Source organism: Crinia signifera, chromosome 8 (genome assembly GCF_055691185.1).
Source record: "Crinia signifera chromosome 8, ASM5569118v1, whole genome shotgun sequence".
Taxonomy (NCBI): Eukaryota; Metazoa; Chordata; class Amphibia; order Anura; family Myobatrachidae; genus Crinia; species Crinia signifera.
Genome location: NC_139224.1, coordinates 12,594,061 through 12,882,418, shown reverse-complemented (window position 1 = coordinate 12,882,418; position 288,358 = coordinate 12,594,061). Strand labels below are relative to the sequence as shown.

At 44.0% G+C, this 288,358-nt stretch overlaps 4 protein-coding genes and 17 non-coding genes across 28 annotated transcripts in view; 18 read left to right on the top strand and 3 right to left on the bottom strand.

The window, feature by feature from the left end:
• Positions 1 to 112,838: 112,838 nt before the first annotated feature.
• TRNAR-CCG (transfer RNA arginine (anticodon CCG)) lies at positions 112,839 to 112,911 on the top strand. The gene has a single exon. It is a non-coding gene; the product is annotated as a tRNA-Arg (tRNA).
• Positions 112,912 to 119,124: 6,213 nt separating this feature from the next.
• TRNAR-CCG (transfer RNA arginine (anticodon CCG)) lies at positions 119,125 to 119,197 on the top strand. The gene has a single exon. It is a non-coding gene; the product is annotated as a tRNA-Arg (tRNA).
• Positions 119,198 to 120,184: 987 nt separating this feature from the next.
• TRNAR-CCG (transfer RNA arginine (anticodon CCG)) lies at positions 120,185 to 120,257 on the top strand. The gene has a single exon. It is a non-coding gene; the product is annotated as a tRNA-Arg (tRNA).
• A 483-nt stretch (positions 120,258 to 120,740) lies between these two features.
• Positions 120,741 to 120,813, top strand: TRNAR-CCG (transfer RNA arginine (anticodon CCG)). The gene has a single exon. It is a non-coding gene; the product is annotated as a tRNA-Arg (tRNA).
• A 988-nt stretch (positions 120,814 to 121,801) lies between these two features.
• TRNAR-CCG (transfer RNA arginine (anticodon CCG)) lies at positions 121,802 to 121,874 on the top strand. The gene has a single exon. It is a non-coding gene; the product is annotated as a tRNA-Arg (tRNA).
• A 450-nt stretch (positions 121,875 to 122,324) lies between these two features.
• TRNAR-CCG (transfer RNA arginine (anticodon CCG)) lies at positions 122,325 to 122,397 on the top strand. Its single transcript has one exon. It is a non-coding gene; the product is annotated as a tRNA-Arg (tRNA).
• A 2,007-nt stretch (positions 122,398 to 124,404) lies between these two features.
• Positions 124,405 to 124,477, top strand: TRNAW-CCA (transfer RNA tryptophan (anticodon CCA)). Its single transcript has one exon. It is a non-coding gene; the product is annotated as a tRNA-Trp (tRNA).
• Positions 124,478 to 125,684: 1,207 nt separating this feature from the next.
• On the top strand, positions 125,685 to 125,757 carry TRNAR-CCG (transfer RNA arginine (anticodon CCG)). The gene has a single exon. It is a non-coding gene; the product is annotated as a tRNA-Arg (tRNA).
• A 2,286-nt stretch (positions 125,758 to 128,043) lies between these two features.
• On the top strand, positions 128,044 to 128,116 carry TRNAR-CCG (transfer RNA arginine (anticodon CCG)). The gene has a single exon. It is a non-coding gene; the product is annotated as a tRNA-Arg (tRNA).
• A 2,486-nt stretch (positions 128,117 to 130,602) lies between these two features.
• TRNAR-CCG (transfer RNA arginine (anticodon CCG)) lies at positions 130,603 to 130,675 on the top strand. The gene has a single exon. It is a non-coding gene; the product is annotated as a tRNA-Arg (tRNA).
• Positions 130,676 to 133,419: 2,744 nt separating this feature from the next.
• TRNAR-CCG (transfer RNA arginine (anticodon CCG)) lies at positions 133,420 to 133,492 on the top strand. Its single transcript has one exon. It is a non-coding gene; the product is annotated as a tRNA-Arg (tRNA).
• Positions 133,493 to 134,517: 1,025 nt separating this feature from the next.
• On the top strand, positions 134,518 to 134,590 carry TRNAR-CCG (transfer RNA arginine (anticodon CCG)). The gene has a single exon. It is a non-coding gene; the product is annotated as a tRNA-Arg (tRNA).
• Positions 134,591 to 136,682: 2,092 nt separating this feature from the next.
• TRNAR-CCG (transfer RNA arginine (anticodon CCG)) lies at positions 136,683 to 136,755 on the top strand. The gene has a single exon. It is a non-coding gene; the product is annotated as a tRNA-Arg (tRNA).
• A 1,009-nt stretch (positions 136,756 to 137,764) lies between these two features.
• Positions 137,765 to 137,837, top strand: TRNAR-CCG (transfer RNA arginine (anticodon CCG)). The gene has a single exon. It is a non-coding gene; the product is annotated as a tRNA-Arg (tRNA).
• A 1,030-nt stretch (positions 137,838 to 138,867) lies between these two features.
• On the top strand, positions 138,868 to 138,940 carry TRNAR-CCG (transfer RNA arginine (anticodon CCG)). Its single transcript has one exon. It is a non-coding gene; the product is annotated as a tRNA-Arg (tRNA).
• A 1,025-nt stretch (positions 138,941 to 139,965) lies between these two features.
• TRNAR-CCG (transfer RNA arginine (anticodon CCG)) lies at positions 139,966 to 140,038 on the top strand. Its single transcript has one exon. It is a non-coding gene; the product is annotated as a tRNA-Arg (tRNA).
• A 1,009-nt stretch (positions 140,039 to 141,047) lies between these two features.
• Positions 141,048 to 141,120, top strand: TRNAR-CCG (transfer RNA arginine (anticodon CCG)). Its single transcript has one exon. It is a non-coding gene; the product is annotated as a tRNA-Arg (tRNA).
• Positions 141,121 to 147,642: 6,522 nt separating this feature from the next.
• LOC146026921 (olfactory receptor 5I1-like) lies at positions 147,643 to 148,611 on the top strand. Its single transcript, XM_083157968.1, has one exon. It carries the CDS (start codon positions 147,643 to 147,645, stop codon positions 148,609 to 148,611), a length of 969 nt encoding a protein of 322 aa, XP_083014094.1.
• A 7,108-nt stretch (positions 148,612 to 155,719) lies between these two features.
• LOC146025746 (inter-alpha-trypsin inhibitor heavy chain H3-like) lies at positions 155,720 to 199,415 on the bottom strand. Of its 2 annotated transcripts, XM_083155781.1 has the most exons (27): positions 199,162 to 199,415; positions 196,726 to 196,883; positions 196,212 to 196,316; positions 195,214 to 195,376; positions 194,872 to 194,982; positions 194,655 to 194,783; positions 192,040 to 192,156; positions 191,528 to 191,696; positions 190,362 to 190,487; positions 190,011 to 190,192; positions 188,965 to 189,150; positions 188,335 to 188,474; positions 187,668 to 187,828; positions 186,732 to 186,755; positions 184,004 to 184,024; positions 183,089 to 183,103; positions 182,087 to 182,116; positions 180,097 to 180,114; positions 177,409 to 177,456; positions 176,463 to 176,492; positions 175,545 to 175,580; positions 164,211 to 164,279; positions 159,686 to 159,793; positions 158,951 to 159,119; positions 158,258 to 158,403; positions 157,310 to 157,385; positions 155,720 to 156,023 (listed from the first exon to the last, which is right to left on the bottom strand). In XM_083155781.1, exons 1-27 carry the CDS (start codon positions 199,237 to 199,239, stop codon positions 155,891 to 155,893), a joined length of 2,748 nt encoding a protein of 915 aa, XP_083011907.1. In that variant the 5' UTR covers positions 199,240 to 199,415; the 3' UTR covers positions 155,720 to 155,890. The 2 variants fall into 2 exon arrangements, with proteins under 2 accessions (XP_083011907.1, XP_083011909.1); XM_083155783.1 differs by lacking the exon at positions 177,409 to 177,456.
• Positions 199,416 to 207,686: 8,271 nt separating this feature from the next.
• LOC146025744 (inter-alpha-trypsin inhibitor heavy chain H3-like) lies at positions 207,687 to 254,975 on the bottom strand. 7 transcript variants are annotated; one of them, XM_083155774.1, is made up of 25 exons: positions 254,852 to 254,975; positions 252,205 to 252,371; positions 249,726 to 249,830; positions 248,440 to 248,602; positions 247,855 to 247,965; positions 247,639 to 247,767; positions 245,555 to 245,671; positions 243,441 to 243,609; positions 242,211 to 242,336; positions 239,295 to 239,476; positions 238,170 to 238,355; positions 237,276 to 237,415; positions 236,469 to 236,620; positions 235,221 to 235,253; positions 224,869 to 224,895; positions 222,717 to 222,731; positions 221,222 to 221,248; positions 218,433 to 218,477; positions 217,073 to 217,129; positions 216,909 to 216,962; positions 215,600 to 215,713; positions 214,635 to 214,794; positions 213,960 to 214,105; positions 212,418 to 212,496; positions 207,687 to 207,950 (listed from the first exon to the last, which is right to left on the bottom strand). In XM_083155774.1, exons 1-25 carry the CDS (start codon positions 254,927 to 254,929, stop codon positions 207,824 to 207,826), a joined length of 2,709 nt encoding a protein of 902 aa, XP_083011900.1. In that variant the 5' UTR covers positions 254,930 to 254,975; the 3' UTR covers positions 207,687 to 207,823. The 7 variants fall into 7 exon arrangements, with proteins under 7 accessions (XP_083011900.1, XP_083011901.1, XP_083011902.1 ...); XM_083155775.1 differs by having other exon boundaries at positions 218,433 to 218,474; XM_083155776.1 differs by having other exon boundaries at positions 252,205 to 252,368; positions 254,852 to 254,961.
• Positions 254,976 to 279,427: 24,452 nt separating this feature from the next.
• Positions 279,428 to 288,358, bottom strand: part of LOC146025743 (dual specificity protein phosphatase 7-like) — a 15,018-nt gene continuing 6,087 nt past the window's right edge. The window contains exon 3 of the mRNA XM_083155773.1: positions 279,428 to 284,876. Within this exon, the coding sequence (XP_083011899.1) occupies positions 284,569 to 284,876 (308 nt within the window). The 3' untranslated portion in view covers positions 279,428 to 284,568. The remainder of the gene's footprint in view (positions 284,877 to 288,358) is intronic.

Genomic DNA, 288,358 nt, shown 5'->3' with positions numbered 1-288,358 from the left:
GCAGGCTTTGAATTCAATTATTGATGGTTGGCACCTGTATCACACAACAGACACTGGACTGGAAACATGGACTCTAAAACTGATTCAGGCTTCAGAAAATATATCTGATGACCAAAGGAGCAAGGAGCAAGATGATGATGATATCATCATGAAAAAGTCAGATTATGAGGCACTGCAGAGAGCTTTTGAAATCTCAAAACTGCAAATAAAGCTTGACATGCTCACGCAATGTAACGAGCACCTAGATCTTCAGGAGCACTGCTTCGAGCACCGTTTGCAGAAGGAACTAAAGGTCGTGGAGGAAAAATATGAGGCTTTGTTGCGCAATTGCTCCTGCAATAAAACTGTTGCCAACGGTCTTTGCACTGACCCTACCGATCAGGGCACTGGAGCTGATCAGTAGGATTTTACGACCCAAAAGAAAAGCGCGTGGCTGTCATTTTATATTCATGTTAAAAAAAACTAACTTTACTTGCAAAAAAAAAAAATGATGGCGAAGAGAATCAACACATGATGATACATCCGAACAGACATTATCAGCTAGTTCTATGCCGTTGATAATGAATCATCTATACAGTGAAAATAAACCAAACAGTCGAATGAGAGGTCTGTCACGCACAACACCATGGGTTGATGAAAGACGTAAACAATGGGGTGTGAAGAGGAAATTTGATTATACAGACAAACCTGTGACTAAAAGAAGGAGGTTGACTCCTTTACAAGATATGCCAACAAACTGTAATAGTAACAAATTCAAGAAGATGCCCGCTCGGGATGATGATGATGATGAACAAACATGTGTCAGCGTTAAAACGGTCACAGAGTGCCCAAAAGGTAAAAGGGTCAATAGGCTCACAAGAAAGTACAAGATTAGAGGTGTAAATGAAACTAGGGTTATAATAACACCACACATGTAGGCTGATCCCACTATAATTCCAGATACTCAGGATGTCCCTAATTTATTTCCAGAAACACAGGGTAGTCTCATATTACCAGAAACACAGGCTGCCCCTGTTAAAATTTGTCAGATGCTCAGGATCTGTCAATTAAAATGGCAGACACTCAGTCTGATCCCCTCATAAATACAGGTGATGATTATGATTTATATCAAGATGGACAGGTGTTTTTTTGAGACCGACAAAGAACAGGAAGATGATCATGTAGACGATAAGGTTACAGGGCAGCAAAACAAAGGGTTTAGTGTGTCTGTGGATGTGCATCATTCAGATGCAAAAGATGAGATTGTTGCAGGTCCATCAACCGTAGGTTCAAAAAGTGCACTTGTTGGAAAACAACCACGTCCATCGCATCACATCATGATGGATGATGCTGTTGCTGGTCCATCAGGCGCAACTTCATCAGGCGTTGGTAGGAAAAACTCTATAGGCAACACCAAGAGGTCAGAGCATGCGAGTAAAGCAGCAGAATTAAAATATAACGCGTTGTTGGGATCGGTTTGGAGGGAAGCCGCTTACACAAACCATATTTCTACAGGTCTGTTGATGCAACAAACAGAAATATTGCGTAGCGGCAAATGCGATCAGAGTGCGCTTAATAAGTTTATTAAGCGCTAAATGGAACTCGCAATAGAACGGATAAGTCTAGTTTGGGAGACAAGTGATTTCCTAGAGGCCAATGCATTTGGTAAAAAAAAAAGAAATGACTAGTCATGACAGGGCGCAGTTTGAACCGCTTTGCAATGCGTAGATCACAGCGCAGGCTTTGAATTCAATTATTGATGGTTGGCACCTGTATCACACAACAGACACTGGACTGGAAACATGGACTCTAAAACGGATTCAGGCTTCAGAAAATATATCTGATGACCAAAGGAGCAAGGAGCAAGATGATGATGATATCGTCATGAAAAAGTCAGATTATGAGGCACTGCAGAGAGCTTTTGAAATCTCAAAACTGCAAATAAAGCTTGACATGCTCACGCAATGTAACGAGCACCTAGATCTTCAGGAGCACTGCTTCGAGCACCGTTTGCAGAAGGAACTAAAGGTCGTGGAGGAAAAATATGAGGCTTTGTTGCGCAATTGCTCCTGCAATAAAACTGTTGCCAACGGTCTTTGCACTGACCCTACCGATCAGGGCACTGAAGCTGATCAGTAGGATTTTACGACCCAAAAGAAAAGCGCGTGGCTGTCATTTTATATTCATGTTAAAAAAAACTAACTTTACTTGCAAAAAAAAATGATGGCGAAGAGAATCAACACATGATGATACATCCGAACAGACATTATCAGCTAGTTCTATGCCGTTGATAATGAATCATCTGTACAGTGAAAATAAACCAAACAGTCGAATGAGAGGTCTGTCACGCACAACACCATGGGTTGATGAAAGACGTAAACAATGGGGTGTGAAGAGGAAATTTGATTATACAGACAAACCTGTGACTAAAAGAAGGAGGTTGACTCCTTTACAAGATATGCCAACAAACTGTAATAGTAACAAATTCAAGAAGATGCCCGCTCGGGATGATGATGATGAACAAACATGTGTCAGCGTTAAAACGGTCACAGAGTGCCCAAAAGGTAAAAGGGTCAATAGGCTCACAAGAAAGTACAAGATTAGAGGTGTAAATGAAACTAGGGTTATAATAACACCACACATGTAGGCTGATCCCACTATAATTCCAGATACTCAGGATGTCCCTAATTTATTTCCAGAAACAAAGGGTAGTCTCATAATATTACCAGAAACACAGGCTGCCCATGTTAAAATTTGTCAGATGCTCAGGATCTGTCCATTAAAATGGCAGACGCTCAGTCTGATCCCCTCATAAATACAGGTGATAATTATGATTTATATCAAGATGGACAGGTTTTTTTTGAGACAGACAAAGAACAGGAAGATGATCATGTAGACGATAATGTTACAGGGCAGCAAAACAAAGGGTTTAGTGTGTCTGTGGATGTGCATCATTCAGAAGCAAAAGATGAGATTGTTGCAGGTCCATCAAGCGTAGGTTCAAAAAGTACGCATGTTGGAAAACAACCACGTCCATCGCATCACAACATGATGGATGATGCTGTTGCTGGTCCATCAGGCGCAACTTCATCAGGCGTTGGTAGGAAAAACTCTATAGGCAACACCAAGAGCGTGCGAGTAAAGCAGCAGAATTAAAATATAACGCGTTGTTGGGATCGATTTGGAGGGAAGCCGCTTACACAAACCATATTTCTACAGGTCTGTTGATGCAACAAACAGAAATATTGCGTAGCGGCAAATGCGATCAGAGTGCGCTTAATAAGTTTATTAAGCACTAAATGGAACTCGCAATAGAACGGATAAGTCTAGTTTTGGAGACAAGTGATTTCCTAGAGGCCAATGCATTTGGTAAAAAAAAAAAGAAATGACTAGTCATGACAGGGCGCAGTTTGAACCGCTTTGCAATGCGTAGATCACAGCGCAGGCTTTGAATTCAATTATTGATCGTTGGCACCTGTATCACACAACAGACACTGGACTGGAAACATGGACTCTAAAACTGATTCAGGCTTCAGAAAATATATCTGATGACCAAAGGAGCAAGGAGCAAGATGATGATGATGATGATATCGTCATGAAAAAGTCAGATTATGAGGCACTGCAGAGAGCTTTTGAAATCTCAAAACTGCAAATAAAGCTTGACATGCTCACGCAATGTAACGAGCACCTAGAACTTCAGGAGCACTGCTTCGAGCACCGTTTGCAGAAGGAACTAAAGGTCGTGGAGGAAAAATATGAGGCTTTGTTGCGCAATTGCTCCTGCAATAAAACTGTTGCCAATGGTCTTTGCACTGACCCTACCGATCAGGGCACTGGAGCTGATCAGTAGGATTTTACGACCCAAAAGAAAAGCGCGTGGCTGTCATTTTATATTCATGTTAAAAAAAACTAACTTTACTTGCAAAAAAAAATGATGGCGAAGAGAATCAACACATGATGATACATCCGAACAGACATTATCAGCTAGTTCTATGCCGTTGATAATGAATCATCTGTACAGTGAAAATAAACCAAACAGTCGAATGAGAGGTCTGTCACGCACAACACCATGGGTTGATGAAAGACGTAAACAATGGGGTGTGAAGAGGAAATTTGATTATACAGACAAACCTGTGACTAAAAGAAGGAGGTTGACTCCTTTACAAGATATGCCAACAAACTGTAATAGTAACAAATTCAAGAAGATGCCCGCTCGGGATGATGATGATGAACAAACACGTGTCAGCGTTAAAACGGTCACAGAGTGCCCAAAAGGTAAAAGGGTCAATAGCCTCACAAGAAAGTACAAGATTAGAGGTGTAAATGAAACTAGGGTTATAATAACACCACACATGTAGGCTGATCCCACTATAATTCCAGATACTCAGGATGTCCCTAATTTATTTCCAGAAACACAGGGTAGTCTCATAATATTACCAGAAACACAGGCTGCCCCTGTTAAAATTTGTCAGATGCTCAGGATCTGTCAATTAAAATGGCAGACACTCAGTCTGATCCCCTCATAAATACAGGTGATGATTATGATTTATATCAAGATGGACAGGTGTTTTTTTGAGACCGACAAAGAACAGGAAGATGATCATGTAGACGATAATGTTACAGGGCAGCAAAACAAAGGGTTTAGTGTGTCTGTGGATGTGCATCATTCAGATGCAAAAGATGAGATTGTTGCAGGTCCATCAACCGTAGGTTCAAAAAGTGTACATGTTGGAAAACAACCACGTCCATCGCATCACATCATGATGGATGATGCTGTTGCTGGTCCATCAGGCGCAACTTCATCAGGCGTTGGTAGGAAAAACTCTATAGGCAACACCAAGAGGTCAGAGCATGCGAGTAAAGCAGCAGAATTAAAATATAACGCGTTGTTGGGATCGGTTTGGAGGGAAGCCGCTTACACAAACCATATTTCTACAGGTCTGTTGATGCAACAAACAGAAATATTGCGTAGCGGCAAATGCGATCAGAGTGCGCTTAATAAGTTTATTAAGCGCTAAATGGAACTCGCAATAGAACGGATAAGTCTAGTTTGGGAGACAAGTGATTTCCTAGAGGCCAATGCATTTGGTAAAAAAAAAAGAAATGACTAGTCATGACAGGGCGCAGTTTGAACCGCTTTGCAATGCGTAGATCACAGCGCAGGCTTTGAATTCAATTATTGATGGTTGGCACCTGTATCACACAACAGACACTGGACTGGAAACATGGACTCTAAAACTGATTCAGGCTTCAGAAAATATATCTGATGACCAAAGGAGCAAGGAGCAAGATGATGATGATATCGTCATGAAAAAGTCAGATTATGAGGCACTGCAGAGAGCTTTTGAAATCTCAAAACTGCAAATAAAGCTTGACATGCTCACGCAATGTAACGAGCACCTAGATCTTCAGGAGCACTGCTTCAAGCACCGTTTGCAGAAAGAACTAAAGGTCGTGGAGGAAAAATATGAGGCTTTGTTGCGCAATTGCTCCTGCAATAAAACTGTTGCCAACGGTCTTTGCACTGACCCTACCGATCAGGGCACTGCAGCTGATCAGTAGGATTTTACGACCCAAAAGAAAAGTGCGTGGCTGTCATTTTATATTCATGTTAAAAAAAACTAACTTTACTTGCAAAAAAAAAAAATGATGGCGAAGAGAATCAACACATGATGATACATCCGAACAGACATTATCAGCTAGTTCTATGCCGTTGATAATGAATCATCTGTACAGTGAAAATAAACCAAACAGTCGAATGAGAGGTCTGTCACGCACAACACCATGGGTTGATGAAAGACGTAAACAATGGGGTGTGAAGAGGAAATTTGATTATACAGACAAACCTGTGACTAAAAGAAGGAGGTTGACTCCTTTACAAGATATGCCAACAAACTGTAATAGTAACAAATTCAAGAAGATGCCCGCTCGGGATGATGATGATGATGAACAAACATGTGTCAGCGTTAAAATGGTCACAGAGTTCCCAAAAGGTAAAAGGGTCAATAGGCTCACAAGAAAGTACAAGATTAGAGGTGTAAATGAAACTAGGGTTATAATAACACCACACATGTAGGCTGATCCCACTATAATTCCAGATACTCAGGATGTCCCTAATTTATTTCCAGAAACACAGGGTAGTCTCATAATATTACCAGAAACACAGGCTGCCCCTGTTAAAATTTGTCAGATGCTCAGGATCTGTCAATTAAAATGGCAGACACTCAGTCTGATCCCCTCATAAATACAGGTGATGATTATGATTTATATCAAGATGGACAGGTGTTTTTTTGAGACCGACAAAGAACAGGAAGATGATCATGTAGACGATAATGTTACAGGGCAGCAAAACAAAGGGTTTAGTGTGTCTGTGGATGTGCATCATTCAGATGCAAAAGATGAGATTGTTGCAGGTCCATCAACCGTAGGTTCAAAAAGTACACATGTTGGAAAACAACCACATCCATCGCATCACATCATGATGGATGATGCTGTTGCTGGTCCATCAGGCGCAACTTCATCAGTCGTTGGTAGGAAAAACTCTATAGGCAACACCAAGAGGTCAGAGCGTGCGAGTAAAGCAGCAGAATTAAAATATAACGCGTTGTTGGGATCGGTTTGGAGGGAAGCCGCTTACACAAACCATATTTCTACAGGTCTGTTGATGCAACAAACAGAAATATTGCGTAGCGGCAAATGCGATCAGAGTGCGCTTAATAAGTTTATTAAGCGCTAAATGGAACTCGCAATAGAACGGATAAGTCTAGTTTTGGAGACAAGTGATTTCCTAGAGGCCAATGCATTTGGTAAAAAAAAAAAAGAAATGACTAGTCATGACAGGGTGCAGTTTGAACCGCTTTGCAATGCGTAGATCACAGCGCAGGCTTTGAATTCAATTATTGATGGTTGGCACCTGTATCACACAACAGACACTGGACTGGAAACATGGACTCTAAAACTGATTCAGGCTTCAGAAAATATATCTGATGACCATAGGAGCAAGGAGCAAGATGATGATGATATCGTCATGAAAAAGTCAGATTATGAGGCACTGCAGAGAGCTTTTGAAATCTCAAAACTGCAAATAAAGCTTGACATGCTCACGCAATGTAACGAGCACCTAGATCTTCAGGAGCACTGCTTCGAGCACCGTTTGCAGAAGGAACTAAAGGTCGTGGAGGAAAAATATGAGGCTTTGTTGCGCAATTGCTCCTGCAATAAAACTGTTGCCAACGGTCTTTGCACTGACCCTACCGATCAGGGCACTGGAGCTGATCAGTAGGATTTTACGACCCAAAAGAAAAGCGCGTGGCTGTCATTTTATATTCATGTTAAAAAAAACTAACTTTACTTGCAAAAAAAAAAAATGATGGCGAAGAGAATCAACACATGATGATACATCCGAACAGACATTATCAGCTAGTTCTATGCCGTTGATAATGAATCATCTATACAGTGAAAATAAACCAAACAGTCAAATGAGAGGTCTGTCACGCACAACACCATGGGTTGATGAAAGACGTAAACAATGGGGTGTGAAGAGGAAATTTGATTATACAGACAAACCTGTGACTAAAAGAAGGAGGTTGACTCCTTTACAAGATATGCCAACAAACTGTAATAGTAACAAATTCAAGATGCCCGCTCGGGATGATGATGATGATGATGAACAAACATGTGTCAGCGTTAAAACGGTCACAGAGTGCCCAAAAGGTAAAAGGGTCAATAGGCTCACAAGAAAGTACAAGATTAGAGGTGTAAATGAAACTAGGGTTATAATAACACCACACATGTAGGCTGATCCCACTATAATTCCAGATACTCAGGATGTCCCTAATTTATTTCCAGAAACACAGGGTAGTCTCATATTACCAGAAACACAGGCTGCCCCTGTTCAAATTTGTCAGATGCTCAGGATCTGTCAATTAAAATGGCAGACACTCAGTCTGATCCCCTCATAAATACAGGTGATGATTATGATTTATATCAAGATGGACAGGTGTTTTTTTGAGACCGACAAAGAACAGGAAGATGATCATGTAGACGATAAGGTTACAGGGCAGCAAAACAAAGGGTTTAGTGTGTCTGTGGATGTGCATCATTCAGATGCAAAAGATGAGATTGTTGCAGGTCCATCAACCGTAGGTTCAAAAAGTGCACTTGTTGGAAAACAACCACGTCCATCGCATCACATCATGATGGATGATGCTGTTGCTGGTCCATCAGGCGCAACTTCATCAGGCGTTGGTAGGAAAAACTCTATAGGCAACACCAAGAGGTCAGAGCATGCGAGTAAAGCAGCAGAATTAAAATATAACGCGTTGTTGGGATCGGTTTGGAGGGAAGCCGCTTACACAAACCATATTTCTACAGGTCTGTTGATGCAACAAACAGAAATATTGCGTAGCGGCAAATGCGATCAGAGTGCGCTTAATAAGTTTATAAAGCGCTAAATGGAACTCGCAATAGAACGGATAAGTCTAGTTTGGGAGACAAGTGATTTCCTAGAGGCCAATGCATTTGGTAAAAAAAAAAGAAATGACTAGTCATGACAGGGCGCAGTTTGAACCGCTTTGCAATGCGTAGATCACAGCGCAGGCTTTGAATTCAATTATTGATGGTTGGCACCTGTATCACACAACAGACACTGGACTGGAAACATGGACTCTAAAACGGATTCAGGCTTCAGAAAATATATCTGATGACCAAAGGAGCAAGGAGCAAGATGATGATGATATCGTCATGAAAAAGTCAGATTATGAGGCACTGCAGAGAGCTTTTGAAATCTCAAAACTGCAAATAAAGCTTGACATGCTCACGCAATGTAACGAGCACCTAGATCTTCAGGAGCACTGCTTCGAGCACCGTTTGCAGAAGGAACTAAAGGTCGTGGAGGAAAAATATGAGGCTTTGTTGCGCAATTGCTCCTGCAATAAAACTGTTGCCAACGGTCTTTGCACTGACCCTACCGATCAGGGCACTGAAGCTGATCAGTAGGATTTTACGACCCAAAAGAAAAGCGCGTGGCTGTCATTTTATATTCATGTTAAAAAAAACTAACTTTACTTGCAAAAAAAAATGATGGCGAAGAGAATCAACACATGATGATACATCCGAACAGACATTATCAGCTAGTTCTATGCCGTTGATAATGAATCATCTATACAGTGAAAATAAACCAAACAGTCAAATGAGAGGTCTGTCACGCACAACACCATGGGTTGATGAAAGACGTAAACAATGGGGTGTGAAGAGGAAATTTGATTATACAGACAAACCTGTGACTAAAAGAAGGAGGTTGACTCCTTTACAAGATATGCCAACAAACTGTAATAGTAACAAATTCAAGAAGATGCCCGCTCGGGATGATGATGATGAACAAACACTTGTCAGCGTTAAAACGGTCACAGAGTGCCCAAAAGGTAAAAGGGTCAATAGCCTCACAAGAAAGTACAAGATTAGAGGGGTAAATGAAACTAGGGTTATAATAACACCACACATGTAGGCTGATCCCACTATAATTCCAGATACTCAGGATGTCCCTAATTTATTTCCAGAAACACAGGGTAGTCTCATAATATTACCAGAAACACAGGCTGCCCCTGTTAAAATTTGTCAGATGCTCAGGATCTGTCAATTAAAATGGCAGACACTCAGTCTGATCCCCTCATAAATACAGGTGATGATTATGATTTATATCAAGATGGACAGGTGTTTTTTTGAGACCGACAAAGAACAGGAAGATGATCATGTAGACGATAATGTTACAGGGCAGCAAAACAAAGGGTTTAGTGTGTCTGTGGATGTGCATCATTCAGATGCAAAAGATGAGATTGTTGCAGGTCCATCAACCGTAGGTTCAAAAAGTGTACATGTTGGAAAACAACCACGTCCATCGCATCACATCATGATGGATGATGCTGTTGCTGGTCCATCAGGCGCAACTTCATCAGGCGTTGGTAGGAAAAACTCTATAGGCAACACCAAGAGGTCAGAGCATGCGAGTAAAGCAGCAGAATTAAAATATAACGCGTTGTTGGGATCGGTTTGGAGGGAAGCCGCTTACACAAACCATATTTCTACAGGTCTGTTGATGCAACAAACAGAAATATTGCGTAGCGGCAAATGCGATCAGAGTGCGCTTAATAAGTTTATTAAGCGCTAAATGGAACTCGCAATAGAACGGATAAGTCTAGTTTGGGAGACAAGTGATTTCCTAGAGGCCAATGCATTTGGTAAAAAAAAAAGAAATGACTAGTCATGACAGGGCGCAGTTTGAACCGCTTTGCAATGCGTAGATCACAGCGCAGGCTTTGAATTCAATTATTGATGGTTGGCACCTGTATCACACAACAGACACTGGACTGGAAACATGGACTCTAAAACGGATTCAGGCTTCAGAAAATATATCTGATGACCAAAGGAGCAAGGAGCAAGATGATGATGATATCGTCATGAAAAAGTCAGATTATGAGGCACTGCAGAGAGCTTTTGAAATCTCAAAACTGCAAATAAAGCTTGACATGCTCACGCAATGTAACGAGCACCTAGATCTTCAGGAGCACTGCTTCGAGCACCGTTTGCAGAAGGAACTAAAGGTCGTGGAGGAAAAATATGAGGCTTTGTTGCGCAATTGCTCCTGCAATAAAACTGTTGCCAACGGTCTTTGCACTGACCCTACCGATCAGGGCACTGGAGCTGATCAGTAGGATTTTACGACCCAAAAGAAAAGCGCGTGGCTGTCATTTTATATTCATGTTAAAAAAAACTAACTTTACTTGCAAAAAAAAATGATGGCGAAGAGAATCAACACATGATGATACATCCGAACAGACATTATCAGCTAGTTCTATGCCGTTGATAATGAATCATCTATACAGTGAAAATAAACCAAACAGTCGAATGAGAGGTCTGTCACGCACAACACCATGGGTTGATGAAAGACGTAAACAATGGGGTGTGAAGAGGAAATTTGATTATACAGACAAACCTGTGACTAAAAGAAGGAGGTTGACTCCTTTACAAGATATGCCAACAAACTGTAATAGTAACAAATTCAAGAAGATGCCCGCTCGGGATGATGATGATGAACAAACACGTGTCAGCGTTAAAACGGTCACAGAGTCCCCAAAAGGTAAAAGGGTCAATAGCCTCACAAGAAAGTACAAGATTAGAGGTGTAAATGAAACTAGGGTTATAATAACACCACACATGTAGGCTGATCCCACTATAATTCCAGATACTCAGGATGTCCCTAATTTATTTCCAGAAACACAGGGTAGTCTCATAATATTACCAGAAACACAGGCTGCCCCTGTTAAAATTTGTCAGATGCTCAGGATCTGTCAATTAAAATGGCAGACACTCAGTCTGATCCCCTCATAAATACAGGTGATGATTATGATTTATATCAAGATGGACAGGTGTTTTTTTGAGACCGACAAAGAACAGGAAGATGATCATGTAGACGATAATGTTACAGGGCAGCAAAACAAAGGGTTTAGTGTGTCTGTGGATGTGCATCATTCAGATGCAAAAGATGAGATTGTTGCAGGTCCATCAACCGTAGGTTCAAAAAGTACACACGTTGGAAAACAACCACGTCCATCGCATCACATCATGATGGATGATGCTGTTGCTGGTCCATCAGGCGCAACTTCATCAGGCGTTGGTAGGAAAAACTCTATAGGCAACACCAAGAGGTCAGAGCGTGCGAGTAAAGCAGCAGAATTAAAATATAACGCGTTGTTGGGATCGGTTTGGAGGGAAGCCGCTTACACAAACCATATTTCTACAGGTCTGTTGATGCAACAAACAGAAATATTGCGTAGCGGCAAATGCGATCAGAGTGCGCTTAATAAGTTTATTAAGCGCTAAATGGAACTCGCAATAGAACGGATAAGTCTAGTTTGGGAGACAAGTGATTTCCTAGAGGCCAATGCATTTGGTAAAAAAAAAAAGAAATGACTAGTCATGACAGGGCGCAGTTTGAACCGCTTTGCAATGCGTAGATCACAGCGCAGGCTTTGAATTCAATTATTGATGGTTGGCACCTGTATCACACAACAGACACTGGACTGGAAACATGGACTCTAAAACTGATTCAGGCTTCAGAAAATATATCTGATGACCAAAGGAGCAAGGAGCAAGATGATGATGATATCGTCATGAAAAAGTCAGATTATGAGGCACTGCAGAGAGCTTTTGAAATCTCAAAACTGCAAATAAAGCTTGACATGCTCACGCAATGTAACGAGCACCTAGATCTTCAGGAGCACTGCTTCAAGCACCGTTTGCAGAAAGAACTAAAGGTCGTGGAGGAAAAATATGAGGCTTTGTTGCGCAATTGCTCCTGCAATAAAACTGTTGCCAACGGTCTTTGCACTGACCCTACCGATCAGGGCACTGCAGCTGATCAGTAGGATTTTACGACCCAAAAGAAAAGTGCGTGGCTGTCATTTTATATTCATGTTAAAAAAAACTAACTTTACTTGCAAAAAAAAAAAATGATGGCGAAGAGAATCAACACATGATGATACATCCGAACAGACATTATCAGCTAGTTCTATGCCGTTGATAATGAATCATCTGTACAGTGAAAATAAACCAAACAGTCGAATGAGAGGTCTGTCACGCACAACACCATGGGTTGATGAAAGACGTAAACAATGGGGTGTGAAGAGGAAATTTGATTATACAGACAAACCTGTGACTAAAAGAAGGAGGTTGACTCCTTTACAAGATATGCCAACAAACTGTAATAGTAACAAATTTAAGAAGATGCCCGCTCGGGATGATGATGATGATGAACAAACATGTGTCAGCGTTAAAATGGTCACAGAGTTCCCAAAAGGTAAAAGGGTCAATAGGCTCACAAGAAAGTACAAGATTAGAGGTGTAAATGAAACTAGGGTTATAATAACACCACACATGTAGGCTGATCCCACTATAATTCCAGATACTCAGGATGTCCCTAATTTATTTCCAGAAACACAGGGTAGTCTCATAATATTACCAGAAACACAGGCTGCCCCTGTTAAAATTTGTCAGATGCTCAGGATCTGTCAATTAAAATGGCAGACACTCAGTCTGATCCCCTCATAAATACAGGTGATGATTATGATTTATATCAAGATGGACAGGTGTTTTTTTGAGACCGACAAAGAACAGGAAGATGATCATGTAGACGATAATGTTACAGGGCAGCAAAACAAAGGGTTTAGTGTGTCTGTGGATGTGCATCATTCAGATGCAAAAGATGAGATTGTTGCAGGTCCATCAACCGTAGGTTCAAAAAGTACACATGTTGGAAAACAACCACATCCATCGCATCACATCATGATGGATGATGCTGTTGCTGGTCCATCAGGCGCAACTTCATCAGTCGTTGGTAGGAAAAACTCTATAGGCAACACCAAGAGGTCAGAGCGTGCGAGTAAAGCAGCAGAATTAAAATATAACGCGTTGTTGGGATCGGTTTGGAGGGAAGCCGCTTACACAAACCATATTTCTACAGGTCTGTTGATGCAACAAACAGAAATATTGCGTAGCGGCAAATGCGATCAGAGTGCGCTTAATAAGTTTATTAAGCGCTAAATGGAACTCGCAATAGAACGGATAAGTCTAGTTTTGGAGACAAGTGATTTCCTAGAGGCCAATGCATTTGGTAAAAAAAAAAAAGAAATGACTAGTCATGACAGGGTGCAGTTTGAACCGCTTTGCAATGCGTAGATCACAGCGCAGGCTTTGAATTCAATTATTGATGGTTGGCACCTGTATCACACAACAGACACTGGACTGGAAACATGGACTCTAAAACTGATTCAGGCTTCAGAAAATATATCTGATGACCATAGGAGCAAGGAGCAAGATGATGATGATATCGTCATGAAAAAGTCAGATTATGAGGCACTGCAGAGAGCTTTTGAAATCTCAAAACTGCAAATAAAGCTTGACATGCTCACGCAATGTAACGAGCACCTAGATCTTCAGGAGCACTGCTTCGAGCACCGTTTGCAGAAGGAACTAAAGGTCGTGGAGGAAAAATATGAGGCTTTGTTGCGCAATTGCTCCTGCAATAAAACTGTTGCCAACGGTCTTTGCACTGACCCTACCGATCAGGGCACTGGAGCTGATCAGTAGGATTTTACGACCCAAAAGAAAAGCGCGTGGCTGTCATTTTATATTCATGTTAAAAAAAACTAACTTTACTTGCAAAAAAAAAAAATGATGGCGAAGAGAATCAACACATGATGATACATCCGAACAGACATTATCAGCTAGTTCTATGCCGTTGATAATGAATCATCTATACAGTGAAAATAAACCAAACAGTCAAATGAGAGGTCTGTCACGCACAACACCATGGGTTGATGAAAGACGTAAACAATGGGGTGTGAAGAGGAAATTTGATTATACAGACAAACCTGTGACTAAAAGAAGGAGGTTGACTCCTTTACAAGATATGCCAACAAACTGTAATAGTAACAAATTCAAGATGCCCGCTCGGGATGATGATGATGATGATGAACAAACATGTGTCAGCGTTAAAACGGTCACAGAGTGCCCAAAAGGTAAAAGGGTCAATAGCCTCACAAGAAAGTACAAGATTAGAGGTGTAAATGAAACTAGGGTTATAATAACACCACACATGTAGGCTGATCCCACTATAATTCCAGATACTCAGGATGTCCCTAATTTATTTCCAGAAACACAGGGTAGTCTCATAATATTACCAGAAACACAGGCTGCCCCTGTTAAAATTTGTCAGATGCTCAGGATCTGTCAATTAAAATGGCAGACACTCAGTCTGATCCCCTCATAAATACAGGTGATGATTATGATTTATATCAAGATGGACAGGTGTTTTTTTGAGACCGACAAAGAACAGGAAGATGATCATGTAGACGATAAGGTTACAGGGCAGCAAAACAAAGGGTTTAGTGTGTCTGTGGATGTGCATCATTCAGATGCAAAAGATGAGATTGTTGCAGGTCCATCAACCGTAGGTTCAAAAAGTGTACATGTTGGAAAACAACCACGTCCATCGCATCACATCATGATGGATGATGCTGTTGCTGGTCCATCAGGCGCAACTTCATCAGGCGTTGGTAGGAAAAACTCTATAGGCAACACCAAGAGGTCAGAGCATGCGAGTAAAGCAGCAGAATTAAAATATAACGCGTTGTTGGGATCGGTTTGGAGGGAAGCCGCTTACACAAACCATATTTCTACAGGTCTGTTGATGCAACAAACAGAAATATTGCGTAGCGGCAAATGCGATCAGAGTGCGCTTAATAAGTTTATTAAGCGCTAAATGGAACTCGCAATAGAACGGATAAGTCTAGTTTGGGAGACAAGTGATTTCCTAGAGGCCAATGCATTTGGTAAAAAAAAAAGAAATGACTAGTCATGACAGGGCGCAGTTTGAACCGCTTTGCAATGCGTAGATCACAGCGCAGGCTTTGAATTCAATTATTGATGGTTGGCACCTGTATCACACAACAGACACTGGACTGGAAACATGGACTCTAAAACGGATTCAGGCTTCAGAAAATATATCTGATGACCAAAGGAGCAAGGAGCAAGATGATGATGATATCGTCATGAAAAAGTCAGATTATGAGGCACTGCAGAGAGCTTTTGAAATCTCAAAACTGCAAATAAAGCTTGACATGCTCACGCAATGTAACGAGCACCTAGATCTTCAGGAGCACTGCTTCGAGCACCGTTTGCAGAAGGAACTAAAGGTCGTGGAGGAAAAATATGAGGCTTTGTTGCGCAATTGCTCCTGCAATAAAACTGTTGCCAACGGTCTTTGCACTGACCCTACCGATCAGGGCACTGGAGCTGATCAGTAGGATTTTACGACCCAAAAGAAAAGCGCGTGGCTGTCATTTTATATTCATGTTAAAAAAAACTAACTTTACTTGCAAAAAAAAATGATGGCGAAGAGAATCAACACATGATGATACATCCGAACAGACATTATCAGCTAGTTCTATGCCGTTGATAATGAATCATCTGTACAGTGAAAATAAACCAAACAGTCGAATGAGAGGTCTGTCACGCACAACACCATGGGTTGATGAAAGACGTAAACAATGGGGTGTGAAGAGGAAATTTGATTATACAGACAAACCTGTGACTAAAAGAAGGAGGTTGACTCCTTTACAAGATATGCCAACAAACTGTAATAGTAACAAATTCAAGAAGATGCCCGCTCGGGATGATGATGATGAACAAACACGTGTCAGCGTTAAAACGGTCACAGAGTCCCCAAAAGGTAAAAGGGTCAATAGCCTCACAAGAAAGTACAAGATAAGAGGTGTAAATGAAACTAGGGTTATAATAACACCACACATGTAGGCTGATCCCACTATAATTCCAGATACTCAGGATGTCCCTAATTTATTTCCAGAAACACAGGGTAGTCTCATAATATTACCAGAAACACAGGCTGCCCCTGTTAAAATTTGTCAGATGCTCAGGATCTGTCAATTAAAATGGCAGACACTCAGTCTGATCCCCTCATAAATACAGGTGTTGATTATGATTTATATCAAGATGGACAGGTTTTTTTTGAGACCGACAAAGAACAGGAAGATGATCATGTAGACGATAATGTTACAGGGCAGCAAAACAAAGGATTTAGTGTGTCTGTGGATGTGCATCATTCAGAAGCAAAAGATGAGATTGTTGCAGGTCCATCAAGCATAGGTTCAAAAAGTACGCATGTTGGAAAACAACCACGTCCATCGCATCACAACATGATGGATGATGCTGTTGCTGGTCCATCAGGCGCAACTTCATCAGGCGTTGGTAGGAAAAACTCTATAGGCAACACCAAGAGGTCAGAGCGTGCGAGTAAAGCAGCAGAATTAAAATATAACGCGTTGTTGGGATCGGTTTGGAGGGAAGCCGCTTACACAAACCATATTTCTACAGGTCTGTTGATGCAACAAACAGAAATAATGCGTAGCGGCAAATGCGATCAGAGTGCGCTTAATAAGATTATTAAGAGCTAAATGAAACTCGCAATAGAACGGATAAGTCTAGTTTGGGAGACAAGTGATTTCCTAGAGGCCAATGCATTTGGTAAAAAAAAAAAGAAATGACTAGTCATGACAGGGCGCAGTTTGAACCGCTTTGCAATGCGTAGATCACAGCGCCAAAAAAATTCAAACAGAAATTTAAAAGTAAAACGGGTTAGAAGTACATTAATAAACTTAAGAAAAAAAGAAACAACTTAGATTGACACGACAAGGTACACATAGGTTTAGGGACCAGCTTGACAACACAACCTCGCAACACATAGATAGATAGACAACCAGCACAGATGAATAGCGTCGAACTCGTAGCATCACCTATACCGGATGTTCCTGTATCATCGCCTGGTAATAATGAGGCAGTGCAACCAGTTTTTTTAGAATATATTGACAGATACAAATGAGATTATCCCAATTTCAGAGCATCTGAAATCCATCATCATTTCAGTTTTGTTAATTTGAATAGGATTGCATCATTTGTAGATGCAATGGGCGCAATACACGATGCAATTCAGAACTTGCTCGACAATAACATGGTTAATGTTGACCCTAATGATCATGTGCAGTTAAGGATGGAGGGTGGTGGTTTATACAATGCCATCTATTCACACCGTAAACCACACATGTTAATAGTCGCCATCAGTTTTTTTAATCAGATAACAAAAACGATGCAAAGTAATGAAGAGGTTTTATTCGATACAACGTTGAAATTAGTGATCTCTGTTTTCAAGAAGGTGCCCTGACAGGCAGGCGCCTTCGTAGAATACCTCAGTCTCATTATAGAGAAACGCAGACGTTTGTTATACGATTTCAATAACATTGGTGGCAATCTGTGCCTGGCAGCTAGTCTCTGCAAACTTCTGGACAAAGATAACTCCACAGATCACGTAATACACACACGGGATCTCCAGCTTCATAAAGCTTTGAATTTGACCCTTGATAAAATGATCAGCTTTAGTGATGTTGTTTGTTTTGAAAATCATTTAAAAACAACAATTAAAAACAATTAACCCCTTCCTGACAGACAGTTTTTGCCTTCCTGACAGAGCCTTTTTTTCAAATCTGACATGTATCACTTAAGTGGGGATAACTTTTTTTGCTTTTACTTATCCCAGTGATTTTGAGATTGTTTTCTCGTGATACATTGTACTTCAAATTAGTGGTAAATTTGGGTCGATACAGTCTGTGTTTTTTTGTGAAAAATACCAAAATGTCGTAAAAAAATGGAAAATTTAGCAATTTGCAAAATGTTAAATTTTCTGCTTGTGAGACAAATAATCATACCACTCAAAATAGTTAATAACTAACATAGACCATATGTCTACTTTATGTTTCCATCATTATTTCAACTTCCTTTTAATTTTTTTGGACACTAGGAGGCTTACAATATGAATAGCAAATTCTCAAATTTTCAAGAAAATTTCAAACACTGATTTTATTAGGGACCAGTTCAGTTCTGATGTGACTTTGAGGGACTTGTATGTGAGACACCCCCATAAATGATGCCATTTCAAAAACTGCACCCCTCACAGTATTCAAAACAGCATTTTGCAAGTTTGTTAACCCTTTAGGTGTTTCACAGGAATTAAAACAAAGTGTAGGTGAAATTTCAAAATGTCATTTTTTTTGCAGATTTGCAATTTTAATACATTTTTCTAAGGAACACAGTAGATTTTACTAGAGAAATGTGACTAAAAATTGATTTCCCCAATTCTTTTGTTTTCATAAATATCCTATATGTGGCCCTAGTGTGCACGTTGACCAAACCACAGGCTTCATAATAGAAGGAGCACCTACTTGATTTTGGAGCCTCCTTTTTATGAGATTATTTTTTAGGCACCATGTAGGTTTCTAGGCACCATAAGATGCTAAAATTTAGGAACCCCCCCACAAGTGACCCCATTTTGCAAACTACACCCCTCAGGGAATTCATCTAGGGGTATAGTGTACATTTCAAACCCCCAGGGGTTTCACCAATTTTGATACAACTGGGCTGTGCAAATGAAAAATTACATTTTTTACACAAAAATGCAGTTCTGGCTCAACATTTTTCATTTTCACAAGGAATGAAGGAGACAAAGCACCCCAAAATCTGTGCCCCAATTTATCCCGAGTACGGCAATGCCTCACATGTGACCAAAAAATACCATTTGGGTGCATGGCAGGACTCAGAAGGGAAGGAGTGATTTTTGGATTTTGCAGCTCAGATTCTGGTGGAATGTTGGTGGGTGCTATGTCGCATTCGCAAGACCCCCCCAAGCACCAATACAGCAGTGGAACTCCCCCACAAGTGACCCCATTTTGCAAACTACACCCCTCAGGGAATTCATCTATGGGTATAGTGAGTACTTTGACCCCACTGGTGTTTTGTCAAATTGTTAGGCATCGATACGTGAAAATGAAAAATGTCATTTTTTCTATTAATTTGTAGATTCACCCCATAATTTTATACTTCCACAAAGGGCAATAGTAGAAAAAGCACCCCAAAATTTGTTACACAATTTCTCCTGAGTATGGCAATACCCCATATATGGTTGTAAAACGCTATTTGGGCAGACAGCAGGCTTCAGAAGGGAAGGAGTGCCATTTTATCACAGAGTTTGCTGGAATGGTTTTCGGGCGCTATCTTGCATTTGCAGAGCCCATATTGTACCTGTGCAGTGGAAATCCCAAGCAAGTGATACCTTTTTGTTACTAGCCCCCCTCATGGAACTCACTTACGGCCGTAGTGAGCATTTTGACCCCACTGGTGTTTTGTCAAATTGTTATGGGCTGTGAAAATAAAAAAAAACGATTTTTTTCCATTAATATGTAGCTTTAGATCAAAATGTGCCATTTTCACAAGGGTTAATAGGAGAAATTTTGTAACATATTATGGGGTGCTTTTTCTCCTGAGTATGGCAATAGCATATATGTGTTTGTAAATTTCTGTTTGGACACATGGCAAGACTCAGAAGTGAAGGTAATGGCATGCGGCTCTTTGTACAAGCTGTGTGGAGTACATTAAAATTCAAGGGAAGTGTGATATATCTTAAAACAATCTTTGATACACAAGCCGGGTTGTGTGGGGCAGGTTTCACATTGGTAAGTTGTGTCCTTTCTTATCCCCTTTTTGTAGCATACTCTACATCGTTTCTGGGACCTTCCTTTCTTTCCAGTGTGGGGGACTTCACTCGGAAAATGTTGCCCTGGTACAATTCGCGAGGCCTCGCTTCCAGAAGTACTAGGGCCCCCCTGTTCCTGGTTGCCAAAAATAAGGGCCTTTATTACTGCCTCTTGGTACTCCAGGAATGTCCCCCTTTGGCCTGCACATCGATGTAGTACAAATGTGTTGTACAGTGCCATTTGTACTATGTGTACAGCTAATTTTTTATACCAGAACCTTGTTTTTCTCATGGCACTGTAAGGCTTCAGCACTTGATCTGACAGGTCGACCCCCCCCCCCATGTACCTATTATAATCCACAATGCAGTTGGGTTTTGGGGTTTCGGTACTTGTGCCCCGCACTGGGACAGGGGTGCTGCTATGGCCATGCACTGTTGTCAAGATAAGGACATCTCTCTTGTCCCTATACTTGACACACAGTACATTGTCGCTGCATAATGCCCTGCTCTCGCCCCTTCTAAGTGTTTGCCCAAGCAGCGACCTAGGGAGGCTTCTATTATTTTTACGTGCAGTGCCGCATGCCACAGTACTTCTGGAAGCGAGGCTTTTGAATAGTGGGACGCTGGTATAGAAATTTTCCAGGTACAGGTGGTATCCCTGGTCCAGCAGTGGGTGCACCAAATCCCACACTATCTTCCCACTAATTCCGAGTAAGGGGGGGCATTGTGGGGGGTCTATTTTTGTGTCTCTACCTTCATATATCCTAAATTTGTGTGTGTACCCTGATGTACTCACACAGCTTGTACATCTTCACGCCATACCTTACCCTCTTACTTGGCAGGTACTGGCGGAATTGGAGCCTCCCTTTGAAATGTACCAGGGACTCATCTATTGAAATGTGCTTCTCGGGGATGTATGCCTGGGCAAACTTGGTACTAAAATGGTCTATTAGGGGTCTAAGTTTATATAACCGGTCATAATTGGGGTCATCCCGGGGTGGGCACTGTGCATTATCCCTATAATGGAGAAACCTAAGGATCGCTTCGAAGCGGGTCCTTGACATAGCCACACGGAACATTGGTGTATTGTATAAGATGTCTGTGCTCCAGTAGGACCTAATCGTGGGCTTCTTCACTAGCCCCATGCACAGTACAAGGCCCCAAAATATAACCATTTCATTTTTATGTACAGGGGTCCACTTACGGGGCTGGACATAATTAGAGGTGGGGTTTTGCTCAATAAATTGTTGGGCATAAACATTAGTCTGGGTGACCATTAGATCAACTAAATCATCACTAAATTTTTTTTTAAAAAAGTCCAGCTCTCTGAACCCTGCTGAATTGAATTGTATTCCTGGATTCCCTGTGAACTCAGGGACCTGGGGTACGTAGTTTTCAGGGGTTGTCCATGTGGGGTCAGAGGACTCGACTACTGCAGTGGGAGTCCTGCGTTGCCTCCTCGGGGGTTCATCAGAGTCACTAGATGATGAAGAGGATGACAAACGGAAATTTGTCTCATCCTCGCTAGCAGACTCAGTTTCAGAGGCCAGAAACGCGTATGCCTCCTCGGCAGTATATGTTCGTTGGGCCATAGTTTTATTGGTGTATGTATTTATGAGGTGCTTCAACACATGTGGGGTTTTGTAGCACTGACAATGTGCAAATGCACTGCAAAAATTATGGTGTTTGAATGCACTGAAAAATTATGGGGTACAAATGCACTGAAAAATTATGGTGTACAAGTAACGCACAGAAAAAATTATGGGGTACAAATGCACCGAAAAATTATGGGGTACGAGTAACGCACGGAAAAAATTATGGGGTACAAATGCACCGAAAAATTATGGGGTACGAATAATGGACAGAAAAATTATGGTGTACGGATAAGGTACAGAAAAATTATACGGATCACAACACACAAAATTAGGTGGTGACTACAGGGAGGGTGATCACAGCACAGATGACCACAGGGAGGGTGATCCCAGCACAGATGACCACAGGGAGGGTGATATAGGCAGGGGTGACCACAGGGAGGGTGATCACAGCACAGATGACCACAGGGAGGGTGATCACAGCACAGATGACCACAGGGAGGGTGATCACAGCACAGATGACCACAGGGAGGGTGATCACAGCACAGATGACCACAGGGAGGGTGATCACAGCACAGATGACCACAGGGAGGGTGATCACAGCACAGATGACCACAGGGAGGGTGATCCCAGCACAGATGACCACAGGGAGGGTGATCCCAGCACAGATGACCACAGGGAGGGTGATATAGGCAGGGGTGACCACAGGGAGGGTGATCCCAGCACAGATGACCACAGGGAGGGTGATCACAGCACAGATGACCACAGGGAGGGTGATCCCAGCACAGATGACCACAGGGAGGGTGATATAGGCAGGGGTATTGTGGTGATCAGCGCAATTTTACACAGCCTAAACTCTAACACAGCTCTGACACAGCTTCTCCTTCAGAGGCTCTAACACGAGTGAGCCCGGGAAGAGAAGCAAAACATCCCTTTTTCAATAGAAAGGCTGTGATTGGTTAGTCAGGACTGACTGACCAATCACAGCGATCGGCGGGACGGGACCACTCTGATTGGTCCGCCGGCGCACTGACACGATCGGCTGCTGTCGATGACAGCAGCAATCTTTACTATTTTGCCTTGTCACTTGACAAGGCGACATGACACGGCGGGGACGTACCGGTACGGCAAGGTGCGCAAACTACCCCGCTGCCGTGACGTACCGGTACGTCCGCGGGCGGGAAGGGGTTAAAGTGAAGTTATTCTTCTTGTCAATTTCTGCTTATGTGTTTCAAATAGTTATAGTGTGTACACACGGTGAGATATGCCTTCCGATGTTGACGATAGTCAACATCGTGTCGGCATCGCATGCAGATCACAAGGGTTTTAACCCTTGTGATCTGCTAGCGATCCCGATGCGCGCTACCGTATCACAAGGCAGATAGTCTTGGCTGCATTGACTATATAGTGCAGATCTGCACTATGTAGCCAACATTTACACAATTTAGCAGGCCGTTGGCCAACCTGGGCAGGTAAGTTCAGGAGGGGGGGGGGGGGCGGGGAGGCATTAATTGGGAGGGGTCCCCAGGGCCCCTGGCCAGGCTAATAAGGATGAAGCTGAATTACAGATTTTAGCAAAATGACTCACTTTTGTACCAAGCGTGCCCCTGAATAAATTCCAATGGAAGCTGGATTGTTATAGCTTTGGACGCTCATTACACCTCAAAGAGCACATTGGTGATAACCAATCATTAAGAGGTGCTAGTGGTGAGGTGCCCTCACAAGTAAAAAAATTGTTACCCAGGTCAACTTTTGACCTACCCACCAGAAATCAGTCTATAAAATCTTTTAACATGATGATGGATCATACTGGCAATGAAATCATAGCTCATCAGAGAATGCACAGTAACCTGACTTGCCCTGAGAAGGATGCCCTTCAAAGACTGCAGTGAACCCTCCTGAACTAGGACTGATATTGTTGTTCGCAAAGCGGACAAAGGAAGATCTCTGGTGGTCCAGGACTTGACAAAGTACGTACAGGAGTGTATGAGGCAGTTAAATGATCAACAAGTGTACGAACCATTATATAGTGACCCCAGTGGGGTATACAAATCTGAGATTGATACTGTTTTACTAGAGGCTATTGATAAAGGGTTCATTCCACAGAATCTTGGTAAGGCCTTGTGCACAGATTTTCCGATTACACCAATTTCTTATACATTGCCTAAAAGTGCACAAGAGTCTAAAGTGCCCCCCTAGTAGACCTATTATATCTGCCAGGGGGTCACTCTCAGAAGATTTATACCTTCTTGGATGCACATCTAACTAACCTGTTTGAAATGCACAATTGTACCGATAGCCCAGTTAAATTCACGTATGTGTTGAGCAATGAAGCTATTTATTTCTTGGATGTAAGGATTGGGGTGGTCGATCGTAAGATCTCCACCTCGATCTTCATTAAGAGTACTGACCGCAATACGATTCTGCGGCATGAGAGTTGTAACCCGATACCCCTATGCAGGGGACTTCCGTATTCTCAAATGCTCAGGGTCCTGAGGATAACGAGCGACCCCACACAGACGCAGATTGATTTAAATATTATGCAAAGAAAATTCAGTGAGAGAGGGTATGGTAAAAAGGAATTGTTGGCAGCCAAACAGAGAATACTTGCAGTACCTAGAGATGAAGGTTGAATCCACCTCCTCAGGATGGGAGACGGTTTAATATGATGCCAGGGGTCACTCAGTTTGCTTGTGGCAGCACAGAAATGACGAAGCAAGTGAAACAGCTTTGGCCAATTGTCACGACAGATAAGGGCCTTTTGCCCTTAAAAAATACATGTATTATGCCAGCGTATAAGCGTGGCAGGAATCTGGGTGACTTATTGGTTAAAACGGACGTCACTGACCTCATGAAAGTTAAAGCCCCCACACATTTTTTGATGCGTCCGGCTGGATGCTATCGGTGTGTGGGGTGCACGACGTGCAGTTCTATGTTACCTGGTGCTTTTGTATGCCACCCACATACAGGTCATAGAATCCCAATTAAGTTTTAGTATTAGGGACCCCCAGTGACAGAGATGCCTTGACGTACGGCCTGGGGGCTTAGCCCTATATCTGCAGATATATGCAACCAAGATCTCTATATTATATGATTATTATGTAGTTATTTTTCACTCAGTGTGCAATTGGGATACCAAATGTTTTTTTCCCAATTAAGTTCCCCTTACTTGCACGAGTTGTTTTGCGGTTTACATTCTGTCTTGCCCTTGTGGGTTGTACTATGTGGGCAAGACAGAATGCCTATTCAAGGAAAGGATGACAAACCATCACATGGCCATCCGACAGGCTCTGTGTGCAGGCACCAGTGACCAGCCAGTTGCGCGACACTGTGCACAAAAAGGGCACAGTGTAGCTAGCATTAGATCTAAGGTTATGGACAATGTACCCAATCCCGTGAGAGGGGGTAATAGGGGCAAGTTATTATTGCAGGCTTAGTCACGTTGGATCTTTATGTTGGGATACAATCTCACCTAAGGGGTGAAACAAACAGATGGGTTTACAGAATTTCCTGCGAGTTCTATGATATTTAGTTGCTTAGCATTGCCTAGTTACATTACATCGATTTGACTGTTTATGGTTGTGAGGTTATCAGATTCACTGTAAATCTGTAATTACTATATTTTATTAGGTGTAGTAATTAATGTACTATTTTAGTCCGTCGGTACCCTCTTATTCTCCATAGATGTTTCTATCCCCCAAATCTGTGTGTATTTCCAGATCAGATCGCTCTTGCCCTAATATGGTCTGCCAGGAAATACCCAGGAAATAAGTCACCAAAAGGTTATGTCCAATTACCATACTTTTGTTCCTGCTATCACAGGAGGGTGGAAGCTGAGGGACAATCTTCACAGGGGGTGATCAGCCCATAATGTAATCAGCCGATTATTGTTCCTGCTGTTTACATGAGGGGGATAGCTGAAGGACAATCACCACAGGGGGTGATCAAATTCCCCTACTATCAACAGGAAGGTTGTCCACAGGGGGTGACCACCACATAATGTAATCAGACTGTGTTTTGTATCTTGTGTTGACTCTGCTATGCATATCTTGGCCACTTCCAGACTTTCTGGAACCGACCCCAGCAGGGGGCAGAAGCAGATGGGCAGCAGCAGTACCTGGGAGGGGGGATAAACCTGACTTGAATCCACCAATAGGGATTGAGTGCAAGCCCACTGATGGTATGGAGAAGCGTGGGAAATTGGAAGTTTTTAAAATGACTGGCACACAAGCCAGGAGGAGATTTTTTTGATGGACTGTCCTGGACTAAGAGGTTATGCTCTGTCTAGGTATCGTGTGGACTTATCTGCTATCACTGCTGTGTGGATAAGTGATAGTTTGCCCTGTGGAACTGATCTGGGACTGTGACTATACAAGGACTGTCTGTTTGGGCCTGCTACCTGAATATCTTTCTACTCTGCAATTTACATTTGCCTCTTTTTCCTGTCTTCATCTACTTTCGTGTGCTGTGATAAAAATAAACCATATTTTGGTTTCATCTGCTCAGTGTCTGAGTGATTGAGGAACTCGTACCCTCACAATGGTTAACATTTGCTAACTACTATATCTTACTAACATATGCTTGTTACAGTTTTGTTCATAATATTTATGATAGTGAAGTATAGCGAGTGTTCACACTGCGTGGCGCTGCCTGATGATTGAGGACGCTGCGCTGAATAGCATGGTCGGCGCTCGTGATGACATCATTGGGGTTCCCGCAGCAATGGCCGGTCCAACAACAGGAGCGGCATGTGAGGGCGAAACAGGTGAGTATGCCATGCATTGTAATTATATGTTGGAGAGGGGCTTCTTTGGGTTTATGACACTGTTTGTATTGAAGACCTGTTATTCCCCGAGGACATGGCGGAATAAAGTCCATGTTTGTTTTGCATAAAAAAAATCCCTTAGTGACGCCTGCTTGCCGCATTGTATAATATATTATTCTCCTTAACTCCTAACAGCATCATGTGGACCACCTCATTCAGTCCCTGCTCGGACACACCGCCCATCGGCAACTGTCTCTGTGCCCCCACCTGAGTGTCAATTATTTGATGTGGACAGAGGTACATTTTTGTTTAAACATGTGGCTTTGGTAAAAAGAGTGTGTGTGTGTATGTGTATATCTATACATATACTGTAATCTGTCACTATTATAGGTGTGGACATTCCAAAGGCTGGTGAGACTACCACTATTGCAGCAGAGCCCCCTTACAGACAGCATTTGAGAGCAATGACACCCTCAACCCCCCAGCCACAAATGGCCCACAGTTCAGAGACTACATTCAGCCCAGATCCAAATGAAGGGGGTGCAGATTTCTTCCAAAACTGGGAAGCACACCAAGCAAGATGTGAGGCAGCACTCAACCAGCAGGCTGATAATATGAAAGAACTGGCTAAACAAACATTCAGAATCAATAAAAGTGCCCCTGCTACATAAGAAAAGCAGAACAGTTAATAAGTGTTTTGCTGAGAGTCGGGTGGAGCGGCTTCAATTTGAAACAAGAATGCCTTCATTAATGGAGGGCTTGTGCCAACATCACGCATCACATACCCGATTTTTAGAAGATATTTCATTGTCTTTCAGGGAACGAAATAGCATAGCGGCCAGAGACGGCACAGCATCACAATCAAGCAGTGCAACGTCACAATCTAGACCAATTGCTTCACCACCACGCCGCTCTAACCACCACAAATCTAATGATAATTGCAATGTAAAGGGGTCCATGGCTAGCAAGCGTGGGAAAAATAAATAATGGCTGTTTGTAAACATACAATTGTTATTTGCATTTTTATGACCTAGTAAAAAATTATTTGCTAACCATATGTGACTTTTTATATTGTAACCATGTTGACTTTTAGCCTACATAAAGTGTTTGTCTACTATGTATGTATGTCATATAGCTGTATAGCGCGTTAATCAGAAGTTAGACTCCCATTGTGTTACAGGAGAACCAGACAATAGAGTTACTTGATGTAAACAAGTACAGGTCTACTGAGCTCAAGTACTGTAGAATCTTGTCCAATTCCAAATATACTAAAGCATTTGACAAGATTCACCACAATTCTAAGTACATAGATATGAAGGAATATTTGACCTAAATTAGAATTCTATGCAACAATGGGTTTGCCAATATGCACTCATTAAACAAGGTCTCCAAATTAATGTATATGTGGATTTGATCCCTTAACCACTGCCCAGAATTCTAGTTTAAATACATGGTCACTGCAGACTGATTTTAGCTTCCATTGGACCCAAGATTGAGGTCAGGGTGCTTGTGATTGACCACAGATCCAGGATTACACAGTGAGAGGAGGCTCCCTGGAAATACACCCTATGTTTGGACTCTGGCAATCTCTTGTAACTGCCTTTGAGGAACGTGGTAGAAGTATAATATCTTGTTTGTTAATGATTTTGTAAATACATGATTGTTAAACTGTATTGAGGTGTCCTTGATTCTCACTGTAATTCGATACAGTAGTTCCACTGGCAACATATATCCAATATATGTAAAACATCACACCAAACATTTACACAAGTACTTTTTTATTAAAACCACAACTTATTAACAGAACACATAATTCACTGCGTGACGTGTCTAGTGACCAGCCGGTCGCTAGACATTATGTAGAAAGGAAACATTTTTTGACATCCATTCGCTACCGAAGGATTGATTATGTTCCACCGTTGATGAGTGGTGGGGATTGGGGAGTGTTTTTTTTAAAGGAAGGAAAGTCAGTGGATTGTGAGGCTGAAAACTTTGTTTCCATATGGTTTAAATGATCAATTAGGTCTTAACTGTTTTTGAAGACAATTATCCATACCGCATTACAATTTTTTTTATATATTTCTATGTACATGCTTTTGTTAATGTGGTTGCGGGTCTCATTTAGACGATGAAGAGTTTCCTTGGTAACGGGAGTGCTCTGATGACGTCACGTATGAGCCGGTGGGCCAAGTGTGCAGTCCCATGTCCGGAACTGCTGCTGCTCACAGGGGGGTGATGGTGTTATTTAAAGGAAATTATTGTGCTCTTTATTGTAAGCCTGATGACAAGGTGTTTAACATTGAAACTTTGCTGATATCTTGTGTTATTCTATGAGAATTGAGTCCGTGAGTGCCATATATATATATATCTATAGATACAGAAGTACCAACACACTCGCCATTCCATCACGGATGCACTTTATCAGATTTTAATCGAGCGAGGCAGATACCCCGTGGATTACGGATTCACAATGTGCCGACCATCGGGCGATACGATATGCCAGTCTGTAAACGATGGATATTAATGCTCAATGGACTTAATGCTGTTGGTCATAGAAGAATCAACCTAGGAGCATAAAGTGAATTGCGAAACTGAAAAAAAAAACAGGTGGACCAATACCGATTTGAGCTGATATGGTTTAAAAGAGAAAAACTGAGCAAAGTCCAACTGGACTACAGCCAACATCGGGTGTACAACTGGATCAATGGACCGGGACCATCAACCAGAAGGGACAGAGGCCCACTGCCGTTTAGACGCAAAACAGGATTTCAACAATTCAGTACTTCTGCAAGTGAACCTGAGGAATCAACAAGAGAAGGACCATCCCCTCAAGCTGGCCCTTTAGGGGTCAGTACCCGGGCTGGACACCCAGGGACAACAAAAAAAAATTACTAGGAGGGGGGGGGGACAAAATAAAAGGCAGGCGAGGAAGAAGCCCTGCAGGGGACCGAAGCCTGATTTTCAATCTGTCCAAGACACCCCTCTCTCATGCTGGACACTGGGTACTCAGCAAGGGGTTATCATATGTACCTACAGCCAAGCACGACCCTTTTCAACAAAAAATTGAACTTTACCGGTTACAGAACATTTTGAAAAGACACCCCCACAGATTAAGGTGGTCTCCCTCCCTGCAAGAATTCATAAATTGGGCCCGGCCTCACGATTTGACCCACAATCTTCCAATGCTTCAATAAAAACTTTCCAATGCTTGTTGGAGAAAGAAGTAGGGCAAAACCACAGTATGTCAAAAGATGATCTGGAGGCACCAAGAGCATTGGGGTCCAGACAAGACATAATAATCAGGGGCGCCGATAAAGGCGGCGCCATTGTGGTGCAAGATCTAGAGGATTACACCCGTGTTACCGCCTGCTGGATGATCCCAAAACATATAGAGCATTGGATAAAGATCCTACTCTCGTTTTCCAGACCAAACTAAGGAAGATTTTGTTTAACAAGGAATCATCACTGCGGAAATATATGGTAAACTTTACATAGAACACCCAGTGATTCCCATCTTTTATGTAATCCCTAAGATTCACAAGGACGCCCGCAAACCCCCTGGCAGACCCATTATATCTGCATGGGGTTCTCTTTGCGAATCTATGGCCACTTATCTTCCTACAGCCGTGTATCCAGAACACCAGTACACATTTGCAAGACTCCAATATGCTACTAAACAAACTATTGACAATCGGGGTGGTCCCCCAAGAAACAATACTGGCCACCATTGATGTGGCCAGCTTGTACACCAATATCCCCCATGAGGGGGATTTAGAGGCCACCCGTAGGTTAATTACTGGTAACCCCTTATACACAGGGCCCGACATCGATTTTTTCATGGAGCTGTTAGCTTTTATTTTGAAACAGAATTTCCTTCTGTTCAATGGAAAATTCTATATTCAATTGACCGGATGTGCCATGGGGTTCCCAGTGGCCCCCACATTCATCAATGCCTACATGTGGGAGGTGGAGCAAGATCTATTTCTCAACAGACCTGAGATCAGAGAATATCTGGTCCTTTACCACCGGTATATAGACGATCTAATTGTCTTTTGGACCAAAACAGTGGATGAATTCAAGAAGTTAATAGACTCCCACAATTTGACAGATAGTCTGATCAAATTAACATACACAGTAAGCAACACGGACATCAGCATTATGGACATTCATATAAAGTTCATAATGGTCTTATTAGCACAAGTTTGTTTACAGAGTCCACAGACCGGAATGTTCTATTAAGACATGGCAGCTTCCATCCACGCCCCACAGTTAAAGGACTACCCTTCTCACAGTTTTTGCGTGTGTGTCGGGTAACAAGTGAAAAGGAAGAAACAATACAACAGCTCGAGGCAATGACAAAATAATTCATAGAGAGTGTCTACCCCTTTAATGAATTACGAGTGGCCAGGAACAAGGCCCTGGCACTCAAACGGGAAGATATCCTTACACCACAACACACAAAACCAGCATCTTCCCATGGGTACAGCAGTTCAATGTTAAAAGTAAAAATACAAAATCGACAAGCCAAAAAACTATGGCCCATAGTCACAAGTGACCCCGATTTAAGGTCTCTTAAGAAAACAAGATTAATGCCTTGCTACACAAAGTCCAAGAATATCAGGGACTGGGTCGTCACAACTGATATTACACAGATGTCCAAGCCCCATAAACAACATTTCTTAAGCAGAGGCAACAGCTGTTACAAGTGCATTGGATGCACCACATGCAATTATATGGCAGTGTGCGACACCATCACTCACCCTTATACAGGCAGGCAGTTCAAAATCAAATGGCCCCTGACCTGCAGCTCCAAATTTGTAGTATATGTCATCTATTGTCCCTGCGGACTCTATTAAATAGGTAAGACGGAGTGCCAATTTAATACGAGAATGGCACAACACCGGATGGCCATTCGGACAGCACTGACATCTGGCACAGGCGACCAGCCTGTGGCCAGGCATTTCGCAGAGTTTAAACACAGCATGGCCACATTAAGACATTAAATCTTCAATCAGGTACCAGTTTTCATCCGGGGAGGAGACAGAGCCAAAAAATTACTACAGCTGGAATCCAGGTGGATTTTCCGCTTGGATACAATGAAACCTGTCACACTCAGCCGCGGCGGTGCGCGGCGGGCATATTACTCACCCGTCCGCGCCCGCCGTCGGCTAGCGTGTAGTGGTCTCCGGGTCAGCGGCAGCGGGCAGCGGCAGTCTGGTGGGCAGCAGGCAGCGTGGGACGTCGACAGGTGTAGCAGTGTGTGCTGTAATGGTGCCGGGAGGCCGGCGCCGCCATCTTGGTTAAGGGCAAAATAGCAGATTGGCCCAGGTCTGAGGTTTCCTCCCATACTGACCTGACAGCCAATGGCAGCCGCCCTCTTGGGATATAGGGGATCTGCCTAGGGCTGTTCAGTGTCAGTGCAAAGAGTCTCCAGAGGCGTTCACAGCTCCCAGCTGACTCCGGCTCTCTGACTCACCTCTCCTGACCTTGGTGCCTTGCTCGTGCTCTGTGTTGGTCTTAACCCCATCGCTGCCAGTTCTCTCCACAGTCTGGTCTCTGCCTGTATCCCTGAGCTTCCTGGCCTAGCCCTTCAAGTCTCCTGCTTCCAAGCAATTCTTCAATCTTCATTCATCATTCATCTTCTTCCAGTCTTCAAGGATCCTTCATTTACCATCAAGTACATTCTCTTTCCGGATCCTCTTATTCTTCAAGTCCCCAGCCTGCCGTCCTATGCTATTTGAACTGTCATTATTCAAATGAACTTTCTTCTTCTAAAGTGCCTTACTGGCTCAAGTATTGTTTATCACTAACTGCCACTTTAAGAAAGTATTCAAGTGTGTATTGTTTCCATTTATGAATTCTATTATTAAACCTGCACGATTTAATCCTTCATCCTCTGGTCCGTCTCCAGTCGCTACACACCACACGACTTCATCCAGCCCTTCAGTCGTGACAGTTTGCACTGACCCGATGGAGTCGGGTGAAGTACAGGCTTCCATGGCGGACGTCTTTCAAGGTATCGTGACTCGTCTTGAACAAGTGGAAACTACCCAACGCCAAGTGGCTCAATTTCTTCAGGCCTTGTCCCCGCCCCAGGCGGCTCCCTCAGTGTCGGTTGCTCCAGCACCAGAGATTCCAGTTCCTGTTTCCACACCAGGATCCGTAGTTCCTCATCACATGCAACTCCCTACTCCCAGCAAGTATGATGGTTCGCCAAGGGCATGCCGTGGGTTCCTGAACCAATGTGATGTCCACTTCACCTTGCAGTCATCTCACTTCCCAACCTCCAAGGCAAAGGTGGCCTATATTGTGTCTCTCCTGGCAGGGTCAGCTCTGGACTGGGTGTCCCCTCTCTGGGAACGCTCTGACCCCCTGCTCAATGACTACGAAGCTTTTATTACCTCTTTTCGTCGCATCTTCGATGACCCTGGCAGAGTGTCCTCTGCCGCCACTGAAATCCTGAGGATTCGCCAGGGTAGCCGATCGGTGGGACAGTATGTTGTGCAGTTCCAGACCCTGGCCTCAGAATTAAAATGGAACGAAGAGGCTCTCCTCTCCGCCTTCTGGAATGGGCTGGCAGGTCGTATCAAGGATGAATTAGCTACTCGTGACTTCCCGGCTACCTTGATCGAGCTCATCTCTCTGTGCAACAAAGTAGATCTACGGATGCAGGAACGCCAACTAGAGAGAAATCGCTCTGATCGTCTTCGCCCTCGCTTCACCCCAAATGCTGTTCCCGTTCCTAGACCAAGTCCTTCCACAACTACACCACCTGATGAACCTATGCAGATCAATCGTTCTCGGCTCTCACAGGAAGAAAAGTCCCGTAGACAACGGGAGAATCTCTGCATGTACTGCGGGTGTGCTGCCCATTTGCTGTCCTCCTGTCCATTGCGTCCGGGAAACGGCCGCTCCTAACCTCCCCGAGGGAGGCCCGGTTAGGAGTCTTGTTTTCATCTCCCTCCTCAACTGTTTCCACCATTCCAATTACCATTGTGTGCCCTCAAGGGGAAAATAAAGTCCAGGCCCTATTGGATTCCGGAGCGGCAGGAAACTTTCTTTCTTCATCTTTCGTCTTTCAGCACTCCCTGGCAGTACAACCCTTGACCCATCCCCTGGTTCTCACTGCAGTGGATGGGAGTCGTATCTGTAGTGGGCAAATCACCCTTCAAACCAATCCAGTGACAGTGCTAGTGGGTGCTCTACATCAAGAGACTCTAGAGTTCTTAGTTCTTCCTCAGTCATCACACCAGGTGGTCCTGGGTCTACCATGGCTCGCTAAACACAATCCTCATATTGATTGGACCAGCATGGAGATCAAGGCCTGGGGTACGAACTGTTTAACCACTTGCATGACTCGTATCATTCCACTCAATCAAATGAATCCTCAAGAAGAGGGAGGTTCCAGTCTTCCGTCTTCACCAGCTTCACCCTTGTCTATACCCACACCATACCATTCTTTTTCTGATGTCTTCAGCAAGGGAGGTGCCGATTCTCTGCCCCCTCATCGTCCTTGGGACTGTCCGATAGAGTTGGTACCCGGGAAATTTCCACCGCGGGGTCGTATCTACCCCTTATCTCTACCCGAGACCAAGGCTATGTCTGACTACATTCGTGAAAACTTGAATAAAGGCTTCATTCGTCCATCCACCTCACCAGCCGGAGCGGGGTTTTTCTTCGTTAAAAAAAAAGATGGGACTCTCCGGCCATGTATCGACTATAGGGGTCTCAACGATATCACAATCAAGAACCGCTACCCATTACCCCTCATCACCGAACTCTTCGATAAGATCAGAGGGGCGTCTATTTTTACCAAACTGGATCTGAGAGGGGCGTACAACTTGATCCGAATCCGTTCCGGTGACGAGTGGAAGACGGCTTTCAACACCCGGGATGGCCACTACGAATACCTGGTGATGCCATTTGGCCTTTGCAATGCCCCGGCCGTCTTCCAACAGTTTGTAAACGACATATTTCGGGACTTACTGTATCATTCTGTCGTGGTGTATCTCGATGATATCCTCATATTCTCTCCTAACCTTCATCTCCATCGTCAAACCGTATCTGAAGTCCTGCGCCGTCTACGCCAAAATCAATTGTTCTGCAAGCTAGACAAATGCGTCTTCGAGGTCACTTCCATTCCATTTCTTGGCCACATCCTCACCAGCACTGGGATAGAGATGGACCCAGAGAAAGTAAGAGCCATCCAAGACTGGACAGCGCCTACCACGCTCAAAGGTATCCAGAGGTTCCTGGGTTTTTCAAATTATTATCGTCGCTTCATCCGGGACTTCTCCACCCTTGCTGCACCCCTTACAGCTCTAACCCGCAAGGGAGTAGATCCTAGTCAGTGGCCACCCGAAGCCTCGCTAGCTTTCCAACAACTAAAGAATGCATTCGTCTCTGCTCCAATTCTTCTTCAGCCGAACCTCGACAAACCCTTCATTATCGAGGTGGACGCATCCTCAGAGGGAGTCGGGGCAATCTTGTCACAGAAAGGAGAGGACCAGGAACTTCACCCCTGTGCTTTCTACTCTAAGAAGTTTCTTCCAGCAGAGAAAAATTACCCCATTGGGGAGCAAGAGTTACTAGCAGTCAAGTTAGCGTTGGAGGAGTGGCGGTACCTCCTGGAGGGGGCACGACATAAGATCACGGTATACTCTGACCATAAGAATCTCTCATTTCTCAAGCATGCCCAATGTCTTACTGCTCGTCAAGCCCGCTGGGCCATGTTCTTCGAACGATTTGATTTCCAGATCAGATTCAGACCCGGGTCGATGAATGCCAAGGCCGATGCCCTTTCACGCTCCTTCGAGACTCCGGCCGACCTAGAGACTCCTCCTCGACCAATCCTCGACCCTCTGGTTTTTGCTCAAGTTACGGTCCAACCTTCACCTCCTCCGGGCAAAACCTTTGTTCCCCTCAATCTTCGCAAAAGAGTGCTGTCCTGGGCACACGCTTCCCGTTTTGCAGGACATACTGGTGCACAGAAGACCCTAATGTTCCTGTTACGTTCATATTGGTGGCCCACCATTCGTCAAGATGTAACCAGCTTTGTCGCTTCCTGTGTAAAGTGCGCCCAGCATAAGTCCCCCAGAACATCTCCTGCCGGTCCTCTTCTACCTCTAGCCATTCCTACAGAACCATGGTCCCACTTGTCTATGGACTTTATCTGTGAACTTCCTCCCTCCAAAGGGCATACGGTAATCTGGGTGGTGGTTGACCGGTTCTCAAAAATGGCGCACTTCTTCCCATTGAAAGGTCTTCCATCCGCTCCAGTTCTGGCTCAGCTCTTCATCTCCACAATCTTCAAACTTCATGGGTTGCCCAAAGAGATTATATCTGACCGTGGAGTGCAATTCGTTGCAAAGTTCTGGAGGGCTCTCTGTTCCGCTGTACAAGTCAAACTCAAGTTCTCCACTGCATTCCACCCACAAACCAACGGGCAGACGGAACGGGTCAACCAAGACTTGGAAGCCTTCATTCGTTTATTCATCTCTTCTTCTCAAGACGACTGGGTCGATCTTCTGCCTTGGGCGGAATATGCGCACAATAATTCTTATCATTCATCCTCCGGCACCACTCCCTTTTTTACTGTTTTTGGCAAACATCCCAGATCTCCAGATTTCTCAGACTTATCTTCATCCGATGTTCCTGCAGCTGCTGCTTCTTTACAACGGTTTGCGAAAATCTGGTCAGATGTTCATACCGCTCTCCTCAAAGCATCCGCTCGATACAAAAGGATGGCGGACAGGAAAAGAAGAGCGGCTCCCAAATTGAAGGTTGGAGATCGAGTGTGGCTGTCTACCCGCCACATACGCCTTCGGTTACCATCCATGAAGCTGGCTCCCCGATTCATCGGACCGTTCCCAATCACGCAAGTTATTAATCCTGTTGCATACAGACTACAGCTTCCTTCTTCCCTGAAGATCTCAAATTCTTTTCATGTGTCTCTTCTAAAGCCCTTGAGATTGAACTTATATCAAAAGAAGGTGCCCAAACCGCCCAAGATTGGTTCTGAAAGAGAGATTGAGTTCGAAGTGAGACGCATCATCGACTCACGTTGTCGCAATGCCCATCTGCAGTATCTGGTGGAGTGGCTTGGATTCGGTCCTGAGGAGAACTCCTGGGTTGATGCTGCAGATCTCCATGCTCCCCGTCTGGTGAGGCAATTCTTTCAAAGGAACCCACATAAGGTGCGTAGGTGCCCTGGGGTCACCCAGAAAAGGGGGGGTACTGTCACACTCAGCCGCGGCGGTGCGCGGCGGGCATATTACTCACCCGTCCGCGCCCGCCGTCGGCTAGCGTGTAGTGGTCTCCGGGTCAGCGGCAGCGGGCAGCGGCAGTCTGGTGGGCAGCAGGCAGCGTGGGACGTCGACAGGTGTAGCAGTGTGTGCTGTAATGGTGCCGGGAGGCCGGCGCCGCCATCTTGGTTAAGGGCAAAATAGCAGATTGGCCCAGGTCTGAGGTTTCCTCCCATACTGACCTGACAGCCAATGGCAGCCGCCCTCTTGGGATATAGGGGATCTGCCTAGGGCTGTTCAGTGTCAGTGCAAAGAGTCTCCAGAGGCGTTCACAGCTCCCAGCTGACTCCGGCTCTCTGACTCACCTCTCCTGACCTTGGTGCCTTGCTCGTGCTCTGTGTTGGTCTTAACCCCATCGCTGCCAGTTCTCTCCACAGTCTGGTCTCTGCCTGTATCCCTGAGCTTCCTGGCCTAGCCCTTCAAGTCTCCTGCTTCCAAGCAATTCTTCAATCTTCATTCATCATTCATCTTCTTCCAGTCTTCAAGGATCCTTCATTTACCATCAAGTACATTCTCTTTCCGGATCCTCTTATTCTTCAAGTCCCCAGCCTGCCGTCCTATGCTATTTGAACTGTCATTATTCAAATGAACTTTCTTCTTCTAAAGTGCCTTACTGGCTCAAGTATTGTTTATCACTAACTGCCACTTTAAGAAAGTATTCAAGTGTGTATTGTTTCCATTTATGAATTCTATTATTAAACCTGCACGATTTAATCCTTCATCCTCTGGTCCGTCTCCAGTCGCTACACACCACACGACTTCATCCAGCCCTTCAGTCGTGACAAAACCGAAAGGCTTGAATGACAACCTAGGACTGATCCATTTTTTATAACATGGAAAGATCCCCCCGTTGTGATGGACAACACGCCAGTCTCTCCGAAGGACCTTTGAGCATCTTTCGATTGCCCTTCAAGAGCAACACATCACAAACCATAGATTCTTGTTAATAAAATAAAAAAAAAGTCTAGGCAGACCCTAACAGGGGCGTAGTTGCCATCATTGTCACCACAGTAGATGCAGAAACAGCAGCCCTAATAAGATAGTCTGCTAGGTTACCACTCTCTTGCATAAAGTCTGAGCACAGTGAGAGTTTCAGTGCCGGAATGAACAAAAGCTCACTTCACTATTTTGTCACTTTAATTTTCTTAATCAGCCAGCGTAAATAGAAGCATGCTGGCTGTCTTAGCCGGTGATTATTATTACCACACTCCTCAACACCAATATGGTTTCGTGCAGCACACACTGATGAGTCATGTTAAGATTTGTATTTCACCTTTTAATTGTACACGCAGTACGTTTGATATTGTTTTTCCTTTTATTGTTTACAGGTTGCCATGACTACCCCTACTACACTGTCTGTGGAGGGTGATGCGGCAGGGGTCACGGCTTGTCACTTCCGGGGGAGGTGATGACGACTTCCGGTTACAGTGTGACGGCGGGGCCCAGCGGCGCAGCCCGACATGGCAGACAGAGGGTGACAGACGGCTGGTAAGCTTATAAATTGTTTTGCACGGTTTATGCACGTTTATCCTGATGATGGGGTCCTGAACCCCGAAACGTTGATGTAGATGCACGTTTGATTACTAAAGCTGTTATCACTGTTTTGTCACAGGTAATGGGTAGCACATCTCCCAAGCAATGGAAAATTCTATATTCAATTGACCGGATGTGCCATGGGGTTCCCAGTGGCCCCCACATTCATCAATGCCTACATGTGGGAGGTGGAGCAAGATCTATTTCTCAACAGACCTGAGATCAGAGAATATCTGGTCCTTTACCACCGGTATATAGACGATCTAATTGTCTTTTGGACCAAAACAGTGGATGAATTCAAGAAGTTAATAGACTCCCACAATTTGACAGATAGTCCGATCAAATTAACATACACAGTAAGCAACACGGACATCAGCATTATGGACATTCATATAAAGTTCATAATGGTCTTATTAGCACAAGTTTGTTTACAGAGTCCACAGACCGGAATGTTCTATTAAGACATGGCAGCTTCCATCCACGCCCCACAGTTAAAGGACTACCCTTCTCACAGTTTTTGCGTGTGTGTCGGGTAACAAGTGAAAAGGAAGAAACAATACAACAGCTCGAGGCAATGACAAAATAATTCATAGAGAGTGTCTACCCCTTTAATGAATTACGAGTGGCCAGGAACAAGGCCCTGGCACTCAAACGGGAAGATATCCTTACACCACAACACACAAAACCAGCATCTTCCCATGGGTACAGCAGTTCAATGTTAAAAGTAAAAATACAAAATCGACAAGCCAAAAAACTATGGCCCATAGTCACAAGTGACCCCGATTTAAGGTCTCTTAAGAAAACAAGATTAATGCCTTGCTACACAAAGTCCAAGAATATCAGGGACTGGGTCGTCACAACTGATATTACACAGATGTCCAAGCCCCATAAACAACATTTCTTAAGCAGAGGCAACAGCTGTTACAAGTGCATTGGATGCACCACATGCAATTATATGGCAGTGTGCGACACCATCACTCACCCTTATACAGGCAGGCAGTTCAAAATCAAATGGCCCCTGACCTGCAGCTCCAAATTTGTAGTATATGTCATCTATTGTCCCTGCGGACTCTATTAAATAGGTAAGACGGAGTGCCAATTTAATACGAGAATGGCACAACACCGGATGGCCATTCGGACAGCACTGACATCTGGCACAGGCGACCAGCCTGTGGCCAGGCATTTCGCAGAGTTTAAACACAGCATGGCCACATTAAGACATTAAATCTTCAATCAGGTACCAGTTTTCATCCGGGGAGGAGACAGAGCCAAAAAATTACTACAGCTGGAATCCAGGTGGATTTTCCGCTTGGATACAATGAAACCGAAAGGCTTGAATGACAACCTAGGACTGATCCATTTTTTATAACATGGAAAGATCCCCCCGTTGTGATGGACAACACGCCAGTCTCTCCGAAGGACCTTTGAGCATCTTTCGATTGCCCTTCAAGAGCAACACATCACAAACCATAGATTCTTGTTAATAAAATAAAAAAAAGTCTAGGCAGACCCTAACAGGGGCGTAGTTGCCATCATTGTCACCACAGTAGATGCAGAAACAGCAGCCCTAATAAGATAGTCTGCTAGGTTACCACTCTCTTGCATAAAGTCTGAGCACAGTGAGAGTTTCAGTGCCGGAATGAACAAAAGCTCACTTCACTATTTTGTCACTTTAATTTTCTTAATCAGCCAGCGTAAATAGAAGCATGCTGGCTGTCTTAGCCGGTGATTATTATTACCACACTCCTCAACACCAATATGGTTTCGTGCAGCACACACTGATGAGTCATGTTAAGATTTGTATTTCACCTTTTAATTGTACACGCAGTACGTTTGATATTGTTTTTCCTTTTATTGTTTACAGGTTGCCATGACTACCCCTACTACACTGTCTGTGGAGGGTGATGCGGCAGGGGTCACGGCTTGTCACTTCCGGGGGAGGTGATGACGACTTCCGGTTACAGTGTGACGGCGGGGCCCAGCGGCGCAGCCCGACATGGCAGACAGAGGGTGACAGACGGCTGGTAAGCTTATAAATTGTTTTGCACGGTTTATGCACGTTTATCCTGATGATGGGGTCCTGAACCCCGAAACGTTGATGTAGATGCACGTTTGATTACTAAAGCTGTTATCACTGTTTTGTCACAGGTAATGGGTAGCACATCTCCCAAGCATACGCCCCCTCAGCTCTGACAGGACTCGCTGACGCTTTGGCGCTCCAATGACGTCACTGGGCTCCAGGACGGCGCACACACTGGGAGCTCTCTTGCATTCACGAGGTGGGAGTCACTGAAATGTCTATATATGTAAGTAAGTACTTGTCTCTTTATGTTCATGTCTTGATAAAGGGTTTAAACACCCGGAATGTTGGCATACACCCCCGTGTGGGTCTCTCTATTTTTTGCTGATTATTGAAAGTTGCAAGTTACGAGTGCCTTATCCTTGTTGGCAATTGCATATCCCTTTTGGGGTTACAGTAGCACCATACAAGTTGTTCTCTTCAAGCAGAGTGCCAGGCATCATCATCTGGTATAACTTCCGCATCTGCACACAGCATATTGGAAGCCAAGGCTCCGCTACTTACTTAAATTTCCTTCTAAAAAGACACATCATTATTCCCTTCATTGATCCTGCAGAGTTGCACAGAGGATCGGAATCGCTTTGAAAGATTCAAGTGTGGAATGACAGGCCAAGAACCGGTACCAGGTTTCAAGGACATCACGCTTCCAATAGGAGAAGCATTGGTATTCTCTGATTCGGATGCAGATCAGATACTCTTTACGGACAAATTGGCAGATGTGGGTTCAGCAGATTCAGCCGAGCAGCTAAATCACCATCCTAACCCGCTTGAAGAAACGAGAGGTTGATTTTTTCCTTCACGGGGTCACATTGTCCGATTACTACAGGGATAAGAAAATCCCCCATGGGTTCCGGATAAAAAATATCCCTACAGTCGGGAGATCCAATCCAGACTTTTGTAGAAAATGGACTGCTGATCTGATTCTTCTTGTCATTGAAGAATCTAAGAGGGAACTGGACTTAGTTAAACAAAAGATTGACGCATTCGAAAGTGTCAACCTTAACATCATAAAAAGTGACAAATCGCAAGATTGGTTGGCTAAACTTGGATCTCAAATTAACCAATACAGGAAAGAATTAATTCAATTCAAAAAGGCAAAGATGGAAACTGTGAACCGTGACTACTCTGAGTATCAAGTACAGTATATAGCTGGGCGTATGGTAGAGGCCAGCAAACTGACAAAGGATGTAACTATCGGAGCAGGCAACAATTCAATTCTGACAGATCAAGCAGCCTAGAGGCAGAGGTCACGGAAACCAACGTCCCCCTCTGGGAGTTTTAACTCGAGCCAGGAGGGGCCCTGAAGACGTATTAGAGCCCGGCGTGGAGGTCAGTGGGCACGCATCGCGAAAAAAGGACACTGCCAAGAAGACATAATTTATAATCTGTCTTCCAGGACATTAACTACTCCAGAACATAATGTTCTCAATAAAGGACTGTCCTTTGTCCCGACCACTACACCTAATCCATTTGAAGATAAAGTGGATCTCTTCAAATTTAACAGAAGACTCAGACTAAGGGAATTCTTTGCGGAAAATCCCTCCAATTTGACGTAATCTCTTCCTATCACTAAAAAATCTTTATTTGATCGTAAATCAAACAACCTGGCTATTAAATTGTTTACAGATTACATGGACAACCAGATCTCAATGTCTGGTGAGGATGTCAATAAGCCGATATACAATCTCTCCAAGGAAGAAAATATTGCCCTACAGAATCTGAGTTCTTTTTTTTAATTCTTTTTTTATTGCGAAAAACATATAAAATTTCAATTAAAATTCACATCATGTATTAGTTTACAATTATCCGTTCTTAATACATCATATTATAACATATTATATTACAACATTCCACTTGTGTCGTCACTTCCCACATTTTTTTTTTTTTTACCTGTCATACTCTCCCCCCTTCCCTCCCCCGTTCTACCTTTTCTTTTACTAGTTATATCCTATCTCCTAATCAAAAAGGATGTTCTCCATTGACTAGTGTCTCCCTTTCATACCATGATGTCGATGAGACTACTTTCCTAAACATGGTCTTTACCTGAGCAGATAAGGTTTTAACATGCGGTAACCATATGCTGAAAAATTTTGGGGCGTTTTTATCTTTATTTTTATTCATTTCACTCCAGTCCATCTGAAACAAGTGTGTTATTCTAGGAACTAGTAACGTTATTGTTAGAGTGTTTGATTCAATCCATTGTGACAAGATTGTCTTACGGGTAGCTGCTGCTATTTTAGCTATGAGTGTGCGTTGACCTTGTGGGTAGCTGTTCTGTGAAGAATTTGTGTATATGTCCCATAGGGCCCATTCTGGTGTAAAGCTCATACTTATATTATACACTTTTTGTATGTGTTGACTTACTACATTCCAGAAACCTGTTACTTCCGAGCAACTCCACATACAGTGAAATATGTCGGCATCAGGCAGTGCGCATTTAAAACATTTTGAGTCTGTGGATGTTCCCATCAAGAACCTTTTTTTTGGTGTGTAGTAAGCCCTATGGAGCAGCTTATATTGCATTTCCATGTATGTCGCTCCTACTAAATATCTATTTATACGAGTAAATGCTGTTAAGATGGATTGAAGAGTCACCTCAGGTAAGTCCTCTCTCCATCTCACCAGACCAGTTTGTGTGTTCTCAAGTTGAATCGACCTTTTTATCTGTGTATATAACGAAGATGTAGAACATTTCTTCTTTTTAGCTTGGCTTGTCATTATTTCTAGTTCTTCTGTTAATTCCTTTTCCGTTAAGTCTGACAATACCTCTTTTACATAGCTTCTTGTTTGCAGGTAGCTAAATCTGGAGATGTTTAATTCTTTGTATTTCTCTGATATTTTTTCATAGGAGAGTATAGTATGCCCATGCTTTTTCCCTCTAACACATCTATTACCGACCTAATACCTCCCTCTATCCAGTTCTGCGATGTCATCTTATTCTGGGTCAATGGAATTTGTTTAGATATATTGTAGTGTATTGATAGAAACAACGATCTATAGGGTGATAATCCCTGTCTGGCGCGTGCTGATCTCCATGCCGAGCACGTTGCTATCAGCAGTGGATTGGCTAGGACTTTCGGTGGAAATTTTGATGGTCTCATGTGTATTAAACTATTTAGGGGTATATCTGGGCATAATGCCTGCTCTATCCTGACATTTGCGTAGTTATCTGTGTTATTTATCCAATCTATGGCGTATCTATAATTGGCTGCCAAAACATAGCTTTGTATACAGGGCAGATTTATTCCAACTAGATTGGACCCCTGATTTAGCTTGAACATAGATATTCGGGGTTTTTTCCCCGCCCAAATAAAGTTGCTTATTGCTGTGTTTATTACTCGTAAATCTGCTTCTTTTAAAATATATGGCAACATCTGTATATAGTATAGTAACCGCGGAAATGCCACCATTTTAATCAGGTGACATCTTCCAATATATGATAATGGAAGACATCTCCATGATTTAAAGTCCTTCAATATACGTGTAATAATTGGCTGAATATTGTTATTGTATATGTCTGTTGTCTTTTTTGATATTTTGATACCTAAATATGTCAGGGTTGATGTTGCCCATGTAAAAGGAAAGGGATCAGACCATCCCTGTTTTGCTTTGGCATGTAATGCCAGTGCTTTTGTCTTTATTTTGTTTATCTTAAATCCAGACACTTGTTCGAAGTTTACCAGTGTCTGCATCAGGCCGGGGATTGCTTCTTGAGGATTTTTAAAATAAAGCAATAGGTCATCTGCATATGCTGATACTTTCAAAGTTTCCTTATTGAACTGAATGCCCTGCCAAGTTTTATCTAGGTGGAAATGTCTTATTAACGGGTCTATTGCTATATTAAATAAAAGCGGCGAAAGGGGACATCCTTGCCTGGTACCTCGAGAGAGTGTAAATTCAGGTGTGTTCAAAGTAAACCATTAACAGTTATAAAGGCTGTAGGTGATGCATACAGTTTACGAAAGAAGGTAATAAATCCTACTCCTAGATTTTGGGTATGTAACATTCTGAGGAGGTGTGGCCATGCCACCCTGTCAAAGGCCTTGTCAGCATCACAGCTGACCATTGCTGTACTCCCCTCAGAATTGTTTTCCGCTTGCACCAAAACAGCAATGGACTGACGTATATTCTGTACTGACACCCTTCCCCTTAGAAAACCTGACTGAGACTTGTGTAAGAGTTTAGGCAAAACTAATTGTAACCGGTTTGCCATGATAGATGTTAAAATTTTTAGGTCCTGATTCAGGAGAGAGATGGGGCGGTATGAGGCTATTTGGGTATTATAATAATTCTTGCCTTATTAAATTCCTTATATACAGGCTCTCCTTTTAATATTAGGTTAAATAGTGAATGGAGGTGGGGTGTCAGGTGGGGAGTCAAAATCTTGTAGTATTCTGCGCTCATCCCGTCTGGCCCTGGTGCCTTGTTCCTAGGTAATTTCCCAATACCATCCCTAATTTCCTGTTCTGAGATGGGCCTAGCCAGATCTACATTTTCTAAGTCTGTTAATTTTGGTATCCCAGCTCCTTTTATAAAATCCATCCCTCTTCCTGGATTATCTACTGGTGCTTTATACAGTTGGGAATAGTATTCCAAAAAGGCCTTGGCCATGTCCGGTGTGTTATTTATCTGTTGTGTTCCTACTACCAGATTCGGAATGTGTGTTGTTGGACGATTGCTTCTGATTAGAGATGCCAGTAATTTCCCTGCCTTGTTTCCCCCTCTAAAATATTGATTGTTTTGGCGATCTAGATTATACTGTGCCTTCTCCGTGCAGAGTGCATCGTACATTGCTTTTGTCTCTATATACACTTTGCGGGTGTCTATTGTGCTCAATCCCAACATGTTTGAATATGCTCTAGAGACCTCTCTACTAAGTTCTTCAAATCTTTTATTTTTTTTTTTTGCGTTTAATTGCTACATACGCCATAATCTGTCCCCGCATGACTGGTTTAGATGTGGCCCAAAATAAGTTTATATCTTCTATGTGTTGTTTATTATCTTCCGCATAATTTAAAAACTGCTGTTCTAGAAAGGACTTGTACTCCGTGGAGTCTATCAAGTAGCTAGGAAACCTCCAATTAAATGAGAAAGCTCTAGGTGTAATTAATGCCAGGGAAAACCAAGTAGGGGCATGGTCAGAAATAGCTATATTTTCTATTTTTGTTTGTCTTACTCTAGGTAGTAGGGTCGTTGGGATTAGCCAGAAGTCAATCCTGGAAGATGTGTGGTGTGGGTGTGAGTAAAATGTAAATTCCTTATCCACCGGGTGTTGATGTCTCCATGGGTCTGATAGTGTTAATGCCTCCATTATTAGTGCCATTGCTGGCGGTGTGTTGTTATTTCTGGTATTACTGGACTTGTCCAATCTCTGATTTATGGTGGAGTTAAAGTCTCCTCCCAGTATTATATGTCCTTCTGCCCACTCTTGTAAGTGGACATATATTTTAGTAAAGAAGGCTGTGTTAGGACCAGTAGGGGCATAAATTGTCGCTATCGTGAACAGTTCTCCTTCTAGTTTTATCTTCAAGAACAAATATCTTCCCTCTTGAAGATAGAATTTGTTCTTAAAGATAGAATCTGAGTTCTTATACCGATATTGTGATCCGTACAGCGGATAAAGGCGGAGGTCTTGTGGTTCAAAACACATCTGACTATAAAGCTGAATTATACAGACAATTAGCAGATACAGCGATCTACAGAGCACTCAAAGAAGACGCTACCAAAACCTTTAAAGCTGAATTAGATGCCCTATTACAAGAAGGAGTCGATGAATCGATTATTCCAGAAAAAAATCAGAGAGGCTTTGACATGTGACCACCCAAAGATTCCATTAATATATACCATTCCCAAGATACATAAAGACTCCGTTAAACCACCGATTATATCCGCCAGAAATTCTGTTCTACACCGTTGCCCAATTTCTGGACCTATTTCTACAACCAATTGTTCAGCATCAGTCAACATATCTTAAGGACACCAACACTTTCCGGAAAGAACTGATTGCTTTACCACCGCTACCCCCTGACTGCACGCTTTGTACCATCAATGTGGTGTCTTTATATACCTCGAAACCACACAACAGAGGTATCCAGGCGGTTAAGAGGGCAGTACTTGCCAGTGATCTGTATAAGGGTCCAGACGCGTTCTTCTTCTTCATCAGATTATTGGACCTGGCCCTTTCGTGCAATTATTTATTTTTTGATAAATTCATTTTACAGTGCTCCGGGGTCGCGATGGGGTCCTGTGTGGCCCCGAGTCTAGCGAACATTTTTATGCATATTTTTTTCTGATCCAGCAGTTGCAAGTAACATTCTTGTGTACTTTCGTTTTATTGACGATATCTTTCCCATTTGGAGTGAGAGTGTGGTTAAATTTAGTCAATTCATGTTATCTGCTAACAGTGACCAAGCCATTAAGTTCACTTACTCCTGTAGTCAAAGCATGATTAATTTTCTTGATGTAAGTGTTAAATTCGATAGTGACCAGAATATTGTGACCACCCTGTTTAAAAAACCCACCGACCGCAATACCATCCTTCTGGGCTCTAGCCATCACCCCCCCCCCCCCCATCCCTGAAGTGGGGTCTGCCATAATCCCAATTCTTGTGTGATATGCGTATGAGCAGCATGATTGAAGATGCGTCAGCTGAGAGACTCAATGATTAAAGATTTCCTGAAACAAGGTTATCCACACCAGTTATTAAAAAAGACCAAAGCGAAAGTATTGAATCTTGATAGAATAACTATATTAAACTATACCTCTGACAAAGAGCTGGGCAACAAAATAGTTTGGACCCAGAAATTTACAACACGCAGCCAATCTTTGATGAAATCTGCCAGACAAATCTGGCCAATCATCTCATCCAATAAATCCCTTCCAACCCTTAAAAATAGCACTTTCATGCCCTCATACCGGAGAGGCAGAAACCTAAAAGATCTTGTCGTGCCCAATGATGTTAGCAACTTTGATGTGAGACCAAAAAGAACACTTCTTAACCCGCAAAAATGGGAATTACAGGTGTTTGGGGTGTAGACAGGCGATAGCTTCTCCCATCCCAGAACAGGCATTAAAAATTCAAAATAAAATTTCCCCTAACCTGCACTAGTAGATATGTAATCTACTACATTAAATGTCCCTGTGGCTTGTTATACATTGGGAAGACCATCACCCAATTTAAAGAGCGTATAGCCAATCATAGATCTTCCATTAGGGCTGCACTAGAGGGCAAGGGCTCTGATCAACCTGTCGCAAGACACTTTAAAAACTTCAACCACACACTACCTTCAATTAGGTACAAAATGATCGATTGCATTCCTGAGTCCGTCAGAGGTGGAGACAGGGCTAGAGCCCTATTACAACTGGAAGCTCAGTGGATTCACCGTTTACAAGCGGTGCATCCCCACAGCTTGAGTGGGCAGTTATTAAGTTGCTTTCTGTGACCGGCTGTTCATTCAGCACCACACTGTGCTTTATTCTTGCTTATCTTCTGCATACTTAATTACAGGTATCACCAGTATCAGTTATACTGCACCTTCCTGCAAACAGTATTTTTGCTATGTTCGTGACCACGTATTATTGTGTTTTTTTTTTTACCATTTTTTGTTGCATTGTCTGATTTCCATACTTTCTCTGTATAGATAGACCTCGATATTCTATCCCAGAGTGCGCTGGTTGTTTCTTCAGCGTATTATTGTAACGTTAGCATTGTTCAGCAGCCATTCTTAACTTATTGGTTTAGTACTAGTTTCTGTAATGTGTTTTTAACTTATCACTGTTTTGTCACAGGTAATGGGTAGCACATCTCCCAAGCATACGCCCCCTCAGCTCTGACAGGACTCGCTGATGCTTTGGAGCTCCAATGACGTCACTGGGCTCCAGGACGGCGCACACACGGGGAGCTCTCTTGCATTCACTAGGTGGGAGTCACTGAAATGTCTATATATGTTAGTACTTGTCTCTTTATTTTCATGTCTTGATAAAGGGTTTAAACACCAAAAACGTTGGCATACACCCCCGTGTGGGTCTCTCTATTTTTTTGCTGATTATTGAAAGTTGCAAGTTACGAGTGCCTTATCCTTGTTGGCAAATGCATATCACCTTTTGGGAGGAGGAGGAGGAGGAGGAGGAGGAGGAGGAGGAGGAGGAGGAGGAGGAGGAGGAGGAGGAGGAGGAGGAGGAGGAGGAGGAGGAGGAGGAGGAGGAGGAGGAGGAGGAGGAGGAGGAGGAGGAGGAGGAGGAGGAGGAGGAGGAGGAGGAGGAGGAGGAGGAGGAGGAGGAGGAGGAGGAGGCGTCGTCATCATCATCTGACATATCCATCCATCCATACATACATACATCCATCAGTACTAGACACTAGCAGACAGGAATTATTGATACTGTGGTAGGCAGGGCACTAGCAGACTGGAATTAAATACAGCAGTAGGTTGGCATGAGCAGATTGGAATTATACACACAGACAGCACAGACAAGTGTACTGGCAGCCACTAGGCAGTGCAGGCACCAAAGGACTGGAATTATATGAACAGAGAGGTGTACTGGCAGCCACTAGGCAGTGCAGGCATCAGCGGACTGGAATTATATGAACAGAGAGGTGTACTGGCAGCCACTAGGCAGTGCAGGCATCAGCGGACTGGAATTATATACACAGATAGGTGGACTGGTAGCCACTAGGCAGTGCAGGCATCAGCAGACTATACAGCAGAGGTAGGCCCCAGCAGAGAGGATGACCGCTCCTATCCCACCCTGATCCTAGACTGGCCTGAAGATGGCAGCGTGGGAGGCGCAATTTAAGGGATACCGGATGCCGTGAGAATCCAACGCTGGGCAATGCCATTTTGCCCATGCACCCGGTTCCGAGAAAGGCGGGAAGCTCTGATTGCCGCTCGGATCCCCAGTGTTTGGGTTGGCTCAGATCTTGGAAATCTAAGCCCACACTTCTCTAGAGCATAGTACAATGTGATGTCCCTGAGTGGCTGTCTGTAGTTGTATACACAGCAACCACACTCCTGATACATATTTCCTGGTGTATAGTACAGTGTGACTTAACTGAGCGGCTGTCTGTGGGTGTGTACACAGTGACCACACTACTGATACATAATGTATGGTGCATAGCACAGTGTGATGTCACTGAGCAGCCACCTGTAGGTGTGTACACAGCAACCACACTACTGATACATAATGTATGGTGCATAGTACATGGTTATGTCCCTAAACGGATTTCTGTAGGTGTGTACACAGCAAACACGATCCTGATACCTAATGCCTGGTGCATAGTACAGTGTTATGTCACTGAGTGGCTGTCCGTAGGTCTGTACACAGCGACCACACTCCTGATACATAATGTCTGGTGCATAGTACAGTGTGACATCACTGAGCAGCTGTCTGTAGGTGTGTACACAGTAACCACACTACTGATACATAATGCCTGGTGCATAGTACAGTGTGATGTCACTGAGCAGCTGTCTGTAGTTGTGTACACAGCGACCACACTACTGATATATAATGTCTGGTGCATAGTACAGTGTGATGTCACTCAGCGGCTGTCTGTAGGTCTGTACACAGTGACCGCACTCCTGATACATAATGTATGGTGCTATAGTACAGTGTGATGTCACTGAGCGGCTGTCTGTAGGTCTGTACACAGTGACCACACTCCTGATACATAATGTCTGGTGTATAGTACAGTGTGATGTCACTGAGCGGCTGTCTGTAGGTGTGTACACAGCGACCACACTACTGATACATAACGTATGGTGTATAGTACAGTGTGATGTCACTGAGCAGCTGTCTGTACACAGTGACCACACTCCTGATACATAAAGCCTGGTGTATAGTACAGTGTGATGTCACTGAGCAGCTGTCTATAGGTCTGTACACAGCGACCACACTACTGATACATAAAGCCTGGTGTATAGTACAGTGTGATGTCACTGAGCAGCTGTCTTTAGGTGCGTACACAGTGACCGCACTCCTGATACATAATGTCTGGTGTATAGTACAGTGTGATGTCACTGAGCAGCTGTCTGTAGGTGTGTACACAGTGACCACACTCCTGATACTGTACATAATGTATGGTGCATAGTACAGTGTGACGTCACTGAGCGGCTGTCTGTAGGTGTGCACACAGTGACCACACTCCTGATACATAATGTATGGTGCATAGTACTGTGTTGTCAGTCTGTGGGGGTTATATACTAGAGTACATAGCAGTGATTTTACATTTATCCAGAATTCACAATGAAAATGTCTGCAACAATATTATCAAATAGAAATCTACGGTGTTTCTTTAAATGCTACTGATACCAATTCTTATTTCTCTTCTATTTGCAATGGTTCCTGAAGAGATCAGGGCAGATGTACAGAGGTAATGTGTGTGATGAGTATTGTATGTATATCATCACTGGAAGGTAACTGACTATTGCCCAGGATGTATTATTACAAGTCTCCCTACACTTAGGTTTCGGTCTGATGCCTCATCCTGCTACCGGCCAGAGGTGAGACACTGCAGCCAAAAGGTATTATACACCCCAGATAGTGCAACCGAAAGACATGAGATGTGAGTGCATTTACACAATGGTCATACGCTGCACATTTTTAATTATAATATAACATCTGTGGGTCTCTGTGCTCCCGCCGCATCCGATAACTACATTTACAGAGTGCACCCATCAATCTCCCCATCTTTTCCTATTCTCTTACATCCGCCTGCACCTACTGGTTTATCATGTTCTTCCCCACACCTAATACCAAGTCTCACATACTGCCATTGGTGCATCAGGTGCATTGCGCCAAGGCCCCTGAGAACAGGGGCCCATTGCTTCTAACACCAAAGATAACTTCTTGGGTTATAGTAGAGGGGGCCCAAATAATATTTTTCATGTATGCCCTGTCACTCATGTTCCACCGCTGTGCGGGGTGATGGGTCACTATGTATGATTCTCCTATAAATGGTACTTGTACAATCCTTCCCCACCGTATACATAACTGTATAATAATCCTGTGTGAGTGTTACTTAGTGCAGCACAACCTGCATTTGGTGATGCCACAGGAGTCAGATGGCAGCTGCATCCTGGGACCTGCAGAGTATTTGTGTGTGGGGTGGGGGGATCCTGCAGTCCCTCTGGTAATATTCCTTTCTTACTTGTGCACCACTCGCAGGACCGTATCGCACAATGTGACCATTAGGACTGAATGTTAAGATCATGTTATGATGGAAATAGAATCCCGCAATGTCCTAGGGCAGAATCAGGGGGGGGGGGGGGGGGGGGGGGCGTTTATTTCCAGGTTACAGGTATACATGTTACTCCAGATACGAAATGTCAGGTTTCGAACTAAGGCCTGTTGACCTAATGACCGTCTCCTGCCGATTCTTGTATCCTACAGGAACTGCGGTCTGCTCACTGTAGTGTTACCGACAGGGGCCACAGTGTGTCCTACAGAGACCGCGGTCTGCTTACTGCAGTGTTACTGATAGGGGCCACAGTGTGTCCTACAGAGACCGCGGTCTGCTTACTGCAGTGTTACTGATAGGGCTACAGTGTGTCCTACAGGGACCGCGGTCTGCTTAATGCAGTGTTACCGACAGGGGCCACAGTGTGTCCTACAGAGACCGCGGTCTGCTTACTGCAGTGTTACTGATAGGGGCCACAGTGTGTCCTACAGAGACCGCGGTCTGCTTACTGCAGTGTTACTGATAGGGGCCACAGTGTGTCCTACAGAGACCGCGGTCTGCTTACTGCAGTGTTACTGATAGGGACCACAGTTTGTCCTACAGGGACTGCGGTCTGCTCACTGCAGTGTTACGGACAGGGGCCACAATGTGTCCTACAGCAATGGTCAGGGAACTCGGTCCTCATTACCCCACACATGTTTTGCTGGTAACCCAGCAGGTGCACTAATTACTCAGACACATTTTATAAGGTCCACAGGTGGAGTTAATTATTGTATCACTTGTGATTCTGTGAGGAGACCTGCAAAACATGCAACACGGTCTTCTCACTGCAGTGCTACTGACAGGGCCACAGTGTGTCCTAAGGGGACCGCGGCCTACTCACTGCAGTGTTACTGACAGGGCCCACAGTGTGTCCTACAGAGACCGCGGTCTGCTCACTGCAGTGTTACCGACAGGGGCCACAGTGTGTCCTACAGAGACCGCAGTCTGCTTACTGCAGTGTTACTGACAGGGGCCACAGTGTGTCCTACAGGGACCATGGTTTGCTTACTGCAGTGTTACTGACAGGGGCCACAGTGTGTCCTAAGGGGACCGCGGTCTGCTTACTGCAGTGCTACAGACAGGGCCACAGTGTGTCCTAAGGGGACCGCAGTCTGCTCACTGCAGTGTTACTGACAGGGGCCACAGTGTGTCCTACAGGGACCATGGTTTGCTTACTGCAGTGTTACTGACAGGGGCCACAGTGTGTCCTACAGGGACCATGGTTTGCTTACTGCAGTGTTACGGGCAAGGGCCACAGTGTGTCCTACAGGGACCATGGTTTGCTTACTGCAGTGTTACAGACAGGGGCCACAGTGTGTCCTACAGGGACCGAGGTTTGTGGTCTGGGAGCAGAACTGTATTTGTTACACTGTTTTAATCTCCAGTCCTTACACAGAATCCCCAGCCAGGTGACCAAGCACAGATACATTATTATGTACTCAGGGCAGGCAACAGGGGGGTCAAGGGGGACACCTATACCTAGCCCCAAGCCTAGCATTTTGTCTGCAGCAGTGCAGTGCCTAGCAATGGTTTATAAAGGCACCTGCCTGGATTCCTGTAAGGGCACTTGCCTGGAACCCTCCTCCGGTATTAGTTTATATTATGTTTCTTTGGTAACAATATAAAAACATGTTCAATATGCAGGGTACTAAATATGCTCTGCTCAAAGGGAAGGTGAGGGGTGTTTGTCGCCCCCCCCAGATATATCAGTGTACGGGCCCCAAAACTTCTGTTGCCAGCCCTGTATGTACTAATAACATCCCAGCAGACAGGGTTGAAGTTGGGGAGGGGTCTGGAACTGCTCAGAGCAGAGCACTGATACATTACACACTAGTAACACCACAGATGTCTGGGCTGGATAATTTAACACGTTATACAAATGTAACACCTGCAATGCTGATTATCTGCAGTAGTATTATGTAGTAGTCAGTCAGGCCCAGCATATACAGCCCAGAAGGCAGGAAATTACACAGAGCACAGATATAATGTTATATACTAGCAGCAAACATTAGGTCACATCCCAGAATACAGGAGTGTAGAGATGTTACCCCATCAGTAATCAGCATTTCTCAGTAACATAGTCTCTGCATTACCCCCCCAGTCTCACTCTATACTGTGCTGGTCCCTCATAAGGGTCTTACACCCCTGTATGACAGACACTAAGAGGTTACAGGCTGTATAGTGAGCCCCAGTGATGCCAGGTCCTGCTAACAGCCCCAACATCACAGCTGCCCCACTAAGTACATCTCTTATGACTGCATCTCAGCTTCCCCCCTGATCTCCTATCATTGCATAACATCACTACTCATTCCCCTCAGACAGACCCTGTTCCCCCCCTCACACCAGACAAATAGCTGCACTGCCTCCAGCTCACTGGCTTTATACCCTCTTTACCCTCCCCCCTCCTATTGATCACCTGATCTCTCCCAGCAAATAGCTTCATTCCCTCAGCTCTGGTCACACCAGTGCTCTGGCCCCGCCCCTCTCTCAGTATCATTACCTGACACACATTAACTATTTGTAGGTTCTCTCTGGGGAGAGCTGTACCTGAATACTGGCCACATATTATACAGGGGACAATGTTATATTACAGGATCTGCCCTCATACACTAAACCAGTGGTCAGGGAACTCGGTCCTCATTACCTCACACAGTGCATGTTTTGCTGGTAACCCAGCAGGTGCACAGGTATACTAATTACTCACAGACACATTTTATAAGGTCTGCAGGTGGAGTTAATTATTTCACTTGTGATTCTGTGAGGAGACCTGCAAAACATGCAATGCGTGGGGTAATGAGGACCGAGTTCCCTGACCACTGCCTTAATAGTAATAATAGAGCTACTTAGTGTATTATTTTTGGGGGATATAGTCACTAGGTCGACAAGCATTAAGTCAACAAGCATTAGGTCGACATGCAGGAAGGTCCACAGGTCATTAGGTCGACATGGGGAAGGTCAACAGTCAAAATGGTCGACATAGGGTTTTCATGTAAAATAAATTGTGCACTATGGGCCTTATTCTGGTTGGTGCGGTCGGATACGTATTTGCAGACAGGAACCGAGCGTTCTTAGCCCCGCCTTCCGTACTGATCGCTCACTCTGTCCGAATGCGGTAAGATGTTGACCGAACGGAGCACGAGTGGATTTCTCATGTGAAAACCTCCTCCATCTCTGGGAACCTCCCCCATCCTCCGATGGTCGCAGACCATCGAATGCAGGACCGAGTGCTCCAGACCACTCAGGCATTTCTCTATGCAAAAGCAGGGATATGGGCGGGCAGCTGGCGTCCGGCTATGTCATATGTCCGCCCCCCACACGTGCGCCACGGCCGCATTACCATACATACGCCCAGCGTTTTCATGGGAACGCCCATGAAATGAGGGGCGTACGCATATGGTAATGAGCAAAATCAGCCCTTCACGCCCCTCTCCTTCCCCTGCTCGGAGTGTACAAAATTCACGCCGTATTCGGACGTGCGCGGCGTTCGCACATGCGCAGATACGCCTCCTAGCAGGGTGAATTTGGCCACTTCCCTGAGGTTTTGGGGTTGCGCATGCACGTTTGTGCAACCCCGGGAGCGAATCGTCCAGGGCGGGTGAGCGGGGGGAGGACAGGGGGCTGGAGGCATCCCCCTGGGAACACCAGCATGGTATTGGCTGCTCGGGGCTCGGCTGATGTCACATGATCAGTGGTGGAAATAACAGTCAGTGACCATTAAATGATTTTTCTCCCCTTTGGCTGCATGCGAGGGTATGTGTTCCAGTACACAGCCCCTCGCATGCGAGAGAGGGGATTTGGCAGAGGGGCCGGGCGTTCGGTGCTTAGCTGTTCGCTAGGCTGTGAATATTAGCAGCCTAGCCAACCGGTCTGAATCAGGATGTGGACATGTTCTCAGACGCACATGACGAGAGAATGACATAAGACAAATAAATAGTCTTCTAGATGCGCATGGATCATTCAGCATAAAAATCTGCCATCTTTTCTGATCAGTAGCGGTACGCGGTGAGTGACAGGAAGCCAGTGTTTGTGGGTGGTAACCGCCCATTTTCAGGGAGTGTCGTGGAAAATGCAGGCATGGGCAGTTGCTTTCAGGGAGGTCCCTAGCAGCCTGTTTTTATCGCACAGGATAGAAGGTTCTGGGTTGTGCACAGCATGGTGAGTGTGCTGCACAGGGTGTGGTGGCAACTGATCTCAGACCTCTGCAGATCAGCGATAAGGTCTAAATAACCCACTATATGCATCCTGGCTCCAGGGCTGGTGCCACCACTAGGCAGCTCTAGGCATTTGTCCATGACACGGGGGGTACCACTACCTGTGGGGCGGTGGGATCCCTGCAATGATTAGCAAATAACTAGCGCTATCCGGTGGTGCGGGAAGCGCTGCTGTGTTTAAAAACACTTGCCGCACACTGATTGGCTGAGATTCAGCCAATCAGCGTGCGGCAAGTGTTTTCAAAATCAGCAGCGCTTCCCGCGCTGCTGCCCGGCCACCAGATAGAGCTAGTTATTTGCTATTCATTGCAGGTACCCCGCCGCCGTCAGCTTTATACACAGCACCGCTGGTAGTGGTACCCCATGACACGAACACCCCTGCCCGCTCCTGCCAGATGGCGCAGCAGGTACCCCTCAGCCCCCCCCCGGTGGGCACCCCCACCCCACCTCACCTGGGGCGGCCCTGCCTGGCTCACTCGAGACTTGTCCCTCCTGTGTCTCCTCCAGCCTCCCGATCTGTGTCACCTCCAGATCCTTCCCTCTCTTTGGGAAGCCTTCAGCCTCTTGCTCCCTTGATCAACTCCTGCCGCATGTACTGTCTAGCTACCTGTGTCTCACCAACATCTAACCAGGTGTCACCTCAAGCTGCCTCTAATCTCCAGCTTCCTTCTACCTGTTTAACACCCAGCCTTGTGCTTCCTATGTCACCTCCTATTTCTCTCCAGCTCCTGACCCCTGTGTCATGCCCTAGCCCATATCCAATGTGTAGACTCAAGCCTCCTGATCCATCTTTCACCTCTAACTAGTTGTTTCATTCCACCCTCCCTGTTCCTTGTTTCACTTGAGTTTGTAGCCTCATGCCACTCCATCCTCCTTTCCATCCACCTCCATCTTTCTGTCTCCCTTTCTTCCCAGCCTCTGCCACCCCTGTCTTTTCAACCTCCACCCCCATCTTCCTAGCTTCTGCCACCCCCTTTATTTTGATACTCCACCCCATCTTACCATGACACATGCTGGAAATTGCCCATATTTAATGCCCACACAATGTTACTGGCATTGTCCGACACCACGAATACCCGGGAGAGTCTAAGTAGGGTAAGCCACTGTGACATGATTTCCCTTCCTTTCTCTAAGAGGTTGTTGGCGCTGTGCCTCTTACTGAAACCAATGATACACAGTGTAGCCTGCCTTGGAAGAAGCTGGCGTGCAGGAAATGCTGCTGCTGTTGCTGCGGAAGGCGATGCATCTACCCAGTCACAGTCATATAGTCCTTAGTTTGCCCTAAACTACTTGTCCACATGTCCATGGTTAAGTGGATAGTGGGTACAACCGCATTTTTTAGGGCACTGAGGACACTTTTTCGGACGTCTCTGTACATCCTCGATATCACCTGCCTAGTGAAGTGGAATCTAGATGTGATTTGGTACCGGGGACACAATACCTCCATAAAACTTCTAAATCCCACTCCACTGATGGCGGATACCGGACCACATCTAACACCAACATAGCTGGTTTGGTGAGACTTGTAGTACCCTGTCCCAGTTTACACACACACAGCAGCAGACACAGAAAAATTTAAATAATCGATAATCGGACGTTGCTGATGTCCTCATTGATACATTTGTACAGAACCACTGTTGCATAAAGCCACCGTACAAGTGCCTTTGCAGCAGCGTCTGTCTGTGTGGAAGTAATTTTATCTACACCATCTTGTCCACCCTAGATTACATCTGGAAGAATCACGATAGCAAAAAACCACCATATAGGTGACTTTACAGCAACTTCAGTTTATGCGGACTTAGTCCCACCTGCACCACCTTGTCTACCCTAGACAACATCTGGAAGAAATTACGGTCGTTTGACCACGTAGATCGTGCATCCTATCCTGTTCCATTCAGTCCGGTTTTAATCAAACCTATATCATTGGGCATTTGCTGATTCGATAAGCTTGTGAAGATTCTTCACATCTAGAAGAATATGGGACCAACATTAGTCTCATCTAACATGGACCTCTAAAACTTTTTAACACATATTTAAGATTGCGACCTTTATTTTATTGAGTTCCATCATACATTTTGAAAATATTTGAGGCATCCCCTTGTATTCTTCCATTGTGTCTATTTTAAAACCCCTGATGAAGTCTTTCTAAAGACGAAACGCGTTGGGTTATAACCGTCTTCAAAAGAACTGAGACACCACACGTTTTTTACCATAAACGTTTTAATAAAATATGTTAATTTTTCAAAAAATGTTTTGATCATTTATATATCTGACTAAAGCACTGTACTTAAGGTGGTGGAAACCTTTGGCGCTCTCTACTCTCTCTACTATATATATATATATATATATATATATATATATATATATATATATATATATATAGTAACAGGTTGCCCCGGCACACGTATCCAATCTCTGTTGCAATGCAAGATGTGAAGTGCTTGGGTGCCTTCCCCAGATCACGAGATCCCAAATAATTGTAGAGGATTACGTCACTGGAACACCTCCAACGCATTTTGTCACACTGTTGGACTTTGTCAGGGTGTGGCTATCCTGATTGGCTTGCTTCTTAAACACCCAGTCCTCATTAGCAACAACAGTTATCATCCTTGTCCATAGACTAAGGATACATTCTCTATCAAGCTGCATAGCAAATGCTCATTTACACTTGGTTACACATATGCAATCACAGATTAATACAAATATTTAATAACAATTCGATATAGCAATTTAAAAAAACAATACATGATACATAAAACATATATATATATATATATATATATATATATATATATATATAGAGGTCGAGAGGACTGGCACTTAGTATATCCAATAGGTCAACAGGTGAGGTGCCTTCCACATCAGAAGTATATAATAACGATTGTGAGGGTACGAGTTCCTCAATCACTCAGACACCGAGCAGATGAAACCAAAATATGGTTTATTTTTATCACAGCACACGAAAGTAGATGAAGACAGGAAAAAGAGTCAAATGTAGCATATAAACGTTATCGGGTAGCAGTCCAATGGCAGTCCTTGTAGCAGCAGTTCCAAAGCACAAAACTATCACTTAATCCACACAGCAGTGATAGCCGAAACCTGTGTAAATCCACACAACACAGACGCTCCACACCAGAGCTTGGTAGGATGCCCCCTTCCCGGGCAAACGATGTGTTCCACAAGATCCAGTGAAGGGTAGGACCCCTGAGACCGGATTGCGACTAACATACTGAGCTGGCAGGTGTACAAGTCATTTTAAAAACTTCCAATTTCCCACGCTTCTCCATACCATCAGTGGGCTTGCACTCAATCCCTATTGGTGGATTCAAGTCAGGTTTATCCCCCCTCCCAGGTACTGCTGCTGCCCATCTGCTTCTGCCCCCTGCTGGGGTCGGTTCCAGAAAGTCTGGAAGTAGCCAAGATATGCATAGCAGAGTCAACACAAGATATAAAACACAGTCTGATTACATTATGTGGTGGTCACCCCCTGTGGACAACCCTCCTGTTGATAGTAGGGGAATTTGATCACCCCCTGTGGTGATTGTCCTTCAGCTATCCCCCTCATGTAAACAGCAGGAACAATAATCGGCTGATTACATTATGGGCTGATCACCCCCTGTGGTGGCCGGTTCCACAAAGTCTGCTAGAGCCCAGAGGTTTGCAAAGAATTGTAAACCCCCCTGTGGAGATTGCCCCTCAGCTTCCACCCTCCTGTGATAGCAGGAACAAAAGTATGGTAATGGGACATAACCTTTTGGTGACTTATTTCCTGGGTATTTCCTGGCAGACCATATTAGGGCGAGAGCGATCTGATCTGGAACTACACACACATATAGGGAGTATATAGACATATATGGAGAACAAGAGGGTACCGACGGACTAAAATAGTACATTAATTACTACACCTAATAAAATATAGTAATTACAGATTTACAGTGAATCTGATAACCTCACATTCCTTCCCCTACTATTGTAGTCCCGGTACCCAGCTGTTCAGGAACCAATAACAACCTGGAATAGCGGGATGCAGAGCCGAGAATCTGGGGTTTGGATATACCACCTGAGTCCCACAGGGTGACATCATACCAAACCCATCTTGTAAAAGGCGGCTGGTTTGCAGAACCAGCAAGGGCATGATTACAGTCTAAGTCATACATTGGAACTAACAAGGGCTGTAGCAATTCCTCTTCTTCGGATTCTGGGTACCCCCCCTCTGCAACATTGTAACCTACTAATACTTTTGCCTCGGGCACAAAGGGGCAGGGACCACTTTCCACCTCCCCCTCTTGCCCAAGGAACAGGGGCCAAACAGCAGGCCAATATAGGGGCTCTGGCCCTGGCACTTCCACCACCCCGTCATGTCCTTCCTCCCCCAAACCCAAACTAGGGGCATGGCACATTTCAGTCCAGCATTTGGTCTCAATGTCCAGGGCTGAGGAGGGACCCTCCATCACAAACAATTCCGCTGGTGGCTGCAGGACAGGCTGTGTCAGCTCTGTCCCCTTAAAAGCCAGACGCTCACCTGCAGCTACTTCTGCGCACACCTCCTTCTCCGCGATAGCCTCCTTCCCCAGCTGAGTATGCTGGGCAGCCCGAAACACGACGTCATCTGTGACTGGTGGGCTGGTGGCCTGGATGTTGTCGGATACTCCTCTAACCACGGCGATCTCTTCTTGGACGCAGTCCTCATAGATCCCCTGGCAGCAGGATAATAGCTCTGCATCTCCCACCTCAGCAAAAGGGAAGCAGTAGTGCAGCTCCTCCCTAGGATGGGGGAGAAGCAATTGCAAACGGTGCCTTTCATCACGCCCCCTGCGACACTGATCTTGCCATGCTGGGGTATCCAGGAGCCCCCGATCAATCGCCTCTTCCTCTGCCACCACGAAGCACTCCTCCAGACACTGCAATTGTTCCCACACACTCAACTGGGCACCGAAATGGAGGATCCAGGCTCGATAATCAGCAAATGCATTTGTAGGATCTCCCTGATCGTGAAGGATCTGCTGAAGGATTTCCCCGCGAGTGCAGGATTGGATGGGTATACCTCGCAGCTGACCTTCTGCTATCAGCTCCTCCATACTCATTTCTTCAAGGGCAGTTAGGGGCCCCCCTGACAACGACCCTTCTCTTGCGGTAACAATTAATTCTGTGGCAGACCCCTCGGTTGTCTGCCCAGATTGCAGTAGCCCCCTTCTAGACCTTTCCTCTGGTTCTATCTGGGGCATCAATTTATTCTGGACTTGTCCTTCAGCCTCAGAATATTGTCCTCTTTGTAGCATCTGGGTAACTGTAGCAATCACTTCCTCTGTAAATTCTACAAACTCTGGCTCTCCTAGCAGATTCCAAGAAGTGGCCTCACCTTTACAGTGCAGGAATGCATCCCCCAGGTAACACACTTTGTCCTGTATGCTGGATACTCTCCACCCACTGACCATCTGCTGAGCGTCTTCCCAGTACTTCCAGATATACTGCATTTTACTGACAATAAATAACAGATTCGGCTTCCCAGCCTGCCGATACACTGAAGAACCTCCATCCCTGAGCTCCTCTGCTACAGGGGTCTTGAGGCATCGATTTTCTTTCCTTGGAAACATTTTCCCTTTCACAGGACTGACACCTGCTCACTTGCTGAACATCACCTTATTGCATTTTCCGTTTCCTTACATATGGTCTGATCCTCTGTTCTCTGTGCTTTCTGTGCTCGATGGTTGGTGTCTGAATGATCCCACTGTCGCTGCCGCCAAATGTGAGGGTACGAGTTCCTCAATCACTCAGACACCGAGCAGATGAAACCAAAATATGGTTTATTTTTATCACAGCACACGAAAGTAGATGAAGACAGGAAAAAGAGTCAAATGTAGCATATAAACGTTATCGGGTAGCAGTCCAATGGCAGTCCTTGTAGCAGCAGTTCCAAAGCACAAAACTATCACTTAATCCACACAGCAGTGATAGCCGAAACCTGTGTAAATCCACACAACACAGACGCTCCACACCAGAGCTTGGTAGGATGCCCCCTTCCCGGGCAAACGATGTGTTCCACAAGATCCAGTGAAGGGTAGGACCCCTGAGACCGGATTGCGACTAACATACTGAGCTGGCAGGTGTACAAGTCATTTTAAAAACTTCCAATTTCCCACGCTTCTCCATACCATCAGTGGGCTTGCACTCAATCCCTATTGGTGGATTCAAGTCAGGTTTATCCCCCCTCCCAGGTACTGCTGCTGCCCATCTGCTTCTGCCCCCTGCTGGGGTCGGTTCCAGAAAGTCTGGAAGTAGCCAAGATATGCATAGCAGAGTCAACACAAGATATAAAACACAGTCTGATTACATTATGTGGTGGTCACCCCCTGTGGACAACCCTCCTGTTGATAGTAGGGGAATTTGATCACCCCCTGTGGTGATTGTCCTTCAGCTATCCCCCTCATGTAAACAGCAGGAACAATAATCGGCTGATTACATTATGGGCTGATCACCCCCTGTGGTGGCCGGTTCCACAAAGTCTGCTAGAGCCCAGAGGTTTGCAAAGAATTGTAAACCCCCCTGTGGAGATTGCCCCTCAGCTTCCACCCTCCTGTGATAGCAGGAACAAAAGTATGGTAATGGGACATAACCTTTTGGTGACTTATTTCCTGGGTATTTCCTGGCAGACCATATTAGGGCGAGAGCGATCTGATCTGGAACTACACACACATATAGGGAGTATATAGACATATATGGAGAACAAGAGGGTACCGACGGACTAAAATAGTACATTAATTACTACACCTAATAAAATATAGTAATTACAGATTTACAGTGAATCTGATAACCTCACAACGATTATCAAAAAAATTAAAACAGGAGGCGGCACTCAAAGAAAACGTGGGTAAATTGTATTAAAGCATAAAAGTGCAAAACTGGTCAGTATACATGGTCAACAGTTTCGGAGCTGACGCCCCTTCCTCAAGACCACTGACACATCAACTGAATCAAACAAAACATAATGGTGAAGTGCAGAAAACGTTTGCACTTCACCATTATGTTTTGTTTGATTCAGTTGATGTGTCAGTGGTCTTGAGGAAGGGGCGTCAGCTCCGAAACTGTTGACCATGTATACTGACCAGTTTTGCACTTTTATGCTTTAATACAATTTACCCACGTTTTCTTTGAGTGCCGCCTCCTGTTTTCATTTTTTTGATAATCGTTATATATATATATATATATATATATATATATATATATATATATATACAATGGAAATAAACTGAGTCACTCCTGGGGTCTTTTAGAGGAAAGAAAAGGTGCTTTATATAATAAAAGCAGACATATGCGTGAATGTCGACGTTTCAATACACTGAATGGTATTTTCTTCAAGACAGCATATGCAGTAATACTTACCCCGCTCGGCGGCGGGGATACAATACATATAGGGGTAAGTATTACTGCATATGCTGTCTTGAAGAAAATACCATTCAGTGTATTGAAACGTCGACATTCACGCATATGTCTGCTTTTATTATATAAAGCACCTTTTCTTTCATCTAAAAGACCCCAGGAGTGACTAAGTTTATTTCCATTGTACCTACATTCCACTGTAGGCACCCGGGGCATTTGCTAACTGAGTTGGAGTGCCGGATCATCTGTACCGAATATATATATATATGGTGAAAAAGTTTATGGAAAGAGGGTACAAAGAGGAGTTGTTAATTACGCAGAAGTAAGAAGTACTTAGAGTTCCAAGAGACACCTTACTCTCCAACTCCAAAGATAATCTGAAGAAAGATGCAAAAATGGAAAACACCATCCCATTTGTTACCAGATATAATACATCAAGTTACGTCCTACCCAGAGCTACCAGGGCACTCTGGCCGATTATAAAGACGGATGAAAGACTTCCAGCACTAAGGGACATACGCCCCCTGATCTGCCACACCAGAGGAAAAAATTTGCAAAGCCTGCTAGTACACAATGACATCACAGGCTTCACGTCCAATAAGTCCACTGAAGATAAAAGCATCCTACGGAAACAACATGGATGTTACAAGTGCATAAAATGTACAACCTGCCAACACATGATCACAGGAAATTCATTCATCCATCCCATCGATGGCAGAACTTTCCCTATCAAGCATGTGGTCACTTGCACTACCACCCATATTATTTATATTATACAATGTCCGTGCAAGCTCCTTTACGTGGGCAAGACTGTGAGGTCGCTACGTACTCGAATGGCATTACACCGGTCTGCTATCAGCAAGGCCATAGCCGGCAAAGAAAATGAGCACCCGGTAGCGAAACATTTTGCAGCAGCGCACCATAAACTGTCCGATTTAAAACATATTATAATAGACCACATTCCAGAGTCTATCAGAAGAGGAGATTGTGATGGAAAGCTGTTAAGAAGAGAAACAATGTGGATAAACAAACTAAATAGCACCAGGCCACATGGCCTCCACGACAAACTGTCACTTGGCATCTTTTTATAAGATGTGACTTTCCATGGGTCTTTGACTACATAAAGTGTGCTTTTGTTTCCTCTCCGCTTTTTCTCACTATCCCTTTCTAACATTTTCTTCCAGAAGTCCCTACTATATTACCTGGATTGTAGTGTCGACAAAGGTCGACCAATAGTGGAAAGAAATTGAAAAGTTCCTTTAGGCGCAAAGGTGTTTATTAGAATAAAAACAATCAATCACAAAAACATCAAATAGGATAAAAGATACAAAAAATCCCTCTCACCCAGTGTCGGTGGTGGAGCCACAGATGGCAAAGGCAGAGTGTCCTAAAAATAGATCCACCCTGCAGGCTCCACGGGCTTAGCACTGGGCTGGGTCCTGGATAGTAGCAGCAGTCCTGGGCCAACGCGTTTCGATTCTCTGGGAATCTTTCCCAGAGAATCGAAACGCGTTGGCCCAGGACTGCTGCTACTATCCAGGACCCAGCCCAGTGCTAAGCCCGTGGAGCCTGCAGGGTGGATCTATTTTTAGGACACTCTGCCTTTGCCATCTGTGGCTCCACCACCGACACTGGGTGAGAGGGATTTTTTGTATCTTTTATCCTATTTGATGTTTTTGTGATTGATTGTTTTTATTCTAATAAACACCTTTGCGCCTAAAGGAACTTTTCAATTTCTTTCCACTATCGATCCACACTTGGGGTGCGTTGGAAAACACCCAGATTTGTTCCTAGGGCTGCAATAAGGGGTGCGCAGGGTGACCAAGTTCACCTACCAAACCTAGAAAGGTCGACCAATGTCTATAGAGACAAGTTTAGTGTGCTTTTTCTTCCTCTTAACTTATCTTACTATCCCTTTAACATTTTTTCCTTGTATAAAATATGTATATGTGATCTTGCCAACACCCGATCCAGTGTTGACATATGTCGACTACTGCCTCATGGGCATTTTGTGTGCTTTAGTTTCTTCTCTGGCTTATCTTTCTGTCCCTTTAATATTTTCTTCCATTGTCTTTCATATGTAATTATATTGGCATATTTATTGCCCAATGTATCCCTAGCAGGATTATGGTGTGCTTTCTTTCTTCTCCGCTACTCTTTCTATCCCTTTCAATTTTTTCCTGTAGATATGTCCAATACAACCAACCATCATATAGTTGGTATGGGCTTTGTTCCTGTCGTATCATACTGACCATCTTAGTATAATAACCGTAACATGAATAATTACTTGGTTACCATACAATATAACATTGGCTAAAATAGTCAGCCACTTATACTGTGGCAATACGTACATTTACTTTCACACAGTCTGGAATGGTAACTGAAGTGTTCCCTTCCGTGTTTTAATCTCCTTTTTTAACAATTATCAACACCGGACACATGTCACTATTATCTAAACTATATTGACCTATTGGTACAATATTCTTATACAGGTATATTACTACCATACACCAAGTAACGACACTTCTAACTTTTTCTTCTTTCTATTTTTACAGTGTTACGACGTCTGACGTCCCGCACTCCGTGCAGGAAGCTCTATCCCTTTGATAACCCTCAAGGGTTCCCATAGTAACGCCACCGCTTGCGTTCCATCTTGCGTCTCAAACTCCGGATGTCCGCCCTCAGATGACGGACTTCCGCCCCTCACCTTCCGGCCAGAGCTCCGGTGCCGGAGAGGCGGGCGTAGGACGCCGTGACACTGCACTTTCCACCCTATTTAAGGTAAACACTATACTGTTTTCGTTTGTATCACTACACCTTGACAAAGGGGCGCTTAATCCCCGAAACGTTGGCTTATGCTGTGATTTTTTGAAATACACGTGAAAATTCACGACTGAGTGCCGCTGCCTTTTATTTCTAACTTACTACAAATCGCCTCCAGAAGGCACCCGGGTAACTGTATATGAGAGGGAGTGCCGGACCGAACCACCAGACCATATATATATATATATATATATATATATGTAGCTTGTGTCCCGGCACTGGCTTGAATTAATTAACCTTGCTCCGGTGCCTTCGTTGCCGTCTTGTGCAGACGGAATGTAGACATGTAGTTTGACGTGGCACTCGGAGAGCTGGCAGAATAAATAAATCACCACACGGTTTCCAACATGTTACATATATGTTTACCACCTACCAGAAATTACAAAATGATCCCACCCAAGGAGTCATTGAAAAATTTAAAAATTTGATGGAATTCGGCTTACAGAACAAACTTATCAGTAATAACGAGTATAGTATATTTTGAATTTGAGTCCATCTGTGGCTTTATTTTATTTTTTTGCCGAAAATCCACAAGCGTCTTATTAAACCACCAGGTAGACCTATTGTGGCGGGGATAGGATCTGCTACTTCATTACTATCTTAGTTTATTGATCTAAATATACGGAAATATGTGTCTGCATTGGGTTCATATCTAAAGGACTCAACGGAGGTTCTAAGATCCCTAGATGATTTTGTTTAGAAGGAGGACTATATATGGTGTTTGATCGATGTAGAAGCCCTCTACACCTCGATTCCGCATGAGGGGGACTGAGGGCTGTTGTATATTTTCTCTTAAGGGACCCTACGTTAACTTTAGCATTTAGGGAATTTTTGGTAAAATGTATTAAATTAATTATGGAGAATAATTATTTTGTTTTCCAAGGGGAGTTTTTTCTCCAGTGCCGCGGAGTGGCAATGGGGACCCCCTATGCCCCTAGCTTGGCAAATTTATATTTGGGTGAGTGGGAAGAAAATAATCCCCAGATTAATTGTGAATACAGTGGGAACATCAAATATTTTAAAAGATATATTGACGACCTGATAATGGTGACAGAACCTCCTTTGAGAACTTTATGACTAAACTGAATATAAATACTTATACTCTCAGTTTCACTTATGTGGTTAGTGAGACCAGATTGGAATTTTTAGATTTGGTATTAGATTCTAGCAAGTTCTCTGTTGATGGCAAAATAGATACATATACGCATGTGAAAAAAAATGGATAGTAACAGTTATGTTCACTATGAGAGTTGCCACTACAGAAAATGGCTAACTAATATACTGTATTCACAGTTTTTAAGAATGTGTAATAACTGTAGATCTGATGAAAAATTTAATGAACAGTATGACATTTTTAGCTCTAGGTTTAGGGAGAAAGGATACCCTGATGATTTGATTCAAAGAAGTAGAAATAAAGCGGAATCTATGAATAGAGGAACTCCCCTTGAATATAAAAATTGGCAAAAGGATAAGAATAGGTTTCCAGTACCATTTGTTACAAAATATAATACAGATGGTAGAAATTTTGGGGAAACATTGGGGGATTCTGAAATTGGATCCCTTATTGAAGGATATCTTGCCTGATAGACCTCAGGTAGTCTTTAAGAAAGCTAATGCTTTGAAGTCGATTTTGGCACCTGGTAAGATAAAAACGTGGTACAGCTGACATTCAGTGAAAGGTTTATTTACTTCCAATAGATTCAAGGTTTGTAAATTTGCAAGTAAAGACAGAACGAAGATTGTTAATATTAATAATAAGAAGTCATGGGACATTAAGAGTAAAATGTCCTGTCTGTCTAATCATGCCATTTATTTCATCAAATGTGGATGTGGGAAAGGTTATGTGGGTAAAACTAAGCGTTTATTGAAAATACGCATATTGGAACATATGCACAATATTCGGAATAATGTACCCCACCACAGTGTACCAAGGCATTTTTCTGAGTGTTGTGCATCCAATCTGAATAAGTTTAGCTTTGAGGCCATTGAGCAAGTGACCCTTGATGAAAGGGGAGGTGACATTAATAAGAAATTAAGTATCCGTGAGACATTCTGGATATACACGTTAGGAACATTGTCACCGATGAGGATGAATGAGGGTTGTGACATCACTACTTTTTTGCATTAACGCGTGTCAACTAGCTGCCGACTGACTGACTGACTCATGCTGTTGAGCTGTGCTCCATGAGCCTTGTCTATAGACGGTCGGTAGCGGGAGACGCCCGTGTGCATTGGTGTTGTCAGTTCCCCGCAGTAATTAACCCCTGTATTGGATTCATGCTTGTTTTATCTTGACTGTGATTTATTTGTAACTAATAAGTCTCTTCTCTCTCTTCTTTTATTCTTCCTCAGTGAAGTTATCATGAAAATATTTTTACTTATTGCATTATTTTTATTGAGAATTTAATTAATGTATTTGATATATAATTTTTTTAATATATTTTTTGGACAAATAAATGAGTATCATATGTATATTACATATCTGTGTTGATATGTTCCGTTTATGTATTATGTGTATATGTATTGTGTAAGTTTATAAATATTGTATTATTATGTAATTTTTTATGTATGGTGTATCATATAAACAGCGGCTAGGATGAATTAATTATTTAACGATATTGTGACTACATGGGCCTCATTTGAGGATTACAAGTAATTGACGGCCTCTGAGTAGTGGCTTGCGGAGAGGACAGAGTGACGTCCACTGTGTGGGAGATCGTGTGGTTTGGGACTGCGGCAATCTGACGCTGGACGCCGGTTTGACTGTTTCTTCCAAATACCTATACTGTCTTCTTCCCACTTGGGCTGGCAAGCTGTTTAACTAAAACCTTAATGCATGTGAGCTTTTATTTCAAGTAAAGTGTTGACTTACTATTTGGCTCATTGTGCGCTCTTTCCATTCTTTTACAATATATATATATATATATATATTTATCTAAAACAAAGATGATAGAAGAGGGTGCTTCATGGTGCATTAAAAGAGATTTTTTATTGGATCCCACAAGAACAATGATCCACAGTAAAAAGCAATTGCTCGTACCGAATATACAAACAGTGTGGGCTGGTTACCATATGGCGTGAATATAAGCACAACAAGGCAAGGCTGCTCACACGTCCAATACCGGTATGTAGACCTCCAGGAAGCCGCGACTGACAGGCGCTGGATTGCGCTGCTGAAGCGAAGAAGCTTGGAGACCCCGGCATCAGATGTTACCGACAGATGACAGGAGACAGCACAAGAATTGAGTAGGAAGTCACAGGCCCCGCCCTGACTGAGAGCCCGATATTTAACGTAGTGACCAGCCAATAGAATACTGACATCACAAATTGGAACAGAGACATCAGCTGTGTTCTATGGTAAAAGGTACAAGCCATCATAAAAGCTTAACACTTTAAAACTGCACCGCACTTTTAAACATTTGCGGCAGTAAAAGACATATATATGTCAATCACATGTATACAATACATGAACATATAAAATACATTGTACATAAACATCATGATACAATTAAAAATACAAAATACATAAAAAATGACATAAAAAATAGTGACATAAAAAATAACAGACAAAAAATCAAACATAGTGTTCTATTCCCATAATAGAGCATTCAGCAAGGGACGGGCTGGAGACTGACAGGGATGTGAGAAATGAGGCATATATAGACGAATCTGCTGAGAGAGAAAAGACACATTAGGACAACAAATATGATTTAATTTATGAAGGGGGTGATCTCGTACCCTTCATTTAACCCTATTGGGGTCAATGTTTTAAGTTTCAAAATCCATTGCTTCTCTTTCCTCAGCAGACGCCGCTCAATATCCCCTCCTCTCTTGCCCTGTTTAATCAATTCTATACCTTTAAAAACAAGACCAGAAGGATCACAATTGTGATGTTCTTTAAAATGCCTAGATAAACTGTGATTGAGTATGCCATGCTTGATATTACGAAGATGTTCTAATATTCGGATCTTGAGGCATCTTTTAGTTTTTCCGATATACCTCAATCCACAACTGCATTTTATAAGGTATACTATGTGTGTAGAATTACAGTTAATAGAATCATTAATTCTAAATGTCCCTAGAGCCACATCAATAACAGGTCCTTTCTCCATAAATGTACAGGTTTTACAACTGTTAAATGGGAAACTACCCTTAATGGATAGAAAGGTGCTATGAGTCGATGTTGGTTGAATCATTTCAAGCTGGCTTTTGGACACGATGGATTTGATAGTATTTGCCTTTCTAAACACCATCTTAGGTCTAATAGGAATATATCCCTTAAGTACCGGATCCATCTGAAGCACATTCCAATGTTTATTGAAGATCTTTTTTAGTTCACGGTCTCTGGTATTAAACTGGGTGATAAACATGGCATTATTGTTAGCTGGAGTTTTAACCTCAGACTGAGTATCATTGTTATACTCTAATAATAATATCATCCCCTCTATCATCCTCGGTGACTTTAACATTCCTATTGACATCAATAATGCTGCCTCCTCTAACCTTCTTGACCTTACCACCTCCTTTGGACTTTCTCAATGGACCTCCACCCCCACTCATAATCTCGGACACTCCCTTGACCTAGTCTTCACCCACCATTGTAATCTCTCTGATTTCTCTAATTCTTCCTTCCCACTCTCTGACCACAATCTGCTCTCTTTCACCCTCTCATCCTCCCCTCTCCCCTCATTGCCCAGACCCACAGTCACCAGACGTAACCTCGGATCTCTTGACCCCACTGTCCTGTCTTCCCGGGAGACTTTCCTCTCTCCTCTCTCAACCATGACTTGCCCCAACCAGGCTGCCTCTTTCTATTATTCTTCTCTCACCTCTGCTCTCGACTCTGTAGCCCCCCTCCACACTGTTCCCCTTCGACACTCTAAACCACAACCCTGGCACAACAAAATAACTAGATTCTTGCAAAAATGTGCACGCTCTGCTGAACGCCTCTGGAGAAAATCTCACTCTCTGGAAGACTTCCTACATTTCAAGTTCATTCTCTCCTCCTACAGCGCTGCTCTCTCCTATACCAAACAATCTTTCTTCAAATCTCTCATCTCTTCCCATTCCTCCAATCCCCGACGTCTCTTTGATACTTTCAACACTCTACTTCGCCCTGCACCACCCCTCCTCCCTTCATCCCTCACTGCCACTGACTTTGCCTCCTTCTTCCTCTCTAAAATTGAGGTAATCCGACATGATATCTCCTTCCATACAACCTCTGCAGCCCACCCACCCCAATCATCCTCCCCTACCAACTACCCCACTCTGTCATCCTTCTGCCCTACTACAGCTGAGGAAGTCCGCTCACTCATCTCATCCTCTCCCCCCTCTACCTGTCCCTTGGACCCTCTCCCCTCCCGTCTCCTCAGTTCCCTCTCCCCCACTGGCTGCTCACACCTTGCTCACCTCTTTAACCTATCTCTTTCTACTGGCATCTTTCCCTCACCCTTCAAACACGCTCTGGTCTCGCCTATTCTTAAAAAACCTAACCTGGACCCTTTATCTCCCACAAGCTACCGCCCTATCTCTCTTCTCCCATTTGCCTCTAAAATACTAGAACGGCTGGTTTACAGGCGTCTCACAAGCTACCTGTCTGACCACTCCATCCTAGATCCCCTTCAATCTGGCTTTCGCCCACTTCACTCCACTGAGACTGCCCTAGTGAAAGTCACCAATGACCTGCTGTCAGCCAAATCCAAGGGTCACTTCTCCCTGCTTATCCTTTTGGACCTATCTGCTGCCTTTGACACTGTGGATCACCCTCTCCTCCTCCACACACTCCAAAACATTGGCCTCTCTGGCACAGTCTTCAACTGGTTTTCCTCTTACCTCTTCAACCGTTCCTTCTCAGTCTCTGCCTCTGGCTCTACCTCACCACCTTCTATCCTTCCTGTTGGGGTCCCTCAGGGTTCCGTCCTTGGCCCCATTCTGTTCTCTCTGTACACCTCCTCTCTGGGTGCACTCATTAACTCCTTTGGCTTCCAATATCACCTCTATGCAGATGACACCCAAATCTACCTCTCCTCTCCTGATCTGTCCCCCACTGTTTTCTCTCAAGTTTCCAACTGCCTCGCTGCCATCTCTACCTGGATGTCTGAGCGATTTCTGAAGCTGAATATGGACAAAACCGAACTTATTATCTTTCCCCCACCCAGAGCTATGCCCCCTACTAATATCTCTATCACTGTTAACAACACCATCATCTCCCCTGTTCCCCAACTCCGCTGCCTGGGTGTCACACTTGACTCCTCCCTCTCCTTTGCACCCCACATCCAAGCCCTGGCCCATTCTTGCCGGTTCCAGTTACGCAACATTGCTCGCATCAGGCCCTTTCTCTCACAGAGTGCAACTAAGCTGATCATCCACTCATTAGTCATCTCACGGCTTGACTACTGTAATGCTCTTCTCACTGGCCTCGCTCAATCCCAACTAGCTCCTCTCCAATCTGTCCTCAATGCTGCAGCCAGGCTTATCTTCCTCTCCCGCCGCTCTAACTCTGCTACTCCCCTTCAACAAAATCTGCACTGGCTTCCATTCCCCTACAGAATCCTCTTCAAACACCTCACACTCACATACAGGGCCATCTCTAATTCCATTGCTCCATATATCTCTAACCTCATCTCCATTCATACACCCTCCCGCCCTCTACGGTCAGCTGACGACTGTCGTCTCTCCTCCACCCTGATCACTGCTTCCCATGCTAGAGTACAGGACTTTGCCCGTGTTGCACCCCTTCAGTGGAACGTACTCCCTCGCTCCATTAGACTCTCCCCGACCTTGCAAAGCTTCAAACGGGCACTGAAAACTCACCTATTCATCAAAGCGTACCCTTCCACTGCATAAACCAGCTGGTTCTCCGACCCCTTGCCTGTTTCCTGTTTACATCCTGCTATCTAACCACCACCCCCTCGCTTGCACCTCTTGTAATCTGTCTGTCTCCCCTTCCTACTAGATTGTAAGCTCCTCCGAGTAGGGCCCTCTTCCCTCCTGTTGTCAAAGCCCACTTCTCTTCACATTTCACTCACAGCTCTCCTTTACTCCAACACTCAGTGACCATCTTCATACTCATCTCCATCATTGGCCTCAAGCCTCTAGTTGTATGTTGATTGGGTCCTCACTACTTACATTTAAGCTGTAATGTGTATTGAACTGTGGTGCTCTTTATTTGTACTGTATTTTTGTTATTTATTCAATGTTATGCCAAGTTTTTGTCTCCCTGTATTGTTCCTTTGTACGGCGCTGCGAAACACTTGTGGCGCCTTATAAATAAAATTATAATAATAATAATAATAATTTAAGCCTGTCGGTATTTCTAGCCCGCTGTAAGGCTCCATTAATGATCCTGGAAGGGTAACCCTTTTCCTTGAATCGATTAATGTAGATGTTAGCCTGCTCATCAAACAGAGTCACATCAGAGCAGTTCCTCCTCAAACGTAGGAACTGTGAAAAGGGAATGTTATCTTTCCACGGGCCATAATGGCTGCTGCTGTAGTCAAGATAGCTATTAGCATCCACCTTTTTAAAAAAGGTGGATGTCTCGATGGAGGGTACTTGGGGAATTTTTTTTACAGTAAAAGAATGTCCAACAATTCAATGGTATCAGTCTGCCAATTACAAGTGAACCGGAGATTGAAACGATTATCATTAATTCTTGACATAAACTGATTGAACGAATTTTCATCGTCATTCCAGATCACGATGATATCATCGATATATCTTTTTATTAATATCACGTGATCTAGAAGGTCAGTGGAAAATGTCTCAGTCTCCCATTCCCCCATGAAGATATTTGCCAGGCTGGGGGTGCATATCGTCCCCATCGCGGTCCCGCAGACCTGTAAGAACCACTCCCCTAAAAATTCAAAATAGTTGTGTGTCAGCACAAATTTAAGACAATCACAAATGAACCTTATCATTTCATGAGAAAGTGAAACATCCCTTAGCAACCTTTGTTTAATTGCCCAGATGCCCAACTCATGTGGGATGCTCGTATAGAGCGCCTGAACATCGCTGGTAGCGAAGCGATAGTTTGCCTTCCATTTGACACCCTGAATAAGTTTAAGTAAATGAGTTGAATCTTTTACAAAGGTGTCAATCAACGGTACATATTTCTTAATAAATGTGTCAACATATTCAGAGAGGTGTGAGGTGAGTGAACCCACACCAGCAACAATCGGTCTGCCTGGAGGTGCACAACGATTTTTGTGCACCTTAGGCAGGTGATAGAACGTGGCTATGTTGGGAGTAGTATTATACAAATATCTGTATTCATCCAAATTAATGAGTTTCGCATCTAAACCCTTTTTAAGCAAATCTTCAAGTTCCATCAAATACAAATTAGTGGGATCATTCTCAAGTTTAACATAGGATTTAATATCGTGAAGAAGATTATAGGCTTCAGCCACATAGTATTCACGATCCAAGATTACTATGCTCCCGCCTTTATCGGCATTTTTAATGAAAACCGATGTATCAAGAGCAAGATTTTTAAGCACCTCAGATTCCCTTCTGCTAAGATTATATTGTCTGTTATTTTGTTCATCTTATCTATATCTTTTCTAACAAGTTCAGAAAAAATATCTAAATAGGGTCCCCTCGACTCCACCGGGTAGTACGTGGATTTATTCTTAAGCCCTGATAGGGAGGATGGGGGACATATTATAGATTTGCCATTATCATTTTTGCGAAGGAAATGTCTTTGAAGAGTAAGTTTTCTCACAAATAGGTTAAGATCAATAGTAAGGTCTACCTTATTAGGTTCCTTAGATGGGGCAAAAGAAAGACCTTTAGTTAAGACTACCTTCTCTGTTTCTGTCAGAACTTTTTTAGATAAATTAATTAAAATATTATCTTTACTCTGAATGTTAGTGGGTACATTGTCCGACACCCTGTCTAAACAATTCTCATTTTGGGTTCTCTTCTTGGAAGACCCTGCTCCCCGTTTTCCCCTAGCCTTCATTTTAAGCTTTGGGGGGTCTTTGGCGCAAAACCCAGTAAGCGGGATTCGCGTACAGGAGTTCTCACCCCTAAAAAATATTTTGGTTATCATTCTCTCTATTTAGTGTCCTTAACCGTTCAAATCTATTGTTGTGAACAAAACCCTTTTGTTCACTGGGTTCATACACCGTTTGATTACAGAATTTCTTAGGGTCTCTAATAACTGGCGAGTTTCTATTTTGAAACTTATTCTGATTTCTAAAAGGAACTTTCTGCCAATTGTCTAATTGCTCGTTAGCATGGACCGGCCTATTACCATGATTTTGGACTCTAAAGGACCTATGATTGGGGCAGCAATATTATTATAAGCCGCTGGAGTAAACAAATGTGTTTTCTTATTTCTGGTGTTATTCTCATTTTTAGTGGTTTTGGACTGCTGCCAAGTGCTCACTCTATCAGTTTCATAATAATAATAATCGAAACTTCTTTTGTTTACTCTCCACAATTTTACTTTTAATCAAAGAGACCTTTTTATCTAAATCGCTTTTGATAGCATTTAGTTTTTCACTCTCAAATAGTTGTTCAAGTGCTGGGCTCAATATGCAAATTTCTTTTTCAACCTCTTTGAGGTCTTTCTTTTTTTCAAAAATAAGCAATTTCATAAGACCCATGGAGCATTCGTCCAATATATGGTGCCACTCCTTCATAAATACAGCATTATCAAGACCCGTGGTAGGGTTCTTATTGATGCGGAGACCTCGGGGGATACGGTTGTGTGTGACATAATTGTCCAACCCTTTGATGTCCCACCAAGTCTTCGCCTCTCTAATAAGAAGTCTCTCAAGGTAAACTACAACATCATTAACATCAGAAAGGTTATCAGTCCCAATTTTAGTGGGATTATTTTCATTAAAAATTCTGGAACATTCCTATTTCAGATGTGTTTTAAAATGTCTAAGTGTATATCCCATGTAGAACAATTCTTTAAACTCCTCCATAGGCTGTATATGACCCCCGCCCTTCTCCACAAAATAAGCGCCACGAACCCTCGCCTATGTTGGCGCAACTGTGGCGGGGTGGGATCAATATATCACATATTTTGGTCCTGTCCTCTAGTAACTGATCTTTGGAGGAGAGTATTCCGATTAGTCTCCAATATACTACATAAAACTATCGACCCGCAACCGAAAGTTGCATTGTTTCATGTTCTCCCAGTTATAGCCTCATACTCCGATAAATATGTAGTTGGTCATATACTGGCCTCAACTAAACGCCTTATAGCTCACAACTGGAGGACGGCTAACCTACCTAGCCTTAGGGAGATAGAAGAGGCAGTACAATCTCACTTCGAATTTGAATCAGCGGGCACATCTTATAACTCATCGCCAACATCTTCCGCAACTAGGCTATGGCTAACTTGGATAAAATATAAATCAGAACTAGTAATGTAGGATATAAACACTGTATGTATTTACTAACTTAGATCATTCTGCTGTATTATTGTACTACTGCACTGCATTATTATACTATGGAATTGTAACCTTACCCCCCCCCCCTGTCTTTGTTCTGTACCATATCCCCAAAAAATAGAAAAATCAAAGTCATAAGAAATGCTTGCAATGTTATATTGTATATTTGGATATGTGACATTCAATAAAAATCTAAATTTGAAAAAAAAAAAAAATATAGAGTGATGTGATATATATCATTTATATTTATTTACTAATGCTATTTTGTTTCCTTCCCCCTTTTTTCTTGTACTCTCTTTTTGTATCAGTTTTTAATAAGTTAAATTAGCCTAATGATTAAATATTATCCACCATGTGTATATTTTAAATATACATATATATATGCAACACAAGAAAAAGAGGAGCGCACAGGTGAGCAAGATTGAAAGCAGCGTTTACTGGAAAAAGTGCAGGCTCACATACATTAAAGAAAACAGCAGTCAGCATATGCGGTAGTCACCGTCAGCACACCATCAAATAGCACGGGCACCAGAGGACATCTAGACGACCGGCAAGTTGGACACAGAGGCGGCGGCGGCGTTCTCCACACACGGACTCAAGACGGACAGGTAACACAGGAATCAGGATCTGATACGTCGGGTGACCACGCCCCAACGCGTTTCGTCACTGATGACTTCGTCAGGAGGCGTGTCTGAGGTAAGTATGGTGGGGTTCTTATATACGCCGGCTCAATCAGCAAAAACAGTAAACAGCCGATACCACTTAAACATAATACACATGCATAGTAGAGAGACATAAAATGTATCAATTTAACAGTATCCAAACCGGCAGCAAAAGCAAATATACGCCCCGGTTGGAATTACATACAATTCATTAAACAATTTTAATATTTAATAATCTTAAAAATACAATAACAGAAAAAATATACAAAAATAGAAAAATATATAAAGACCATAAAAATACTTATAGTTAATTTTAAAAAGATTATATATATATATATATATATATATATATATATATATATATATATATATATATATATATATACAAATAGGTGCATATAATATATCACTATAAAATACAAATATTAATATTTAAAATGACTGGATAATTAATACTATTATGATACAGGATGAGAAGAAGATTAAGGTGGAGAAAAATGGATAAAAAAATATAGTATTAGTATAATAAGGCAATCTTAGATATTACTATATATCAAATACCAGCAGCATTTCACCAACTAGATATAGAGAGATGTAAACATATAACAGACACATAGCAGCAGCAAACAGGTCTAATAATAATAATAAAGCAGCAGATATCAATGAGGGAGGCGTACATTGAACTGCACAGACTTAATGTCGGGACCTCAGCACTCTAGGTACCATGAAGGGGCCGCAACCCAACAACAACATGGAACCAGTGCGAGAATCCCCCACATACAGTCGTTTAGTGCAGAAAGGGTACAATGTCAACCCCCTCATTCAGACCCATAGGAGACATAGTATTTAGGGTATATATCCAAAATGTCTCCCTTTTACTTAATTTTGTTAAGATATCGCCACCTCTTTCATCTAGGCTAATATGTTCTAACGCCTTAAATGAGAAGTGCTGAAGATCTGATGTAGCAAAGTGTCTCGGGACACTGTGTGTAAGCAATTTATTGGTAATGCTCCTGGTGTGTTCCAACACACGTAACTTAAGGACCCTTTTAGTCTTGCCTATGTATTTTTTACCACATCTACACATAAGCATATAAATAACGTGTGTGGTAAGGCAAGACATCCTGCTTTTAATCTTAAAAGATTTAGTGTGTTCAGCATTCCAAAACGTGGATCTATCTTTATCAGCAAATTTACACACCTTGCATTTATTGCACGGAAAAAAGCCATTAACAGTTTTTAACCAGCCTTCCTTATGATCATCAACACTTCTTAGCATACTAGGAGCCAATGCATTCTTTAAAAAGGAGGCTTTCTTAAAGATGACCTGTGGTTTTACAGGCAATAAAGGTTTTAAGATCGGATCTAATAAAAGCACATCCCAATGTTGGGTAAGGATTTGTCTGATCTTATTGTTGTCACTGTTGAATTTCGTGACAAAAGGAACCATAGATCCTTGGTCACGTGTTTTTTCTTTATATCTAAGTAAATCATTTCTATCACGTTTCAGTGCTTTCTCTTTACAACTGCGAACCAGTTTGCAAGGATATTCTTTTTCACAAAACCTTTTGCTATATATATTAGCCTGTTCCTCAAACTTAGCTACATTAGCACAATTTCTGCGCACACGTATAAACTGAGAATATGGTATGTTATTAATCCATTTCTTAAGATGGCAACTGTTGTAATGGACATAGCTGTTGCTATCAACTTGCTTGATATATGTACTGGTCTCTATCATTTTATTTTCTTCAGACCATTCAGTAGTGTCAAGCAACAGATCAAGAAACTCAATCTTATTTTTGTCTGTTTTAGATGTAAACTTAAGATTATAACAGTTAATGTTAATATCTCTCACAAAATCATTAAAAATATTTTCATCACCATCCCAAACGATAATGATATCTTATGATAATGATATTTTTATGGTCTTTATATATTTTTCTATTTTTGTATATTTTTTCTGTTATTGTATTTTTAAGATTATTAAATATTAAAATTGTTTAATGAATTGTATGTAATTCCAACCGGGGCGTATATTTGCTTTTGCTGCCGGTTTGGATACTGTTAAATTGATACATTTTATGTCTCTCTACTATGCATGTGTATTATGTTTAAGTGGTATCGGCTGTTTACTGTTTTTGCTGATTGAGCCGGCGTATATAAGAACCCCACCATACTTACCTCAGACACGCCTCCTGACGAAGTCATCAGTGACGAAACGCGTTGGGGCGTGGTCACCCGACGTATCAGATCCTGATTCCTGTGTTACCTGTCCGTCTTGAGTCCGTGTGTGGAGAACGCCGCCGCCGCCTCTGTGTCCAACTTGCCGGTCGTCTAGATGTCCTCTGGTGCCCGTGCTATTTGATGGTGTGCTGACGGTGACTACCGCATATTCTGACTGCGGTTTTCTTTAATGTATGTGAGCCTGCACTTTTTCCAGTAAACGCTGCTTTCAATCTTGCTCACCTGTGCGCTCCTCTTTTTCTTGTGTTGCATGTGTTCAAATTGAGGCTGTGACAAAGCCTTCAAGAGTGAGCTGCACTACTAATTGAAGACGGGTTCCACTGTTATAAGTATTACTTTGCGCATATCCTATTGTGTTTGTATTCCCTGTTGTCTTTTTTGGATTTGCTGCATGTCTTATACGTATATCATTAACCTGTTATAGGAAATTTTATAATTTTCTATTCAAAGTATCTGATACTGTCGACCATTGAGGTTGTTTGGTAGTTTTATTATGGAGAGACATTCTAAGCGTCTTGAAGATTGTCATAGACGTTTTAACAATGTGTTTGAGACCAGTCACAAGATTATAGATGTGCTTGGTTCTCAGAACACTAATGATCTGGATGATTTATGTGCTCAGATAGAGAAGCTAAATATTAAAGAAATGAAGATTAATTGGGAAATCACGACCTTGGAGAATTATATTTAAGCCAAAAGAATCCCTAGGGGGTTGCGGCTTACTAAGCATCCCACGTTTGGAAATGACAAAAAAGATTTTTCTGATAGCTGGTTTGGTATTTTGGACGAATGCTCTGTGCAATTAATGAAGCTAATCATTAGAGAAAGGAAAAGCGAAATTGCGCTAATTGGTAAAGATATTGATGCCTTAGAAATCAAATTGAATCCTGTTAAAGAGCTGAAAGAATTTAAAGAACTGGTTGCTATGAGTGATCTCAGATTTAAAAAGATCGAGGATGATATTGTGGACATTAAGGTTAGAAAGTTTAAACGTGACCTTAATGACTACAAAGAGGGTAATATACATAAATGGCCACAAAATAGAACCTCTAAACCTGATAACCAAATGAGGTACAATTCCCAATATCGTCAACAAGATAATGGCTGGCAAAGAGTACAATATAAAAATAAAAATAGGAATAGGAATTGGACTCGGTACCCTGATTCCCCCCATCAGTCTGAACAATCACGTTCAGAGATTCATACACAGAATCGTTTCCAAGTGTTTAATACTCCTAATAGAAACAGACAGGAGGTTTTTCAGGATCGCCCTCAATGGAGGAACTACAAGAGAGGCGAAACAGGGATGGAAAACAGCCCCAATGTTTCACAAAAAAGAAAACAGGAGGTTGTAGACGTGGGAAAAGAGGGGGAAAGAGGACAAAAGCAAAGGAGATACAACCCGTAAAAAATATTGGTGTATTTAACCTTTCTGACCACATACTTACTAAGGATGAAAACGATGTACTCAGTAAAGGGCTATCGTTTGCTCCCCAAAAAGGCCCTGATCCTTTTGAGTTATTTATAGACGCAAATAAATTTGTGCGTACTCTGACACTAAAACGTCATTTCGCTAAAATGAATAAACATGATGATATTGTGGACCCTGATGACTCTCAGGTGCCCATTGTTAATAAATTGAAGCCTAAGTCCAATTTCTACCCCATTGAATCCCGTGGTAGCAACGTTGAGACATTCTTTAATCTGATTAAAAAAGATTTTGACAAATTATGTGAAGATAATAATGGTTCTAGATTCAGGGATAATTTAAAAAGGAATGAAAGAGCTGCTATAAAAAAACTAGAAGAAAACCATAACATTGTTATTAAATCGGCTGACAAGGGGGGTGGGATAGTTATCCTTAACCGCGATGATTATCTTGAGGAAGCCTAGCGGCTCCTTAATGATCCCACCACCTATCGCAAGTTGGAGGCTGATCCCACTCCTCTTGTCACCGATCAAATTAAATCCCTTATGAAATTTGGTATTGATAATGGCTTTTTAACCATCAGTGAATCCAGATATATTATAAATGACAATCCCCCTATGGCATTGTTCTATTACATGCCTAAAATACATAAAAGACTTGTCAAACCCCCTGGGCGTCCCATCGTTGCTGGGATCAAATCTGCTACTTCTTGTCTGTCAGAATATATCGACCTGCATATACAAAAATATGTGGTTAAACTCAGCTCTTATACTAAGGATTCTACTCAGATCCTCATGATGCTTGAGGGTCTCGAGAGGAAATACACCTATAGATGGTGTACTATAGATGTGGAGGCGCTTTACACCTCTATTCCCCATGAGGGAGGCCTCCAGGCAATTAAATATTACCTTGATAGTGACATCTCTCTAAATGAAGGTTTCTGTGGATTTATTCTAGATAGTATCAAACTGGTTATGAGTAATAACACATTTGTTTTCCAAAATGAATACTATGTCCAGTTATGCGGGGTTGCAATGGGGACTCCTTATGCTCCCAGCCTCGCTAACTTATATTTAGGACAATGGGAAGAGTGTAATCCAGAAATCAACCATACCTATAAGAAAAACATCATTCAATATAATCGTTATATAGACGATATCATTATCGTTTGGGATGGTGATGAAAATATTTTTAATGATTTTGTGAGAGATATTAACATTAACTGTTATAATCTTAAGTTTACATCTAAAACAGACAAAAATAAGATTGAGTTTCTTGATCTGTTGCTTGACACTACTGAATGGTCTGAAGAAAATAAAATGATAGAGACCAGTACATATATCAAGCAAGTTGATAGCAACAGCTATGTCCATTACAACAGTTGCCATCTTAAGAAATGGATTAATAACATACCATATTCTCAGTTTATACGTGTGCGCAGAAATTGTGCTAATGTAGCTAAGTTTGAGGAACAGGCTAATATATATAGCAAAAGGTTTTGTGAAAAAGAATATCCTTACGAACTGGTTCGCAGTTGTAAAGAGAAAGCACTGAAACGTGATAGAAATGATTTACTTAGATATAAAGAAAAAACACGTGACCAAGGATCTATGGTTCCTTTTGTCACGAAATTCAACAGTGACAACAATAAGATCAGACAAATCCTTACCCAACATTGGGATGTGCTTTTATTAGATCCGATCTTAAAACCTTTATTGCCTGTAAAACCACAGGTCATCTTTAAGAAAGCTTCCTCTTTAAAGAATGCATTGGCTCCTAGTATGCTAAGAAGTGTTGATGATCATAAGGAAGGCTGGTTAAAAACTGTTAATGGCTTTTTTCCGTGCAATAAATGCAAGGTGTGTAAATTTGCTGATAAAGATAGATCCACGTTTTGGAATGCTGAACACACTAAATCTTTTAAGATTAAAAGCAGGATGTCTTGCCTTACCACACACGTTATTTATATGCTTATGTGTAGATGTGGTAAAAAATACATAGGCAAGACTAAAAGGGTCCTTAAGTTACGTGTGTTGGAACACACCAGGAGCATTACCAATAAATTGCTTACACACAGTGTCCCGAGACACTTTGCTACATGCTGTTCCTCAGATCTTCAGCACTTCTCATTTAAGGCGTTAGAACATATTAGCCTAGATGAAAGAGGTGGCGATATCTTAACAAAATAAGTAAAAGGGAGACATTTTGGATATATACCCTAAATACTATGTCTCCTATGGGTCTGAATGAGGGGGTTGACATTGTACCCTTTCTGCACTAAACGACTGTATGTGGGGGATTCTCGCACTGGTTCCATGTTGTTGTTGGGTTGCGGCCCCTTCATGGTACCTAGAGTGCTGAGGTCCCGACATTAAGTCTGTGCAGTTCAATGTACGCCTCCCTCATTGATATCTGCTGCTTTATTATTATTTTTAGACCTGTTTGCTGCTGCTATGTGTCTGTTATATGTTTACATCTCTCTATATCTAGTTGGTGAAATGCTGCTGGTATTTGATATATAGTAATATCTAAGATTGCCTTATTATACTAATACTATATTTTTTTTATCCATGTTTCTCCACCTTAATCTTCTTCTCATCCTGTATCATAATAGTATTAATTATCCAGTCATTTTAAATATTAATATTTGTATTTTATAGTGATATATTATATGCACCTATTTGTATATATATATATATATATATATATATATATATATATATATATATATATATAATCTTTTTAAAATTAACTATAAGTATTTTTATGGTCTTTATATATTTTTCTATTTTTGTATATTTTTTCTGTTATTGTATTTTTAAGATTATTAAATATTAAAATTGTTTAATGAATTGTATGTAATTCCAACCGGGGCGTATATTTGCTTTTGCTGCCGGTTTGGATACTGTTAAATTGATACATTTTATGTCTCTCTACTATGCATGTGTATTATGTTTAAGTGGTATTGGCTGTTTACTGTTTTTGCTGATTGAGCCGGCGTATATAAGAACCCCACCATACTTACCTCAGACACGCCTCCTGACGAAGTCATCAGTGACGAAACGCGTTGGGCGTGGTCACCCGACGTATCAGATCCTGATTCCTGTGTTACCTGTCCGTCTTGAGTCCATGTGTGGAGAACGCCGCCGCCGCCTCTGTGTCCAACTTGCCGGTCGTCTAGATGTCCTCTGGCACCCGTGCTATTTGATGGTGTGCTGACGGTGACTACCGCATATGCTGACTGCTGTTTTCTTTAATGCATGTGAGCCTGCACTTTTTCCAGTAAACGCTGCTTTCAATCTTGCTCACCTGTGCGCTCCTCTTTTTCTTGTGTTGCATGTGTTCAAATTGAGGCCGTGACAAAGCCTTCAAGAGTGAGCTGCACTACTAATTGAAGACGGGTTCCACTATTATAAGTATTATTTTGCGCATATCCTATTGTGTTTGTATACATATATATATATATATATATATGACAAAGGAGACCCAAACCACGCACAACAGTGAGGTTGCAGCAACTCTGAGGATCCCCTGTTAGACAGGACCCCGGTTGGTTTAGAGATAAGAAAAAGAAGGTTCAGAGTGCGCTACCAGGAATTAGTACACAATTTGTAAAATACAATACAGTTTAATATAAAAAGGTGCCTTTTGGGCAACATATAAAACACAAGCACTTTTTTTACAGCATGGATTTGTTGATTCTTCAGATTATTTTTTGTGTTGTTATTCTTTTGGTGAAGCAGGCCCAACGCGTTTCGTCAGAAAGGTGACTTCATCAGGGGCTTACAAGCAAAAGTTTGACAACCAAATGGCACTGTAAATTCAATACAGACATTTTATGAATGAAAGGAGGAGAGTCTATCTTAACATTATTAAAAACAACATATGAGCCGATGAAGAATAAGATGGTGGAGAGGAGGATGAGAGAGAGAAGTGATGATGGAATACATGACTGGAATGAAATAAGTTCATAAAGATAGTGTACCATTTTGTTACAAACCACTTGTGAGTTATAAACCGATCCGTGAAATTCAGGTTAATGAATATTAACGAGTGAACGTTATGAACGTTTACAGTGGGACCATACTATTCCAGTGAATTGATGTATAGTTAACATTATAAAAAATATTTACAATATAGAGAATGAGTGTAGTACACGTGATTATTCATATAGTGCGTGAAAACCCCACCGAAGGGAAAGAGGAATACTTCTTAGGAATATATATATACCTTTGCATAGGATAAAGTATCATACACACTTTCCAGATGACTTAAACAATGCATAGCATTAAAACACATATCTGGGGAAAGATGTACAGTGATGTGTTGAAAACTCTTATATTTAGAGTGAATACATGTCCTTATGGTGAGAACAAATTTGTATATTTACTTACATATTGCTCAAAGTTTATTCACACAGACAGTAGTAATCGGACCACATTTGATCTCTAGGACCCGATAGGTGGGGGTAAGAATCTGGCCCAAACCGAATAAGATCTAAAAAAAATGGGATTTTTTTCACAACAATATTTGCCCATCTAAAAATAAGGGAAGCCAGAATGGGGTGGTTTTCAATATACTCCAAAATACATACATGTCATTTATATGTGACAGTGATAAAAAAGCCAATGGAGTGAGGTATAACACTTACATGAATCAGGACAACCGGATGTGTACTCTTTGGAATCCAAAACTGAATGGAGACCAGTTGCTCAGATGGCTATACAGTATATAGGGATTCAGAGGATTACCTCATTTCCTGTGTGAGTGATGGACTGAGATTAAATTAAATCTGTGTGAATAAACTTTGAGCAATATGTAAGTAAATATACAAATTTGTTCTCCCCCAAATCTAAAGCCGTGTACACACGGAAGCAATATGGGCTGAAATCGCTGGCAACATGGTCACTGGCAACCATATTGCCAGTGATGGGAGTTTGCCCCGGCGATAAATCGCCGGGTGCGCGCTCGCATTTTCTTTACCGTTCTAATCGCTGGTCGCAGGAGCTTGCTCCTGCGACTAGCTGATTACCTCTGCGGCTCCGCCGGCAGAAGTTTCTTTTGATCAGCGACCATCTCTGGTCGCCGATGAAAAGGAGACATTGAGCGATATATCACTCGGCGATATATCGCCTCGTGTGTACGCACTTTTACATGTTACTTCTGCCCCACCTGCAGTACAGCATGGTTTTGACCATTTTGAGAACAAATTTTTACTGCGATCAGATCTGAATAAAGGCCATTGTGTATAAGGCAAAAGTGGTGAGCTAGCAACTTAGTATAAATCTTCACTTGACTATATTGAATGACCTTTCATTGTTCATTTTTAGATTCTGCATTCTTTAACAGGTTTGTGGAGGGTTCAAATCTGTTCCTCTAATATCACAAGGAAAATTCATAGAGTTAGTGACATCTTTAAATATATACTGTACAAGGATACCAAACCGGCCTGAAAAGATGTTTAATATTAACAACGCCATCAGTGTTGAGAGCTCTATCAGTGGGGAGTTCTTTCATTTCAGAATGTATTGAGATGTCCATTGTGAATTTAGATGTCTGAGCTCTTCAGTTGTAATAAGTTCAGTCTTGGTGAAAATGATGTGAACTTTTTAAGATGTTATATCAATTTTTAAGTATTTTTAAAATGTTGGTTACTTTTCTTTCATTATTATAATATTTTATGACATCCAAATAAATAAAAAGTGAACTTCAAAAGGATCCAAAAAACATTATTTGGGAGGACAGTTATGTTGCCAAATTTCCAAGACTTTCAGATCATGAAAATCATGCTACAAGTGGAGAGGTAATATACAGGTTATCATTCATTTCAATGTATTATTCATAAGTTTAAACAACAAGTTTATGTAATACAGGAAGCCAACATAAGAGAGAAAGGGGATAAGCGAGTGAAAGACAAAGTACGGAAGTTGTACAAAGGTGGATTGCGAACAGTTGGTAAAATACGGAAGCATATTGATCTCTTTGTAAATCAAGAGCTATTATGTAATGGTGATCCCATTGAACTAACTAGGAGAAGATTTCTTCCACCTCAAGATATCGTCAATTTAATTGGAACATCTAGACAAGAAGGTCGATATTCCTTATTAGACCAGGAAAACGTTATAAAATTGGTCTGCCAATGGCAAAGTCAGCCAACAAAAGATAATTTTTATTGCAGAGAAAATTTAAGTATGGATGAAGAACCAGAAAATGATCAATTTCTATTTTGTAATCAATCTGAATGGCAACAAAAAATGTTGGTAAAGTATGGTAGCATAACTTTGTTGGATGCCACTTACAGAACATGATATGCCTTGCCACTTTTTTTCCTCTGTGTCCATACAAATGTATGCTATTTAGTAGTGGGCACTTTCATAACCCAGGCAGAAACATCAAAATGCATTGAAGAGGCCTTGATGATGTTTAAAGATTGGAACCCAAAATTAAAACCAGAATCATGGATGGTTGATTTCTGCTCTGAAGAAATAAAGGCTTTGTCTACAGTGTTCCAGGGTAAGTTCATTCTTAACTTAAGGATCTGTAAATATTTTACTAATTTATGAACAGGAGTTTATAATATACATAATGCATGAACGTAATATTTAAAAATGTATGTATATGTTAATTTGTGTTTGTGCAGGCAGATATATACAATGGGTAAAATAAATATTAAACACCAACATTTTTCTCAGTAAATATATTTATAATGGGGGTATTGTAATGAAATTTTAATTAAATGTTTGTAACATTCAATGTAATCCACACATGCAAAGAAATCAAACAATAGATGTCCATAAATTAAGTAAGGATAATAATGTTAAATGACAGGGAAAAAGTATTAAACATATGAATAAGGGGAGATGTAAAAAGGCATTGAAAGCCAAGAATCCAGCTGAAATCTATTAGTAATTCAATCCAAAATTGGTGTCTTTCAATACTTATTTTACCCGCTGTGTGTGTGTGTGTGTGTGTGTGTGTGTGTGTGTGTGTGTGTGTGTGTGTGTGTGTGTGTGTGTGTGTGTGTGTGTGTCTATTCCTATAATTATATTTCTTTTTACATTTATTTAGTCAAATTAATCTCTGGTACCCCTACAAAAAATTGCTCAAGTGCTTTCCTCCAGGGGTGTTTCCCTCATGTACATTGTGAAATACCAAGCAACACATTTCTTAAGTCTTGTATCCTTCCTCAAGACAAGAGTTTTTGTGAGCCAAGACATTGACTTAAACGGGCAGGGCAGGCGACAGCGGGGGTCAAAGGGGACACCTGTACCGGGCCCCAAGCTTGTGAGGGGCCCCTAAGTTCTGACGGCTGTAAGCATAGCTGCGACAGTGCAGTGCCTAGAAATGGTTTATAAAGGCACCCGCCTGGATTCCTGTAAGTGTACTTACCCAGACACCCCTCCAGTATTAGTGATTATTAATTGTGTCTTTTGTAATAATAAAAAACACTTTCAATATGCAGTATACTAAAAATATTCTGCTTAAGGGGACGTGGTTAGGGGGGCCCCAGAGATATCAGTGTATCGGCCCCAAGATTTCTATTGCTGGCCCTGTAAATGGGACAACATCACACAAAATATCACATTAAAAGCACTAGTGTTTCTTCAACAGCTAAAAGTCTCAGACGTGCCACCTGTTATTTAAGGAATATGTGTGTGTCTGTGTATATGCGTGTGTTTTCATATATTCAGAATTAATCTGTTCAGGGATATTTGCACATGTATTTTTAAAAACAACTAATTTTTGATAGCTACATTTTTATGAATTTGGAATATATTATTGTTGTAACTGTTGTAGTATTAATATACAGTGTATCTATCTACCGGTATCTATAGAGTGCAAGACTAAATACTCTGGATATACATACACAATAGTACTAAAGCAGCGCTGGATTAAATAGATAGTGGGATTGTTTGTAAATTGATATAAATCGTTTATTAAAACACTTCAATAGACAATTGTAAAAAAAATGTAATTAATTAAGAGGAAAAAAATAAAATCAACAAACACAATAAGTGGTAAATTTCCCAATCGGAAAGAGTCACTCAATTAATTAGGAGTCAGCACTTGTGACCTGACTCCTGCCCTATGCTCTGGCTACGCCCTTTCGGGTACACAGATGGCGGTTTCTGGTTTCACGGGACCTGGCCAATAATCAGTAACCACCTGTTATTGACTCCACCCACGACTCAGTGGGCGGGGATATAGCTGCCACCACCAGATTCCTTTTATGGGGCATCTGAAACCATGGATACCTCCTCAGGCCCAAACGCTGGCACCTGAGCACTACCTTCTAGGGTGTATGCGCCGACAGGCTGCTGACATGTCCCCAACTGGCATCAGTTGGTTCCCCCACTGGTCATGGACCAGGCCTCTGCTTAGGTAGCTGGCAGAGTGGAACTTGGAGACGCTGGATCCTTTACCCAGTGCAGCCGGAGACCGGGATTAGTGCAGTAATCCTGTTAGTCACAAGATAAAAACAGTCACCTTGAGGAAAAGATGCTTTATTTGCTCAAATATAAGTCCTGCAAAGGACCCTCTCCTAGATCCCTAGGAGGCACAGCATACAGAATGTTACAGCATTCAGATCCAGGTAGAAGTACAATTTACAAAGGGGATCAGCCCTCCTTTTATGGTACTCCAATACACATTACCACAGGGGGTAAGCCCACCCTGTGGTCTCCAACCAATAATCTTAAGCACCAGGGCTGTGCATGCGTTGGGCACATGCATACTCTGCATTGTCCTCTATAGACAGAGGGGAGTGGTTACTCCTCTAAGTCACCTCCCACCTGGGGTGCTAGGTACCACCCAGGTGCCGGTCTGTCTGGCTAGGGGGAAGGTTTCCCTCCAAAACTTACTTCCAGGAGCCTGCCAGGGGACCAGCTGAACACCTCTAGCCCAGATGTGAGTGCCAGAGATGGGCAGCCCTGATCCCCTGCCAGGGTCTCCTGCCCATTGATGGAGAGCCCTATGGAGCTCCAGGGAAACACTCAGCTTGTTAGAAAGCTGATGTTCCCTGCTACCACCCCTGCAAACCCCAGCTTGGAGGCTGCTGGGGGGGGGGCATTCCGTTTTTGGGATAAAGCAGCCCACACAAGACTCTGAAGTCCCCCTGGGATACAGCATCTAAGAAAGTGCATTTTACCTTTTAAAATAACATTTGTACACTGAGTCTGTGCACAGCACAGGCTTCCTCCACCTGCAGCACTGCAGCATGGGACCTTTAGTCCCAGCTCAGAGCTGCACATATAATTTACAATATGTGCTTTTATTTTGCTATGGTGCCCCAGCCATCCTGACTGCAGGGGCTACTTACCATCTGGCTGGCTGCACTGGGAGCTGGCTACACTGGTCTCCCAGTGTATGGGCAGCCTGCCTGGTTGCCTCACTGCAGCCTCTGGAGGGGACTGCGGAGCACCCAAGCCCTGCTGGTGGCTTCAACAGTTCATCTTGCTGCAGTCGCTAGAGCTGACCTGGGGCTGCAGCACACCAATGCCCCCGCTGTACCCTCTGGCGCCACACACTGAGAGCTGGAGGGTCCGGACCCCCAGCCGCAGCGCCCATCAGCTGCCCGGTCCCCGACCCGGCTTCCCATCCCCTGACCCACTACAGCTCCCTATAGCTGGAGTGGCGGTGCATCAGATGGCCAGCCAGCGTCACCCCAGACCCTGCTTGCCAGGGCTGTCGCAGCCATCACCAAGGGACCGGCACCCCAACAACATGAAAACCAGGTAGGGCTATATGTTAACAACTGGCGCCTGGTGCCACTAAACACATTTTTGAATGTTTGGGACCGGCGTTGCGGTGCTCTTTGTCCAACATGGTGCCGTGGCATGGAAGGTTAACCCCTTTAGTGCTGTGGCAGCCATTAACCACTTGTGGCAGGGTCTCTGGCCACAGCACCTGAAGAATATTTTTACTCCTCAATTTTTAGAGGGTCCTCAAGTGTTAGTTATTAACAATATCAGGCAATTGTCAGTTGTTCATCTCACCACTATGGATAGGTGGAAGCATGGCTGTGACAAAGTCCAGGTGTCCTCACCTTAATAAATAAGAATACAAATTTATTTTTCCACATCACCCACCCACTCCCATTTACTACCACCTTCCAAAAATTCATATATCCATCACTTCCCCCCAGGTCGCCTCATCATATCCGGTATTCACTCCCAACCTCACTTCTAACTAGAGTTTCATAATTACCATCACATATAAGAGACACAACACATTTTTTAGGTTTAATCCAAAATATTAATTGGAAAATCACATATTAATTTTTAACATTGGATGTATAGAGTTTGTACTCCAATATACCACACAACCTTGGGTTAGCTGCAATAAAACACAAATTGTCCGCTGATGATGATCTTCCAGAAACACACCAAAAAATGTTAGTGAAAATGATGTTTCTGGATAAATATTATTTACAGACAATGGGAACCACAATGGGGACCAGGTTTATGCCCAGCTACGCCAACCTCTACATTGGTTAGGTCGAAGACCGCCTTGTGGGGGGGGGGGCATGAACCTGGTCCTATATGGTCACTATATATATATGACTTATTTATAATCTGGGATGTAGATCAAACATCAGTGGACACATTTGTTGCACAGCCCACAACTATACATTTTTTGGACATTACACTTGAAATTTTGAATAATAAAATCACCACCCGTAATTACACTAAGGATACTAATACCAATAACTATTTACATCTCACCAGTGCACATCACCGTCCATGGATAAATAATGTCCCAAAGGGACAGTTTCTCCGTCTTAGGAGAAATTGTTCAGATCAAACCACATTTAGCACTCAGGCTTCTTCCATGAAAGAAGCTTTTCTGGAGAGAGGGTACCCGGTATCCCTAATAACTCAACTCAAGATGCTTCGGAAATAAAAGATAGAAGCGAACTATTGGGAAAATGAAAAGAAAACCTACAATACAACTATGAGAAGGGAGAGGATCTATCATTTATATCAGTTTTTAGTGCATATTAAATGGGTATAAAAAATATCATTATGATATTCTAAAACAAGATCGTGTACTCAATACTATTATTCCATCTAAACCAAAGTTTATCTTTCGAAAAAATAAATCTCTGAAAAATCTTCTGACCCCCAGTTTTCTTAAAACCAACAATTCTCCATTAACGGATACTAATTGGTTAGATCAGAAAAAAGTAGTTGGATTTTTCAAATGCTGCAAAAATAAATGAATTACGTGTAATTACATCCAAAATAAAATCAAAACAATAATAACGGAACAAGATAATCAGATATGTAGCATAACATTTTTATTAAATGTGAGACATCATATGTTATATATCTACTTACCTGCATCTGCAATTTGAAATATATTGGAAGAACTACAAGATCTCTGAAACAACTCTTCCTTGAACACCGCAGAAACATCCCTAAGAAATTACAAACTCATAGCGTTTGAAAACATTTTTCTCTATATCATGATGGGAATCCTAAGGATTTAAAATAAACAGATGTCGAATATATTCCCCAAACAAAACGAGGAGGGGATAGATACCAGAAATTTTGTAGAAAGGAAACTATGGATGTTTAAAATTAACTCAATTTATCCTGATGGATTAAATTAAGCGGTAGAATTAAACAATGTTATCTAGTTACCCTTTAGCAATTGTCTTGTGCTCCTTTTTCCCATCCCACCTTTTCCTTCCCCTCCACCCCCCCATCTCCACTTACCCTTCCCCCAATCTCTTTTTCTTCCTTCTTCACCCCCCCCCCCTCCTCCTCCCCTTCCTTCCCCTTTTTTCTTTTCCTTCAGGTTTAACATGATCCCTTTTTATTTTATTTTTTACATGTATTTTTCTGGCAGTCCATTCAGTAGAACAATATAAAATATATAAAGAAAACTCAATAGGAGTTTCAGATATAAAATTTGTGATATAATTTGAATATCTCCTGTCTAAATTGCTCTCTAAGCTATTTCATATATATATATATATATATATATATATATATATATATATATATGTATATATATATATATACAAAAAATTTTTACAGTGAAAATTATTATTTAATGAATATCCTATTTAATTTACAGTACTGGTTTTATAATAATAATAACAATGTTTGTATTATCGATATATAAAATATTTACTGTGTCATAGTATATATATGAAAGATTGACAGCCACATATAAAGATCACTAAAACTATTCAGTCGCAATTATTAAAACTATCAGTTGCACATGAAAATTATTGAAACTATTGAGAAAATCTTAAAACTTATAACCATTCTTATAATAGTTTTATTTAAAATATGGCTGGAGAATAATTAAAATTTATTGACAAACACTAAAGAACAGTGTCGCTATCAACGGCTGATACGTTAATCACCATGACAAATAGATGCTAATACAGGCTGGAAACCGGATGCTGGGTCTCTCATATACATAAATAACCCACGATAAAGTGGGGACCTGGAACTAAAACTTATGATGTTCTATTACTGGGGAATCTGAAAATTTGCGGTACAAAGACTAGATGTCCGGCATTCCATTAGCCGGAAATACATCACAGATCGACCCGGAAATAAAACGGATGGTCTATCTTCCGATTTTATAAATTTTTTCATTTATTTCTGTCATTTCTGTCATTTCTAATTCCCATTTTTTTGGGATTAAGTCATATAGTTTAATAAAGGTTTGTCTTCTGGATTTTAATATAAGTATATAATTATAAGTTAATTATGTTCATGCTAATTTTATTAGTGGGATTGTTTGACGCAAGTGTGTGTAATTAACAATTATGTAAAGGGTATAGAAACCCATACCTGGAGACCCATGTGATCACCTTGAAAAAGCTGAAACTAATCAGTGAAACACATTGGTGGGCATAAGAGTGAGCACCCAAGAACATCTGCTGGAATCCTCTATACCATGGGTCTTCAACCTATGGCCCTCCAGATGTTGTGAAACTACATGTTCCAACATGTATTGCCAAATTTTTTCCTATAAGAGCATGCCAAAACTGTCAGGGCATGCTGGGAAATGTAGTTCCACAACATCTGGAGGGCCACAGGTTGAAGACCTGTGCTCTATACCATTCAAGTCACCTAACAGGTATGGAATCTGACCCACACAGAGTGGATATCTAAAGGCTCTATTTTGAAAGTCCTAAGGAGAAAATCCTCTAGCGGCAGCTCCATACAGCATTGGAAACCCTACATCTGTGAGGACACCTGGACTTTGTCACAGCCATGATTCCACCTATCCATAGTGGTGAGATTAATAACTGACAATTGTCTGATATTGTTATGAAGTAACACTTGAGGATCCCCTAACAATTGAGGAGTAACAATATCCTTGAGGTGCCGATTCCTAATTCATTGAGTGACTCTTTCCAATTGGGAAATTTACCACTTATTGTGTTTGTTTATTTTATATTTTTTTCTTAATTAATTAATTTTATTACAATTATCTATTGAATTTTTTTTTATTGTTTGTTTCAATTTCAGTCCCACTATCTATTTAATGCAGCACTGCTTTAATACTATTGTGTATATATTTCTATGAGCTCTCAAGAGTTTGACTATACCCTTACCCCAAGCAGCAGCTATTCTTAAGTGTTAGAAGCATCTCATACTAAGCGCCTAATTTTTTTTACCTTGGTAGAAAAGTTCTTAAATATTCCAGATACCTATCTCTATAGATAGAGATAGATATCTGGAGTATTTAGTATTGCACTCTGGTCGAGTGTAGTATGCTGGAGCGCCCTCCTTAAATTATATAAGTCCTCTTAGGAAGCACAGCGGCTCCCAGTTGAAGAATTAACGCGGCACTCACCATGCTTGTGATAGATGATGATGATTTCATTTTGTACTTTTCAAAGACCTGATAAAAATACTGTTTAGTCATCTATCACAAGCCTGGTGAGTGCCTAATAGTAATAAAATATAAATATATATATATATATATATATATATATATATATATAACACTCACCTCTTCCATGCTGAGATGGAAAAAGTAGTAAAGGACCAGCACACACAATAGTTTGATGAAGCTTGTATTAGAAGAATAACATGTTACAGAAAATGCATGTTGCCAGCAGACCCAACAGCTATTTCAACCAGCCGTTGCGGGTTTTCATCAACTCTGATGAAACATGTTGTTTCTAAAACAAGCTTCATCGTAAACTATTTTGTGTGCTGGTCCTTTACTGCTTTTTCCATCTCAGCGTGGAAGAATGGAGTTTGAACTGTCTCTAGGACAGTTATACAGGCACTACCCCTAGGCTTTTTTTCTCAAAAAAGCAGCAGCTAGATATGGGGATTGTCAATCCCCTATAGAAACATGAAAAGAAGAAAAAGGATGTGCTTGGAGGAAATTCATCAATTTATCACACAGCTTGCTGGAATTAATGATTGTATATGAATAATAAAAATGTAATTCAACACTGTATACAAAAAATGAAAAACTTTAAAAACAATTGATATGTGAGGATACTGGGATAGACACCCCTATAAGTTCCTCTTATTAGGATCTTGTTCCAAAAGTGTGGAGTACTTGCACTAATGTAATGGACAGTTCATAGAGCCACTCACAATTGTGGGGAGAAGTTCTGCGCTGAATTGCAGATGAAGAGTTTTACCCCTTGGAGTGTTGCTTAGCGGTTCTGTGTCCTGTTTGTACGCAAATAGCTGTTGCTGATGGTAGGTGACAAAGACCTGGTTCAGGAATCCAAATTTTTAATCCAAAGGTTGGAGGAATAATAGTGGGGTGTCTATGGCTGACGCATTTTGCTTTGGGGTTCCCAGCTATTTCAAAGGTACTGCTCCCCTGGTTGTATCCTTGTATTTATACCTAGGCCAATATGGCCACTAATTGATACAGCAGTCAGCTGTTTGTCCTGCACGCTGTGCGAGTAGACATAATAAACTTTTTCATCAAAAATTTTCATCAAAATGGCTACCCACAATTGAGGTAATCCGAACATGCATTGTTCTAGAAAGTACAAATATTAAAAACATTAAACAAAAAAAATCTATTCGTCAAATTTTAAATACTTTAAATCCATACACAACACATTTAACTTATCAATCCTTTTTTTGAAAACAATAAACTGTGGTAACCGGTCAAAAAATAAAAGAAAATATTAATTTGGAAAATTACCACTGAATCATTTTCTATGAAGCATGCTGGTGGACACTAGACCATGAGATATCCAATAAACACACCCAGGGAAATTAACACTCATGATTATGCTGAATGCGGAAATAATCTCCCGTCTGACTGACTTTTTATTGGATGCTTCACCATGGGCCTTATTCGAGTTCACTCTTTCTGACAAAATCCTTCTTAGATGGACAAAACCATGTGCACTACAGGGGGCAGATGTAACTTATGCAGATCTAATTAGACTTGGGTGGGGTTTTACTTCAAAGTGAGATCTATATTGCAGTGTTAAAATAATACAATACAAAATTGAGATTTCCAAACTGTATAGGGCGCAAGAGAGATCCTGATGATATTCGGACCGACAAGCTTTTCGACAAGTTTCTCCGTGTATATGGATTCCCTCCGTGTATATTTTTGAAAACATAAACCAGAGAAACCAGCAATTAGTTTGAGTTCAGATACATAGAAAGATTTCACAAGTGGAGCGAACAGAAAGAACTGAGGGTGAGCGTACCCCTACTCACTCTATGAGTGGCACTGTACGTGCACGTAGCGTGTACTTTCTCCTGTTGGAATCGATCTTCTCTATTCTCTCTCCTCGCTCCAAAGTGATGTGTATATCATGAAAAAGAATAATGAATAGTACTGTGTAAAACCCGTTTCCTTCTGGGTATATATGAATTTTTCAATAGGGAAAGTGATTATAGGGCGCACCTCACTCACCCGATCTCAGGGGGAGGTACACATATAAAGGTATCTTTAAATGTAGTGAACTTGTGACTCAATTCAATGGTGAAAAAAATAGGGCGTACCCCACTCACGGTAGATGTAGATGGTGTAAATGCCCGTAGCAGGTTCTTTTAAGTTTTTCTCTTTTATCCTGCGGGATATTCTCAATTTTTCTCCAAAATGTGAACATGAAATATAAATAAAAAAAAAAAAAAAACACAATGTGTAATTTCGTCCTAACTGGTCAGCATTTTAACCAGGGAACCCCAAATTGGTGTGTGCTGAATCGTACCAGGACTCACTCGTTAGAGGTTTTTATAAAGTATATAAAGGTATCTTTGTGAGGTGTGAATTTTATAGAAGATTCCTCCACCAAGACCAAAGTGCAGAAAATTTTCTTTACCCAGGGGTAGCAGGGTTTAGATGAAGAATGGTGGCGTACCAGACTTACGGGTTCGTAAGGCTTTATGTTCTCATAGCGTTTTCTTTATTGGGCTTATGTTTTTGAACCACACTGGACAATGCTTCATCCAACCATGTGCACCAATTGGTGCAGGATAAGACAAAAAAAGAGATATTTTTGTCTCAGTGTTTTGTGTTCAAAAACAGAGAAGGGGTTATCTGTTTATTCCTTATCAACCATAAATAAATTTGTTTCTTCTGTCTTTTTTTTTTATTTTTTTAAAAAAAAATTTATTCAGACAAATAGGTAAAAAAAGTTCAATCGCCCTTTGATGGTCACACACCATACAACCAGGGGAACACAATTCAAAAAGACCCACACGGTCATATAGAAAAAACAAAGCCGTTTAAAAGCCACAATAACAAGCATTACAAAAAAATAAAAAACATGATAAAAAAATACGTACATCCAATGAAGATTCGTGATAAAAAAGGGGGGTTGATGGCTGCTCACACTCAGGGCAGTTGGTGAGTGTGAGCAGCCATCAACCCCCCTTTTTTATCACGAATCTTCATTGGATGTACGTATTTTTTTATCATGTTTTTTATTTTTTTGTAATGCTTGTTATTGTGGCTTTTAAACGGCTTTGTTTTTTCTATATGACCGTGTGGGTCTTTTTGAATTGTGTTCCCCTGGTTGTATGGTGTGTGACCATCAAAGGGCGATTGAACTTTTTTTACCTATTTGTCTGAATAATTTTTTTTTTAAAAAAAATAAAAAAAAAAAGACAGAAGAAACAAATTTATTTATGGTTGATAAGGAATAAACAGATAACCCCTTCTCTGTTTTTGAACACAAAACACTGAGACAAAAATATCTCTTTTTTTGTCTTATCCTGCACCAATTGGTGCACATGGTTGGATGAAGCATTGTCCAGTGTGGTTCAAAAACATAAGCCCAATAAAGAAAACGCTATGAGAACATAAAGCCTTACGAACCCGTAAGTCTGGTACGCCACCATTCTTCATCTAAACCCTGCTACCCCTGGGTAAAGAAAATTTTCTGCACTTTGGTCTTGGTGGAGGAATCTTCTATAAAATTCACACCTCACAAAGATACCTTTATATACTTTATAAAAACCTCTAACGAGTGAGTCCTGGTACGATTCAGCACACACCAATTTGGGGTTCCCTGGTTAAAATGCTGACCAGTTAGGACGAAATTACACATTGTGTTTTTTTTTTATTTATATTTCATGTTCACATTTTGGAGAAAAATTGAGAATATCCCGCAGGATAAAAGAGAAAAACTTAAAAGAACCTGCTACGGGCATTTACACCATCTACATCTACCGTGAGTGGGGTACGCCCTATTTTTTTCACCATTGAATTGAGTCACAAGTTCACTACATTTAAAGATACCTTTATATGTGTACCTCCCCCTGAGATCGGGTGAGTGAGGTGCGCCCTATAATCACTTTCCCTATTGAAAAATTCATATATACCCAGAAGGAAACGGGTTTTACACAGTACTATTCATTATTCTTTTTCATGATATACACATCACTTTGGAGCGAGGAGAGAGAATAGAGAAGATCGATTCCAACAGGAGAAAGTACACGCTACGTGCACGTACAGTGCCACTCATAGAGTGAGTAGGGGTACGCTCACCCTCAGTTCTTTCTGTTCGCTCCACTTGTGAAATCTTTCTATGTATCTGAACTCAAACTAATTGCTGGTTTCTCTGGTTTATGTTTTCAAAAATATACACGGAGGGAATCCATATACACGGAGAAACTTGTCGAAAAGCTTGTCGGTCCGAATATCATCAGGATCTCTCTTGCGCCCTATACAGTTTGGAAATCTCAATTTTGTATTGTATTGTATCTTGTCTGGTTGTTGGGTGATAGCCGCGAGTGAGTACGAATTGAGGGCAGCAAAGCGCTAAACAGGGGTCTGATTCTATACCATCTATTGTTTCTGTATAGTGTTAAAATAAAGCAACCAGTATTTACCCTGCAAAGAATCACAAAAAAATCACCAAATCTATTTCTATCTGCACATGTTACATCTGCCCCCCTGCAGTGCACATGGTTTTGTCCATCTAAGAAGGATTTTGTCAGAAAGAGTGAACTCGAATAAGGCCCCATGAGAGGAAGAGTGAAAATCTCTGAAAAATGTACTACTCTGCTTATGGGCAGTCACTTGTACAAAATAAAATTTGGGTCTGATTTAAAAGTATTCACATTCATTCTCTTTTTATACTTAATGTTTTTTATGCTATTTTTCCCATAACAGATGTGGGCACATGTATTTAGAAAAGAAACGATGCACATGGTAATCAATACCAATAATGGCTTGGAAAGACAAAAAGAAACCCTAAAACATTCATAACTGCATGGCTACAAAAACTGCACAATTATTGAACTATTAAATGTTCTTTATTCACATTTCTTCCCTGATGGTTACAAAAAGTAAGTTAATTTTACCCTTTATTTTATGTGTTCTCAGATTAGAATAACCAATTGACTTTTTACTTGTGAGTTTTTAGACTGTCAGTACATTTAGGGCTTCAGATATCCAGTAATGCTGGCCACACACTAGACCAACTTTAATCCAAACATCCAAGTTGTTGGTTGCTTTGACCTAAAATCTGGAACTGTATGGGAGCACATGACAATCTGCAATTTGCTCACAAAACCAGGAACATGTACAAACTAATTTGTGAAATTTTCTAACTCAAACATTACTACAGTATGATATCTGAATGACGTTTTTGTCGGTTTCAAGACTTTCGGAGCAAATAACGGAATTAACAATTAGATTTCCTCCCATCCAGTACCAGATTATTATTCCATCCAACCAACTATTTTTATGAAAGTAGTGTACAATATGTCAAACATAAGATAGATGGAAATGCAAAAATAAACGCTGCAATGTGTTTGGCAAATAAGAGGCCAATACTTTTTTAATTTAATATTTGTAAAGCTTAAATTTTTTTCAAAAAAAGTTGGACTAGTGTGTATATCAGTGGTTCCTAAACTGTGTTCCATAAATCAATGGGGTGCCTCTGGGGCCCTGGGTTGGTGGTCGAGTACCAATTCAAATTCTTTATGCTCAAAGTAACATACCAAACCAGTGATTGCGGATGACATTCATAAACTATGTGGAGAAATCTAAGCAAACCCTGTTCCACACCACCTAACTAAACCAAAGGATGACCTATAAATACTATTTACTGTAATCTTTTTCTACATATCTTAAGTAACTTTTTGGCCTATACTCCAGTGCAGTGGTTCTCAATATCTGGGTCCTGACCCCAAAGTGGGTCCCAACCTTCTCAGCATGGGGTAACAACTCCTTGTTGCTGACCATCAGGTTGATAACTTTTCTAATCTCAGTCAGAAAAATTTGTTGAACTGTCTGTTATTTTAGACTCACATAATTTCACATACCTCACATAATTTAGTGCTTCCACAATGCTGCCATGTATGTGCTGTCTGCTGACTACACATGTGATTGGATGGGTTATGGTATATTAGACACCTCCCACTATGTTGTGCCTCCACAATGCTGCCATGTATGTGCTGTCTGCTGACTACACATGTGATGTGATGGGTTATGGCAGTGGTAGCCAACCCTAGCCCTAGCTAATTAGCTCACTTGTGATTCTGTGAGGAGACCTGCAAAACATGCACTGTTGGTAGCTCTCGAGGACTAGGCTTGGCTACCCCAGGGTTATGGTATATTAGACTCCTCCCATCACTCTGTGCCTCCACAATGCTGCCATGTATGTGCTGTCTGCTGACTACACATGTGATTTGATGGGTTATGGTATATTAGACACCTCCCACCATGTTGTGCCTCCACAATGCTGCCAATTATGTGCTGTCTGCTGACTACACATGTGATGTGATGGGTTATGGCAGTGGTAGCCAACCCTAGCCCTAGCTAATTAGCTCACTTGTGATTCTGTGAGGAGACCTGCAAAACATGCACTGTTGGTAGCTCTCGAGGACTAGGCTTGGCTACCCCAGGGTTATGGTATATTAGACTCCTCCCATCACTCTGTGCCTCCACAATGCTGCCATGTATGTGCTGTCTGCTGACTACACATGTGATTTGTTATTGTATATTAGCCTCCTCCCATCACTCTGTGCCTCCACACTGCTGCCATGTATGTGCTGTCTGCTGACTACACGTGTGATGTGATGGGTTATGGTATATTAGACTCCTCCCATCACTCTGTGCCTCCACAATGCTGCCATGTATGTGCCGTCTGCTGACTACACGTGTGATGTGATGGGTTATGGTATATCAGACTCCTCCCATCACTCTGTGCCCCCACAATGCTGCCATGTATGTGCTGTCTGCTGACTACACATGTGATGTGTTGGGTTATGGTATATTAGACTCCTCCCATCACTCTGTGCCCCCACAATGCTGCCATGTATGTGCTGTCTGCTGACTACACATGTGATGTGATGGGTTATGGTATATTAGACTCCTCCCATCACTCTGTGCCCCCACAATGCTGCCATGTATGTGCCGTCTGCTGACTACACGTGTGATGTGATGGGTTATGGTATATCAGACTCCTCCCATCACTCTGTGCCCCCACAATGCTGCCATGTATGTGCTGTCTGCTGACTACACATGTGATGTGATGGGTTATGGTATATTAGACTCCTCCCATCACTCTGTGCCTCCACAATGCTGCCATGTCTGTGCTGTCTGCTGACTACACGTGTGATGTGATGGGTTATGGTATATTAGATTCCTCCCATCACTCTGTGCCTCCACAATGCTGCCATGTATGTGCTGTCTGCTGACTACACGTATGATGTGATGGGTTATGGTATATCAGACTCCTCCCATCACTCTGTGCCTCCACAATGCTGCCATGTATGTGCTGTCTGCTGACTACACATGTGATGTGATGACCTTCTGCAGCAACTTGCTGGGGTCCTGTCATTATTTTTATTGTGTGATGGGGTCCCAAAGCAAAATAGTTTGAGGACCCCATGTCTATTGTGCCGTGATTCAAAAATGTTTGTGAACCACTGGTCTATAGCATAAGGCCCCCATACACTAGTGACATTTTGAAAAATTCCACCCAATTCTAAAGTATAGGGCCGTGAAATTGGGGCAAATAGCATGTTTGCCAGCCGTTCTGACCCAATGCGTCCAAGTTTGAAGTCGGACATGCTGCACATACGATAAATCATATGTGCAGCCATCAGCAGTACATCACGGTTGCTTTTTTTTACATACAAAGAATCTCATACAACTTCCCTTGAACTACACCATCAGCTCCCCGGAAGTCTTTTTTACATGCAATAAATCTTTTGTGATTTATCGTATATATAAAATTGGCACACCAAGTGCCAAATAGCATGTAAGTACTCCCAGGAAGCTCAAGGGAAATGTGTCAGAATTTCCCTTAACACAAGTTGGACTTATGTGTGGGGGCCGATTGAATTTTCTAAAATCAATATCCATGTGAATTTTTTTATTTATAAATGCAAAACATTCAGATAAAAATATGTATTTTAAACACCATGCAATAGGTCGTCTTTTAAAGATTTTATATATTTTACATAAATATTAAAATAATCTTCAAATGCTTTACCTTTTACCTAGGCATGTGCAATTTTCAGAAAATTGCAGAAAATATAACAAAGAATTGCCAGCTTTCCTAAAGAATCATCCACGAGAATTTGTGCAGTATGTGCTAAAATGACAGTTTAGCAATTTGGACAATGATCACAGAACTTTTTGTTAATATAGACAAAGGCATTTTTTGGTACAAAGGGGCAGATGTATTAAGCTTGGAGAAGAGATAAACTGGAGATAAAGTGAAAGGAGATAAAGCAGAAATTGAAAAGGTTGAAGTGAGGATTGAGGACTCTGAAAATGAAGATCAATTACTGGAAGCTGTCAGTCCAGTTGACCACTTGGTTAAACATAAATGGTATAATTCTGACATACAAAGACAGAGAGGAAATGTGCATATTGGGGCACATTGAGTAACATCTGTAAGAGTTTTTTTCCGGTGTCCCAGATATACTGTACTAAAAAACAGATAACAAGCTGTATTCTCCACTATTTTGTGGGGGAAATCATGTACTTGAGGTTAATTTTTTTTGTGCTGCCAGAAACAAATCAAAATAAATGATTGTGGGCTGTTTGCGATAGCAAACTGTGTAGCTCTCACAAATTCATTAAAATTATCGACAATAAAATGTGTCCAGGATGAGATGAGGTCTCATCTCCTAAAATTCCTTGAAAATCAGAAAATCGAGATGTTTCTACACAGCCCTTTTCAAATTGAGGATCAACGTGAAAATAAATGACACTTCACTGTTCTTGTCACTTTTTTAAAACATTTTTATTTAAATAATTTCAAATTTACATTTGAGTATGACAAATAAAAGAACGAATTTTCCATGGAAACATTGTCTGAGATTAATTATAACCATTGTGTATATATATATATATACAGAAACATAATATACATCACATCATCGACTGCTTACAACGTAAGAAACATTGGTGAGACGATGACAAAATATTCAGGGAAAAACCCAAGAGCTATCCGTAGTCCATCATGTTTAAAATCAATAGCTGGACAGTTGCCAGTCAAAGTCCTTGTCACTTATTTTTTACCCAATCAAAACATGATTCAGTGTATAATTTGGCTGCATTTCCCCTGTGCTGGTGTACAGAAATGGGATAAAAATTGTTATAAAATTTTATGCACAAAATGTTTAAAGTCATTTGTTTTTATTCATGTTTTTAAATGTTCTTACTTAGATAGTTTGATCTAATTAGGGCTTAGTTACACCCTGATCTATACAGCTGTAAATACCAAAGGTTGTCTTACATCATTCAAACGACAAATGTGCTGTAAAACCTGCAAAAGTTTTTTTATACAAAATTGGGTACTTGTGTACTTTCACGGCTCCCATCGCATGCCATCGCATGCCAAAAGTAGTGGCATGCGATGGCAAGCGATTTTTGCAGTTTTTTTTTTAGCATTTTTGAAAAATCGCATGCGGTCGCATCGCATGCGGTCGCATCGCATGCGATCGCATGCGATTTTTAACAGAAATGCATCCAAATGCATTGAAATTAGTATCAAACATGTTCAATGGCCCCCAAATATAATATTTGAGGCTGTACCACCCCCACTATCAACGCGATGGTATGCGATTTTTGCAGGGGTTTTTTTTTAGCATTTTTGAAAAATCGCATGCGGTCGCATCGCATGCGATGCGATCGCATGCGATCACATGCGATTTTTAACAGAAATGCATCCAAATGCATTGAAATTAGTATCAAACATGTTCAATGGCCCCCAAATATAATATTTGAGGCTGTACCACCCCCACTATCAACGTCAACCCGAAGCGTGGTGAGCGCAGTGAGCCCGCAAGGGGCAGCGGTACGCGTCCTACGACCTTTTCATACCCCCACTATCCACGTCGGCGTGGAGTTGAGAATAGAAAGTGTGGCGAGCGCAGCGAGGGGACGCGGACACCTGTGAAGCCCGCGAGGGGACACGGATACCTGTGAAGGTATCCGTGTCCCCTCGCCACGCTTCGGGCTCGGTGGCTCGCTGCGCTCGCCACACTTTCTATTCTCAACTCCACGCCGACGTGGATAGTGGGGGTATGAAAAGGTCGTAGGACGCGTACCGCTGCCCCTTGCGGGCTCGCTGCGCTCGCCACGCTTCGTGTTCGCGTTGATAGTGGGGGTGGTACAGCCTCAAAAATGACATTTGGGGGCCATTGAACATGTTTGATACTAATTTCAATGCATTTGGATGCGATGCGATCGCATGCAATTTTTTCCTATACGATGGACATCGTGGGAGCCGTGATTGTACACAAGTACCCAACATTGTTTAGATAATATATTCAATTTTTCTTCAGTACTGTTACTGGTTTGTTATAAAATGTAAATTTTTATATGAAAGATAAATAAAAAATTAAATGTGTGTTATTTAGCTTTATTGGATGTAACAAAATAAAATAGAAAAATAAGTTTACTATTACACAACAGCCACTGCATCTTTGTTTACAGCAGCTGTTCTTGGATACATAAGTGCTGCAGAAGGTGTCCTAAATGTTTATTAAAACAAAGTAGCAGTACGTATCTTATAAAATGTAGTGTCTGTTTTATAACATACCTACTGCTACTGTACTTTGTTTTCAATAAAAATGTACTGTTTTAAAAACCAACTTTAAAAAATGGTGAGAAAATGGTTAAAAAGGAGAAAAAAAAGGGGAAAATGCAGACACATTTACAAATAGAAGTAGAACATTAATAGATTCTGTAACAAGTCCCTTTGATTATATTCAGTCACCCCTGCTGGCCTTCCCAATCGATTGGGAGAATACAAAGAAAATTATACCAGACGGTTATCAAGCTCAAATCCTTCTTATTTATTTCGGTGCGTTTGTTTCTTATGCACAAAATATCTTAATTGCAACACACACATATCCCACCCCTCTGGGTTGGGTGCATACATTAATGCTCCTCAAAGGAGGGTTCACAGGCTAAATATTGGTTCAGCATAGCAAACGTGCTCTCTATCTTGTAAATTAAGGGATGTTCATTTACTGTACTGTCACCCCCCTGCCTACACCCATCTGAAAAGTCTCTCATGTTCTTGTGTGTTGAACGGACATATTGTAATCTCTGTACATTCTCTCTGTACCAAACCAAAATATTTCTCAGAGATGGTGTTTATCTATACTTTCCCAAGACAGAATGTAGGCTGTTATTGTTAAAAGCGGCTTAATAATAAAAGTCATGGCTAATCCTTGTGTAATGTTTAACTCATTGTAACCTTATAATCACTCAATTTCTGCTTTGCTTGACCCCTTGAGCCATAAGAGAACTCCTCTCCCATATAGAACAGGCTATAACTCTAACAACATACACCATTGCAAAATATAATAGTACAGCAATTGGGGCCTTACGCACTCTTTTCACCAAATAAAACAGTATAAATTTAAAAGCGAACAACAGTCAGAAAAATATTAGTATAATAATCACATCATGAGAAACATTTTACCAAGGGGACTTTGTAAACAAAGAATATTTTGAAACCTAAGGTTTATATTTCATAACTGTTGGACCATCAAAATTATTTTAGATAATTGTGGAGGGTCGTATTTTTACCAGTATTGGGCCAGAGCTGTTCTGATTGCAATGAAGATGTAATGAATCACTTATTTGTTATAACATTGGACTGACAGGAAAATGGTTTAAGAGTTTCCGGAAAAAAATAAAAAAACTCTATCCATAATGGTTAAATGATAGGAAATAACCAAAAGACATGAATTAAATTGCTCTTTAACCCACAGTTCTTTCTGCAAAATACAGAGGTTCTGTCCAGATTTTATGCAGTGTAACTGGGGTATGATATAACTAATGTATAAGTTTAAACATGTCTGAATTATTTATACATTTGGACATCTTAAAAATGTTTGTGAAGTGAACAGCCCAACCCAGTCCCATTTATGTTTTATCGCTAGCTTCTTATCTTCCAAAGAGGACAGATGACTTCTATACGACACAAATACCATTTTTGAATTGGGAGAAGATTCTGAGGTTAAGGGTTGCAAACCAACGGATACAAAAGATATCCAATGACTAACTTGGAGATATTTGTATAATTCACAAGAGGGTAGTGACTATTGCTCCTGAAGTTGTAGAAAATATTTGATTTGCTGGTTATCCTACAGATCCTGCAATTTCAATATACTTTATTCTGAATCAACTAAGTAAAGACAAATCTGGTATCAATTGTGACACTGCCAATATGGATAAATTAGAGGATGGAAGGGAAAACTCAAACAAATAAACAATCTGATATACTCTTCAGTCTAAGATATAGAGGGGCTTCTGTGCGTATCAGTCCACAGAAGGTGTGGTTGGAGGAAGGTAAACAGTGGAAGCTTTTATCAGGGTAAGGGGGGGGGCAAGCTAGTCTCTAGTAAGCAAGCATGTTATAATTAAAGTTTACGACCGGGCAAACCTACCTAAGGTTTAGATTTAAATAGATGAGCTGTAGTCATTATTGGTCCTATATATACTAAACTGATTTGAGTAAGTAGGTATAGTTGTAGTGAATTACATCTTGCATTAAGATAGGAATCTGTATACTGAGTTAATTAATGGGTTTTCAATGAACTTAAGGTAGACTAATCTAAGCCTTGTGGTAAAGCTTCAGTTTTAGGTATTCAACAAGGAGGAAACGGCTGAATATTCATCTAGAATACCATGAAGTACAGCTAAAGAAGACTCATGTTTTATTACAAATAAGAGAACATCAACGGCAAAACAGATGATTTTATGCTTGGAAGAACCAACAGATAAGCCCCCTCACAATCATTAGCAGTGTTTTTTTGTTTGTTTCTGCCAAGGGTTCCACATATTATACAAAAAATTAAAAGAAAATGTACACCCCTGTCTGGTACTATTGGCAATGTTAAAGCACCTACATAGAAACTCATTGCAGAGAAGGCCTTTGATAGGCTAGACTAGCTCTATATATGTAATGGCCCACATTACACAATGGCTCCCGCATCATCACCGAGAAAGCCATTCATCTGCTGGTATTACCAGCAGATGAGTGGCTTTGAGGATGGCTTGCATAGCACAGCGCTATGCAAAGCCGTCCTCAAAGCTGCTCATCTGCTGGTAATACCAGCAGATGAATGGCTTTCCCGGTGATGATGCGGGAACGATCACCGCTCATCGCCGGGCCATACACAGTAAGCGTCTTTGAGCTGAAAGCCGCTCAAGCTTGGTGTTTTGAGCGGCTTTCAGCTCAAAGTCACCCAGTGTGTATGGGCCATTACACATATAGAGATAGTCTAGCCTATCGAAGGCCTTCTCTGCATCGAGAAAGTAAGGAAATAAGGGTAAGATTAAGTGAAAGAGCTTCTAGAAGGATAAATCCCCTCCTTTTTTGGTCAGGTGCCTGATCTGACCCAACAAAATGGACACAACTTAATAATGGGAAATCAAACCTGGAAGAATAGATTTTAACTAGTTAACTATTATTTGAGCAAAAAGTTTTATATACATATTTTATGTCAAAATATAACTTTTATTAGTGAGATGAATACAAAGAATAAGCACCACAAGAAAACCTACGCAGAGGTTTCATAATAAAAATAAAAATACCAATAGGTACATTTAACATATTATATAGACAACTCTTTTGTTTTTAAGATATTATTATGATAAAGAGTAATAAAAAGTAGTAAAGTAAGAGGAAAAGCCAGAAGAAGGGCAATGGAGAGAAAGAAAAGCGAAAAAAGGTGGAGAAGGGGAGCTGGGGGGGAATATAAAAAGGGATCCAACCCGACTGGACAATATAATCACCGGACGGTCAGGCAAACTAGCACAGGGTCATTACCCAGGTTATTTAGTGAAAAGCCAGAGGGACATTGAAGTAAGTGGTCCAGGGATCCCAGACTTTAATGAATTTTGTAGTAGAGCCTTTCAAAATGCTGGTAATGTACTCCATAGAATGGATATGCCAGATCTTGGCAGTGATTTCAGCCATTGTCAGAAGATCCGAAGATCTCCAATGCAGAATCTGGCCGCGAGAACTATATGAGTGAAAAGTTTGTTCTGTGCGCAAGATGCCTCTGGGATATCCATGGAAAGGAGAAAACAACCAGCCTTGAAGGCATTATGTATAGATATAATGGTTAGCCAGAGCTGCTATATTTTCCCAGAGAGAGATTTAATCCCACCAAGTATGTAGAAATGTGCCATCCAGATATTTACATCTCCAACAAAGGGGGGAAATCTCTGCGTTCATTTTGTTAAGCCTGACTGGGACATAGGGCCTTATTCTAGTTCACTCTTTCTGACAAAATCCTTATTAGATGGACAAAACCATGTGCACTGCAGGGGGGCAGATGTAAAATGTGCAGAGAGAATTAGATTTGGGTGGGGTTTTACTTCAAAGTGAGATCTATATCGCAGTGTAAATATAAAGCAGCCAGTATTTACCCTGCACAGAAACAAAATAACTCACCCAAATCTAATTCTCTCTGCACATTTTACATCTGCCCCCCCTGCAGTGCACATGGTTTTGTCCATCTAAGAAGGATTTTGTCAGAAAGAGTGAACTAGAATAAGGCCCATAGTACCATCTATAAAATAATTTGTATGCATTTTCTTTCAATCTTACACATATCGAGATAGAGGCTACGTTAGTGTAAATATCAAACCATTCATCATCCTCAAGTGTCTCCCCCAAATCCGTTTCCCACACTTTTTCATGTGAGTCTCTGGTGTTTGAACTAGGAGGCAACAATAAAAGGTACAGAGAAGATATAAGATCTGACTGATTGGGGTGCTTAGCATATTTATTGGATATGTCGAGTTAATGCTATCAAAATTAATTTACTACTGTGACTACTTTATTCTTTTCAAATCCTACTGGTCCAGGTTCCTACAAATGTCTTTAAGCTCCTTTAATGTGATATTATGAACTTTATTTGGTCCAAGAAAAAGCCTAGAGTGAACCGTTTGGTAATTCAGAGATGTTCATCGGAGGGCAGCCTTGTGGTCCCAGACTTTAATTCATATTACCTAGCTGCGAGATTGGTACAATGGTACTTTGGAATAGACCCAACTCCGAGAGGGTTTGGGTAGGGATTGAATCTCAGGTTCTCAAGATGCACTCTGTTTCTTCGCTGTGGTGGATACCTAGAAAGGCCCAACCCAAAAATAATAGGACCACCCGATAATTTCTCATGGGATATGACCAACAGACAACTCAAACTCGCCCCCCCCCAGCCCGTTGGTACCATTGTTTGACAACCCCAGCTTTCGTCCAGATTGTTCCCTGAACTCTTTTGGTTATTGGTGTAACAGTGGGATTAGATTCCTTAATGATATTTCCCAAACTACTACCTTCTCTGCCTTTGCAGACATTCAAACTTCACACTCAATCCCTGATAAAAATTTATTTTAATACCTCCAAATCAGAGATTTCCACTTCTCGGTCAAATCACAAATCACTGCTAGGCCCCTTTCTTCAGTAGAGTACCTTTTTTATATACATATTTTCTATTGCAATTGGTATATAATTCTGGCACATTGTCGAGTTCTCACCTGCCTTGTTGATTTTAATACTTGATTGTGATGAATTATGGGAAGTATAATTGAAAGGATTAACCAGAAATGTGGAGAGAGAGGATTTAAAAGACACACACAAATTATTAATGAACCTATTGGGACAAGGGGCCTTATCTTTTATAAATTATGTTATTGCAGCCTGGACTTCATCACTGCTCAATAGGATGGATAGAGAAGTAGAGTAATCTGGAGAAATACCTTTAAAATTTACAGAACCTAAGTATTAGTTAATTGTTTCAGTGGCTTGAGGAATAGAATAATCAGGGTTACCAAAAGATTAAATCCTAATTAATAGCTTTTTTGGAACCTCTGTTTATGTGAAAATAATCTACTCGCTCAGTAACCCAAGGTATAGAAACAATGATTTAATTAGCAATGGCTAATTTGGACCTGAAGGTATGAATGTATTTAATCTAAAACTAGCTTAAACTATGCATGAGTTAACTAGTTCTTTCCTTGGGAGTTAATTTGTTGAGGTTCTAATGTTACCACTTGAGATTCATATGCCACCTGGACTTCTTGATTGGTCTTCATGATTTTAACCAGTGCCTGAATTAGAGCCCCTCAAAATATCACCTTTTAGGGCACACCAGTGATTAGTAATAGATGCATCAATAGGGCATTTGTGTCCAGATACATGGTCAAAGAATTCAGATTAATTAGTTTACCCTAAGGCTGTGTACACACGGGGGCGATTTTGTCTAATATCGCGGGCAATATGGTCGCTGAGCGACCATATTGCCTGGGATGGGAGCGTGCACCGGTGATCTATCACCCTGGTGCGCGCTCCCGTTTTCTCCCCCCGTAGTAATCACAGGAACATGCTCCTGCGACCAGCAGATTTCCACTGCCGGGCTCCCCCGGCAGCTTCTTTTGCATCAGCGACCATCTCTGGTCGCTGGTGCAAATGGGACACTGAGCGATATATTGCTCATCGCGTGTGTACGGGGCTTTAGGCTCTGATAAAACTAAATCCTAATATGGTCTGTGGGGAGGGGTAGATGAAGCCAACGACAAACTAACGGTGCATAATCAGACCAAAATATAAGTTAAATATTGACATACGAGTTAGTTTGAAGAGACTATTAATCACACAATACTAGCAATACAAGAGTATGATCTATGTACTGTGGAGTAGTAAGTATTCTATAATTGCAGGATTTTTCATCTACAAATATTGTACAATGGAAAGAGGAGACTGTTTATGCTGCCTTGCATTGTCACATTGTCAGCTTAAAAGTTTCCTTCTGAATCATTTTAAAAAGAGCCATGGACTCCTCTAAGCATGGTCTCCTGGAACTTTGTTCTCCAGTTGCCATTACATCTAAAAGTTATCTTATCTGACTACTTTGAAGAATAAAACCCAAAGTAACTCATTATGGAGGGTGCACTTGTCTTAATTTGCAATGAATATGTAGCTAGAATCACTGCCCCTGGCCAAATGGAAACTTTTTTTCTAATGAGTACCCAGTTCAGTAATGGCAGCGGTAAGTCACTCCCGAGCTCATGTTGTGTTGAAGCAGCTGAGGCCCTGTGGCCTAATGGATAAGGCATCAGCCTCCGAAGCTGGGGATTGTGGATTCAAGTCCCACCGGCGTCGCTTCTCTTTAAAATTCATGCTGAAATTTCCTCTTGAGTTATTTTGGTACACAACCATCTTTAAGCCAAATCAATCTCATGTGTTTGACTTGAAGCATCTGGAAAAAAATTGACATATGTCCATGAAAGATAGATGTTGAACAATGGAACGAAAGGACTGTTTAAGCTGCCTCACATTGTCAACTTAAAAGTTTCATTCTGAATAATTTTAAAAAGTGCCTTGGTCTCCTGGAACTTTGTTCTCTAGTTGCTCTTACATCTAAAAGCTATTTTATCTGACTACGTTGAAGAAGAAAACCCAAATATACTCGTTTCTTTCTTATTGTGCAATGAATATGTAGCTAGATTCTCTGCCCCTGGCCGAATGGCAACTTTACACTTATGAGTACCCAGTCTAGGAATGGCAGGTGTATGTCACTCCCAAATTCACTTTCCAGGTCCAGCAGTTGAGACCCAGTGGCCAAATGGATAAGGCATCAGCCTCCGGAGCTGGAAATTGTGGGTCGCTTCTCATTAAATCCTTTCAAGGTCATGCTGATATTTCCTCTTGGGTTATTTTGATACACAACCATCTTTAAGCCAAATTGATTTCACGTGATTGACTTACAGCAACTGAAAAAAATGAAATATTTTCATGAAAAATAAGGGTTGTACAATGGAAATTGAGGATCATTTAATCTGCCTCACATTGTCAAAGGAAAAGTTTCTTTCTGAATACATTTTTATACTGCCGTGGACTCCTGGAAGCATGGTCTCATGGAACTTTGTGCTCCAGTGGCTCTTACATCTAAAAGCTATCTTATCTGACTACTTTGAAGAATAAAACCCAAAGAATCTTTTTTTTTAAATAACACTTGTCTTAATGTGCAATGAATATTTAGCTAGAATCACTGCCCCTGGCCAAATGGAAACTTTTTTGCAATGAGTACCCAGTTTAGTATTGGCAGTGGTAAGTCACCCCCGAGCTCATGTTGTGTTAAAGCAGCTGAGGCCCTGTGGCCTAATGGATAAGGCATCAACCTCCGAAGCTGGGGATTGTGGGTTCAAGTCCCACCTGGGTCGCTTCTCTTTAAAATTCATGCTGATATTTCCTCTTGGGTTATTTTGATACACAACCATCTTTAAGCCAAATCAATCTCATGTGATTGACTTGAAGCATCTGGAAAAAAAATGACATATGTCCATGAAAGATAGATGTTGAACAATGGAACAAAAGGACTGTTTAAGCTGCCTCACATTGTCAACTTAAAAGTTTCATTCTGAATAATTTTTAAAAAGTGCCTTGGTCTCCTGGAACTTTGTTCTCTAGTTGCTCTTACATCTAAAAGCTATTTTATCTGACTACGTTGAAGAAGAAAACCCAAATATACTCGTTTCTTACTTATTGTGCAATGAATATGTAGCTAGATTCTCTGCCCCTGGCCGAATGCAAACTTTACACTTATGAGTACCCAGTCTAGGAATGGCAGGTGTATGTCACTCCCAAATTCACTTTCCAGGTCCAGCAGTTGAGGCCCAGTGGCCAAATGGATAAGGCATCAGCCTCCGGAGCTGAGGATTGTGGGTCGCTTCTCATTAAATCCTTTCAAAGTCATGCTGATATTTCCTCTTGGGTTATCTTGATACATAACCATCTTTAAGCAAAATTGATTTCATGTGTTTGACTCACAGCAACTGAAAAAAATGAAATATTTCCATGAAAAATAAGGGTTCTACAATGGAAATAGAGGATTGTTTAATCTGCCTCACATTGTCAACGGAAAAGTTTCTTTCTGAATAATTTTTAATACTGCCGTGGACTCCTGGAAGCATGGTCTCATGGAACTTTGTGCTCCAGTGGCTCTTACATCTAAAAGCTATCTTATCTGATTACTTTGAAGAATAAAACTCAAAGAATCTTTTTTTTTAAATAGCACTTGTCTTAATGTACAATGAATATTTAGCTAGAATCACTGCCCCTGGCCAAATGGAAACTTTTTTGCAATGAGTACCCAGTTTAGTAATGGCAGTGGTGAGTCACTCCCAAGCTCATGTTGTATTAAAGCAGCTGAGGCCCTGTGGCCTAATGGATAAGGCATCAGCCTCTGAAGCTGGGGATTGTGGGTTCAAGTCCCACCTGGGTCGCTTCTCTTTAATTCTCATTAAAACCTTTAAAAGTCATGCTGATATTTCATCTTGTGTTATTTTGGTACACTTTAAGCCAAATCAATCTCATGAAAGGTAAGTGCTGAAAAATGAAACGAAAGGACTGTTTAAGCTGCCTCACATTGTCAACTTAAAAGTTTCATTCTGAATAATTTTAAAAAGTGACTTGGTCTCCTGGAACTTTGTACTCTAGTTGCTCTTACATCTAAAAGCTATCTTATCTGACTACGTTGAAGAAGAAAACCCAAATAAACTTGTTTCTTACTTATTGTGCAATGAATATGTAGCTAGATTCTCTGCCACTGGCCGAATAGAAAATTTAAACTTATGAGTACCCAGTCTAGGAATGGCAGGTGTATGTCACTCCCAAATTCACTTTCCAGGTCCAGCAGTTGAGACCCAGTGGCCAAATGGATAAGGCATCAGCCTCCGGAGCTGGGAATTGTGGGTCGCTTCTCATTAAATCCTTTCAAGGTCATGCTGATATTTCCTCTTGGGTTATTTTGATACACAACCATCTTTAAGCCAAATTGATTTCACGTGATTGACTTACAGCAACTGAAAAAAATGAAATATTTTCTTTTAATTCAATAGATTTTTATTGAGAATGACCAGGTATAACATTTTAACATTAGCAATATGCATAGTAAGTTAGAGTACATTATATACATTTGAGAAATTAGAGAGAATATAAAAAGACACTCAATATGGGTATAATGTTAGATACTATTCCACGTGGCCATTAATTTTGTGTTTTATGGTCAATACAGTATTAATACAAAACCATGAAAGTTGGTTAAAGGAGATTGAGATGGGAGGGTGGGGAAAAGGGGGGGGGGGTTGAGGAAAGGGGAAGAGAAAGACATGTATGCAAATGCATAAACATATTCAGAGCTTTGTCTACATGTACATACATACATATGAACATTTATCTATTTAAATGGGTCGAAAGAATCGCTAAGTAATTGCAGCAGAGTGAAGTGACAGAGAAACAGGTAAAGAAAGAAAGGGAAAAAAAAAGGGAAAGAAAGATGAAATATATAAATATATATATATATATATATATATATATATATATATATATATACATATATATAATAGGAAAGAGACAAGGAAGAAGAAGAAGAAGAAGAAGAAGAAGAAGAAGAAGAAGAGGAAGAGCCCTCTCAGCGGAGTCCGGGTAGTGGTAGAACACGAGAGAGATACCACGGGGACCATATTGTGTGGAACTTGGCTACAGAATTGTTCCGGAGACTAGTGATGTATTCCATCTCGGCTATGTAGTTAATCCTATTTATCAAAGCATTCAGGGAGGGTGCATTGGTATCTTTCCAGTGCTTAGCTATTAGAGATTTGGCTGCCATGCATATATGCATGGTAAACTTGTCCTGATGTTTAGGGAGGTCGGGGATAGGGGCGTGAAGTAAGGTGATAGAGGGGGAGAGGTCGAGCCTTTGTCCCAAACATTGCCTAATCAGGGTTTCAACCAGGTTCCAGAATGGACGAAGAGAGGTGCAAGTCCACCATGTGTGGAAAAAGGAACCTACTTGTCCACATAGCCTCCAGCATTGGTTCGATGTAGCGGGGAATATGGAGTGTAGCCTGGTGGGCACTAAGTACCAACGGGTGTAAACCTTGTAACACGTTTCTTTAATTGCTACGCTTAGGGAGGATTTGGCTATACGCAATCTAATTTTTTCCCATTGCTCGTCTTCCATTGTTTGGGAAAGATCTGCTTCCCAGGCTAGTTCATGTGGTTCGCGGGATGGTGGGTCGGGGGCCAAAATTGAGTGGTAAATTGTAGAGATGTTCCCTTTGCTGCAACTAGAGGATAAGCATAGCCTTTCGAATGAAGAGGGCTGTCTCATTGTAGTAGATCTCGTTTGAGAATTGAGAAAGCTTTGTATTTGGATATATTGAAAGTTATGAGAGTGGGGTATTCCAAAGCGCTCTCTGCATTCCTCTAAGATGGATAAATCTGGTAATTCCGCGAGATCGCCATGTGTCTGCCATAGTGCGTTCGGTTCCCGGGATAAATGCCGGGTGGCCCCAGATTGGAGTCAGCGGAGATGGGTGAGAAGACAAGTTGTGGCTAGCTGACGCTTTGTCCCATAGGCGTATTGTAAAATTTACCGTGGGTATAAGGTATGCCGAGGGTGGTCTGCAGGATCTAGGGAGCCACAAGAAATAATCTAGTTGGCTTCCCTGAAGTAGGGCATTTTCAATATCCACCCATTTCTTAGTGCCTTGTGGTGAGTGCCAGGATATAATATGATTAAGTTGACATGCTACGTAGTATGCATATAGATTAGGGTATCCCAGTCCCCCCAGAGCGGTCTGTTTGGTTAGAATCGAGCGCCGTATTCTTGGTTTACGATTGGCCCAGACGAATTTATGACACATTTTTTGGAGAGAGGTAAAAGTTGAACGCGGTACCGAGATTGGAATTGTTTGGAATAAGTATAAAATGCGAGGGAGTAGGTTCATTTTGAGGGTGTTTATTCTGCCAATCCATGAAATGTATAGTCGGTTCCATTTAATCATGTCTTGTGTAAGTACCTTAATAATGGGGTCAAAGTTGGCCTTGTAGAGAGCAGAGTAAGTTTTGGTAATGTTTATGCCGAGATATTTAATGGATTGTGGTCTCCAGAGGAAGGGAAAGGATGAGGTGAGGGAAGCATATGTTTGGGGTGGGATGTTAAACGCCATCGCTTCAGATTTGGTGTGGTTAACTCTATAGCCTGAGAGGGAACCATATAGACTGAGTTCTGATTGGAGGTTGGGAAGAGATATCAGCGGATTCGAAAGGGTTAAGAGGACGTCGTCCGCAAAAAGCGATATCTTGTACGAATTATGTCCGATAGTGATACCTCCTATGTCGGTATTAGCACGGATACGAGCTGCAAGGGGCTCGATACACAGGGCGAAAATCAGGGGTGAAAGGGGACAGCCTTGGCGAGTGCCATTTTTCAACTGAAACCGTGAGGAGTTTAGACCGTTAGTCGCTACTGTCGATGAGGGCTGCGAGTAGAGGGCTTTAATGGCCATGAGAAAGTGACCTTGAAGGCCAAAGGTGGAAAGCGTCGCAAATAGAAAGGGCCAGGAGATACGGTCGAACGCCTTTTCGGCGTCGAGTGCTAAGGCAACTGCTGGAATTTTAGAAGAGGTGATGTGGTGTATCAGGTTGATAGTACGCCTAGTATTATCAGATGCCTGTCTGCCCGGGATGAATCCTACTTGATCTGGGTCTATCAGTGAGGCCAAAACTGAGTTTAAACGAGAAGCCAGTATCTTAGCAAAAAGCTTGAGATCTGTATTAATGAGTGAGATAGGCCTGTAGTTAGAACAAGATGTAGGATCCTTGCCGGGTTTCGGGATGACAATAATACGGGAGTTCATGGAGTCCTTGTGGAAAGGGGCTCCCTTCATGATTTTGTTGAAATGGGAGACCATGTGCGGAGTGAGTTGTGGTGCAAAGGTTTTGTAATAGATCATCGGATAGCCGTCGGGACCAGGGGCCTTAGACGGTTTTTGGGATTTCAGAGCTGCCTCCAATTCTTCTAACGTAATATCGGCGTTTAACATCAAATTTGCTGAGTCATCTATGTGGGGGAGGGCGCATGAGTCTAGGTATTGACGGATCTTAAGAGTCTGGTTGGCGGGATCTGGAGGAGTCTCCAGGTTATATAAGGCTTTATAGTAGTCTAAAAAAATATTGTTAATTCTTTTAGGGTCAAATGTCGGGTTACCTGAGGAGTCTTTAATGGAATGTATTGTTTGGTTCGCTTTTTTCGCGCGTAATTTGTTAGCCAGAAGGGTGTGGGCCTTGTTACTTTTGTCATAGAACGATTGATTGGCCCAGCGTAGTGAGCGTTCCACTTTTTCCGCTAAAAGAGATTGTAGTTCGGCTCGTGTGTTTGAAAGTTCCGTCAGGATTTGCTGGGAGTGGGTACGTTTATGTTCCCTATCTAGTTCCGTTAAGGATGCATTGAGAGTTTGAATACGCTTTTCTTGTTCTTTTTTCCGTCTAGATAGGTATTGGATGATGGTCCCCCTTATGACTGCCTTATGGGCTTCCCAAATTGTTGATTCACTGCAGTCATCTTGTAGATTATGAGCGAAATACTCCTGAATATTAGTTTTAATTAACTCTTGAAATTGTGGGATCTTCAACACAGTTTCGTTAAGTCTCCATGAGGGTTTACTGGTGGAGATTTCAAATATATCAAAGGAAGTAACTAGTGCCGAGTGATCAGTCCACGTAAGAGGGACTATTGAGGCGCTCTGGGCGGACTGGGATAAGGAGGAGCAACCCAGGAACATATCTAAACGTGAGTAAACATCATGTGGTTTAGAAAAAAATGTATAGTCTCTAGTAGTGGGATGAAGACACCTCCATATATCATACAGGGCCGCCCCGGCAATGCAGTTGCGTAGCGTGGATGAGTTTGGGATTTGATTACCTTGTACAGGGCCAGATTTATCCATATGGGTGAGAACCGTATTGAAATCCCCTCCTATAAGTGTTTTGCCTCGTCTAAATACTTCAAGTACCCTGAAAAATTTCCTAAAAAATTTAGCTTGCCCAGTGTTAGGAGCGTATAAGTTGGCCAGTGTAACCTCTTCATGTCCAAATTTTCCTCTAATTATAAGATATCGACCTTCACTATCACATTTGGACTCTTGAAATTGGAAGGGGATAGAATTTCTAATAAGGGTAGCTACACCACATCGTTTAGTTGAATTATTTGAGTTGAAAAAAATGAAATATTTTCATGAAAAATAAGGGTTGTACAATGGAAATAGAGGATCGCTTAATCTGCCTCACATTGTCAATGGAAAAGTTTCTTTCTGAATAAATTTTAATACTGCCGTGGACTCCTGGAAGCATGGTCTCATGGAACTTTGTGCTCCAGTGGCTCTTACATCTAAAAGCTATCTTATCTGACTACTTTGAAGAATAAAACCCAAAGAATCTTTTTTTTTAAATAGCACTTGTCTTAATGTGCAATGAATATTTAGCTAGAATCACTGCCCCTGGCCAAATGGAAACTTTTTTGCAATGAGTACCCAGTTTAGTATTGGCAGTGGTAAGTCACTCCCAAGCTCATGTTGTGTTAATGTAGCTGAGGCCCTGTGGCCTAATGGATAAGGCATCAGCCTCCGAAGCTGGGGATTGTGGGTTCAAGTCCCACCTCGGTCGCTTCTCTTTAAAATTCATGCTGATATTTCCTCTTGGGTTATTTTGGTACACAACCATCTTTTGCCAAATCAATCTCATGTGATTGACTTGAAGCATCTGGAAAAAAAATGACAAATGTCCATGAAAGATAGGTGTTGAACAATGGAACAAAAGGACTGTTTAAGCTGCCTCACATTGTCAACTTAAAAGTTTCATTCTGAATAATTTTAAAAAGTGCCTTGGTCTCCTGGAACTTTGTTCTCTAGTTGCTCTTACATCTAAAAGCTATTTTATCTGACTACGTTGAAGAAGAAAACCCAAATATACTCGTTTCTTACTTATTGTGCAATGAATATGTAGCTAGATTCTCTGCCCCTGGCCGAATGGAAACTTTACACTTATGAGTACCCAGTCTAGGAATGGCAGGTGTATGTCACTCCCAAATTCACTTTCCAGGTCCAGCAGTTGAGGCCCAGTGGCCAAATGGAAAAGGCATCAGCCTCCGGAGCTGGGGATTGTGGGTCGCTTCTCATTAAATCCTTTCAAAGTCATGCTGATATTTCCTCTTGGGTTATCTTGATACATAACCATCTTTAAGCCAAATTGATTTCATGTGTTTGACTTACAGCAACTGAAAAAAATGAAATATTTCCATGAAAAATAAGGGTTGTACAATGGAAATAGAGGATTGTTTAATCTGCCTCACATTGTCAATGAAAAAGTTTCCTTCTGAATAATTTTTAATACTGCCGTGGACTCCTGGAAGCATGGTCTCATGGAACTTTGTGCTCCAGTGGCTCTTACATCTAAAAGCTATCTTATCTGACTACTTTGAAGAATAAAACCCAAAGAATCTTTTTTTTTAAATAGCACTTATCTTGATGTGCAATGAATATTTAGCTAGAATCACTGCCCCTGGCCAAATGGAAACTTTTTTGCAATGAGTACCCAGTTTAGTAATGGCAGCGGTGAGTCACTCCCAAGCTCATGTTGTGTTAAAGCAGCTGAGGCCCTGTGGCCTAATGGATAAGGCATCAGCCTCCGAAGCTGGGGATTGTGGGTTCAAGTCCCACCTGGATCACTTCTCATTTAAACCTTTGAAAGTCATGCTGATATTTCCTCTTGGGTTATTTTGGTACACAACCATCTTTAAGCCAAATTGATTTCATGTGATTGACTTACAGCAACTAAAAAAAATGAAATATTTCCATGAAAAATAAGGGTTGTACAATGGAAAGATAGGACTGTTTAATCTGCCTCACATTGTCAACGGAAAAGTTTCTTTCTGAATCATTTTAAATACTGCCGTGGACTCATGGAAGCATGGTCTCATGGAACTTTGTGCTCCAGTTGCTCTTACATCTAAAAGCTATCTTATCTGAATACTTTGAAGAATAAAGCCCAAAGAATCTTTTTTGGGAAATAGCAATTGCCTTAATGTGCAATGAATATTTAGCTAGAATCATTGCCCCTGGCCAAATGGAAACTTTTTTGCAATGAGTACCCAGTTTAGTAATGGCAGTGGTAAGTCACTCCCGAGCTCATGTTGTGTTAAAACAGCTGAGGCCCTGTGGCCTAATGGATAAGGCATCAGCCTCCGAAGCTGGGGATTGTGGGTTCAAGTCCCACCTGGGTCGCTTCTGTTTAAAAGTCATGCTGATATTTCCTCTTGGGTTATTTTGGTACACAACCATCTTTCAGCCAAATCAATCTCATGTGATTGACTTGAAGAATCTGGAAAAAAAATGACATATGTCCATGAAAGATAGGTGTTGAACAATGGAACGAAAGGACTGTTTAAGCTGCCTCACATTGTCAACTTAAAAGTTTCATTCTGAATAATTTTAAAAAGTGCCTTGGTCTCCTGGAACTTTGTACTCTAGTTGCTCTTACATCTAAAAGCTATCTTATCTGACTACGTTGAAGAAGAAAACCCAAATAAACTTGTTTCTTACTTATTGTGCAATGAATATGTAGCTAGATTCTCTGCTCCTGGCCGAATGGCAACTTTACACTTATGAGTACTCAGTCTAGGAATGGCAGGTGTATGTCACTCCCAAATTCACTTTCCAGGTCCAGCAGTTGAGGTCCATTGGCCAAATATATAAGGCATCAGCCTCCGGAGCTGGGGATTGTGGGTTGCTTCTCATTAAATCCTTGCAAGGTCATGCTGATATTTCCTCTTGGGTTATCTTGATACATAACCATCTTTAAGCCAAATTGATTTCATGTGATTGACTTACAGCAACTAAAAAAAATGAAATATTTCCATGAAAAATAAGGGTTGTACAATGGAAAGATAGGACTGTTTAATCTGCCTCACATTGTCAACGGAAAAGTTTCTTTCTGAATCATTTTAAATACTGCTGTGGACTCCTGGAAGCATGGTCTCATGGAACTTTGTGCTCCAGTGGTTCTTACATCTAAAAGCTATCTTATCTGACTACTTTGAAGAATAAAACCCAAAGAATCTTTTCTTGGAAATAGCAATTGCCTTAATGTGCAATGAATATTTAGCTAGAATCATTGCCCCTGGCCAAATGGAAACTTTTTTGCAATGAGTACCCAGTTTAGTAATGGCAGTGGTAAGTCACTCCCGAGCTCATGTTGTGTTGAAACAGCTGAGGCCCTGTGGCCTAATGGATAAGGCATCAGCTTCCGAAGCTGGGGATTGTGGGTTCAAGTCCCACCTGGGTCGCTTCTATTTAAAAGTCATGCTGATATTTCCTCTTGGGTTATTTTGGTACACAACCATCTTTCAGCCAAATCAATCTCATGTGTTTGACTTGAAGAATCTGGAAAAAAAAATGACATATGTCCATGAAAGATAGGTGTTGAACAATGGAACGAAAGGACTGTTTAAGCTGCCTCACATTGTTAACTTAAAAGTTTCATTCTGAATCATTTTAAAAAGTGCCTTGGTCTCCTGGAACGTTGTACTCTAGTTGCTCTTGCATCTAAAAGCTATCTTATCTGACTACGTTGAAGAAGAAAACCCAAATAAACTTGTTTCTTACTTATTGTGCAATATATATGTAGCTAGATTCTCTGCCCCTGGCCGAATGGCAACTTTACACTTATGAGTACCCAGTCTAGGAATGGCAGGTGTATGTCACTCCCAAATTCACTTTTCAGGTCCAGCAGTTGTGGCCCAGTGGCCTAATGGATAAGGCATCAGCCTCCGAAGCTGGGGATTGTGGGTTCAAGTCCCACCTGGGTCGCTTCTCTTTAAAATTCATGCTGATATTTCCTCTTGGGTTATTTTGGTACACAACCATCTTTAAGCCAAATCAATCTCATGTGATTTACTTGAAGCATCTGGAAAAAAAATGACATATGTCCATGAAAGATAGGTGTTGAACAATGGAACAAAAGGACTGTTTAAGCTGCCTCACATTGTCAACTTAAAAGTTTCATTCTGAATAATTTTAAAAAGTGCCTTGGTCTCCTGGAACTTTGTTCTCTAGTTGCTCTTACATCTAAAAGCTATTTTATCTGACTACGTTGAAGAAGAAAACCCAAATATACTCGTTTCTTACTTATTGTGCAATGAATATGTAGCTAGATTCTCTGCCCCTGGCCGAATGGAAACTTTACACTTATGAGTACCCAGTCTAGGAATGGCAGGTGTATGTCACTCCCAAATTCACTTTCCAGGTCCAGCAGTTGAGGCCCAGTGGTCAAATGGAAAAGGCATCAGCCTCCGGAGCTGGGGATTGTGGGTCGCTTCTCATTAAATCCTTTCAAAGTCATGCTGATATTTCCTCTTGGGTTATCTTGATACATAACCATCTTTAAGCCAAATTGATTTCATGTGTTTGACTTACAGCAACTGAAAAAAATGAAATATTTCCATGAAAAATAAGGGTTGTACAATGGAAATAGAGGATTGTTTAATCTGCCTCACATTGTCAATGGAAAAGTTTCCTTCTGAATAATTTTTAATACTGCCTTGGACTCCTGGAAGCATGGTCTCATGGAACTTTGTGCTCCAGTGGCTCTTACATCTAAAAGCTATCTTATCTTGTTGTGCAATGAATATTTAGCTAGAATCATTGCCCCTGGCCAAATGGAAACTTTTTTGCAATGAGTACCCAGTTTAGTATTGGCAGTGGTAAGTCACCCCCGAGCACATGTTGTGTTAAAGCAGCTGAGGCCCTGTGGCCTAATGGATAAGGCATCAGCCTCCGAATCTGGGGATTGTGGGTTCAAGTCCCACCTTGGTCGCTTCTCTTTAATTCTCATTAAAACCTTTAAAAGTCATGCTGATATTTCCTCTTGTGTTATTTTGGAACACTTTAAGCCAAATCAATCTCATGTGATTGACTTGAAGCATCTGGAAAAAAAATGACATATATCCATGAAAGGTAAGTGCTGAAAAATGAAACGAAAGGACTGTTTAAGCTGCCTCACATTGTCAACTTAAAAGTTTCATTCTGAATAATTTTAAAAAGTGCCTTGGTCTCCTGGAACTTTGTTCTCTAGTTGCTCTTACATCAAAAAGCTATCTTATCTGACTACGTTGAAGAAGAAAACCCAAATAAACTTGTTTCTTACTTATTGTGCAATGAATATGTAGCTAGATTCTCTGCCCCTGGCTGAATGGCAACTTTACACTTATGAGTACCCAGTCTAGGAATGGCAGGTGTATGTCACTCCCAAGTTCACTTTCCAGGTCCAGCAGTTGAGGCCCAGTGGCCAAATGGATAATGCATCAGCCTCCGGAGCTGGGGATTGTCGGTCACTTCTCATTAAATCCTTGCAAGGTCATGCTGATATTTCCTATTGGGTTATTTTAATACACAACCATCTTTAAGCCAAATTGATCTTATGTGATTGACTTAAAGCCGCTGAAAATAATGAAATATTTCCATGAAAAATAAGGGTTGTACAATGGAAAGATAGGACTGTTTAATGTGCCTCACATTGTCAACGGAAAAGTTTCTTTCTGAATCATTTGAAATACTGCCGTGGACTCCTGGAAGCATGGTCTCATGGAACTTTGTGCTCCAGTTGCTCTTACATCTAAAAGCTATCTTATCTGAATACTTTGAAGAATAAAGCCCAAAGAATCTTTTTTTGGAAATAGCAATTGCCTTAATGTGCAATGAATATGTAGCTAGAATAACTGCCCCTGGCCAAATGGAAACTTTTTTTCTAATTAGTACCAAGTATAGTAATGGTAGCGGTCAGTCACTCCCGTGCTCATGTTGCGTTGAAGCAGCTGAGGCCCTGTGGCCTAATGGATAAGGCATCAGCCTCCAAAGCTGGGGATTGTGGGTTCAAGTCCCACCTGGGTCGCTTCTATTTAAAAGTCATGCTGATATTTCCTCTTGGGTTTTTTTGGTACACAACCATCTTTAAACCAAATCAATTTCATTTGTTTGACTAGACGAATCTGGAAAAAAAATGACATATGTCCATGAAAGATAGGTGTTGAACAATGGAACGAAAGGACTGTTTAAGCTGCCTCACATTGTCAACTTAAAAGTTTCATTCTGAATAATTTTAAAAAGTGCCTTGGTCTCCTGGAACTTTGTACTCTAGTTGCTCTTACATCTAAAAGCTATCTTAAACCTTTAAGCCAAATCAATCTCATGTGTTTGATTTGAAAAATCTGGAAAAAAAATGACATATGTCCATGAAAGATAGGTGTTGAACAATGGAACGAATGGACTGCTTAAGCTGCCTCACATTGTCAACTTAAAAGTTTCATTCTGAATAATTTTAAAAAGTGCCTTGGTCTCCTGGAACTTTGTACTCTAGTTTCTCTTATATCTAAAAGCTATCTTATCTGACTACGTTGAAGAAGAAAACCCAAATAAAGTTGTTTCTTACTTATTGTGCAATGAATATGTAGCTAGATTCTCTGCCGCTGGCTGAATGGCAACTTTACACTTATGAGTACCCAGTCTAGGAATGACAGGTGTATGGCACTCCCAAATTCACTTTCCAGGTCCAGCAGTTGAGGCCCAGTGGCCAAATGGATAAGGCATCAGCCTCCGGAGCTGGGGATTGTCGGTCACTTCTCATTAAATCCTTGCAAGGTCATGCTGATATTTCCTATTGGGTTATTTTAATACACAACCATCTTTAAGCCAAATTGATCTTATGTGATTGACTTAAAGCTGCTGAAAAAAATGAAATATTTCCATGAAAAATAAGGGTTGTACAATGGAAAGATAGGACTGTTTAATCTGCCTCACAGTGTCAACTGAAAAGTTTGTTTCTGAATCATTTTAAATACTCCCGTGGACTCCTGGAAGCATGGTCTCATGGAACTTTGTGCTCCAGTGGCTCTTACATCTAAAAGCTATCTTATCTGAATACTTTGAAGAATAAAGCCCAAAGAATATTTTTTTGGAAATAGCAATTGCCTTAATGTGCAATGAATATTTAGCTAGAATCATTGCCCCTGGCCAAATGAAAACTTTTTTGCAATGAGTACCCAGTTTTGTAATGGCAGCGGTAAGTCACTCCCGAGCTCATGTTGTGTCAAAACAGCTGAGGCCCTGTGGCCTAATGGATAAGGCATCAGCTTCCGAAGCTGGGGATTGTGGGTTCAAGTCCCACCTGGGTCGCTTCTCTTTAATTCTCATTAAAACCTTTAAAAGTCATGCTGATATTTCCTCTTGGGTTATTTTGGTACACAACCATCTTTAAGCCAAATCAATTTCATGTGTTTGACTTGAAGAATCTGGAAAAAAATGACATATGTCCATGAAAGATAGGTGTTGAACAATGGAACGAAAGGACTGTTTAAGCTGCCTCACATTGTCAACTTAAAAGTTTCATTCTGAATAATTTTAAAAAGTGCCTTGGTCTCCTGGAACTTTGTACTCTAGTTGCTCTTACATCTAAAAGCTATCTTAAACCTTTAAGCCAAATCAATCTCATGTGTTTGACTTGAAGAATCTGGAAAAAAAATGACATATGTCCATGAAAGATAGGTGTTGAACAATGGAACGAAAGGACTGTTTAAGCTGCCTCACATTGTCAACTTAAAAGTTTCATTCTGAATAATTTTAACAAGTGCCTTGGTCTCCTGGAACTTTGTTCTCTAGTTGCTCTTACATCTTAAAGCTATCTTATCTGACTACGTTGAAGAAGAAAACCCAAATAAACTTGTTTCTTATTTAATGTGCAATATATATGTAGCTAGATTCTCTGCCCTTGGCCGAATCGAAACTTTACACTTATGAGTACACAGTCTAGGAATGGCAGGTGTATGTCACTCCTAAATTCACTTTCCAGTTCCGGCCGTTGAGGCCCAGTGTCCTAATGGATAAGGCATCAGCCTCCGGAGCTGGGGATTGTGGGTCGTTTCTCAATAAATCCTTGCAAGGTCATGCTGATATTTCCTCTTGGGTTATTTTGATATACAACCATCTTTAAGCCAAATTGATTTCATGTGATTGACTTACAGCAACTGAAAAAAATGAAATATTTCCATGAAAAATAAGGGTTGTACAATGGAAAGATAGGACTGTTTAATCTGCCTCACATTGTCAATGGAAAAGTTTCTTTCTGAATCATTTTAAATACTGCCGTGGACTCCTGGAAGCATGGTCTCATGGAACTTTGTGCTCCAGTTGCTCTTACATCTAAAAGCTATCTTATCTGAATACTTTGAAGAATAAAGCCCAAAGAATCTTTTTTTGGAAATAGCAATTGCCTTAATGTGCAATGAATATGTAGCTAGAATAACTGCCCCTGGCCAAATGGAAACTTTTTTCTAATGAGTACCAAGTTTAGTAATGGTAGCGGTAAGTCACTCCCGAGCTCATGTTGTGTTGAAGTAGCTGAGGCCCTGTGGCCTAATGGATAAGGCATCAGCCTCCGAAGCTGGGGATTGTGGGTTCCAGTCCCACCTGCGTCGCTTCTTTTTAAAAGTCATGCTGATATTTCCTCTTGGTTTTTTTTGGTACACAACCATCTTTAAGCCAAATCAATCTCATGTGTTTGACTTGAAGAATCTTGAAAAAAAATGACATATGTCCATGAAAGATAGGTGTTGAACAATGGAACGAAATGACTGTTTAAGCTGCCTCACATTGTCAACTTAAAAGTTTCATTCTGAATAATTTTAAAAAGTGCCTTGGTCTTCTGGAACTTTGTACTCTAGTTGCTCTTACATCTAAAAGCTATCTTATCTGACTACGTTGAAGAAGAAAACCCAAATAAACTTGTTTCTTACTTATTGTGCAATGAATATGTAGCTAGATTCTCTGCCCCTGACCGAATGGCAACTTTACACTTATGAGTACCCAGTCTTGGAATGGCAGGTGTATGTCACTCCCAAATTCACTTTCCAGGTCTAGCAGTTGAGGCCCAGTGGCCAAATGGATAAGGCATCAGCCTCCGGAGCTGGGGATTGTGGGACGCTTCTCATTAAATCCTTGCAAGGTCATGCTGATATTTCCTATTGGGTTATTTTGATACACAACCATCTTTAAGCCAAATTGATTTCATGTGATTGACTTACAGCAACTGAAAAAAATGAAATATTTCCATGAAAAATAAGGGTTGTACAATGGAAAGATAGGACTGTTTAATCTGCCTCACAGTGTCAACTGAAAAGTTTCTTTCTGAATCATTTTAAATACAGCCGTGGACTCCTGGAAGCATGGTCTCATGGAACTTTGTGCTCCAGTGGCTCTTACATCTAAAAGCTATCTTATCTGACTACTTTGAAGAATAAAACCCAAAGAATCTTTTTTTGGAAATAGCACTTGTCTTAATGTGCAATGAATATTTAGCTAGAATCATTGCCCCTGGCCAAATGGAAACTTTTTTGCAATGAGTACCCAGTTTAGAAATGGCAGTGGTAAGTCACTCCCGAGCTCATGTTGTGTTGAAGCAGCTGAGGCCCTGTGGCCTAATGGATAAGGCATCAGCCTCCGAAGCTGGGGATTGTGGGTTCAAGTCCCACCTGGGTCGCTTCTCTTTAATTCTCATTAAAACCTTTAAAAGTCATGCTGATTTTTCCTCTTGGGATATTTTGGTACACAACGATCTTTAAGCCAAATCAATTTCATGTGATTGACTTGAAGCATCTGGAAAAACAAATTACATATGTCCATGAAAGATAGGTGTTGAACAATAGAACGAAAGGACTGTTTAAGCTGCCTCACATTGTCAACTTAAAAGTTTCATTCTGAATAATTTTAAAAAGTGCCTTGGTCTCCTGGAACTTTGTTCTATAGTTGCTCTTACATCTAAAAGCTATCTTATCTGACTATGTTGAAGAAGAAAACCCAAATAAATTTGTTTCTTATTTAATGTGCAATATATATGTAGCTAGATTCTCTGCCCCTGGCCGAATGGAAACTTTACACTTATGAGTACACAGTCTAGGAATGGCAGGTGTATGTCACTCATAAATTCCCTTTCCAGGTCGAGCAGTTGAGGCCCAGTGGCCAAATGGATAAAGCATCAGCCTCCAGAACTGGGAATTGTGCGTTCAAGTCCCACCTGGGTCAATTCTCTTTTAAGCCTTTCAAAGTCATGCTGATATTTCCTCTTGGGTTATTTTGATACACAACCATCTTTAAGCCAAATTGATCTTATGTGATTGACTTAAAGCCGCTGAAAAAAATAAAATATTTCCATGAAAAATAAGGGTTGTACAATGGAAAGATAGGACTGTTTAATCTGCCTCACATTGTCAACGGAAAAGTTTCTTTCTGAATCATTTTAAATATGGCCGTGGACTCCTGGAAGCATGGTCTCATGGAACTTTGTGCTCCAGTTGCTCTTACATCTAAAAGCTATCTTATCTGAATACTTTGAAGAATAAAGCCCAAAGAATCTTTTTTTGGAAATAGCAATTGCCTTAATGTGCAATGAATATGTAGCTAGAATAACTGCCCCTGGCCAAATGGAAACTTTTTTCTAATGAGTACCAAGTTTAGTAATGGTAGCAGTAAGTCACTCCAGAGCTCATGTTGTGTTGATGTAGCTGAGGCCCTGTGGCCTAATGGATAAGACATCAGCCTCTGAAGCTGGGGATTGTGGGTTCAAGTCCCACCTGGGTCGCTTCTATTTAAAAGTCATGCTGATATTTCCTCTTGGGTTTTTTTGGTACAAAACCATCTTTAAAACAAATCAATTTCATTTGTTTGACTAGACGAATCTGGAAAAAAAATGACATATGTCCATGAAAGATAGGTGTTGAACAATGGAACGAAAGGTCTTCTGGAATACTTTGAAGAATAAAGCCCAAAGAATCTTTTTTTGGAAATAGCAATTGCCTTAATGTGCAATGAATATGTAGCTAGAATAACTGCCCCTGGCCAAATGGAAACTTTTTTCTAATGAGTACCAAGTTTAGTAATGGTAGTGGTAAGTCACTCCCGAGCTCATGTTGTGTGGAAGTAGCTGAGGCCCTGTGGCCTCCGAAGCTGGGGATTGTGGGTTCAAGTCCAACCTGGGTCGCTTCTATTTAAAAGTCATGCTGATATTTCCTCTTGGGTTATTTTGGTACACAACCATCTTTAAGCCAAATCAATCTCATGTGTTTGACTTGAAGAATCTGGAAAAAAAATGACATATGTCCATGAAAGATAGGTGTTGAACAATGGAACGAAAGGACTGTTTAAGCTGCCTCACATTGTCAACTTAAAAGTTTCATTCTGAATAATTTTAAAAAGTGCCTTGGTCTTCTGGAACTTTGTACTCTAGTTGCTCTTACATCTAAAAGCTATCTTATCTGACTACGTTGAAGAAGAAAACCCAAATAAACTTGTTTCTTACTTATTGTGCAATGAATATGTAGCTAGATTCTCTGCCCCTGACCGAATGGCAACTTTACACTTATGAGTACCCAGTCTAGGAATGGCAGGTGTATGTCACTCCCAAATTAACTTTCCAGGTCTAGCAGTTGAGGCCCAGTGGCCAAATGGATAAGGCATCAGCCTCCGGAGCTGGGGATTGTGGGTCGCTTCTCATTAAATCCTTGCAAGGTCATGCTGATATTTCCTCTTGGGCTATTTTGATACACAACTATCTTTAATCCAAATTGATTTCATGTTATTGACTTACAGCAACTGAAAAAAATGAAATATTTCCATGAAAAATAAGGGTTGTACAATGGAAAGATAGGACTGTTTAATCTGCCTCACATTGTCAACTGAAAAGTTTCTTTCTGAATCATTTTAAATACTGCCGTGGACTCCTGGAAGCATGGTCTCATGGAACTTTGTGCTCCAGTGGCTCTTACATGTAAAACCTATCTTATCTGACTACTTTGAAGAATAAAATCCAAAGAATCTTTTTTTGGAAATAGTACTTGTCTTAATGTGCAATGAATATTTAGCTAGAATCATTGCCCCTGGCCAAATGGAAACTTTTTTTGCAATGAGTACCCAGTTTAGAAATGGCAGTGGTAAGTCACTCCCGAGCTCATGTTGTGTTGAAGCAGCTGAGGCCCTGTGGCCTAATGGATAAGGCATCAGCCTCCGAAGCTGGGGATTGTGGGTTCAAGTCCCACCTGGGTCGCTTCTCTTTAATTCTCATTAAAACCTTTAAAAGTCATGCTGATATTTCCTCTTGGGTTATTTTGGTACACAACCATCTTTAAGCCAAATCAATCTCATGTGTTTGACTTGAAGAATCTGGAAAAAAAATGACATATGTCCATGAAAGATAGGTGTTGAACAATGGAACGAAAGGACTGTTTAAGCTGCCTCACATTGTCAACTTAAAAGTTTAATTCTGAATAATTTTAAAAAGTGCCTTGGTCTTCTGGAACTTTGTACTCTAGTTGCTCTTACATCTAAAAGCTATCTTATCTGACTACGTTGACTAGCTAGAATCATTGCCCCTGGCCAAATGGAAACTTTTTTGCAATGAGTACCCAGTTTAGTAATGGCAGTGGTAAATCACTCCCGAGCTCATATTGTGTCAAAGCCGCTGAGGCCCTGTGGCCTAATGGATAAGGCATCAGCCTCCGAAGCTGTGGATTGTTCAAGTCCCACCTTGGTCGCTTCTCTTTAATTCTCATTAAAACCTTTAAAAGTCATGCTGATATTTCCTCTTGGGTTATTTTGGTACACAACCATCTTTAAGCCAAATCAATTTCATGTGTTTGACTTGAAGAATCTGGAAAAAAAATGACATATGTCCATGAAAGATAGGTGTTGAACAATGGAACGAAAGGACTGTTTAAGCTGCCTCACATTGTCAACTTAAAAGTTTCATTCTGAATAATTTTAAAAAGTGCCTTGGTCTCCTGGAACTTTGTACTCTAGTTGCTCTTACATCTAAAAGCTATCTTAAACCTTTAAGCCAAATCAATCTCATGTGTTTGACTTGTAGAATCTGGAAAAAAAATGACATATGTCCATGAAAGATAGGTGTTGAACAATGGAACGAATGGACTGTTTAAACTGCCTCACATTGTCAACTTAAAAGTTTCATTCTGAATAATTTTAAAAAGTGCCTTGGTCTTCTGGAACTTTGTACTCTAGTTGCTCTTACATCTAAAAGCTATCTTATCTGACTACGTTGAAGAAGAAAACCCAAATAAACTTGTTTCTTACTTATTGTGCAATGAATATGTGGCTAGATTCTCTGCCCCTGGCCGAATGGCAACTTTACACTTATGAGTACCCAGTCTAGGAATGGCAGGTGGATAAGGCATCAGACTCCGAAGCTGGGGATTGTGGGTTCAAGTCCCACCTGGGTCGCTTCTCTTTAATTCTCATTAAAACCTTTAAAAGTCATGCTGATATTTCCTTTTGGGTTATTTTGGTACACAACCATCTTTAAGCCAAATCAATTTCATGTGATTGACTTGAAGCATCTGGAAAAAAAAATTACATATGTCCATGAAAGATAGGTGTTGAACAATGGAACAAAAGGACTGTTTAAGCTGCCTCACATTGTCAACGGAAAAGTTTCTTTCTGAATCATTTTAAATACTGCCGTGGACTCCTGGAAGCATGGTCTCATGGAACTTTGTGCTCCAGTTGCTCTTACATCTAAAAGCTATCTTATCTGAATACTTTGAAGAATAAAGCACAAAGAATCTTTTTTTGGAAATAGCAATTGCCTTAATGTGCAATGAATATGTAGCTAGAATAACTGCCCCTGGCCAAATGGAAACTTTCTAATGAGTACCAAGTTTAGTAATGGTAGCGGTAAGTCACTCCCGAGCTCATGTTGTGTTGAAGCAGCTGATTCCCTGTGGCCTAATGGATAAGGCATCAGCCTCCGAAGCTGGGGATTGTGGGTTCAAGTCCCACCTGGGTTGCTTCTATTTAAAAGTCATGATGATATTTCCTCTTGGGTTATTTTGGTACACAACCATCTTTAAGCCAAATCAATCTCATGTGTTTGACTTGAAGAATCTGGAAAAAAAATGACATATGTCCATGAAAGATAGGTGTTGAACAATGGAATGAAAGGACTGTTTAAGCTGCCTCACATTGTCAACTTAAAAGTTTCATTCTGAATAATTTTAAAAAGTTCCTTGGTCTCCTGGAACTTGTACTCTAGTTGCTCTTACATCTAAAAGCTATCTTATCTGACTACGTTGAAGAAGAAAACCCAAATAAACTTGTTTCTTACTTGTTGTGCACTAAATATGTAGCTAGATTCTCTGCCTCTGGCCGAATGGCAACTTTACACTTATGAGTACCCAGTCTAGGAATGGCAGGTGTATGTCACTCCCAAATTCACTTTCCAGGTCCATCAGTTGAGGCCCAGTGGCCAAATGGATAAGGCATCAGCCTCCGGAGTTGGGGATTGTGGGTCGCTTCTCATTAAATCCTTGCAAGGTCATGCTGATATTTCCTCTTGGGTTATTTTGATACACAACTATCTTTAAGCCAAATTGATTTCATGTGATTGACTTACAGCAACTGAAATAAATGAAATATTTCCATGAAAAAATAAGGGTTGTACAATGGAAAGATAGGACTGTTTAATCTGCCTCACATTGTCAACTGAAAAGTTTCTTTCTGAATCATTTTAAATACTGCCGTGGACTCCTGGAAGCATGGTCTCATGGAACATTGTGCTCCAGTGGCTCTTACATCTAAAAGCTATCTTATCTGACTACTTTGAAGAATAAAACCCAAAGAATCTTTTTTTGGAAATAGCACTTGTCTTAATGTGCAATGAATATTTAGCTAGAATCATTGCCCCTGGCCAAATGGAAACTTTTTTGCAATGAGTACCCAGTTTAGAAATGGCAGTGGTATGTCACTCCCGAGCTCATGTCGTGTTGAAGCAGCTGAGGCCCTGTGGCCTAATGGATAAGGCATCAGCCTCCGAAGCTGGGGATTGTGGGTTCAAGTCCCACCTGGGTCGCTTCTCTTTAATTCTTATTAAAACCTTTAAAAGTCATGCTGATATTTCCTCTTGGGTTATTTTGGTACACAACCATGTTTAAGCCAAATCAATCTCATGAGTTTGACTTGAAGAATCTGTAAAAAAAAGGACATATGTCCATGAAAGTTAGGTGTTGAACAATCGAACAAAAGGACTGTTTAAGCTGCCTCACATAGTTAACTTAAAAGTTTCATTCTGAATAATTTTAAAAAGTGACTTGGTCTCCTGGAACTTTGTTCTCTAGTTGCTCTTACATCTAAAAGCTATCTTATCTGACTACGTTGAAGAAGAAAACCCAAATAAACTTGTTTCTTATTTAATGTGCAATATATATGTAGCTAGATTCTCTGCCCCTGGCCAAATGGAAACTTTACACTTATGAGTACACAGTCTAGGAATGGCAGGTGTATGTCACTCCTAAATTCACTTTCCAGGTCCAGCAGTTGAGGCCCAGTGGCTTAATGGATAAGGCATCAGCCTCCGAATCTGGGAATTGTGCGTTTAAGTCCCACCTGGGTCAATTCTATTTTAAGCCTTTCAAAGTCATGCTGATATTTCCTCTTGGGTTATTTTGATACACAACCATCTTTAAGCAAAATTGATCTTATGTGATTGACTTAAAGCTGCTGAAAAAAATGAAATATTTCCATGAAAAAATAAGGGTTGTACAATGGAAAGATAGGACTGTTTAATCTGCCTCACATTGTCAACGGAAAAGTTTCTTTCTGAATCATTTTAAATACTGCCGTGGACTCCTGGAAGCATGGTCTCATGGAACTTTGTGCTCCAGTGGCTCTTACATCTAAAAGCTATCTTATCTGACTACTTTGAAGAATAAAACCCAAAGAATCTTTTTTTGGAAATAGCACTTGTCTTAATGTGCAATGAATATTTAGCTAGAATCATTGCCCCTGGCCAAATGGAAACTTTTTTGCAATGAGAACCAAGTTTACTAATGGCAGTGGTAAGTCACTCCCGAGCTCATATTGTGTAAAAGCAGCTGAGGCCCTGTGGCCTAATGGATAAGGCATCAGCCTCCGAAGCTGGGGATTGTGGGTTCAAGTCCCACCTGGGTCGCTTCTCTTTAATTCTTATTAAAACCTTTAAAAGTCATGCTGATATTTCCTCTTGGGTTATTTTGGTATACAACCATCTTTAAGCCAAATCAATCTCATGTGATTGACTAGAAACATCTGAAAACAAAAATGACATATGTCCATGAAAGATAGGTGGTGAAAAATGGAAAGAAAGGACTGTTTAAGCTGCCTCACATTGTCAACTTAAAAGTTTCATTCTGAATAATTTTAAAAAGTGCCTTGGTCTCCTGGAACTTTGTACTCTAGTTGCTCTTACATCTAAAAGCTATCTTATCTGACTACGTTGAAGAAGAAAACCCAAATAAACTTGTTTCTTACTTGTTGTGCACTAAATATGTAGCTAGATTCTCTGCCTCTGGCCGAATGGCAACTTTACACTTATGAGTACCCAGTCTAGGAATGGCAGGTGTATGTCACTCCCAAATTCACTTTCCAGGTCCATCAGTTGAGGCCCAGTGGCCAAATAGATAAGGCATCAGCCTCTGGAGTTGGGGATTGTGGGTCGCTTCTCATTAAATCCTTGCAAGGTCATGCTGATATTTCCTCTTGGGTTATTTTGATACACAACCATCTTTAAGCCAAATTGATTTCATGTGATTGACTTACAGCAACTGAAATAAATGAAATATTTCCATGAAAAAATAAGGGTTGTACAATGGAAAGATAGGACTGTTTAATCTGCCTCACATTGTCAACTGAAAAGTTTCTTTCTGAATCATTTTAAATACTGCCGTGGACTCCTGGAAGCATGGTCTCATGGAACATTGTGCTCCAGTGGCTCTTACATCTAAAAGCTATCTTATCTGACTACTTTGAAGAATAAAACCCAAAGAATCTTTTTTTGGAAATAGCACTTGTCTTAATGTGCAATGAATATTTAGCTAGAATCATTGCCCCTGGCCAAATGGAAACTTTTTTGCAATGAGTACCAAGTTTAGTAATGGTAGTGGTAAGTCACTCCCGAGCTCATGTTGTGTGGAAGTAGCTGAGGCCCTGTGGCCTCCGAAGCTGGGGATTGTGGGTTCAAGTCCCACCTGGGTCGCTTCTCTTTAATTCTTATTAAAACCTTTAAAAGTCATGCTGATATTTCCTCTTGGGATATTTTGGTACACAACCATGTTTAAGCCAAATCAATCTCATGAGTTTGACTTGAAGAATCTGTAAAAAAAAGGACATATGTCCATGAAAGTTACAGTAGGTGTTGAACAATCGAACAAAAGGACTGTTTAAGCTGCCTCACATAGTCAACTTAAAAGTTTCATTCTGAATAATTTTAAAAAGTGACTTGGTCTCCTGGAACTTTGTTCTCTAGTTGCTCTTACATCTAAAAGCTATCTTATCTGACTACGTTGAAGAAGAAAACCCAAATAAACTTGTTTCTTATTTAATGTGCAATATATATGTAGCTAGATTCTCTGCCCCTGGCCAAATGGAAACTTTACACTTATGAGTACACAGTCTAGGAATGGCAGGTGTATGTCACTCCTAAATTCACTTTCCAGGTCCAGCAGTTGAGGCCCAGTGGCTTAATGGATAAGGCATCAGCCTCCGAATCTGGGAATTGTGCGTTTAAGTCCCACCTGGGTCAATTCTCTTTTAAGCCTTTCAAAGTCATGCTGATATTTCCTCTTGGGTTATTTTGATACACAACCATCTTTAAGCAAAATTGATCTTATGTGATTGACTTAAAGCTGCTGAAAAAAATGAAATATTTCCATGAAAAAATAAGGGTTGTACAATGGAAAGATAGGACTGTTTAATCTGCCTCACATTGTCAACTGAAAAGTTTCTTTCTGAATCATTTTAAATACTGCCGTGGACTCCTGGAAGCATGGTCTCATGGAACATTGTGCTCCAGTGGCTCTTACATCTAAAAGCTATCTTATCTGACTACTTTGAAGAATAAAACCCAAAGAATCTTTTTTTGGAAATAGCACTTGTCTTAATGTGCAATGAATATTTAGCTAGAATCATTGCCCCTGGCCAAATGGAAACTTTTTTGCAATGAGTACCCAGTTTAGAAATGGCAGTGGTAAGTCACTCCCGAGCTCATATTGTGTAAAAGCAGCTGAGGGCCTGTGGCCTAATGGATAAGGCATCAGCCTCCGAAGCTGGGGATTGTGGGTTCAAGTCCCACCTGGGTCGCTTCTCTTTAATTCTTATTAAAACCTTTAAAAGTCATGCTGATATTTCCTCTTGGGTTATTTTGGTATACAACCATCTTTAAGCCAAATCAATCTCATGTGATTGACTAGAAACATCTGAAAACAAAAATGACATATGTCCATGAAAGATAGGTGGTGAAAAATGGAAAGAAAGGACTGTTTAAGCTGCCTCACATTGTCAACTTAAAAGTTTCATTCTGAATAATTTTAAAAAGTGCCTTGGTCTCCTGGAACTTTGTACTCTAGTTGCTCTTACATCTAAAAGCTATCTTATCTGACTACGTTGAAGAAGAAAACCCAAATAAACTTGTTTCTTACTTGTTGTGCACTAAATATGTAGCTAGATTCTCTGCCTCTGGCCGAATGGCAACTTTACACTTATGAGTACCCAGTCTAGGAATGGCAGGTGTATGTCACTCCCAAATTCACTTTCCAGGTCCATCAGTTGAGGCCCAGTGGCCAAATAGATAAGGCATCAGCCTCCGGAGTTGGGGATTGTGGGTCGCTTCTCATTAAATCCTTGCAAGGTCATGCTGATATTTCCTCTTGGGTTATTTTGATACACAACTATCTTTAAGCCAAATTGATTTCATGTGATTGACTTACAGCAACTGAAATAAATGAAATATTTCCATGAAAAAATAAGGGTTGTACAATGGAAAGATAGGACTGTTTAATCTGCCTCACATTGTCAACTGAAAAGTTTCTTTCTGAATCATTTTAAATACTGCCGTGGACTCCTGGAAGCATGGTCTCATGGAACATTGTGCTCCAGTGGCTCTTACATCTAAAAGCTATCTTATCTGACTACTTTGAAGAATAAAACCCAAAGAATCTTTTTTTGGAAATAGCACTTGTCTTAATGTGCAATGAATATTTAGCTAGAATCATTGCCCCTGGCCAAATGGAAACTTTTTTGCAATGAGTACCCAGTTTAGAAATGGCAGTGGTAAGTCACTCCCGAGCTCATGTCGAGTTGAAGCAGCTGAGGCCCTGTGGCCTAATGGATAAGGCATCAGCCTCCGAAGCTGGGGATTGTGGGTTCAAGTCCCACCTGGGTCGCTTCTCTTTAATTCTTATTAAAACCTTTAAAAGTCATGCTGATATTTCCTCTTGGGATATTTTGGTACACAACCATGTTTAAGCCAAATCAATCTCATGAGTTTGACTTGAAGAATCTGTAAAAAAAAGGACATATGTCCATGAAAGTTACAGTAGGTGTTGAACAATCGAACAAAAGGACTGTTTAAGCTGCCTCACATAGTCAACTTAAAAGTTTCATTCTGAATAATTTTAAAAAGTGACTTGGTCTCCTGGAACTTTGTTCTCTAGTTGCTCTTACATCTAAAAGCTATCTTATCTGACTACGTTGAAGAAGAAAACCCAAATAAACTTGTTTCTTATTTAATGTGCAATATATATGTAGCTAGATTCTCTGCCCCTGGCCAAATGGAAACTTTACACTTATGAGTACACAGTCTAGGAATGGCAGGTGTATGTCACTCCTAAATTCACTTTCCAGGTCCAGCAGTTGAGGCCCAGTGGCTTAATGGATAAGGCATCAGCCTCCGAATCTGGGAATTGTGCGTTTAAGTCCCACCTGGGTCAATTCTCTTTTAAGCCTTTCAAAGTCATGCTGATATTTCCTCTTGGGTTATTTTGATACACAACCATCTTTAAGCAAAATTGATCTTATGTGATTGACTTAAAGCTGCTGAAAAAAATGAAATATTTCCATGAAAAAATAAGGGTTGTACAATGGAAAGATAGGACTGTTTAATCTGCCTCACATTGTCAACTGAAAAGTTTCTTTCTGAATCATTTTAAATACTGCCGTGGACTCCTGGAAGCATGGTCTCATGGAACATTGTGCTCCAGTGGCTCTTACATCTAAAAGCTATCTTATCTGACTACTTTGAAGAATAAAACCCAAAGAATCTTTTTTTGGAAATAGCACTTGTCTTAATGTGCAATGAATATTTAGCTAGAATCATTGCCCCTGGCCAAATGGAAACTTTTTTGCAATGAGTACCCAGTTTAGAAATGGCAGTGGTAAGTCACTCCCGAGCTCATGTCGTGTTGAAGCAGCTGAGGCCCTGTGGCCTAATGGATAAGGCATCAGCCTCCGAAGCTGGGGATTGTGGGTTCAAGTCCCACCTGGGTCGCTTCTCTTTAATTCTTATTAAAACCTTTAAAAGTCATGCTGATATTTCCTCTTGGGTTATTTTGGTACACAACCATGTTTAAGCCAAATCAATCTCATGAGTTTGACTTGAAGAATCTGTAAAAAAAAGGACATATGTCCATGAAAGTTAGGTGTTGAACAATCGAACAAAAGGACTGTTTAAGCTGCCTCACATAGTTAACTTAAAAGTTTCATTCTGAATAATTTTAAAAAGTGACTTGGTCTCCTGGAACTTTGTTCTCTAGTTGCTCTTACATCTAAAAGCTACTTTATCTGACTACGTTGAAGAAGAAAACCCAAATAAACTTGTTTCTTATTTAATGTGCAATATATATGTAGCTAGATTCTCTGCCCCTGGCCAAATGGAAACTTTACACTTATGAGTACACAGTCTAGGAATGGCAGGTGTATGTCACTCCTAAATTCACTTTCCAGGTCCAGCAGTTGAGGCCCAGTGGCTTAATGGATAAGGCATCAGCCTCCGAATCTGGGAATTGTGCGTTTAAGTCCCACCTGGGTCAATTCTATTTTAAGCCTTTCAAAGTCATGCTGATATTTCCTCTTGGGTTATTTTGATACACAACCATCTTTAAGCAAAATTGATCTTATGTGATTGACTTAAAGCTGCTGAAAAAAATGAAATATTTCCATGAAAAAATAAGGGTTGTACAATGGAAAGATAGGACTGTTTAATCTGCCTCACATTGTCAACGGAAAAGTTTCTTTCTGAATCATTTTAAATACTGCCGTGGACTCCTGGAAGCATGGTCTCATGGAACTTTGTGCTCCAGTGGCTCTTACATCTAAAAGCTATCTTATCTGACTACTTTGAAGAATAAAACCCAAAGAATCTTTTTTTGGAAATAGCACTTGTCTTAATGTGCAATGAATATTTAGCTAGAATCATTGCCCCTGGCCAAATGGAAACTTTTTTGCAATGAGAACCAAGTTTACTAATGGCAGTGGTAAGTCACTCCCGAGCTCATATTGTGTAAAAGCAGCTGAGGCCCCGTGGCCTAATGGATAAGGCATCAGCCTCCGAAGCTGGGGATTGTGGGTTCAAGTCCCACCTGGGTCGCTTCTCTTTAATTCTTATTAAAACCTTTAAAAGTCATGCTGATATTTCCTCTTGGGTTATTTTGGTATACAACCATCTTTAAGCCAAATCAATCTCATGTGATTGACTAGAAACATCTGAAAACAAAAATGACATATGTCCATGAAAGATAGGTGGTGAAAAATGGAAAGAAAGGACTGTTTAGGCTGCCTCACATTGTCAACTTAAAAGTTTCATTCTGAATAATTTTAAAAAGTGCCTTGGTCTCCTGGAACTTTGTACTCTAGTTGCTCTTACATCTAAAAGCTATCTTATCTGACTACGTTGAAGAAGAAAACCCAAATAAACTTGTTTCTTACTTGTTGTGCACTAAATATGTAGCTAGATTCTCTGCCTCTGGCCGAATGGCAACTTTACACTTATGAGTACCCAGTCTAGGAATGGCAGGTGTATGTCACTCCCAAATTCACTTTCCAGGTCCATCAGTTGAGGCCCAGTGGCCAAATAGATAAGGCATCAGCCTCCGGAGTTGGGGATTGTGGGTCGCTTCTCATTAAATCCTTGCAAGTTCATGCTGATATTTCCTCTTGGGTTATTTTGATACACAACTATCTTTAAGCCAAATTGATTTCATGTGATTGACTTACAGCAACTGAAATAAATGAAATATTTCCATGAAAAAATAAGGGTTGTACAATGGAAAGATAGGACTGTTTAATCTGCCTCACATTGTCAACTGAAAAGTTTCTTTCTGAATCATTTTAAATACTGCCGTGGACTCCTGGAAGCATGGTCTCATGGAACATTGTGCTCCAGTGGCTCTTACATCTAAAAGCTATCTTATCTGACTACTTTGAAGAATAAAACCCAAAGAATCTTTTTTTGGAAATAGCACTTGTCTTAATGTGCAATGAATATTTAGCTAGAATCATTGCCCCTGGCCAAATGGAAACTTTTTTGCAATGAGTACCCAGTTTAGAAATGGCAGTGGTAAGTCACTCCCGAGCTCATGTCGAGTTGAAGCAGCTGAGGCCCTGTGGCCTAATGGATAAGGCATCAGCCTCCGAAGCTGGGGATTGTGGGTTCAAGTCCCACCTGGGTCGCTTCTCTTTAATTCTTATTAAAACCTTTAAAAGTCATGCTGATATTTCCTCTTGGGATATTTTGGTACACAACCATGTTTAAGCCAAATCAATCTCATGAGTTTGACTTGAAGAATCTGTAAAAAAAAGGACATATGTCCATGAAAGTTACAGTAGGTGTTGAACAATCGAACAAAAGGACTGTTTAAGCTGCCTCACATAGTCAACTTAAAAGTTTCATTCTGAATAATTTTAAAAAGTGACTTGGTCTCCTGGAACTTTGTTCTCTAGTTGCTCTTACATCTAAAAGCTATCTTATCTGACTACGTTGAAGAAGAAAACCCAAATAAACTTGTTTCTTATTTAATGTGCAATATATATGTAGCTAGATTCTCTGCCCCTGGCCAAATGGAAACTTTACACTTATGAGTACACAGTCTAGGAATGGCAGGTGTATGTCACTCCTAAATTCACTTTCCAGGTCCAGCAGTTGAGGCCCAGTGGCTTAATGGATAAGGCATCAGCCTCCGAATCTGGGAATTGTGCGTTTAAGTCCCACCTGGGTCAATTCTCTTTTAAGCCTTTCAAAGTCATGCTGATATTTCCTCTTGGGTTATTTTGATACACAACCATCTTTAAGCAAAATTGATCTTATGTGATTGACTTAAAGCTGCTGAAAAAAATGAAATATTTCCATGAAAAAATAAGGGTTGTACAATGGAAAGATAGGACTGTTTAATCTGCCTCACATTGTCAACGGAAAAGTTTCTTTCTGAATCATTTTAAATACTGCCGTGGACTCCTGGAAGCATGGTCTCATGGAACTTTGTGCTCCAGTGGCTCTTACATCTAAAAGCTATCTTATCTGACTACTTTGAAGAATAAAACCCAAAGAATCTTTTTTTGGAAATAGCACTTGTCTTAATGTGCAATGAATATTTAGCTAGAATCATTGCCCCTGGCCAAATGGAAACTTTTTTGCAATGAGAACCAAGTTTACTAATGGCAGTGGTAAGTCACTCCCGAGCTCATATTGTGTAAAAGCAGCTGAGGCCCTGTGGCCTAATGGATAAGGCATCAGCCTCTGAAGCTGGGGATTGTTGGTTCAAGTCCCACCTGGGTCGCTTCTCTTTAATTCTTATTAAAACCTTTAAAAGTCATGCTGATATTTCCTCTTGGGTTATTTTGGTACACAACCATCTTTAAGCCAAATCAATCTCATGTGATTGACTAGAAACATCTGAAAACAAAAATGACATATGTCCATGAAAGATAGGTGGTGAAAAATGGAAAGAAAGGACTGTTTAAGCTGCCTCACATTGTCAACTTAAAAGTTTCATTCTGAATAATTTTAAAAAGTGCCTTGGTCTCCTGGAACTTTGTTCTCTAGTTGCTCTTACATCTAAAAGCTATCTTATCTGACTACGTTGAAGAAGAAAATCCAAATAAACATATTTCTTACTTAATGTGCAATGAATATGTAGCTAGATTCTCTGCCCCTGGCCGAATGGAAACTTTACACTTATGAGTACCCAGTCTAGGAATGGCAGGTGTATGTCACTCCCCACCTTTGTCGCTTCTCATTAAAGCCTTTCAAAGCTTCTTCAAAGCCTTTCAAAGCTGGGTCGCTTCTCATTAAAGCCTCTCAAATTCATGCTGATATTTCCTCTTGGGTTATTTTGATACACAACCATCTTTAAGCCAAATTGATTTCATGTGACTGACTTACAGCAACTGAAAAAAATGAAATATTTCCATAAAAAATAAGGGTTGTACAATGGAAATAGAGGATCGTTTAATGTGCCTCACATTGTCAACGGAAAAGTTTCCTTCTGAATAATTTTTAATACTGCCGTGGACTCCTGGAAGCATGGTCTCATGGAACTTTGTGCTCCAGTGGCTCTTACATCTAAAAACTATCTTATCTGACTACTTTGAAGAAGAAAACCCAAAGAAACTTATTTTGGAAATAGCATCTATCTTTATCGGCCATGAATATGTAGCTAGATTCTCTGCCCGTGGCCGAAAGGAACCTTTACACTTATGAGTACCTAGGAATGGCATTTGTATGTCCCTCCTAAATTCACTGTTTAGGTACAACAGCTGAGGGTAGATTTAGACACTAATGGGGGGACTTATGGTAAGGCTGCAGGGAAGGGTATTTGTATGCATTTAGAAGGGGGTTTAGGGTGTGGGGTGAGGGGTTAAGTTTAGGCAGCAAGGTATGAGGATCAGGGTTAGGTACGAGCAATGAAGGTTAGTCTGCAGCTGCTCTGGAGGGCGGGCAAGCAGTTAGGCCGCTAGAAGGGAATGTTACGGTGAGCAGTGTAGTTATACTTAACTGACCCATGACACTGAACACCGGTAATCTGTATGTTTCCCATATATATATATATATATATTTATATATGGTACTTGTTTCCTAGCACGGCCACACCGATGTTGATCGGGTCGGTCGCATCGTCGCATCGATCACATCGCATGCTACCGACGAGATGGTCCCGATTTTTACATTGATTGAAATGTGAATAGGGTCCCTGGGACCCTATTTTACATTGGATTCAATGTAAAAGTCTCCCCAGACCAAAATTTTAACCCCCTCAATGGCATCCCACGATTGACGCCAACCCGAAGCGTGGCGAGCGTAGCGAGCCCGCGAGGGGCGGCGGTACGCGTCCTCCAACCTTTTCATACCCCTACTATCCACGTCGGCGTGGAAAATGAGGGATTCTGTGAAAACCAAATCACGTTCAGGTAGAACAACAAAAATTTCAGCCACAACTGCCAGGAAAATTGTTCAGGATGCAAAGAAAAATCTACAAATAACTTTGCTGAAATATAGCGTTTTTTTCTTAGAAGCCATTCCGACGGCTTCACCAATATGCATGTAAAGAAACCAAAAGAGAAAAAGCGCACAATGAGCTATACATTTAAATTCCTTTATGTAAGAAAGCTCACATACATGTAGGTTTAAGAATAACAGCTTGCCCGCATGAAATCAGTGCAGTCATATATCACCCTCCGTCTGCCCCTTAGCGCCAAACAGCTTCTCTACGCCGTCAGCAGGGATCATAGTTGCCGCACACCAAAATGACATCACCGCTTTAGCCACTCCCAACGCGTGTCGTCACAGGGATTGGACTCCGACAGAGGGAGATATACAGTATGACTGCACTGATTTCATGCTGGCAAGCTGTTATTCTTAAACCTACATGTATGTGAGGCTTTCTTACTTACATAAACATACATAAACTTACATTTACATAAAATAATTGAAATGTATAGCTTATTGTGCGTTTTTTCTCTTTCTTGGTTTCTATACATATATATATATATATATATATATATATACACACACACATTATAATTATATATATATATATATATATATATATATATACATATATATATATATAGCAATTACTATATTTCAAGCAATATAGATGAAACAGTCTGTTTAATGTACAATTCTCAAGTGATCAGTAATAATTGGCTAAATGTAGAATCCCATTCCCCAGCTCATCTACAAATAAATTAGTACTTGTGCTAATTGCTAATTGCATGCATGTTTACTCTGCTTTTGTTAATCATTTGTACACAGTCACCTAAATGCTTTGGGGACATCATCCCAAATGCTTCCAACTGGTATTAATAATGCAGCACAGAGCACTTGTTGTCACCTTCTGTGAAATGGGATCGCCGTGTGGGCCTGAATATTGACATAAAGAAACAGCCTCGTTATCACACTACACACGGGATAATACGGTGAGATGTTATTCAACGTGGACTAATCACATTGGTGGGAATAACCTGGTCTGCACCAAAAATAGTGGGACCCACCTAGACCCAGGGATGTAGAACTTTAGGTAACAATATAACTATTTATATATATATATATATATAGAGAGAGAGAGAGAGAGAGAGAGAGAGAGAGAGAGAGAGAGAGAGAGAGAGAGAGAGAGAGAACGTAGCTCTAAGACACCGGCACATAAAACCACCAATATATGTGTAGTGTTTGGTTTTGGGAAGTTTTTATTTCCTCTTACAATTTTAATTCTTAGAAGGAACCCTTAGGACCTTTTACATAAACATAGTCTTTGGGGTGGCAGCCCAATTCTCCATAGACCAACTTGGTAGATCGGGTCGGGTTTTGTGGGAAGTATAGAGAGAAAACAGGTGCCTAACCTTACTTATAAAATATTACTATAAAGATATCACGAATTCAATTAAAAAGACAACATTTATTATAAAAAGAACACAAATGGGAGAGGGGTGGGATGGGGGAACAGAGGCAAAAAGGTAGGCTTAATAATCTAGTTGGCATAAAAATTTTCACATTCAGTTTAAAAAAACACAAATAGTACTTAGCTCGCCAGGGCTGCTCCCCTTGAAGAAGTCCACAGCTGGACGAAACGGGTTGGGACCATCCTCCAATCCTCTATGTTATCAAGCCTCTGGACTGATGTTCTGTTCCATAGTTCTTAATCTGGGAAAGGATTTTGAAAAACTTTTTTTTGCCAAGCTAAGTACTATTTGTGGTTTTTTAAACTGAATGCGAAAACATTTATGCCAAATAGATTATTAAGCCTACCTTTTTGCCTCTGTTCCCCCATCCCACCCCTTTCCCATTTGGGTTCTTCACCGAATATACCCATGTAGGTTTTATATTTTTTATATATATACTAGGTGATTCATCGCGCCCTACAGGCACTCTTCACACCATCATAAGGGGCTCCGCCCCCTTAACCCGTGGACTTTTTATTGCGTGAAATATTGGTTTTATTATATGGAGGATTCTTAGTATTGCTACTTTAGTTAGAGGTGACATATTTTAGATTAAAAGGGTGTGTGATTGTGAAGGGGGTGTAGCCTATTCTGTTGGTATGAACAGTGCTTAGAAAGAGTAAGATGTACAGACCGGAGTTATGAAGGAACTGTGTAGTAACAGGTGTGTAGTGGGTGTGTGCATGGGTGGCAAGGGTATGGGTGGTGTGGGTGGTGAAGTGGCGGGTGAAGGGGTATTTCAGTAGTGTGCGGCTTAGGTACAGGGTGGGTGTGACTGTGGGAGAGGTGTGTGCAAGTGTGCTGCAAGTGGAGTAGGGTTGGGTGCAGTGATGCTGGGGGTGCAGGAGGGTGTCTGGAGGTGCTGTGGGTGGGGGAGCTGCGGGAGTGGTGGGTGGGATAGGGCTGTGTGGGAGGGTAGTGTGGGTACTGGTGGGGCGAGTGTGGCAGTGTGCAAGAGGGTGACAGGCAGCAGCGCCCCAGGGCCACCCCCTCCTCTGGCACCAGCAGGCCTCTACACTAACATGCAGACCCAGGTCACCCCCAGTAGTGGGATCGGTGTAGGCAGCCTCGGGGCCATGTTATATAGAAGTCAAACTTCCCACTTTGCACTTTGTATGTATAGACACCCCCTTGCCATTGTATCCCCTATACTTACTATATTTATTATTATTAACTTGACTACACAGCTACTACTTAATTTTTCACATTGTCTGGTTATTATTTTCTTTTTTTGTTGGGGGGAGTGGAGGGGCATATTATTCTTAAACTTTTTTTAGCTCTTTCTTGACTTCTCCCAGCAGAAGCATGCCCAGATCTCACTGATCTGTGCCTGGATCTCACTGATCTGTGCCTGGATCTCACTGATCTGTGCCTGGATCTCACTGATCTGTGCCCGGATCTCACTAATCTGTGCACGATTCTGTCACACTCTTCAGGCTGAAACTGTTTTTTCACTGATGTTTGGTAACATTTCCAGTGCGAGCTGTTAAGGCCCCATACATTTGTCCTTAGGACAAGTCGGACCTGATGGTCCCAGCAGCTCCCCGTGGGGATCACACACGATTTTGCACTTTATGTGCCAAGTTTTGCATGTGATAAATTGCATGCGATTTATCACATGCAGTTCCTGGGGAGCTGCAGGTGGAGGGAGCCAGAAGCCATGAGCCGAGAGGGGCGGGGGGCTGGGTGCAGAGAGCTGGGAAGTGAACACAGAGAGGCAGTGGCATAGAGGAACATGGCAAGGGGACAAGAGAGCCGAGTAGCGTAGGGGAAGCCGGGCAGCAGGCCGCACATAGAAAAAAAAAACATACCAAAGAAGCCAGTGATTTGCTGAGAGCTCTATGTGCGCCCACCGCCCGGCTTCCCCTACGCTACCCGGCTCATGGCTCCCTCTGCCTTCTATGTGCACCCACCACCCAGCTTCCCATATCCAGCTCTCCAGTCCCCTCACGCATTCACCGCCCACTGCCTCTCTGCATCCGCTGCCCACCTCCAGGAGCACATAAGATAAGCCAAGTTTACACATGCGATTTGAACCAATTTCTCGGCCCGATCCATCCGAATCGGGTGAAATCAGGTCCAAATCGATACAATAGTGTATGGGGGCCTTTACATTGCATGATCTCATACCTCAATGTTGATAAACTGTTCAAATATATAAGCATCCCATTCATCTTGCCGTATTTAATCATTAATCGCTATAGTATACTATATCTCATCCTAACACTGATGCTGTTATTGTGATTATTTATTACGCAGATGAACGATTATTCGACCCACTTACACTGGAACCAAAGTCTGGTTGGAGAATTTGTTCTGTCCAGTATATCCTCTGTGTACGAGATCCAGCTGCTCCTCTTTATGTCATTTACCGCTGTCTACACGGCTACGCTACTGGGCAATGCGGTGATCATCTTAGTTATACAGGTGGATACTCACCTACAAACCCCCATGTACATCTTCCTGACCAACCTGTCATTCCTGGACATATGTTACTCATCGGCGACTGTCCCCAAATTGCTGAACGCTCTTATAACCAACAACAGGAGAATCACGTACTATGGCTGCATTGCGCAGATGTACTTCTTCCACGTCCTGGGCAGCGCAGAAATGTTCCTCCTGACCGTGATGGCGTACGACCGGTATGTGGCGATATGCAACCCCCTACGGTACGCAGTCGTAATGAGAAGAGCAGTAAGTCTGGCGATGGGTGCCTGCGCATGGACCGGAGGTTTCCTCCATTCGACGTTTCACACTGCGTTCATCCTTAGACTTTCCTTCTGTGCTCGGAATGAGATGGATAACTTCTTCTGCGATGCTACGCCACTTATCAAACTGTCCTGTTCTGATACCGCCATTGATGAAATCCTGCTCGCCACCACTCCGGGAATACTGGGCCCGTCCTGCTTCATGTTAATCCTTGTATCATATAGTCACATTGTAAGCAGCATTCTGAGAATTAGCTCAAGAGATGGGAGATACAAAACCTTCTCCACCTGCGCTTCACATCTTATCGCGGTCTCCATTTTTTACGGTACCGCTACTATTGTGTATATACAGCCCATGTCCGTATACGCATCCGCTAACAGGTTCGTTACAGTGTTCTATGCTGTTATTACGCCCATGTTAAATCCTATTATATACACATTAAGGAACAGAGAGGTCAAGATGGCGCTACAGAAAGTATTGTTTCCCCAGAATGTTCTGCATAGGAAAATAAAGTCTTGATGATCTTGTGATGCACCAAAACATCTAGAATAATAACCAGAGGAAATGGAATTCAATAGACTAATACAGTAACATTTTCAGATAAATACTCATCGTTCCTATCATCAAAGCTTGCAATCACAGTGTTTCCATTGAGGCCACACCCACCCGTACCCACAAGACCAGATCACCTCATTTTGGGCACGCCCCTTTGGCACATCGCTGCCCTCTTGCAACTGGGGCAAGGTTGAGAGGTGTGTCCATAGTGTTGTTTGTCTCTTCCACACTTTAATGACATCTGTCCACAAAACATTCACCACTAGCTCTGTGGACCATCCATCCATGAATGACGGATAGGTTGCAATGTATTGTTTGGCCAGCAGCGGCTTCTTCCGTGGTGACCCTATCCGGGTCAGATATATTGGCTGGTCGCAGAGATTTCTGTCGGCATTTAGATGGAACGTAGGATTATTATTACACTCCCTGAGCAATCTGTTCTCTTGCAGTCATCTATGTGGGACCACTGACTACTAGAGTGATATTTTTGCTACTGGCACAGTCTACTGATAAATGCTCAGCTGCAAGACCATCAGCATGGAATGGAAGTAGGAGTAATACCTGTGTCATTATTTTTTTACCATTCATTAGTAACTCTGCAAACTTATTCCATTTTTTTTCACCTGTGTCATATTTAAAGTAAGCTGATCGCCCGTTTTACTTTACAAACTTTTTTCTTCTATCAATGAACATCAAAGGGACTTTGAGAGTGTGTGCAGGTTCATGTGATGTCACACGGTAGTCGCACAATGCTCTTCTGGGGTATGTTTTGGAGGGTTAGGGTATCTTTATGGGGCCCCTTGGGACCTGCTGGGCCCCCTAGGTTGCCTTGTGGAAAATCCACCTCTGCGACTACTTACTACATTGAATGATCTAGTAGGTTAAACTGCATGGACTACCATGTTTATAAAGGGGCCCAGACCAAGAACTGTATATCCATGTTCTCTGCAGTTTGGTTGGCTAAGCCTCTGTGGTGGCTGGCCACACCCCCTCTGGTGGCTAGCCACCCCCCTTAAGCATTGGCACTACCAGTTCATACCCCCTGGGGCTCTTCATACTTCATACTCCAGATCAACCCCCCCCCCCCCAACACACACACACACACCCTATAATATCAGGACATGGCTATTGGCCCTAAGCTATGGGCCTGATACACATTTGTGTGAAAACTTAATTGTTTGGGGGCTGCCCATGTGCAAAACGGGTCATGTGATATCAAGACTCAGTCTTGAGAAAGGAGACAAAGTGGCACCTGAATCACCGACTATCACTGGTCTCCTCCCCATACAGCTGTGCAGCTAATCTGGGACATTGCCCTTGTTTCCCCATACCTTTCCTGCACTACAGCGCTGGGGTCAGTGTGATCGGCAGGTGGGTATCTCCAAACTCAGGTGCAGGGCAGTACACACAGCAGAGCTGGGCATTGCCGTTAACAGGCCAGCATTGGTGGGTAGGTATGGGTGTGGCCAGTGGCAGTGCACATGAAAGAGGTGAGTAGGGGTGGGCATATCTATTGGTGGAGTGGCCAGGGGCAGTGCTCACGGCAGAGGTGGGCATTGCCAATGATAGTGCATACAGCATTGGTAGGTAAGGTCAGTGGCAGTGCATCCAGCAAGGTGGGCATGGTCAGTGGCAGTGCACACAGCAAGGTGAAGGTGGATAGTGCACACAGCATGGGTGGATGTGTATAGTGGCAGTGCACACGGTGTGGGTGGATGTGGATAGCGGCAGTGCACAAGGCATGGGTGGACCTGGTTAGTGGCAGGGCACACGGTAGAGGTGGGCGTGGTTAGTGGCAGTGCACATGGCATGGGTGGATGCAGTTAGTGCCAGGGCACACAGCATGGGTGGATGTGGATAGTGGCAGTGCACACGGTGTCTGTGGATGTGGATAGTGGCAGTGCACTAGGCATGGGTGGACCTGACTAGTGGCAGGGCACACGGTAGAGGTGGGTGTGGTTAGAGGCAGCGCATACGGCATGGGTGGATGCAGCTAGTGGCAGGGCACACGGTATAGTTGTGCATGGTTAGAGGCAGTGCGCACGGCATGGGTGGATCTGGTTAGTGGCAGGGCACACAGTAGAGGTGGGCGTGGTTAGAGGCAGTGCACATGGCATGGGTGGATGCAGTTAGTGGCAGGGCTCACGGTATAGTTGTGTGTGGTTAGAGGCGTACATACGGCATGGGTGGACCTGGTTAGAGGCAGGGCACATGGTATAGGTGGGCATGGTTATAGGCAGTGCACACAGCATGGGTGGGTGCAGTTAGTGGCAGGGTACACTGTAAAGGTGGGCATGGTTAGAGGCTGTGCACACAGCATGGGTGGACCTGGTTAGTGGCATGGTATGGTATAGTTGTGCGTGGTTAGAGGCAGTGCACATGGCATGGGTGGACCTGGTTAGTGGCAGGGCACACGGTATAGGTGGGCCTGGTTATAGGCTGTGCACATGGCATGGGTGGACCTGGTTAGTGGCAGGGCACATGGTATAGGTGTGCGTGGTTAGAGGCAGTGCACACGGCATGGGTGGATGCAGTTAGTGGCAGGGCACACGGCAGAGGCGTAACTCTGGGAGGCAATGGAGTCATCTGCCGCCGGGCTCCTGCTCCCAAGGGGGCACCTCTCCTCCCCTGCCTGTTTGAATCAGTTAATTGAAAGCCTTTAATGTCGCTTTTGGGGCTGACTCCCTGTCCTAACATTATTTTTGCAAGTGTCACACCCTGTATTAGAACCAATGACCTGTCTTACTGTAGACAGACACCTTACTGATTGAGATTTTGGGGGCACAATATTTACCTCGACTCCGGGCAACTGGGATGAACTTACGCCACTGGCACACGGTATAGGTGGGCATGGTTATAGGCAGTGCACACGGCATGGGAGGGTGCAGTTAGTGGCAGGGCACACGGTATAGGTGTGCGTGGTTAGAGGCAGTATACACGGCATGGGTGGACCTGGTTTGTGGCAGGGCACACGGTATAGGTGGGCATGGTTATAGGCAGTGCACACGGCATGGGTGGGTGCAGTTAGTGGCAGGGCACACGGTATAGGTGTGCGTGGTTAGAGGCAGTATACACGGCATGGGTGGACCTGGTTAGTGGCAGGGCACATGGTATAGGTGTGCATGGTTAGAGGCAGTGCACACGGCATGGGTGGATGCAGTTAGTGGCAGGGCACACGGTATAGGTGTGTGTGGTTAGAGGCAGTACACACGACATGGGTGGACCTGGTTAGTGGCAAGGCACATGGTATAGGTGGGCATGGTTATAGGAAGTGCACATGACATGGGTGGATGCAGTTAGTGGCAGGGCATACAGTATAGGTGTGCGTGGTTAGAGGCAGTGCACATGGCATGGGTGGATGCGGTTTGTGGCAGGGCACATGGTATAGGTGGGCATGGTTATAGGCAGTGCACACGGCATGGGTGGGTGCAGTTAGTGGCAGGGCACACGTGCATTCTGCAAGCTGGTTTGCATTTCTGCTCAGTCTTCTTCTGGAATATATGATGTTGCTAAAGAAATGTGTGTTTATTGTACAAGGATCCCTACACAAGATAAGTGTCCTATTGGATGTATTACAGGGGTTTTGCAGCAGATACAGCAGTATCGCAGCACAGCGCACTACAGGCCTCTATATCTTATCTCTATCGCTGTTAATCTTTTACAGTTTTCTGCTTTGGTAAGAGCAGAGTTTCCCAACCTTTGTGTGTTCTTATACATACAGGGGTGGGGTCCTGGGGTGCACACCAATTGAGAGGTGCGACCCTGCGGAGACCTTTCAGTAGAACTGCATACAAAGTCAAAGGTGCAGGTGTTCTTATACATTCAGCAGTAACACCCCATACATGGTCATCTCTGTAAGAAGGGCATAGGGTTATGATATCAGAGAATCACCGTGTTTGAGCTTAAAGTAGCTCAGTTTTTCCATGTTGTGCTCTAAATATCCTAGTGTGTATGGAAGGGCGATGAGCGTGAGTGCCAATGCGCATCATCACCGGACACCGCCGGCTTGTTTTGCCAGTCAAGGGAACCCTTTTCCAAAGTCTCATACTGTGAAAAGTGGTTCACCCCCCCCCCCCCCCCCATGAAAATCACTGGGCCGGGTGAAAGATCTCATTGTGGGTGGGATGCACTAATACGAAAATGCGGTAAAAATCCCATTATCAGGGTTTTTACTGCATTTTTGGATGCTCTAATGCCCTCAGCGATTTGGAGAGTATCGCCAGCAGAAGCTGGCCATACCCTGTAGATGCATATGGGCTGTGTGAGGTATCCATCACGGATGCCTCCCAGCATGCCCTGCAGGCAGGCCGGAACTTTGCACATGCACAGATGGACTACTTGGTCTCACACCCGTAAGTCCAGAGATGGTGCCACAAGAGCTGTTACTTGCGTTACTAATCGCATATGTTATTGCATATGCGATCAGTAAGAATGCGGTAGCCAGTGGAGATGGACAGTGGATGTTAATACATCCCACCATGTGTATGTTAGGCTTCTTTAAGAAGATGTATAAAGCTCTAGGAGGTAAATTTACTAAGATGGGAGTTATATTGATGATGGGATGTTCCCCATAGCAACCAACCAGATTCTACTCCCTATTTATTTAGCACCTTCTAGAAGATAATAGATATAATTTTATGTTATGGGCAACATCCGATGTTTAGTAGAACTCCCATTTTTGCCTTGGAGAGACCTTGCTGATGCAGTATAACTACATGGAATATGCAATGGTAGGGTCTCTACATTATGGAATATTTACTAGTAGGGCCTTGGTTATGTAGGCATTCAGTCTATCATTACTTCTGATATGAATTGAAAGCAGATCCCTCCAGAAATAATTATATTTAAATCATCAGTATGTATGGCCATAAACAAATTAACTGCACTGGATTGAAAAATTGATTGGTTGGGTCTGGCCAGGATGCAATGGATCTGGAAATGTGGCCATGCATGCACACTACTGAAAAGCAATAAAATTTTGCCATCAACCTCCCACATCAAAGGTGATGGACTCCTCCCTCTAACGCCCCTTTCACATTGGACACGGGTTATTGCCAGGTTGGTGACGTATGGACACAGGTCGGGGTGCGGTGTGAAAGCACCACAGTTTACAACCCTGGTCGACTAATCCGGCAAGTCGACCAGAGTTATAAAAAGGGCTAAACCCAGGTTGCCCTCTGTATAATGGGCAACCATGGTTTAGTGTGACCCAGGTCCAACCTAGTTTTTCAATGTGAAAGGTGTATTACAAACCTGGTTAAGTGTGAGTGAGAATATCACAGCATACTTATACCCCTTTCCCATTGCTGCAATAACCTGGATTTTTGCCGAGTCTACCCAGGTCACAGCTTGGTATGAAAGAGTCCTTGAAAAATAACTCAGGTTGAGTGACCTGGGAATTAAATACCGCTGTGGCACGAAAATCCTGGGTCATACACAGGATATTTGACCTGGGATTTTGGCAGCTCTCCACTGACATGTCCCAGTTTCCACTGCCCTGTTTTCCTGGGTTTTCTCTTTTTGACACCGTTTCCTCTAAACAGTAAACCCGGGAAAGTAGGGAAGCAAACAGGTGGGCCGTCAGCAGGGGTCAAGAACCAGTCAGCGGCGGGTATTTAGTGTCAGGCAGATAACTGGCAGACAGGCAGTGGCGGGTAGGTAGCAGTGGGCAGGCAGCGGCAGGCAGCTCGCCTGTACAGGTAAAAAATCTTGGGTAAGAACTGTTTCCACTGCTTGTTACCTGGGAAAGGCCCACTAAATACCGTGCTTCTTACACAGGTCAAAATCCCAGTTCACTTTACCAAGGATTTCACATTGTCACCATTTCCACTTAGCTGAGTTTTGTGTCAACCCGGCAATGACCTGTGTCTTTTGGCCGGTGGAACAGGGGGTATAATATGGGTAGCTGTCAGGGTTGGAAACCACTCAACCAGGGTTGTCCGACCCAGGTTATGCTTAAAAGCTGCTGATTGTCTAGCCACGCAGAGATCTGCCTTAAGGGATTGTCTGTGAGTGACATTCAGGTCAAACCCGGGTTCAATGTGGTTGACCTGGGTATAACCCAGGTCCAAGGAGAAGTGTAAACATGGTCTGACCTGGATCTCTCCCAGGATGGATACTTGTCCAGAAACCTGGGACAGACCAGGGTTTGTGGTGAAAAAGTGGTATTAGTCAGTCCTCTCCTGGTCAACAGCTACTAATAAGGCTTATCACTTTTACCCCACATTGAATTGCTTCCAGCCCATCTGTATTGGTATAATTGTGGTATGTGTACAGTATACTTGTATTTCTGCTGAGTTTCCAGAGAAAAGGAGAGTGTGGTCTATGACATAAATTCCCCTTTTGTGTTTTGGCCATGCCCCTTTTGGTGGAATGCCATGGGCCATCCAATTGGGTGGATTTCTCCCCAGGCTAGATGTTGTCCATCTTCCTCTGGAGCAGATACAGAGGGCAGGGTGGGGGATGCTGTTGGGGTTATTGTTAATTATCTGTTTTATTTACTTTCACTTCTAGCTTTCCTCCTCTTTGAAGCCTGGCATCTTCTGCCCCTGTCTCCTTCCCCCACCCCTTCCTTCACTAATGCCTATACAACATTCATGATCAGCATTGCAGCTGAGCAGATCTAGTATGTAGCTTGTGGCTGCATGGGATTGGATATGTGGCTGCACACTACATAGATCTGCTCACGTTCCATGCTGGTTTTGTTTTTTTACAAAGTCAAAGTAGCTTCATATAGTTACAAATCTCACAGGATCAAACAGCTCAATGAGTAGGGTGTTTAACTGGAGGGCAATATGTTATGGGTTTTAATCATGTGTATAGCAGCTTATGAAAATGTGTTGTTTAATAAAGGGTACCTCCACAACCACCACCACCACCACTTGCTAACCTATAATAGAAGTTCTATTTCACATGTTGCTATGGGCAACCAGTCTATCTATCTATTATCTTCTCAAAGGTACTAAATAAATAAGTCAATTCTGATTGGTTGCCCATAGCAACAAGCCATTTGTAATTTCCCCCTAAGAATCTCCTGACAGCAAAAATATAAAGATATATCACATATCCAATAATCACGCCGTTGTTTTTTTCCCATCCTTACAAATTTTATTAAAATCCCGACACACCCAGCACATAATACAGTTTCCCAACCTCATATTATACACTTTCCCAACAGAAAGGGGGAAGCCATTTCCGGCGACACTGCCCGATATATGCGACACATGGCATGGTCTCTTCCGTATCATTCTGGGACGTGGAAGATGTCTGGGATGATGGTGTTGGCTCCGGAGATGAACTCATTCGTGCCGAGAGCGACTAATAAACAGTCTCCCCTATTGTTCTCGCCATATATCGTAAAGTTGCAATTTGTTAAACTAGAAAATGAAGAGATGAAAAGTGAGTCAGGTCACCGGGATTGGATAACTGTTACTATGGGCCTGATTCGTACCTGATCGCACGGTGGGAAATTCGCAGGCTGTGCAAATATAGATAGACTGTGCCTGATTATCGATAGACTGCGCATGCAAAAGTCCCGCGCGAGGCCGTCCTTTGTTAAAATCCTGCTACTTCTTTAATAACAGTTTTCAAGGTGATTGACAGGAAGCTGGTGTTTGGGGGTGGTAATCTATGAGACATCCACTGTGTGGCTTAGCATGCAAGGGGCATTAGTACTGTGAGGGTGTTTTGTGTAAGGAGTACTAAAGTATTTCTTAACACGCAAGAGGTATTATTGCTGTGCGGGCGTTATCTGTAAGGGACTAGGGACTACTACTGTGTGGTTTAATGTGCAAGTGGCATTACTACTACTACTACTTTGTGGAAAAATGGATAAAGGGCACTACTACTGTGTGGGCATAATATGTAAGGAGAAATACTAAAGTGTGGTGCAACGTATAAGGGGTAGAGGTAGAGCTCTCAAGGCTGGCTTATCTGGTGAGGCCACATCCACAAATCCACTAATCGCCACCCTCGTTCTTTAATGGTGCAGCCCGGTCATTTTCATCTGGATCAGCCCATGGCTGTTTGTGTGTTTGCATCTTTTTTTGTAGTCTGAAACTCTATGCTAATACCTCTACAAGCCCTTTCCTGGGGCACTACTATGGGGCATAATATAAAGTAGGGCACTACTATGGGGCATAATATAAAGTAGGGCACCATTATGGTTGAGAAAATTAACTAGGGGCTCTATTATAGGGCATAAAATGGACACCTGCTGCGTAAAGGAGTCTCATAAGAATCGTTGGAACAGGTGATCCTTCAATATGTTGCTATGAAGCTCAAAAAGTCCTGGCTATGCCCCTGTCCTGGAGCATTGTCTCAGCACATATACTGTAATACATTTCCTGCTGAGAGATAGATAATGTGCCAGGCAAGCATGACTTTTATTATGACCTGGTACTACACTGTAGCTACAAGTGGTCTTAGAGCGGAAGTTGGTGGCACTTGTAGGGACCCTTTCGCAGTTTACGCCTTGCACATTGTAAGATGTGATTTTGCCCCCTGAGATGCTCTTTGCAGCCAATAACGGGCATGTGCGCAAAATCAGAAACTGGATTGGCCAGCGTGAAGGTATGCTATCGCGACTAGATGTAATAAATCACGGGATGTACCCTCCTCCATAAAATGTGTCCCTGACAGAGATACGGTAGAAGCTTGTTACCTGCGCAGTGGGAGGATCTGGTCACCAGCAGCGAGATAGTTGGATACAAAAGACATTTTGTCACTTAACAACTGACCTGAAATTCCAAAAATGTAATTCATTAAATAAACATTCATCCAGGACATTTATGATTTAAAGGAGAACATGTAAAATAGCTTAATGTGGAGATAATCAGATAAAAAATATTTCACCAATTTAAACAACCATGTTTAGTGTTTAGTAGTAATTTCTTCCAATATATTCCTGAATTTCATTCCAACCAGAAAACTAGTTGGCTGGTTGGGCAGATAATCTTAACGTGTAAGGCCAGATTAAATGTCACCTCACCCTTCTCTACCTCCTGGACCTCACTGTGGCTTTGACCACCACTGGCTGCCCTCTTCTCCTGCTCTCTTTACCCCTTTTTTGCACAGCTCTCCATTAGTTCATTTCATGCATATCAGCTCTTCTCTATTCCTCAACCCATCATCCGCTGGGGTCTCATAAGACTTTGTCCTCAGCCCTCTCATTCAAACTGCAACTCCTACCTTTGATGAACGAATGAAGTCTTTGGTCTTCAGTACGACCTCTACATTTATGATGCCCAACTTTACTTCTTTATACCCACACTCTTCCCCTTTTTTCTTGTGTGGCCATCATCCTCTCTTATAACACCTCATGAATGTCCCAACTTTACCGTAAGCTAGGGTGTCTTTAGTTGACATTATCATCTTCCCTCTCTCGAGATCCCAGAATTCTTCACATCTGTCTTTACATAAACACTCTCCTCTGTTCCTCATGTCCCCTTCCATGACGCCACACTCCACCTCACTCCCCCGTCCAGTATTTCTCCTAATACCGTCACCTACATCTTCCAAATGTCCCCAGGGTAAGACCATTTCAGTCTTGTAACACTCCCAAAGCTCTGCCCCACGTTCTCATTATCTCGGATGAAGTTTGCATACATACCAATCATCCCGACTGTATCACTTGAAAGCAAATAGCTATTTTCTATTTTTACAGAGAGGTAAAAAATCGCCCCACGTCTGTATATTGTCACTGTGGCTCCTTCTTCCACAGTTACCAATAGCTGTCCACCCACTTTTCTTACAAACCTGCAAAGAAGAAATGAGCAAAGTTAGTAACGAGATGTCACAGAGGGCCTGATTCTGGGTTGGACGGAAACCCCATGGCAGGACCCTTTGGAAAGCCATCCACCCCGTCGCTAATTTGCTGGTAATTCCAGCAGATGAGCGGCAGTGATTATGCACTGAGCACGCATCAGTGCTCACAACTCATCACTGGGCGGCTTTTGAGCTGAGAGCAGCTGAAACTGTAAAACTGAGCTGTTCAAAATCACCCAGTGTGTATGGGCCTTAACCCTAAGTTCCCAGCTAGTGCGTAAACTTCCCCAGTCACCCTAATGCTAATCCAGCCTGCATTCTTCCGGTTCTGGCTGCACTGTTCCGATTCAGTCAGGAACCTGCCCACGAGTCGGGATGCCGGGGGCGGTGTTGTGACGCTTTCGGATATGTATGTAGCAGGAAAGCATACATACAGTAAGAACACAGTACATACACATGATAATACACGTATCACGTTACAAACTGATCCCTGATTACACAAGAAGATATGCGTCTTCCCGACTTCTTTAACACTCACCCATTTAATTCAAAGGATGAACCCCAGTTGTAGGTTGTGACGCCAGCGCTGTGTGTTACTGTGACATTGTGAGCTGTGACGTCTACTTGCAGACTCATTTTTGAATGCAGAAGTCCAAGTCTTGTGAGACTATCGGCGCGTGGACCCAGTTCGCCGTTTATTGTGACACCTGAGGGATATTAGCATCAACATCATTGAGAGACAAAAACCATTGGGAACTTTTCACAGCTACTGAGACTGTATGAATACAAACATATCACATAAAGGACCGCACCCATGGCAATAGGATGGGGGGATTCGCTGCAGGCAATTGTTCTGGGTACGGAGTGTTTGGAGTATGGACCCGCTTGTCCAAAGGGACAACGCATGCAGCACACCATGTAACCATGATAGGTACGGCAGTGTGTGACATCATAGACAAGCACCGCTCTCCCGGTCTAAGTCTCACATGGAGCGGATCACAGGTAAGAATCTTCTAGTACATGGCAGCTGTGGGTGAGCTGCAAGGGCATTAGCAGCACCGGATGGCATGAGTCGCACTGTGCATGTGTCATAATGGTGTACTTTTATAAGCATTGCACTGATCTGGGTGCTGTATCCGCTCCTTAGGGTGGAACTCCACAGCGTTCCTTGTGGCCACAAGTGGTATTACATATGGTGGGTTAGTATTTATTTATACAGACAGATGTACCCTTCTGGGCCCACCTGTATCCACCTGTACCTTCCTGTACCCACCTGTTCTTGCATCATGCAATAGGTTCACTGTCACATTTTGAGGAATTTCAAAACAAATTGTGTCACGGGCTCGGAAATCTTTGATGAGGACATGGAACATTCCACAAGCTGAAAGGAACACAAACATTGTGAACACAGAACAGATGCGCCAGATCATGGGAATCATTTACATATAATATAGGGGTCTAAAAAGTGCCCCCCGCCCCAGCACTTCCGATAAGAGCTGTCCCTTACGATGTGCACCCATAACTGGACTTCCAAGCCTGTGACCTGGGAGTCCCACTGCACATGCGCAGAGTGATGCCGGGGGCCACATGGGAATCCAGGGAGGGATCCATGAAAGATCCCTCAACCATGCTGCCGAGTGAAGCCCATATAGGGTAACGCCAGTTACATTGGCCTGAAGTGCAGGATTTAGTGCGGTAAAAACCCTGAAAGCGGTGGATTTGCTTTAGTACATCTCGCCCCCATGGCATAAAAATGGTGCTGGTGGGCTGGAACATTATCTCCATCCACATTATCTCTCTCCAAGGCTTAGTATATCTGCCCACGTTATCTCTCTTCCATGCTTAGCACATCTGCCCACTGTATCTCTCTCCAAGGATTAGTACATCTGTCCACTGTATCTCTCTTCCATGCTTAGTACATCTGCCCACTGTATCTCTCTTCCATGCTTAGTACATCTGCCCACTATACAGTATCTCTCTTCCATGCTTAGTACATCTGCCCCCTGTATCTCTCTCCAAGGAATAGTACATCTGCCCACTGTATCTCTCTTCCATTCTTATTACATCGGCCCACTTTATCTCTCTTCCATGCTTAGTACATCTGCCCACTTTATCTCTCTTCCATGCTTAGTACATCTGCCCACTGTATCTCTCTTCCATGCTTAGTACACCTGCCAAATGTATCTATCTTCCATGCTTAGTACATCTGCCCGTTGTATCTCTCTCCAAGGCTTAGTACATCTGCCTACTGTATCTCTCTTCCATGCTTAGTACACCTGCCCAATGTATCTCTCTTCCATGCTTAGTACATCTGACCATTGTATCTCTCTTCCATGCTTAGTACATCTCCCCACTGTATCTCTCTACAAGGATTAGTACATCTGCCCACTGTATCTCTCTTCCATTCTTATTACATCTGCCCACTGTATCTCTCTTCCATGCTTAGTACATATGACCACTGTATCTCTCTTCCATGCTTAGTACATCTGCCCACTGTATCTCTCTTCCATGCTTAGTACATCTGCCCAATTTATCTCTCTTTCATGCTTAGTACATCTGCCCACTTTATCTCTCCTCCATGCTTAGTACATCTGCCCACTGTATCTCTCTTCCATACTTAGTACATCTGCCCACTGTATCTCTCTTCCATGCTAGTACACCTGCCCACTGTATCTCTCTTTCATTCTTATTACATCTGCCCACTGTATCTCTCTTCCATGCTTAGTACATCTCCCCACTGTATCTCTCTCCAAGGATTAGTACATATGCCCACTGTATCACTCTTCCATGCTTAGTACATCTGCACACATTATCTCTCTCCGTTGCTTAGTATATCTGCCCACTGTATCTCTCTTCCATACTTAGTACATCTGCCCACTGTATCTCTCTTCCATACGTAGTACATCTGCCCAATGTATCTCTCTTCCATGCTAGTACACCTGCCCACTGTATCTCTCTTCCATTCTTATTACATCGGCCCACTGTATATCCCTTCCATGCTTAGTACATCTGCCCACTGTATCTCTCTTCCATGCTTAGTACATCTGCCCACTCTACAGTATCTCTCTTCCATGCTTAGTACATCTGCCCCCTGTATCTCTCTCCAAGGAATAGTACATCTGCCCACTGTATCTCTCTTCCATTCTTATTACATTGGCCCACTGTATCTCCCTTCCATGCTTAGTACATCTGCCCACTGTATCTCTCTTCCATGCTTAGTACATCTCCCCACTGTATCTCTCTCCAAGGATAAGTACATCTGCCCACTGTATCTCTCTTCCATGCTTAGTACATCTGCACACATTATCTCTCTCCATTGCTTAGTATATCTGCCCACTGTATCTCTCTTTCATGCTTAGTACATCTGCCCACTGTATCTCTCTTCCATGCTTAGTACATCTGCCCACTTTATCTCTCTTCCATGCTTAGTACATCTTCCCAATTTATCTCTCTTCCATGTTTAGTACATCTGCCCACTGTATCTCTCATCCATGCTTAGTACACCTGCCCACTGTATCTCTCTTCCATGTTTAGTACATCTGCCCATTGTATCTCTCTCCAAGGCTTAGTACATCTGCTTACTGTATCTCTCTCTTCCATGCTTAGTACATCTCCCCACTGTATCTCTCTCCATGCTTAGTACATCTGCCCACCGTATCTCTCTTCCATGCTTAGTACATCTACCCACTGTATCTTTCTTGGATGCTTAGTACATCTGCCCACTGTATCTCTCTTCCATGCTTTGTACATCTGCCCACTGTATCTCTCTTCCATGCTAGTACACCTGCCCACTGTATCTCTCTTCCCTTCTTATTACATCGACCCACTGTATCTCCCTTCCATGCTTAGTACATCTGCCCACTGTATCTCTCTTCCATGCTTAGTACTTCTCACCACTGTATCTCTCTCCAAGGATTAGTACATCTGCCCACTGTATCTCTCTTCCATGCTTAGTGCATCTGCAAACATTATCTCTCTCCATTGCTTAGTACATCTGCCCACTGTATGCGTAGTACATCTGCCCACTTTATCTCTCTTCCATGCTTAGTACATCTGCCCACTGTATCTCTCTTCCATGCTTAGTACACCTGCCCACTGTATCTCTCTTCCATGCTTAGTACATCTGCCCGTTGTATCTCTTTTCAAGGCTTAGTACATCTGCCTACTGTATCTCTCTCTTCCATGCTTAGTACATCTGCCCACTGTATCTCTCTCCATGCTTAGTACATCTGCCCACCGTATCTCTCTTCCATGCTTAGTACATCTGCCCACTGTATCTATCTTCCATGCTTAGTACATCTGCCTACTGGATCTCTCTCCAGGGCTTAGTACATCTGCCCACTGTATCTCTATTCCATGCTTAGTACACCTGCCCACTGTATCTCTCTCCCATGCTTAGTACATCTGCCCACCGTATATCTCTTCCATGCTTTGTACATCTGCCCACTGTATCTATCTTCCATGCTTAGTACATCTGCCTACTGGATCTCTCTCCCAGGCTTAGTACATCTGCCTACTGGATCTCTCTCCAGGGCTTAGTACATCTGCCCACTGTATCTCTCTTCCATGCTTAGTACACCTGCCCACTGTATCTCTTTCCCAAGCTTAGTACATCTGCACACTGTATCTCTCTCCAATGCTTAGTACATCTACCTACTGAATCTCTCTTCCATGCTGAGTACACCTGCCCACTGTATCTCTCCCCCAGGCTAATACATCTGCCCACTGTATCACTCTTCCATGCTTAGTACATCTGCCCACTGTATCTCTCTTCCATGCTTAGTACACCTGCCCACTGTATCTCTCTCACCCAGGCTTAGTACATCTGCCTTCTGTATCACTCTTCCATGCTTAGTACATCTGCCCACTGTATCTCTCTCCATGTTTAGTACATAGACCCTGGTTATAGAGGAACATAACTGCCTCCGGGATGTGACGCCCACACACACATTCTTATACAATTACTGACAGGCTACTCTTGCCATTTCACAATGCATCAATGAAGATAATTGGATTCATGCACTAAAGAACGATGATCTCATAACCATGGGGGCTTTAGGAGAGGAGGGGGCAGGCTCTGATTGGGTCCCATCCTCTTTAGTGGTAATATACACAGGGCAGGCGCCACCACTAGGCAAATCTAGGCATTTGCCTAGGGTGCCGGCCACTGGAGGGCGGCATTTTGCCCCCCCCTTGCCGCCCAGGTACCCGTCCTGCGGCGTATATGTGCGTAAAAGCTGGCGGCGGCGGCAGCGCTTCTGTTTTGGAAACACTGGCCGCACGCTGATTGGCTGAGATTCAGCCAATCAGCGTGCGCCGTGCGGCCAGTGTTTCCAAAACAGAAGCGCTTCCACATAGCCCGGCAGATAGCGCTCGTTATTTCTTATTGACTGCAGGGACCCCCCTGCTGCCGCCGCCGGTCCGCCGCAGGACAGGTACCCGGGCGGCAGACACCGGGGCGCCCCCACCCCGACTTGCCTGGGGCGCTCTGGTGCCTTGCACCGGCCCTGGATATACACCCTGGCCTGGTGCTCTATGTACTAAGCATTGTACTCAACTCCTATCTGCCATGTTTCGGACTGTGTTTGAAAAGTGTCAGTTAGGAGCTGACCGCCTGGTACTTTATCTCTCGCCAAAACTTAGTAAATAGGCTCCTTAGTTTATTTCAGCACAAACATTAATAAACTTTTAAAAGCTCTGCACATGTTGCATCTGCCCCACCTGCAGTGCAGCACGGTTTTGTCCATTAAAGAAGGACTTTTGCAAACCAACCAGAATCACCCCCTATATGTACTTACATTGTGGCGGTATTGTACTGGAGTCAGGTATTGTACTGGAGGCAGGTATTGTACTGGAGGCAGTTTCCGCTGAAACAAAATAAGTTTTATCAGCTCATGACAATAATAAATAATGCAGAAACAAGAGCCTACCACATGACGTCTCTTGAATCATACATACAGGTCCAAAATAGCCTATAAATAGATTAAATTACATATTTATGATATTTTTTTAACGTATACTAAAGTTTTGAACCATAAAAGTGGCCCCAGGTAGAGGGCGGGTCATGTTCTGCTGCTCAGTGGGCGGGGCATGTTCTGCTGATTAACAGTCAGATGCTTTGTTGCCCAGCGGGACAGTGGGTGGAGCATGCAATGTTGCCCTGCGGGTCAGTGGGTGTGGCATGTTCTGTTGCTTAGCGGGTCAGTGGGCGTGGCATGTTCTGTTGCTCAGCAGGCCAGTGTAAGCAAGGGTGCTGAGAAAGGTGTGAGGGTGGGGCATATTTGGCCATTCCCATTAGCCCTTTCCCAGGTGGTGTTTACATATGACATGTACACGCATGCACACACATACTATGGTTCATTTTTGTTTTGAGACATTTAACCTACCACTATTTTTTGGGGACTGGGGAAAGTAAAGGGAGAACATTAGCCACCAGTCTAGCACAAGGGGCTCAAATATCTAAAATCCAACAAACAACACAGTTCTGCGCAAATCAGAAAATTCAAAGGCTGCTAGTGCAAAGTCCAATCCCCTATCCGCCTTTCCTGATGGCGGTTATTTAAAGCAACATACAGGTGAGTATCAAACGATGCAAATGGGGGTCAGTCCTCAAACCAGCGCTCAAACAGGTCTATCTACCACACCTCCCTTAGGGGTAAATGGTGTCTCCTCTTCTCCAAAGTGAATCGCAATGGTACTATGAGGACCTTGGATCTCTTTTATACGTCACACGATCCTGAATTCCATCCCATGGAAGGTTTCCCTCATAGGAAAAAAGGAGAAAATATAGTGCAAAACCACTTTTATTTTCAACACACGCAGTTAAACAATTCAATAAAACACAGTCCAGACGAGAGGGGTAGAGTTTACCGGAACAGATGAAGAACCGGACAAATGGCTCTGAAATGGGCATGAGTAGTGGTAGATGTTAACCCGGGCAGACCACAGCAAATGTCCAAGCGAGGTATCCCTCTCTCTTTCTCCCTGGTCCAAATTAACACAGAAGCTCCAACGCGTTTTGGACACCAATGTGTCCTTTTTCAAGGAGTATAGCTGTGATAACTCACCCACCATTTATGTAGGGGGAACTACTGTCAGGGTGCCAATCATCGGGTCCCGCTCCGTCATCAGCGTGGACCTCCGGTATCGGCCGCTGATTCCGGTCACGGTTTTACATAGGAATACATCACGCCCCACTTCCGGGTTCCGCAGCGATATGCCCCACTTCCTGTCAGAATGGCGGGATCCGTCTGCATAACCAAGCACTGTATTGCTTCCTGATTTGCCATACTTCCAGTCCGGACTGCAGAATCTATTTTCTTATCCATATATTGTCCTGATTCCTTGTCCAATGTTGTGTATTGTAGGCTGCCCTACTTCCGGAAGCGGACATTTTTAATCTTTCCCGGAGTCCATATTCCATTATTCAAATGGAATATACTTTATAGATAATCCCATGGAAACATCACTACAAATATATAAAATGAATAAATTATAACAATAAAAATATTCATAGATAAAGTGCTGGGTGAATAAAATATGCTAAAAACATTTAACAAAGACCTTATGAATACATAAAATTCATGAATAAGAACCTATAAAAACCATTTTACCTCAAAATCTGCTAGACAAGTCCCTAAATTCTTATTTCTAAGACCAGTATGTGCAATTTTTATTCCAAAAGATCTAATGATATCGGATATAGATGAATTGTGAACCATCTTGAAATGTTGGGTAGGGAATGAGGTACTTGTGGATTATCACGGCTCCCACGATGGCCATCGTATATGAAAAAATCGCATCGCATCGCATGCGATTTTTCACTGAAAAGCATCCAAATGCATTGGAATTAGGATGAAACATGTTCGATGGCCCCCAAATGGCATTTTTGAGGCTGTACCACCCCCACTATCAACACGAACCCGAAGCGTGGCGAGCGCAGCGAGCCCGCGAGGGGCGGCGGTACGCGTCCTACGACCTTTTCATACCCCCAATATCCACGTTGGCGTGTAGTTGAGAATAGAAAGTATGGCGAGCGCAGCGAGCCACCGAGCCTGAAGCGTGGCGAGCGCAGCGAGCCCCGCTGCGCTCGCCACGCTTCGGGCTCGGTGGCTCGCTGCGCTCGCCACACTTTCTATTCTCGACTCCACGCCGAAGTGGATAGTGGGGGTATGAAAAGGTCGTAGGACGCGTACCGCCGCCCGTCGCGGGCTCGCTGCGCTCGCCACGCTTCAGGTTCGCATTGATAGTGGGGGTGGTACAGCCTCAAAAATGCCATTTGGGGGCCATTGAACATGTTTCATACTAATTCCAATGCATTTGGATGCTTTTCAGTGAAAAATCGCATGCGATGCGATGGCATGCGATGCGATGGCATGCGATGCGATTGCATGTGATTTTGACAAAAAACGGTAAAAATCGCTTTGCATCGCATGCCACTATATATGGCATGCGATGGCATGTGATGGGAGCCGTGATAATCCACAAGTACCGGGAATGACACTCCAAACCCTTCCTGATATTATTAAGGTGTTCACTTAACCGTGTTTTAAAAAGTCGTGAGGTTCGACCGATATAAAATTTATGACAAGAACACTCAATACCATATACAATGTTCCTGGTATTACAAGTGATAAAATCATTTAAAATATATTTTGTGCCATTAATATTATTTTCAGTAGTTTTGCTATTTCCCTTGCTATCCATGCGCAATATAAAAATATTGAACATTCATTTAGAAAGAATTGGGACATTTTAAAACATGATCCCGTTCTAGGTAAACATCTACCATCCTGTCCCAGTTTCATCTATAGAAGGGCTCCTAATATCAAGACCAAGGTGGTCAGTAGTGCTCTTCCCATCACTAAATGTCCGGGAAGAATACTTACGAAAAGGATTCCACAGATGCGGACTGTGCGAAGCTTGTAGAGAGGTGGATAGCAAGGGAAATAGCAAAACTACTGAAACTACTATTAATGGCACAGAATATATTTTAAATGATTTTATCACTTGTAATACCAGGAACATTGTATATGGTATTGAGTGTTCTTGTCAGAAATTTTATATCGGTCGAACCTCATGACCTTTTAAAACACGGTTAAGTGAACACCTTAATAACATCAGGAAGGGTTTGGAGTGTCATTCCCTACCCAACATTTCAAGATGGTTCACAATTCATCTATATCCGATATCATTAGATCTTTTGGAATAAAAATTGCACATACTGGTCTTAGAAATAAGAATTTAGGGACTTGTCTAGCAAGAGAAGAAATTAAACTTATTTATAAGTTTGACACTCTGAAACCAAAGGGCCTCAATGCCGATTTTGAGGTAAAATGTTTTTTATAGGTTCTTATTCATGAATTTTATGTATTCATAGGGTCTTTGTTAAATGTTTTTATCATATTTTATTCACCCAGCACTTTATCAATGAATATTTTTATTGTTCTAATTTATACATTTTATATATTTGTAGTGATGTTTCCATGGGATTATCTATAAAGTATATTCCATTTGAATAATGGAATATGGACTCCGGGAAAGATTAAAAAATGTCCGCTTCCGGAAGTAGGGCAGCCTACAATACACAACATTGTACAAGGAATAAGGACAATATATGGATAAGAACATAGATTCTGCAGTCCGGACTGGAAGTGTGGCAAATCAGGAAGCAATACAGTGCTTGGTTATGCAGACGGATCCCGCCATTCTGACAGGAAGTGGGGCATATCGCTGCGGAACCCGGAAGTGGGGCGTGATGTGTTCCTATGTAAAGCCGTGACCGGAAGTCAGCGGCCGATACCGGAAGTCCATGCTGATGACGGAGCAGGACCCGGTGATTGGCACCCTGACAGTAGTTCCCCCTACATAAATGGTGGGTGAGTTATCACAGCTATACGCCTTGAAAAAGGACACATTGGTGTCCGAAACGCGTTGAAGCTGCTGTGTTACTTTGGACCAGGGAGAAAGAGAGAGGGACGCCTCGCTTGGACATTTGCTGTGGTCTGCCCGGGTTAACATCTACCACCCACTACTCATGCCCATTTGGGAGCCATTTGTCCGGTTCTCCATCTGTTCCGGTAAACTCTACCCCTCTCCTCTCGTCTGGACTGTGTTTTATTGAATTGTTTATGTCACACGCAGCCGCGGCGGTGCGCGGCGGGCTTACTACTCACCCGTTCGCGCCCGCCGTCGGCTAGCGTGTAGTGGTCTCCAGGTCAGCGGCAGCAGGCAGCGGCAGTCTGGTGGGCAGCAGGCAGCGTGGGACGCCAGCAAGTGTAGTGGTATGTGCTGTAGGGGCGCCGGGAGGCCGGCGCCGCCATCTTGATTAAGGGCAAATAGCAGATTGGTCCTTGTCTGAGGTTTCCGCCCATACTGACCTGACAGCCAATGGCAGCCGCCCTCTAGGGATATAGGGGATCTGCCTAGGCCTGTTCAGTGTCAGTACAAAGAGTCTCCAGAGGCGTTCACAGCTCCCAGCTGACTCCGGCTCTCTGACTCACCTCTCCTGACTTGGTGCCTTGCTTCAGTGCTCTGTGTTGGTCTCGATTCAGCTTAACCCCATCGCTGCCAGATCTCTCCACAGTCTGGTCTCTGCCTGCATCCCTGAGCTTCCTGGCCTAAGTTCTTCAAGTCGTCTGCTTCCAAGCAACTTCCCATTCTTCTGTCATCATCCATCTTCTTTCAGTCTTCAAGGATCCCTCATTACCATCAAGTACATTCTCTTTCCGGATTTCTTCATTTCCCAAGACCCCAGCCTGCAGTCCGCAGTGCTTGAACTGTCATTGTTTAAATGAACTTTTTCTTCTTTACAAAGTGCCGTGCCGGCTCAATTCTTATTACTGCTAAACTGCCACTTGACAAAGTATTCAAGCGTGTATTGTTCTATTTATGAATTCTATTATTAAACCTGCACGATTTAATCCTTCCTCCTCTGGTCCGTCTCCGGTTGCTACACACCACACGACTTCATCCAGCCCTTCAGTTGTGACAGTTTGTACTGACCCGAGGGAGTCGGGTGAAGAACAGGCTTCCATGGCGGACGCACTTCACAGCATCATGGCTCGTCTGGAGCAAGTGGAGGCTACCCAACGTCAAGTGGCTCAATTCCTTCAGGTCTTTGCTTCGCCCCCCGGCGGCTCCCTCAGTTTCTGTGGCTCCAGCTCCAGAGGTTCCAGTCCCTGTTCCTACACCTGGACCAATAGTTCCTCATCACATGCAATTACCAACCCCCAGCAAATATGATGGTTCTCCGAAAGGATGCCGTGGGTTTCTGAACCAATGCGATGTGCATTTCACCTTACAGTCTTCTCACTTTCCTACTTCCAAGGCAAAGGTGGCTTATATTGTGTCTCTCCTAGCAGGGTCAGCTTTGGACTGGGTGTCCCCTCTCTGGGAACGTGCGGATTCCCTGCTCGATGACTATGAAGCTTTTATTACCTCTTTCCGTCACATCTTCGACGAACCTGGCAGAGTGTCGTCTGCCGCTACTGAGATCCTGAGAATTCGCCAGGGTAGTCGCTCAGTGGGACAATATGCTGTGCAGTTCCAGACTCTGGCTTCGGAACTAAAGTGGAACGAAGAGGCTCTTGTCTCCGCCTTCTGGAATGGGCTGGCAGGTCGTATTAAGGACGAATTAACTACCCATGACTCTCCTGCTACTTTGGCTGAACTCATCTCCTTGTGCAACAAAGTAGATCTACGGATGCAGGAGCGTCAACTAGAGAGAAGTCGCTCCGACCGTCTCCGCCCTCGTCTCACCACCAACGCTGTTCCTGTTCCTAGACCTGGGTCCTCCACAACCATACCACCAGACGAACCCATGCAGATCAACCGCTCTCGGCTTTCCTTTGAAGAAAAATCCCGTAGACGTCGTGAGAATCTTTGCATGTACTGCGGTTCTTCCGCTCATCTGTTGTCTTCCTGCCCACTGCGTCCGGGAAACGACCGCTCCTAACCTCCCCGAGGGAGGCCAGGTTAGGAGTTCTGCTTTCATCTCCCTCTTCAACTGTGCCCACCATTCCTGTTACTCTTGTGTGCCCTCAGGGAAAAATCAAGGTCCAGGCTCTACTAGATTCCGGAGCAGCCGGGAACTTCCTTTCTTCCTCTTTTGTTCTTCAACATTCCTTGACGGTGCAACCTTTGGCCCATCCGTTGGCTCTCACTGCAGTAGATGGGAGTCGCATCAGCAGCGGGCAAATCACCCTTCAAACCGATCCAGTGACAGTTCTCGTCGGTGCCTTACATCAAGAGACTCTAGAATTTTTTGTCCTTCCTCAGTCCTCACACCAGGTAGTCCTGGGCCTACCATGGCTTACTAAGCACAACCCTCATATTGATTGGACCAGTATGGAGATCACAGCCTGGGGTACGAACTGCCTAACTACTTGCATGCCTCGTGTCATTCCACTCCATCAAACTAATCCTCAAGAAGTAGGAGGTTCCAGTCTTTCATCTTCACCAGCTCCACCCTTGTCGTTACCCACACCATATCTTTCTTTTTCTGACGTCTTCAGCAAAGGAGGTGCCGATACCCTGCCGCCTCATCGTTCCTGGGACTGTCCGATAGAGTTGATACCTGGGAAGTTCCCACCGCGGGGCCGCATCTACCCCTTGTCTCTGCCAGAGACCAAAGTCATGTCTGACTACATTCGAGAGAACTTGGATAAGGGGTTCATTCGCCCGTCCACTTCGCCAGCCGGAGCGGGGTTTTTCTTTGTGAAAAAAAAAGATGGAACCCTCCGCCCGTGTATCGACTACAGGGGCCTGAACGATATCACGATCAAGAACCGCTATCCTTTGCCTCTGATCACCGAATTATTCGATAAAATCCGAGGGGCTTCCATCTTTACTAAACTGGATTTAAGAGGGGCGTACAACTTGATCCGTATACGATCTGGAGATGAGTGGAAGACGGCGTTCAACACCCGAGACGGCCACTATGAATACCTGGTGATGCCCTTTGGCCTTTGCAACGCTCCAGCCGTCTTCCAACAATTTGTAAATGATATATTTCGAGATTTGTTGTATCATTCCATTGTGGTGTATCTCGATGACATTCTCATCTTCTCATCGAACCTCCATCTCCATCGGCAAACAGTAGCTGAGGTCTTGCGGCGCCTTCGCCAAAATAAATTATTCTGCAAGCTAGACAAGTGCGTCTTTGAGGTTACCTCCATTCCATTCCTTGGCCACATCCTCTCCAGCACTGGGATAGAGATGGATCCAGAAAAAGTAAGAGCCATCTTAGACTGGACAGCGCCCACCACGCTCAAAGGCATCCAGAGGTTCCTGGGCTTTTCAAATTACTATCGTCGTTTCATCCGGAACTTCTCCACCCTTGCTGCACCTCTTACTGCTCTAACCCGTAAGGGCTCTGATCCAACTCAGTGGTCACCTGAAGCCTCTCAAGCCTTCCAACAACTAAAGGATGCTTTTGTCTCCGCCCCAATCCTTCTCCAGCCAAACCTCGACAAACCCTTTATTCTTGAGGTGGACGCATCCTCAGAGGGGGTAGGGGCAATCTTGTCACAGAGAGGGGAGGACCAGGTGCTTCATCCCTGTGCCTTCTTTTCCAAGAAGTTTCTTCCAGCGGAGAAGAATTACCCCATTGGAGAGCAGGAGTTACTGGCAGTCAAATCAGCGTTAGAGGAGTGGCGGTACCTCCTGGAGGGGGCACGACATAAAATTACGGTGTACTCCGACCATAAGAACCTCTCATTCCTCAAGCAGGCCCAATGTCTTACAGCTCGTCAAGCCCGCTGGGCCATGTTCTTCGAACGCTTTGATTTTCAAATCAAATTCAGACCCGGGACGATGAATGCCAAAGCCGATGCCCTTTCACGCTCTTTTGAAACTTCCGCTGATCTTGAGACTCCTCCTCGACCCATTCTCGATCCTCTGGTCTTTGCTCAAGTAACAGTCCAGCCTTCACCTCCACCAGGCAAGACCTTCATTCCTCTCAATCTCCGGAAGAGAGTGCTGTCCTGGGCACACGCTTCCCGTTTCGCAGGGCATACCGGGGCACAGAAGACCTTAATGTTCCTATTGCGGTCATACTGGTGGCCTACCATCCGTCGTGATGTAAACTCCTTTGTCGCTTCCTGTGTAAAGTGCACTCAGCATAAGTCCTCCAGAACGTCTCCTGTCGGTCCTCTTCTACCTCTAGCCATACCAACAGAACCATGGTCCCACCTGTCTATGGACTTTATCTGCGAACTTCCTCCCTCCAAAGGGCATACAGTAATTTGGGTGGTGGTCGACCGCTTTTCAAAGATGGTGCACTTCTTCCCATTGAAAGGTCTTCCATCTGCTCCAGTGTTGGCGCAGCTCTTCATTTCCACCATCTTCAAACTCCATGGGTTGCCCAAAGAGATTATTTCGGACCGTGGCGTGCAGTTCGTCGCAAAGTTTTGGAGGGCCCTCTGTTCTGCTGTACAAGTCAAGCTCAAGTTCTCCACTGCTTTCCACCCACAAACCAACGGGCAGACAGAACGAGTCAACCAAGACTTGGAGGCCTTCATTCGTTTGTTCGTCTCTTCCTCTCAAGACGACTGGGTAGACCTTCTGCCTTGGGCGGAATTTGCGCACAACAATTCTTATCATTCTTCCTCCGGCACCACTCCCTTTTTCACTGTCTTTGGCAAGCATCCCCGATCTCCGGAGTTCTCAGATCTATCATTGTCCGAAGTCCCTGCAGCTGCTTCTTCCCTACAACGGTTTGCAAAGATCTGGTCAGACGTCCATACAGCTCTCCTCAAAGCATCCGCTCGATATAAAAGGATGGCGGACAGGAAAAGAAGAGCAGCTCCTAAGTTAAAGGTTGGAGATCGAGTATGGCTGTCTACCCGCCATATACGCCTTCGGTTACCGTCCATGAAGCTGGCTCCTCGGTTCATCGGGCCGTACCCGATCACTCAGGTGATTAATCCGGTGGCCTACAGACTACAGCTCCCTCCTTCCTTAAGAATATCAAATTCGTTCCATGTGTCTCTTCTGAAACCTTTGCGTTTGAACTTATATCAGAAGAAGGTGCCTAAACCGCCCAAAATTGGCTCGGAAAGAGAAACAGAGTTCGAGGTGAGGCGCATTATCGACTCACGTTGCCGCAATACCCATCTTCAGTATCTGGTAGAGTGGCTTGGATTCGGTCCTGAAGAGAATTCCTGGGTTGATGCTGCAGATCTTCATGCTCCTCGTCTGGTGAGACAGTTCTTTCAAAGAAATCCACACAAGGTGCGTAGGTGCCCTGGGGTCACCCAGAAAGGGAGGGGTACTGTCACACGCAGCCGCGGCGGTGCGCAGCGGGCTTACTACTCACCCGTTCGCGCCCGCCGTCGGCTAGCGTGTAGTGGTCTCCAGGTCAGCGGCAGCAGGCAGCGGCAGTCTGGTGGGCAGCAGGCAGCGTGGGACGCCAGCAAGTGTAGTGGTATGTGCTGTAGGGGCGCCGGGAGGCCGGCGCCGCCATCTTGATTAAGGGCAAATAGCAGATTGGTCCTTGTCTGAGGTTTCCGCCCATACTGACCTGACAGCCAATGGCAGCCGCCCTCTAGGGATATAGGGGATCTGCCTAGGCCTGTTCAGTGTCAGTACAAAGAGTCTCCAGAGGCGTTCACAGCTCCCAGCTGACTCCGGCTCTCTGACTCACCTCTCCTGACTTGGTGCCTTGCTTCAGTGCTCTGTGTTGGTCTCGATTCAGCTTAACCCCATCGCTGCCAGATCTCTCCACAGTCTGGTCTCTGCCTGCATCCCTGAGCTTCCTGGCCTAAGTTCTTCAAGTCGTCTGCTTCCAAGCAACTTCCCATTCTTCTGTCATCATCCATCTTCTTTCAGTCTTCAAGGATCCCTCATTACCATCAAGTACATTCTCTTTCCGGATTTCTTCATTTCCCAAGACCCCAGCCTGCAGTCCGCAGTGCTTGAACTGTCATTGTTTAAATGAACTTTTTCTTCTTTACAAAGTGCCGTGCCGGCTCAATTCTTATTACTGCTAAACTGCCACTTGACAAAGTATTCAAGCGTGTATTGTTCTATTTATGAATTCTATTATTAAACCTGCACGATTTAATCCTTCCTCCTCTGGTCCGTCTCCGGTTGCTACACACCACACGACTTCATCCAGCCCTTCAGTTGTGACAGTTTAACTGCGTGTGTTGAAAATAAAAGTGGTTTTGCACTATATTTTCTCCTTTTTTTCTATGAGGGAAACCTTCCATGGGATGGAATTCGGGATTGTGTGACGTATAAAAGAGATCCAGGGTCCTCATAGTACCATTGAGATTCACTTTGGAGAAGAGGATACACCATTTACCCCTAAGGGAGGTGTGGAAGATAGACCTGTTTGAGCTCTGGTTTGAGGACTGACCCCGATTTGTATCGTTTGATACTCACCTGTATGTAGCACAAGGGGCTGTCACATGTCACACACCCGGCCTCCTAACAACCGAGCCTGTAATATATGTTAAAGGCTCAGCCGCCAGTCTAGCACAAGAGGCGGTCATATGTCACACACTCCGCCTCCGCTCTATCAGCCAGGCCTGTGACATGTTACAGGCTCAGCCGCCAGTCTAGCACAAGAGGCAGTCATATGTCACACACCCCGCCTCCGCTCTAGCAGCCAGGCCTGTGACATGTTACAGGCTCAGCCGCCAGTGTAGCACAAGAGGCGGTCATATGTCACACACCCCGCCTCCGCTCTATCAGCCAGGCCTGTGACATGTCACAGGCTCAGCCGCCAGTCTAGCACAAGGGGCGGTCACATGTCGCACATCCCGCCTCCGCTCTAACAACCGGGCCTGTGACATGTAACATGCTCAGCTGCCAGTCTAGCACAAGGGGCCGTGACATGTCATAGTACAGATGTTGCCACGCTGATCGTTGCCATGCCGATCACCACATGTGACTCCAGTGGCGATGAGCACGATTCCTCCACCATGCATGTGCTTTTAAATCACCTCCAAATTTATTGCGATAAACGGGGGTGATCCAGCAACGATGAGTGCAGCTTCAGCTGTAGTAGTTTTGATACATTGTTCCCTAGAAATATGAATAAACTTTTAAAAACTTTATGTAGAGAAAGCGATAAATGCATCGTCATGTCTCATAGATCAATTATAATAACTATATGTACTTACAAGGCGGCAAATGGGTTCCGTATATTGCAGCTATCTCTACAAAAAAAATAACTGAATTCAGCTCACAGAAATAAGTTTTATGCAGAAACAGGAGAATAGCACAATACGGGTCCTATGTCATACATATGGGGCAAAAATAGCCAATAAATTAAATGATACCGTGTACCCAGGAGGTCAGTGGGTAGGGCAGTTCTGTTTCTCAGTGGATCAGTGAGTGGGGCATGTTCTGTTTCTCAGTGGATCTGTGGGTGGGGCATGTTCTGTTTCTAAGTGGATCAGTGGGTGGGGCATGTTCTGTTGCCCAGCAGGTCAGTGGGTGGGGCATGTTCTGTTTCTCAGTGGATCAGTGGGTGGGGCATGTTCTGTTTGTAAGTGGATCAGTGGGTGGAGCATGTTGTGCTTCTCAGTGGATCAGTGGGTGGGGCATGTTCTGTTGCCCAGCAGGTCAGTGGGTAGGGCATGTTCTGTTGGTCAGTGGGCGTTTGGCACCTGGCTGTATGATATTGACTTAGTGATTGAAGCATTCAGCAGTGAAGAGCAGAGAAGTGGACCAGTGTCGAAGTTGCCGTAGCAACCAATCAACTTTGAGGCAGTATTTACCAAGTACATTCTAAAAAATGCTAGGAACATGGTTGCCATGAACAATGCTGATTGGTTGCCATAGGCAACTTCTCCACTCTACACCGCTTAATACATCGCCCCCTTATCTTAGTTTAGGGGAGAGTTCCAAAGAACCCGGCATCTCTAGGATACACATAGGAGTACATTTACTAATGCTTCTGAAAAGGACAATAGGTGATGTTACCATAGCAACCAATGAGATTCTGTTTATCATTTTCTACGCTTGTCCCTTCCACGTAACTCTTATGACATGTACTTAGAACTCGATTTAAGCAGAAAATAATATTCTGGACGTACCTTCTACTACATCAACTGCGATCACTGGAACTAGAACATAAGGAACGCCATCAAGATATTGTACAAATATTGTGCAATGTATTAACAATGACTCCCATGCACATAAAGCAAAGACATTAGCAGGAACAGGGACTGGGTGTGTAGTATTTTAGCAGGGGGTAATGTGACCCGGGCGCTGGACTTAAGTAGGCACTGACTTCCCTAGTCTATTCTACTGTAACGGGACTGAAACGGGGAGAGAGACTGCAGCAGGTAACACTGGAGGGTGGGTGCTAGACAGTGAACTTCACTCTTCCTCGCCCCCTCCTCCCCTGCCTGCAAACCTGTAGATGCCCCTTATCAGCCGGCCTGCGAGTAGGTCCGCCAACCAGTGGACCCGAAGCACCAGCAGGGAAGCAGGAGAGCCGGTTGGAAGGAGCCGATTCCTGCAGAAGAGACAGGTATACTGCGGTCTCCCCCTGCATCGGTCAACTCACAATTGTACCTACCCCGATCACAAACTGTCAGCGACTCCCCGTGTTCTCTGCGTGGAGCTATTGTCAGCAGCAGATTTTACAAGCTGCATCCAGAGCCCACTTCCCTTGGCCAAAATATGACCCATGTTTCCAGGTCTACCGTTGACCCATTGCCTGCCTGGGCTATCACTGACTTCTGCACTGACACCCGTCCAAAGTTCTCCTCCCCTTCTTCCCCCTCTCCCCTACCTCTGCTAGGATCCCAGAGAGCATGGGCCCATTTTTTGACTGCATTTGATACATCATATGCAGAAGGACTGTATACAGTGTATCATACGTGGTCCTGTCACCCGGCAGTTGCCAACGTTTTGACAACATTCAGTGTCAACATGATGAGGTTTGACCTGGTCAATGTTGACATGCCATTCATGTCAACATTATGACTAGGTTGACATTATGAATCTCAAAAGAAAATCCCCCAAATCACGTACCTCTTTCTAATACTGTAAATTTGTGCAGTGTCATGATCGCGTCGGGAACTAGGAGGAAAAGTTCAGTTATATCTTTCAGTGAATTAGAGAAATTGCCGCCCACTCCCCGCCCCCAAGCGCCTGCAGCCAATGTGCTTCCTATGACATGGATCTGTACTACACAGTGGCGTAAGTTCATACCAGGTGCCTAAAGGTGACCTAGAAGGTGGTTATTGGATAAAAACATCAAGAGTACAACCCAGAGCCGGATTTGTGCCTAGGCCCGTGAGGCACGGGCCTCAGGGCGGCACAAATCAAGGGCGGCACTTGCGGGCTGCCATTCTTTTACATAGCAGCATGGCAGAGCAGGTGGGAAGCGGCAAGTGACAAGCGGCGCCGCCGCTGACATGATTCATCATCATATGTCAGCGGCAGCGTCGCTCGTTACCCGCCGCTACCCTCCCGCTCTGCCATGCACACAGACAGTAGTACATCACCAGCGGCGGCGGCTGTAAGGCTGTATCCATGGTTCCCCCCTGGCTGCGTCTTCGCCGAGTGAGCTGATTTGTGCTCAGGCTCACTGCCTCCAGCACCCATTGGCTAATGTATACACACAGCCTATTGGCTGCTGTGTATCCAATGGGCGTGGAAAGCAGCTGAGCTGAGCTCATCCTGCGCTCAGTCAGTCAGTGTCTGAGAGACTGACTGAGCACATAAAGTTAATACTCCATGTTCTGAGGTGGGCTAAAGTTACATTTGAACGAAATCTATATATATGTAGTGTGTGTGTATGTATATATATATATTTATATACATGTGTGTATATATATATATATGTATATGTGTGTGTATGTATATGTATGTATATATATATATATTTATATATATATATATATATATATATATATTCCAAATTCCCCCATCCAGACGACAAGAATGGCACTCAGAGACTTTCAATGGTTTCGGGGAACAAACACCGTCTTTAGACCCTCCTACAGCCATTACCCATTAGGCTCATTGTACGGTTACAATATACTGGCAAGTTAGGACTCATACCATAATGATTACATTATAATAGGGGGGGGGGGGGGCGGCCAAAAATGTTGTGCCTAGGGGCGGCCTGACCCCTAAATTCGCCCCTGGTACAACCCATAAACATTATTTAGCCCAAAGTGGAATTGAAGTAAAAAATTCAAAAGGGGATTTAACGGTACTTGTTTCCTAGCACGGCCACAATCGCGGGCATCGTGTGCCTTAACTTTAAGGCACACGATGCCCGCGATGCCTGCAATTTCCTTTGAAAAAAGCACAACTCTGGTACATCGCGTCGGTCGTGTGCCTTAAGAAGGCACACGACGCGACTGACGTGATGCCTACGATTTCCCCATAGGCTTCAATGTTAAAATATTTTAACATTGAAGCCTATGCGCGCCCGACGCGATGCCCCCGATTTCTCCATAGGCTTCAATGTTAAAATATTTAGCATTGAAGCCTATGCGATGGACCCGATTTGTCCATAGGCTTCAATGTTAAAATATTTTAACATTGAAACTGAGTCCATTTAACATAGCAAAAAATGGGAGAAGGCCCAATATGGGCCATTTCTCATTGGGTATGGCCCCGTCACGATTGACGCGAACCCGAAGCGTGGCGAGCGTAGCGAGCCCGCGAGGGGCGGCGGTGCGCGTCCTCCGACCTTTTCATTCCCCTACTATCCACGTCGGCATGGAGTTGAGAATAGATTAGTGTGGCGAGCGCAGCGAGCCACCGAGCCCGAAGCGTGGCGAGCGCAGTGAGCCCCGAGAGGGGACGCGGATACCTTCACAGGTATCCGCGTCCCCTCGCGGGCTTCGCAGCTGTCCGCGTCCCCTCGCGGGGCTCGCTGCGCTCGCCACGCTTTGGGCTCGGTGGCTCGCTGCGCTCGCCACACTAATCTATTCTCAACTCCACGCCGACGTGGATAGTAGGGGAATGAAAAGGTCGGAGGACGCGCACCGCTGCCCCTCGCGGGCTCGCTGCGCTCGCCACGCTTCGGGTTCGCGTCAATCGTGGGGGTGGCGGCCACAATGGGGGGCCATTATTTTTTACACACTTGACGGGGCCATACCCAATGAGAAATGGGCCATATTGGCCCTTTACCCATTTTTTACTATGTTACATGGACTCAGTTTCAATGTTAAAATAATTTAACATTGAAGCCTATGGACACGATGGACCCGATTTCTCCATAGGCTTCAATGTTAAATTATTTTAACATTGAAGCCTATGGAGAAATCGGGTACATCGCGTCGGTCGCGTCGTGTGCGTTTTGGTATGCACCCGACGCGACCGACACGATTTTTTCCGACACGACCACCACGATTGAAATCGTTGTGGCCGTGCTAGGAAACAAGTACCGATTTAACATCTAGATAACACCCTATAAGGGGTCCTGTAAAAGGTTGTACCTGATGGACATAAGTCTTCTTTCAACCTAAACTACTATAGTACTATGTTAGAATGAATATAGGGCCCCATGAAAGCTCCCCTGCTTGCCAACCCTGGAGTTCCCATCAGCCACCCATTGTGAGCTTGCACCTATGTCCATTCTGCCAGGCCTTAGAATATGGAACATAAATAATTTATGATAATAATCAGGATCACAATCTCAGCGTCACACTGTACCGATCATACTGGAAAAGTACCCCAAAAAGCCCCAAAACAACTCACCTAATGACATCTGATGATCTGGAAAAAAAGGGTCAGGGAAGTATTTAGTGAATTAAATGACATTACGCTAAGCAGATACATGCGTAGAAGGAACTTTGAGGTGAAATTGTGAGATTCATGTAGTTTTGGAAAACAATGACCGCAGGGGCGTAACTAGACCTGTCTCGACCCCATAGCAAAATTTTGAAAGGGCCCCCCGGCATTCCGCCAGAATGAGGGGGGGTTGGGGTCAGATTAGTAGTTGGGGAGGGTATGACAGAATAGAAGGCAGGACCAGACAGAGCGGATACTGGTTAAGGTTACACTAAAGCTATGGGTGAGGTTATGCAAAAGGGGGAGGGGGGCTGTGACTGTACTGACTGGAGGTTAGGTGATGGACAGTGGGATGTGGGCAGTAAGATGATCGGGGAGGGAAGGTGGGACAGGGTGACAGACACTGAAATCATGAGGGCCACTGGGCTGGGGACAGGAAAATGTTGGTTAGATGGGTGGGCACGGGCTGGGGATGGTTGGTTAGATGGGGGTGGCACTGAGCTGGGGACAGGGGATGGTTGGTTAGATGGGGGGCGCGCTGGGCTGGGGTCTGGGGACATGAATGCACTGGGCTGGGGACAGTGGATGGTAGCACTGACCTGGGGATTGCTTATCTGGCTTCCCCAGCTCAAGTTGCTGCTGCTGCTGCTTGATGGTCATCCATGATCAGTGCGGGGGAGGGGGGCCCCCAAGCCACTTGTACCCCCCCCCATATGCTGGGTCTGAGTATCAGCACTGGACCCGGGCCAGATTAGCGACAAAGCTCTGTGCGGGGATTTTATCAGTGCCGGGGGGAGGGGAGGCTGCTAAGCTCCGCTCTGCAGTCTTATGTTCAGTGCCAGGGGGAGCTGCTAAGTCCACCATGCTGAGTCTCATGGTCAGTGCTGAAGGCAGAGGTAGAGCCAGCTCAACGGAAGGGGTAACCATCAAGGAAAGTTCCCAAGCACAGTCCCACCTCCCGGGGTTTTACGATCAGCGCCATGGAAGGATGCGCGACCAAGGCCAGACAGTTCCTCCTGTTGAGTTTCACTTTCAGCACTGGTGCTGGTGCACCCGTGATGCAGGAACTGTAGCATAGGTGATTATCCAAAGCCTCTGCCAGGGCACACTTTCAGTTAAAAAGCCCCCGGGCCCTATAGCAGCTGCACTCCCTGCACCCTCTATAGCGGGGGTAGCCAACTCCAGTCCTCAAGAGCTACCAACAGTTAATGTTTTCCAGATCTCCTCACAGAATCACAAGTGAAAGATTTAGCTCCACCTGTGGATCTTTTAAAATGTATAGTCAGTAATGAGTGCACCTGTGCACCTGGGAGTTGAGCTGGAAAATGTGAACTGTTGGTAGCTCTCGGGGACTGGAGTTGGCTACCCCTGCCCTATCGTTATGCCACTGAATGACCGTATAAGTGTGTGACACATGGGCAAGCACTAAATTATATATTATGCCTACCTGATGCCCAACCCTGACCCCTCCCATTGCAGCCTAATCCTTACCCTCCTCCTTCTAACCCTTACCCCCTTAACACCCACTAGTGTCTAAACCTAAAAAAATCTAAATGATGACACAGAACATGAAAACTTTACTGAACACAACAACTGAGGATCTGCCCAAATACAGCCACAATTCTACAAAGTCAAGTTCCCATCACATGGCACTATTGGGGTGTAGGATACTTATCAAGGTTTACGTAATATCTTGCGAGCTGCAGGTTGCGTGGGAGGTCAGGTGGTGGCTTTGCCTTTTAAATGATTGCCCCTTTAAGAATATGGATAATTATTACACAGCCTGCAGATCACAGGATCTTACATTACATTAACCCCAAAGTCTTAGTTTCTGACCCACATTTGAGAAAGTCTGTTTAAGACCCCAAAAAAACTCATTACCTTCAAATGTACCCCTAATTCTGATATACAGTAATGAAAACAGTAATTAAGTAATGAAATCAAATAGTGTACCTACCTTCCATTTCAGCATCATAATACAAATTGCCTGGGAAAAAAGAAACAATAAAGAATACAATAAAAATGATAATAACAACAACAGTGATTTGTCGGTCTTTCAGAATATGGCATATACAGTATGTATGAGATGTGTCAAAATCCTGCTGTGATGAAATAACACTCCATGTATTTATATTTTTCTCCAAATTATTAATGATATTAGCAAACACAGAGTCATTCATGAACTTGTAAAAAGGACAATAACATGTAATTTTTGACATGTAGCTTAATTGTCAATCACAACAATGTCAATATTGTATATTGTACAAGACTTATTAGCCACAATAACATCACTTGCCTGAGTCATCAGACTTAAAGGTAAGGCTGATTAGATTGCAGGTGAATGTTGTTTACTTGGCTCTATAAAAGCATCTGCATATGACCAAGCATGTCACTGTGGTATTGAAGTATCATACTGCTGTATGAGTCTAGGGCACTTAGCAAAGGATGTAGATAGAGAAAGAAAGGAGACTATCTGTAGGTTGTGCCCTTTACAGATCAACACAATATTTATAATATTAAGAATTAACTTTTATTAATTCTAAACTTAAAACTCTGCAAAATATAAAACAACAGGAGGAAAAATGTAAGAAAGTTTGTTTAAAAAGGATATACAATCCTGATGTGGTGAGGCTCCAGTGTCGCTAAATTTAATGAATATCACCTATATGAGTCAGACTAAGGTGTGTCTCATTCCAATGGGGGCTGGCAAGTTAAACAATGGTAACCATGAATGTTATGGTTACACAGTATCACTCAATAATGAAGTGTTACAAATGTTACTGTTTATTGGAAAATATGCACTGGAAATGCTCGCACATGTGTTCAGCCGGCGCATGCTTCGCAGTGAGCTTCGTCAGGGCCAGCGTGTGCTAATGAATATCGCCCACCCAGCGAATTCACAGCCAGGAGATTAGGTCTGAATTAGGCCCTATAAGGCAAGTAAGGTTCAGATTCTTACCATAATGATGTACGACTGTAAAATAAAAGAAATAAACAGTGTTAAGCACTGAAATCATTCTGCATCATGTATTCCAGTGACGTGCTGTGGTGGCTGTGCACAGAGAGGCACTGTCACTCACTGCTTTCAACACAAGCAAAATGTTGACTTTCAAAATAAAAATGTTTAACATTTTTTTTACTTTAACATCCACAGGTGTGGTAGGACTGTCCGGAGGTCAGGATCTCGATGGACAGTATATCGACATCGGAATTCCGGCTGTAGATACTCTGGCAGAGACACAAATGCAAAAAAAGCCCCTTACGGGCTTGGTGGCTAACGATAGGTTCTATTCTACCTCTATGTGGGTGGTGGGGTTGGTCGGGATCCTGACTGTTGGGCAATTGGACATTTGGGATTTCGACATTGGTATACTGACCATCAGGATCCCGACCATCAGACAGTCATTCGTCATCCCCATCCACATGGACTCCGAATGGGAATAGTGAAATGTGCTGAGCACATGTAAGGTGGCTCAAAGCAATGCGAGAGCACACAGTGCACTAACTAGGTGTCCACATGTTCAGGTGTTGACAGGGACCCAACAGTAAAAAAAAAAAGAGAAAATTTTTCCATGTGTCAACCTTTTCCACGTCACCCTTTTGCTTGTGTCGGCCTTTTGTCAATGTTGACCATGCGCATGTTGACCTTTTGGTCAACCCATTGGTCCATAAATCTACTAGGGGAACTCCTTTCCCATAAAGGTTTCTTATCTACAATGTACGTAACCAAGCATTAAATCTACATTGGGTTGTATGCAATAATCTCTTACACGGTGAAGAAGGGGACAAGTGCAAAATTGACCATACAAGCCCCAATAGTTAATTGTCTTATCTCAGAGACTACTGCCAAAATCTGTATATTAAAACCACTTACCTCGATCCACCGTGTCGGCATCTATAAGTCAAATGATAAACGAAAATGACTAAATAACAAAGCAACAGAAATATAATTTCCTAACTGTATAATTTATAATATTATTTATTGTGTCTGTCATTATTATTATTAAACGTTTGCATTCCCTAATATAGCTGCCCCTGCTTCAGTATGTCCAACTTACCACACGAGGACTGATTTTCCCCACTCCTCAGTCCAAATCCACCACACCACTCTATACACCCCATATAACCTACAGCCGAATTTAGATCACTCACAGTGGCCTACAAAGCCTAGAAAAACAAAATCATCTCTTCATACATCGCCGCCAATATGACCACAGAACACTCTACCTCTCGCCCCTTGTAACTCTGCCCAGTGTTCTCATGTGGTCTCCGGTACCTATCTCCAACTACAAGACTTCTCCAGGGTTGATGGACACTGGATGGAATTTCAGACTCATGTCTGATCAGAATCTCAAAATCAAAGTTTTACATCCTTTATATATTTATTTGTTGGCCGTTATGAATGTTGACTAACCGGTGACTCACAATTACCATTACCACAATGGACAAATATGTACCTTCTGCTGTCTAATCACTGAAGAAAGGGCTGAAACCTCTGAAACGTCAAGCACTTTCTATAATCTAGGGTAAAATATTCTCCTGTGGGATTTTCACCTACTGGGTTTTCGTGTTGAGGCTTTGCATTGCTTCAATATGAGTTCCTGAGAGACAGATTGGGGGCAGTAATCGCTGCATAGAACCACTAAGCATCACCAGTGATATTTTCAGTGCAGTAATGCAAGTGGCCCCAGTATGCAAATCAGAGGGAGGAGTAAGGATGAGCAGTATTGCAATATTATGACAGAGTGACACCATTGTGCTTAGGGTAGAGGTCAGAAACCAAACCATAAAAGTTATTCTTATAATAAATCTTTATATATGACTCCCACAAGTTAAAAAACATTAAAACCGTTTGTGGCAACCGTTGGACACTCAATAAAATCATGTAACGGTTAACAGATACAGAAAACTTTTTCAAACTTTTCTTTCTGGTAAAAACAAGGAAAATCCTAAACAAAACAACAGGAAAGATGTGGCATTAAATTCCTAAGGACCATGTCGAGGATCAGCCCCATCCTCAATGGCAAACTTCAAGGCTGAGAAGTGATCCATAGACACAGGGCCAAGCCATAAAGTGCACCAACAACCCCTAGTAGATATCTAGCTACATGAAGACCTGGAGATAGCTGAGAACCAGCCACAGATGACCTCATAACAGACACAATAATCAAACAACACATATGAAAGTATAAAAAGATAAACCTGTATGGACTGTATATCAAAGAAAGCAAAATACCAAATAAAATGGCCTCCTAACTTAGGGCCTTATTCTGGTCGAAGCGGTCCGTTCCGCATTCTTTCGGAGTGCGCTTTTTAGCCGTCTGCGCATGCGTAGGCAACGCTATGCACATGTGCCACGCATGGTCTCCGTACTCGTACTCACTAATACCGTCCAGAAATGTCCACCGAATTGAATCGGGAAATATGGGCGCAATATTGGCGTCATTTGGACTTACACAAGGGCTTGGTTTCAAAGTGGGAAAAACTGGGCGTAAATATGGGCGTACACGAGGGAGTGCACGAACTGTGGTAGGTGTGCATTCGGACAGCACACCGACTGCAAACGAACCAACACGCATGAAATATGCGGTCTTCATAAGCAAGTTTCACTTTGCGGAGACCACTTGTTCTTGTGCTAGGCATTCGGTTCGCCCAATTAGTACGCCCGCACCTGAAACACTGTTAGTTGAACACAATACAATCCACTCCTCTGCTCATTACTCATTAATTACACTCTTTTCATTGCTTCAATTGGAAGCATTGCTTCCTAAATGGACCATTACTAAATACACACACACACACACACACACTGTGTTTATAACTGTTGGTAAGTTTGCTTTAGTATGTGTTAGTAATAATTAGCACATTGAAGAATATTGCATTTGACGTGCAATTATTATATAATATGCATACATAAAACCTAGGTAAAGGGGTAACAATGAATGAATAGCACTTCACATGATGTAAGGGTTAATCTAAAGAGGTACTAATGTGTTTAAGTATCAATTAGGATTTACTTGATGACAATTACAAACAATCCATTTTTTATGAGGTTGCCTAATTGCATAAGTGTGTCATGTGTCAGATGTATGACTTCAGATAGCAGTCGTGAGTTTTGCGGACATACCCCGCATCGGTGCGTACGGGCAGCTTCCTGTCCGTTCTGACGCTGTTAGACCGTGCAGAATCTTTGTGTGGCCACCGCACACGCACGGTTTGGATGTAGTCCGAAAACACACCCTCTTCTTAGAGAGTGAGTCCGTCCGAATGCGTAGGACCTGTGGGCGTTTGTGCTTACAATGTCCGCACAGCATGGCGTTCGGTCAGCTCCGAAAGAATTCGGAACGGACCGCACCAACCAGAATAACCTCCTTAGTGAGCCGGCTGGAGCTGTATGACTTCAGTGGTCAATCCTACTTATATATGTATGGCATGTCTGCACCCTATCATTGCCTTTACCAACCCCACCCCAACTTCCCCATAAGAAGACCAACCCAAGGACAGAAGATGTTTATAGCCAAAGGACACAGACTGGACCGCGCTACGTATGATGTATCAAAGCTCTAGTCATCGGTTACAGAGAACGCCCATAAGAGACTTACCGTGGAAGTCTTCATCTCTCAGACCTGCAACAAATAAAAAATACAGAACCGGGGATTATTATCAATCAATATGGATCATCATGAGTTGAATCATTTACAGAGGTCTAGTTCACAAATTTGGTATATTTCTCCTGGAGTCTTAGTACATCTCCCCCTAATCACCTTACACATAATTTGTTCCAACAGGAAAGCAGTGCACAGATGTGTCAGTTGCTTTTCAGATTGATTATACTGGTTAGGAACATCATCAAGAAATGGAACTAAGCAAATAATAATATGAGATAATACACCCACGTAGGCTGCAACGCGCCAGACGATTAGGTCCCACTAGGACGCCAGGACGTCCTCTGTACGGAAGTCCCCTGTACGGACCACCAGGACGTCCTCTGTACGGAAGTCCCTTGTACGGACACTTTCATCTTCTATAGCCCCACAACTTCATTCAAGAAGCCCAAAAGAACCAAAATCCAGAATTTATTATCCTGTGTCTAATAGTAACAGCCCCATATCGAGACTCCGAAAAATAATTTGTGCATCAGACTTATTCGTTGGAAAAAACATGAAACAGTCAACGTGTATTTTTGGGGGGAATTTTTCATACTTTATTATCCACGTGGACTTTTAGCAAACGCCGAGGCCCAAAGCATTGTGGGCCATGTCTGGGGCTGCACTAATTTGGGGTTCAAGTAATAAAATGTACAAATTGAATGAGAAAAGAAAAAATAAATGTCAACTCTTTCATGTGTCGACTATTTGTATGACCACTTTGTGTCAACCAATTGACTCTCTTATCATTTAGATGGTAACCGTCTTGTGCGACATATTACTGGTTGTCGTTAAATATCAGTTCATTGCAAAATTTGCATCATGCTGCGTCAGTTTGCGATATGAGCCTCTGACCGATACTACGTACATCACCGCTGAGCACATACTTACTGCCTTCTTGTGGCTTATTGGCCACAAGCTCCTTATTTTCCTTCTCTTCCTCAGGTGACGTAACAACCATCGATGTTAATGGGGTCACAAAATTGTACTTCAGGGATAGATTGAGGGCTTTCTCCGTGGCTTGGTGTTTTTTGTCACCTTCCATTGAAACTCTGCCCAGAGGATACAGAGTATTACTGCCAAGCCATAGTAAGTATGTGTTTCCTTGTCATATTATATTATATTATAGGACAGTACAGTTGAATTGTACCAAAACAGCACAACACCAGAATCCATCGGGTCAATGTTATTGGTTACAGCTTACTAAAGCAGGGGGTGACCATCAGTGAGTGAAGTCATCGATGGTTACCAACCAGATGGTTTCACACCATCAAGATTATCCATCAATGGTACCATCGATGAACAAACAACCAATGGCCATGCAAAATGATCCCGCGGATGGAATTTTATATATCCGTTATCCCGTTATAGTTCCTATAAGTCAAGCATGTCCAAACTATGGCCCACCAGCTGTTGTGAAACTACACATCCCAGCATGCCTTGCCATAGTTTGAACACTCCCTAATAGCAAATCTGTGGCAAAGCATGATGGGACTTGTAGCTTCACAACAGCTGGAGGGCCACAGTTTGGATATGCCTGCTGTAAGTAGTTACATACTGTTGTGTCAGCAGCTGTTCTATAGTCAGGTACGCCCAGAGTCTCTCTGTGAAGTCCCCAAATATGTAGCTCTGCTCTCCTGCCGCATCGTCCTCTCCCGTTAGAGGAGTTTCCACTGTCGCAGAGTATGGCTCAGCCACCTTCATGAGAACAAGGGTTTATTAATGAGAAAGTAAAAGGTATTAGTAACAAAAGTCATAATAATCATTTTATTTATATACTGTATGCTTTTTCTTCAATAGGACCCAAGGCGCTTAACAGTTAGAACGATTGTAATACAGTACAGGAACAATGAAGTACAAAAAAGCTTTCCATAAACAATACTTAAGAGAATTAAGGAAATGTTTGAGTAAACAGGAAAGTCTTGTGTCTGTTTTTGAAGGATTCTAGAGTGGGGGTCTCTCGAACTGTGCGGCGACGTGAGTTCCATAGAGTCGGAGCAGCATGGCTAAAAGCCAGACCCCCAGATGAATCACGGGAGATTCTAGGTACATCTACAGACGGTCTCTGATGTCGTCTTTGTACCCTAACACCACAGGGACAGAACAGCACCACACCCGCCATAGTGGTACAGCGTTATGGTTGCGTGGTAAATGACGGTAGTGACAGAAGAGAACGGGAGAGACTCACCCCTTGTGCGGTGACCCGCGCTGTGATATTCTGCACACTGCCGCTGGTCACATGACCTGCCACTATAATCTCCGACCCCTGATAATAATGTCTGAAGCTGCTCTGGGTCACATGATCCACAGAATTATCCAGATATTGCAGGTCAATGTTTAGCAGCATTGGGTGCGCCACTTCTTTGTAGAAACCCTGAAAGACCAGAGAGGATGTAACGCCTGTAAATGGTTTTCTGTACATTTGTGTAAAGAAGCATACATCATGTAAGATACGTATAGGCCCCTTTATTGTGGGCAGTTTTGCGAGCCAACCAAACGCCCCCCCCCCCCCCCCTCCCATGCACAATGAATGTCCCCACGCGCACGCGCATGCAAATAGATGTTTTGCAGCCTTGTGTGAGAGGCAGAAATCTTTAGATGGTTGCAGACCAATGAAGTCATTCTCTGGTGACTTAGGTTTGTGGCCCCCTGGTACGGAATCGGGCACAAAGTATCTGCGCATGGGCATAATGTTTATGTGCATGTACAGTTGCACAACATCGTTACCTTGTGCGAACTTGCAGGGGAGCGAACGGAGCAGAATGAGGGCCATAGTGCAGGGAGGGGTCTGATTCTGTGCCGGGTGCATTTTAACCTTCCTTGGGGTTTATTTACAGACATGGGAGTTTCATTTCACCTGTGATGTTGCTATGGCAACCAATCAGATCCTCTCTATTAGCTTCTAGAAGGTCTTCAATAAGTAAGAAGTAGATTCTGATTGGTTGCCCATAGCAACAGCCCATGTGAAGCAGATGTATTAAATAACGATTGTTAACTCAATATGTCCATAATCATTACCCGGGGCAAGAGAATCACGCAGGAAAAGCATTGGTATGATCTTAGTTTATAAAAAGGGGACATGGGTCACTGGGTCAATTGTATGAAGGTTGACGTACATTGAGTTGACCCTGAAGGTCGACAGGGCTTAGATTGTCAACAGAATGGGAAGGTCAACACAAGCATCGGGTGGACAAATGGGCATAGTGGCCCCAGCCGCGGACACTGGTTGCTCACCTGTAGCTGTAAGGCAGAGTCCGAGTCCTCATATATTCGGCGCGCCAGGCCCCCATTTTCTAAGGATAATTTCTCCAGAAAGTTATAATCCACATCATTGCCGAACCCCAGGCAGTACAGCGTGGCTTTACCCCCTAGAGACTGTCGCAGGTTTTCTATGATTGTATTGTGGTTGGTAACACCTGTAACAAGAGGCTTCACATTATGGGGGTGAATATGCAAATTATAAAATATTGTAATGCAACTTTTGCTATATACAGTGGGTCTGGTGCAGAGCTGCAAGTTTGGGGCTGTTGTGCTGTGCGCGCTGCCATATTTTACATGAACAGTGTTCATGGCAGTGTAACTTACCAGATGTCGGATCTCCGTCTGATAGGAATAATATTATCAAAGCTCTCACTTCCGAGTGTTCATTAGGAGCCGTGCGATCAGTGAGCATTTTGGCTGCATCGAGTAAAGCCTTATTAATATCTGTACCTGCAGAGGAAGGATACATACAATCACATGGAGACAATGCAGCAGCATATTCCTATTTAGCATCTATTCACTGGGGGGCAGAGCTAGTGACTGAGGCTCCAGAGGACCCCAGTGCAGGAGAGGACTGATGCCGTGTACACAACTGCCGCTTCCCCGGCCTATCCGATGGTGGAACCTGCATACTCGCTTACCAATCATCGGCCAATATATATTATCTGTATACTCGCTTACCAATCATCCACCAACCAAACAACTGGGAGGGCATTTAAATGTGCCTGCCCAGTTGAGATGTCAGTCACCGGCATATGGGCAGTCAGCACACCTCTTGGACACACAGCCAGATGCGCCAATATATCGGGTGCTGGATGATACATCGACGTCAGAATCCTGACTGCTAAAAGCCCGACAGACGGGCAGCGGCTACTCTCCTTTCCAACGTCTGGCTAATGACTGTCAGAATCCCGACTGTTGGGGTGTTATACCACACCCATTATATCAGCCATCAGACATACTGCAGAGCGTATGCGTTGTATGTGATATATGTGAACGATATACCAGCCAATGTGTGCCTATCTTTAAGGAGAGGGGAGGGATTGCTTCCACAGTGCATGCAATGAAGGACCCCTTCTTTGTTCCAGAACCCCCCCCCCCATGCTAGAACTGGCAACTGCATTCAAGTCCAATCCAATTCTGATACTCACCGCTGACCTCTGCTGTCTCACTGCGGAATTACCCAGGTGCCCCACTCTAAGCATAACCGACGGCTTCACAACTCTCCAAACATTTTCTCTTTCTCATTAATATAAAAACCTCTAGTTCTGGGATATTGTTGCAGTGCCGCTTCTCGAACCCCCGGCCAGTGACTGCATCATTGGCTGAACTACTTTACCTCTACATTGCTACTTTGTTTTCGACCAATACTGTACATGTGATAGATTCCAATCCCAGGCCCCATTTCTGTCCAGGTAGAGTCTCAGCAGCCCCCCCTGATGGCCGTCCTGGTCCCTGCACTGACACATAATGGCAGTGACATATCATACCTCCTCTTGCGTTGATGCTCAGTACAAAGTCCTTTGCCTTCTTAATGTTGACCGGAGTGGCCTTTACAAGTTTCTTCCTCCAGACATCCACTTTGTCATCAAATAATAAAATGCCAAATCTGTCATCACTTGGCACATCGTCCAGTATCTTAATGAAGGCTTCATACGTCTACAGGTAAATCAGAACATAGCAATTATATCAGAGACATAGATGGTATTGTTGCTGGACTTTTGTGGTTGGCTACCCCAGTGCGCCGGTGTGTGCCCTTACTTATAGTAAAAGTCCTGTGTGGCCAGGACTAAGTGCCACAACTTATACAGAGTGTAATGTGATTTATACTGCAATATGTCCTTACAGGAAGGAGCTGAAACAACCCCAATTATTCTATGTTACCTACATGCTGGGAATCATGGAATACGCTGGCAGAATATACATAACAGCTGATGAAGGAGACATTTTTGATAATTATATATAAGATTGTCGCTAAATTGCCCGGTTTATCTTTTATTACCTGCTTAATTTTCTCCCCGTGCATCGAGCCACTGCGGTCTATAACAAATACCACATTCTTGGGCATCCGCCGGAGACTGGCCGGGGCAAAATAATGCACAAAGTATCCGTTAACGATCTGCAGAATAAACGTATTATGAAGAATTCTCGCCAGGGTCAAAATGGAGCAAAATAGTAACATATCTGTATATTAGACCTAGTACCAGATATGGCTCTGTATATTAGACCTAGAATCAGATATAGCTCTATATTAGACCTATAATCAGATGTGGTTCTGTATATTAGACCTAGAACCAGATATAGCTCTATATTAGACCTAGAACCAGATATGGCTCTTTATATTAGACCTAGAACCAGATATGGCTCTTTATATTAGACCTAGAACCAGATATGCTCTGCATATTAGACCTAGAACCAGATATGGCTCTGTATATTAGCCCTATAACCAGATTTATCTCTGTATATTAGACCTAGAACCCGATATGACTCTGTATATTAGACCTAGAAGCAGATATGGCTCTGTATATTAGACCTAGAACCAGATATGGCTTTGTACATTAGACCTAGATCCAGATATGGCTCTGTATATTAGATCTAGAACCAGATATGGCTCTGTATATTAGACATAGAACCAGATTTGGCTCTTTATATTAGACATAGAACCAGATATTCTCTGCATATTAGACCTAGAACCAGATATGGCTCTGTATATTAGCCCTATAACCAGATTTATCTCTGTATATTAGACCTAGAACCCGATATGACTCTGTATATTAGACCTAGAAGCAGATATGACTCTGTATATTAGACCTAGAACCAGATATGACTTTGTACATTAGACCTAGATCCAGATATGGCTCTGTATATTAGATCAAGAACCAGATATGGCTCTGTATATTAGACATAGAACCAGATATGGCTCTTTATATTAGACCTAGAACCAGATATGCTCTGTATATTAGACCTAGAACCAGATATGGCTCGGTATATTAGACCTAGAACCAGATACGGCTCTGTATATTAGACCTATAACCAGATATGGCTCTGTTTATTAGACCTAGCACCAGATATGGCTCTGTATATTAGACCTATAACCAGATATGGCTCTTTATATTAGACCTAGAACCAGATATGCTCTGTATATTAGCCCTATAACCAGACATGTCTCTATTTTAGCCCTATAACCAGATTTATCTCTGTATATTAGACCTAGAACTCGATATGACTCTGTATATTAGACCTAGAACCAGATATGGCTCTGTATATTAGACCTAGAACCAATGTTCCCTCTAATTTTACGAAGGCTGTGTGCGGCAAAAGATTTTGGCTGTATAAGGCTGTATATTAGACCTATAACCAGATATGTCTCTATTTTAGCCCTATAACCAGATTTATCTCTGTATATTAGACCTAGAACTCGATATGACTCTGTATATTAGACCTAGAACCATATATGGCTGTGTATAATAGACCTAGAACCAGATAAGGCTCTGTATAATAGACCTAGAACCAGATGTGGCTTTGTACATTAGACCTAGATCCAGATATGGCTCTGTATATTAGACCTAGAACTCAATATGCTCTGTATATTAGACCTAGAACCAGATATGGCTCTGTATATTAGACCTAGAACCAGATATGGCTCTGTATAATAGACCTAGAACCAGATGTGGCTTTGTACATTAGACCTAGATCCAGATTTGGCTCTGTATATTAGACCTAGAACCAGATACGGCTCTGTATGTTAGATCTATAACCAGATATGGCTCTGTATATTAGCCCTATAACCAGATTTATCTCTGTATATTAGACCTAGAACTCGATATGACTCTGTATATTAGACCTAGAACCAGATATGGCTCTGTATATTAGACCGATAACAGATATAGCTCTGTATATTAGACCTAGAACCAGATATGGCTTTGTATATTAGACCTAGAACCAGATGTGGCTTTGTACATTAGACCTAGATCCAGATATGGCTCTGTATATTAGACCTAGAACCAGATACGGCTCTGTATTTTAGACCTAGAACCAGATATAGCGCTTATATTAGACCTATAACCAGATTTGGCTCTGTATATTAGACCTAGAACCAGATATGGCTCTGTGTATTAGACCTAAAAAAACAGATATGGCTCTGTATATTAGACCTAGATCCATATATTACTCTGTATATTAGACCTAGAACCAGATATGGCTCTGTATATTAGACCTAGATCCAGATATTACTCTGTATATTAGACCTAGATCCATATATTACGCTGTATATTAGACCTAGAACCAGATATAGCTCTGTATATTAGACCCTAGAACCAGATATGGCTCTGTATATTAGAGTTTTCTCTGGAAATGAAGTTGAGAATAATAATTATAATATATGACCCCTGTGGAACATTACTCAGCTTCTCTGTATATTGACTGCTGCACTGTGTGTGTAAGTACTATATAATAGAAAGTACATACATAGGAGAGGTCCGCGTCACTGCAGGAATTGCGCAGTTTGAAGGGGCAGAGTTTGTCACACCTCAATATCTAGATTCATCCTTTAGGTCCCCCATAGAATGTTTTCTTTATTTTTTTTTTGTGTGTAAAAACTGTTACTAGAGGACGTACCTGCACCTTCCCAGCAGAGTTGTCCCTGTTCACATCGTACTTTATCGTCAGGTCCCCGTCTAGATGCGTTTCCCAGCAATCAGGGCAGTTCCGCTGTTGGTCCACCGTCGGATTAAATTCTATGTGAGCCTGCGAGTTGCGCAGGAGAGAGTATGACATTAGCGGGCGTCCCCTGCAACAGGGTGACACAGACTGGGAAGGAGGGGGACAGCGTTACCTTGTTATCTGTCAGATTTACTCTAACCATATCCGATAGTTCATTAGAGATAAACGTTCCGACAGCCTTCAGGAAGCTGATTCCTTGCGGTTCCACAATGTCTACACTGATCTGCAGAGAAATCATGGGGGGGGGGTTGTTTCAGTAATGGGGTTTATGGAAAAATCCTTATCCATGAAAAGTTTTTTAGTATTTGCACAGGAAGCATCTGCCCCATCTGCAGTGCAGCATGGTTTTAGACCTCATGTTGGCAGCACATGTTGTGGCCCGGCTGTTAACAAAAACCCTCAAATAACATGCCTGTACACCCCACAAGCTGCAGGGGAGTTACTTATCACTCACATGAAAGTCTTCCACAAGCTCTTTGGGTCGAACTCTCAGGAGCAATTCATAGTTTCCATGGTGACGCTTCAGCAATTCCTCATAGGTCAGTTTAAATGTGGCCGTCGCCAGCGCCCCGACATTCACTGAGACCTTAAAATGTTCCATTGTCCTCCCTGTAGATCTGTGTGTATATTCCAAAAGCATTATTATTATCATTACCCCCCCCCCCCCCCATCCAAAATGTGCCTATTATCCCTTCCTCTGACCTTGAAAGAAGCAGCACTTGTATAAAGTAGGTGGAGCTTTGTCAAAAAAGTGAATGTGATTGGTTGGAAAATGGGCATGGGTGTGTCGAGGGTGGAGCATGTTTTGTCCCAGTTTTGCCTTAATAATTGTTTGGAGAGATGATAAAGAAGGGGGTGAGGGAGAGAAAAGGGAAAGGAGGGAGAGTAGGAGAGAGAGAGAAGGAGGGAAAAGGAAGAGAGAGAGGGATAAATATGAAGAGTGGGAGGGGTGAAAGAGGGGAGAGAGAAAGTGGGTGTGAGGGATGGAGAGGAAGGCAAAGGGTAGGGAGTGAGAGAAAGGGAGGGAGAGTCAGAGAGGAGGGAGAAACTGAGAGGGATGGAGGGAGAGAGGAGGGAGAGGATGGAGGAGAGGGAGGGAGGGAGAGAGATGGAGCGAGAGTGAGAGGAGGGAGAGAGAGAGAGGGGATGGAAAGTGGTAGTGTAAGGAAGAGGGAGACAAAGGGAAGTGGGTTGAGAGTGAGAGGGAGGGAGATAGAAGGTGAGGTAGAGAGAGTGGGGGAGAGGGAGGGAGAGGTAGGGATGGAGAGAGAGGGGAGAGAAAGTGGGAGGGTTAGGGAGGGAGACAAAGGGAAGTAGGTTGAGAGTGAAAGGGGTGGAGAGAGGGAAGGAGGAAGGGGGAGAGAGAGGGGTGAGAGGGGGGTGGAGAAAGATAGGGAGAAATTGTCTTTCATATAATATCCAAATATCCCAGATAATAGGGATAATACTTACTGCACCAGACCGGCGCTCTGCCCTCTGGAGACGGCTCTGTCATACTGTCTCTTTGCTTCTTCCTTACGTTTAACTGTCCCAACCGTTGTGACATTGTCCACCATCCTAAACAATACAGAACATGTGTCCTCACCCGCGGTGTCATACCATTCCATAAGCTGATTCAATGCTGATGATACCACTGACGTATATACGGTATAGAGATAAACATTGCAGCTAGTTCTACACTTCATCAAATTAATTCGATTACAGCAAAGGGGAAGATTTAAAAACGCTTCTAAAACAGGCAAGTGGTGGTTTTGCTCATAGCGTCCAATCAGACTCTTTCTATCATTTTCTGATTGGTTGCTATGGGCAACACCAAAAGTTTTTCATAGGCTTTAGAAAATCCACCGCCAGTCTGAAATACGGCAGAAAATTCTACTTTGTTTTCCTACCGCACCAGGTAAGATTCTGTCACAAGCTGCGATTAATGCATAAAACACCTATGTGGCGCATTGTTTGTATTACTCACATGCTGAGATTGGTGATGTACGCTGTCTTCGGCAGCTCCACATCGAAGGTGGCCTCTTGGGAAGAGTTCAGGAGGTTCCTCACCATGGTGGTTATCAAGGTTCGGGCAAAACGGGAAGTTACTTTGCTCTCGATACGCATGCTGTAGATGTCCATTCTCTAGGGGGCGAAACGCGTAAGGTCATTCTGCTATGGTATGCTACCCGGCCGCTGTAGTGGTAAACGGGTGAAGAAGAACTCCAGGGTGTCGGCAAACCATCAACGTGCATTAGGTCAATGGGTACAAAAGATTGGCTGATAAAAGGTTAACAGATGAGAAGGTTGAAATGTACAAAGGTCAACATGGTCAAAAGTGTTGACACCAGTTTTTGTTTCCTTGTCCATAAGAAACAGGATACAGTTGTTAGGTCGACACAATTATGGTTGACAGGTCTAAGGTCGACATGTGTCAACATTTCTTAGGTCGACATGGTCAAAAGGTCAATACAAGCTATAGGTTGGCATGGGCTATGTCAACACGAAAAAGGTTGACGTGAGTTTTTCCCCTTTTTTACTTTCATACTTTACCATCCAAGTGGGCAGAGTGAGATTATAATAGTGTGCCAAGGTCAGCGGGGCACCGTGCCCGAAGCAAAGTGGTACCCTTATATGGTATCCATGTTGACCTATGTCGACATAGATATAAATACCATGAAAAACGAATGTCAACCTTTTGTCCATGTCGGCCTTTCTCATGTGTTGACCTAAGACCTGTCGACCTATTGACTTTTGACCTTAATCGAGCTGACCCTATGACCCATACCCAAAAGAAGTGTGTAGAACGTTTGTGTATTGCCCATTGTCATGTCAACCTTTCATCTGTCAACCTTTTGTACCTGTCGACTTAATGCGTGTTGACCATTTGCTGTTGACTTATTCACCCTCTAACTAGACACTGGGGGGGGGGGGTGGTAAATTTACTAAGATTGGAGTTCTATTGAAGATGGGAGGTTGCCCATAGCAACCATATTCTTTCTAGTATCTTCTAGAGGGTGCTAAATGAATAAGAAGTATAATCTGGTTTGGTTGCTATGGGCAACACCCCATCTTCAATAGAACTCCCATCTTAGTAAATTTACTTCTGTAGCTCTCTCATCATATCTGGAGGGTCATCGCCGATGGTAACTGCAGTGCAGTCGATGTGTTTGATGACCCTTTTCCAGGCCTGCGTACACTTTGGCTGGACAGAGTATACTGTAGGCCAGTCCATAAGCATAATAAGTGTGTTTATTTTTTTCCTGTGGGGACAAGGGCCCTTATTCTGATCGGTGCGGCCGGATCCGAATATGCGGGCAGGACCGTGCGTCCGAAACCCCGCCTTCCATACGGATCGCCAACTCCGTCCGAACGCAGTAAGAAGCTGTCCGAACGGACCGCACGTGTCGCCTCCTCCATCTCAGGTAACCTCCCCCATCATTCGATGGTCGCAGACCATCGAATGCAGGGCCGAGTGGTCCACCAGCTCCCGCAACCTCAGACCGCACGGGCATTTCTCTGTGCAAAAGCAGGGAGCTGGGCGGGCAGCTGACATCCGGCGATGTCATATGTCCGCCCCCTACACGTGCGTCACGACTGCATTACCATACGTACGCCCAGCGTTTGCATGGGAACGCCCATGAAACGCGGGGCGTATGCATATGGTAATGAGCCCAAATAGCCCTTCACGCCCCTCTCCACCCCCTGTTCGGAGTGTTCACATTTCATGCGGGATTTGGCCGTACGCCCCGCTCGCACATGCGCAGACACCTCTGCACATGCGCAGACACAAAACGTCGGCGGCACGAACGCACGCGGATATTACCGCACCAACCAGAATAAGGGCCCATATGTGTGTGCAAATAAATACAATACAATCTATATTTTAGGTTGCTCAGGCTCCTTTACGGGAATATCATTTGTGGATAGGTGACAATTATCTTTTGAAATCAACATGCATTACACCGTGTTTCACATGATGTACAAGGATGGTTGAAAAGTTCATTTTTAATTACTTATCGCCAGTTACAGAAGAATACCCCTGTGCCTCATATACTAATTGTATTCAGTATTATTACATATGCGAAATAACCCACAATCATTATGTTATTTGCGAATAAACCATAGCTCAGATTTTATCTGGAGTTTTTTTTTTAATGGAAAAAATTTTTGAAATGTTTTTGGAGCCCTTTTTGCAAAGTTTAGGTTTCGTCATTTTGAAATTCCACTTATAAATATTAGTAACTGGTGTCACCCAGGTATCATTGGATTCAAAATACATTTTCATTTGCAATTTGCATGGAGGCCCCCAACGCCCCCAGGTCACCAATGCATCCAGGTACGGATCCCACTCTAGTTGCAATAATACGAAACATTTCTTTTAAATAAAAGTATATTCATTGAATAAAACAATGTACAATACCTTATTCCCATAACTGGAAGGAAGAGACAGAGATATCATCACCACGATGAGAAAACACCACTTGTTGCTGTCCGCCATTGTGCAAAATGTAAGTCCTGTGCTTGTACCAGAAACATTTAGACAATGGCGATTAACAAACAGTTAAAATATTTGCAGTCAGATTAATGGATAACTTTCACTAGTTGCAGGATTTGCAGAGACAACAGAAACATCAGACGGTTGTTTTCTCTGAAGCTCACACGTTACGTGTAGTTCTGATCTGTTGTCCCAAACTGTACTGGGTGGAATATGAATGGACTGGAGCGGAACTTGTAAATAGCACTTTAAACTTTTGATCACGCCCAATCCGCAATGTTTTTAATATGACTGTAATATGACGTCATGGCTGCTCTCCTTTGATGAATGGGCACTATTTTACCTCCTCTGCGGAGTATAGAAGTAGGTCTGGGTGTCTTCAAGAGTGGCAGAAAAACCTAGTACCATCTGTGGACATACATGGGCACACTGTACTCCTTGTTATAAGGTGCAGGGGCAACTCCATTGCCAGGTGAATGGGGCACTACAACAGGCCTGCTGGGCTGATGTAAGGTTCAGGGGATGTTAGGCTGCCTGGAGTCATGGCGGCTGGTCCCAGCGGTGGTAATCTGTGCTTGTACGTGCAGCCACTAAGCTGTGTCTGCTCAGAAAACGAATGAGCTGCTTTCTTGAGGTTTGGGCATATGGTCAGCACCAACGTGGGCTGGCACAGCAGTTACAGCTTTTGCATGGCCGCCACCTCCCACGTTATCTTCTTTGTTCTTCACCCGGTGGCCAGATGCCCATTCAGGACGTATGCAGCATCTTCTGAGCTCTTCATCAGGCGGGCGACAGACTTAAAGCTCCTTTGCGTGGTTGTCCCCGATCCAGGACTTCCATGGCATCATGTACCATCAGGAGCCCTTCACCGCTCCTCCACCTACCCTGACAGTGCTTTCAGATTTAGTCCTCTCAGCGGGTTGGTCTACAGCAAGTAGGTCTACAAATATTGGGTCAACACCATTAGGTCGACATGGGGAAAGGTCAACATGGGTCTGTGTCGACATGGGGAAAGGTCGACACAAGCATTAGGTCGTCGCAAGCATTAGGTCGACATGGACAATGTCGACGTGGGTTTTTTCACCGTTTTTTTTACCCCGAATGTCGACACAGTCGACATGGACAAAGGCAGTGGTGTAAGTTTGTCCCAGTTGCCCAGAGGCAAGATGAATATTTGTGCCCCCCCCCCACACACACACACACACCCACACCCACCATTATTCAAAATATATATAGTCTGTTATCAAATATATATTTTATATATATATATATATATATATATATATATATATATATATATATATATATATACACACAGAGTGAGAGAGAGAAAACACATATATATTTCAGAACTTAGCCACAGAAGCGATTTTGATGGCTTTCAATTAATGGTTTTAAACTGTCAGTGGTGGAGAGGTGCCCCCTTGAGAGCAGGAGCCCGGCGGCAGATGACTCCATTGCCTCCCAGAGTTCTGCCTCTGCACAAAAATTAAAGTACATCACTCGCTACGCTCGGCACACTATCTTATTCTCCCACCACGCCCTAGTGGATGGTAGGGCATGAAATACCGCCTGTCGGCTCATGTCGGCTCAAAAAAGTGAAAAAAAACCATTTCGACCTTTTGACTGTCAACCTAATGGTGTTGACTCAATGCTTGTCGACCATCATGCTGTAGACCTACTGACCGTATTTCCTCTCATCTAAGTGCCTGCATCTCTGTATATATTATCCATGGCTTGCCTGAAACCTATACCCCTTATTAATGTTACTTCATTAGTAGTTCCTACCATTGAATCTTGTTCATTTCACTTGCATATTACTCCCTGGAAATATTCTGATTAATGTCTTTTAGAGAATCCTGTTACTAATGAAAGTATTATTATTATTATCATTATTATTATTATTATTGCCAATAATATTTATTATTGTTTATTTATGAACAGCATCTTATATATTGGGGCAGCACTCACAGCACTGAGGTCATTGGTTCGATTCCCACCATGTCCCTAACTGTGCAGAGTTTGTATATTCTCCCCGTACTTGCGTGGGTTTCCTCCCACAATCCAAAAATATACAAGTAGGCTAATTGATTACTAACGAAATGTAGCCTAGAATGTCTGTGTGCGTGTACATGTGGTAGGGAATATAGATTGTAAGCTCCAATGGGGCAGGGACTGATGTGAATGTTGAAATAGTGAATAGTGAAATAAGTTAGCTGCTGATTTCTGCCATATTTGAAAGCAGGCGGTGACGTCAGTCCCTATATACCATGTATCTCTGGTCATTTTCCTGTGTGCAGCCTCCTATATACACTACTACATCCATGGCACCCCTGTATGTGTGCTTAGCCTCTCTGACCCCGTCCCTGTCCTGTCATTTGCCGGAACAAATTTCGGTCTCTGGACTCTAAACCTCAAAGTAAACATCATGTAGTTTAATGCAGTTTCTGACTCATCTGATAATTATTGAGTCTCAGGGACATTTACTAAAAGAGAATGGGTAGGAATGCACCTATTTGTACACATTCGATCTTAATAACGGCCGGGACCCGCTCACAGGCTGATTTACTATCAGCTGAATTTGGCTGATTTGCCGTATTTATGTACAGCAAATTCAGCCATACGAATGAGTACATCATCGACAGTACAGGGCTGTATACGGGCATGATTTCTATGGTGCTGTGCTCATTACTGACATTCGTACAGCTGAATTAATCCGTGAATTCAGCAGAAAATAGAAATGGAAAATACCATACATTTTCCATCCATATTTTGCTGAAGCCTGCACTGATCGGTCACATCAGTCAGATCCATGCGAAGCTTCTCTGTGTAAAAAATAGAAATATCTGATAAATAATTTTTTTTTAAAACTGTGTGGGGTCCCAATAATTGTGTAGTTTCACGGCGGCACCTTATGCTACACTGTCAGCGCAGCACAACGGCAGCCTAGCATAGTCCGCGTGTTCCCGCGGCACCCCTGCGTAGTCAGCGTTGTGTCCCCGTCAGGCAGCATAGTCACCGTACTGTCCCCGCGAGCTGCAGTTCTGTCCCTGACAAGCCTAGTAAGCACCTTGTACACAGCACCGGTAACCGCCAGATACCCTGTGCTGGCAGACGCCAGCGGAGAGGCGCTTCATCTGCCCGAGATGCACGAGCGTCTCATACGCAAGTGTCAGTAATTCGTGCGGCAGGATACAGCAACCCTGCCTGTGTCCTCTTCAGGGAGATAGTCAGGGTTAGGGGTTCGGTAGCGTGCACGTCTCGTGCACAAACGGGGGTACGCGTCATCTCGACCTGTTCATACCCCCACTATCTACGTCGGCGTGGAGCGTTTCCTCCGCCCCCCACCTGCGGATCGCATTCGCCCCCCCTCCGCCCCCCACCTGCGGATCGCATTCGAGCATCGCATGTGGTTAAAAACCACATGCGATCGCTCCTGCGATTCGATAGTGGTGCAGCACATAAGATCTTGATATTCGACCGGCATGCCCGCGCATCACGTCGAATGTCCCCTTAAAAATGCATAAAATCATTCGATTTCTTGGCCAGATGCGAAATCGAAGGATTGTATGCGATATCTCACATATGTATGGGCAGCATTAGAGAACCACAAGTATCAACATGTGGGGCAATAATGGGCCCTGCTGGGACTTGTAGTACCTCTACAGAAACAATACCCCAAAACACACACACATAATAAAGTATGACTTTATTACACACTCCATACATACATACATACATACATACATACATACATACCCACCTGTCTTGTAAGTTCGGTCCTCTTCTCGAGTAGAATCCATAGGGTACCTGTGAAAAAAAATTATATTCACCCTCCAGCATACTGTAGATCACATCCTCTTCATTCCAAAGTAGGCATCCACGGGGCTACAAGAGCAAACCGCATAACCGGACACCAGCGGTCCGGGGAGCTGCAAGTGTGTTGACACTTGCAGCTCCTCCCCGAGAATGATGACAATCCCAGTGACATCACTGTGACATCAGTGTGCAGCCTCTGTAGAGAGCAGACTAGAAAGCTCAGTGTGCAGCCTCTGTAGAGAGCAGACTAGAAAGCTCAGTGTAGAGTCTCTGTAGAGAGCAGACTAGAAAGCTCAGTGTGGAGTCTCGGTAGAGAGCAGACTAGAAAGCTCAGTGTGGAGCCTTGGTAGAGAGCAGACTAGAAAGCTCAGTGTGGAGTCTCTGTAGAGAGCAGACTAGAAAGCTCAGTGTGGAGTCTCTGTAGAGAGCAGACTAGAAAGCTCAGTGTGGAGTCTCGGTAGAGAGCAGACTAGAAAGCTCAGTGTGGAGCCTTGGTAGAGAGCAGACTAGAAAGCTCAGTGTGGAGTCTCTGTAGAGAGCAGACTAGAAAGCTCAGTGTGGAGTCTCTGTAGAGAGCAGACTAGAAAGCTCAGTGTGGAGTCTCGGTAGAGAGCAGACTAGAAAGCTCAGTGTGGAGCCTTGGTAGAGAGCAGACTAGAAAGCTCAGTGTGGAGTCTCTGTAGAGAGCAGACTAGAAAGCTCAGTGTGGAGTCTCTGTAGAGAGCAGACTAGAAAGCTCAGTGTGGAGTCTCGGTAGAGAGCAGACTAGAAAGCTCAGTGTGGAGCCTTGGTAGAGAGCAGACTAGAAAGCTCAGTGTGGAGTCTCTGTAGAGAGCAGACTAGAAAGCTCAGTGTGGAGTCTCGATAGAGTGCAGACTAGAAAGCTCAGTGTGGAGTCTCTGTAGAGAGCAGACTAGAAAGCTCAGTGTGGAGTCTCTGTAGAGAGCAGACTAGAAAGCTCAGTGTGGAGTCTCGGTAGAGAGCAGACTAGAAAGCTCAGTGTGGAGTCTCTGTAGAGAGCAGACTAGAAAGCTCAGTGTGGAGTCTCTGTAGAGAGCAGACTAGAAAGCTCAGTGTGGAGTCTCTGTAGAGAGCAGACTAGAAAGCTCAGTGTGGAGTCTCTGTAGAGTGTGAGAGATACGTAGATGGTATATCAGTACTAGTTTGATTCAGGAAATCTGTATTTGTGTGAGAGAGACCAGTTGGAGACAGGATTGTGTCCTCACCCTAAAGAGCTGGAACCACACTGTGACTCCAGTGACTAGCTGAAGGGGGGATTGTCAGTAGTGTAAGGACTCTGTTATGCCAAATACAGTTACCGTGATTATTCCAGAAGCCACTTATACCCTGGCTCACTTGGTCACTTTTCGCCACCTTGAGTTCTGTAGCCTCCTCTTTGCTGACCACTCCCTTACCAGTATCTTCAGCTTACAATCCATCCTGCATTCTTCTAGACTCGTCTCCTGCTGCTCCACATCTGCTTCCTTCACTCACTCCACATTGCTTCCAGATTAAAGTCAGCCACAGCCCTACCCATATATATCTCTTACCTTATCAGATGCATTCCTGCTAAACCCAACCGCGCACTGTTTCTGACCTTCAAGACTATTCCTCATATTCTCCCCCGTCTCCAGGACTTCTCCTGTGCTGCTTCCCACCTATAGAACATCTCGTCATGCTCCTCCACAGTATGGCAAATAAACTTAACTGCTTAATGCTAACGCACGTCTGCTTCCACTGTCCACCACATTCACTCCTACAATCTCTGATAACCCTTCCCGCTACCCTATAGACTGCAAGCTCTTGTGGACAGACTGTACCAATGTATGAGTTATTATATTCCATTGTGCTCATGTATCTGTAATCATGTTTTCTGTATTCATATACTCGTGTTATGCTTATTTCATCCAGGTGTGTCATAAGTGTAAATTTGCCCATAATTACGGAATCTGTGGTCCACAATAAATCATTTTGATGATAAATAAGAATTTACTAACATATAGGGGATTATTGTGGTTGATTCCCAAGGTTGCGAATTCGCAGCCATGCGAGTCCACCAAACCCCATTTGCAAGGGTGACTTGCTCGCTGGGGTTTGCGAATGGATTCCCAGGGCAGGGGTAACCTCCCACATCTTTCGATGGTCGCCGACTTTGAAGTCACTTACATATGCGTGCACGCTGGGAAGGAAATGGGCGGGCAGCTGACTTCTGGTGATGTCAGCTGCCCGCCCCCTGCATCATGGCCAAATTAGCATGAAAACACCCATGAAACGCTGGGCGTTCCCATATGCAAATGGGGCAGCCCACCGTCCCACGCCCCTCTCCGCAAGCATGCCCAAGCATTTTAAGGTTGGGCCTGTGACGTCTGTGCCGACCTTGATTAGCCTGTCTCTGTCGCAAAAGTCATTTGTAACTTCTTTTCAAATTCCCGCCTTCTGTACTGCCCCTGTAAAAAGGGTACTTGTGTATTAGCAGGGCGCCCGGCGACGCTGACAAGGTACCTTAGGCTACGTTGTTGGCGTAGCCTAGCCGGGCGCCCTGCTAATATGTGTGTAGTGCTTTATACTTTACCGTCCATCACGATCCCCGCACCGATGTCCCCAGTGCCAGTGTTCCCCTCCTCCGGCACTTGCCTCCTCCATGACACTCCCAGTTAACGGTGTCCCCGGCGCCAGCAATGTACGTAATTCAACGTACTGCCGCTGGGCGAGCATCACATGGTTTCCCTGCTCCCCCAGCGGCACTACGCTAATTGTGTACATTGTCCGCTCCGAGTCCTGGAGGAGGGGAACGCTGGCACCGGGGACACTGTTAACTGGGAGTGTCATGGAGGAGGCGGGTGCCGGAGAAGAGGAACGCATCGGTGCGGGGATCGTGATGGACCTCGCGTACTACAAAGTACTACACACACACACTATCAACACACATTTCCCCTACTAACACAATCATATCCCCACTATCCACGTCATACCCCCAGTATCCACGTGGGCGTGGAGTTAATTTTATAAAGTGTGGCGAGTGCAGCGAGCCACCGAGCCCGAAGTGAGGCGAGCAGACGCGTATCCGTCCCCTCGCGTACACTTTATAAAATTAACTCAACGCCCACGAGGATACTGGGGGTATGACGTGGATAGTGGGGATATGAACCATTGTGTATTAGCACAGCTCCTGAACAAGTTACATAAGCTACGTAGTTTACTGTACAACCCAAAAGGGCTATCTCCTGTTTCATACACTTAGATAAAATATCATAGATAAATACATAACTCAAGGTCACTGTGTTTTAGCGATCCTCTTGTCCAATTTTTATCTGTGGAGACAATCTCCAATCTCAACCCACACCGGGATGATATTTTATTTAAGTGTATGAAACAGGAGATAGCGCTTTTGGGTTGTATAGATTTCCTTTTTTCCACATGTACCTTTGATGGTGGTGGTTGACAGCCTTACTTTCTATACAACCCGAGCTGCATATTCTTCAATTTAGCGCACTAGTCTTGAAATATTGATTTTTTTGTAGTCTACTATACGTAAATTACGTAGATTATTATAGTGGTGTATTGGTATTCTCAATACACCACTACGCAACCTGGGCGCCCTGCTAATACACAAGTACAGTAAAAAGACCCTGGCACCGATTTTTCATCAAATTATATTTAGAAACATAGAATTTGACGGCAGATAAGAACCACTTGGCCCATCTAGTCTGCCCCTTTTACATGTTACCTCAAACCATATTTGATCCTTATTTCTTTTTAAGGATATCAATATGCCTATCCCAAGCATGTATAAATTGTACTACTGTATTTGCGTCTACCACCTCTGTTGGGAGGCTATTCCACTTATCTACTACTCTTTCTGTGAAGTAATTCCTCCTCACATTTCCCCTGAATCTTCCTCCCTCTAGTGTCAGTGCATGTCCTCGTGTTCTGCTGCTCCTCTTCCTGTGAAGAATGTCTCCCACCTGTACCTTCCTCCCTCTAGTGTCAGTGCATGTCCTCGTGTTCTGCTGCTCCTCTTCCTGTGAAGAATGTCTCCCACCTGGACCTTGTTAAAACCCTTGATATATGTGAAAGTTTCTATCATGTCCCCCCTTTCCCTTCTCTGCTTCAAACTATACATATTAAGATCTTTTAGTCTTTCCTGGTACATTCTGTGATGTAGGCCAGGCACCATTTTAGTTGCCCTTCTTTGTACAGTCTCTAATGTATTTATATCCTTCTGGAGATATGGCCTCCAGAACTGAACACAATACTCTAGATGAGGTCGTATAAAATTTATTCCATATTTATAAAATCATATAATTTTTTGTAAATTTTTTAATTATTTTTGTAAAAGTAAGTATCTTCAGATGTTACTGAAGTCCGCTCGACTGTTCCTGCCTGTATGAGGTCCTTGTGTACTTCTGTTAGCTCTTTTTTTGTGGCTACTTTAAAAACCTGATGCGTTTCGTCTTATTTCACTTCATCAGGGGGCAGTTTACACAGAGCCACTGACAGGAGAGGATCATTTGTAGAGAATCCCTCAATTGAATTTCTGTGCCCAGGGCAGGAACCAAAAGACTTTTATAGGCTGGAGGAGGTCTAAGACAGAGGACCCTCCTTCTATAACATAACCATAGTCACACATCCACTGGCAATTCATTTATTTCACATTTTAGGTCATTGTGCTTTTAGCAAGGTAGTAAACACAAAAGGTATTATACAGCTATTGTGAATTGGTGTTACGTGTTCAATATACAACATGTATTATTTATTACAATATTACTTATACATCAAAGATATCTGTGACGATGCTGCTGTGTCCAGCAGGGAAACCATCTGCATTCGCAGTGACTCTCACGCAGGGTCCTCTCTGTTTTAGGCCAAATGACGTAAAGTCACAAACGCTGGAGCTGGAAACAAGCAGGAGAGAAATAAGACTACTACTCCCATTCACCAGATTTACATAGAACAGTTATCTATAACATTCGCCAATAAGTCTAAGGTGGGCAGAGCCTATATCACATTTATTTGGTGATACTGTCAGGGGTATTCAATTAGCCACAGGGATTCATCCGCAGCTTATTGGCAGGAAATAAAATGGCCACTGCACTCGGAAAGGCTATTCAATTGAATGTCACGGACGGCCACGGCGGCACACGGCGGGTCCGATACTCACCCCTCCGTGCCCGCCGCCGCCTGTCCGTTCTGGGGCTCCGGAGCGGGCATCCTGCTGGGTCCGGGTCTGCTGGGAAGTGTGGCTTACAGGGGCGGTTCCCTAAGAGTGCTGGGGGAGTTCAGATGGGGGAGGCGCCGCCATCTTGGATGTGGGCAAAATGCAGATTGGACGCCAGGTTAAAGGTTTCCTCCCTCTCTGCCCTAATTAGCCAATGACAGCCGCCCACTATGTATTTAGGGGATCTGTCTTGGTGAACTGGTGTCAGTGCAAAGGTTTCCTAGCCTTGTGCAGTTGGAGACTCCTGGCTTACTCCTGTCTTCTGCAGCCTACTCTTCAGTCCTCCCTGTTATCTGACTCCAGGAACCCTGACCTCTTGCTGCCTTCCAGGGCATCACCCGTGGATCTCGTGGAGATTACCCGTGGGGCTCCTGACTACCCAGGATCCCGCCAGCATCTGTTGCACCGTCTTCTGGGATATACAGTTCTTCAAGGTTATCCAGTCACAGTCTTCTCCATATCTTCTGGCTCCATCATCCATCTCTACCTGTGTCTTTGTTCCGGATTTCTTCTACCAGCATCATCATTTGTCTTCTGCCATTACCATCTCATCATTAACCCTTTCGTCCCGTACGTTGGCTCTCCCTCAGTATTATTGGCTCTTTCGTGAGTGATACAAGAATTATTGTATTTATTATTTCAAAGACTTTTGCTCAAAGACAGTATTTGGGACTTTTCTTTTCGTATCTTATGTCAAAGCCATTATTTGAATAAGAAGATTTGATTTCCTTTATGAAACCGTCTATAATAAAGCCAGCTCGCTTTAACCCTACTCTGTCTGGTCCTAAAGTAATTCCTGTGCACCACACGATCCAAACTAGTCCTCCAACTGTGACATTGAATAAATGCTAATTGAATACCTCCGGCACCAACAATTAGTCTGCGGCTAAATGGATACCCGCCTGTGTCTGGAAACTGTATTAACTACACCACTTTCACTTTATATTTAAGATTTTCACTAGAAATATAATATATTAATATAAATATATAAAGTTTGAAGAATCTCTTGGCACTAATATTATTAAAGTTCTCCCGTCTTGAGTAAAGGCAGGGGCGTAGCGAGGGCGGGGCCCAAGCTCCAGGCGCCGGAAGATAGCAGGGCGCCGGAGCCGTGCCGGCACCGCCAGCTCGCCCACTTCCCCGCCTGCTCCCGGTTCCCTGCTGTGTCCGGGAGACGTGCTGCTACTTAAAATTCACGTCTCCCGCTGGACCGCTAGCCAATAGGTGCATGCGGTCCAGCAGCCACCAGTTGGCAGCCAAACAACTGGTGGCTGCTGGACCGCATGCGCCTATTGGCTAGCGATTTTTCTGGAAAATGGAAATAAGTGTGGCGCTCCTATAATTCTGCTGCCTGTATTTCCAAAACCCGTGGATCAATCCCTATTGATCCAATAAATGTATGGGTAAAAAAGAAGAAAGGGGTAGGGTTCTGGAAAAAGTGGCGCTGAATGAAGAATATCTCTATACTTATCTTTATATGGTGGTTCTTCTGGTTGATGGTATTTTTTCTTGAGAGTTCGTCTCCAGAGCATTGAAATATGAAAAGATAAGATTTGAAAAAATAGAGCGATATGATGATCTATCTTCTGACTGAAGGTTTATTCAAGAGAACATCCAGTGTTGGCAAGGGAGCGTACCTTACTTACACTGGTATGTTGTATGATGCACATATAATGGTATCTTTTTGGATAATGGGTGCGTACCCGTACTCACGGCGTATTAGGTGTTGTCACTCCTCAAAAGGTTTCTTTTTGGATATCCTCGTTCAAAAGAAAGTGTGTGGTTCTTTTGTAATAAAAATAATTTATTTTCATAAAAAACACACCAAAGTTAAAATGTTTTCTTTAAAAAATGTGTCTTTCACTCCTACGGTGTAATGAGGGAGGTAAGGAGATAAGGTCCTGATCCACGGGGTAGTGCCGGTATACACCCAGGTGTTAAATAGTGGGATCTTACCTGCTCTCCAACCATCACCTCAAACACTTTTCAGATAGAAAGGCACCCTCCTCCTGCCAACGCGTTTCGAGCTGTGGCTCTTTATCAAGGCATGAGGGTAATGTCAGCAGAAATCATATTTATAGGCTATCTACAAGATGGCTGAACTTCCTGTTCCTGTCCATTAATTAGCTTTCCTTTTTATCATTTACTGGTTTACAATACATTATACCTTTTTGTTAAATTTTATACATTCATTATTATTGTTTAACATCAGAAATGAGAAGTGAAATGGGTCCTTTTGTTTAAATATTGCGATTATTCCCGCCAAAATGACGGGTATTGTGAGGCTGTCTGGGAAATGTAGTTCCCCGGGAAAAGACTAAGGGCCTTATTTTGGTTCATTCTTTCTGACAAAATCCTTCTTAGATGGACAAAACCATGTGCACTGCAGGGGGGGCAGATGTAACATGTGCAGAGAGAATTAGATTTGGGTGGGGTTTTACTTCAAAGTGAGATCTATATTGCAGTGTAAAAATAAAGCAGTCAGTATTTTCCCTGCACAGAAACAAAATTACTCACCCAAATCTAATTCTCTCTGCACATGTTACATCTGCCCCCCCCCCTGCAGTGCACATGGTTTTGTCCATCTAAGAAGGATTTTGTCAGAAAGAATGAACCAAAATAAGGCCCTTAGTCTTTTCCCGGGGAACTACATTTCCCAGACAGCCTCACAATACCCGTCATTTTGGCGGGAAAAATCGCAATATTTAAACAAAAGGACCCATTTCACTTCTCATTTCTGATGTTAAACAATAATAATGAATGTATAAAATTTAATAAAAAGGTATAATGTATTGTAAACCAGTAAATGATAAAAAGGAAAGCTAATTAATGGACAGGAACAGGAAGTTCAGCCATCTTGTAGATAGCCTATAAATATGATTTCTGCTGACATTACCCTCATGCCTTGATAAAGAGCCACAGCTCGAAACGCGTTGGAAGGAGGAGGGTGCCTTTCTATCTGAAAAGTGTTTGAGGTGATGGTTGGAGAGCAGGTAAGATCCCACTATTTAACACCTGGGTGTATACCGGCACTACCCCGTGGATCAGGACCTTATCTCCTTACCTCCCTCATTACACCGTAGGAGTGAAAGACACATTTTTTAAAGAAAACATTTTAACTTTGGTGTGTTTTTTATGAAAATAAATTATTTTTATTACAAAAGAACCACACACTTACTTTTGAACGAGGATATCCAAAAAGAAACCTTTTGAGGAGTGACAACACCTAATACGCCGTGAGTACGGGTACGCACCCATTATCCAAAAAGATACCATTATATGTGCATCATACAACATACCAGTGTAAGTAAGGTACGCTCCCTTGCCAACACTGGATGTTCTCTTGATTAAACCTTCAGTCAGAAGATAGATCATCATATCGCTCTATTTTTTCAATTCTTATCTTTTCATATTTCCATTGCTATTGGCTAGAGGTCCAGCGGGAGATGTGAACTTTACATAGCAGCACGTCTCCTGGACACACCCTCCCTCTCTGCTCCACACTACTGCTCCCACCCTCCCTCCCTCCCTGCTCCACACTACTGCTCCCACGCTCCCTCCCTGCTCCACACTACTGCTCCCACCCTCCCTTTCTGCTCCACACTACTGCTCCCATCCTCCCTCCCTGCTCCACACTACTGCTCCCATCCTCCCTCCCTGCTCCACACTACTGCTCCCACCCTCACTCCCTGCTCCACATTGCTACTACCACCCTCCCTCCCTACTCTGTACTATAACTCCCTCCCTGTTCCACACCACTACTATGCTTGATGGGGAGGGGGACCCCAGAGACATCACATGACATCAGACGCCCGCCCTGTCTTCGTCCCGCTGTCTGCAAATATAAGTCAATCTCCACTGACTTATATTTGCGAAGGCAGGAGAAAGCATTCACTGTTCGGTGACACTGAATGACTTCTCCTGCTGCGGGGACATGCGAGGGGAGACGGCGGTGGCGGCAGGGGAATTGGTAAACTGCGAGCTTTGCAGCTTACAGAGTCAACCAGAATCACACAATCTCACCACCCAATAAATAACTAATAGATGTAGATTACCAATTATGCATATAACAAATCTATTGCTATAAGTCCGATCAGTATTGGTGCACGTGGACGATATTTATATATCTCTTCCTGGTTCTTACCGCTCAGCCAGGTGCGTGCTCCCATTAACAGAGATCTGATCTGGTTCTATGCGTAATGTAGCATCACTGATCAGCTGGCCTGCAGAGAGAAGAGAGCTATATATATATATATATTGATGCGGTAACAATAATGATACGTCGCACCACCTTACACGCGCTGTACGATGGCGCAATCTACCATTTCACACCGCACATAACTACACCCCATTGGCGCGTCTACTGTACACATGCACGTGCAATAGGATGATCCAATGAATGACTGATTGGAGGGGGCACACCAAACGATGTGCGCAATAATTATTCTGACCCACGTAAACGCGGTAATTTCGCATTATGGGGGAAATTTACTAAGATGTGTATTCTACTTCACATGTGATGTTGCTATGGGTAACCAATCAGACCATGTTTACTGTCTTCTAGAGGGTGCTAAATAAATAAGAAGTAGGGGTACTTGTGTATTATAGCGGCGCCCCCGATTTCCATCGCGCAAAGTTTTAATCGCATTGCATCGCATGCCATGCACCCGATGGCATGCGATGCGATTTTTGCCCCCTATACGATGAAAGATTGTATAAGCACCCTAAAGGGTGCCTTTAAGCACCGTAATGGGTGCTTACAATGTTTAATGCACCCCCACGCCACCCCCCCCCCCCCACTATAAACGTGAACCCGAAGCGTGGCGAGTGCAGCGTGCCCGCGAGGGGCGGCGGTACGCGTCCTCCGACCTTTTCATACCCCCACTATCCACATCGGCGTGGAGTTGAGAATAGAAAGTGTGGCGAGCATAGCGAGCCCCGCGAGGGGACGCGGATACCTTCACAGGTATCGGAGTCCCATCGCGGCCTTCACAGGTATCCGTGTCCCCTCGCGTCCCCACGTTTATAGTGGGGGGGTGGCGGGGGGTGCATTTAACATTGTAAGCACCCATTAGGGTGCTTATACAATGTTTAATCGCATTGCATCGCATTGTATGCCATATACAATGTCATACAATTTTAAAATTGTATGGCATTGTACAATATCGCGCGATATCGCGTCGCATCCCATACCATCGTATGCCTTATGGTATGTGATGCGATGGGCACCGCCAAAATACACAAGTACCAAAGTAGGTTTTAAATAGTTGCCCACAGCAACATCACATGTGAAGTAGAATATACATCTTAGTAAATTTCCCCCTATATATCCCATTGCGCAGTGGTTCCCAAACTTTTTATAAATAGTTTATGATTGGTGGTCACCAGCACTGGTTTTGCCTATGAAAATTACCATAAAAAATTAAATTGCACTTGTCCTTAAGCACCAAACCGCGGCACCCCTGTAGCTCCTGAATTCAGACACCCCAGCCCCCCAGGGTGCCACGCAAACAGTTTGGGAACCACCGCTATAGTGTGTACCCAGCTTAAGGGTTTACAGACATTATCCAGCAAGGTTGTCATAAACCATATGAAAAGCTAAGGGGCACTTAGTAGAATGTGCCTCGTGCCTCGTGCCTCAGTGTTGTCATCAGTTCCTAGGAGGAGGTTACAGTTCAGAACATACCGAGCAGTCCCTCTGTGTAATTTAAATCCAGCTTCTTATTCTCCACCTGTAAAGCCAAGCGACCCGGGTTTCTGGCTAATGAGATTATCGTCCGGAATCCGCTGTCCAGATATATAATTAATTTCTTCCCTTCTTTCTTCATAAACCTGGGAGGTAAAACATCCTTTACTGCAGAATTGTATCTTGTATATTTAGGTTCAAATCTATTACAATACACATTATGTATATTATATATATGGGGGGGGGAAACCAGGGAGGAGCTGATATTACATTCCTTGTCATGTATGCTACCGTGGTCTTAGTTTGAGCTGTTACTTCCTCGCTGGGCTGGATCAAGGGACAAATGGGCCTGTGGCTGAAAATGATTAAAGAACTTATTTGTAGGAAGTGAAGGGGGTGTGTCCAGTCCTGTGGGTTTGACCAGTGATGTGTGGGTGTGACCAGTTCCATGTGGGTGTGACCCGTTTCATGTGGGTGTGACCAGTTCCATGTGGGTGCGATTAGTTATCTGTGACCAGTTCCATGTGGGTGTGAGCAGTTCAGTGTGGGTGTGACCAGTTATGCTTGGGTGTGATTAGTTATCTGTGGGTGTGACCAGTTCCGTGTGGGTGTGACCAGTTCCGTATAGGTGTGACCAGTCCTGTGTGGGTGTGACCAATTATATTGAGCAGTTACCGCATTCCCTGTATTGTTGATGCCCACGAGTAGACTTCTTCTTGCTGACCGGTGTACACTGTAATGTTTTCAGCCGTTACTTTTATCTTTTTCTTGAGCACAAAACCAAATGTATCTAAGCTGTTGTTATCGGCGGCCAGTCTCGCATTGAGTGCTATACCTGTGGTAGGAAGGAGGGCAGCATTACTGCAGGTAGTGTCTAGGTGCCACCAAGTGCCCTGGTCTTGGGCAGGTAACACCCTACATTGTTAGCCACCTACAGAAGTAAAATGGGAGATACATTTACTTGCCCAAATCAATCAATTAAATCTACATCCTCTGGTATGTTGAGGTCCATAAGTCCACCAGGTTCCCACAACCAGGAGCCCAATGTCCCAATAAGCTGCATATTGATCCCTTTGATGGTTCTATCCCCTGAACTTGTCATTTGCGCTGCCTCAGGTTAATGGAGATTGCGGTAGTGCTAAGACCACCAGCTCCATCACACAGTAGGGTCAACACAAGGATCGGGCTGAAGCCAACTTGCACATTGAGCCCTCTAAGAGGAGGACTCTATGGAGTCATGGTCCCCAGGACAAAGTAGGGGGGATCTAGGGTAAGGAACCCTAATAATTCTGGTATGGGTGAGCAAAGAGGTGGGAAATAACATTTCAGAATACCCACTACAGAAAAGGAATTACAAAGTTCTGTAACGTATTCGCCTCACCCGCCTGGAATTCCGTAGAACGAGGCAGAAGTGTTGGCAGGCTAGGCCTGACTATACTGTAATCAGAAAATGATTTCACTATCGCCGTCACCACTGCGTAGACCATATTAGAGATACAGCATAACGCGAAATGGCGTAATAAGGGACAGAACCAGGATTCTATGACGGGAAGTTGCCAGCCTACACGAAACGTCCCGCTCCTCTCTAGTAGGTAGCCTTTACTTATCATCTTCGGAATTAGGCAGATGCCTGGTCTTACCTTTGTCAGCAATGTGTAGAAGTTGTATAATGGTGTTTGGTTTCTTATCAATTCGAAGGCAGATCCTTTCGGCAACAGATCGTGCGGAGATCAGAACGTGGGCGTCTCCGCAGTCTACAAATATAACCGATATGGAGAAACTAAACTATTTGTTGACTTATTATTTTTATTATAATATAACCCTAACAGTCACTATCCAGCTACTGCATCAAATGACGGCGTGAGCCATGTAGGGAGATAAAATTAGACCGAGATACCAGCCAACCAAATCCTTTCATTTTTCAAACCCATCCTTTAACATGTCAGGAGCTGATTGGCTACTAGTTTTTGTCTCTCCACTTTATCACTCTCCAAAGCTTAGTACATAGGGGGTTATCGAGATCTGATAATAGGGCTGCTAATCTGTAGAGCCCTACAATCAGGAAAACACCGCTCAGCCAGAGTGAAATCCCGTCCTGACACTCCATTTTTCATGGCACGCCTGGGTTTTCTCTGACACTCCCAGACAGGGCCGCCACTAGAAATGTTGGGGCCCTCAGCGGCCCAACGGCACAGCACCATGTCCCCGCACCCCCCCCCCCCCCAGGTGCGCGCGCCCGCCTGCCAGCATACGCCTACCCCCTCCCCATTACTTACCGTCACCGGTGTTGCGGCATCGCCCTCTGGCTCCTTCAGCCACCATGGTCAGGTCTGGAGCGCCCACTGCACAGTGCAGCCTGAAGAGCGCCGAGCCCATCTGTGTCCTAGGCTCGGCGCTCTACAGGCTGCACTGTGTATTGTGCATGCCTGGCTGGGGGGCCGCCGGCATTGGGTGGAGGAGGTGGTTGTGCGGGGGGGAACCAGGACAGCTGTACCCAATGCACCCCCCTGTTGGCGGCCCTGCATCCAGAACTTGTGTACAATCCAGCGTGCTGCAACCTGTACGCATGCAATCAATAATCCCCTGGCCTTCAAATTTGCAGCCGTGTGATCAGTTTGAAAAAAAAAAAAAAAAACATACACCCCACAATAAAATTCCATGATTTGTATGCATCCAAAATCGGATGCATCGGTTATAACGATTAACGATTATCACCACATCATAAATGGACCCCTCTATGTTGGCTGTGGCCACCGCACTGGTATAAGGTGTTGTAGGAACACACCGGCTGTTACCTTCGCTGCACCCAACGTACAAAATAATCTTTTAAAGATAAACACATTCTAAACTTTTATTTGTCCGTGAAACATGTTTTTTTTCATTTGCGGTATTTCGCAGCACATTTGTTTCACAACGCGCTCACACACAAATGAGAGGCCGGCGCCATACCTGTTAGTTGGACAGATTTCGCTTCAATCGCAGTTGTGGGAATATCGGCCAATACTTTAAAAATAGATATAAACCATCAGAGTTGTACAGTCACAGTTCTACTCAATTCTAATTTACTAACTGTCAGTGCGGGATATTATCGCACTCATTAATATCTTACTTACATACTCTCTCATTCAGAAGGGGAAGGGTTTGTACATTTGCTTTCGAACTGATTCTTGCTGGGGGAAGGGTTAAAAAGACACAAGTCATGTTGTTTAAAACAAGCCCCTCCCACAAAACCACACAATTAGCATAATTCTGTTACAACAGGGGTGGGGCCTAATGCCATGCAGAGCGAGGCTCCGCCCCCAAAGTACCCAGCTAAATCTGCTCTCAGGGTTTCTCCCAGAGATGAGAAGCATCATTTTGGGAAGTGTGATTAACAGCATCTTATATTCCCATACAGAGCATTTTATAACAGGATACGGTCGGTTGGTCGACCTAAAGATGGTCGACAGTCATTTAGTCGACACCAGTAGGTCGACATACTGGAAGGCCGACAGTAGTCTAGGACGACATGACAAGCATTAGGTCGATATGGTGTAGGTTGACAGTCAAAAGGTTGACACCAATAAAGTGGACAAAGACACTACAAACACAGCGGCAAAAACCCAGCATGGTTTATGGACGCCCACCATCACGATTTCCAGTAAACAAACAAGGAGGACTACTTTCTCAGGATTCTATGCAAGCGGGAGACCATACTAAGTATATTGCTCAGTCCAATTTTTATTTATGTTTCATATTTTTACTATATACAGGTAAGTGCACTATTTGGTCAGTGACTAGTGATATGTTTTATTAAATATAATACATTTCATATAATATTGTGATACCCAATTGATCCGTATTTTTAACTTTATAATTTAACTTCAAAGTTTTTTAAGGTTTATTTTATTGCTCCACTTTTCCTTTTTCTTCTTGTATAATTGTATCAAGGAACTGACTATTCCTTGGTGTGAGCTGCTTGTAACACATACACCCCTCCTCTGGCGCCTACTGTTTACCGATTGGTAAACAACACCCCCCTTTTTTAGCTCATCTTCTACTTCCTTTTTTCATCAGACTAGCTCCCATGTAGCCGCATCCTCTCTGTTCTGTGTAGCCCCGCCCCCTCTGTTCCCTATATCCCCTGCCCCTCCGTCCATTAAGCCCCACCCTTTTTTGGTCGCTGCTGCCGCCGCTGCCTGTCATGCAGTGTGGCAGGTGGAGCCACAGAGGACAGCAGGGGATGTAGAGCAGGGGGAGCGCCTCTACTGCTCTGTGCCTCCCTGCCCTGCATCCTCTGCTGAGTGTGTAATGTTGGCCCTGGGTATAAATATAAATTAAGTTGTCAAACCTACAATAAAAAAATATTTTCAAATATCCCGAGAGACCCACATTCCTCATATCCTAGTATATTACTGGGAACCCATCCTATAGCAATCTGGTACAACGCAGTAACACATACTAGTGCCAGCATTAACACAATACAGATATTACCTCCTGTTTTCCTTCTGATAGATGTGCGCATGTACGGCAGCCCTGCTACAAGAAATAATACACTGAAGTAAAAATAAAACAAACATATACAGTAAGTAAATCTAAGAACATCCTCACATTCACCAGATCATAGCCAAACAGACTTCCTAAATCCGGACTCTACTGCAGACTTCACACATCCGGACACTACTGCAGACTTCCTACATACGGACAGTCCCACAGGCTTCATACATACGGACAGTACCTCATACTTCCTATATATGGACAGACTCGCAGGCTTCCATCATACAGACAGTACCGCAGACTTCCTACATAAGGACAGTATCTCAGACTTCCTACATAAGGATAGTTCCACAGACTTCCTACATACGGACAGTCCCACAGGCTTCATACATACGGACAGTACCTCATACTTCCTATATATGGACAGACTCGCAGGCTTCCTACATAAGGACAGTATCTCAGACTTCCTACATAAGGATAGTCCCACAGACTTCCTACATATGGACAGTACCTCAGACTTCCTATATATATATATATGGACAGACCCGCAGGCTTCCTACATACAGACAGTACCGCAGACTTCATACATACGACCAGTCCCACAAAATTCCTATATACGGACAGTACAACAGACTTCCTACATATGGACAGTACCTCAGACTTCCTATATATATATATATATGCACAGACCCGCAGGCTTCCTACATACAGACAGTACCGCAGACTTCATACATAAGACCAGTCCCACAAGATTCTTACATACGGACAGTACAACAGACTTCCTAAATATGGACAGTACAATAGACTTCCTACATACGGACAGTACCGCAGGCTTCCTACATACTGACAGTACCACAGACCTCCTACATACGACCAGTACCGCAGACTTCCTACATAAGGACAGTACCTCAGATTCCTACATATGTAAAATAATTCAGACTTCCTACATACGGACAGTACAACAGACTTTCTCTAAACCGACTTGGTACGTAAGTACAGTACTGCAGACTTCCTACATACGGACAGTACCTCAAACTTCCTACATATGGACAGTACAGCAGACTTCCTACATACAGACAGTACAACAGACTTCCTACATACGAACAGTACCACAGACTTCCTACATATGGACAGTATGGCAGACTTGGTACATAGGGACAGTATTGCAGAATTCCTACATACGGACAGTACCACACACTTCCTACATACAGACAGTACCGCAGGCTTCCTACATAAAAACAGTACCGCAGGCTGCCTACATATGGACAGTACCGCAGGCTTCCTACATATGGACAGTACCTCAGACTTCCTACATACAGACAGTATCTCAGACTTCCTACATAAGGACAGTATCTCAGACTTCCTTCATATGGATAGTACCACAGACTTCCTTCCTATATATGGACAGTACCTCAGACTTCCTACATACAGACAGTACAACAGACTTCCTACATACGAACAGTACCACATACTTCCAACATATGGACAGTACCTCAGACTTCCTACGTAGGATAGTACAACAGACTTCCTACATACAAACAGTACCACATACTTCCTACATAAGGACAGTACCTCAGATTTCCTACATATGTAAAATAATTCAGACTTCCTACATACGGACAGTACAACAGACTTTCTCTAAACCGACTTGGTACGTAAGTACAGTACTGCAGACTTCCTACATACGGAGAGTACCTCAAACTTCCTACATATGGACAGTACCTCAAACTTCCTACATATGGACAGTACAGCAGACTTCCTACATACAGACAGTACAACAGACTTCCTACATATGGACAGTATGGCAGACTTGGTACATACGGACAGTATTGCAGAATTCCTACATACGGACAGTACCACACACTTCCTACATACAGACAGTACCGCAGGCTTCCTACATAAAAACAGTACCGCAGGCTGCCTACATATGGACAGTACTGCAGGCATCCTACATATGGACAGTACCTCAGACTTCCTACATACAGACAGTATCTCAGACTTCCTACATAAGGACAGTATCTCAGACTTCCTTCATATGGATAGTACCACAGACTTCCTACATATGGACAGTACATCAGACTTCCTACATACAGACAGTACAACAGACTTCCTACATACGAACAGTACCACATACTTCCAACATATGGACAGTACCTCAGACTTCCTACGTAGGACAGTACAACAGACTTCCTACATACAAACAGTACCATATACTTCCAACATATGGACAGTACCTCAGACTTCCTACGTAGGACAGTACAACAGACTTCCTACATACAGACCGTACCTCAAACTTCCTCTATATTGACAGTATCACAGACTTGGTACATAAGGACAGTACTGCAGACTTCCTACATACAGACAGTACCGCAGGCTTCCAACATATGGACAGTACCGCAGGCTTCCTACATATGGACAGTACCGCAGGCTTCCTATATACAGACAGTGCCGCAAGCTTCCACTGCACACACTGCACACATATGCACACACTGAAGCAACAGACATTTGTTACAACATCGGAACGGATGCCCTCGAGTCCAGATACTGTGCACACACTGAAGCGTGTTTAACGAAGGAGGAAACGTTCATGTTATGTCCTTCCTACGTATACACAAGGACGCTGGTGATATCACGATGTTGATGTGCAGCACCTCAAAACTAACTTCCGTCATAACATTAGCAACCTAAATCCTAGTTCCCTAGCGGAAGATCCCTCTAGTGTTTCAGCCGCTGCACAGCGCACGCACACACACACACATGTAAAATACATATATTTGCATAATTACCTGTAGGCCTCACGAAATTCTGTGCAGCTGAAGTGGAGACATCAACAGGAAAGGTTAATGGATGATTACAAGACACTTTGCCAAACTAATCTATTCACATTGTTATAATGTTCCAAATGTGATGTTGTCTTAATGTTGGCACCTATAATGGGAGGGTCAGGTGTCGGGAGAGGGTTAGAATGAGTCTTTGGGAGGGGGGAGAGGGTTAGGCTATGGGAAGGGGGGTGTTAGGTGACTGGAAGGGAGGATTAGGATTAAGCTGCAGAAGGGTAGGTTTAGGCACTAGGGGTAGGGTTAGGGTATGTATTTATTATTATTTTTATTATTATTATTATTAGGATGGTTTATTTGTATGGTGCCACAAGGGTTCTGCAGCGCCTGATCAAACATTAATGAGCAAAAACACAAAAACAATGACATACAGAAGGAGCCATGTCTATTCATCCCGCTGGCGCACCAGAGCTTCCATCTTGGCGAGCCGTTCGTCTCGGCGCGAATGGCGCGCTAAGAAGGAAAGCTATGGTGCTCCAGGGGGATAAACAACCGCGACTCCATCTGTACACTACAAGGCAATCTAAGACAAGTACATGGTAAATAAAGAGAGCTACATCAGGGGACAGGATGCTGACGTCATCATTAGGGTGGTGGAGACCTGGGGCTAGGTGTCATCAGGGCCGGCGCCACCACTAGACAGCTCTAGGCATTTGCCTAGGGCGCCGGCCACTGGAGGGCGGTACTGAGCCGCCGAGGAGACCAGGAAGAAAGCTGCAGCAACATGTGGGACACCGAGCCAGGAATTCAACCAAGCAGGGAGCAGCCAGGTGAGTCTGTACGCCCACTGCCCCCCACCCCCCTTCCCTCCCTCCATCCCTGCATGGAGCTCTCCATTGCTGGACAGAAGCAATGTGCTGCCCCCCCCTGCTGCTCAGCCGCAGAGTGCCCAAGGTGACCCCCCCGCCCGCACGCCTCCCCCTCCACCCGCCCGCCGGACACCGCCCACGGACTACCGCACCAGCAATCCCCGCTCCCGGCTCTGTGTCCTGTACTTGCCAGCTGCTGCAGCAGCAGCTTTCTTCCTGTTCTCCCCTCTGCAATGTATGTCAGGGCATGGCAGGTCTGGTGCCCGCTGCACGCCCCCCCCCCCCCCGCACGGGGGTTAGGGTCGCCTGGGGGTCGCCTGGGGTGCCGGCAGGGCTTGCATCGGCCCTGGGCGTCATAGCATGGGCTAAGGTTTACAGAATAAATAATTCTATAAATACATAGTCTAAAGGCCCGTCCGACCTCCGAACTCCACCCAGCAGCGGGGAACGAGGCTGCATGCGATGCGTCACATGCAGAAGGACGACATGCGATGTTTCAAGCACGATTATGTTTTGTATACTTATGTATTAGTATCTGCGGGATATTTATTACTCTCCAATGTAGTCAGAGAGACCATGGCCTCAGGAGGACTCATCATTTGTGTCTTAATTAGGACATTTTTAATGGAACTTACAAAATGCCCTTCCACCTGTAGAGACAAAAGAATGACAGTTACATTGTGCTGTGTAACGGTATCTATCAGCTATAACTGTTATCTGTGCTCATCATTATATCATCTCATTATACACAGGAGGGATGTCCCCTGGTCTATACCGGGTTCCCATGTACAGGAGAAGTGGACGCCTAAGGACATGTCAGACCAGTTGGCCCTTGAGAGCCCCCTGGCAGCTCCCCGGGAGGCTCACATGCGATCTGGCACTTGATGTGCCATTTTCACATGCAACAAATCGCGTGTGATTTACTGCATGTAATACTCCCAGGGAGCTTCTGCGGTGGCAGGTGCAGCAAAATGCAGCTACAAGCTCCCAGCTGCCGTCGTCACTGCTCGGATGGGCCCGCTGCCCGCCATTAGGAGCTGGCCACACCCCACCTCATGGAGAAGGAGGTCCCAGGTCGGATGTCCCGGGGGCCAGCACGTCCGACCACTGGTTCAGGTCCGATGCGCACGGGACCGCACATCGGACCTGAGGGGACATTAAACTGAGCCAATTTGGGCCGATTTCACAGTCCGATTTGTCGCAATTGGCCCAAATCAGCTCAGTGTATGGGGGCCTTTACTACAAGTGCAGCTATTTGTACGCTCTGTGTAACACATGTGCCGTAGGGTAGAGTAATGGTAGAGTAGGGTTCGGGTAGGGTAAGTTACGGTAGGGTAAGGTAGGGTGGGGAAGGGTGGGGTTAGGGTATAGTAGGTAGGGTGGGGTTAGGGTAAGGTGGGGTTTGGGTAGGGCTGGGGTTTGGATAGGGTAAGCTAGGGTTATGGTATGGGTGGGGATTGGGTAGGGTAAGGAAGGGTTAGGGTATGGCTGGGGTTTGGATAGTGTAAGGTAGGGTTATGGTATTAGTGGGGATTGGGTAGGGTAAGGAAGGGTTAGGGTAGGGCTGGGGCTTGGGTAGTGTAAGGTAGGGTTATGGTAGGGCTGGGGTTTGGGTAGTGTAAGGAAGGATTATGGTAGGGCTGGGTCTTTTGGTAGTGTAAGGTAAGGTTATGGTAGATGGTAGGGCTGGGGTTTGGATAGTGTAAGGTAGAGATATGGTAGGGCTGGGGTTTGGGTAGTGTAATGTAGGGTTATGATAGGGCTGGGGTTTGGGTAGTGTAAGGTAGGGTTATGGTAGGGCTGAGTCTTTTGGTAGTGTAAGGTAAGGTTATGGTAGATGGTAGGGCTGGGGTTTGGATAGTGTAAGGTAGGGTTATGGTAGGGCTGGGTCTTTTGGTAGTGTAAGGTAGGGTTATGGTAGGGCTGGGGTTTGGGTAGTGTAAGGTAGGGTTATGGTAGGGCTGGGGCTTGGGTAGTATAAAGTAGGGTTATGATAGGGCTGGGGTTGGGTAGTGTAAGGTAGGGCTATGGTATGGGTGGGGATTGGGTAGTGTAAGGTAGGGGTATGGTAGGGCTGGGGTTTGGGTAGTGTAAGGTAGGGTTATGGTAGGGCTGGGTCTTTTGGTAGTGTAAGGTAGGGTTATGGTAGGGCTGGGGTTTGGGTAGTGTAAGGAAGGATTATGGTAGGGCTGGGGCTTGGGTAGTGTAAGGTAGGGTTATGGTAGGGCTGGGGTTTGGGTAGTGTAAGGTAGGGCTATGGTATGGGTGGGGATTGGGTAGTGTAAGGTAAGGTTATGGCAGGGCTGGGGTTTGGGTAGTGTAAGGAAGGATTATGGTAGGGCTGGGTTTTTTGGTAGTGTTAGGTAGGGTTATGGTAGGGCTGGGTCTTTTGGTAGTGTAAGGTAGGGTTATGGTAGGGCTTGGGTTTGGGTAGTGTAAGGAAGGATTATGGTAGGGTTGGGGCTTGGGTACCCCCACCCTACCCAATCCCCACCCATACCATAGCCCTACCTTACACTACCCAAACCCCAGCCCTATCATAACCCTACCTTAAGGTAGGGTTATGATAGGGCTGGGGTTTGGGTAGTGTAAGGTAGGGCTATGGTATGGGTGGGGATTGGGTAGGGTGGGGATTGGGTAGGGTAAGTTAGGTTATTTCTGCACTTCCTGCTCAGTTGACATCATTCACCCCACAATGCTAACCCTGGAATCAGGCCGTGAGCTGCACATGAGGCATTTCTCCCTGTTTTACTGGACACTCACAGTAACATTTCTATAAGAACTTACTTTTCCGCTTAATAGGATAAAGGGAGCCTGTAATAAAGAGGGAAACGATGATAAATCAGTGATTATACCATTACACTTACAATGCACTATACCCCCCCCACACACACACACACACATATACACACACACACACACACAACCCACCCCCCTCCGTCCCACCAAACAACCATCCTGTAACTAGAAGCTATAGAATGGGCAGAACATTACAGCAAATGTTTGGAAGCCTGTGGCGCATTGGGTCCAACCACTGAAGGTCGAATGGATTAGTTAGGATCAAAATTAGAATAGGATCAAAAGGTCGACGCAAGCATTAGGTCGACATTTAGAAGGTCGACATGGGTTTTTCACTTTTTATGTCCTGAACGTCACCACAGTTGATGCAGACACCGAAAAAAGGGGATTTTGGTCCTACCTGTAAAATCCTTTTTTCTGAATCCATGGTGGACACTGGGACAGTGGGGTGTGGGTGGAGCTTCAGCTACAGGCACCAAGTAGAATAGAGTTCTTCAAGTGCAGCCCAGGCTCCTCCTCCTCCACGCCCCTACAGGCTTCAGTTTGTTCAACAGCTTACCCGCAAGGTACAGGAAAAGGAAGAGAAACAGGAAAGAAACCAGCAACCCGAAGGAAGAATAAGTTTCAGGAAGGTGTAAGCCGACCCCCATTACTGTAGATCAGTGTGCGAGGGCGGGCGCCCAGTGTCCACCATGGATTCAGAAAAAAGGATTTTACAGGTAGGACCAAAATCCCCTTTTTTCATTCATGCCAATGGTGGTCACTGGGACAGTGGGACGTCCCAAAGCTGTCCCTTTTACGGGAGGGAACGCACCTGAGCTGCACTGATGACGCGTTGTCCAAAAGCAGAATCTGCCCTGGCAAACGTGTCAAAATGGTAAAATTTTAGAAAGGTGTGTGGAGAGGACCAAGTGGCCGCGCGACACAACTGTTCTGCAGAGGCTCCCTGATGAGCCGCCCAAGAGGCCGCTACCGAACGCGTGGAGTGGGCTCTGATAGAGGATGGAACTGGCTTATTGGAAGATACATAAGCCTGTTTTATAGTTAGCCGCAACCATCGAGCCAAAGTCTGCTTCGTTGCAGGCCAGCCTCTCTTGTTTGCATCATAGAGCACGAACAGGGCCTCTGTCTTTCGTAAGGATTGAGTCCTGTTAACGTAAACTTTTAAAGCTCTTGTAACATCCAAAGAGCGTAACTCTGGGGAGTCCTCCAACTGGGAAAAAGCAGGAACAACGATATCCTGGTTTATGTGAAAACTGGAAATAACTTTGGGTAGGAACTCCTTTTTTGTTCTTAAGACTGCCCTGTCCGGGTGGAACACCAGATACGGGGATGCACTAGACAAGGCTGACAGGTCCGAAACTCTTCTGGCTGAAGAAATAGCCAGTAGAAACACTGTTTTCCATGTTAGCCACCTGAGCTCTGAGGATTCTAGAGGCTCAAACGGTGGTCTTTGCAGTGCTGAGAGCACCACTGTGAGGTCCCAAGGTTGGATTGGGGGTACAAAGGGAGGCTGTATGTGAAGGACGCCCTGCAAAAAGGTCTGTATAGCCATCTTCTTTGCTAACTTCCGCTGAAACAAAATAGAGAGTGCGGAAACTTGGACCTTTAAGGAGGACAACCTTAGGCCCAAATCCAGGCCCGCCTGCAAGAAGGCCAGGATCCTGGAAAGTCGAAACTCCCTAGGCGGAAGGTTCTTCTTCGCACACCAGGTGAAAAAGGCATTCCAGATTCGATAGTAGATCCGGGAAGAAGCAGGTTTCCTTGCTGCTATCATGGTTTTTATGACCGGTAATGAAAATCCCTTCTCTCTTAAAACTTCCGTTTCAAGAGCCACGCCGTCAAAGCTAGTCTGCCTAGATTCGGATGAAGGCATGGTCCTTGTACTAGCAAGTCCGGACGAGCTGGCAGCCTCCAAGGTGGCTGCAGAGACATCTCCCGAAGGTCTGAGTACCAGGCTCTGCGGGGCCAGTCTGGGGCCAGGAGGATTGCTGTGGTCCCTTCTTGTTTGAGGCGCCTGAGGACTCTTGGTAGCAGTGCCACTGGAGGAAAAATGTAGACCAGGGAGAATGGCCATGGAGCCGACAGGGCATCCACCAGATATGCCTGTGGGTCCCTGGAGCGAGCCCCGTAACGGGGTAACTTTTTGTTGACGCTTGAGGCCATTAGGTCTATTTGCGGGAGTCCCCATCTGTTGACTAGTTCCTGGAACACATCCTCGTGGAGCCCCCATTCGCCTGACTGTACCTCCTGGCGGCTCAGAAAATCGGCCTCCCAGTTCTGAACGCCTGGTATGTGTACCGCTGACAAAGCTAACAGGTGATGTTCTGCCCATTGCAGAATTGATGTTACCTCCCTCATGGCTGCTAGGCTCCTGGTCCCCCCCTGGTGGTTGACGTATGCCACCGCAGTGGCATTGTCTGATTGAACCTTCACCGGTTTGGAGTGAATCAGAGGGCCTGCTGACTTGAGGGCTAGCAGGATGGCTCTTAGCTCCAGTATGTTTATTGGGAGCAGCGCCTCCTCCCTCGACCAACGGCCATGGAAGGAATGTTCTGCCAGAACAGCTCCCCACCCTCGGAGGCTGGCGTCCGTTGTTAACATCACCCATTGAGGGATGACAAACTGGCGCCCTTTTTGAAGGTTTAGAGGACTGAGCCACCATGTGAGCGACAGACGTGTCTGCCTGGACAGAACAAAGGTCTGCGATTTCAGGCTTGGTTGGGAACGGTTCCAGTGACGCAGCATTTCCCTCTGCAGGGGCCTGGAATGGAACTGCGCAAATTCCGCCATGTCGTAACAAGAGACCATCTTGTCTAGGACCTTCATGCACAGGTGCACAGAGACCCTTTGTTGCTTCAGGAAGAGTTTCAGGAGGTCTCTGAGGAGTATCCACTTGTCCTCCGGCAGGTAAACCCTGAGAGTTTTTGTGTCTATCAAGGCTCCTAGATGCACCATCCGCTGTGATGGGGTTGTTGAGGATTTTTTCCAATTTATGAGCCAGCCGTGGGTCTGCAGGAGGGAAACCGTTAGCTCCAGATGCCTCTGGAGTGTCTGTGCGGATTGAGCCAGTATCAAGAGGTCGTCTAGATATGGTAGTAGACGAACGCCCTGGGCCCTTAGGGCCGCCGCCATGGTGGCCATAATCTTTGTAAAGATTCGTGGCGCGGTCGACAGCCCGAAGGGGAGGGCTATGAACTGGTAGTGGTTGCCTTTGACTGCAAACCTGAGGTAGCACTGGCTGTCCGATCGAATTGGCACATGGAGGTAGGCATCCTGGATGTCCAGGGATGCCATGAAGTCCCCCGGTTCCAGAGATTGCAGGATAGACCTGAGGGACTCCATCCTGAACTTGGGAATACAGAGATGTTTGTTCAGGCCCTTCAGGTTGAGGATGGGCCGGTATGACCCGTCCGGCTTTGTCACCAGGAACAGGCTTGAGTAGAAACCTGCTCCTCGCTGAGAAAGTGGGACAGGTACTATGACCCCTGCTGCCAGCAGGGTGTGAATGGAGCTGGTCAGAGCAGCCGCTCTGTCCTTCTCCCGGGGCATGCTTGTTGTGAAAAACCGAGAAGGCGGACGCCCCTGAAAGGAGAGGGAGTAACCCTGGGCCACTATGGTGTTTACCCACCTGTCGGTGGTAGTGGCCTGCCAAACCCCGGCAAATGACAACAGGCGACCGCCCACCTGATGTGGTTGGTGGGCCGCCTGATCCTCATGCTGAGGGCTTGTCGGCCTGTTTTGGGGCCTGACGGCGACCCGCCCAGGACTGTTTGGTCTTGGGAGCGGATGGACGCCTTGTGGGGGCCTGCGCCCTTGATGAAGGCTGACCCCTGGGCCTCCCCTGTGGACGGAAGGTCCGAAAGGACTGAGATCTAGGCCTAGCCGGTGCCGAAGGCAGAAAAGCTGTTTTGGACGTTGCAATGGTGGCTACAATCTTGTCCAGCTCGGAGCCGAACAGAACATCCCCTGAGAATGGAAGGGCCTCCAATGCCTTTTTGGAATCAGAATCTGCGTTCCAAGTACGCAGCCACAGTGCACGCCGGGCAGCAATTGAAGAAGCTGAAATTTTTGAGGAGAGGGCAGCTGCATCTATCGCTGCCTCTTCCAGGTATGTGGCCCCTTCCCTAATGAGGTCCACCGTTGATAACAATTCAGAGCGACGTGTGCCTGAGGAAATCTGCTCCTGCAGGGAGTCAGCCCAAGTTGCAATTGCCTTTGCTACCCAGGCTGAGGCCATAGCTGGTCTTGCTGACACGCCAGCATTGGAGAACACTGATTTTAGGCAGTGTTCAATCTTCCTATCAGTAGGATCCTTAAGAGAGGCCACTGTAGGAATGGGAAGGGTAGTAGCCTTAACTAGGCGGGCTACGTGAGCATCAACCTGTGGAGGCTCCTCCCATTTCTTACGGTCCGCTGGAGCGAACGGGAAGAAGGAAATCAGGCGTTTGGACACTAAAAACTTTTTGTTAGGGTGTTGCCACGCTTCAGATAAGACCTCATTTAAGTCTGAATTTGAGGGAAAAAGAGCCAACTCCTTTTTCTTTTTAAAAAGAAGTGTGTCAGGTGTTGTGACCTGGGTGTCCTGTATATTGAGAGACATCCTAACAGCCTTAACTAAGGAGTCTACTCTGGACTGGGTCATTCTTTCCTCCTTATCAGGTTCATCTATGTCAACATCATCTATGTCAACATCATCGTCCGTGTCGACCAGCACCTGGTCGTCCAAGTCATCCTCAGCATCTGTTTGATTAGAAGCTAAAGGAGCTTGTGCTTTGCGTTTAGGTGGAGCCCTCAATGCAGATTGCAGAGAAGCAGACACCTGGACTAAATCCTGAACAGAGGAGGATAAACCCTGTACCCAGGCCGGCTCTGATGCAGCAACAGCAGGCTGAGCTGGCAATGGCTGCGCAGCAGACTCTCTGTTTGCAGCTAACTGAGTAGCTAACTCCTTCATGGCAGCTGAGAGAGTGGAAGCCCAACTGGGTTCCCCATGTGTTGGGACTGAGGGGCCCCCCAGGGAGTCTTGTGCAGAACAGCGTTCACACAAACCAGCTTGATCCTGTATGGAGGAATAATTCTCCTTACAGTTAGTGCATGTATAAGCATGCAGCTTAGGTGAATCCCTAGCTGGCTTTGCTTTGGGGTGTTTCTGTGACATTTTAACACAGACAGGCCCCGTGTGCACTGGTTACAATAATACAGTGGACAGTAACACCCTCTGAAACTATAAAGGTATACAGATGGATGACAGTAGAAAAGACACTATACTCTCTGACACTCAGCCAAATACTGAGGTACAGAGGGCTGCAGAAAAAACCTGTTCCTGTAGCGTGTAGAGGAGCAGGGATTCCGGTGCACTTCTCCCACAGTGTAGTCCCGCGTAATGGCGTCTTCAGTACGCTGCTGGGGCGTGGGGAAGCTAAGCTCAGGCGGGAAAACAGCGTTATGTCGCTCTGAGCGTGGAGGCGGGGAGCTGTGGATCAAGGCCCCGCCTCCCCTGGAACCATCAGTGCCCTGCGCCATTAACAAAAATGGCGCTCCACAGTACGGCTCCCTGGTGGTCTAGTGGCCGCGCAGAGAAGACTGGTTGCCACTGCCAGGGTCACCCGGGCTGCACCCCGCCCGGTGACTCGACCGCTAGCGGTGCGCACATAAAATGGTGCGCGCGTCACCTCACATGGAGGGCCCGCTTACCTGTGGTGGAGCGCGGCGTCCTCCGTGTCATGAGGAGAGCGGCGGGTCTGGCTATGAAAGTCAGCGCGCCGCTGCCAGCCACAGGGGAGCAGCGTAACGCTGTCTCCGTGTAAAAAAAAAAAAAAAAAATTGAAGATTTCAGACAGAGCACGGAGCCCTGTCCCATGGTACCTGTGCCTTGAGGCACCAAGAAACAACTGAAGCCTGTAGGGGCGTGGAGGAGGAGGAGCCTGGGCTGCACTTGAAGAACTCTATTCTACTTGGTGCCTGTAGCTGAAGCTCCACCCACACCCCACTGTCCCAGTGACCACCATTGGCATGAATGAAAAAGTGCTCTGCGTCCCCTCGCACGGCGCGCTGCGCTCGGCACACTATTATATTCTCCCACTGCGCACTAGTGGATGGTAGGGCATGAAATACCGCCTGTCGGCACATGTCGGCTCAAAAAAATGTGAAAAACACCATGTAGACCTTTTCACTGTTGACCTTCCCAATGTCAACCAACTGATGTGTCGACCGAAGCCATGTTGACCGCCAGTGGTCCACCCAATGCGTATCAACCATATTATCTAATTTGCATATGGGACCGCCCAGCGCATCATGGGCGTTACGATTGGAATGTGGGGCTTTCTCATGCTAATGAGGCCATGATGGACATGCGGGGGAGGGACCGGCTGACATCACCGGATGTCGGCTGCCCGCCCCCTTCCCTCCGAGTGTACACACATATGTAAGGTTACTCAGAACAACCTCACATATACGTGCACCTGCCACATCTTCCCATTCCACCATTCGCAAGGCGGGATCTGGTTCACTCGCAAGGATGCAAATTTGCATCCAAATGAACCAGAATAACCCCCTATCATTAATACACTTCACATGTATGATTCACAGGACGCATGCGCTAGGCCGTCCTGTGATGAAGTCACTAGGGGGCAGTAGTTGGGAGCAGGGACCCCCAGATGGAGGTGAGAGGCGGTCACTAAACCCCCCCCCCCTCCCTTCCTCCAGCAGCACTGCGGCCGTATTCTCCTGGATCAGCGCACCGGCCGCATTGAAACAACCCCCCCCCCGGATCCGTGTGTCGGCCGCATAACATCTTCCCCCCGCCTGGGGCGCTCCGGTAAAGTCCTGGATGAAGCACTGGATGAAGTCCTACAACTTTTTATAAATGCACGGCATTTGCAAGGTGGTTGACGGAGTAGGTGTCTGATGGTGGAAACGGCCCTTTAGTGGGAGCGCCAAGAAAAATACATAGGAAACCACTGGGAGTGTCCAGAAAAATGCTGAGAGTGTCCAGCAGAAACTCAAGGAGTGTCCAGGGGAAAGGCAAGGAGTGTCCAGGGGAAACTCAAGGAGTGTCCAGGGGAAACTCAAGGAGTGTCCAGGGGAAGGAGTGTCCAGGGGAAACGCAAGGAGTGTCCAGGGGAAAGGCAAGGAGTGTCCAGGGGAAACTCAAGGAGTGTCCAGGGGAAACTCAAGGAATGTCCAGGGGAAACGCAAGGAGTGTCCAGGGGAAACGCAAGGAGTGTCCAGGGGAAACGCAAGGAGTGTCCAGGGAAAAGGCAAGGAGTGTCCAGGGGAAACGCAAGGAGTGTCCTGGGGAAACTCAAGGAGTGTCCAGGGGAAACTCAAGGAGTGTCCAGGGGAAACTCAAGGAATGTCCAGGGGAAACGCAAGGAGTGTCCAGGGAAATGCTAGGCCTGCCTGGGAATACGCTGGGAGTGTCCGGGGAAATGCTAGGCCTGCCTGGGAATACGCTGGGAGTGTCCGGGGAAATGCTAGGCCTGCCTGGGAATACGCTGGGAGTGTCCGGGGAAATGCTAGGCCTGCCTGGGAATACGCTGGGAGTGTCTGGGGGAATGCTAGGAGTGTCCGGGGAAACGCTAGGAGTGTCCGGGGAAACGCTAGGAGTGACCGGGGAAACGCTGGAAAGTCTGGGGAAATGCTTGGCGTGCCTGGGAATACAAAGGGAGTGTCTGGGGAAATGTTAGGCGTGCCTGGGAATACGCTGGGAGTGTCCGGGGAAATGCTAGGTGTGCCTGGGAATACGCTGGGAGTGTCCGGGGAAATGCTAGGCGTGCCTGGGAATACGCTGGGAGTGTCCGGGGAAACGCTAGGCGTGCCTGGGAATATGCTGGGAGTGTCCGGGGAAATGCTAGGCGTGCCTGGGAATACGTAGGGAGTGCCCGGGGAAAAGCTAGGCGTGCCTGGGAATACGCTGCTTGTGTCCGGGGAAATGCTAGGCGTGCCTGGGAATACAAAGGGAGTGTCTGGGGAAATGCTAGGCGTGCCTGGGAATACGCTGCTTGTGTCCGGGGAAATGCTAGGCGTGCCTGGGAATATGCGGGGAGTGTCCGGGGAAACGCTAGGCGTGCCTGGGAATATGCGGGGAGTGTCCGGGGAAACGCTAGGCGTGCCTGGGAATATGCGGGGAGTGTCCGGGGAAATGCTAGGCGTGCCTGGTAACACGCTGGGAGTGTCCGGGGAAATGCTAGGCGTGCCTGGGAATATGCGGGGAGTGTCCGGGGAAATGCTAGGCGTGCCTGGGAATACGCTGGGAGTGTCCGGGGAAATGCTAGGCGTGCCTGGGAATACGCGGGGAGTGTCCGGGGAAATGCTAGGCGTGCCTGGGAATACACTGGGAGTGTCCGGGGAAATGCTAGGCGTGCCTGGGAATACGCAGGGAGTGTCCGGGGAAATGCTAGGCGTGCCTGGGAATAGGCTGGGAGTGTCCGGGGAAACGCTAGGTGTGCCTGGGAATACGCTGGGAGTGTCTGGGGAAATGCTAGGCGTGTCTGGGAATATGCGGGGAGTGTCCGGGGAAATGCTAGGCGTGCCTGGGAATATGCGGGGAGTGTCCGGGGAAATGCTAGGCGAGCCTGGGAATACACTGGGAGTGTCCGGGGAAATGCTAGGTGTGCCTGGGAATAGGAAGGCCTTTTTTATCACACCGCCGAGAAAGTCCTGGGCTACGCAGCGCAAGCAATGAGTTGTGTTCAGTGTAAAAATCAATAGATGGTCAGAGCCTGTTACGATGGGTTTTGGACATTAACGCACGGCTGCGAATAAACGTGTAGCCGTACACATCCATTGGCACAGCGAGCACATTCATTTGTAAAGCAGGATTTCACTGGAGCTTCACTGAACGCTGGCCGATGCGATTTGCGCCTGTGCATTGAGATCTGAATCAAACCCAAAGTGCCACCGCATCCAAAGTACAACATTTTGGACCGTTGCGGCAGTGTACTTTGAGTGCAGCAACTATACTGTCATTAAGTAGGACCTCTGCTCTTATTTAGAAGTTATTAAGGTACTTGTTTCCTAGAACGGCCACACCGATTTTGATCGGGTCCAAAAAATCGCGTTGATCGCATCGCATGCAACCAAATCGCATGCGATCGATGCGATGGACCCGATTTTAACATTGATTCAAATGTGAATAGGGTCCCTGGGACCCTATTTTACATTGGATTCAATGTAAAATTGTCCCCAGACCCCAATTTTAACCCCCCTGATGGCTCAAATGGCCCCATTGTGAACGGCACCCCACGATTGACGCCAACCCGAAGCGTGGCGAGCGTAGCGAGGCGAGCGCACGCGCATAACTTCACAGGTATACGCGTCCGCTCGCCACGCTTCGGGCGTGGTGGCTCGCTGCGCTCGCCACACTTTATATACTCAACTCCACGTCGACGTGGATAGTAGGGGTATGAAAAGGTCGGAGGACGCGTACCGCCGCCGCTCGCCACGCTTCGGGTTGGCGTTAATCGCGGGGTACCGTTCACAATGGGGGTGCATTAATTAATAGCCATGACGGGGGCATATACAATGAGAAATGGCCCATATTGGCCCATTTCCCATTGTTTGTTATGTAAAATGTTGTTCATCGCGTCCATCGCATCTTGTGCCATTATAATGGCACAAGACCGACGCGATGAACGCGATTGCAATGTTAAAAATATTTAAACATTGAACCCTAAGGCAAAATTGCGTTGATCGCGTCGGTCTCGTCGCGTGCCATGTTAGTGCATGCGACCGACACGATGAACGCGATTTTGCCTTTGCCGGCAAAATGGACCAGATTTCAAAGGACATTAACTTAAGGTACACGATTACTAGCGATTGTGGCCGTGCTAGGAAACAAGTACCGTTATTAAAATTCCATTTTTTTTACGCTTCCAGTGTGTACGTTTCAGCTTTTTGTCCCTCACCATTTATCCCACATTATAAAACAATGCTCTTATTTCCCAAACTTACTCATCACAAAAAACATCCTGATAATCACCTAGTAACACATCACAACGTCTTCCAGAACCCAACATGTATAGCAGTCATAGGAAACAAGATAGAAACACAGCAGCGCACAGGCCACATACAGAAAGTAAAACCTTGCAGAGGAGATAAGGTGAGGGCGGACTAAACAGTGCAATCGTAAAGATGAAAAGAAAAAAGTGATGCAAAGTATAATCCATACAATAACATCAAATTCTGATAAGAGAGGAACAGACAGATGAGGGGGAAGCGAAAGATGGAGTAAGAGGGGGAGAGAGAGAAGAAAAGAGAGGGGTGAATGCTGAAAGGCGAGATGGGGAAGCGCTTAAGATAACGTATTATGCTAGAAATATAAAGGAAAAACCTACGTGCTCCTACATCATCGTCGTCTTCACCCATTTCTGAATAATAAAGAAAAATAAGCTGGTCATTGAGAATTCGGGAAACGTCTTAAAATGCAGATGTACGAGCTGCGTACATGAAGGTTTAGCTCTGCAGAAATATTTTGGAGTAATTCTACTCTTAAGAACAAATAGCGAATAACAGTCGGACAGAGGCTCCTAGACAATGGCTGAAAGGCTATATAGTATTAGTAAACAACAAAATAATATGTTATTTCCCAGTTGTTGTACATTAAATAGCCAAGCCCAGAGTGTGCAACCACCTATCGGCACAGGTCATTTTTGTTACCTAGAAGACTGCAAGCTTCACTTTTGGTTTCAAATAAACAAAGCTCGACTCAGATTCTCTTAATGTTGTAGCAGTATCATGGCCATTGATAGATACTACCTGTGCTCCTGGATTCAGATCCATTGTTTTATTATTTACTTGTTATGGCATTGGCTTAGATTCGTGCCTGTTTCCGTGCTTCCTGTCCTGACCCTTGGAAAAGTTTATGTATTTTACTATGAGTTTGTGCTGCTTGCCCTGATGCTTGGAAAAGTTTATGTATTTGACTAGGATTTTCTACTGCCTGCACCGACCCTAGGAAAAGTTTATGTATTTGATGATGATTTTGTGCTGGCTGTCCTGACCCTTGGATAAGTTTATGCATTTGACTATGATTTTGTGCTGCCTGCCCTGACACTTGGAAAAGTTTATGTATTTGACTATGATTTTGTGCTGCCTGCCCTGACCCTAGGAAAAGTTTATGTATTCACTATGATTTTGTTCTGCCTGTCCTGACACTTGGAAAAGTTTATTTATTTGAGTATGATTTTGTGCTGCCTGTCCTGACCCTTGGAAAAGTTTATGTATTTGACTATGATTTTGTGCTGCCTGCCCTGACCCCTTTTATGACTTGGAAAGAGATAAAGTGAAGAAGCTGCCAAAAGCAACCAATCACCAGCTGTCATGTATCTATCCCAGCCTATGAACTGACAGCTAATTGGTTGATTTGACCAGTAGTCCTAGCAACATAAATAGGTATATGATAAAGATGCCAAACTGGGTTCTGGTAGCAATCGTCAATCATCTCAGTGACTTTGTAGATTGCATTTCTATAAGCTTTGGTTCGGCCCAATAAGAAGGCTGCTTTCAGGAGACATGGCTGTGGACCCCGGTTGTTTCCTTTCACACACTCAGCCCTTCTGTGAGTCATCACTTATGAAACTTGCCATCTTCTTGTGGTTTATTGGCCACTATTTTCTTCTGGTCCTCGGGTTTGGTGATAACCATGGAGGTGAGAGGGGTCACAAAGTTGTACTTTAAGCACAAGGATAGGGCTTCCTCTGTGATGTTCTTCTTCACCTCACCGTCCGCCGAGACCCTGGGAACAGGAAGCAAAGAAAAAAAACATCCTACTTATGCCACAGAAAGTAACTGGCCCAAACAAAGTCTAAAATACAAAAATATTATTGTACTGAAACCTACAGTAAGCTATACTTAGAGAAATTTCCACCAATTAAAAAATGAATACATCAAAGAATACAACTTTCATAAAGCAAAAAAAAATTTTTAATTCACATGTCCCAGCATGCCCTGACAGTTTTGGTATGCTCTCATAGGAAAAAATGTGGCAATGCATGCTGGAACATGTAGTTTCACAACATCTGGAGGACCATAGGTTGAAGACCCATGCCGTACTGGATGGTAGGGCATGAAATACCGCCTGTCGGCACATGCCGGCTATGAAAAACGTGAAAAACTCAGGTCAAGCTATTTCAGGTGTCGACATTCGGTGGTCAATCCAATGCATGTGGACATTAATAAGCGCAGCTGAGAGCAGCGAGCCATGCGAGGAGATGCGGTAACACACATATGGTGCCCATGCCGACATATCATGATATGGACACCAAAAAACCTGTGGACAACACGTGAAGGCCTTTTCCTGTGTCGACCAAGTCCACCTCACACCCTGCAGCCATTTTGGATGCACCGCAGTGGTCACCCTACGGTATGCAGCTACTAATTCCTGGTCTTACTGTTTGCTCAGCAGCTGCTCTATGGTCAGGTACGCCCACAGCCTCTCTGTGAAGTCCCCAAATATGTAGCTCTGCTCTTCTTCCACTTCTTCCTCTGGTCGTATGTGAGCCGCCACCTCCATGGAGAACGGCTCAGACACCTTGGTAGAGAATATGTCAAACTTATGCTGCCCATACACTTGTGAGATATTGCATGCAATCATTCGATACCGACCACATCCGGCCGATAAATGGAATGATTGCATGGATTTTTAAGGGACCATTTGACGCGATGCGCGGGCACGCTGCCGAATGTCACATCGAGAGATCTTATGTGCTGCACATAGTATCTATCGAATTGCAGGAACGATCGCATGTGGTTTTTAACCACATGCGATCAATAGAATGCAATCCATGGGTGGTGGGCAGAGGGAACGCTTTCAGCTGCATGGGGCTTGGGGAGAGGGGGTCGAAGGGACCGCTGGTGGCATGGGAGAAGGCGGGCTTAGGGCAGCAGAGTAGTGTAGCGCTAGCGGAGCTTAACCAATCAGAGGGCTGCCCAGTGTTTTAAACAATTTCTGCCGCCACCTCTGACCTCCCGCCACCCGCTAGCGCTACTTCTAGTGCTACGCTACTCCGCCGCCCTCTGCCCACCCTCTTCCAGCACCCGGTGTGCCATCTCCAGATGGCATGCGACATCGGGCGCTGAAAGGGGGCGATCGGATTCGATGGACATCGCACTTCAATGTCACATTGAATCCAATCGCATAAGTGTTAGACATTATATTTATTTTATTTTTATATATATATTTAATTGTACAGGATTAAATATGACTGAATCTCCCAATTTATGTCATTATAAAATAATACACAAGACTTAGGGTTTATTCATTTTCTTGACCCCCCAGTACTCACGCCATGGGCCGTGACCTGCCCAGTTAGAATGTCTGCATCGTTATCCCCCAAATATCCGGCCACAACTATTTCTGATCCCTGGTAGTAATGTCTGAAGTTGTTCTGAGTTAAAGAGATGACAGATAAATCGTGATATCGTAGAGAGACGTCCAGGAGAACCGGGAACGCAACTTCTTTGTAGAAATTCTGCCGGGTGAAGAAAAAAAGCCTTTTACAAACCAATTAATGACGGAAATGACAGACAGTGGAGGGTATTCTGATTGACTCGCTCGGATACATCTTCACTCGGAGTGCGTTTCTTAGCCTACTGCGCATGCGTACCATTCAGCTTTTCGCAGACGTGACCCAGCAACCAGCGATACACTGCCAGCACGCTCGGACACAGTAGGCGTAATGTGGGCGTATCGTAGAGCACGGCATCAAAACTGTGCGGCAACCGGAGCGTAAAGATGGATGGTGACAACAAGTGCTGGGCGTACGTCTCACTCGAGTCACCGATCGATTGGCCCGTTACACATGAGAAACGCTCGCAGGAGAAAAGCAACTCTCGCGCCTCGCAGCCGCAGCAGGCCCACATACGCTCGGACAATCAACGCACACAATAACTAAATTACTTTCAGCTGCACGCAGTATAACACCCATGCAGCATAGAGGTTTCTCTCATTTATCAATTAACTAACTCCATGGCAGCATCACGGGACGCACACTATTACAGTTTGACCATTTACACTTCTCTGCGTTCATATCTCATATATTGTATTGTTTTTACACACAAATGCAGCAGTGTTCTTAACACCAGCCGTCCGCATGCTGGAAGTCCGAGCGGACCGGCAAAGATCCGTATGTACATGGAAGTGTACGTGCCCTCCCCTGTGTGTGTTTTTATGAACGAACGGCTTCAGTGGCCTTGTAGGGCGTGCCTTCACTCTCTGTGCGCTTTTGCGGTCCTAACGCTCGGATGCATGCGAATGTGCAAGCGAACAAATCAACCAGTATAAGGGCCGTATGTAGGAATCTCAGCTGTGTTATAACTGGAGACATCTCACTATAATCGCATCCAAGGATAAACGAAGCAAACGTTGGCCTTGTCCGGCCGCACAGAGTGGTTTATAGTCACCATCCTACCTGCAGCTGTAGCGCGGACTCGGAATCCTCGTAGATCCGCCTCGCCAAGCCTCCATTTTCTAAGGACATTTTCTCCAAGAAATTATAATCGACGTCTGAGCCAAATCCCAAACTATATAACGTTGCCTGGCCGTTCACTGCCTCTTTCACATTCGCCATGATCGTTTCTGCATGAGTGACACCTGACAGATAAATCATAAATAACATTACATTGTAGAAGACAGCAATGGATAACACAGTACAAAGTATATTGGGCACGATTCAGACCTGCTCACTAAGCAGCATATACTTACTGACTAGCAAGCGGGTGAGATGGCCGTCAAGGGGGCGGGCGCTGGTGTCATGTGATGTTGGTTCTCCTGCACTCCCAGGGAAATGCCCCAGCGTTTTCATGGGGACGCCCATAAAACGCTTTGTGTTCCCCTCTCCAACCCCATGTACGCCTCCGCCCGCCCCCTTTGTAGTGAACGGCTCGACTCCCAGGGTTTGCGCATGCGCATTGTGGCCCTTATTCTGGTTGACTTGCGAGTCCACCAGTCGCCGCCCGCACAAGCGCCCACCCCTCCCCCCTTGCATGGAGCAACTACACGCAGGCATGCGCATAGTTCATCCATTCGCAGCCTTGCATGCCGGCACGTTTCTGGCTTATCTGGGAAACCCGAGTGTGGTGGAAAGGCGAAGTCTCGCATCGGAGTTTCGCAAGACGCCAAGTCTTTAAAGGCTCGGCGGAACGGAGAATTCTGCACCATTTAGTTGCACGGTTCGAAGATGCGCACAGCTCTGCCGTGTAGTCAGTCTCTGTGGGGTGTGTTACTTGCCTGGCAGGGGTTTGAGTCAGTTGGGGGTGTACTGGGCTGGCAGTGGTCTGTGCAGAGACTGCAGTGCAGAGGGGTTTGTGGCAGAGGGGTGTGTTGTGCAGCAGAGGGGTGTGTTGTGCAATGCAGAGGGGTTTGTGCTGGGTATTTTACTGGTCAGTGGTCATGTGTTGGGCAGGCTGTCATTCAGTGTAATGGGGTACAGTACACAGGCAGGCTGTCAGTCAGTGTAGTGGGGTACAGTACACAGGCAGGCTGTCAGTCAGCTTTTCATTTTTTTCATTGTGGTGTGTGGTGTGCTGCACTGCAATCCAATACTATACTGTCAGAAGTTCCGTGTGTGATTGTTCTGCCTCCACACAGAGTTATACAAGCTGCATATTACAAAAAAATAACAGTAAAAATTTTAAACAATTTTATCTTTATTGTTTGTGTGTACTGCACCCATACTATACTGTCAGAAGTGCGTGGAGGCAGAACAACCACACGGAACTTCTGACAGTATCTCACTAAGGTGTATTGGGGTGCAATACAGTGCACACAAACAATGTAAATAAAGTTAATACGAAAAAAAAAATTGATTTACATTTTTCAAAGGAGGACGCAACTTGTCCAACACTGCATGGAGGCAGAACAATCACACACAGAACTTCTGACAGTATCTCACTATGGTGTATTGGGGTGCGGTGCACACAAACAATAAACAATAGCAAAATATATATATATATATTATTTTTTTTTTTTTTGAGGACACAGGTTGTCTGCGTGGAGGCAGAACAATCACACACGGAACTTTATTATTATGCACAATTTTGAGAATTTCCTATTTTATTGTGGGGGCCCAAACGAGCCAGTCATTTCAGTGCCAAACGATCAAGTCATTTCAGTCATGAGACAATTCCATCGTGCATCACCATTCATGGTACTTGTGTACTAGCACGGCGCCCATCGCATCGCAGACCATATCGCATGCGATGTGATGTGACGCGATATCGGCCGATGTTGTACAATGGCATACAATTTAAAAATTGTATGCCATTGTATATGGCATACAATGCCATACAATGCGATGCGATGCGATTATAAATTGTATAAGCACCCTAATGGGTGCTTACAATGGTTAAATGCACCCCCACACCACCCCCCAAGTATAAACGTGAACCCGAAGCGTGGCGAGCCCGCGAGGGGCGGCGGTACGCGTCCTACGACCTTTTCATACCCCCACTATCCATGTCGGCGTGGAGTTGAGAATGGAAAGTGTGGCAAGCGCAGCCCGAAGCGCTGGCCACGCTTCGGGCTCGGTGGCTCGCTGCGCTCGCCACACTTTCTGTTCTCAACTCCATGCTTCGGGTTCACATTTATACTTGGGGGGTGGAGTGGGGGTGCATTTAAGCATTGTAAGGACCCATTAGGGTGCTTAAAAGCACCCATTAGGGTGCTTATACAATTTAATATCGAATATGAGTTAAAATCGCATCGCATGATATCGGGTGTATGGCATGCGATGCGATAAAAAAATCGGTCGACTAATTATCGGGGTGCCGTGCTAGTACACAAGTACCCCATTAATTTATCCCACTGCTGTGAGGCAGATATGTAACAAACTACCATCTGTTTGTGCCGAGGCTCTGTCCCTTTGTCTAATATTAATAACCAGCCAGTTAACTACAGACCTTGGCCTAAATTAAATGAAAACAACATTGTGAGCTGTAAAGTGGTCACAATTTTCTGGAAATTAATGTTATTGCGGATAATATTACAGAATTTGGGCCTTTTTTGACCATTTTTGAAAAAATGATAATTATCTTTCACTGCCGCTTGACAAAGCCAAATAAAAATCCCGGCGATGAATCCAAATCTTCGGCCCGGCTCCCATCTCTAGTAATAATGGTCTATCTTAAGCTTCCAATCAAGCTTAATAGACCCTGATGGGTGATATCATTTTATAATAGTGCACGCCCCATAACCACATCTGTAATTGTGCTGAAATAGCGAATCGGAAATGTCATCATTAGAACGGGAAAGTTTAATTATCGACCTATAAATAGATAGCATATTAGCACACAATCCCATAATAACACTGCCCCGTATCGCTGCTCACCTTCGGTCGGGTCTCCATCCGATAGGAATATGATAATTGATGTACTTATGTCAGGTACTAGCTTATCAGATCTGGCAGCTTTCAGCATCTGCGCAGCACTTAATAAAGCTAAATTTATATTGGTGCCTAGAATGACAAAACATTTCCATGAGAGGGATTAGGAGCATTAACCGGATAGGACGGTGAGATTTGACAGCGTCGGCTGTTCTTATGCGTCCCATTGTTGCCGTGGAAATGATGTCAGATACACATGTGTTAGTAGGGGATACAGTCATTGGGTCCCCACCAAGTAGGCCAACAAGCATTAGGTCGACGCCACTGGGTCGACATGCAGATAAGTTGACATGAGTCTAGGTCAACTTGACTTTTGGTCCACATGAAGTAAGGTCAACAAGACTTTAGATCTACACGGGTTAGGTCGACAGGGTCATTAGGTCAAAATGGGTCATTAGGTCGACATGGTTTTTTTTGAGCCGACATGCGCCCACAGGCGGTATTTCATTCTCTACCATCCACTAGGGCGTGGTGGGAGAATATAATAGTGTGCCCAAAGCATGGCGATCGCAGTGAGCCATACGAGGAGACGCAGTGGTACGTTTTGGTGTCCATGCCGACACGACATGTGCTGACAGGTGGTATTTCATGCCCTACCATCCACTGGGGTGTGGTGGGAGAATAAAATAGCTGTGTTCGAAGCATGGTGAGCGCAGTGAGCCAATGCGAGGGGACGTGTATGTTTGTTTTAGTGTTTATGTTAACTGTGTCAACAGAAGGGTAAAAAAAAACATGTTGACTTTTTTACTGTCGACCTTACCCATGTCGAACTAACGACCGTGTTGATCTTACCCATGTCGACCTAATGACCCTGTCAACCTTACCCCTTTCGAATGAATGACCCTGTCGACCTAGACTCATGTCGACTATTGTGGCGAAACTGGTTAGAATTATACAATAGGTCAACTTAACCTGAGCCCAGGGGAGAATTCTATGTTCTATATTCCCTCACGAAGGATCCCTCCACTTTCCAGATCGGAAACTAAGGTTATGGGCACACAGTTGTTGTGGGGGCACGTATTGGTTGGCGTGAGTGACGCCAGGAAATACAATTGTAGGTAATGAGCCTAGCAGGGCATAGTGACAGCACCGGACAGGTAAGTCTCACCGCCATGTCTGAGCGCACCTGCGCCGTACATACACTTTATGTGGTATAACACTGTATTGTGTCCTTACTTCCTTTCGCGATGATCTGTGATACAAACTCTTTTGCCTTCTTGATATTCTCGGGCACGGCCTGTACCAGAGAATTCTTCCAGTTAGTAACCTCGCCATTAAATTTTATAATCCCAACATTATCTTCTTCCGGTAAATCCTCCAAGATCTTTGTGAAGGCTTGAAATGTCTGTATTTAAAACAGCACCAAGTATAATTGTTATATTATAGCGGTATGATAAACATAGGCAGCATGCATGATAATTATCCTACAGCGATAAGATACACATAGGCAGCATGCATGATAAGTATCCTACAGCAATAAGATACACATAGGCAGCATGCATGATAAGTATCCTACAGCGATAAGATACACATAGGCAGCACGCATGATAATTATCCTACAGCGATAAGATACACATAGGCAGCACGCATGATAAGTATCCTACAGCGATAAGATACACATAGGCAGCATGCATGATACGTATCCTACAGCGATAAGATACACATAGGCAGCATGCATGATAAGTATCCTACAGCGATAAGATACACATAGGCAGCACGCATGATAATTATCCTACAGCGATAAGATACACATAGGCAGCACGCATGATAATTATCCTACAGCGATAAGATACACATAGGCAGCATGCATGATAAGTATCCTACAGCGATAAGATACACATAGGCCGCATGCATGATAAGTATCCTACAGCGATAAGATACACATAGGCAGCATGCATGATAAGTATCCTACAGCGATAAGATACACATAGGCAGCATGCATGATAAGTATCCTACAGCGATAGGATACACATAGGTAGCACGTATGATAATTATCCTACAGCGATAGGATACACATAGGCAGCACGCATGATAAGTATCTTACAGGGATAGGATACACATAGGCAGCACGTATGATAAGTATCTTACAGGGATAGGATACACATAGGCAGCACGTATGATAATTATCTTACAGAGATAGGATACACATAGGCAGCACGTATGATAAGTATCTTACAGCGATAGGATACACATAGGCAGCACGTATAATAATTATCTTACAGAGATAGGATACACATAGGCAGCACGTATGATACTTATCTTACAGCGATAGGACACACATAGGCAGCACGTATGATAATTATCTTACAGCGATAGGATACACATAGGCAGCACGTATGATAAGTATCTTACAGAGATAGGATACACATAGGCAGCACGTATGATAATTATCCTACAGCGATAGGATACACATAGGCAGCACGTATGATAATTATCCTACAGTGATAGGATACACATAGGCAGCACGTATGATAATTATCTTACAGTGATAGGATACACATAGGCAGCACGTATGATAATTATCTTACAGCGATAGGATACACATAGGCAGCACGTATGATAATTATCTTGCAGCGATAGGATACACATAGGCAGCACGTATGATAATTATCTTACAGCGATAGGATACACATAGGCAGCACGTATGATACTTATCTTACAGCGATAGGATACACATAGGCAGCACGTATGATAAGTATCTTACAGAGATAGGATACACATAGGCAGCACGTATGATAATTATCTTACAGCGATAGGATATACATAGGCAGCACGTATGATACTTATCTTACAGCGATAGGACACACATAGGCAGCACGTATGATAATTATCTTACAGCGATAGGATACACATAGGCAGCACGTATGATAATTATCCTACAGCGATAGGATACACATAGGCAGCACGTATGATAAGTATCTTACAGAGATAGGATACACATAGGCAGCACGTATGATAAGTATCTTACAGCGATAGAATACACATAGGCAGCACGTATGATACTTATCTTACAGCGATAGGATACACATAGGCAGCACGTATGATAAGTATCTTACAGAGATAGGATACACATAGGCAGCACGTATGATAATTATTTTACAGCGCAGCTGCAGGGAGGTGGCTGTGTCATTCCATCTGACCATGAATTACACCCCAGGTTGGCTGCCGCCACACGTACGGCAGAGGTTTATAAGACTGCACCATAACCTTTGCATGGAATTTTCTGCAAGGTGTATCGGCCAATGAACTGTAATATGTAACAATAATAAATTCCGGATTTCCGTCGTTACCTGCTGCATTTTGCGACCCTTCATAGACCCGCTGCAGTCAATGACAAACACCACGTTCTTGGGGATCCTCTGAAGGCTGGCAGGAGCGAAGTAATGCACAAAGTATCCATTGACAATCTGCGGATGAGAAATATGACCATATGACGCAGTGGGACATAATGGTGCCAGGAACCGGGTTCAGATAAAGGAAATTAGGAATAAACCAAGACGTATTAATAAGAACACGGGGCCTAATTCAGAGCTGCAAGTCATTTTCCTCTGCTCACGGATCAAGAAATCTTTAGTTCGCTGCGCGTGAATCGGCCGAACCTCAGTCTTATCTCCACTTCTAAGTGAGGGGTGTTTTGGGGCGGGAATAAGGCATTAGTGTGTAGGATACATGTGGGTGGAACTGCAGGCTATGTAGGGATCTGTCGCATGTGGCGAATTAGAATACAGATCGAAATCTGCATATTTATACAAACAGGCAACTGTGAATCAGGCCCAGAAGGTCTATAACATTGGAGGATCTGTGTACTGTTAAGTCCCCATCCTCTAGGACGAGGTATCACATGCGGTACCCTGTGAACTGGCCCGGCAGCTCAAGCGCGGCTGGACAGCATATTTAGGGACACACAGCTCTGGTTACACCTCCATAATACTGGTCACATGCACACAGCACTGACCACACCCACACAGTCCTGCCCATGCAGTTCTGACCACACCCACCCAAACAGCACTGACTACACCTGTAAAGCCATGCCCACACCCACACAGCACTAAACACACAGCTCCATAGCACTGAGCACACCCACATTTCTGCCCGTATAGTACTTACCACACCCATACAGCACTGACCACACCTGCACAGCCATGCCCACACCCATGCATCACAGACCACACCTCCATAGCACTGGTCACGCCTACACACACGGTCCTGCCTATGTAGTACTAACCACACCCACCCACACAGCACTGACCACAGCTCCATAGCACTGACCACACCCACAGTTCTGCCCATATAGTACTCACCACACCCATCCCATACAACACCTGTAAAGCCTGTAAAGCCATGCCCACACCCACACAGCACTGACCACACCCACAGTTCTGCCCATGCAGGTCTGACCACGCCCACCCAAACAGCACTGACTACACCTGCAAAGCCATACCCACACCCACACAGCACTGACCACAGCCACAGTTCTGCCCCTATAGTACTCACCACACCCATACAGCACTGACCACACCTGCACAGCCATGCCCACACCCATGCATCACAGACCACGCCTCCATAGCACTGGTCACGCCTACACAGCACTTACCACACACACGGTCCTGCCCAAACAGTACTGAGTACACCCGCCCACACAGCACTGGCCACACATCCATACCACTCGTCACACACACACACACACACACACCACTGACCACATACACACACATAGTCCTGCCCAAACATTACTGAGTACACCCGCCCACACAGCACTGGCCACACATCCATACCACTGGTCACAGGCACACACCACTGACTACATACACACACACACAGTCCTGCCCAAAAGTACTGAGTACCCCCGCCCAGACAGCACTAACCCTCATCCGTACCACTGGTCACACCCACATGCCACTGACCACACCCACACACAGTCCTGCCTGCATACCCACCTTCAAAGCACTGGCCACAACCACACAGCACTGATCACACACACACAATGTACTGACCACACCCACACAGCAATGACCGCACCTCAATAGCACTGGTCCCTCCCACTCAGCTCTGACCATAAAATCACACTCCTGCCCATGCAGTATTGACCACACTCACCCACACATCACTGGTCACACCCACACAGCACTGGTCACACCCACACAGCACTTACCACACACACAATTACCAGATGTATATAATACATCACCTGTATATATCACCTGTATATAATTCATCACCTGTATATATCACCTGTATATAATACTTCACCTGTATATATCACATGTATATAATACTTCACCTGTATATATCACATGTATATAATACATCACCTTTATATATCACCTGTATATAATACTTCACCTGTATACACCACTGGTATATAATACATCACCTGTATATTTCCAGCTGAAGTCTGTCTCTTGACATCATATTTGACAACAAAGTCGCCGTCCAGGAGCGTGTCTGTGCAATCAGGACATTTGCGCTGCTGGTCTACAGTTGGCTTGAATACAATACGCGCCTGTAATATAGACATTGTCTCCAATTACAATCCCATAATAATACACGTCAGCGTTCCCTTCTGGAGGACGATATATGGGAACATCACCTTGTTGTGCGTGTGAGTCACATGCACGGTTTCTGTCAGATCATTGGTGATGAATGTTCCAAAGGCATTTACAAAGCTGATCTCCTGGGGTTCCGTGATGTCAACAGTGATCTGCAAGTATAATGTAGAGAGTTCTATCATCCACTATGTAATGGGTCACTGAAAGGGGGATACTGACACCTGCACCCCTCATACCCAGGTCACCTGTCCATCAGCCAGTATGGGGACCATCCGGACCCTCACTGTGCATGGATTGGCTACAGGTTGGCCTGGCCCCTCCTACTTCAATATGGCTACATGAACACAAGTTGGCCAATCGAAAGTACTCTGCGCTGATCAGCCATGGCCAATGAGGGGTCACTGAAAGGGGGATACTGACACCTGCACCCCTCATATCCAGGTCACCTGTCCATCAGCCAGTATGGGGACCATCCGGACCCTCACTGTGCATGGATTGGCTACAGGTTGGCCTGGCCCCTCCTACTTCAATATGGCTACATGAACACAAGTTGGCCAATCGAAAGTACTCTGCGCTGATCAGCCATGGCCAATGAGGGGTCCCTAGCTGTAATCTAATGCCCTCACCTGGAAGTGTTCTACGAGCTGCTGCGGTCGGACTTTCAGCTGCAATTCATAAATCCCATGTTGGCGCTTCAGCAATTCTTCATACGTCAGTTTAAATATGGCCGTCGCCAGCGCCCCGACATTCACTGAGATCTTAAAATGCTCCAATTTCCTTCCAGTAGATCTGTAGGTATATTCCAAATATCACAGAACACGGTTACATATGTGGTTCGGAAAATATGGCACCCTGGGCCTGATTCAGGACGTATCTCTGACGAACACATGCGCACTGTAAGCACGAGTCAAAATAGCAACAGAAAATGCGTATGGATTGTAAAGGCAAAGCCGACAGAGATCTACTGACACAGAGACGCCATCTGCAGGAAGATACATCCCACCAATAGGATTGCGTGTTGTAAACGGGTCCGTGGTGGTAAGATCCCGCCCAGATCCCATTCTATGGCCTTTATTCAGATCTGATCGCAGTACAAATTTGTTTGGAAAATGGGCAAAACCATGCTAGACTGCAGAGGGGCAGATGTAACATGTGCAGAGAGAGAGTTAGATTTGGGGGAGTTATTTTGTTTCTGTGCAGGGTAAATACTGGCTGCATTATTTTTACACTGCAATTTCGATTTCAGTTTCAACACACCCCACCCAAATGTAACCCTCTCTGCACTATTACATCTGCCCCACTTGCAGTGCTCATGGTTTTGCCCATTTTCCAAACAAATTTTTACTGCAACCAGATCTGAATAAGGGCCCATATGTGATCCTTGGTAAATGGGCCCCTGAGCGGCGTTGTATCAAGAACCGTGTTATAGTAAAAATAGGCATTTTTGGTTAAAATATGAGCTCAAAACATCAGCAAATAGTGGATGTAAGGTATTAGTCTTTATTTATTTTCAGGTGTCAGAGACTTGGGGTGCGGTGTGGACCTTCACAGCGATATGGAAGTGTGCAGTGAGAAAGCCGGAATGATTCTCTGCTTCCAAAAAGTTGATTTGAGGGGAAGGCAGAACAATACACCTCATAGTCATCAACAGCATATGGGACATATTTTAGGGATGAATATAGAACAGGGGTGACCAACTCTGTCCTCAGGATCTACCAACAGTTCATGTTTCTCAGGTCACCTGTGGATCTATAGTAGGAATGACTACAGCATGTGTGATAATGTGACAGATAGTAATGACTACACCTGTGCACCAGCTAGGTGGTCTGGAAAACGTGGACCGGTGGTAGACTAGTGGAAGCAGAAATGATGTAATACAGGATGTAGCCAATGAGAGGGCAGGGACACTTACTGGACCAGCCCGGCACTCTCACCCCTGGATACCGCTCCTCTGTACTGCTCATCCGCCTCCGCTTTCCTTTTTACCACTCCAACAGTTGTTACACCGTCCACAGTCCTAAAATATAATGAGCACACGTTGGTTTCCAGTGGGTATTAGAGCATGTGCTCCCTGCGCGTCTGTACTGTTACTAAGAAGAGTAAAACACACACAGTGCATAAACCTGGGGAATGAATACACACAGTGCATATACCTGGGGACTGAATACACACAGTGCATATACCTGGGGAATGAATACACATAGTGCATATACCTGGGGAATGAATACACACAGTGCATATACCTGGGGAATGAATACACACAGTGCATATACCTGGGGAATGAATACACACAGTGCATAAACCTGGGGAATGAATACACACAGTGCATATACCTGGGGAATGAATACACACAGTGCATAAACCTGGGGAATGAATACACACAGTGCATATACCTGGGGACTGAATACACACAGTGCATATACCTGGGGACTGAATACACACAGTGCATATACCTGGGGACTGAATACACACAGTGCATATACCTGGGGAATGAATACACACAGTGCATAAACCTGGGGAATGAATACACACAGTGCATATACCTGGGGAATGAATACACACAGTGCATAAACCTGGGGAATGAATACACACAGTGCATATACCTGGGGAATGAATACACACAGTGCATATACCTGGGGAATGAATACACACAGTGCATATACCTGGGGAATGAATACACACAGTGCATAAACCTGGGGAATGAATACACACAGTGCATATACCTGGGGACTGAACACACACAGTGCATATACCTGGGGACTGAATACACACAGTGCATAAACCTGGGGAATGAATACACACAATGCATATACCTGGGGAATGAATACACACAGTGCATAAACCTGGGGAATGAATACACACAGTGCATATACCTGGGGACTGAATACACACAGTGCATATACCTGGGGACTGAATACACACAGTGCATATACCTGGGGACTGAATACACACAGTGCATATACCTGGGGACTGAATACACACAGTGCATATACCTGGGGAATGAATACACACAGTGGCTACTTTATTACATCTGCCCTTTAATGCAATTATCCAATCAATGAAGCACGCGGCAGCAACGCAATATAGAGAGGAATGAAGCTATGGTAAAGAGGTTCAGTTGTTGCTGGACAGACATTAAAGTGAGTCCAATAGGGTGTGGTATAGAGTACCGACAGTCGGGATCCCGACAGTCATTAGCCCTACGTCGGGATCCCGACTGCCCGGACCCAGACAGCATGGTGAGCACAACAAAGCCGCTTGTGGGCTCGCCACGCTGCGGGCACGGTGGCTCGCTGCGCTCACCACCTATTCGATTCTCCCTCTATGGGAGTCGTGGACCCCCACGAGGGAGAATAGCGGGTGGCGTCGGGCACCCATCTGTCGTAGTTTTGACAGTCGGGATCCCAACGTCGGGTAAATGACTGTCGGGACCCCGTCCGGCACCCGTCCAATAACCATGTGCCACAACAGAAGAGCTTCACCTTGTACTGGCTAGTCTGGCTACGTGTAGTGTCTAGAACCGCCAGCAGTGTGCATGGGCGCTGGAAGACGGGTGTACCAGAGCCTGCACATTCGGGCGAATGCTAGCACACCAGGGGAAGGCTGGACTTACAAGTAGCATTTGTGTATTATCGTCCACCTCAGAATCAGGCTTACTGGTAGCTGTTCCGTAAACATTTCCCTTGTGTTAATATTTGCTGTGTTACTGGTGTTCTGTCCATGACCTCCTTCCCCTCACACCGCCTCTGGCTCTTCCCGGCAATTTCTTGTTTACTTTACTTGTTTACTGCCTTTGAGCGAAGCTTCCCATACATATGGACCACACACTACGCCCATCCAGTGATGGAATTTGCAGGTGGTGAGCCCAGGTGCAAAAATATAATTTGGGCCCCCCGTCCTTCACCCCAACCCATGTTCACAATAAGCAACATGGCAGTGGGTGACAGGGAGAGGCAGAGGGAGACAGGAAGAGGCAGGGGGAGGCAGAGGGAGACAGGAAGAGGCAGGAGGAGACAGAAAGAGGCAGAGGGAGACAGGAATGGCAGGGGGAAGCAGAGTGTGGCAGGAAGAGGGAGGCAGGAAGGGGGGGGCAGTGTGTGACAGGGAGAGGCAGGGGGAGGCAGAGGGAGACAGGAATGGCAGGGGGAGACAGAGTGTGACGGGGAGGCAGAAGTTTGACAGAGAAAAACAGTGTGTGATATGGAGAGTGACAGTGGCAGCAGTGGGCCCCTGAGGACTAGGGGCCCCCATGCACTGCACCTGCTGCACCAATAATAATTCCACCTTTGTGTCCATCCTTGTGTCTGAGCAAAAATTAAGAGTTTAAAAGGGAAAACGCAGTAAGCCGTGACCGTGTCATACTGCAGACTGCAGGCCGAGGTCATACTCACATGCTGAAGTTGGTGATGAACGCCGTCTTCGGAAGCTCCACAGCAAACACAGCCTCATGGGAGGAGTTTAGCACGTTCCGGATCTCAGTGGTTATAAACGTACGAGCAAAGCGAGAGGTGACTTTGCAATCGATGTCCATGGCGTGGATCACCATCGATCGAGCCTTCTGAGGAGAGACCACACTGCTGATACATACAGAGTTTCCAAATATTGGCAGGATCGCCTGGTATCCCACACGCTTCCTTACACTCATGCCAGTAATGCTGGATACACACTGACCGATATTGGACCCCCGGTGTGACCCCCGGTGTATACATGAACATCCTTGTTTACAGGCATATCAGGCCGGCCCTGCAGCACAGCCCGTGCAGATATATCGGTGTATCTGTCTGTACGGTATAAGCACACCAGCTGCAGGAAGTGACATCACAGCTGGGGAGGAAAATGGCCGCCGAGTTGTGATGTGAGGAGTGATGTCCTGAGCGGTAGTGTGGACCCAGCCTGACCACATCAGCATAAAGCAGTATTTCCCAAGCTCGGCCATCACGGCTTCTAAGGGGAACATTTACTAAAGCTTCTACAAATTAAAAGCGGTGATGTTGCCCATAGCAACCAATCAGACTCTGTCTGTTATTGTCTAGGATACAACAGCGAAATTATAGACAGAATCTGATTGACTGCTAATGCACCCCCAACAGTCCAGGTGTTAGTGATATCCGGGCTTGGGCACAGATGGTATCATCTAAATAAATGGTGCACTAATTATGTCCCCTCTGCTCACACACGGCCATGCATAATGCAGATCATCCGTCTGTGACTGGCTGTACATTCCATCATCGGTAATACTGGAGGTGGGGCCCTGTGTCCAGTCTGTGTCCCCGCCCCCTCACTGTTACTGGCTGGTACAGGGGAGAAGACTTGTCTCCTGGGATACGGTCATTGAGTCACCAGCATGTTGGACAACAGTCATTAGGTCGACATGAGTCTAGGTCGACATGGTTGAGGTCGACAGTCAAAAGGTCGACACAGGGTTTTTTACTTTTTTTTTTGAGCCGACAGGCGGTATGTCATGCCCTACCATCCACTAGGACATGGGGGGGAAATCGTACCCGAAGCATGGCGAGCACAATAAGCCATGCGAGGGGACACAGTGCTATGTATCAGTGTCCATGTCAACTGTGTCGACATTCAGAAAAAAAAATGTGAAAAACCCCATGTCAACCTTTTGGCTGTCGACCTAAACCATGTAGACGTAATGACCCTGTTGACCTAGACCCATGTCGACCAACATGCTGGTGACCTAATGATCCATACCCGCATGCACAGGTCTCCACAAACATGGCACCCGCACTTTGTTCTCCTGGTGATTTGTGCAGCACTTCTGACGCCTACACGGGTGTGTAGGGTGAGATTAAAACATGGTTTGCAGTTTGTGCTTGACTTGGGTCGGACTTAGAACCAGCCCCTTATATCAATGTATCAATCATCATTGGCCCTGAGCACCTGTGGCAGTCTCACCTGGAAAGGGCAGTTCCGTGACCCAAACTGTGGTCCTCCAGATATTGTGAGACTACAAGTCCCATCATGCCTCACCACAGTTTTGTTATTAGGGAATGCGAAAACTATGGCAAGGCATGCTGGGATGTGTAGTTTCACAACAGCTGGAGGGTCATAGTTTGGACATGCCTGTTCTAGAGGGTGCTAAATAAATAAGTAGCTTCTGATTGGTTGCCCATACCAACATCACATGTGAAGTCTTATTCCCATCTTAGTAAGTTTCCCCCTTTATCTTTAGACCAGGAATTCCCAATCACAGTCCAAGACACAATAACAGTCCAGGTTTTAAGGATAGCCATATTTGAGCACAGGTGACAATTAATACACCAATTATTTTGATTTAGCCATGTATGCCCAAGCCTGGCTATCAAACACCATCACGATTGGGGCATACGCAACGGAACCGGAAATCCACGCTGTGCCGTGGGGGGGGGGGAGTTTGTTCCCTGTCAAGAAGCAGATACCATAAAGAGGGGGAAGGGGGGGGGGGGGGGTGTTTGCACTGACTTAAATAACATTAATGCAACACACACACACAGCTTTGGTGAAAATGTTCTATGAAGCTAATGGGAATCAGCAATCCTGATTATTAGCAGAGGCGATACGCGATCTGAAGCTGCTACAGCAGTTACACAACTGCTTCCTAGGCTCCGCCTACTTGTGACCACATCTGCTCATGTAATAAAGAGGAAGGTCACAATGCACACACACCTGCGTGCCGGAGACGGTCATTTACCCGACATCGGGATCCCGACTGTCAAAAACTCAGACAGGTGCCCGACAGCCACCTGCTATTTTCCCTTGTGGGGGTCCACAACCCCCATAGAGGGAGAATAGAATAGGTAGCGAGCCACCGTGCCCGCAGCGAGCCCGCAAGGGGCTTTATTGTGCTCACCATGCTGTCTGAGTCCGGGCAGTCGGGATCCCGACGTCGGGCTAATGACTGTCGGAACCCTATACCACACCCCATGCCTACACACTACTATCTATATGCAGTATACAATGTAAAGAGAGAGTATAATACCCCACAAACTATACCAATTACATGAGGGCGATTCGTTACGGACTATAGGACGCAGGATGACCTACCTGAGCCGCAGAACATAACCGTGGCGCGCACAGTGTTATGAGCACAGCGGTAACACAGAACCACTTGATGACCGCCATGGTGTAGAACTGCAGTGCGATCCCCAGTCCAACAACACTAATAGCTACAGGGAACATTAATAAGTAACTTTGCAAAGGCAAATCCCAAAATCACTTTGTTTGCTTTCTCCCTTTTGGAAATGTATTTTGCAACATGTTACCCTGTAAGAGAGGTTACCAAACCTGGCTGCACATCACAGCTCTGTATGCAGGACAGTCAGTCACTATCTCCCTGCGGCTAATAGTTATGTATACAGGACAGTCAGTCACTATCTCCCTGCGGCTAATAGCTCTGTATGCAGGACAGTCAGTCACTATCTCCCTGCGGCTAATAGCTCTGTATACAGGACAGTCAGTCACTATCTCCCTGCGGCTAATAGTTCATTATACAGGACAGTCAGTCACTATCTCCCTGCGGCTAATAGCTCTGTATACAGGACAGTCAGTCACTATCTCCCTGCGGCTAATAGCTCTGTATACAGGACAGTCAGTCACTATCTCCCTGCGGCTAATAGTTCATTATACAGGACAGTCAGTCACTATCTCCCTGCGGCTAATAGTTATGTATACAGGACAGTCAGTCACTGTCTCCCTGGCTAATAGTTCTGTATACAGGACAGTCAGTCACTATCTCCCTGCGGCTACTAGTTATGAACGCAGGACAGTCAGTCACTATCTCCCTGCGGCTAATAGTTATGTATACAGGACAGTCAGTCACTATCTCCCTGCGGCTAATAGCTCTGTATACAGGACAGTCAGTCACTATCTCCCTGCGGCTAATAGTTCTGTATACAGGACAGTCAGTCACTATCTCCCTGCGGCTAATAGTTCATTATACAGGACAGTCAGTCACTATCTCCCTGCGGCTAATAGTTCATAATACAGGACAGTCAGTCACTATCTCCCTGCGGCTAATAGTTCATTATACAGGACAGTCAGTCACTATCTCCCTGCGGCTAATAGCTCTGTATACAGGACAGTCAGTCACTATCTCCCTGCGGCTAATAGTTCATTATACAGGACAGTCAGTCACTATCTCCCTGGCTAATAGTTCATTATACAGGACAGTCAGTCACTATCTCCCTGCGGCTAATAGTTCATTATAAAGGACAGTGAGTCACTATCTCCCTGCGGCTAATAGTTCTGTATACAGGACAGTCAGTCACTATCTCCCTGCGGCTAATAGTTCATTATACAGGACAGTCAGTCACTATCTCCCTGCGGCTAATAGTTCATTATACAGGACAGTCAGTCACTATCTCCCTGCGGCTAATAGTTCATTATACAGGACAGTCAGTCACTATCTCCCTGCGGCTAATAGCTCTGTATACAGGACAGTCAGTCACTATCTCCCTGCGGCTAATAGCTCTGTATACAGGACAGTCAGTCACTATCTCCCTGCGGCTAATAGCTCTGTATACAGGACAGTCAGTCACTATCTCCCTGCGGCTAATAGCTCTGTATGCAGGACAGTCAGTCACTGTCTCCCTGGCTAATAGTTATGTACGCAGGACAGTCAGTCACTATCTCCCTGGCTAATAGCTCTGTATGCAAGACAGTCAGTCACTATCTCCCTGGCTAATAGATCTGTATACAGGACAGTCAGTCACTATCTCCCTGCGGCTAATAGTTCTGTATACAGGACAGTCAGTCACTATCTCCCTGCGGCTAATAGTTCTGTATACAGGACAGTCAGTCACTATCTCCCTGCGGCTAATAGTTCTGTATACAGGACAGTCAGTCACTATCTCCCTGCGGCTAATAGTTCATTATACAGGACAGTCAGTCACTATCTCCCTGCGGCTAATAGTTCTGTATACAGGACAGTCAGTCACTATCTCCCTGCGGCTAATAGTTCTGTATACAGGACAGTCAGTCACTATCTCCCTGGCTAATAGCTCTGTATACAGGACAGTCAGTCACTATCTCCCTGCGGCTAATAGCTCTGTATACAGGACAGTCAGTCACTGTCTCCCTGCAGCTAATAGCTGTGTATACAGGACAGTCAGTCACTATCTCCCTGCGGCTAATAGCTCTGTATACAGGACAGTCAGTCACTGTCTCCCTGGCTAATAGTTCATTATACAGGACAGTCAGTCACTATCTCCCTGCGGCTAATAGTTCTGTATACAGGACAGTCAGTCACTATCTCCCTGCAGCTAATAGTTCTGTATACAGGACAGTCAGTCACTATCTCCCTGGCTAATAGCTCTGTATACAGGACAGTCAGTCACTATCTCCCTGCGGCTAATAGTTCTGTATACAGGACAGTCAGTCACTATCTCCCTGGCTAATAGCTCTGTATACAGGACAGTCAGTCACTGTCTCCCTGGCTAATAGTTATGTATACAGGACAGTCAGTCACTATCTCCCTGGCTAATAGTTATGTATACAGGACAGTCAGTCACTATCTCTCTGCGGCTAATAGTTCTGTATACAGGACAGTCAGTCACTGTCTCCCTGGCTAATAGTTATGTATACAGGACATTAGGGGGTATGGGAACAAAGCGCTTATGTTAAGGGTAAGACATACGATGACGTACAGGGACAGGGTAGGGATTGGAGAAGAGAAGTGAAAAATAAGAAAGATTGGGAGTGAAATAAAATCAAAGCTAAGAATAAAAATAAATAAAAAATAAAAATAAAAAATAAAATAAAAAAATAAAAAATATGATAATAAATGAAATGGAAAATAAATGATAAGATAAAATAAAATGGAGTAGAACAAAAAGAAAATAAGCAAGTGAAAATGAAAATAATAAAATAAAATAAAAGGAGCAATGCAATAAATGTTTACACTCTTTTGCGTGTTTGTTTTAGAACCAGGTCCGGAGCTGTACTTGCAATGGAAGTAAATGTCCGTGGTGGGTGCGAGGCACTGGGGGAGCTTTGGACCTAACTATCCCTTACTTGTAAGTGAGGTAGACGGTCTTCTGCCGCTGTGTGTACTCGCAGCTCTCCTCTCTCCACGTTAGCGGTGACTTCCGTTTTTCGGCTTTGCGCTTCCGGTCCTGGCTTCGTACGTATTCAACGCGTTTCGAGCTGGGCTCTTAATCATGGATGTGGGTACTATCTCTGAGGACCTCCTTTTATCCTTGGATTGTTAAAAAAACTTGTGGAAAACTTTATTTAGACAGTTAAAACCGGACAATGTTTCCGGAAGTGGGGGCTGATTTTGGCGGTAATCTCGTGGCTCCCATCATTTATGCATTGCAAAAAGAAAGAGAGAGAGAAAAATTAATAATAAAAAATAAAAAAATAAAAAATAAAATAAATAAAAAATAAATAAAAATAAAGATAAAAAATGATAAATAAAAACAAAAAAAAAGGGGAAAGAGGGGGTGGGAATTGGGAAACATAGATTGACGTATTTCTGACTGTGGATAGTGATTCATGTTTATAAAAAGCTTTTGAGATTAATATCTATATTTAATCCTGAGGGGGAAAGGGTTTGTAGTTGGTATATCCACTTCGTTTCAGTCCGTAAAAGGTTCTCAATGTGGTCACCTCCTCTCCAATGTTTTTCTACTTTCTGGATAGCCATGTATCTCAGTCCTGACGGGTCTTTCTTGTGGTGGGTTGCGAAATGTTGTGACACACTGTGTGTCTCAAGTCCATGTCTGATGTTTTACATATGTTCTCTAATACGCACTTTTAGTTTTCTTTTTGTTTGCCCGACATACTGCATACCACATGGGCATTCGAGAAGATAGATCACACTTTCTGCCTGGCTAATAGTTCTGTATACAGGACAGTCAGTCACTATCTCCCTGCGGCTACTAGTTATGAACGCAGGACAGTCAGTCACTATCTCCCTGCGGCTAATAGTTATGTATACAGGACAGTCAGTCACTATCTCCCTGCGGCTAATAGTTATGTATACAGGACAGTCAGTCACTATCTCCCTGCGGCTAATAGTTATGTATACAGGACAGTCAGTCACTATCTCCCTGCGGCTAATAGTTCTGTATACAGGACAGTCAGTCACTATCTCCCTGCGGCTAATAGCTCTGTATACAGGACAGTCAGTCACTATCTCCCTGCGGCTAATAGTTCATTATACAGGACAGTCAGTCACTATCTCCCTGGCTAATAGTTCATTATACAGGACAGTCAGTCACTATCTCCCTGCGGCTAATAGTTATGTATACAGGACAGTCAGTCACTATCTCCCTGCGGCTAATAGTTCTGTATACAGGACAGTCAGTCACTATCTCCCTGCGGCTAATAGTTCTGTATACAGGACAGTCAGTCACTATCTCCCTGCGGCTAATAGTTATGTATACAGGACAGTCAGTCACTATCTCCCTGCGGCTAATAGTTCTGTATACAGGACAGTCAGTCACTATCTCCCTGCGGCTAATAGTTCTGTATACAGGACAGTCAGTCACTATCTCCCTGGCTAATAGTTCTGTATACAGGACAGTCAGTCACTATCTCCCTGCGGCTAATAGTTCATTATACAGGACAGTCAGTCACTATCTCCCTGCGGCTAATAGTTCATTATACAGGACAGTCAGTCACTATCTCCCTGCGGCTAATAGCTCTGTATACAGGACAGTCAGTCACTATCTCCCTGCGGCTAATAGTTCATTATACAGGACAGTCAGTCACTATCTCCCTGGCTAATAGTTCATTATACAGGACAGTCAGTCACTATCTCCCTGCGGCTAATAGTTCATTATAAAGGACAGTGAGTCACTATCTCCCTGGCTAATAGCTCTGTATACAGGACAGTCAGTCACTATCTCCCTGCGGCTAATAGCTCTGTATACAGGACAGTCAGTCACTATCTCCCTGCGGCTAATAGCTCTGTATACAGGACAGTCAGTCACTATCTCCCTGCGGCTAATAGCTCTGTATACAGGACAGTCAGTCACTATCTCCCTGCGGCTAATAGCTCTGTATACAGGACAGTCAGTCACTATCTCCCTGCGGCTAATAGCTCTGTATGCAGGACAGTCAGTCACTGTCTCCCTGGCTAATAGTTATGTACGCAGGACAGTCAGTCACTATCTCCCTGGCTAATAGCTCTGTATGCAAGACAGTCAGTCACTATCTCCCTGGCTAATAGATCTGTATACAGGACAGTCAGTCACTATCTCCCTGCGGCTAATAGTTCTGTATACAGGACAGTCAGTCACTATCTCCCTGCGGCTAATAGTTCTGTATACAGGACAGTCAGTCACTATCTCCCTGCGGCTAATAGTTCTGTATACAGGACAGTCAGTCACTATCTCCCTGCGGCTAATAGTTCATTATACAGGACAGTCAGTCACTATCTCCCTGGCTAATAGTTATGTATACAGGACAGTCAGTCACTATCTCCCTGCGGCTAATAGTTCATTATACAGGACAGTCAGTCACTATCTCCCTGCGGCTAATAGTTCTGTATACAAGACAGTCAGTCACTATCTCCCTGCGGCTAATAGTTCTGTATACAGGACAGTCAGTCACTATCTCCCTGGCTAATAGCTCTGTATACAGGACAGTCAGTCACTATCTCCCTGCGGCTAATAGCTCTGTATACAGGACAGTCAGTCACTGTCTCCCTGCAGCTAATAGCTCTGTATACAGGACAGTCAGTCACTATCTCCCTGCGGCTAATAGCTCTGTATACAGGACAGTCAGTCACTGTCTCCCTGGCTAATAGTTCATTATACAGGACAGTCAGTCACTATCTCCCTGCGGCTAATAGTTCTGTATACAGGACAGTCAGTCACTATCTCCCTGCAGCTAATAGTTCTGTATACAGGACAGTCAGTCACTATCTCCCTGGCTAATAGCTCTGTATACAGGACAGTCAGTCACTATCTCCCTGCGGCTAATAGTTCTGTATACAGGACAGTCAGTCACTATCTCCCTGGCTAATAGCTCTGTATACAGGACAGTCAGTCACTGTCTCCCTGGCTAATAGTTATGTATACAGGACAGTCAGTCACTATCTCCCTGGCTAATAGTTATGTATACAGGACAGTCAGTCACTATCTCTCTGCGGCTAATAGTTCTGTATACAGGACAGTCAGTCACTGTCTCCCTGGCTAATAGTTATGTATACAGGACATTAGGGGGTATGGGAACAAAGCGCTTATGTTAAGGGTAAGACATACGATGACGTACAGGGACAGGGTAGGGATTGGAGAAGAGAAGTGAAAAATAAGAAAAATTGGGAGTGAAATAAAATCAAAGCTAAGAATAAAAATAAATAAAAAATAAAAATAAAAAATAAAATAAAAAAATAAAAAATATGATAATAAATGAAATGGAAAATAAATGATAAGATAAAATAAAATGGAGTAGAACAAAAAGAAAATAAGCAAGTGAAAATGAAAATAATAAAATAAAATAAAAGGAGCAATGCAATAAATGTTTACACTCTTTTGCGTGTTTGTTTTAGAACCAGGTCCGGAGCTGTACTTGCAATGGAAGTAAATGTCCGTGGTGGGTGTGAGGCACTGGGGGAGCTTTGGACCTAACTATCCCTTACTTGTAAGTGAGGTAGACGGTCTTCTGCCGCTGTGTGTACTCGCAGCTCTCCTCTCTCCACGTTAGCGGTGACTTCCGTTTTTCGGCTTTGCGCTTCCGGTCCTGGCTTCGTACGTATTCAACGCGTTTCGAGCTGGGCTCTTAATCATGGATGTGGGTACTATCTCTGAGGACCTCCTTTTATCCTTGGATTGTTAAAAAAACTTGTGGAAAACTTTATTTAGACAGTTAAAACCGGACAATGTTTCCGGAAGTGGGGGCTGATTTTGGCGGTAATCTCGTGGCTCCCATCATTTATGCATTGCAAAAAGAAAGAGAGAGAGAAAAAATAATAATAAAAAATAAAAAAATAAAAAATAAAATAAATAAAAAATAAATAAAAATAAAGATAAAAAATGATAAATAAAAACAAAAAAAAGGGGAAAGAGGGGGTGGGAATTGGGAAACATAGATTGACGTATTTCTGACTGTGGATAGTGATTCATGTTTATAAAAAGCTTTTGAGATTAATATCTATATTTAATCCTGAGGGGGAAAGGGTTTGTAGTTGGTATATCCACTTCGTTTCAGTCCGTAAAAGGTTCTCAATGTGGTCACCTCCTCTCCAATGTTTTTCTACTTTCTGGATAGCCATGTATCTCAGTCCTGACAAGTCTTTCTTGTGGTGGGTTGCGAAATGTTGTGACACACTGTGTGTCTCAAGTCCATGTCTGATGTTTTACATATGTTCTCTAATACGCACTTTTAGTTTTCTTTTTGTTTGCCCGACATACTGCATACCACATGGGCATTCGAGAAGATAGATCACACTTTCTGTTTCGCATGCCAGATGATTTTTGATCTGATATTGCTTTTTTGTTTGATTGGAGGAAAATTCTGTTATAGGTTTGGTTAATGTTTTTTTAGTGTCTTTGCATGGCATGCAGTTTAGGCAAAGGAAGAAGCCTTTACTGTTTTTTTTCTGTTTTTCTTTGTTTTGTTGGGATGTAGCTGCTCGTAAGTTCTTGTTTGAGGTTTTTTGCCCTCTTGTAAATCATTTTGGGTTTAGGAGGAATTATGCCTCTGAGGTTTTCGTCCAACTTTAAAATATGCCAATGTTTGTTTAGAATTTCTGACACTTTATTATGATTATTGCTGTACTGTGTAATGAAGGCCAGTTGGAAATTTTCTGTGTTATTGTCTTTGGTGTTGTATTTTATTAGGTCTTCTCTTTTCATCTCTGCTGTGTCTTTGATTTGTTGGTCTAGTTCATTTTCTGAATAGCCCTTTTCTTTGAATTTGTTTTTCATTTCTTCGCTTGCTTCCAGGAAGGATTCTTTCTGTGTACAGTTCCTTCGCAGTCTCCTGAACTGCCCTTTGGGTATGTTTTTTAGCCAGGTGTTATGGTGGTTGCTTTTTTTGGACAGTGCGTTGTTTCCACTTACTGTTTTGGTGTGATTGCGGGTCTCCAGTTTGCCATTTTCTGTAAAAATTTTGAGGTCCAAATAGATCACCAGTGATTTGCTAGTAGTTGACGTGAATTCTAGTCCGCAGTCATTGATGTTCATGTATTCAAGGAAGGTCTGAAGTTCCTGTTCTGGGCCGTCCCAAATAAAGAACAGGTCATCTATATACCTTTTCCAACAGATCAGATGTTCTTTATGGGGGTTGTTGTTCCATATTTTTTGCTCCTCCCACCAAGCTACGAACAGGTTAGCGTAACACGGTGCAAATGATGTGCCCATTGCCGTCCCCTTTATTTGGTTGTAAAATTTGTCTCCATACCAGAAATAGTTATGGGTAAGGATAAAGTCTATCCCATCCATTATGAAGTTGATCTGTTCATTCCTTATATCTGTCATTGTTGATAAAAAATGTCTCGTGGCTTTGCAGCCTTTGTCATGGCGAATGCATGTGTACAGAGACTTGATGTCACTTGTACATAGAGTCATTGTTTCTTTCCACTCAACTGTTTCGATGTATTGTAAGATGTTCATTGTGTCCTTCACATAGCTTTTCTGTGAGGATACTATTTCTTGCAAAAAGGTGTCAATATATTTCGATAAATTTGTAGTTATTGAGTTTATTCCGGACACTATGGGGCGTCCGGGTGGGTTTTTGTCATCTTTGTGAAGTTTCGGTAGGTGATAGAACGTTGGTATTTTAGGGTTTTCGTGTATCAGATACATGAATTCTTTTTCTTTTAGGATTCCCATTTCTCTTCCTTCCTTTAGTATTAGACGTAGTTCTTGTTGATATTTCTCTGTTGGGTCTTTCTTCAGGACTATGTATGTCTCTTTGTCTTCGAGGAGTTTTTCTGCTTCTTGCTGATATTGTTCAATGTCTATTACTACTAGCCCTCCAAGGATAAAAGGAGGTCCTCAGAGATAGTACCCACATCCATGATTAAGAGCCAGCTCGAAACGCATTGGATACGTACGAAGCCAGGACCGGAAGTGCAAGCCGAAAACCGGAAGTCACCGCTAACGTGGAGAGAGGAGGGCCGCGAGTACACACAGCGGCAAAAGAAGACCGTCTACCTCACTTACAAGTAAGGGATAGTTAGGTCCAAAGCTCCCCCAGTGCCTCGCACCCACCACGGACATTTACTTCCATTGCAAGTACAGCTCCAGACCTGGTTCTAAAACAAACACGCAAAAGAGTGTAAACATTTATTGCATTGCTCCTTTTATTTTATTTTATTATTTTCACTTGCTTATTTTCTTTTTGTTCTACTCCATTTTATTTTATCTTTTCATTTATTTTCCATTTCATTTATTATCATATTTTTTATTTTATTTTTTAATTTTTTATTTATTTTTATTCTTATCTTTGATTTTATTTCACTCCAATTTTTCTTATTTTTCACTTCTCTTTTCCAATCCCTACCCTGTCCCTGTACGTCATCGTATGTCTTACCCTTAACATAAGCGCTTTGTTCCCATACCCCCTAAAATCTACATTATCTCTACAGAGCAGCTATACACCTACCCAGGCGCAACGAGCACTATTTTCTATTTGCTTTAATGTATACAGGACAGTCAGTCACTATCTCCCTGGCTAATAGCTCTGTATACAGGACAGTCAGTCACTATCTCCCTGGCTAATAGCTCTGTATACAGGACAGTCAGTCACTATCTCCCTGCGGCTAATAGTTCATTATACAGGACAGTCAGTCACTATCTCTCTGCGGCTAATAGTTCTGTATACAGGAGTCAGTCACTATCTCCCTGCAGCCAATAGCTCTGTATACAGGACAGTCAGTCACTATCTCCCTGCGGCTAATAGCTCTGTATACAGGACAGTCAGTCACTATCTCCCTGTACAGAGATCTCTGCGGCTAATAGCTCTGTATACAGGACAGTCAGTCACTGTCTCCCTGCAGCTAATAGCTATGTATACAGGACAGTCAGTCACTATCTCCCTGTACAGAGATCTCTGCGGCTAATAGCTCTGTATACAGGACAGTCAGTCACTATCTCCCTGCAGCTAATAGTTCTGTATACAGGACAGTCAGTCACTATCTCCCTGCACGGAGCTAAGGACCTTTATATAGTTATGTATACAGGACAGTCAGTCACTATCTCCCTGTACAGAGATCTCTGCAGCTAATAGTTATGTATACAGGACAGTCAGTCACTATCTCCCTGCACGGAGCTAAGGACCTTTATATAGTTCTGTATACAGGACAGTCAGTCACTATTTCCCTGCAGCAAAGGACTTCTAAATAGTAGGCAGATCGGTCACAGAAGAGTCCTCTCAACTCAGACAATATCTAGAACAGTGGTATCAAACTCATGGCTCTCCGGCTGTTGTGGAACTACACGTCCCAGCATACCCTGCCAGAGTTTTAGCAATCCATTATATAAAATCTGTGGCAGGGCATGCTGGGATGTGTAGTTCCACCACAGCCGGAGAGCCGTGACACCACTTACCTAGACAGAAATGCAGAATGTACGCACTGAAAAAAATGTGCAAAAGTGGACATGAAAAATGTAATGTTTTCCATTACTTTTTTGGGTGTCAACATTGACTCCTGAACATGTGGGGCCCCAGTTATTGTAGTACATCCCGCGTGGAACGATAGGAGTACGAAAAATTTGAACCATACCATAGCTATGTCTGTTATCAGGAAACGGACCTAGGCGTGATAAACCTCTAACGGGGGGCAGTCCATGAATCGGAATTTGGTGGCTTTTTCTTTGGCGTAAGGTCAATATATTAGATGCATGCCCTAATACCTTTCATGTATTCAGTTACCCCAGAGAAGCGGAGGGCACTGTGCCAGGTTCTGATGCAGACACCAGTCCCGGGAACATTCCAGGTCGGCACCGCGGTGTACATCCCAGATTCGACCCAGATTGGAACAGTGTTCCACAGTATGTTGGTGTAAAAGCGGTAATATAAAGTCTCCGAAGAGTCACTTTGTGCAATAGAGATCATGGGTGGTATGCAAATGTTTTACCAACCAGCAGTCACTAGAGAGCGCCCAACTGAGCTATTCAAATGCATGAAAGTGTTCAAACGGGACTTTTTTACAGAGCGCCCATTAGTTTGGAAGGGTTTACCCGATGAGTTGTGTGCAAAAAAGATGTATCACTTTAGAATGGCAGATTGGGCTCAATACAATTGAATGTGGCCCAATACATAACTACACAAAGGTTAGGATTGAAACTGTAGTATTAGAACTCCCAGATGGCGACATGCATTATGGGAGCGACATAGGTGTGACATAAGCGCATGCTGCTGGCCATACTCTGGCAGACACTCTGCACCTAGCACCGGGAGCCCAAGAACCAGTTCCGGTAATAGTCACAGCCCCCCCCCCCCCCCCCCCCCCCCCATCGCCCAGCCCACTGGGGGCCATGCACGTTCAGCAACTCAACCTTACACTGTTACCTAACCCAGTGGTTCTCAACCTTTTTTCAATCAAGGCACCATAGAGTATCAGAATTGTTTTCAAGGCACAGAGGTAAAAATTTTCATTGATAATCCAAAAAAAATTTGTTATTAAAATGGTGTTTATATTTCATCTAGGGAAGCCAATCCCGGGAATTTTTTCAATACCGGGATTGAAAAATGCTCAATCCCGGGATTGGCCTCCATAATTAAAAAAAAAAATTGTTCCTGCACATTTTATAAAGACCTCCTTGTGGGAGTTGCCTTTACCCAATGCCCTCCGCATGTACTGCTAGGCCCCCTCGTCCCATGTTACACACACACGTACATGTTGTGTGTATGTGGGAGAGGGGCACACATGATACAGGACACCTGCACGGTCCCGATCGCATGCAGCAGTGGGGTTGGGAGAGAGAGTTGGGTGATGGGAACCTAACCTGGTCACAGCGGCAGGCGGGTTCTCAGCGCAGAGCCTATGGAGAGAGCGGCAGTGTGGGGGCGTGTCCGGTTGGCTGCACAGTGTGACATGCAGCATGACCTCTGACCGCATCCCCCTGTGCGTCTGAGCTGCACAACCAGGATGGGAGGACGGGAGTAGCCGGGCAGCTTCTGAGCAAGTGCTCAGACGATTCCCAGAATTAGATTTATCTAATCCCGAGATTGGAAACTCCACTCCCGGGATTCTAATCCCGGCAATTTTGGGGCCAAATCCCGGGATCGGCCACCCTAATTTCATCCCTAATGTATGTTATTTGGTGGGGGACAGGATTCACTTGTTTGTCCACAATTTGTCTATTACCAATCCAGGGAAGCCCTGCAAGTCCCCACGACACAGTATAGCAGGCATGTCCAAACTATGGCCCTACAGCTGTTGTGAAACTTCGAGTCCCATCATGCCTTGCCACAGTTTGCTAACAGGGAATGCTAAAACTATGGCAAGGCATGCTGGGATGTGTAGTTTCACAACAGCTGGAGGGCCACAGTTTGGACATGCCTGCAGTATGGGATCCCCTGCCCTAGACCTGTAATAGTCTCAGTCCAGCTACAAGCCAATAACTTCTGCCACCACATATATACATCAAGGGAGCTACTTATCCATAGGCCGCTTGACCCTGCACATCACTGTTACGGCGAGTAAACCACACAGCACAACCACATCTGAACAGTTTTTTTTTTTATTTCAAAGTGAAAGACATTGGGCAGTGCACCTATTTCGCATTCTTGGCATTGTTTGCCAACATCTTTTTCATGCCTTTCTTGTTGTGTTTCTTGGCAAAACGCATATTTCTCATGAACTTGGGATCAACCTGAGAACAAAAAGGAAAAGAGACTCAGTTAGATATGCAACACACCAACACAGGCAGCAGGGATGGGGTAGCGGTGAGCATTACTGGCTCACTGAGGTCATGGGTTTAATTCCCAAAATCAGAGCCGGCCCCAGGCATAAGCAAACAAGGCAAATGCCTAGGGCATTGTGCGTGCCTGGGAGCATACATGCCAAGCCTAGGGCCAGCTCAGCCCAAAATCTATAAAATAACTGGTAATTGTAGTTATACGGATGCATGATGCACTTCCTGGGAGTATATTGTGTTAGAGGCCTAAAATCACTAACATCACTAACGCCATGTTATTTCAAGTACATGAGATCACTCTCCAGTGCTACAAGTTCCGGAATGGGCAGAGCTGAATACGCATGCCAGGTGTACAAAATATAAAGCCTTAAATGAACACAGTGAGACTAGTAAGTCTAGCAACCTATGCAAGCTGCCTTCAGAACACTTGCAGGTTAGAGGCAACAGTATCCAACCAAAAGCAACATTCAACCCACTGAAGCTGGCCATACACATAAGGCCCATAGACACTGGGCAACTGAGCTGAAAGCCACTCAATTCAGCATGTTTCAGCTCAGACGCCCAGTGTGTATGTCGCTCCCGTATCATCGCCGGGAAACCCGTTCATATGCTGGTATTACCAGCAGATGAGCAGCACTGAGGACGGCGCTGCGCTATGCAAAGCCGCCCACTCCCTGCAGGGCAGGGGGGAAGCCGCTCAGTGTGTATGCAGTGAGCGGCTCCCCCCCCCCCCAGCAATGATAGCGATCATCGCTGCCCATACACGTTGGGCATTGTCACCCAGTGTGTATGGACCTTTACACAATTTGGGCCCTTTTCACCTCATTTCAACAGAAAAGTACCCAAACCATATCTGACTAACCTGAATCCGATGGGCAGTCCCGTGTCCATCGGATCAGATCACAAGTTCTGCACGGGCTTATTGACTTTCACATAAAATGCAGCCACAACAGACACATGCAGAAAACGTGGCCAGCAACTGTTATCCGAACTGAGATCCAGTATATCTACTATGGCGCACACAGGGTGATCTGCCAGTTACCAGCACTGAGCAGGAGCTATTAAAAAACAGATACTTACCCCCTTAAGAGACTCGTATCTCTGAGATCTGGGCTTCTTAATGCCGTTCCTGTGCCATTTGCGAGCTGTAAGAATAAGTACATTATCAGCTAAAGACTAGTAACTTATTATGGGGATAATTCAATTTCACACATTCACCAGCAACAGTCACACTGTATTATTTACAGCGTCTTATGTGGCGCAGCAGACCCCGTTACAGCGTCTTATGTGGCGCAGCAGACCCCGTTACAGCGTCTTATGTGGCGCAGCAGACCCCGTTACAGCGTCTGTGGCGCAGCAGACCCCGTTACAGCGTCTTATGTGGTGCAGCGTCTTATGTGGTGCAGCAGACTCCGTTACAGCGTCTTATGTGGCGCAGCAGACTCCGTTACAGCGTCTTATGTGGCGCAGCAGACCCCGTTACAGCGTCTTATGTGGCGCAGCAGACTCAGTTACAGCGTCTTATATAGCGCAGCAGATTCCGTTACAGCGTCTTATATGGCGCAGCAGACCCCGTTACAGCGTCTTATGCGGCGCAGCAGACTCAGTTACAGCGTCTTATGTGGCGCAGCAGACTCAGTTACAGCGTCTTATGTGGCGCAGCAGATTCCGTTACAGCGTCTTATATGGCGCAGCAGATTTCGTTACAGCGTCTTATATGGCGCAGCAGATTCCGTTACAGCGTCTTATATGGCGCAGCAGATTCCGTTACAGCGTCTTATATGGCGCAGCAGATTCCGTTACAGCGTCTTATATGGCGCAGCAGATTCCGTTACAGCGTCTTATATGGCGCAGCAGATTCCGTTACAGCGTCTTATGTGGCGCAGCAGACTCCGTTACAGCGTCTTATATAGCGCAGCAGATTCCGTTACAGCGTCTTATATGGCGCAGCAGACCCCGTTACAGCGTCTTATGCGGCGCAGCAGACTCAGTTACAGCGTCTTATGTGGCGCAGCAGACTCAGTTACAGCGTCTTATGTGGCGCAGCAGATTCCATTACAGTGTCCTATATAGCGCAGCATATTCTGTTACAGTGTCCTATATAGCGCAGCAGATTCAGTTACAGCGTCTTATATAGCGCGGCAGATTCCGTTACAGCGTCTTATATAGCGCGGCAGATTCCGTTACAGCGTCTTATATAGCGCAGCAGATTCCGTTACAGCGTCTTATATAGCGCAGCAGATTCCGTTACAGCGTCTTATATAGCGCAGCAGATTCTGTTACAGTGTCTTATATAGCGCAGCAGATTCCGTTACGCTTTGCAATTGTAGTGTGATAAAACAAACTGGGTAACAGACAGATTTGGGGGTAGGAGGGCCCTGCTGCAAGCTTACAATCTATTAGGGACATCGGAAGGAAACACAAGGACAGGCACCAGTAATAGCATAGCTTGTAGGTCCAGAAAGGAAGCTATATAATACACAAGTGCCTCATAGGGTTATGTGGGTGATACCTAAATATGATAGGCTAGCCTGAAGAGTTGAGTTTTCAGGGAACACTTGAAAGTTTGGAGGCTAGTGGAGAGTCTTATTGTGCGTGGAAGGGCATTCCATAGGGTGGGAGCAGCCCGATGAAAGTCCTATAATAGTGAATGGGAGCTAGTGATCCGTACAGAAGAGACGCAGATCTTGGGCAGAGCGGAGTGGTCGAGATGGGAGATATTTTGTGATAAGAGATATAAGCTGGTGCAGTATGGTTAATAGCTTTATATGCTAGCACAAGGCTTTTATATTGAATACGGTAATATACAGGCAACCAATGGAGGGACTGGCAGAGCGGATCAGCAGACGATGAGCGTCTTGCAAGGACGATCAGCCTAGCAGCCGCATTTACAATGGATTGTTCCTGGGAAGACCAGTTAGGAGACCATTGCAATAATCAATGCCGGATATAATGAGTGCATGGATAAGAGATTTGGTAGTGTCTTGTGTGAGATAGGGTCGTATTTGGATGTTTTTTTAAATGCATGTAACATGATTTGGAGACAGATTGAATGTGGGGAACAAAAGGACAGTTCAGAGTTGAAGATGACCCCTAGGCAACGAGCTTGTGGGGTAGGGTAGATTGTCGAGTTGTCAACAGTGATGGAGATATCAGGATGGTAACTGTTCTTAGCTGGTGGGAATATAAGTAATTCTGTTTTGGAAATATTGAGTTTGAGGTGGCGAGAAGACATCCGAGATAAGATGGCAGAGAGTCATTCAGAGACTCGGCCCAAAACCACTGTATGCCAGCCATATCTCACAGAAGTGTTCCCAGCCATATCGGGTAGCGGGCACTTGAGCAAATGTGGCAGAGGGTGAGATTCCCTACTGAAGTCTTCATTTATACTAAGCTGTAGTATTAATAATTTGAACCCTTGTTGGTAATTGAATTCTATGCTCCATCTGTATCACACACGTAAACCCTGTGCAATGAGGCCAGTAGTGGGTGTACTGCAGAAGGCCGGAGAGTTACAGTAGATGTGTCACAATAGCAGGCGGACATTGGTACTTACATTGGTTGTGTGTGGTGTGATTCTTTGACTTTGCCATGATGAACCCTGAGAGAAATACAATCACAGTCACAAAACGATAGAAAGCTGAATGATAGTCATAAGCATGTTCTCCATCAGTTACCACCAACTACATGGACACAGATGACAATCTAACATCTCGCCATAGAGCCCGCAGCTCTTTGACAGGATTACTGTGCACTAAACATCTGTGTCCCATCTGACATTCCCAGCTACGGCCTGCAGCCAGAATATCGCACAATCAACAAAGTTTTATAGATCTATAGGCACTTGTGCAACATTAGTAATCCCGGATCACAGCTCTGTATACAGCCCACCCAAGTCCCATACATTCCACCCACCACCCCAGAAACAGACACCCCTAGACCCAAGCCCTATACACAGCCCACCACCAACCCCAGAACTGAGCCCTGTACACAACCCCTACCACTCCAGAGACCCCCAGAATCCAGTTTCATACACATTCCCCCACCACTCCAGGACAAGACACCGCCAGCTCTATACACAGCGCCCACCACTCCAGAGCTAGACACACCCAGACCTAATCCTTGTACACAGCGCCCACCACTCCAGAGACAGACAACTCCAGTACCATAAACAGCCCCCACTCCAGTACCTGACACCCCCAGGCCCCAGCTCCATACACAGCCCACACCAGTGCCAGGCACCAGCTCAGTACACAGCCCACACCAGTGCCAGGCACCCCCAGAACCATATACACAGCCCACACCAGTGCCAGACACCCCAGCTCCGTACACAGCCCAACCAGTACCAGACACCCCCAGACCCATACACAGCCCACACCAGCGCCAGACACCCCCAAGCCCCAGCTCCGTACACAGCCCACACCAGCGCCAGACACCCCCAAGCCCCAGCTCCGTACACAGCCCACACCAGCGCCAGACACCCCCAGTTCCGTACACAGCCCACACCAGCGCCAGACACCCCCAGTTCCGTACACAGCCCACACCAGCGCCAGACACCCCCAGTTCCGTACACAGCCCACACCAGCGCCAGACACCCCCAGTTCCATACACAGCCCACACCAGCGCCAGACACCCCCAGTTCCATACACAGCCCACACCAGCGCCAGACACCCCCAGTTCCATACACAGCCCACACCAGCGCCAGACACCCCCAGTTCCATACACAGCCCACACCAGCGCCAGACACCCCCAGTTCCATACACAGCCCACACCAGCGTCAGACACCCCCATACCCCACACCAGTGCCAGTCACCCCCAGGCCCCAGCTCCGTACACAGCCCACACCAGTGCCAGTCACCCCCAGGCCCCAGCTCCGTACACAGCCCACACCAGTGCCAGTCACCCCCAGGCCCCAGCTCCATACACAGCCCACACCAGTGCCAGTCACCCCCAGGCCCCAGCTCCGTACACAGCCCACACCAGCGCAAGTCACCCCCAGGCCCCAGCTCCGTACACAGCCCACACCAGCGCCAGACACCCCCAGGCCCCAGCTCCGTACACAGCCCACACCAGCGCCAGACACCCCCAGACCCCAGCTCCGTCCACAGCCCACACCAGCGCCGGACACCCCCAGACCCCAGCTCCGTACACAGCCCACACCAGCGCCAGACACCCCCAGACCCCAGCTCCGTCCACAGCCCACACCAGCGCCGGACACCCCCAGGCCCCAGCTCCGTACACAGCCCACACCAGCGCCAGACACCCCCAGACCCCATACACAGCCCACACCAGCGCCGGACACCCCCAGACACAGCCCACACCAGACACCCCCAGACCCCAGCACCGTACACTGCCCACACCAGCGCCGGACACCCCCAGACCCCAGCTCCGTACACAGCCCACATCAGCGTCAGACACCCCCAGACCCCAGCACCGTACACAGCCCACATCAGCGTCAGACGGCCCCAGCTCCGTACACAGCCCACACCAGATCCGGACACCCCCAGACCTATACCAACCCCCGGCAGCTACGGCTGTATCCCGGAGCTCAGTGTATCCGGCAAGATAACAGCTCTGTTCCAGTAAATACCAAGCCGGCCGGGTCCCGGGAGCTACGTAAGAGACCCCCGGGTGTGATATACGCCGGTTGCCCGCCCCGCGGCTGAGGATTCCCCCGGATTCCCGGCGCCGGTCCGACACTCACCGTCCAAACAGCAAGGTTCACAAACCGGAAGAGAGAGGCTGGCGCAAAGCACGCCGGGAGGTTTCTATGGTGCGGTGCACCACTTACATCCGTCCCCTCCACATCATGGCCCGGAGCGGAAGGTTCCGGCAGCCGCATGTACCTACATCTGATACCCACAGAGATATAATATATATATATATATATATATATATATATATATATATATATATATATATATATATATATATATATATATATATATATATATATATTTGTATTATTATTATAAGTAGTAGTAGTAATATCACTATTATTATTATGTTGCTGTGTAACATTGGGGCAATAATTATCATGCAGCGGATAAAATATGACATTAGTAACGCCAGGCACTGATCCTCTATTATTATATCAATATTATCATCCTTTTGTTATTAGGTATTATGATGGGTCATGGGGGTATAGCAGTATGTATATGACGCACGTGGCTGTGGGGCAATATTCATGAAACACATTCGAAGGAATGTGGAACATGCGCCGGGGATGCGATTGGCAGGTCAATAGGTCAACCGCTATTGGTCGATAGGCCATAGGTCGAAACATGAAAAAGGTTGACATATAGGGTTACCACCTCATCCCTTTAATTCCGGACACATATTAATTACACAGGTTCGATGGCTGTTTAAAAAAAAAAGTTGAAATGGAGTCTTGAAGTCAGCCAGCCACAGAACCTGTGTAATTAATATATGTCCAGAGTTAAAGGGATAAGGTGGTAACCCTATTGACATACCTTAAAGGTCAACATGGTCAAAAGGCCGACACAAACCATTCATGACGACCTTTTCCATGTCCACCTAATGACTGACGACCTTATAGCCCCCTTCATCATACCTAACTTTCCCCATGTTTGGCCACCCAGTGTCGATGTTTTAGAACCATCGATTGCAGGACGTCCTGCCGTGCGTCTGACCTGTTCATTCGGTCAGTGCCAAGAGGAATCCGGTGTCTACTCCATCTCTGCCCCTGTAAGACTGTCAGCCTGCCGCATCTGCAGCGCAAGCAGTGCCGCTTCTAACAGACTGTATACGGAATACCTGTATCCTCCCTGCCATTTCATGTTTTGTTTGTGGATGTTCTGTACGTGGATATATTAAACCTGCTGGACTTTTAAAGAAACCATTACGTGAACACGGGTGAGAATTTTAAAGTAAGTGTCATCTGTCCATACTGTGCCATGATTTTGTTGATCCAGCAATAAAGAAACCTTTGTTTGCATGCGGGTCAGAATTAAGTAAGTTCTCTGTTTAATTGATGTTCAGCTAGAACTTAAAGGATTTAAAGAAAACGCTACGGGAACACGTGGGTGAACTAATAAGTAAGTTCGGCACCTTAAGGGTGCAGCTTAAGAATGTGATGTTGACAGTATAATGGAGCAAGGACAGACACCTAGACTCCACAAACATCAATTATATGGGAACAGGGCCACACATGCGTAGACCCCAAGGCCACTAAATCTCTCCCTAGTAACAAGGACGTTGGGTGTTGGGTTAATTATGACATGATGATTGAAAGCAGAGCTTGCCAATAAGGCCGGTTTCACACACTCCGGCTCCTGCCGGACGGTGAAATCCCGCACGGCCAGGGAGCCGTGCCGCACACATTAGTTGTGAATGGACACTATTGTGTCCATTCACACGGGACGGCCACGGCCCGGCCGCACGGCTGCAGCCGGATCTCGCCACTGGAAGGGACAGCTGCCGGGCTGTGGCCATCCCCTCCATGATAAACTAGAGTGTGCGGCACGGCTCCCTGGCAGTGCGGGATTTCACCGTCCGGCAGGAGCCGGAGTGTGTGAAACCAGCCTTAGACTCAGAAGTAATTAATTAATTAATGTGATTAAGGTTTAAATATCAGAGTTAGAGAAGGAGGAGGGAGGCACTTGAGGAAGAACAAGCAAGCACGGGGGCTGGAGGTAACTACGAAGGAGGTTTAATCATGGCTGATCACTGTCCTTGAAAGGTGCCCATTTTGATTTGATTTAGAATTACTGTTTAAGTATTAGTTAATCAATTTTATGTTTCTTGTGTTAGTCTGCATTTGCAAATACCTGTAATGAAGCTATTTTTCAAGTAAAGCATTGTCAAAAATTTTATAACAAGGTTGTGTTGGTGTGCAATCATTTCAGCGTTGCCGTTATATTTAAAGGTAAGAAAGTAAATATATACAAGTTTGGGTTATCAATCATATCTAAGCGTTATCAGAGTTCAGATTTGTTTTTATTGATTTTGTTTCCAGAAAAAAATGCTGAATTGTTTGTTAATACTAAAAGCTGTTGGAATGGAGTGCGTTGGGTTGGATAGGAACAAGAGCGCGTCATCAGCAAATAAAGATATTCTTAGATCAACATCTCTGATGCATATGCCTTGGTATAATGGAGACGAGCGTACCTCGATCGCTAATGGTTCTAAGGCTAGGGCGAACAAGAGGGGTGACATTGGGCATCCCCGTCTTGTTCCACGTAGCACCAGGAAGGGGTCATAAATGGTATTGTTGCATAAGATCCTGGAGGCCGAAGAAGTATATAGTGCTCTGAGCCAGGTAATAAACATTGTTAATCAGTGTATCAAAAAGGTGGTCCCAGTGCACCATGTCAAAAGCCTTTTCGGCGTTTAAAGATAAGGCGTGTGTAAATCTGGGTGTGTCTGACACGGTGCACACAACTGCCAGAACTCGTCTGATATTTGTGACTGGATTCCTTCCATGAAACAAAGCCCACTTGGTCATTGTGAACCAACATTGGGACAATTGGCTTAAACCTTTGCCATGATCTTCGCCAGCAATTTATAGTCTATAGCTGTGTACACACGGGGGCGATAGGGGCTGAAATATTGCCAGTGATGGGAGTGTGCCCTGGCGATAAATCGCCGTGTGCGCGCTCCCGTTTTCAGCCCCATTCTAATCGCTGGTCGCAGGAGCTTGCCAGCTGATTACCTCTTCAGAGGTTCCTTCTCATCAGCGACCATCTCTGGTCGCTGATGAAAAGGAGAAACTGAGCAATATATTGCTCAGCAATGTATTGCTAGCGATATATTGCTGAGCACTATATCTCCCCCGTGTGTACGGGGCTTATGTTGAGTAAAGATATTGGCCTATACGAGACCGGATCAGTTAAGTCACGTCCTGGTTTTGGTAGTACTCGAATGTTTGCAGTGTTGAAGTGTAGAGGGAGCTTATTATGTTGAAGTACGCGGTTAAATACTTTTACCAGGCAGTGTGTGATTTTGGACGCTAAGAATTTATAAGGTATTTATTTTGTTTCACTGTGGCACTTCCCAGCAGATCACATCACATGTAAATCGCATGCAAATTTGCATACGATTCGATCCGCAATGTGATTTAGCACACCCCCAATATCCACATCAGCCCGAAGCGAGGCGAGCGCAGTGAAACCCGCGAGGGGATGCAGTAAGTGTCCTCCTGACCTGTTCATACCCCCACTATCCATGTCGGCACAGAGTTGATTTTATAAAGTGTGGCGAGTGCAGCGAGCCCCGCGAGGGGACGATTACTTGACGTGTATTCCGTGGCCCCTCGCCACGCTTCAGGCTCGTTTTAAGCGGACACTCGCCACGCTTCAGGCTTGCCACACTTTATAAAATCAATTCCACGCCGATGTGGATAGTGTGGGTATGAACAGGTCGGGACTATGCATACCACATGCGCTCGCCACGCTTCGGGCTGACGTGGATAGTGGGGGCGTGTTAAATCGCATCGCAGATCTAATCGTATGCAAATATTGCATGCAATTTGCATACGCTTTACATACATCTGCTGGGAAGTACCGCCGTGAAACTAAACAAGTACCATTCATAATATTTTCATAATATTTTGAGGTGAGTACATCTGGGCCCGGAGCTGTGCCCGGTTTCAGGGCTTGAGGAGTAAAGTCTCGAGTTAAGAGTCTACCAATTTCATTCTGGGAGTGTAGGAAGAGGGAGGTTATGCCAAAAGTTTCGTGCTTGGGACAGGTCTGAGATAGGGAGAGAATAAAGGGCCGTGTAAAATTTGAGAACCTCAGCTATTTGTTTATCAGATGTAGTTTTTGTTTTGTCGTCTATTTTTAGGGGAGGAGCCACCACCGTTCTCTGCCCCTTTAATAAATTGGTTAGTAGTTTGCTGGATTTGTCTCCAATTTTCTGGAACCTAAATAATTATTTATTAAAAGTGTACCACATCTCTAGATTTTGCCAGTTCAGACGAATAGTCCTGAAATATTAGGATCTTGTTGCCTTCCCACGCCAGGGATTTTATTTTCCTGGAGGAAAACCAGATCAGTTCCTTATGAAGGAAATTCAGGGTTTTAAATATGACTGCTCTGGGTCTTGCGCCCTCTTGTGGCCGTATTGGGCCCAGACGATGAACCCTTTCTATAATTAGGTCATTGCACCTGACTTGATTCTGTAGCAGTTCTGGAAGGGTTAATCTTGTAATATCATAGAGGTCCTGGCCTTTCAGCTTTTCATGCAGGCCTATGATCCTGAGATTATTTCTTCTGGAGCAGTTTTCCAGATCCTGAATCTTATTTGTCTGAGACAGCGGCAACATTTTCCCCCACTCTATGCTCTGTGACATTTAGCTGGTGCTGGATTTTAGATATTTGACGGTTAATGTCTGCTTTCAGCAAAGCGCTGATAGCTTCCCTTATGGCTAAAATCACGTCCCCATATGTAACTGGGTCTGTGGGTGCAGGCAGTACCTTTTTCATGCTGGGTCCAGAGGTGTCAGACTGCACTGGAAGGATGGTGTCAGGGATACATCTGTCTTGAGGCTGGGAGTCACCATCAGCATTTTGTAAGGGTATGGCAGGTGAAGCAGGGGTGAAGGAGCCAGCTGCAGCGTCCGGAGGCATTTTAGCCTTGCGCTCTCTCTTCTCCTTTTCCCGCTGTGTGCGGCTTTTTGGAGCCTGGCATTTGCTCCAGGAAACAGTCCATGCAGCGGGGGCTCAATGTGGGAGGTAAGGGGGAGTGGTGGTGGTGCAGGTGTCGCGAGGTTGGTGGCTGTTTATCGGGCGGGCGGCTTCAGTAGCGGTGCTGCTCTGTTCAGCTGCAGCTCATGGGGAAGCCAGAACCGCTTACAGCATCTTATAGACAGCCAGTACAGGGAGTACAGAATGGGAGTTATGTGACTAGAACGGGGCTGGTTGGGTAATAGCCTGGCAGCTGCTAGGTAGAGAGCATTGCAGTAACCCAATTGAGATGATACTAATGCATGTATGGCTTTTGGCAGATCCACAGAGGGGATTAAGTGTTTTGATTCTGGCTATGTTCCTCAGATAAAAGAATTAGGATTGGATTGTGGCTGACACCTGATGTTTAAGTGTCAGGTCACCATCCAGCACCACGTCAAGATTCCGCACATGATCAGAGTTTTGTAATACTGTACAGTCCAGTTGGGTGGCTATGCAACTGGCACTTATCCATTCATGGAGCTCAGCTAGATGCCATTTAGGGTTGTTATTGGGATATCAGTACCCGGAGAAAAGGTAAGTATTGTTGTGGATCATCTGCATAGCAGTGGTAGACAAGGCCATGGTGCCTAATTAGGTCACAAAGTGGCAGCATATACACTGCAAAAAGCATGGGGAATAATATAGAACCTTGTGGGACGCCGCATGGTAGTGGCATGGATAGTGCTGAATATAATCCAGATGGCACGCTCTGTGACCTGCAGTGAGAAATGATGTGAACCAGCTCAGTACTGTGCCATCCAGTCCACAGAACTTTTTCAGGTGCTCAGTCAGAAGAACATGGTCTACAGTATCAAATGCTGCAGAGAGATCCAGACGGAGATTGAACAGTCACCTCTGTCTCTTGCCATCAGATCATATAGCACACATACCAGGGTCTCAGTGATAGTTATGTTTAATTCTATGTAGCCTTTATTGTTCTAATGTGTGTCATATGTACGGCACTGCCAGCGTTCGGCAGGTATAATGCACCCGGGTACTCTAAATGACGACATTATAAACCACCTCGGATTTCTGCGACCTGTACACGCCTCCAAGCCATAGGACAACATGATTGCAATATTACATTGCAGAAAAACCACCACAACACCATATTCATAAAGAAAAATATGTTTATTTGTAGTATTAACAACATCATCTCATCATTCTTTCATTCCTCAAATCAGAAGCCGCTAAGCCACAACCCTCTGCGCAGAGCGCACAAAACCCTGTAACACCGTACTGCCGCTCCCACTCGCCAAGTATGGAGGTCGGTGACCAATTGCTGTCACATTCAGCCTCATTACATCAGGGGTGTCGCGGTTACATTCATTTCTCTTAGTATTTTAAGTTATTAAAGCAGCAAATTACAAGTGGGTTTGTAAAGATGTCACTCAAAGTGAATTATGAAAGAATTGTATGGGGTGGCAGAAGTAGGCAGTAGTTGTGGAACTACAAGTACCAGAACTACCTCTAGTCATTCATCTTCTTTGAAACTACTGAATTGTTTGGTTACCAATATTAGAACAATTATCATCCAGACTTGTGATGCTCGTTAATTTGTTACATTAGGTATTTAGTAATCAGATCGGTCAATGAACAAGTGCAAAGCGAATAATTAAATTTTGGTGGTTTAGGATATTGCGTCCGTAACAGTACCACGTGTGAAGCCATGTACACACGGTGAGATATTGGCTAATGGACAATTTTGACTAGATGCAGAAGAGATTTTGACTAAGGGCCTGTACACACTGGGCGACTGAGCTGAAAGCAGATCACTTTTACCATTTCAGCTCAATAGCCGCCCAGTGTGTATGGGCCAGCGATGACACCGATGCGCTCTCCCGTATCATCGCCGGCCACCGCCACTCACCTGCTGGTCTTCCCAGCAGATGAGTGACTGTTACAGGACTTTCCATATCGTCCTGCTATGGAAAGTCATCCAGTCGCTCAGTGTGTATCAAGTGAGCAATTTTCAGACCAGCAATTTTCACATCATCGCTGTCCCTACACGCTGGGCAAAATTGCCCAGTGTGTATGGACCTTAAACGATTTTATATAATTAATGATAGTCTATGATCTAGTCCAAATCTCCTGCCAAAAACTTACCATGCGTACACCCCTTAAGTGTTATTCAGGAACCCGACAGACACATTTCCAGCCTTAAAGTGCTGTTTGTTTCTAAAGGGCAATGCTGGTTTTAGTGGTGTCTGGGGGGTAATTTGCCAGCGCCTTACTGTCACGGACTCTCCCACCAGCATGGCTATAAACCTGCAGGATACATGGTGCAACACCATCTTCCCTCCCCTGGTTACAATGTGACAGGGCTTTGTGATCCTCTCTGTACAGTTTCAACATCAAACATTCAAAACAGTTCTCTCCTTATACAGGTAATTATCTGCAGGAGATACAAAAAATACATTTGTCATTTACAAGATTGTATAAAGCATTTGATCCACTTTCATCGTATAAAACATGGCAACTGTATAAATGGTATAAAAGGCCGTAATTAGACTGAACTGCCCTCAATGCAAGGAACACGGGACGCTTCTACCCAAAAAAGGAATACATAAGAAGTTTTTCCAGGTATAAATGTAGACTGTTCTTGTATTATACTGAGAGTAGAAAACAGAAGGAGCCATCCTCATAATACGGTAGAATGAAGATCATTATTTGGTAAATTGAGAAAAGCTTAATATCAAAGTAGTAGATTGCAAATCTGCTCCTGCACCCAAAGACAAGGTCCTGGGGATACCCCCCCAGAGGACTCCACTCGTAGGGCTGATGGAGATATCCGTCGCTGGACTCAGACACGTTCCAGAGCCACGGCGCGGTGCCTCATGCCACCTAGAGCATGAGACGCAGGAACACAACATTGCGGCTATGATAATGCTGGAGATAGGGGTGGAACGGCCGCTGTGATGCTGGATAAATAGGTTTGGATTAAAGGCACTGCGTATGTACCAAATAGGTCCTTGCTATCGAAGTAACGGCGATATCTAGTGGATTAGATCGGTATTATAGTGTTCCCCTACATCGGTGCAAAGTCCGTTCTGTGGCTCCAGGCTCAGAATGCCGCTGTGTGCCCGTCACCCAACGCTCCCCCAATTACGGCATGCCTGGTTATAAACTGCCCGACTATTCCATTCAGATGTGGGTGTATATGCGACGAGTACCAGACTTTGGGTCGACATTCATTAGATCGACAACTACTGGTCAACATGGACAATAGGTGGACATAAGCAAAATGCCAACACTATAGCAGTCAACATGAAAATCATGTTTTTCCAAAGTTTTTTTTTTTTTTTTTCAATTTCAACTTTTTTTTTACTTTACAATCACGTGAACCACGATTGGTAATGGTAAAGTGTGCCAAATATAGCGGGGCGGGGCAGATGGCCCGAGGTATGCGACAGGAGAAAGTAAAGTAATCTGGGGTCTATTTGCTCCAATCTATAAAGTAGTATCCATGCTAGGCTGTTTTAGCAGGGCGCTACACCCTGCCCAAATTTTTAAAGGGCAAAATGAGCCCCTCTAGCAGTGCCCTGCTAGAACAGCCTGCGATGCCCCGCCGTAGACGCCACCGCAATCCCCCACAGATGACTGCGTTCCCCCGCAGTGAGCATGGCGGGTCTGGCCTGTCCCCAAACATGACATCGCCAGGCAGGTCAGCCCCCCCCCCACAGGCTTCCTGTGTACCCCAATGGCCTGCAGCCTCCATATCCTACAAGGATCACTACTATAAAGTGACCCGAATACAAGCATGAATAAAATCATAATTTGTCATATGGGGGGGGGGGGAGGGTAATACAAAGAGGGATTAAGGATTCCCATCACTAAGGATACAGTCATTGTATCATTCCTGAGTCGCTGGGGTACAGTAACAGTCTTCGGATTTCCAAGTGATGACATACCCATCTGAGCCCTAATACTCACTGGGGGGGGGGCATTTAGGATACCTAGTGCTGTAACCATTGCAGCCGTTATATAAGTTATATACACCAATATTCTATCCTGATCGGTTGCGGAATTCACAGCCTCTGTATCTGCACCAGCTCAACATCCCCCCTATATCAGACAACACAGAAAACAAGGAATGAAATACAGCTCCAAAATTAAACATCTAGCTATGAAGGGTCCCCAAATAATGGTCACTTGAAAGCAGCGTTTGCAGGTGTATGATTGGCTTAGGCAACATATGGCTTCCACTGGCTGCTTAATTACAAATACCTGCATGATAGACAATGGCCACCAGGTGGCGCAGGAACCCACTCCCCTACTGGTCTGGGTAGAAACCAATGAGGGTCTATGCAGGCATCCATAGACAGCAGGCAAACAGTTATAGATTTATCTTGTAGTGTCAACATCTGAGCAATTACTCCAAATGTCCAATAATGGACTAATACGATTACACGGATAGGATTCAGGGTGTCGAGGCACAAAGTACATCCAACATACTGGGAATTAACCACTACCTGGTTGGATAGGCTGCAATAGCTTGAACAGTGGTTTGTATAAATCTGAGGGGTGCACATTCAAACGCCTACAGGGACAAGGCACAACATAGGACGCCGCAGGTACATTTGGCAGTTTTAATACAATTTTTTTTTTGTAAAAAGGTGCTTTTATCATTGTTTAAATAAGTGTAAAAAAATAAAAGCTCTCTGGCTGGGGATTATAATACCTGTTCTTTACCGAAAAATAGATTTTGAGTGTAAACCATTTCAGACATAGCACCTGGGAGAAGCGCCAGGACGAAGCAGACTGGGATACGTCCGGGTAGGAGCCCAAAGCTGCACGAAACACACGCACACAGGTGCCCCGTAGTGCCCCACGCATGGGATTAGGACAGCCGTTCTTGTTTTAAGGATTGTCAAAGCTATCTAATAATTGTTGGTAGTCCTCCGTTCCCCGTTCAGGCAAATGGTGTGCAACTACAAGTCCCAGCGTGCCACACAATGAGGAAAGGACGCACACGTATATGTGGTATCCGAATTGTTGACGGGCAACGTCTAGGTTGGCACTGTATGCTCGCCATTGTGAAAGGGTCAACACAAGCAAAATGACGACATGGCTCTAGTCGATGCATGGAAAGGTCAATATGAGTTTTTGGGGATTTTTTTCATATGGAATCCACATAGCTGGTTAAGTGCTCTGAGCGCAGCGTTACCGAGCCTTGAGGGGAAAGAGATACGCCAATTGGGTGATCACGTTGATTAATTGTTGACACTGAAAAAAAAATGTCAACATGAGCCGACCTTTAGGGGTCAATGAAGACAATGTCCACTTGCTAGGCCGCATTATATATATAGATTATATATAATTACTACGTGCGTATAAGCAGCTAGCGATTAACATGTTTATCCCAATGCAGTCTTGATCTCCTACCAAAAGATAAATGTACACCAGTTGCCTGAACACAGGAGGGTAGCCTCGCACCTCAGGGAGGCCACCAGGCACCTACTGCACAGATGGGCTGTATACCCAAGAATACTGGCTGCGTGCAGCGCTCAGACCCAGTTACATAGGATCACCGCTACAAACCCACCGTTGTGTGACATCACTAGACCTTTATCTCCCGGAATGTTGGCAGGAATAGTGTAACCAATCAAATTTATGTAGGTTCTCTTTAAGAATATAATGATAAAAAAAAAAAAAGCAACAACCCATGTCTCTGCTTTCGCTCGCCTATTATACTTGGCCGACGCGTTTCGCTGTACACTAGATTGAAGAACTATGCATATAGCATTTGGTCAATATAAACATTTGGCGCATATATATATGTATATATATATTTAAAAAAATAAACTTTTGTTAAGTGGTTAGAAGATAATTGTTGGGGGAGGAATCTTATCAAAGATCCACCAACCACGAGATCTGTACGTAGGCATGCATCTAGAGAACTTCCACCTCTAGAAAGTTCTGTCCTGTATTATAAATGTGGAACGGTTCATATTCACCTTCCACACCAGGAACTGCGTGGTTCTATTTCACTGAAACACCGGCAACCGCCGCTGAAGACTGTAAAACAATTTAAGCGAATGAAAGGTTATTTTAGTGCGTGGGCGCCTGGAGGAGAAACGCTGATTTAACAATATTGTTAAGTGCAAGATCTTAGGAAAGTCATTTGATCCATCTTCCTTCGGAAACGTAATTACAGATCACAAGGGTTTTGTATTAACATACGAGAGACTCATCAGACACACTCTTCATTCACTGCTGTGCGTCACTCATCTTCCAGACTGGGAACGAGGCGTCATGTCAGCTGCAGACTATCCAGCTGAAAGAGATTGTTATTGGTCGGAGTAGTAAAGTACAGCTGGTTGGTCGGCGACCGAAGATCACAGGGGCTTTTCAATCCCAGGGTCCTTTCAAAGTCTAGCAGCTGCCCCATGAAGTTGAAGTTTGGGGAGATATTGGACTTTTTCCTTTTGACAAAGTCATAGGCGTCGTTCAAGGAGAGGTTGAGTTTCTGCATGAGGTACGCCACGGTGACCGTGACAGATCGGCTTATGCCCGCCAGGCAGTGGACCAGTATGCCGCATTTGTTGGTACGAGCCTCATCTGCAGAGAGATCAAAGTTTGTCAACAATGAAAAGATGTCACAGGGAGGGTACGCACATAGGCACACGGACTGGTTACAGATTGGCACGAGAGTGGAAGTTGTCAATGTTTTGGATTTTACTCCTTTATTGAGGCATACACAAAGTAAGCTTACCTACATCCTAAATGCCGGGACCTCCTCTCCATGGGAGTCTTCCTGCTGTCGGCAAACAGTCTTTAAACGTCTGTTTGTCGGAAGCAAGAAGTCGCCTGTGTATGTTTTGTCTGGGTCTTGAAAAAGTAGTAAACTCTGAAACATTGACACCTTCCACCCTTGTGCCTGGAGTCATTCTCCAACTACTCCTCACCTCTGAGGTGAAGTACCGCCACTGACCACTAAAGGCCACTCGACCGAACAACTTACTCTTTCGTATGCTCAAAAATATTAGAACAGAAAGGTGAAAGCAATTTTTGCAGGGACACTGATCGGTGTCTTTGAGCTGTGAAGACAGATCGGAGATAGGGCTATTTCACAAGCTCCGGCTCCTGCCGGGTGGCGAAATCCCGCACGGCCAGGAAGCTGTGCAGAACACAGCAGTTTACAATGGTATGGATCCCACAGCCCAGCAGCCGTCCCTCCCAGTGGTGGGATCCGGCTGCAACCGGGTGGCCAGCCCGTGTGAATGGACACAATAGTGTCCATTAACAACTACTGCGTGCGGCACGGCTTTTGGCCGTGTTGTGTTTCGCCGCCCGGCAGGAGCCGGAGTGTGTGAAATAGCCCATAGGAGCAGGGGTGGGGTAGATAGACTAAAACTTGCACAACTCAATGTGAAAGTAAAAACTGTCACAGCTCTACATACCTACTGGCCTTCCCCACCCACCATCCTGGTGATAAGTCTTTCATAAAATCCTATTTCGTTTTACAATGGAAACCGAATTTATACCATATTCTTCTACACCCTCTTCCCCGATTGGGAAATGAATGGCCTGGAATAAATACTTTACCGACAGTGAAGGAGCGCCTCTGCTAACCCAACCTTCCAAGTCTCCACCCCCCCTTGCCGTTTAGCCTGAATGAACCCCCTACTACTTGATGCTACGGTGGTGTATTCCCTACTGTATGTCTTGATATTTCATTACCCTGGCTCTTTCTCCCTTTGTCATTTTGTTGTGTTCTTTATTGTTATATTTTATATATTTATGCTATTATTGTGTGCATCGCATGCCCCGGTTCTTGTCTCCTCCCCTCCACCTTTTATTTTTGCCTCATGTCTGTATCCCCTTCTCTATGTTTGATGAAAAATATTCAATAAAATATATTGATGGGGGGAAAAAACTGTCACAGCTCAAAGTGAAAGTACAGTGCAGAAGACATCATATTGATAGGCTTAACTAGTTTGTAATCATCTATATGTCTAGCGTCCGTGAGTCTCCGAAACACCACCATCTGCTGGCAGAGAGTGAAACTACATCTTTCTCACACATGCACAAACACAGAAGGTAGACTAGCTTTTGAAGCGATTGCTTCGTGCGGGCTTACTAGTAATGTATGTGCATAAAAGGTAAGTAAAAAATATACGTTTCCCTCAGCTCACTGTATGGTATTAAGGTGCCCATACACAGTGCGATGATCCCACTCGTTATGGGCTGGATCGCAACACATGCGATTTGCGTGCGATGCGATTAGAAAGCAGTACAAGAGTATGTGCAGCACATACTTTTTGCACTGTGCGATGAGATGGTCACGGGAGCGCTCATTGCACGGGGAAAACGCACCATGTATGGGCACCTTTAGTAACCAGTCTTGAACACTAAATGGATAATAGAATTCAGAGATTTTGGTTACACGTATTTGCGCAAATGTATGATAAGCCCCCCAAGCGGTTTCATTATTATTATTTTTCCCACTTTCTATAGATATAGCTTCGGCTTCCTATCACTATAGTATCTCACTTGGGTGCTGCTCTGGGCTTTGTGGCTTATGCTGATTTTTTGGGTGCCGCACTGTGCACCTAGATATAGCGCTAGGGACCCCCAATATACAGAGAAGCCTTGACGATGGCTTGGGGGCTTACACATAAATTTGCACAAATATATGTAACAATATCTCTGAATTCTATTATCATGTAGTGTTCTAGACTGGTTACTAATACTATTCAGTGAGCTGGGGGAACCCATGGATATTTTACTTACTCAGTATTACCCCTCCCTTCATGCGCCAGAGCTGTATTACTGAACTAGCTGAGCATCTGCCACTATAGCTAGGTGTATAAAAAGACCTGCACTTCAGTCAATACGTAACCAGTGCATCCAGGAACCGGAGGGGCGGGACTCCAGGCTGCTGAACATAAAACTCTGACACCAGTCATTTATCAACGTTTCAAATCTCCAATTGATTGTCATCCATGTACATTACAGGTTTGATAATGACTGTCTAGTACCTGATGGGGCACCTGCTACCACAGATAATCCGGCAGTGTCAGAACGGAGGGTGCCAGATCATGTGGTGTACCTCCAACATTAAAAATCATCCTATTTTCTAGTTCTGCGGCACCCACGTGTAACGCCCGCCATGCCAGCCACATGAACCTGAGAGGATTTCCATAATGGCAGTCATCAAGCACGGTGCTTCCCGAGACTTATGGACAGGTGAAGTTAAAGGGGTATATATTGCTTGTTTTGGCGATTTTGCATTTGGGAGATTTACTAAAGGTAACATTGAATATAAAACAAATTCCCACTCAGAATAGAATATCCGTGAAACGTCGCCTCTTTCACATACATAAATATAGGAACCCTTATTTACTAACATTCAAATTAAAAACCGAACTCCGAACCCTCAAACCGAGAGACTAATAACAGACAGGCCATTGCGATGTGCGGCGTCTCTGCGCTTTTCAGGTTTGTAAAAGGAATTCACCCATCCGCAACATTCACAATCGCAGCTGCAATCGCATTAGCGCCCGATAATTATGTACAGGCCAGATAATAATTTTAATAGAAATCAATTGTCCGCACACATCTCTAATAAACTGGATCCCGAGCATGTGACTGAGGCTGTAGGAATTATGGGCCGTATTCAGAGAGGTACACAGTGCCCGTCGCTCCTACATCTTTGGGTTACCTGCCCTCAACCTCTGGCTGTGGCTTAGTGGGGTACAGATGTAGCGCCGCTCATTCAGTGCTGGGGCTCGCCAGACCACCCCCACTGGCGAGCCGGCGCTACATCTGACTGGGACGTGCGAGCGTCCCAGTTTCCTGTTGGCGGGGGACGGGAACCCTCCCCATCTCACTTCAGGGAGACGGGCAGGGTTAGGGTGGGGAGATGGGGGAATGGCAGCGGGGACCTGGGGGGGGGGGCTCTGTTGTACTGCCAGCCCCTGCAAGGAAGAGGAACTTCTGTATGTGAGAGGTTGGGGGTCATCTGTAATGATATGCAGGTTTTGCTAATGATCAGGCAGAACTCTCCCGAGTATAAGCGGAGACATCCGCACACAGGA

Coding starts and splice junctions, on each gene's coding strand:
- LOC146026921 (XM_083157968.1), top strand. CDS start 147,643: ATGAACGATTATTCGACCCACTTACACTGGAACCAAAGTCTGGTTGGA.
- LOC146025746 (XM_083155781.1), bottom strand. CDS start 199,239: ATGGCGGACAGCAACAAGTGGTGTTTTCTCATCGTGGTGATGATATCT. Junction 190,193..190,361: donor AGACGGAGATCCGACATCTG/GTAAGTTACACT, acceptor CTCTTGTTACAG/GTGTTACCAACCACAATACA. Junction 188,475..188,964: donor CGCGGGTCACCGCACAAGGG/GTGAGTCTCTCC, acceptor GTTCTCATGAAG/GTGGCTGAGCCATACTCTGC.
- LOC146025744 (XM_083155774.1), bottom strand. CDS start 254,929: ATGGCGGTCATCAAGTGGTTCTGTGTTACCGCTGTGCTCATAACACTG. Junction 242,337..243,440: donor ACAGATCATCGCGAAAGGAA/GTAAGGACACAA, acceptor TTGTCATTCTAG/GCACCAATATAAATTTAGCT. Junction 218,478..221,221: donor GAATTTCGTGAGGCCTACAG/GTAATTATGCAA, acceptor TATTTCTTGTAG/CAGGGCTGCCGTACATGCGC.